The sequence below is a fragment of the Peromyscus maniculatus genome, chromosome 10, assembly GCF_049852395.1.
Source record: "Peromyscus maniculatus bairdii isolate BWxNUB_F1_BW_parent chromosome 10, HU_Pman_BW_mat_3.1, whole genome shotgun sequence".
Classification (NCBI taxonomy): domain Eukaryota; kingdom Metazoa; phylum Chordata; class Mammalia; order Rodentia; family Cricetidae; genus Peromyscus; species Peromyscus maniculatus.
The window spans coordinates 61008226-61284236 of record NC_134861.1 but is presented as its reverse complement, the minus strand read 5'-3'; the positions used below and the strand labels follow the sequence as shown (position 1 = coordinate 61284236).

The 276011-nt window shown below is 41.6% G+C and overlaps 3 protein-coding genes and 1 non-coding gene across 10 annotated transcripts; 3 read left to right on the top strand and 1 right to left on the bottom strand.

The window, feature by feature from the left end:
* The first annotated feature begins 719 nt into the window (after window positions 1–719).
* Trnaa-ggc (transfer RNA alanine (anticodon GGC)) lies at window positions 720–794 on the top strand. The gene has a single exon. It is a non-coding gene; the product is annotated as a tRNA-Ala (tRNA).
* Window positions 795–57466: 56672 nt separating this feature from the next.
* Window positions 57467–179666, top strand: Pds5a (PDS5 cohesin associated factor A). 2 transcript variants are annotated; one of them, XM_076546345.1, is made up of 33 exons: window positions 57467–57627; window positions 58506–58680; window positions 97715–97918; window positions 99590–99676; window positions 100136–100233; window positions 105825–105951; window positions 107070–107150; window positions 109937–110077; window positions 111586–111701; window positions 112364–112458; window positions 113277–113422; window positions 118253–118404; window positions 119740–119853; window positions 123729–123810; window positions 124700–124748; window positions 125543–125682; window positions 130585–130700; window positions 138963–139068; window positions 141600–141760; window positions 143632–143755; window positions 144887–145045; window positions 147703–147771; window positions 149401–149537; window positions 150876–150999; window positions 151397–151601; window positions 152736–152850; window positions 157893–158025; window positions 159098–159217; window positions 163127–163189; window positions 163828–163973; window positions 164869–164977; window positions 169795–170147; window positions 177174–179666. In XM_076546345.1, exons 2-33 carry the CDS (start codon window positions 58546–58548, stop codon window positions 177175–177177), a joined length of 4011 nt encoding a protein of 1336 aa, XP_076402460.1. In that variant the 5' UTR covers window positions 57467–57627; window positions 58506–58545; the 3' UTR covers window positions 177178–179666. The 2 variants fall into 2 exon arrangements, with proteins under 2 accessions (XP_076402460.1, XP_076402461.1); XM_076546346.1 differs by lacking the exon at window positions 57467–57627 and adding an exon at window positions 57751–57862.
* An 11202-nt stretch (window positions 179667–190868) lies between these two features.
* Ube2k (ubiquitin conjugating enzyme E2 K) lies at window positions 190869–249223 on the bottom strand. 3 transcript variants are annotated; one of them, XM_006974610.4, is made up of 7 exons: window positions 249088–249221; window positions 219426–219519; window positions 211935–211993; window positions 203087–203169; window positions 192445–192544; window positions 191400–191528; window positions 190869–191143 (listed from the first exon to the last, which is right to left on the bottom strand). In XM_006974610.4, exons 1-7 carry the CDS (start codon window positions 249148–249150, stop codon window positions 191069–191071), a joined length of 603 nt encoding a protein of 200 aa, XP_006974672.1. In that variant the 5' UTR covers window positions 249151–249221; the 3' UTR covers window positions 190869–191068. The 3 variants fall into 3 exon arrangements, with proteins under 3 accessions (XP_006974672.1, XP_015848931.1, XP_076402463.1); XM_015993445.3 differs by lacking the exon at window positions 219426–219519 and having other exon boundaries at window positions 249088–249223; XM_076546348.1 differs by lacking the exons at window positions 203087–203169; window positions 249088–249221.
* Window positions 249140–257975, top strand: LOC143267616 (uncharacterized). 4 transcript variants are annotated; one of them, XR_013042920.1, is made up of 3 exons: window positions 249942–251219; window positions 251727–251774; window positions 252972–254093. XR_013042920.1 is itself a non-coding variant. In XM_076546347.1 (2 exons), exon 1 carries the CDS (start codon window positions 249140–249142, stop codon window positions 249845–249847), a length of 708 nt encoding a protein of 235 aa, XP_076402462.1. In that variant the 3' UTR covers window positions 249848–249930; window positions 251727–251786. The 4 variants fall into 4 exon arrangements, 1 of the variants encoding a protein (XP_076402462.1); XR_013042921.1 differs by having other exon boundaries at window positions 250190–250324; window positions 252972–253035; XR_013042922.1 differs by lacking the exon at window positions 252972–254093 and adding an exon at window positions 257846–257975 and having other exon boundaries at window positions 251094–251219.
* The last annotated feature ends 18036 nt before the right edge of the window (window positions 257976–276011 follow it).

Sequence of the window (276011 nt, the reverse complement as noted above, 5' to 3'; positions counted from 1 at the left end):
CATCCAGCGGGAAAGATCTGAACGGCACAGGGACCTCCAAGAGGTGGGGCTGTGTGAAAGCGTACAGCGTGGTGAGAAAATGGAGTTCGTAGGCATTGGAAGATGGGGAAAGACTTCTGAATCTGGTTAGAGGATCAATGCGAACAAGAAGGAGAGAAAGTGACTACCATTCTTCTTTAATTGGAGGCCCAGGAACAAACATATAGTATTTATATATGTGTATGTATATGTATATATGTTTGTGTATGTGTATATGTGTGTGTGTGTGTGTGTATACACTAATGGTATATATTCCTGAAATTCAAGAAGGTAGCCCATTTTCCAAATTCAGAAACAAAATCTACAGATAAAAATATCTTCCAGGCGGTGGTGGCGCACACCTTTAATCCCTGCACTCGAGGCAGAGGCAGGTAGATCTCTGTCAGTTCAAGGCCAGCCTGGGCTACAGAATGAGTTCCAGGACAGGCACCAAAACAACATGGAAAAACCCTGTCTCAAAAACCAAAAATAAAACAAACAAACAAACAAAATCCTATATATCGGGCTGGAGAGATGGCTCAGTGGTTAAGGGCACTGGCTGCTCTTCCAGAGGACCCAGGTTCAATTCCCAGCACCCACATGGCAGCTCACAACTGTCTGTGTAACTCCCGTTCCAGAGAATCCAACACCCTCACACAGACATATATGAAAGCAAATCATCAATGCACATAAATTTAAGGGTTGGGGATTTAGCTCAGTGGTAGAGCGCTTGCCTGGCAAGCACAAGGCCCTGGGTTCGATCCTCAGCCTCAAAAAATAAAATAAAATAAAATAAATTTAAAATATCCTATGCAGTAATTAATTATAAAATCAGGGCCTGGGGGTTGGGGATTTAGCTCAGTGGTAGAGCATTTGCCTAGCAAGCGCATAGGCCCTGGGTTTGGTCCTCAGCTCCAGAAAATAAAATAAAATAAACGTGTGTGCCACCAAAAAAAAAAAAAAAAAAAAAAATCAGGGTCTGATGTAGCCCAGGATGTCCTAGAACTCACTCCTGATCCTCCTGTCTCTACCTTTTTTTTTTTTGTTTTTGTTTTTTGTTGTTGTTTTGAGACAGGGTTTCTCTGTGTAGCTTCGGGGCCTTTCCTGGAACTCACCCTGTAGCCCAGGCTGGCCTCGAACTCACAGAGATCCACCTGCCTCTGCCTCCCAAGTGCTGGGACGCCTGGCCTGTCTCTACTTTCTAAGTGCTGGGGTTACCATGCCCAGCTTCCTCTCTTTTGCTTAATTATTTGAATACATGTGGGATTTAGTGTATGCATTTATTTAGGACAAATTCTTAGAAGTGGAATCGGCAGGCCAATAGTCACTCCATTCTGTCCACTTCTGCGAGGTAGTTTTTAAAGCATTTCCTTTACTTTTATTTGTGTATGTGTTTGCACACGTGTGTGCAGGTGATCACCAAAACCAGCAGAGGGTGTAGCATCTCCCAGAGCTGGAGTTCACAGATGGATGTGAGCCTACTGAATTGGGTGCTCAGATCTGAACGCTGGTCAACACAAAGCGCTCTTAACTGTGAGGCGGGGTAGGTAGGGAGGTGAGAGGTGGACAGGAAAAAAAAATCCAGCTCTTAGTGCTTCAAGGTAATAAATGCAGATTAAAATATTTTTGGAGGAATATGCCCATAACTGGAAGGAATAGTTATGCCTGCTCTGGGAATGCATGAAGATTTCTCGAGGAATTTGGTCTTTGTATCCTTCCGCTGCCTTTAGGAGTTTGGTGGTAACCATGGCAACTGGCCTAGCACTAGAAGGTGTGTCATTTAGCAGGAATTTAATGTGTCATCTAGGTGAAACTGTGAAGCTCAAGATGGTTGTGGAGATACTCTGGCAGCCCTCTTAGCTCCTACGTCTTTGGCTAGTCCGCCAGAGCAGCAGCTTCCGGCCTCCAGGCACCCTGCCCTCCAGGAGAAGAGTCGGGTAGGGCAAACATTCCGAGGTCACTGAGGCAGAACAAGCACATCGGCTGATCAGTGACAGCGCCTTGCTCTTCCCAGCAGCTGCAAGCTTGACGTCCTGAAGGCTTCTGTGAGGTCCACAAGCTAAGAGGGAAGAAAGAGGGGATAAATGTTAGCAAACCCGTGCCCCCAGGGACTCTAAAGCCATAAGTAATAACTTTAATCCTGATGCTACAGGGCTGTCAGATGTTTCCATAACTGGTCAACTTTGGGTCTATCTTACCCCATCGCAAACAAGGTAAACCAAAACACAAGGCAAACACAGGTACCAACATTCTTCCTTTCTTTCTTTTTTTTTTTTTGTAGTGACAGGGTCTCACTATGTAGCCCTGGCTGTCCTGGAACTCACTCACTCTGTAGAACTAGACAGGCCTCAAACTCACAGAGATTTGCCTGCCTTTGCTTCCAAGTGCTGGAATTAAAGGTATGTGCTCCCACCCCCAGATATTTTTTTTAATACTGGGACAGACAGCCTGGTCTACAGAGGGAGTTCTAGAATAGCCAGGGCAACTACACAGAGAAATCCTGTCTCAAAAACAAACAAACAAACGGAGACAGAGTCTCATGTAGCCCAGGCTAGCCTCAGATTTTCTCTGTCGATGAGAACAGCCCTGAACTTCTGCTCCCGCTGCCTGAACCTCCTGAGTGCTGGGGTTCCAGGGGGCATCATCTCACCTGGTTCATGCTAATGCTGGGAATCGAACCCAGGCTTTGTGTATGCTAGTCAAGCACTCTATGAACCAATCAATAGCCCTAGCCCCTATGTTGAATTTCCTTTTTCTTTCTTTCTTCCTTCCTTCCTTCCTTCCTTCCTTCCTTCCTTCCTTCCTTCCTTCCTTCCTTCCTTCCTTCCTTCCTTCCTTTCTTTCTTTCTTTCCTTTTTTTTTTTTTAAGATTTATTTATTATGTATACAATGTTCTGCTTCTGCTTGCACATATCCTTTCAGACCAGAAGAGGGCACCAGATCTCATTACAGATGGTTGTGAGCCACCATGTGGTTGCTGGGAATTGAACTCAGGTCCTCTTAACCGCTGAGCCCCCTCTCCAGCCCCGAATTTTCTTTTCTTAGCTCCAGCTGTTAGAAACACAAACAGCGCCGGGCGTTGGTGGCGCACGCCTTTAGTCCCAGCACTCGGGAGGCAGAGCCAGGCGGATCTCTGTGAGTTCGAGGCCAGCCTGGGCTACCAAGTGAGCTCCAGGAAAGGCGCAAAGCTACACAGAGAAACCCTGTCTCGAAAAACCAAAAAAAAAAAAAAAAGCTACACAGAGAAACCCTGTCTCGAAAAACCAAAAAAAAAAAAAAAAAAAAAAGAAACACAAACAGCTCCCGTTCCCATCAGCCTCGGTAGGAAATCACTATAAGGAAAGGGGGAATTCTCCGGCAAAGCATGCACAGCTGTCACACCTCCCTCTTAGTCACTCTTACTCTGGCTCTTCCTTCTCCTTCTTTTCCCTGCCCTGCCCCTCACAGATTGCCCTTTCCACGCCTCCTTGGGTCTGCATTCCTGTTTTCATTATTGCTGAAGCTAGGTAAACCTCTGCCATGTCCTCAGCCCCTCCCCCACCCCTTTTCTACATCATTTTTCTTCTATTAGCTATTAGGAAGCCCTAAGAATAAATCTGTTTCCCACAGAGTTGACCTCCCCACCACCACCCACAAATTGTCTGTGGTTTCCCCTATTAGCACTTTTTGACCAACACTGTTTTGGAGAAAGTGCATTGAGACAAGGTCTCTCTCTGTAGCCCAGGCTGACCTAGAACTCACTATGTAGCCCAGGTTGGCCTCAAACTCCTACCTCAGCCTCCTAAGTGCTGATATGATTACAGGCATGAAACAAAGGTAATTGGATTTCTGTGAGGTCCAGGCCAGCTAGAGCTACATAGTAAGACCATGTCTTTCAGAGAGAGAGAGAGAGAGAGAAGAAGAAGAAGAAGAAGAAGAAGAAGAAGAAGAAGAAGAAGAAGAAGAAGAAGAAAGGACTTTAACAAGAAAGACCTATTACAAAGCCATAGTAAAAACGTTGGTGTTGAGAATTAAACCCAGACTTCCTGCATCGTGGGCACACATTCTACCACCGAGTTACAACCCCAGCACTAGACGTATGCTCCTCACACTCGGGCACGTTCACTTCCTGTCTCTGGTCGTGCAACGCCCTGTGCTTAAGACTCTGCCAGCAAGAAGACCATCACCAGATGCACACCTTCAACCTTGCAGCTCCCAGACCATGAGCCAAAATAAATACATCCCCACCCCCTCCTCCCCTGTCTCTCCAACAGACGCACAAGCCAGTATGATCTTGGGTACAGAAGTCAATGTAAAACCGTGGGAAACTTTCTTCCTATTCATCACCAAGGACACAGGGTGAGTACTATGGCCTCAGGACGCTACCACCCAGTTCCTCAGGCTCTTGCTCCGTTTCCACCTGCAGGGCTTCTATACACTGTCTCCCCCCACACAGCAATGCCAGCCAAGGGCTGGAGAGGCAGCTTAGGGTTAAGAGCACCCCAGGGGTGCACCCCAAGGGGACCAGGGTTGCATTCCCAGCCTCCATCCACATGGCGGCTCACAACCTTCTGTTACTCCAGTTTCAGAACTGAGGGCACTGCATAATGCAGTACACACACATACATGGAGGCAAAACACCCCCACACATAAAGTAAAATAAATAAAAGAACTGTCAACCAAGAGAGAGAGAAAGAGTGTCCAAAGATATGGTACTTACTTTGGAATAGTAGAGCACTGCAAAGTCTGTGACTATGTGAGTCACAGTCAACTGTAGGCAAATTCAAATTGATCAAGGCAGGGGCCATTTTTTGTTGCAGTTGTTCTAATCTGTTTACATTTATTTTTGTTTTTGTTTGTATGTTTTGAGACAGGGATTCACTATGTAGCCCTGGGCTGTCCTGGGACTCACTATATAAGCCAGACTGGTCTCAAACTCGCAGAGATCCACCTGCCTCTGCCTAGTGCTGGGATTAAAGGCATGTGCCACAATGTCCAGCTTGCATTTATTTGGTTGGTTAACATGTACATGTGCTGAGGTCAGAGGATACCTTTTAGAACTCAGTTCTCTCCTTCCACCATGTGAGTCCTGGGGATCAGACTCAGATCGTTAGAGCTGGCAGTGAGTGCCTTTACTTGGTGAGCCTTCTCACCCACCAAGGGGAAGATTTTAAAGGCAAAATTAATAGGAAAGTCAAACATGGTGGCACATACCTACTGTCCCAACATTTAGGAGGCAGAGGCAAGAGGATTACCACTAATGTGAGACCATCCTGGTACTGCTTAGGAAATCATAGACTAGAAAGGGCTACATATCAAGAAGCTGACAAAAAAAATTGAAGGAAGATGATGATATAACTTAATCAATAAAATGGTTGCCAGACATGTACAAAACCCTGGGTTTCATCTCCAGTACCACATAAATCAGGCATGGTGGTGCACACCTGTAATCCCAGCATTTAAGAGGTAAAGAAAGGAGGATCAGAAGTTGAAGGTCAACCTCAGCTACATGGCAAGTTTGAGGCCAGAGTGGGCTAGATGTCATACAGTCTCAAAGAAAGAAATCAGGGCTGGGGATGTGGTTCAGTTGGGAAAGTGCTTGCCTAACACACACGAAGCCTTGGGCTCCGTCCCCAGCATCGTATAAAACCAGATGTGGAAGTCCCTGCCTGCACGTGAGAGGTGGCCGTAGAAGGTTCAAAGAGTCAAGTTCATCCTTGCCTGAGCTCTCCTGTCTCAGAAATAAATAAGATATAAGAAAAACAAATTATAAATCAAATAATTATAATAGCCAACTATTATTTTTTTTAAAATACCTGATGTAATCCTCATTTGAGCGAGGTCATCTTATTTGTTTTTGTTTGTTTGCTTGTTTTTTTTTTTTATGTGCCATGTTTTGCCATGGGTGTCAGGGCCTTGGAACTGGAGATACAGACAGTTCTAGGCTGCCCATGTGGGTGCTGGGAATTGAACCCAGGTCCTCTGGAAGAGCACTCAGTGCTCTTAAACACTGAGCCATCTCTCCAGCTGCCTTATTTGGTTTTTTTATTATTCATTTTATTATTTTTATTTTATGTATATGGACATTTTCTATGTGCACCATCTGCATGCCACTGAGGTCAGAAGAAGGTGTTGGATCCTCTGGGACTGGAGTTTTGGACTCTTGTGAGCCAAACCAGGGTCTTCTGCAAAAACGACATGTGTGCTTAGCTGCTGAGCCATCTCTACACCCCCTTATTTTTGTTTTTAAACAGGGTCCATATGTATCCATGCTGACCTGGAATTCACTATATATTCCAGGCTGTCTTCACACTTGGGATCCTTCCCTTCAGCCTCCTGAGTGCTGAGATTACAGGTATGTGCCACAAAAACTCAGCTTGGGCTGGGTGGTGGTGGCGCACGCCTTTAATCCCAGCACTCGGGAGGCAGAGCCAGGCGGTGTGGTGGTATTCTAATGGTACTGAAATGTGATTTTGATTATGAACCTACTTTTAAAGAACAACTTGTTTAAAATGTTTTACATTGGTATAGATTTTAGTTTATGTTTAAAATGTTTTACATTGGTATAAATTTTAGTTTAGTGATACAAACTTGAAGTTAATTTTGTTATATTGTACATATGTATTTCTATTCTTGTTTGAGGTATTATGTTTATGTAACTCATTTAAAATTGTAATGGATAATTAAAAAATAGATTAATAAGTAGTCATCTATGATAATCATATTTGTAGCCATGTTAGTTAAGTCTTCTAGGTATACATAGATATATTTCAGATAGATAGGTAATCTTCAAACACTTCATAGACCTAGAGAATATGGCATTTAAATAACTTAGAATTCTGTTGACGTGAGACACAATTACTCCTGGCTGCACCAATTTGATCCGGAGAGAATGTTGGGCTTCTAAGACATTTCCATTTGGAAGTTTGTCTTTTTGGCACAAAATGGCCTACTGGGCAAAGAACTGCCCTTGCCTTGACGGCTGACAGTACAAATGCAATGCTGTCCTTTCTGGACAAGCGGGACACAAGGAAAGTGACCACTGTACTCTGCCAAGACAGGGTAAGATGGTCTCTCAGAATTCCTGCTTATGAAAATGGTCTGTCAGATACTCTAGGCCTGTAGCCAATTTAAATGCACCAACAATGCTGAGAAACATTAGGTGACTGTCCAGGCTGCCAGCTGTCTTGGTCTACTCTTGCAAGATTCCCGAAAGTTGCTTGCATCCATCTACCATTTCTCAGGTACCATTATGTTCCTTCTCAGGTCTTTGATGTGGTTGAAGACTAGATAGTTATAATTTCCTCAGTTATGATAAAAGATAAGTTAGATATAAAACCTTAAACTCACAAATATAAGATAGATAGGACATCTTCTTTAATATTGTAACTGTAATTCTTGCTCGATAATTGTTTTGTTATATGTACTTTTACCATGTTAAAGTTAAAACCTTCCTTTTTAAAAAAAGAAGAAAAGGGGAAGTGCTGTGGATATCATTCTATATAAATAAAACACTGATGGCCAGTGACCAGACAGGAAGTATAGGTGGGACAAGGAGAGAGGAGAATGGGGGAAACAGGAAGAAGGAGGGAGAGACACTGCCAGCTGCCACCATGACAAGCAGCATGTAAAGACACCGGTAAGCCACCAGCCACGTGGCAAGGTATAGATTTATGGAAATGGATTAATTTAATCTATAAGAACAGTTAGCAAGAAGCCTGCCACGGCCATACAGTTTGTAAGCAATATAAGTCTCTGTGTTTACTTGGTTGGGTCTGAGCAGCTGTGGGACTGGCGGGTGACAAAGATTTGTCCTGACTGTGGGCAAGGCAGGAAAACTCTAGCTACAAGGCAGATCTCTGTGAGTTCGAGGCCAGCCTGGGCTACCAAGTGAGTTCCAGGAAAGGTGCAAAGCTACGCAGAGAAACCCTGTCTTGAAAAACCAAGAAAAAAAAACAAAACTCAGCCTGACAATGATTCTTGGGAGTGGTCATAGTCCCAGGTTGAACAAACAGTTGCTAGGCAGATGTCCCTGTAGAAGTGCCTTCTGTGTAAGGTTGGAGTGACCAGCCTTTATACACACTGGGATTTTAGGAGAGTCTCTTGTAATGAGTCTTTTTCTGTCCAGCCAGCCAGCTCCCAAATAATGACATGAAGACTTCTTGTTAATTATAAAAGATTGGCCTATAGCTTAGGCTTATTCCTAACTAGCTCTTGTAACTTAAATTAATCCCTTTATATTAATCTACATTCTATCATGTAAATCTACCTCTCCCATCTTTGCACCTCCTGTTTCTCTGTGTCTCCTGGTGTCTCCTGTGAGCCTAGATTCCTCCTCCTCTTCTTTTCTTTCCCCGGAAATCTGCCTATACCTCTTACCTAGCTATTAGCCATTCAGCTTTATATTACACCAGTCACAGCAATACACCTTCACACAGTGTACAAATATCTCACAACAGTCTCTTGTCAAAATTACTAACCAGAAAGCTTTTTTAAGATACTTTCCGCTCTTTCCTTTCTGCTCCTTCCTTCTGTCTGGACCTCCTCCTTCTCTTTTCTTTCTTTCTTTCTTTCTTTCTTTCTTTCTTTCTTTCTTTCTTTCTTTCTTTCTTTCTTTCTTTCTTCCTTTCTTCCTTCCTTCCTTCCTTCCTTCCTTCCTCCCTCCCTCCCTCCCTCCCTCTCTCTCTCTCTCTCTCTCTCTCTCTCTCTCTCTCTCTCTCTCTCTCCCTCTCCCAATAAAGCTCTAAAAGGTTTTAAAAAAATTTAAAAAAAGCCGGGCGGTGATGGCGCACACCTTTAATTCCAGCACTTGGGAGGCAGAGCCAGGCGGATCTCTGTGAGTTCAAGGCCAGCCTGATCTACAGAGTGAGATCCAGGACAGGCACCAAAACTACACAGAGAAACCCTGTCTTTAAAAAAAAAAATGAAACAGGGCTGGAGAGATGGCTCAGATGTTAAGAGCATTGGCTGCTCTTCCAAAGGTCCTGAGTTCAATTCCCAGCAACCACATGGTGGCTCACAACCATCTAGAATGAGATCTGGTGCCCTCTTCTAGCATACAGGCATACATGCAATTAGAATACTATATACATAATAAATAAATAAATCTTTAAAAAAACAAAAAAAGATACTTTCCTTCATAATCTTCTGATTTTATTTACTCAATACCCTATCATTTCTGATTCCAGGTACTTGACCTGTCCATCTTCAAACAGACAGCCTCATTCCACCTCTGCATCTCCTCAGAGGGTCATCCCTAGGTCTACCTTCAAAACCAAGAATTCAACCATTCTCATATGAAAGCCAACGAAGCTTGTTTGAATGAGAACAGAAGCCATTTCCTGCACACAGCACCCGCCAAGAGTTTGGCTGTCGTCACTTGCTTTTGGCAGAGGCTGAAAGGTGAGCAGGAACTTATCTAGCGAGAGCAGAGAAGGCATCAGGTTTAATGGGATTAAATATCAGATTCAGAGACCATGAGGAAGCTGGAGCTGGGGTGACTAGGAGTGAGACATCCTACATGATTGACATAGAGAGCTTATTTAGTTTGGTCTTGCCTTGAATTTGAATGGAGCGAGGGGGAAGACTAGAGGTCACTGGCAGAAACCCTGACCCTCTTGGACCAGTTGCCGCAGAGGTAATTCAGCATTCTACTGTCGTACTTGGTTTGGCCAGTGCTTATTTGCATATTCAGTGTTTTACTATTTATTGGCTGTGACTGTGAGTTTTTTCACTTTAGCTTGTGCAGTTTTTCACACTGGATGACTCCTTGCCTTTGGACTAATTCCTATCTCTTTTAATGATTTTCCTCCTTCCCCATGCCAAGCCTTACCTTCTCTCTATTAGACCTTCTATACCTGGCCTCGTCTTTCTTTATTAGATTTCCTCCTCTGTGTGCAAATAGGATGTAGTCTTTCTCATCAATCTTAATTTGTCTATACATGTGTTCAGTTGTGAATCTTCTGGAAATCGAATTACCTTCTCACTCCTTTGGGTTAGTCACTATTCTAAACGTTGATGTGTGTCTTTTTCCGTGTGGATGGCTCCATCTCATGGGCTGAGGTTCTACACTGAGTATACGAAAAGCAAGCAAACTGTACCAGCATTCCTTTTTGCTTTCTGTTTGTGGACACAATGTGAGCAGCCACCCTTCCACCCTGCCTTCCTGTCATGGTAGACATGACATCTATTCATGTATGTATGTATGATATTTATTCATTATTCTTTATTTGTGACAATTATTCCCTCTGAAAGTGTGAGCCACCGCAAATCCTGTCTCCTCAAGTTGCTTTTGGTCGGGTATTAGAGCGCAGCAAGGGGAAAAGGAACTGCTACTGCTGTGGAATAATCCTTCTGTACACTGTGAAGATGCGTTGCTGTCATTGTTAATATAAAACTGATTGGCCGGTGGCTAGGCAGGATTTTTGGGGGCAGAGAGAATGCTGGGGAGAAGAAGGGTAGAGTCTGGGGAGACGATGAGACACAGAGCCAGCAGGATGGGAAGTTCAAAGATGAGGTAAAGGCCTCAGGGCAGCACATAGATGAATAGAAATGGGTTACAGGTTATAAGAGCTGGCTAAAAGCAAGCCTGAGCTATCAGCCAAGCATTTATAATTAAGTCTCTGTGTGGTTATTTGGGGAGTGGCTGGTGGGACAGAGCTGATCTGTGGTCTAGGCGGAAAACTCTGCCTACATGCTCCCCCATCCTCAAATGGACTTCAACCTTACCAGTAGATTTAGCTAGGCAGTGTTTGAATATTTAGTTATCTGGAATTAAAAACAAGCTCGTTTCATTCAACGTAACATAAATATAATAGACATTAAATAATAGGTCCATTTTCCAGTTCTAAAACCTGTCATTTGAGAAGACATAGAGGTGACTTGGCAGATAAAGGCGCTTACCACCAATCCTGAGTGGAAGGGTTCAATCCCCGAGACCCGCGCTATGAAAGGAGAGAAACAAATTCTGTATGCTGCTCCCTGACCCCCACACATTCCCTCAGCGCACAAAATAAATAAAATGTAATTTAAAAACCTGTCATTTTGAGAAAGTTTCATAAATCAAAGAACTCAGTGGATATCTTCTGAACTTGGCTTTCATGCCACACACTGTCTTGAGATTCCCCCCAAGTTGTTGCTCATATCCTTAATTGTTCCAGGGCAGGTAAAACAGCCCTGCAGATTAAATGCACTTGTGGAGCAAGCCTGGTAACCTGAGCTTGATCCCTGAAAGTTACATAAAGGTGGAAGAACCCACTCCACAGAGTTGCCTTCCTCCTGCCACGTGTGCATTGTGGCATATGTGTTTACACACATCCATACATTAATATACACTATATATACACATATACTACTAATAGCATCCAGGAGCAGGAAGATTGCTGTGAGGCTAGCCTAGGTTACACAGTTCACAGCCTACCTTAGCCTTGGAAAAATAAGAGTTCTTTTTTGTTTGTTTGTTTGTTTTTAAATCTATTTATTTATTATGTATACAGTATTCTGCTTGCATATATGACTGCACGTCAGAAGAGGGCACCAGATCTCATTATAGGTGTTTGAGAGCCACCATGTGATTGCTGGGAATTGAACTCAGGACCTCTGGAAAAACAACCAGTGCTCTTGACCTCTGGAAAAACAACCAGTGCTCTTAACCTCTGAGCCATCTCTCCAGCCCCTTGTTTGTTTGTTTTCTGAGACAGGGCTTCTCTGTATAGTTTTGGTGCCTATCCTGGAACTCACTTTGTAGACCAGGCTGGATGCAAACTCACAGAGATCTGCCTGGCTCTGCCTCGAGAGTGCTGGGATTAAAGGTGTGCGCCACCACTGCCCGGCTAAGAGTTCTTTTTAATAGCCAGTACCCATGGTCACCTATTAGGCACACTTTTGATGGTTTCCAGATTAGAGTTATTTCAAATAAAATAATTACAAACATTTATATGTAGCTAGTATGTGAGCATAAATTTTCTTTCTCCCATTTGCTTTTGTTTGTTTGTTTGTTTTTTGACAGAGTTTCATGTAGCCCATACTAGCTTCAAATTCTCTATGGAGCCAAAGATGACTTGAACCTTCTAAATGCTTGGATTTTTTTGTTGTTGTTGTTGGTTTGTTTTTTTTGTTTTGTTTTGTTTTTTCGAGACAGGATTTCTTGGTGTAGCCCTGCCTTTCCTGGAACTCCCTTTGTAGACCAGGCTGGCCTCTAACTCAGGGATCTCTGCCTGTTTCTGCCCCCAAACTGCTAGGATTGAAGGTGTGTGCCACCATGCCCAGCTAAGTGCTTAGATTTTAAGAAAATAAACCATCAAAGCAGTCCTAGAGTGGTTGGCTGTGAACTCGACAACAGTTTATTTATTTCAGGCTGTTGTGACAGGGTCCCACACATCCCAGGCTGGCCTTGAACTTGCTATAGAACTGAAGGTGTCCTTTAGCTCTTGACCCTCCTGTTCCTGCCTCCTGAGTGCCAGGCTTGGAGTGCAGGCATATGCCAACATGCCTAGCTTTGTATTCCTCCCAGGTAATTGTATCCACTTGCACAGCTTCAGATGTCCAATTTTATCTCTATGCACAGGATTGATCTTCTGCTTTCCAGACCTTTATCTCTAACTCCAATCTCAACACCTCCACTCCAAGGCCACACACTTGGACATCTCAAAACTTAGTGTTATCAAACCTGTACTTCTGATAAGACTTGCAAACCTAGGCTGTCTCCTGTGTCCCGTTCCTTGGCCAACAACCTCACAAAATCAGCTGTTCATGCCAGAACCTGGGATTCTACTTCATAATGCTTTCTTCTATGTCCGTCCAGTAAGTCTTGCTTTGTTTAGTTATTTGCCCTTTTTTAATGGGGAGCGGGGGTCTTACATAGTACAAACTGGTCTTAGAGTGGTTGTGTGGAAGACAATGACCCCCAACATGCAGTTACTGTAGTAACCCTCAGTTTAAGATGCTGCACCTATAGAAACAGAGTATATGTGTGCATTCATATGTATGCTCAATTGTGAAAGTACATATATATATTCCATTTATATATATTACATATATACTTTCCATTATATATATATATATATACATATATACTTTCTATATATATGTATGGAATTCTAAAAGACAGTTTATTGATTGGCTAACACCATCACTGGAGGCTGAATGGTCTAACAATGACAGTCTGGACAGTGAGAGGAAGAGACAATGGTATCTGCTCAACCTGAGACGCGGAAAGCCTGAAGACAAGGAGGAAGTACTGCTGATGCTGGAGGCCTGGAGGTTTCCTGATAGTTACTAGTTCAAGGCCCACTGAAAGGCTGAAGAAGTCGCAGTGTGATGCCCAGACAGCAGCAACAGCAATAGATGCACTGGCTTAGGGAGGTGGGGCTTCCTTTATACTCTGGCTGGCTTTCTCTTCCTCCGCTTGTGTTCCAGCCGGGCCCCTGACTTGGTACTGCCGGCTAGATTCAGGGACTGGGGAGTGATTCTCCCCTCAGAGGCACACCCAGAAGTGTGCTTTCCTGATCCTAAGCATCTCTCAGTCCATTCAAGGTGACAGTCGGTATTAAGTACCTGGAGCCTGGGGCAGTTTTGCTTGAGCCTAAGGAGTTCAAGGCTAAGGCTGAGCAGTGTAGCAAGACCCCACCCAATAAATAAATAAACAGATAAATGAATGAATGAATAAATAAACAGATAAATGAATGAATGACTAAATGAATGAATGAATGAATGAATGAATGAATGAATAAATAAATAAATAAATAAATAAATAAATAAATAAATAAATAAATAAATAAATAGCATACGCCTTTAATTCCCACACTCCTGAGGCAGAGGCAGGCAGGATCTCTGTGAGAACAAGGCCAGCCTGGTCTCCATGACAACTTCCAGGCCAGCTAAGGGCCACATAGTGAGAATGTATCTTGGCGGGGAAGGGCAGAGAATTCGACCTTGGCTATGTACCACTTCAGAGCTTTAGCCCAGTTCTTCTGTTCCCTCTGAGCCTGGCCAACTCCTCCAGTGGAGACATCCTCTTTTCAGGGAGAGCTTCTCTGGACCCACATGCTGGCTAGCTCCGAGCACATCTTTAAGCCATGTTTTGGCATAATGATCCTACTTACTAATCAGTCATTATAGACTATATGATGCTTAATCTTAATTACCAGCTTGAGGTGATTGAGAGTCCTAGAATCACCTAGGAGACGCAGCTGTGTGTGTCCGTGAGTACATTTCCAGAGAGGTTTAACTGAGGAAGACCCACCTTGCTTGTGGGCAGTACCAGCCCATGGACCAGGGTCCTGTAAGTGAATAATAATTTAAAATAAGGTGAAAGCGAGCTGAGCATCAGTATTCATCTCTGATTCTGGGCTCTAGAGGAAATGCGACCAGCTGCCTCACACTCCTGTCCCTGAGTTCTCCCCAGCATGGTGGATTGTACCTTCGGACCATGAGCCAAATAAAACATCTTCTCCTCCTCCCCCTCCTCTTCCTCTTCCTTCTTCTTCTCCTTCTTTCTGTCCTTCCTTTTAGTAATTATCATCTTTTTTTGTTTTGTTTTGTTTTGTTTTCCGAGACAGGGTTTCTCTGTGTAGTTTTGCGCCTTTCCTGGAACTCACTCTGTATTCCAGGCTGGCCTCGAACTCACAGAGATCCGCCTGCCTCTGCCTCCCGAGTGCTGGGATTAAAGGCTTGCGCCACCACCGCCCGGCGTAATTATCATCTTTTTAAATTATGTGCATCGTGTAAGTACAAATATGTGAGTGCAGATGCTCACAGAGGCCAGTGGTGTTAGATCCCCCTGGATCTAGAGTTCCAGGTGATTGTGAGCCACCTGACATGGATGCTTGGAACTGAACTCAAGTCCTCCGGAGGAGCAGTAGGTGCCCTTTTTCCACCCCCGAGACAGGGTTTCTCTGTGTAACAGCCCTGGCCGTCCTGGAACTCACTTTGTAGACCAGGCTGGCCTCAAACTCACAGAGATCCGCCTGCTTCTGCCTCACAAGCACAGGGATTAAAGGCATGTGCCACCACATCTGGCTTATAGTAGGTGTTCTTGAACCCTCCAGCCCCACTTTCAGATTTAAATTGCTTTTGACCGATATTCTGTAACCAAGTTAAGAAAAGTAGCTGTTAATACAGATAGTGTGTTTTAGGGGCCTACTCCGTCTTGTTTTGAGAATACCAGGCTGTCACAGATTACTTACACCTATTTACTGTCCTGTTACCAGCCTTCAGCTCGAAGTACAGTCGGCAAGTGATACACATATCTGTGGAGTAAATGAATAATTGAGATGGACCACTGTATATTTCTATATTTTTTTCAAAACGCCGATGATCTTTAAGCACCCTTTTGGATGACAATGATTTCATAATATTATTTCTCTTGGAGATACTGAGGATAACCCAGCCTCTAATCTCCATATTGTTGGTGAGTTTTCTCTCCTTATTTGCTAGCTTCTCAAAATTTATAATGACTGCCGGGGGCCATGGGAGTATACAGCAGGTGACAACGAGTGTTTGACAAGTCCACCTCCCTGATGGGGAGCCCCACCTGGCAAAGCCGTGGGGTCACTGGCTGTGGACACTGCTTGTTTTCTGTCTGTAGCTTTCTCGGGTACCACTGTTATGCCTCCCTAATAAGAACAGCTGCGGGGTTCCTTCCACAGCCCTTTGGTAGTATGTCTTATATCTCTGGGCACACATTCAGCTGTGGGTTTCTGTTTAAGCTGTATAATTCTGATGAGCAGAAATATTACCAGAATATTCTTCACTGACACAGGAGAGTAACAGCATTCTCAGTCTCAAAGACAGCCTTTTACACACTTTGCAAAGACCTTAGAACCAGTCCAAAACAGACTAAGCTGCCCCGACAGAATATACACAAAGACTAATTCCCAGGTATTGTTTATTGCTAAACCAAGGCCGGGCTGTTTACACTAAGATTGGCTCCTTGCAGTAGCTCCTTCGGCCTGTACCCTGGCTGCTCAAGGTTCAGCCAACTGTTTAATGTCTGGGACCCCTCACCAACTTAGAGCTATGTGCATGGGTCGATGTGACATTACTAGCCTGAGAGAAACTATGTGACTTATCTTGTGTTTTGAGAATGGGTAGGACCCTGAAAATGTAACCTGTAATTGTCCAGAGTTTGATGGTGAGCAGCAGCAGCGGTGTGTAGAGAAACGTCTGTGTAGAGTCGTGTGAGAGCCGCTGCAGAATGTGAGTGAAGTGTGTGTGTGTGTGTGTGTGTGTGTGCACGCGCGCGCGCGCGCTGAGTGAGAGATGAAGAAGCATGAGAGAAGTGTGAGGGAGGGAGCGGGTGAAGGAATGAGTGAATAAAGAGTGAATAATGTAAAAGAAAGATGTATGAGTGAGTATGAGAGAGAAAGAGAGAAGAGAGAGAGAGAGAGAGAGAGAGAGAGAGAGAGAGAGAGAGAGAGAGATGTGTGAAGGAGCTGCTGCTGTGTAGAGGAGCCGTGCCTAGGCACTGTGGAAAGGGCTGTCTGGGGAGAGAGCCATGTAAAAGAGATGTTCAGCTGTGACTGTGTGGAGATTTGTAACTGAGTGGAGACAAGGAAGGTGAAGCTGTACAGAAAAGAGATGCAGAAGAGAAATGTATGTAAAAGATAGATTTGTAGCCATGTGAAAACAGATGTAACTGTATAGAGATGTATGGCCATAAACATGTAAAGAAAGATACGTAGCTGTGTGCAGCAGTGTGGAGATATGTAGCTGTGTGGAGTCAGAGACCATCTTTAAGATGAAGTAAAATCCTTACGATGAAGTAAAAGAGAAAGTTAACACCAGAAAGCATGTGTGTTTCCTTATTTCTCCAGTCATAGATAGATTGAAAGTTTTTCCTAATTACCCTCAGATAAAAAAGTTTCCTATCCCCGGCTACTCTGAGGCATTCCTTTTATTACCCTGAGCTGAGCTGGTCTCCCACGGGCCACGTTAAATGGCACTTCAACTTGTTTTAGTAACATCAGATAAACTTTTAGGATAGTTGGCAAGGTTGGGAACCACCCTCCACCCCACCCCAAATCAAGTTTCCTTCATGTATAAGATACAAATTTTCAGCCAGGCGGTGGTGGCGGTGGCACACGCATTTAACCCCAGCATTCGGGAGGCAGAGGCAGGCGGATCTCTGTGAGTTCGAGGCCAGCCTGGTCTACAGAGTGAGATCCTGGAAAGGTGCAAAGCCACACAGAGAAACCCTGTCTTGAAAAAAAAAAACCCAAAATAATAATAATAAGATACAAATTTTCAATGCTCAGTCTTGAGGACAGCACAAACAAATGTGAAAATGTTACACTGAGAAAAAGAAGCCCTCCACAGGGACTAGAGAGATGGCTCAGCCATAAGAGCATTTACAGCTGTATCAGAGGACCAGAGTTTGGATCCAAGCACCCACAGCTGGGCAGCTCATCAATGCCAGTAACTCCAGCTCCAAATGATCTGATGCCTAATTCTGACCTCTGTGGGTACCTGTACACACATATGTGTGCTCGCGCGCACGCGTGCGTGTGTGCGTGCGTGCGTGCATGTGTGTATGTGTGTGTGTAAACAAATATAAAAAAATATCTTTTAAAATTAAAAAAAAAAGCCAGCCAGGCATAGTGGTACACACCTTTAATCCCAGCCTTTAGGAAGGAGAGGTAGGTGGACCTCTGTGAGTTCAAGGCTAGCCTGGTCTACATGGAGTTCCAGGACAGCCAAGGCTACAAAATAATATAAAATAAAATGATAATAATAATAATAATAATTAATAATAATAATAATACCTACAGGAAAATGTGTATGTTTCAAAATCTCTTGGGTAGTAATAAAGCTTAAATACTATGTGTTGCTTTATTTTGTGTCTGCAGTGCTGGAGAAACCAAACCCAAGGTCCTGTGTAGGCTAAGCTGGTGCTGTCCTATTACCATTCATTAGTGAGTTGCTATGGTATAGTTCCTGGCAGCCACTCCCATGCTGGGATAAATTATAATGTCATAAGGAAGCAGAAAAGTGAATGTAAACTACACAGATAGACTCCACTGAATCCCAAATAAATGTATCTGAAATTCCACCTCTCCACAGCTAAATCCCCAAACGTCTAAGGGCTTTGTAAGGTTGCCCCTCATAAGGGTCATGCTAAACAGGGGCCTGTTGCAGAGTCTTTGGTGTGGGTGAGGGGTGGCTCCAAGTTTATAGCTGTTTAAGTCACTTATAAATGGACCCAGCTGTCATTTCTTTTTAATAAAAACATGAAGTTATCAGTAGTGGTGGCACATGCCTGTAATCCCAGCACTTGGGAGGCTGAGGCAGGAGGATCACAGCTTGGGATTATACAATGAGATCTTGACTCAAGAAACAAAGTAAGAGGTTGGGGATTTAGCTCAGTGGTAGAGCGCTTGCCTAGCAAGTGCATGGTCCTGAGTTCAGTCCTCAGCTCTGGGGGGAGGGGAGGGAGACAAAATAACAAGAAACAAAATGAATGAAAATTTTCAAAATCCTTATACATTTAAAAAAAAACTAATGGGGCCCAGAGAGATAGCTCAGCAGCTAAGAGCACTGGCTACTCTTCCAGAGGACCAGGGTTCAATTCCCAGCTTCCACATGGCAGTTTGCAAATGTCTGTTACTCCAGTACCAGGGGATCTGGTTGCCTTCACAGGCAACAGGCAAGCACATGGTACACATACAGGCAAGCATGCACACACATGAAATAAAAAAATATACATATAAAAAAGATGGAGCACCGTATACCTAAGTTGTTGCAAATAACTGGACTGCATCCTTTCTACAGTTACACAGTAATCTATTCTGTGTACTGCGTTTTTCTCTCTCATTCATCAGCTAGCTGGTGGGCACGTCTGTTGTGTGCAGCTCACGTCTATCCCGAGCAGTACTGCATTGAACACTGGGGTGTAGATGCCTCAGCACAGCGATTTCATTTCCTTTGGATATATATCCAGTAGTGAGACTGGATTAAATGGAATGTTCTATTTTTAATTTTTTGAAGAACTCCCATATTGTTTTCCATATGGCTGTACTTATTTAATTTCCATTCCCACCAATGATGCTCTTACACATCCACATCCTCACCAGCGTTTTGTGTCTTCTGTCTTTTTGATTATAGCCATTCTTGCTGGCAACAGACTATTTTGATTGTTGATTTGACTCTGCTATTTATATATAGTGGCTCAACCTACCTCCCCTTTGGGGATCCAGTGCCACTGCTTGGCCGCTGCCACCCTGGCATCTAGTCACTCCCATTGCATTTTGTTTTTCTAATTAAATTGTGTAATTACAGTTCCCAAAATAAGGTCTGGCCTGCAAGAAGAGTAATCACAGAGCTCTTCAGGGATGCTAGGGCTCCTCCCACAGAAACGTAATTTTCCAAGAATTTAATTTCTCAAAAATATGTATTTGGTGGAAACTTAGGCTGAGATCACATGGAACAAAGATTTGCACCAAGATATCATAAGCAAAGACATGTGTTCACTCTCCTAGACAGAGAGGGGCCAAGGCACTAAGGATATCAGCCCTCTGGTGCTAGAGGCTACAGTCTGTCTAAGGTTGACAAAATTAGTAGCTGCTTCCTAGAAGTCGTCCACAGCGCCGTCGCTGGGCTGGTTCCAAGAAGCTGCCTGCAGGGTGGTAGGATTTCCCTCCTTTGTCCCTTATCTGGCTAGCAGACAGATGTCTCAGGGTGAACACAGTACTTTTCCACTCAGCTAAGACTCAAAGAAAAGGCAGCTTAAAGGCTGTGGCGGGGTGGGTGGGGGTGGGTGACGGAGACGAGACTGACGGACAACAGTTTTGAACTTATAGCCATATGAAGTTTGGCTCTTCCAGCAGGTCTTCTTGGCTCTCCCAGTAAAAAGGAACAATGTTACTGGAGCTAATCTCAGAGCTGGCAAGTCTTGGCCACTGTGCTGGCTACTTTTGTGTCAACTGGACACGGCTAGAGTCATTTGGGAAGAGGAACCTCCGTTGATAAAATGCCTCTACCAACCTGGGCTGTGGTGCATTTTCTTAATGCGTGATGGATGTAGGAAGACCCAGCCCATGGTGGGTGGTGCCACCCGGGCAGGTTGTCCTGGGGTATATAAGAAAGCAGGGCAGGCGGTGGTGGCTCACGCCTTTAATCCCAGCACTCGGGAGGCAGAGCCAGGCGGATCTCTGAGTTCGAGGCCAGCCTGGGCTACCAAGTGAGTTCCAGGAAAGGCGCAAAGTTACACAGAGAAACCCTGTCTTGAAAAACCAAAAAAAAAAAAAAAAAAAAAAAAAAAAAAGGAAGCAGACTAAGCCAGCCCCAGGAACAAGCCAGTAAGCAGTGTTCCTCCGTGGATCTGCTTCAGTTCCTGGCTTGAGTTTCTGCCTTGACTTTCCTGGATGATGGATTACGAGATGTAAGATGAAATAAATGCTTTCCTCCCCAAGTTGATTTTGGTCATGCTGTTTTGTTTTAGTTGGTTTGTTTTTTAAGAGAGGGTCTTATGTAGCTCTGGCTAGAACTCTCTCTCTCTTTTTTTCCCCCCTGAGACAGGGTTTCTCTGTATAGCTTTGCACCTTTCCTGGAACTCACTCTGTAGCCCAGGCTGGCCTCAAACTCACAGAGATTCGCCTGGCTCTGCCTCCCGAGTGCTGGGATTAAAGGCGTGTGCCACCACCGCCTGGCTAGAACTCTCTATGTAGATGAGGCTGACCTCGAACTCACAGGGATCCCAGAGATCCACCTGTCTCTGCTTCCCAAGTGCTAGGATTAAAGGTGTGCGGCAACACATCTCGCTTTGACCCTGCTGTTTTATCACAATAGAAATCCTAAAATAACCACCCATGCTAAATAGGCCAATTAAATGAACTAAAAGTGGTGAAAAGTAGAAAAAGGGAATCTATTCACTGAACACTACAAGTCCATCTTTGGGGTCCTGATAGGAGGTTTAGGTTTATTTTCTTTTATTTTGATTTATTTATTTTTGAGGCAGAGTCTCATGTAGCACAGGCTGGCCTGGACTGGATATATAGCCATAGATGACCTTGAACTTCTGATCCTCCACCTTCCCAGTGTTGGTATCAGAGGCATGCTCCTCCTTACCTGTTAATCCGGTGCTAGAACTGGAACCCAAGGCAAATGATCTACCCACTGAGTTACACCCCTAGTCCAATTATGACAGGCTTATTATTATTATTATTATTATTATTATTATTATTATTATTATTACATTTGTTTATTTGTGAGAAGGGGCACGTGTCCCACGGCATACATGTGGAGGTCAGAATACAACTTTTGGGGGTTGGTTCACCCTGTCTACCACTTGTGTCCTGGTGACTGGTTCAGGTTGTTAGGCTTGGCTAGTTCCCCGGCCCAGTGAGTTCTCTTCTCTAGCCCAGGTTTAGGTTTAAATGGAGGGCAAGAAGTGTGATTGACCAGGGCTGCTCAAGGCATGGCTGGCCTCACTCACCATCACCTGCAAAGCGACCTGAAAAGTTGTCAGCCTGGAGTCTTCCTGCCAGACACATTTCTCCTACAGCTGCCACCAGGCTTCAAAGACTTTCCCTTCTCCCAACATGAGATTTCTGGAGAAATTCCAATTAATTGAGGGGATATTCTTTTAACAGTCTAATGGCCAAAGGGAAAGGCACAGTGTTTCTTTAGGATATCGTCAATCCTCGGGCTAGAGAGATGGCTCAGTGTTGGAGAGGATTTGCTGCTGATGTAGAGGACCCAGGTTCGGTTCCTCGCACCCACAACTGTCTGTAACTCCAGTTCCAGGGGATATGACACTCTCTTCTGGCCTCCCTGGGCACCAGGCACACATGTGGTGCACAGACAGACAGACAGACAAAACACTCATCTAAATAAATAAATAAATATATATATATATATTAAAAAGAATATCCTTGGTTGGGTATAGTGGCCATCCTGGTCTACATAGTGAGATCCAGGACAGTCAGAGCTACATGGTGAGACCCTGTCTCAAAATGAGGAAGGAAAGAAAGAAAGAAAGAAAGAAAGAAAGAAAGAAAGAAAGAAAGAAAGAAAGAGAGAGAAAGAGAGAAAGAAAGGAAGAAATTGTAGACCAGGGTGGCTTTGAACTTACAGAGATCCACCTGCCTTTGTCTCCTGAGTGCTGAGATTAAAGGCGAGCACCACCTCACCCATCTGAACGGGTACCAATACCATGAAGTCATCAAAATACATTAAGCTCATATAACCATATGGGCATATTAAAATATCAGGAACAACCAGGCCAGAGAACTTATCAGACCCACCAGACTGAAAAAAGACACAAAACTGACACCTAAACTCCACAAGAAGGAGGCACCAGAGAGCAGGGGAGACAGCTTAGCAGGTAACGTGTTTGCCATGCAAGCATGAGCTCATTTCCTAGCACCCACCTAAAAAACTCAGGCATGGTGGGTCCCACCTGCAAGCCCAGTGCCGGAGAAGCAGAGGCAGGAGCTTTGTGGCCAGCTAGCTGAACTGGCAGCTCCAGGCTCAGTGAGAGACCCTGCTTCAAGATGATAACAACACCAACAACAATAATAATAAAGAGAGCAACCGAGGGAAGCATCTGACATCAGCTTCCGGCCTCTGCTTGGACACACACACTGACACGTGCCTAAACACAAAGATACCCACACCAGAGAAGACACCCAACACTGTGATGGTGGCTGCCCCTACTGGCTGTCATCGGACCATACAATATATGTGTCCTGTCATGGGACCAACAGGCAGAGGACTGACAGGTAAGATCTGACTCTCCAGTCTCTTCAGCTCGGCTTGGTCTCCACTGCCTGAACCTCAGATAAGCGGCTTTGCTCAACTGTGAGTCTTGTCTGTCTGTCTGTCTGTCTGTTTGTTTGTTTTGAGGCAGGGTCTCATAATGCTGCCTTGGTTGGCCTGGAACTTACTATGTAGGCCAGGCTGGTATGGAGCTCAGAGATCCGCCTGCCTCTGCCTCCTAAGTGCTGGGATTACACGACATCACCATGCCCAGCTCAAAATGGAGTCTTGGATCCACCCTGGGACTCTGGCTTTACTCCGAGGAGATACCTCCAGCAGCTAGCCGATAGACTTTGTTGTCTCGCAGCCTCCTATTCCTGAGATGCTCTCTGCATCTCTGTCAGCCTGCTGTCTTTGCCTCTGTGAACTTGAACCTTACTGTGGTCTCTTTAACCTTTTTTGTTTGCTTGCTCGCTTGTGTTTGTGTTTCTCTGTGTAACAGCCCTGGCTGTCCTGGAACTCCCTTTGTAGACCAGGCTGGCCCTGAACTCACTGAGATCCACTGGGATTAAAGGCGTGCGCCACCACACCTGTCTGTCCTTAACTCTTTTAGAGCCATTCTGTAACCAATATATATATATACACAAATACAATTACTGTGTGATGTGTAATATGTGATATGAGAGTTCATATTAGTAGTTAAGATTGAAATAAAAGGGATGGGTAAGTGACTCAGTGGGAAAAGTGCCTGCCACATAGCACAGGGACCTGAGTTTGGACCTCCAGAACACACACAAAAAGCTAAGTGTGACAGTGTCTCTGTAACCTCAATCCCCGCAGTATGGAGACAAGCAAATCCCTGAACCTCATGGGCCAGCCCACCTAGCTGAATGAATAAGCTTCAGATGTAGAGAGACCATTTGTTGGCTTGTTTTATGTTATCTTGGCACAAGCTAGAGTCATTTGAGAAGAGAGAACTTTTTGAAACAGGGTTTCTTTGTGTAGCCCTACCTGCCCTGGAACTAGCTCTGAAGCCCAGGCTGGCCTCGAACTCACGTAGATCTGTCTGCCTCTGCCTCTTGAGTGCTGGCACTAAAGGCATGCTGCTCTTAACACCAATCCAGAGGACCTGAATTCAGTTCTCAGCACCCACATCAGACAGAACCACCTGTAATTCCATCTCTATGGGATCAGATACCTCTGACCTCAGTGGGTCCCTTCACTCACTCATAAACACATCGATACACACACATACACCTAATTAATAACAAAATATGTTTGGCCTCCCCTCATGTCTGTGCACTGTGTGTCTGGTGCCCGGGGGCCCATTGGATCCCCTGAAATTGAAGTTACTGATGGTTGTGAGTCACTGTGTGAACCCAGGTCCTCTGAAAGAGCTACAAGTGCTCTTAATCACTGAGCCATCTCTCCAGCCCCAATAGATTTGTTTTTAAAAGGTGGAGAGTGATGCAGGAAAACAACCAGCTTCAGACCTCCACACACATGCATATGTGTGCATACCACAAACATACATAATACCACACACAAAATTAAAAATAAATATAGATCGGGATGAAAGAACTTGTGTTGGTCACAATCGTCGAGGGAAATTGGGATGACTGGCGGTTTCCAGACAACAAAATCACTCTATCTTGTCAACTTATTGTTAATGAATTCTGACGTTGTGGAAAGACACAAACATTGTCCACCTATGTTTCTGACATAGCAAATTCACAGTACCCAGGCTGGCCTAGAATTCTTAGGTTTCCCCTGCCACAAAGAATTCTCCCAGGACCGTGCCCATCTGTAAGGGCTTTGGGGACTCCCACGGTGACTACATTAAATGTAGAATAGAACGCCGGGCGGTGGTGGCGCACGCCTTTAATCCCAGCACTCGGGAGGCAGAGCCAGGCGGATCTCTGTGAGTTCGAGGCCAGCCTGGGCTACCAAGTGAGCTCCAGGAAAGGCGCAAAGCTACGCAGAGAAACACTGTCTCGAAAAACCAAAAAAAAAAAAAAAAAAAAAAAATGTAGAATAGAATCTCTTAGTGGGTTTGCATGGACGAACTAGCCGGATTCAGTTTTGTGGTCTCTCACCATCGCCCAACACCTTTAATAGCCGTTCTCTCACGTGTTCCCTGGATCTCCACTCGAGTGAATGTGTTTATTCAAATGCTTCTTTCCAAGCCCAGGACACCCCCTCACTCGGGGTGGGCCTCACTCGGTACCTCACTTTAGGGGCCTGCTGGGCCTTGAATCTGGCTACAGCTCTAGAAGCAAAGAGCGGTCGGCCTTGAGATTTTCTTGTCTGGCTATTGCCAGGAGAGTGGCTGTGCTGGGGGGTGGGGGGTGGGGGGCCGGGGGGCAGTTCTGCTAGGGAAGGGGAGACCTCTCACCAGCAAAGAAGACTCAGCAGAATCAAGGAACCCAAAGCCCTGATGTGCCAGGGGCAGTCTTGTCCCTGTTTTCTTGAGGGAAGAACGGACTTTCCGGAGGTCTCTTGAAAAAGCAAGCTGTAGGAGAGGAGAACCGGACTGCCTTCCGGATAGTCTTTCGGTTCTTTCTCAGTTCCCTGTTGAGCTGTAATTTTACCCTGGTGGTGGTGGTGGCAGGTGTCTCGGAGGCACCAGGGTGTCTGTCTGTCTGTCACTATCTCCCTCTTTTGCTGTCTGCCTGTTTATCTCAGTAGCTTGCTCACACTAGTTACTTTTCCTTTGTTCCTTACAAAGTGAACCAACAGCAATGATGGTGTTAATACTCACAGTGGGACAACATACACTTAAACACACAGTGAGCGCAGGCACTGTGTCTAGGTACTTTAGGTACTTTATCCCAGTAGACATAGATTTTTGTCTAGCAGGTTTTTTTTGGTTTGTTTTTTGTGGTGTTGGGAATTTAAGTCAGGACCTCAAAGATGCTGAGATCTGCCACAGAGCTACATCCTCAGCCTACTGTCTGTCACTTTTTATTTGTCCGTCCGTCCCCGTCCCCATGTCGTGCCCCACCCCCACCCCACAGACTCTCTCTGTATCCCTGACTACCCTGGAACTCGATCTGTAGACCAAACTGGCCTCAAACTCAGATCCACCTGCCTCTGCCTCCCAAAGCATTGAGATTAAAGGTGTGTGCCGCCGCCACCACCCAGCTACTTTTTTCTTTTTTTAAGAGGGGTTTTGTTATGTAGCTCAGGCTAGCCTTGATTTCACTATGTAGTCCAGGATTGCTTCAAATTTACAGTCCTCTTACCACCATAGACATGATCGATGACACCTAGTTGTCACATTTTACTTACTTATTTTTATTTTTTAAATAACATAAATTTTATATGCATTGGTGTTTTGCTTGCATGTATGTCTGTGTGAGGGTGTCCGATCCCCTGAAACAGGAGGTACAGACATATGTGAGCTGCCATGAGGGTGCTGGGATTTGAACCTGGGTCCTTTGGAAGAGCAGCCAATGCTCTTAACTGATGAACCATTTCCCCAGCCCCTATTTATTTTTATCTTATTTTTGTCTATTTGCTTTTTTGGTTTTTTTTTTTTCAGGCAGGCCTGAAAATACCCTGTGATCACCAGGGTCACCATGAACTTGCAGGAGTCCTTCTGCCTGTGACTTCCTCATACTGGAATCACAGGCCTGATCAACCACACCCAGCTCGTCTGACATTTTTTTCCTTTTCTTTCTTTTTTGAGACAGGCTCTCTCTGTATACCTCTGGATGTCCTAGAACTCCAGACCAGGCTGGCCTCAAACTCACAGAGATCTGCCTGGCTCGGCCTCCTGAGTGCTGGGATCAAAGGCAGGCACCCAGCGTGTCTGTCACTCTTGGGCCTGGCAGCTTGTGCACGCACACATCTGTAATCCCCCTGGCTGCTGGGGTAGATGCAGGACCACCCTAAACTGGAAGTAGCCTGATCCGCATAGTTTCAGGCTAGCCATAGCTACAAAGCAAAATCTTTTTACCCGAAACGACAGCAAGAGCTGGGATGTAGCTCAGCAGGCAGAGTGCTAATGCTTGACTGGTTTGCATAAAGCCCTGGGTCTGAGGCCAGGCGGCGCTGGCGCATGCCTTTAATCCCAGCACTTGGGAGGCAGAAACAGGTGAATCCCTGTGAGTTCGGGGCCAGTGTGGTTTACAAAGTGAGTTCCAAGATTGTTACACAGAGAAACCCTGTTTCGAAAATAACAACAACAACAATAATAATAAAGCCCTGGGTCCGATCTCCAGTATAGCATAATATCTAGCACATGAGAAGTAGAGGTGTGATGATCAGAAGTTCAAGACCATCCTCCACTATATAATGAATTCAAGGCCAGCATGGATACACAAGAGATTTATCAAGAGAAAGAGAGAGAGAGACAGAGAGAGAGAAGGAAGGAAGGAACTTATTTAGTCTAGAATTCATTGCACAGCCAGCAAGACAGACCAGAAGGTAAATGCGATTGCTGTTAAGGCTGACCCCTGAGTTCGATCTCTGGGACCCATGTTGTGGAATGAGAGAACTGACTCCCAAAAGTCGTACTCTGCCCTCCACATTCATGCTGTGGTATGAGTCCCCACCCCAACCAATCACTCAACTAAATGTAATTTTAAAAATTAAGAAACAGAACGTTAAAGAAGCAAAGAATACTGGTAGGTGGTGGCGCACGCCTTTAATCCCAGCACTGGGAGGAAGAGGCAGCGGATCTCTGCGAGCTCAGGACCAGCTTGGTCTATAGAGCAAGTTCTAGGACAACCAGGGCTATACAGAGAAAGAAACCTGTCTTTAAAAAAAAAAAAAAAACAAACCAAAAAGGGTTGGGGATTTATCTCAGTGGTAGAGTGCTTGCCTAGCAAGCGCAAGGCCCTGGGTTCGATCCTCAGCTCAAAAAAAAAAAAAATGCTCTAAGTAATATTTATAGAGCAGTACAGCCAAGACATCAGAATAAAAAGGGGGAAGAAGAGCGTTATAAACCCCACCTACCTCTGGAAGACCCCATAGCCCTTGGTAGGTTTCCTGCTCTGTTTGATTCTTCAGACATCTGCAACAAATGAACTCTGAAGTCCTTTCAAAACCATGTTTTTCTAGGCAGCCCGTATTTCAAACACTACTTAGTTTCTAGAATTACCTGAAAATACCCAGGAAGCAAAGCCTGTGCAAATCTCTGGAATATTCCTTGGATAAATTGTATGGTGTTGACTACCAGTTCTAAAATGGTGAGGTCATGCGGGGAGGTGGTTGTACACGCTTTTAATGCCAAGAATGGGAGGCAGAGGCAGGTGGATCTCTGAGTTTGAGGTCAGCCTGATCCACAGGGCTAGTTCCAGGACAGGGAAAAAAAAAAGGCTAGGCCTCCAGGTAAACTGGAAATGTAAAGTTCAGGTACTTAAAATCTGCCAGTAATTATTTTTAATATTTGGCTGATTTTAACTAACAGAAAATATTACTCATAACAAAGTTTCTCTATGTAACTTTGTGCCTTTCCAGGATCTCGCTCTGTAGACCAGGCTGGCCTCGAACTCACAGAGATCCGCCTGGCTCTGCCTCTCGAGTGCTAGGATTAAAGGCGTGCGCCACCACCGCCCGGCTGCTTATAACAATTCTTAGTTGGCAAGGTGGTCCAGTAAGTAAAGGGAGCATGCTCACAAGCCGCAATGACTTGACTTCCACTTTGGAACCATGGGAATGTGGGAGGAGAGAACAGCTCCCCAGAGTCATCCTTTGACCTCCACATGTGTGCTGTGAAGAATGCCCATTCTAATAATAATAATAACAACAATAATAATAATACATGACATTTAAAAATTCTCAGTTAACAAGAAGAATATAAAACACTTATTTGTAGCATTGATATGTTTTATGCGCCTGGACATGGTGGCATTTGCCCTATCACTAACATTTGGGAACTTGAGGCAGGAAAATCACTGGGGAAGGGGGGGTAGAAGCTGCCCAGGCTTCCCAGCAGATTCCAGGCTGGCCCTGTCTCAAATCATTGAATAAATCAATGTTTGTAAATGATTACTTTGTTAAAATGTTCCCCGATGTTGTCTAACCTCTGCTAGCATACTATGTATTTCAACTGCTTTTGTTGCGTTGGTCTTAAATGGAGATGGATTCTTAAAAAGCCCGGGATGAGCCGGGCGGTGGTGGCGCACGCCTTTAATCCCAGCACTCGGGAGGCAGAGGCAGGCAGATCTCTGTGAGTTCGAGGCCAGCCTGGGCTACCAAGTGAGTTCCAGGAAAGGCGCAAAGCTACACAGAGAAACCCTGTCTCGAAAAACCAAAAAAAAAAAAAAAAAAAAAAAAAAAAAAAAAAAAAGCCCGGGATGGCCTAAACCACTTTTAAAATCCTCCTGGGGACTTTTGCCCATCAGGTGACAAGTCCTCTGAGCCAAGCCTTTGGGGGGTGGGGCTGTCTGCCAACCAGCAGTCTGTTCCTGCAGCTTCTTTGTGCTAATTGTGCGAGTATTTAATAGTAAACTATTGCTTATTTATTTACAAGTATGCTTTTTTGGATTTTTGTTTTGTTTTGCTCTGTTTCCTGAGAACAGTGATTTGTTTGTTGGTTTGGTTTGGTTTTTGGTTTTTGAGACAGGGTTTCTCTGTTACAGTCCTGGCTATCCTGGAACTCAATTTGTAGACCAGGCTGGCTCAAACTCACAGAGATCGGCCTGCCTGTGCCTCTGGAGTACCGGGATTAAAGGCGTGCGCCACCAACAGCCCTGAGACAGTGATTTCATGTTCTAGAACCCTCCTGCAAAGGCAGAGGCTTCGCGTGGGTGTGTACCCGCGACGCCAGCGCTCAGGTGGGATTTCCCGGTGAAGACAAAACACCGTTGTCAATTATACAATGAGCTGGAGTCCAGTCTGAGCTACAGGAGACGCTCTCTCAGAAAACGAAGCATAAAGGCCAGAGAGACGGCTCAGCAGGTAAAGGTGCTTGCCGTGAAAGCGGAGAGACCTGAGTTTGATCCCCACAACCCACAGGACAGTGGCGAGAACCAACGTCACAAAGCTGTCCTCTGCCTCTTATGCTATGGCAAGTTAGTTATCCCATGTAACAATTTGTGTGTAAAATATATAAAATAATGAATAATTAAAAAAAAAAAAGTATAGTTCAGCCGGGCCACGGTGGCGCACGCCTTTAATCCCAGCACTCAGGAGGCAGAGCCAGGCGGATCTCTGTGAGTTCGAGGCCAGCCTGGTCTACAGAATGAGATCCAGGACAGGCGCCAAAACTACACAGAGAAACGCTGTCTCGAAAAACCAAAAAAAAAAAAGGGGAGGGGCTGAAGAGATGGCTTAGAGATTAAGAGCACTGGCTGCTCTTCCAGAGGAACCCGGGTTCCATTTCCAGCACCCACATGGCAGCTCACAACTGTCTATAACCCCGGTTCCAGGGGATCTGGCATCCTTACACAGACTTACAGATAGGCAAAACACCAATGCATATTTAAAAAAGTACCGTTCAAAAACTTCACAGGTCAAAATAAACTCTTTCTTTAAAAACGGAAACAAAACAGAACAACATAAACCACAGGAGGCTAGAGAGATGGCTTGGTGGTTAGGAACACTTCCTGCTCTTGCCAAGCAAGATCCGAGTTCTGGTCATGGCCAGTGTGACTTGCAACTGACTATGAATCCAGTTCCAGGGAGCGCTCTTCTGGTTTCCAAGGGCACCAGATACGAAAGTGGTGCACAATACGCACGCAGATAAGACACTTATACATATAAACATAAACAAATCTTGAGTAAACAAAATCATCTTCAAAAAAAGGAAGGAAGGAGAAGGAGGGATGCATGACTTATGAAAAAGAAAGAGAAAGAAAAAAAAATCAGAATCTACCTAAGTTAGCTCAGGTTGGGCATAGGGTTCCTCACTGCAGGCCCAGCTACTCATGAGCTGAAAGGAAAACAAAAACAACCTTGAGATTAGGAGTCTGAGGCCACTGTGGCAACACAGTGCACCCTTATCTAAATAATTTAGTAAACAAATAAGAGGGAAACAACTCCTACTGAATCTAAGGACTGAATCTGTCTGAACAAACACAAATTAAGGAACTCCGGTTTCCTTGGCCTGTAGATACAAAGCGGGCTGGAGAGTCTGGCTGTAATTCATCTGACAATTCCCCTGCCTCAGTTAGCTTGTTATTGTATGCGGGTTCAATCTAGGGCCTTGTGCCTTCCAGGCAAGCCGAACACTTCTACTAAGCTACATCACCCGAATCCATTTTGCTTTTTTTTCTATTGTTTTTAGTCATGTAAAATTGTTTATTTCAACTTACATTTTGAATGTCGTTGTTAGATGCCAGATGCATGCTTAGTACTGATAAAAAGCTGCAACAGAAAGGCACCTGGAAAGCAGGCACAAGTTACTCTCCTTGTTAGTGTGACCAAGCTTTTGAAACACTGTCTCATTTAGCCCAGCCTGGCCTCCAATTTACTTTGTATCTGAGGATGAACTTGAACTCCGATCTTCCTGCCTCTACCTCCCAGGTTCTGGGATTGTAGGCATCTGCCACACCAGGTCTGATTTACTCTTTCCACTGTTTATGTTGAGACAGAGTTTCACTAAGTTGCCCAAGCTGGCTTTGAACTCACTTTGTAGCTCAGGCAGGGCTTGAACTTGTGATCCTTATGTGTCAGATTCTCAGTAGCTGCCAGTACCATTTGGCACCAACAGGCCTAGCTAAAAGTTTCCTTGTTGAGGAGTCTTAATTTTTCTCACTAATATGCGGTTTCTCAGCTAAGCCTATTAACTGCATTTTCTCTTTCCACTTTTCTTTCCCACACTGGCCAGCGCCCAGCATGCTTTCACGGTCACTCGGGCTTCCTCTGAAATTCTCCTTCCGCCAGCCTCTGTTTGCTGACCTGCACTGTCGAGATTCACAGCTCATCTTCCCTGTTGTTTTTCCCCAAATTCTGTTAGTAAAACTGTCCCCAAGCTTAAGAAAAACAAAGAGAAGAAACCAAAATACAGCTCTAAAGAATTCCTCATGCTAACTAGCATTGTTGAGAAAAAGAAATGGTCGTAATGACAACATGTCTTTGGCTTGAGGGAGATAGCATTTTTTAATTCTTTTAAATAGAAATATCCTTTAATTTTTATATGGATATAATTTTTGAAAATATTAAATTATATTAAAAGTTTTGCAGCTCTTTTGGGAGTGTGGGATGTGTTCCCTCCAGCCCTTATCCCAACACTGGCGTTCCAGGCATTCCAGGCCTGGTCCATTTTTACATGGTACTGAGAATTGGAACTGAGGTCTTCACATTCTTGCTTACTGATTCATCTCCCCAGCCCTTGTTTTAGGTTTTGAGACAAAGTCTCAAAATAGCCCAGGCTAGCCTTGAACTTAATATGCAGCTGAGTATGACCTTGAACTTCTGATCCCCCACCCTCTACCTCTCAAGTGCTGAGGTTACAGGCATGACCTACTACTCTCTAATCTTTGTCCTGAACTCCACTAGCTAAGGATCCCGCAAGAACTACTCAATCCCCTGAGCAGTGCTGAAGAACTGGATTCCACCTCTTGAAGGTCTCATCAAGAACCGAGTCTTTACACAAGAACCTTGGAGAACACACCACATCCACACTGTCGCAGTCAGACTTCAAAAGTGTTTTTGAGACTGGCCCCCTCCATGCTGGAGTTACAGAGGTAAAGCACCATGTCTGACTCTGCTTTCCATTTTAGGGGAGGTGCACACAGATAAAACACTATTGCGTACAGTTACACGGTCTTTAAATAACTATGCGTTGGGAGCCATCCCCTGATGAGGACAGAGGATGTATGGAGTTGGCGGGGGAAGGAGAGAGCCAGGCATGATGGTCGGGAGAATCTTGCAGCCTGACGGACTAGCAGCCAGAGTGCTTTTTTATTTATACAAAATGTAGTAAGTAGGGATGGATTCATGTTGTTCCAAAACATAGATCCTATCATTTTTGGTTTTGGACATGTGTCTCACTTTTTCTTGTTCATCTTTTAGTCATCATTGGTAAATTATGACAGAACAGAGTTATCATTTCCAATCATTTTCCCTCAAGTTTTGACATCATTGATGAACAGAGTTATTTTTACTCATTAACCCTTAACCCAATTTTTAAGAATCTAGAGGCATATGACAGCCTGTGTTCAGGCTGGTAGCTTTGGTTGCTTCAAGGATGCTAGACCAAAACAAAATCTTTTTTTTTTTTCCCAAAACAAAATCTTGAAGCCAGCCCACACATATTGCCATGTCCCAAGCAGTGTGTTATTAACTCTTAAGGGTCAGAGTGCCCAAGAAAAATCCTCAGGCCAAAGCTGCTGAAGTTATTCCAATTCTGACATGGTAACTCCAGCTAATCTAACTTTGTTGCTGTATATGCCACATAATTGTCGGAGTGTATAGTGGGAAGAGGCTTGCAGTCTGAACTGTGGCCAACTCCTCTAGCCCACCGAATCTTGTTAACCTTTTTGAGTGAACCTTTTTGATTATCCTGTTCCTGAGTAAATACGGGGACAGATATTTTAAGAATGTCTCACAGCCTCATAAAGAGACCTCTGGCTTCTCTTTATGTGTCACAACCTCCAGGGAGTGAGGAAGACCTTCAAGTAGATAAGGGTATCTCCCTAAAAGTGGGAAGGGTAGTGTGTGAGGACTTTCCTTGGGAGTCTTAGAAGCGATACTCATGGAAGAATGCATAAATGGTTCATAAGAAAATTTCCATCACCCAGGTGGTGGTGACACATGCCTTTAATCCCAGCACTCAGAAGGCCAAGCCAGGCGGATCTCTGTGAGTTCGAGGCCAGCCTGGACTACAGAGTAAGTTCCAGAACAGGCTCCAAAGCTACACAGAGAAACCGTGTCTTAAAAAAAAAAAAAAAAAGTCCATCAATACCCCCAAAGTGTACAACTATTAAAAGTCTCCCAAGTATGCAGCAGGTGGAGATGAAAACCAAAGGTGGCATGGCAGCCATCATGTGGCTCGCCTCTGCTGGGTCCTTGTCAAGCAGCTGTGCTGGCTTTATGACTTTTGTTTGTTTGTTTGTTTGTTTTTCGAGACAGGGTTTCTCTGTGTAGCTTTGCACCTTTCCTGGAACTTACTTGGTAGCCCAGGCTGGCCTCAAACTCACAGAGATCTGCCAGGCTCTGCCTCTCGAGTGCTGGGATTAAAGGCGTGCGCCCCTGCACGGCTAGCTTTATGACCTTTGCTGTTCCCATCAGATACAGCCGAAGCCAACTATGACAAAAGAATTAATTATGAAATGCTTGATCACGCCCGGCACAGAGACACATGCTTGTAATCCCAGCATTCCCGAGGCTGAGGCAGGAAGATTTATGTTTGGGGCAGCCTGGTCTGCATAGCCAGTTCTAGGCCAGCTAACGCTACATAGTGAGACTTTGTCTCAAAAAAACAAAACAAAACAAAAATAGTGTTACATTTGATTTCCATCCCCAGCAGTACTGTACACCTGGCATTGTGGCCCATCCCATTATTTACCATTAATCCTAGAATTTAAGCTGTAACATCCGGAGGGTCAGAAGTTCAAGGTTGTTCTAATGCTACATGCCTAAAACATCAAACAAAGAGAGCCCCAAGATGGCTCAAAGCGTAAGGCCATGTAAGCCTGGTGACCTGAATTGGACCCCTGGATCCACCTAATGTTAGAAAGATAGAATTGACTCCCAAAAGTTAGCCTCTGACCTCCACAGGAGTCCTGTAGCATGTACACCTCTCTCATGATGCATACACAAATAATAAGTTAAACAATATTCAAACAAACAAAACCAAAAAGGAATGCAGTCATAGGAAGCCTCCATGATTCAAACTCCTTCTCTTTGTCTTTATCAGTCACCAGCAAAACACAGGTAAACTACAAGGCTGTATTTTAATACATAGTCAGCTCTCTATACCTGCAGCCTTTTATCTTCAACAAGGTAGATTGAAATACTCAGAAAAATATATGTGTTGGGTGTGGTGCAAGCCTATAATCATCCCACTTTGGAGGGAGAGGCAAGAGGATCAAGAGTTCAAGGCCAATTGCAGGAATGTATTGAGTTCGAGGCCCACCTGAGCTCCATGAGGCTGTGTTGAAGGAGGAGGAAAAAGAAGAGAAGAAAAAGGATGCCATGTTGCCATAGGCCTGCAGTTCCTACCCTGGGGAGGGTGAGGCACAGAGACACTCTGTCTTCAGAAACCAAAAGAGAAAAACAGCAGGAACAGCAGCAGCAGCAGCAAAATGGTGTCTGCACTCTACATGCAGTCTGCTTCTCTTATTATTATTATTTCCTAAACAACGCAACAGATATGTGTGTGACACTGATACCATATTAGATATTATAAGCAATCTAAACGTGACTTACAGTACGGGGGAGTCAGGCATAGTGATAAACCTGTAATCACAGCACTTAGGAGACAGAGGCCAGAGAATCCACAGAAGCTCAGGTGACCTACAGCTTGGGAGGTAGAAGCAGCAGAGTGTGGTCCCTATGTTCAATGGCCTGGCCCGCATAGTGAGTTCCAACACAGCCAGAGCCACACAGTAAAACCCTGTTTCAAAACAACATAGCCGCCAGGTGGTGGTGGTGCACGCCTTTAATCCCAGCACTCGGGAGGCAGAGCCAAGCGGATCTCTGTGAGTTCGAGGCCAGCCTGGGCTACAAAGCGAGTTGCAGGAAAGGCACAAAGCTACACAGAGAAACCCTGTCTTGAAAAACAAAAACAAAAAGACAACAAACAAACAAACAAAAAAACATGGCCAAAGAACGAATCAGAAGGTTAAAGCTGTAGCTACACAAGCCTTATGACCTGAGTTCAATCTCTGGAACCAACATGGGAAAACTGGGAGCCTGGAGAGCTGACTCAGCAGTTAAGAGCACTGTCTGCTCTTCCAGAGGACCTGAGTTCAATTCCCAGCACCCACATGGTGGCTCACAACAGTTTATAACTATATTCCAGGCTATCTAGTCTAAGAATTTCACCATGATTCTGTCTCCATCTCCCACCTCGTGTAGGAGTGATGGGATTGTAGATGAATAACATATCTTTTTTTTTTTTAGATTTATTTATTTTTATTTTATGTGTATGGATGTATTGCCTGCATGTATGGATACATACCACGTACATGCAGTACCCAAGAAGGCTAGAAGAGAGCATTGGGTCCTCTGGGTCTGGAGTTACAGACTGCCTCTCAAAACAAGGTGGAAGGAGAGAACCAACTCCAGCAGGGTTGTTCTCTTACCTCAGCATCATGGTGTAGCACAGGCATGTCTGCACTCACACACACACAAAATAAACTAAAGCAGCAATGCAGTATACAAGAGAACATGCATGGACGTAAATATTACACACTTTTACGGAATGTGTGGAGAGTGTGTACAAACATCATACCATTTTATATAAAGGTCTGGCATGTTACATCTGCAATGATCAATCTCTTAGGTTCCCTATTTGTTTAGATTTGCTTTACTGGTACCAGGGATGGAACCCACAAATGCCAGGCAAGTACCCTCACAACTGAGCTGTATCCCCAGCCCCCATACTTTTAAAATCTAAGCCACAATTTTAGAGATATCTGAAAAGACACAAAGTCTCACTTTTTTTTAGTTTGATGGTGTTTGTCCCATATTATTAAAAGTTCTATATAGCTAGAGATATAAGGATAACCAGGTCTCCATGAACCAAACAAACTAAAACTGAATAAACCAAAGCTGTGTTCAATAGCCTGGTCCACATAGTGAGTTCCAGTACAGCCAGGCTAGGAAGTGAAACCCTGTTTCAAAATAACAGGGCTGAAGAAATGAATCATCAGGTAAAAGCTGTAGTTCTATATAACTAGAGTTATAAGTGTGATTCCTATTTATATTTGTGAAAGTGCACAGGATAGATTTAATTAGTTATATTTCAAATTAAAAAGCAACTTCAAATAAACAGAATCAATACAGTTCTGCTCTGGGCATCTTAAACATTTAGTGTTTTTATTTATTTGGTTGTATTTCACCTCCATTCACTTTCACTGTAGCAGCTCTAGTCTCCTGTTACCTTAATTCATCCCTTTAAACGTGCTCAGTATCTTCCTTGGCATCCTGTTAAAAACAGTACATCTTTGCCAAAAGACAATATCACAACAATTTTTATTTCACTAATGGCTGTTTTGATGGTTTAGGAATTGAGGCAGACTTCATCCTACAAAATAAAAGGAGAGCTTCCACTAAACAATAGACTAACCAGAAGTTGCTTGTTTTTGTTTTTGTTTTTTTTTTTTTTGATTTTTTAAATTAATGATTCTTTGTTAGACTCAGTCCAGGCAGGTCCAGTCCCCTCCTCCCAGATTGAGCCAAGCGTCCCTGCATAAGTCCCAGGTTTCAAACAGCTATCTCATGCAGCAAGCCCAGGACCGGGTCCCACTGCCTGGATGCCTCCCAAACAGATCAAGCCAATCAACTGTCTCACCTATTCAGAGGGCCTGATCCAGCTGGGGGCCCCTCAGCCTTTGCTTGTTTTGTTTTGTTGGTTTTGAGAGAGTCTTGAACAGCTTAAACTAGTCTCTAAACTTGATGTTGCTGAGGCTGGCCTTGAACATCTGATCCTTCTGTCTCCATCTCTCCAAGTGTTGGGATAACAGGCTTGCATCAACGTACCCAGCTGGTTTTTGAGATAGGGTCTTCCTATGTAGCTCCAGGCTATCCTCAAACCGGATCTTCCTGCCTCTACCTCCCTAGCTGCTGGATTACAGGCCTGAACCACCTTACTGGTTTGCACTGTATTTTGTTTCTAGAGACTGGCCTCAAGCTAAGTGATCCTCTGTCTCAGATTTCAGAGTAGCCAGGACTACAGTTGGGTATCACTACACCCATCAAATACCGAGAATTTGAAGTCTCTGTAACCAGGGTCTCCATGAACCAGACAGACTAAATCTGAGTAAACCAAAGCATGAAGATAATACCTGTTTGCTACGGTTTGATGCCCACCCTAAATGTCATCTTGAAATGTAGTCTCCATTGTGAGGTGTTTGGAGGATGGAATATTGGGCTAGGGAGATGGGTCAGTGGATGAGACACTTACTGAGCAAGCATAAAGACCAGTGTTCAGATCTCTAACACCCACATAAAAGTCAGGAGGACATGCAGAACCACCTACAACTCCAGTGCTTGGGAGGCACTGAGGCAAACTGCTAGCCACACTGGCTGAATCAGAGACTTTTCCAGGTTTATTGAGAGACCCTGCCCCAGTAAATAAAGAGGAGCGTGGTGAAGGAAGACTCCTAGTATTAACCACACAAATGTGTATGTGCACTTCCACAGTGCATGACAAAATGAGAACAGGCATACAAAACATGTTCACCACACACACACACACACACACACACACACACACACACACACACACAGAGAGAGAAAGAGAGAGACAGAGAGACAGAGAGAGACAGAGAGAGACAGAGAGAGACAGAGACAGAGACAGACAGAGACAGACAGAGACAGAGACAGAGAACCACGCAGAAGAAGACAAAAAAGTGGGTGGAGTCCTAAGCTCACTCTACTTGGGAAACCTCTGGGAAGTAATTAAAGTTAAATAAGGCCTTTATAAGAGAGAGCTGATATAGGACGCTCTGTATCACCACGTGATGCCTTGAACTGACTTTTGCCTTTAAAGAGAGGCTCCACCAGAAAGAAGCAACCACCAGATGTAGCTTCCAAGTTTTAACTAGGCTTCAGAACCCTGGGCCAAATACACTTTTCTTCTCCTTCTCCTTTGTTTCCATTTTTGAAATAGGGCATCTCTATGAGGTCTACGCTAGCCCTTAACTCATTTTGATCCTCTTGCCGATTACAAGCATAGGTCATCATACCCAGCACCTTTTTTTCTTTAGAAATCAGTCATTCTATGATACTTGTTTATACCAACAACACATGAAGTAATGCCCCCATTTTTGAGACAGGGTCTTGGGGTGTAGCCCAGGTATGGGGGCCAGGAGTGGTAGCACACATGTGTAACCTTAGCATTCAGGAGGCTAAGGCAGGAAGATCACAGTTCAATGCTAGTCTGGGCTACACAGTGATTTGAAGGTGTGGGGTAGGACTTCTTAAACTTTTTCCACTCATGGTGTCTTTTCATCCAAGAAATTAATTAATTTTGAGACAGGGTCTCTTTATGTAGCCCTGACTGTCCCAGAACTTGCTAGGTAGACCAAATGATAGCCTTGAACTCCCAGAGATCCTCCTGCCTCTGGCTCCTGAGTACTGACATTAAAGGTGTGCACTGCCACCACAACTGGTGCTTAAGAAATTTTTAAATGACCCAAGTATCTAGCTCTATAAAATAAGTATCCAAATTAAACATTTACTTGCAATATTTCATGAAAAAGTTTAAAAATTAATTTTCTTTGGTATATATTTTTAATTATATACTTCTTTGCTTATTTATTTATCTTCTTTCTTTTGAAACAGGGTCTTGTGTAACCCAGGCTGTGTAGCCAGGCCTGGTGACGAATACCTTTGTTCCCAGCATTCAGGAGACAGAGGAAGGCAGATCTCTGTGAGTTCAGTTTAGCCTGGTCTACAAATTGAGTTCCAGGACAGCCAGGGATCTGTTACACAGAGAAACCCTGTCTTGAAAAACCAAACCAAAATAAATAAATGAGTAAAATAAGTCCCTGTGTAGCCAAGGATGGCTCTAACCTCCCGATTCTCCTGCCTCCACCTCCCAGGTGCTAGGATTACAGGTATGCGCCATCGTGCCCAGCTAACTTCAACATTTATTCAAACTTTAAGCCGTTCCCATTCGAGGCTCAGGGCGCATTGAGGAGGAGGTGGGAGCAGAAAGAATGTAAGAGCTGGCGGATGGGGAGGAGAGCTGTGTGAGATGCTGGCTTCTGGAGACGGCATGGCTCGTGCACACCTCACCTCACAGCAGCCAGGGGCGTCTGCCCAACACCAAGCGGTCAACATTCCATTGTGAACGAGGGAGGGGCCCGAGAGGCCCACTCTTGGGAGGAGAGCCATTGGCCATTGACGCTGCTGAAGGAGAGTCATTCTTTGTGGGACTGTGGCCCAGTGGGTGGCCTCATACTTATGCCCATATGGGCAACACTAATTAGACTGGGGGGATATTAGTACCACACCAGAACAGAGACATTTGGGGCCTTTAGAGGGAGTTAAAGGGAAGCAGTGGATGGCTATGGTCAAAATACACTGTGTGAATGTCAAGGCTGGAGGGACGGCTCAGCGGTTAAAAGCACTTGTTGCTCTTCCAGAGGACCTGGGTGCAATTCCCTGCACCCACATGGTGGTTTACAACCATCTGTAGCTGCAGTCCCCAGGATCCAATGTCCTTTTCTGGACTCCAAGGACTTCTAAGCACATACATAGTGCAAAACACACATAAAATGAATAAATCTAATAAAATAATACATTGCATAATACAATGTATATACTTTTCAATGTATATATATTTTCAAAGAATAAATAAAATATATTTTTTTAAAAAAACAAACACACACACATAGAGTAAATGATAACCTAACTAAAATCTTCTTTGCTTACACTATACCCCCTTCTTTTTGGTTTCCTTATTTTGTGTGTAGGGGGGGGGGAGCTTATGCATGGTACAGCACTTGTGTGGAGATCAGGAGACAATTTGCAGAAGTCTGTTCTCTCCTTCCTCCATGTGGGGCCTAAGATTGAATTTGGGTCTTAAGGCTTGGCAGTTTACCAGTTGGTTTTCTTTTTCTTTCTTTCTTTTCTTCCTTCCTTCATCTCTCTCTCTCTCCCTCTCCCTCTCCCTCCTCCCTCTGTCTCTCCTCCTCCCCACTCCGTGTCGCCCCCCCACCCCACCACATCCAGGTTCTCTCTATATAGCTCTGGCTGACCTAGAATTTGCTATGAAGACCAGACTGGCCTCAAACTCACAGAGATCCACCTGTTTCTGCCTCTGCCTCCTGAGTGGTGGGAATAAAGGTGTGAGACACCATGCCCAGAGGTCTGATTTCTGAGATGGGTCTCATGTAGCTCAGGCTGGACAGGAGATCACTATGGAGCTGGAGATGACCGTGAGCTCCTGATCCTCTTGCCTCCACCTCCCAAATTCTGGGAATACATTTACGCACAGCCAAGCCTAGATCTTTTGTTTACTCTTATTTATATTTGTTTATTATAGGATAGCACCTTGCTTAACAGCCCAGAGTGACCGTGAACTCACAATCCTCCTGCCTCAGCCTCCTGAATGATGGGATTATAGGCGTGTTTCTGCTCTTACAACTTCCACCTAAGCAGGAAATTAGAGGCACAGGACCTAGACCAAATAAATACCCACCACTGTCAGGGACAACATATCGCTGCTCTCTCAGGCACTCTGCTGAGCCCTTTATCCATCCCTCCTCTTTCTTCCCACGTGTGGTGATATTTTATTTGTATGTTAATAAAGTTTGCCTGGAGATCAGAGGAAACAGCGAACCATTTTAAGTAAACATAGAAGTCAGGCTGTAGTAGCACTCGCCCTTAATCCAATCCCTTGGCAGACAGGGTCTCTGTGTGTTCAAGGCCACACTAGGGAACAGAGCCAAGTGTACCTTTAATCCCAGTAGCAACCATAGAGACCTGGAGGTCTGTACAGACAGGCAGTGGCAAGAAAGTGAGGTAGCTGGGCTAAGATAGCCAATGAGAAGGCAGAACAGCAAGGCAATAAAGGCGAGGGTAAGACAGGAAGTATCCCACATTTGGAAGCTGCAGAGTTGGTGAGGTAAGGTTGGCTGGTGGCTTTCCCTATATCCCTGATCTCTCTAAGGCTTTCACCTCTATATTTGGCTCCGTGTTTTTTATTTAATAAGAGCATTTAGAAATTCATCTACACCCCTGTCCATTCTTCCCCTCCGCCCAGCACCTAGGAGCAGAGGAATGCTGCTTGGAGATGAGCCGTAGGGCAGTCTCACCTGGCCTCTGTTACGAGGATGTGGCTTTGGGTGTCCCAGTGCTACATTGCTCACAAATTCAACCTCAGGAGTCTGGGACCGACTTTGGCCCAGCAATCCCCGGGATTATAGACATTAGCCACCATAACGGGCTTCATTATGATCTCTTCTCTTCTCTTCTCTTCTCTTCTCTTCTCTTCTCTTCTCTTCTCTTCTCTTCTCTTCTCTTCTCTTCTCTTCTCTTCTCTTCTCTCTCTCTCTCTCTCTCTCTCTCTCTCTCTCTCTCTCTCTCTCTCTGTTGTTTTTTCATGACAGGGTTTCTCTATGCAACAGCTCTGGCTGTCCTGGAACTCACTTTGTAGACCAGGCTTGAATTCACAGATATCCATCCTTGCCTCCCAAGTGCTGGGATTTAAGGCGTATGCCATCACTGCCTGGCTTTCATGATGATCTTAAAAGTATCAGAAACCTGGGTTTCTCAGAGCTCTTTCTAAGAATTGCCCTAAATACACAATATTTTCATGTTATAGTTGTCTATAAAGTGATTGGTGTTTTGTTTGCTTTTTGGCTTTTTGTTTTGTGTTTGTTTTGAGACAAGGTCTCACTGTGTAGACCTGGTTGGCCTTGAACTCATGAGATCTGCCTGCCCTTGCTCAACAAATTCATGATTTCTAGACACATGTATTTCCTCATAGAACAATTCTACTCTATCCATTTTCACCAACAGTCCCAAATGTTGTGGAATATTAGTTTAAGATGTGTTACATGTGTTTATGCTATGGAATATTTGTTTAATGATGCAAAGATAGGTTGCATTCTTTTAGGTTGCATTTGTTTAACTCTGTAAAGCTGTGTTGCTTTGTCTGCCTAAAACACCTGATGGTCTAATAAAGACATGAATGGCCAATAGCTAAGCTGGAGAGAGAAATAAGCAGGGCTGCCAGACAGAGAGAATAAATAGGAGAAATCTAGGGATGAGAGGGAGGAGCAAGAAAAGGAGAAGAGGAAGATGCCAGGGGTCACCAGGCACACAGCCAGCCATGGAGTAAGAAGGAATAAAAAATATATAGAATAAAGAAAGATAAAAAGCCCAGAGGCAAAATGTAGTTAAAAGAGAAATGGGATAATTTAAATTAGGAAAGCTGACTAGAAACAAGCCAAGCTAAGGCCAGGTATTCATAAGTAAGAATAAGTCTCTGTATTTTTATTTGGGAGCTGGGTGGCAGATCGCCAAAGAGTACAAAAAAACCAACTGCACCAAACTTATTTAGTTTCCTTACAGTAATTTAACTTAGAAAGTTGAGCTCAATGAAACACTCCTGTAATCCCAGATAGTAGGGAGGCTGAGGCAAGAACCTTTAAAGTTCAAAGCCAGCGGAAGCTTCAAAATGATTTCAATTTAGTGAGAACTTGTCTTAAAATAAAAAGCAAACAAGAGAGCTGGACATGGGGCACACACCTTTAGACCAGAGGCAGAGGCAGGAGGATCTCTGGGACTTCTAAGCCAACATAATGAGTGCCAGGACAGCCAGGGATACATAGAGAGATCTTGTCTCAAAAACAAACAAAACAACAAAGGGGCTGGGAGATGGCTCAGCAGTTAAGAGCACGTGTTGCTCTTCCAGAGGACCGGGGTTCAGCCCCCAGCCCCCACATAGCAGCTCACAAACATCTGTAACTCCAGTTCCAGAGGATCCAAAACCCACTTCTGGCCTCTTTGGACACTGCACATATATGATGTAAGATATTCATGCACACAAAACACTCATACACATAAAATAAAAATAAATAAAATCCAACAAAAAGACAAAGGGGATGAACAGTGAAGCCGAAAATGTCCTGTCACCCAGTGACAGCAAAGCCATCACATGTCACCCTGCAGCCTCACACATCCTCACATTTGCGGCGATGCTCCTATAAAATCACGGCACCAAATGAACACGCAATTACGTACAGTATATAATACTTAATAATGACCATGTTATTTGGCTTACATATTTACTATGCTATGGTTTTTATTTATTTATTAAACTATACTTTTTATCATTATCTTAGAGTGTATTCCAACTTACTCCATTTTATTTACTTTCATATTTTTTTTTGAGATAGTCTCATTTTGCCTAGGCTGCTCTTACACTCCTCCACCTCAAAGTGCCAGGGTTATAGGAGTGTGCCCACATATCTACACTCATCTCCGGGTTAACAAACGTTTGCAGTGTACGTCACGTCACACTGGCTGCAATCTCATAGATCTCACATTTACCAAGAGTCATAACTAAATCAAGAGGCCACGTCAGCACTGTGCACTTGGCTTAGCAGGTAAAGGCACTCGATGCCAAGCCTGCAGACCTGAGTTTAATCCCTGGAATCTACAACCTGGAAGGGAAGAACTTATTCCCAAAAGTTGTCCTCTGGCTGCCACATGTCCCATGCACGTACATGCCCATACACACACAGTCAGACAATAAAAAAGAAAAGTCCCTGTCAAATAACTGACCTATATCATCTGGGTCTGTGCAAACAATGTTTGAATAAACATTTAACAACGTATTTCTCCGAAGTTTTCCTCATTAACAAGTGACATGTGGTTATAGTTTATTTACCAAAGTTTTGCCCAAGTCACAGGAAGTAAAATATAATTCAGTCCATTTCTATTTTTCTGGGATAATGACATCACTGTTTTTCTTCACCTTTATTCCCCCCATTTAATTGTTTTGTAGTGGGAATGGAAGCAGTATTGCAGAGGCTTATGTAGCCTAGACTACCTCCTAAGTGCTGGATCATGGACATGGATCTCCATCCCTTATCTCTTCTTTTTTTTTTTTTTTTTTTTTTGTTGTTGTTGTTGTTGTTGTTTTTTGAGACAGGGTTTCTCTGTATAGCTTTGCGCCTCTCCTGGGACTCACTTGGTAGCCCAGGCTGGCCTCGAACTCACAGAGATCCACCTGGCTCTGCCTCCCAAGTGCTGGGATTAAAGGCGTGCGCCACCACCGCCCCCGGCCCCTTATCTCTTCTTTAAACTGATGTTTTGTTTGGCATTACTGGTGATCAAACCCAGGGCCTCCAGATGCTAGGCAGGAGTTCTACCACTGAGCTACTTACTGAACCTGCTTAAATTTCATTTAAATCCAATAAAACAGGTTTTTTTTTTTTAAGTTTTTCATCATTAAGGTAGAAAAATACCGTCTATGTAATACAGATATAGACATATCAAAACCAACAGCTCTTACAGCAGTCATTAAGATTTTTTTTTTTTTTTTTTTTTTTTTTTTTTTTTTTTTTTTGGTTTTTCGAGACAGGGTTTCTCTGTGTAGCTTTGCGCCTTTCCTGGGACTCACTTGGTAGCCCAGGCTGGCCTCGAACTCACAGAGATCCACCTGGCTCTGCCTCCCGAGTGCTAGGATTAAAGGCGTGCGCCACCACCGCCCGGCATCATTAAGATTTTTTTCATTAACTGCTTTCCAAGTAGTTTCTCTTCACCTTTCAGAGTATCAACCTTCCAATCACCTGTTTGTTTCCCTAAGGAATTCTTAGCTAGGCAAGTCTAAATTTGTACCTCGAAATGGATGACTCTGAGGTGCAGGAGCATCTACAACTCGGAGACTCAGAGAGAGAATTCATCCTTTCTAACAAAGCACACAGGGCACCTTGCCTACTACCAGAGGTCACATTCACATAGGCTTTGGCACTAACTCTTAGGTCTAAGTGGCCCAAAGGTCATCGGGCGGACAAAATATCCATTTCCACTCAAACGGGGTCGGGAGATTTTTCCTGATGTCCTTGAGGTTTCTCTCTGGGGAGGAGCTCTGAACTGGAGCCCTGCCTTGAAGTGAATCCAAGGATCTGGTACATGTTTCTAGAGGTCTTTTGAAGAACGCTTCTTCATCCTGGTGGTCATGTATGACCATTATGTGGCCAGCCTAATGTCTAATCCCGTAACCAGCGGCCCTCTCACAGGACGTGTGTTTATACTGGAAGATGCCCTTTGGGGCAGCCTGTGTCCGACTTGTTCCTATCATGATAGCTGTACTCTAGGAGAGTTTCCAGTAGGAAGAAAGGTCAGTTTGCGTGTCAGTCAGTCCAGCCACAAGAGAGCATTCACAACAGACACAGAGACAACAGAAATCACCTTCACTACAAATTTACAAAGGAAGTAAAAATGGACGGGCTTCAGAGAAAATTCAAAAGCCCATTCAAAGAGACCAGCTGTGAAGACATATTTTGGAGACCAATTTAGTTAGATATGTGACTTTCCAGTTTGGCTTGTTTCTTTTCTTTTTTTATTTTATTTTTCAAGACAGGGTTTCTCTGTGTAGTCCTGGCTGTCCTGGAACTCACTCTGTAGACCAGGCTGGCCTTGAACTCAGAGATCTGCCTGTCTCCTGAGTGCTGGGACTAAAGGTGTGCACCACCACCACAAGGCGGCTTCTGTTTCTTAACAGGATTATTACTGAGTTCATGGTGGATGGAATCCATTAAGGAGTAGAGCACATGAAATATTTTCAATGCCTGCACTCAGCATGGAAATTTCTGAAAAATCTAGGGCACACAAAGCATTTTCAATGTCTGTACTCAGCAAGGAAATCTCTAAAAATTCTGCATGACCAGAGGGCCTAATGTGCTTGTGAATGTTATGTGAGTGAGTGAGTGCATTTGTGCGTGCATGTGTTCATGCGTGTGATACATGTGAGGGTGCCTTCCAGGGCCAGAAGGGGGAGTTGGATCATCTGGGGCTGGAGTTAGAGGTGATTGTTAATTGACCAAAGTGTGTGCTAGGCACTGAACTCAAGTCCTCTGGAAGAATAGTAAGTACTCTTAATCTTGAACTTCTGACCCTCCTCCTTCTACCTCCAGAGTGCTAGGATTACAAGCCTATGTCATCATGTTGGGTTTACCTGGTGCTGGGTTCAAACTCCAGGTTTCCTGCATGCTAGGTGAGCACTCACCCTACCAACTGAGCTGCATGCATTCCTGGCCCTTAAATGCACTTATTTTATGTGTTTGGATGTTTTGCCTGCATGTATGTGCAGTGCTCCAAGTGGTACCTACAGAGGCCAGAAGAGGGCATCGGAGCTCATGGAACAGGAGTTACAGTTGTGAGCCACTGTATGGGTACTAGGTATTGAACCCAGGTCTTCTGTAAGAGCAGACGGTGCTCTTTATCACCCCTTTGCACACACTTATTTTGGTTTTGGTTTTTGGAGACAGGGTTTCTCTGTGTAGCCTTGACCATCCTAGCACTTGCTCTGTAGAGCAGGCTGGCCTCGAAGTCACAGAGGGATTAAAGGTGTGCACTACCAATGCCTGGCATTTTTGTTTTTGTTTTCAGACATTTTCTTGAGGCTGGCCAGCACTATCCCATTCTGTGTCAACTTATCCTCTCATGGTGATGGTGGGTAGCAGAGCGTGAGGGGATGATGGAGAGACCTCCAACCAGTACTTCTAGGTTTTTGTAATTTGTCAGAGAAAGAATTCAGATACAATTCAAAATAAGGAATTGGGGAAATTTATTACAAAGCAAAGATGCATACTTAAGAGGTGAGTGTAGGCATTCTGTGTAAGTCACACTCAACAGAGTTTGAGGCAATTTTATTTGGTTTTGCCTTTTGGTCTCACTGTACAGCTCTAGCTCTGGCTGGCCTGGAACTCATTGTGTAGACCAGAGAGATCCCCGCACCTCTGTCTCCCAAGTGCTGGGATTAAATAGGTGTGCTACCACACTAAGCCTTTTTTGCTTGTTTGTTTTTCTTTCTTTCTTTTTCTTTTTTTCTTCTTTTTTTTAAAGTGGTGTCTTACTTTGTAGCTTTGGCAGACCAAGAAACTGTTATGTAGACCAGGTTAGCCTCAAACTTGTTCCTTCTGCCTCAGCCTCCCAAGCAGTGCTAGAATTACAGGCATGTGCCACCATACCTGGCTCGTGGGGGCAGCATTCTTCCTAGATCAACTTACTGGTGGAGAGGATTCTTCAGTTATGGGGGCGAAAAGGCGGTGCATTTCCACGATTCGGACTACCCCTCTTCTGGTCTTTATATGGGGGTTCTCAGATGTTCCAGAGTCAGATGTGTAGTGTGTGATGGGCACATTCACAACTGTTACCTTAATAAAAGATGGAACACCATTCTAATGAAGCAAACAACAGTCCGTAGTGGGCCACCATGTTGTTGTCAGCCGGTGTTGGCCAGAGCTGGTTTTCCGGGTTTGAGTTGTCCTTACCTGCGGTCCTGCTGTAAGGCAGCTGGGCTGTTGCATCACCCTTGAGCAGCTAGCTCTGCAGCTGCCTCTTCATGCTGGCTTCAGTGGCAGTCTGGTCTTGCCCTCGGCCTCTGAAGGCATCAGGCATGCAGGTGGTGCGCAGCCGTACACGCAGGCACGCACATGCACGTGTAAATGAAAATAACCCCTTAAAACAAACTCTCCAAAAGCAAAGAAGAGAGGAGAGGAAAAGAGGGGAGAGGGGAGAGGAAGGAAGGGGAAGAGGGGAATAAAAAACATCACGAAGTTACCACTGAGGTGGGGAGGGTTGTGCCTAGAGCACAGTAGGACGCCCGAGATATTCAAAGGTTAACCTAACAGTTCTGGGGCTCCTGGCGGGACAATGGGCAGAGGGCAGTGTACTGGGAACAGTCTTGGTTTTTTTTGGTGGCAGGTCTAACAGCTCTTAAGTGCCCAAACTGTGCCCACCAGTCAAATTGTAGCTTTGGTTTTAAGATATTCTTGACCACCTTAGATAATTTCCCCTCCCCTAAGCAGGTAAGAAGACAAGAAGGAAAAGAGGACAGAAGATGGATACAGAGGAACTGGGGGGAGACAGGGAGGAAGTGGGGTGTGGCGAGGTGAAAGGGGCAGAGAAGAATGACTTCTCGGTTTTCACCTCCTACAGCAATGCCTGTTACTGACAGTTTCTTTACTGTCTGTCCTGCTGCAGACATCGGATTCTGCCAACAAGACTCGTTCCTATTTCTGCTGTCCCTTCTATTCTCGCCTGTGACTTGCCAGCCACCCAGAGCCCTCACAGCATAAAGGAACCCTCAGCATATAATATACGCATATAATCTATGTAAAGGGTATCTAGTGCAAATCAGGACAAACCCCTGCATTCTACATATTACCAACCACAATTTACTGGGTTACTTACAGGAATCTGGGTGAGGGGTTATCTATAGGAGCGTGAGAGAGCCTTGCAGGACTGTTCAATAGAAACTTGCAACAATAGGAAGTTCTAATTTGATATTGTTCAATATAGTAGTCACTAACCATGATCCTATAAAAATAATGACTTTTATTTTTATTCTTTTTTGGCTTTTTGAGACAGGGTTTCTCTGTGTAGTCCTGGCTGTCCTGGAAAAAATCTGTAGACCAGGCTGGCCTCAAACTCAGAGATCTGTCTGTATCAATATACAAAATGTAAAATATTTGAGACTAGTGGTTGTTCAAAAGGAAACTCAACAATCTACCCTTGTATCCCATCATTTCTATACTATATCCTCCCCTTTTTCTCTTCAGAAAGAGATCCTTGCATCTGATCTTTGTTCAGTTTTTTTTTTTTAATGACCATGACCAATAACAATTTGTAACCAATCCCCCTAAACAATGACAAATGTCCATAAACCACCACATGACCAAAATCCACCCACCCCACCTTTTGCAATGTGGGCATTGTGTTCTCTAGACTGCTTCCTATTGGCTAGGGGTGCTGGCCTCTTTGTGAGACCCTGAGAAAATTAGGATAATGGTCAAGTCCTGGCTAGCATAGTCTGTGAGACTGAACCCTCTCTGCCAGCAGCCTTGAAGCTGTTCTGGATGCAGAACTCTGAGGCACTCTGAGAGGCTGACCCACATGGGCCACCCGTTTTCACTGGTGTCCAGTCCCCTTGCCCTGAAAACACACAAACTTTCAAAGGTGACAAACATGTCTGCATTAACACAAGTATGGAATGTGTGGTGTGCACAAGTCAGTTAAAGACGATTTTTTGTTCCATGTTTGAGCAGGTAAAAGGCATCTTTATAAGCCCATTGGATTGTATAACCAAACTGTAATATAAATCTCTATCCACACCATAGGAAGGGTGGCATGTAATAATAAGTCATGAGGACTGTACAGCCAATACATCTCATCCAGTCTCAGAGCTGTTCTCATGTCAAGGGATCAGCATGTACATCACATGTCTTGTAGTCTTTCTTGGCTTTTTCTCTCATGTCTGTAGCCAAGATCCTCAGGATATCTCTCCCGATCAAATCTGATCTCTATTAACTTTGAAGGAATCCATAACTTTTCATTTCCTGTGGAAACAAAAACACAACCTCTCCCCAAACAACCCCTTTTTTTTTTCATTCTGAACTTCCATTCTGAAGTCAAGACATCCTGAAAGTATATAGGCTGGTTTAATTCTGCAGTCCCTTCCACAGTTGAATGTCTCTCAGGAGCTGTCATTTTCTGTTTATTAGCATTCAAAAAATTTAAAATCAATACACCACCATACAGGATCCAGACCCTCTGTGTATTTTCCATCTTTACATGGCTTATCTTTTTAATATTATTTTGTTTTCTCTTTAAAGACTTTATTTTCTTATTAATAAACTATTTTTTGTGATGGTCTATACCCATTTTCTTTTCTTTTTTAAGCCTACACACATTATTTAAACACACCGTAACCTGTTTAGAAGTTTTTTTTTTTCCGTCTGGATCTGTCTTTACTGAGCATCTGCAGCATTCTCTGATGGAGTGAGACAAATCTGAAACTGCTTTGTCAGCTCAGTTTGGTGCATGCTGCTGGCACACGCTGCTGGCCACTGGCTCCAGCCAACAGGCAGTCTCTGTATGCCAAGCCTACCTGAGAGACCTCAGTCACCAGGAAGCTGTGTTTGACTCTGTGTTTTGAACTTTTTTTAAGTGTTCTCAGATCTTATGTGGATATATGTGGCTGGACTTTGGGTGCCATGTGCAGACAGATTTTTCTTTGGGCCACCAGCTCACAAAAGATGACACAGAGACTTATTATTAATTATGAAAGTTCAGCCTTTAGCTTAGGCTTGTTTCTAACTAATTTTTTTGTTTGTTTGTTTTTGTTTTTTGAGACAGGGTTTCTCTGTGTAGCTTTGTGCCTTTCCTGGAACTCACTCTGTAGCCCAGGCTGGCCTTGAACTCATAGAGATCCACCTGCCTCTGCCTCCCAAGTGCCGGGATTAAAGGCGTGCACCACCACTGTCTGGCCTAACTAGCTCTTATAACTTAAATTAACTCATATCTTTTAATCTATGTTCTTCTACATGCCTGTTACCTCATCTCCGTCTTGCCCATCCTGCTTCTGTAGACAGAAATGTCTCCAGTCTTGCCTTACACAACAGGCCTGACAAATCTTTTCTACCCGTAGTCCCACAGACACTTGTAAAATAATCACCCAGAGGCTTATATTAATCACAAATATAGGGCCTATGGCTTCAGCTTCTTGCTAGCTAGATCTTATAACTTAACCCATTCCTATTAATCTATATGTTGCCACGTGGCTGTGGTGTTACTGGTCTGCTGTTGACACCTTGTTGCTCCTTGGGCAGTGGGCTTGTGTCTCTCTGACTCCACCCTTCTCTCTCCATCTCTGCTTGTATTTGTCACCTGGCTGTAAGCTTTCTTGCCATTGGCCAAAACAGCTTTATTTGTTATCCAGTGGGAGCCACACATACTCACGGCATACCATCCCACAGCATTTCCCCTTTTCTGTCTAATCAAAAGGGGAGGTTTTTAACTTTAACATAGTAAAATTATATATAACAAAACAGTTATCAAGCAAGAATTACAGTTACAATAATCTATTTGTATCTGGCAAAATTAAAGAAAATACTCTATCATCTATCCTATTTTTGTGAGTCTAAAGTTTCATATATAATTTATCTTTTACCATGACTAAGGAAAACTGTAACTATCTAGTCTTCAACTCCATCAAAGACCCCAGCAGGATATAATATTACCTGAGTGAACAGGAAGTGCATTGCAAGCAACTTCCATAATTCTAGAAATGACAGAGACATCTGGCTGCCTGGACAGTCACCCAAAGTTCCTCTATAACATTGGGGCATCCATCTTGAGCCTACAGGCCTAGAGTCTCTGGCACAGCTTTCAGTGAAGCAGGAAATTTTAAGAACTGTTCTGCCCATTCTGGCGAAGTTCATCAGTGGCTTCTCCCCATGTCCTGTAGAATGTCTGGCAGTTTCTTCTATGAAGCAGGAACATGAAGGACCATCTTGCCTTGCCAAGTTCAGCGGTCACCTTCCTATGGGTCCTGCATGTCCAGTTTATACAGCATCCTGTCAAGCAGTTGAGGCAAGGGCACCTTTTTGCCTAGTGGCTAACTTTTGTCACAAAGAAAGCAAACTCCATAATGAGTTTTTTCAATGCCCATCATCCTCTTAGGATCAGATTGGTGCTGCCAGGAGCAAAGTGTCTCACATCAACAGAATTCTAATCTATCAAAACATTTAAATGCCATATTCTCTAGGTCTATGAAGTGTTTGAAGATTACCTATGCATCTGACATATATTTCTGTAAATCTGGAGAACCTAACTAACATAACTAGAAATGACAAGCATAAGTGACTATAATTCTTTAAGTCTTATCTATCTAAATAACCTAAGGATTAAGGCTTCACATTAACAAGGTAAACAGTCTGTAAGCAGATGTACTGTATAGAGACAATGACCTCAAATTTGTGACAATACACAAAATATATTAAACAGAGGCAGAAATATATAGTGCAATATGCAATATGACAACAATATCCTTAATATATATATATCAATATACAAAATATTCTAAACAGAGAAAACATACATATAGTATAATGAATATAATTTTACATTTGTATCAATATACAAAATATTTCAAATGGGAGTAGAAATGTACAACACTTTTGGTTTTTGTATTTGTATCAATATACAGATTATCTTTGAGAGACAAGACTTCACTATCTTGCCCAAACAGACCCTGAACTCTCAGACTCAAACAATCCCTCTGTCTCAACCTCTTTAGCAGCCTGAACTACAAAATGCTTTACTGATTATTTGAAAATATGTTTATTATAAAGTGTGGGGGATGACAGTTGATACAGTGCTTGTCTAACATGCCCAGCACCCCATAAAATCACGACTGGTGGCCTAGTCCTACAATCCCATCACTCTATAGAGGCAGGAGGGTCAGAAGCTCTCCTCACCTACATTTCTAATTCAAGGCCAACCTGGGCTACATGAGACACTGTTTGCTTTTGGGTCCCCCCACACACCCTGCCCCCCACAGGGTTTGTCTGTGTAGTTTTGGTGCCTGTCCTGGATCTTGCACTGTCGACCAGCGTTGACCAGGCTGGCCTCGAACTCACAGAGATCCGCCTGGCTCTGCCTCCTGAGTGCTGAGATTAAAGGCTGTGCCACCGCCACCCTACATGAGACTCTGATTCAAAACAAAACAAAAACAAAAAAGGGAAGGAAGGAAAATAAAAAATGGCTAGTTTATCTTCTACCTACCAGTCTTGTATGTATGTATATGGATGTACACCTATATGCACCCAATGAGTTTAATTAGGGTTGCTTACAGGTGCATAGATGAGGGATTGTTTACAGGAACCAGGCCAATTTATTTGTGTCTGGACTACTGTAGCAAAGGTCTCTTTCCCCTGGAGAATATTCACTACCTATATAGATCTTAGGGAAGAGTGAGGCTTTGTGACACCTCTCCCTGAAACAGGATGATTGGAGCTCAGTGGTTCTAGACCAGCCTGTACAACATAGACTGTCTCTAGGGAAACAGAGGAGGAGACTAACACAGTGATTTATATCTTTGATCTCAGCACTCTGGAAGCTGGGGAGAAGGACTACAGGGAGTTTGTGGATCACTTGGAATACATAGTGAGTTTCAGGCCAGCCTGAGCTAGAATGAGATCCTGTCTCAAAACAAAACAAAACCAAGCCAGGCATGGCAGCAGACCTCTTTAATCCCAGTATTCATGAGGCAAAGACAGGTGAGGATCTGTGACTTCAAGGACAACCTGGTCCTAGAAGTTCCAGTCAGCCAGGGCTACATAGTGAGACCCTATCTCTAGAAAACTGCTACAAGCAGCAAAAATATACAAAGTAGGATTTGGGCTGATTATGACAAGCTAATACCTGGAAGAAGCCAAGGGCCTTCCAGAGGCCACGCTGAGGCTCAAGGAGTCTTGGTGATATTTGGCTTTTGATGATCAGTCATGTCTTGCTATGAGTTTTTTGTGTGCTATTGTAGCTTTTCCATCATTTATTGGGCACCATTTCCCCTCTCCTAAAGGAATATTTAGATAACCTTCTGGGCTGACAGCTGTGCACAGTCAGAACCCCAGTTCAAGCCTCCCTGTAATTGTTATTGGCAGCATCCGGCCAGGTCCATCCCCAGGCGGAGGATAGTACCTTATCAGAGATACCTCTGTACTCTCTAAGAACAGATTTAAGTGTCCAGACTACCCATTTGAGATGGCCTGGCGGATGTGCCAATTAAGCTTAACTTTCGCCTTTCCCAAATCTTACCTCTAGTTCCAGATCTCCCTTTAACTATCACCAGAGGCATCTAGCTGTTCATAGGTTGCCTAGCGACCGAGCACACTTTTCCCCCACCCTGCAGAAAAAAACGACATATAGCTTGGACAGATAGGAGCCACAGGAAAAAAAAAAGACAGTTTTATTTTCTCCCATTGACCTAGCAGCTTATAGATTATTAACATTTTCTACCAATCACGTTTAAGATTATAGTTGAGGCCAGGCACTGGTGGCGCATGCCTTTAATCCCAGCACTCAGGAAGCAGAGCCAGGCAGATCTCTGTGAGTTCGAGGCCAGCCTGGGCTACCAAGTGAGCTCCAGGAAAGGCGCAAAAGCTACACAGAGAAACCCTGTCTCGAAAAACCAAAAAAAAAAAAAAAAAAAAAAAAGAGGAAACACACAAACCAATCAAGCAAAATTGCCAGAGGCTGGCAAGATGGCTCAGCAGGTAAATGGCACTTTGTGCCAAGCCTAGCAACTTGAGTTTAATTCCCCAGAAGCCACATAATAGAAAGTGAGAACTGACTCCTGCAAGTTGTCCTCTGGCCTCCATAGGACTGATGGTTGTGGTGTGCTCAAATCTACTCCCCACAATATAAATAAAATGAATGTTTAAAAATATGTAAAAAGGCCGGGCGGTGGTGGCGCACGCCTTTCATCCCAGCTCTTGGGAGGCCGAGGCAGGCGGATCTCTGTGAGTTTGAGGCCAGCCTGGTCTACAAAATGAGTTCCAGAAAATGCGCAAAGCTACACAGAGAAACCCTGTCTTGAAAAAAAAAAAAAAAAGCAAGACAACAAAGTAAAAAGACAGGTGTCCTTGGGTATGTATGTAAGGCTAAGGCAAGAGAATGGGGAACTGGAGGCTGGCCTGGGCTACATAAATGAGACAATGTCTCAAAAACAACAGCAGAAGCAGCAACAAAATAACTTTCAGTGGGCGGTTACTTTTTTTCCCTTGGAATTTGTGTTCCACCTGCCCTGGGCCCCTGGGCAGCTAGAATTAAAAGGCCCCTCCCAAAACCAGACATTTTAAAGAGGATTGCAATTTGTTTTAATTATGTTACAAATCCCAGCGTTTACCATCTTTTGAATGCTTACAAAATTATATAATAGTACAATGTTTGAATAAGAATAGCCCCCTGTGCTCAGCTGTGGTGGCGCACATCTTTAACCCCAGCACTTGAGAGGCAGAGGCAGGCAGATCTCTTTGAGTTCAAGGTCACCCTGGTCAACAAAGCGGAAACCCCGTCTTTGGGGGGTGGAAGGGGGAAAGAATGGCCCACATAGAATCACATATTTGAGGGAAACGGCACTATTTGAAAAGATAAAAAAGATTAGGAGGTGTGGCCTTGTTGGAGGAAGTGTATCTCTTGGGGTGGGCTTTGAGGTTTCAAAATTCCATGCCAGGCCCATGGTCTCTCTTCTGCCTGCCATGTCTGTCTCCATGCTTCTCGACATGATGATAATGGACTAAGCCTCTGAAACCGTAAGTCACCCCCTAATTGAATGTTTTGTTAAGAATTGCCTTGGTCATGGTGTTTATTCACAACAGTAGAACAAATGCTGAGACAAATCGTAACAAAGTTGTATATTGTTAAAAGTCATAGTTTCTTCTCTTTTTTGTTCTGTTTTTCAAGACAGGGTTTCTCTGTAGCTTTGGAGCCTGTCCTGGACTAGCTCTGTAGACTAGGCTGGTCTCGAACTCACAGAGATCCACCTGCCTGAGTGCTGGGATTACAGGCGTGCACCACCACCGCCCGACAAAAGTTATATTTTACCAGTACATAAAAAAATAACATTCAATAAGGGTGAAACTGCTGGGCATGATAATACATGAGTGCCTATCTGCAATCCCAATAGGCCAGAGGTGGAGCCAGGAGGATTGAGAAGCCAGCCTGGGCTATACAGTAAGTTCCAGGCTGGCCTCAGTTATATGGAGGGACCCTGTCTCAAACAAATAATACTACATTCCACCCCCTCCCCCCCGTTTTTATTCTTTAGGTCTCCCAAACCTACCTCAACCTCCCAAGCACGGAGACCACATACATATCTAAGGAGATCTGCCTCCTCCCTGCCTCGTGTGTTACTAGTCTAAAAGTCTTGAGCTCAAGTCTCTTGAATAGCTGCAACTATAGGCTAGTTAAAAGGCGGGTGTTTCAATCTTGACCTTAAATCGCTCAAACACTGCTGCCCTGAGTTTTCCTGGGCCATCCTTTTCTTTGGATGAAAAAGTTAAGCTTTGGGGTATCTACAACTTAAAAAGAAAAGTGAGGTCTCACACATTCACACGACTCACGCAGGTATTTGTAAATCTGTAAGACCACTTCCCCCTCTTTTATTTTTTTTTTTCGGGGTTCCACTGTCAGAAACCCTGCTGTGTGTTTCCAGCCCGTACCCAGAATGGCTGGGAGGCCCGGAGCCCAGGCAGCCCCAGCTTGAGAGCGCCCCAATGCTAACTTCCGATTCTGCAGCTCTGCAAACTCTTAACGTTTAAGGAGTCTCAGTGCGCTTCCAGGGGCGAAGACACCGGAACCGGGCGCCCACGTTGTGCCCCGCTGTAAAAACTTTGCCTCGGCTTCTTCCGTCGGGAGGGGAAGCCGGCGATTAACCATTTGTCAGCCAGCCCGCTTCCACGGCCCCACCGGACGAGCCTCGGGAGAGCCTCGAACTCCGTGCGGGCCGCCGGCGTCCCCCGGGCCGGCGCCTCCCTCCCTCCTTCCCTCCCTCCCGGGGTCCGCTTTCCCGCCACCGGGGGCTCCTCCTCCTCCTCCTCCTCCGCGCGCCCGCTCGGCTGGCCGGCCTCCCGGAGGCGCCCGCGCGGGCCGGGTCTTGGCGCCAAACGGGTGGCGGCGCTGTCCGAGCCCGCGCGCGGCCGCGCCGGGGCCCGAGGGAGGCGGGGGCTCGGCCGGCCGGCGGAAGAAGGGGGCGGGAGCGAGGCGCGCGGTGCTCTCGCGGGCTCTCGCGCCGCTCGCGTGACGGGGGGCCCTTGGGCGTGCGCGAGGCCGAGGCTCGGGGCTCCGCGGGGCGCGGGCGGGCGGGCCGGGAGCGCGCCGCGGTGGCGAGAGGGCGTCGGGTGCGGGTGGGCGCGAGGTGCGGGCGGGCGGGCGAGCGAGCGGGGCGGACGGACGGACGAGCGGGGCGTGCGTGCGTGCGTGCGTGCGTGCGTGCGCGGGGGGCGCGCGGGCGTGCACCCGCGCGCGGGCTCCCGGTAAAAGGGAGTCGCGGCCGAGCCTGCGCTTCCTCGGCCCGACGGAGAGCGGCAGTGTCGCCCCGGCCGGCGCACGCTCGGCCCCGCGTCTCCCCCCGCGGCGGCTGCTCCTCGGCACCGCCAGCCCCAGCGCCGCTCCGGGGCGGGCGGGCGGCGGCGGCGGCGGCAGCAGCAGCGGCGACGGGACCCGCGGAGCCGCTTTGTGTGCAGGCCGACGAGGGGCGGCGGCGGCGGCGGAGGCAGCGGCGGCACAACCACCTGACAGAGGCCCGGCGCTCGCTGCACCGGCCGCCCGCATGAGGAGGACGAGGTAAAGCGGCGGCCGGGCTCGCGCCCTCGGCGGCGGCGGCCAGGGAGGGAGGGAGGGAGGGACGGAAGGGGGGAAAAGACCGCAGGGGGAGGGAGGGCGCGCGCCGAGGCCCGCCGGGGTTGTCCGGAGCGGGCCCCGCTCAGGCCTCGGCGGTGCCGGGGTGGCGCCGGGCGGCCGAGGGGCGGGAGGCGCCGCCGGGGCTCGGTGGGGCTGAAGTTACGGAACAAAATGTGAAGTGCGGAGCCGCGTCCTCCGCTTCCTGGCGCGGGGCTCGGGCCGCGGGCGGCTGGCGGGGGTGGCGGGCGGGCTGGCTGGGGAGGGGCGGCCGCGCGGCGGCGGGGGGGAGCCCGGGGCTCGGCGCGGCCGGGGCGTTCTGCGCCCGGGCGCCGGCGCCGCGCGTGGGTCCTCTTGGGTACCTAGTTTCTGCGGCCTAAGCTGAACCCTCTAGGCCTCGCGTCTCCTTTCCCGGAGGGGACCGGCCAGGCGGGGACCCGGCCGCTTCTCCCGGGCCGAGCTGGGGCCTTGGGGTCCTCCCCGGTCCCCCGAGGCCAGCAAACTTCCGACCTAGGTGCTCGGGGGTGCGTTTCATTGTGAGAAGGGGGCTAGGAAACTCCGGGCGCTGTTGGGCACCTCCCGCGGCCGCGGCGGCTGCAGCCGAGGGAGCCGCCGGGTGGTTCCGGGGCTGGAGCGGCGGGTGGGGGCGGCGGACGCCTAGCGGGATCCGAGTCCCAGGAGAAGGAGCGAGTGGCCGGGGGTCCCCGGGTTCGGGGGTGGGGGGGAGGAAGAAAGGGTTCTTCCCAGATGAGAGATTTTTTGAAATGAAAAAGAGGTTACAAAGTCGCCCCTCTCCCGCTGAACTTTGGTTTTCTGACCGATAGAGGCCGGTAGAGGACTGTGAAAGAAAAGTTATCCCCCAGGATGGACTTCTCGCAGCCGAAGCCTGCCGCTGCCCTCTGTGGCGTCGTGAGTGCGGACGGGAAGATCGCTTACCCTCCGGGAGTGAAGGAAATCACCGACAAGATCACCACCGACGAAATGATCAAACGTCTGAAGGTAAGAGTCTGGGTCGATGCGCTGCACTCCGGATGGCTTTCTGACTCGCGGCGTGGTTTCGCTGGACCACTCAGCCTGGCCTTGGGAGTTTTTAAAGATAGTTTATCGTCTTCTCTCTTGAAAGTATTGTTCCAAGTTGGAGACATCTTTAGTTCTGAAAGGACATAAGTATCATGGGAAATTCAAAAGAAGTGTGATTATTTTCTATCCTGTTAAGCATAAAAAAAAAAAATCACCCAAGTTTAATGGCTTCCCTTCTCCCAGTGATCCATTTCATTTAATGAATATTGTTTAAGTGGCTTGTACCCTTAATTGTAAGCAGTGATTTGCCCTAGAAGGTTCCTATTTTCATCAACTCCAAGTAAGACTGGTGTGAGCACAAGCAACCTTTTTCTTTAATGTTTGTTTGTTTTTTGTTTTATGTGCCTCGGTGTGTTTTGCCTACATATATGTCTGTGTGAGAGTGTTGGTTCTTTGGAACTGGAGTTACATACAATTGTGAGCTGCCATGTGGGTGCTGGGAATTGAACCCCAGGTTCTCTGAAAAGAGTCAGCCAGTGCTCTTAACCGGGGAGCCATCTCTTCAGCCCACAGGCAACCTTCCCCCCCCCCCCTCCCCGTTTCTTACAATTTCCGAATATCTGGAAGCTTAACTATGTATACCGTGTGGCTAAACTTTATAGAGGGTACAGATTTTTCGAAATTGGAGCCTAAAGTGAAATGATTTTAAGTACACATTCCCAAGAAGTTTGAGAACTGTATTTTCGTTATTTCTGTGAGGTTTGTCTTCCTTGATGTAAATGTGGCAGTCCTTAACATCATTTTATGTTCCAATCTTACATTGGTCAGTTTTGGGCTTTCTTTTTTGTGGACATAGATTGTGCCTTACCAAGTGAGGGCAGTTTTGTTAGGGAGTCGGCTTCAAGCAGTGATTGTCACTTTGGGGCAATTTTGATTCACCGGGGATGTTATAGGCATTTTGGATGTCAGAATTGGGGCTTGTTTGGAATAGGGAGGTGAGGAGGAATAAGTCCTGCTAGGAAACCAGCAGTAGTTGAGGTGAAAGATCTTAAACTTTTAAAGTAGGGCCTTGACAGTGGAACTAGAGACAAATAATGGGTCATGTGAGCTGTTAGAGAGAGGTCTCCTGTAGCCCTGCTGGTCTTGAACATCTTCCTGCATCCACTTTCCAAATGCTGGAGTTATACCACATTCTGGTAAAACATGATTCTCAAACTGGGGGTTGTGATTCCCTTTGGGAGTCGAAACACCCTTTCACAGGGGTCTCATCAGGTATTTACATTACAGTTATGAAGTAGCAACAAAATAATTTTATGGTTGGGGTTACCACATGAGAAACTGGATTAAAAGGGTCAGCATTAGGAAAGTTGAGAACCATTGTACTAAAAGATGCTTCAAAGTTAAGTCAGACACGGTGGAAGGCTAGGCAAGAAACATTGTTGGCAACTTTTCTGCCTTGTGCAACTTTATTTTTTTATGTGCATTGGTGTTTTCCTGCCTGTATGTCTGTGTGAACGTTTTGGATCCCCTGGAACTGAAGTTGCAGACAGTTTTGAGCTGCTGTGTGGGTGCTGGGAATTGAACTGGGGTTTTCTGGATGAGCAGCCAGTGCTTTTAACCACTGAGCCATCTGTCCAGCCCCTTTGTGCCACTTTAAAAAGTGTATTTTTAGGGCCTGATCTTAGAACTGAGTATAGTATCTAGTAAGGGTTGTGTGTTTAAAGTATGTCTGTGGTTTAGTTTCCATTTGTTGCCTTTTTGAAAGAATCAGTACTTTAATTAAAACTGATCTTTTCTGTTTTCTTTCCATTCCTTTTTACTGGGGTGGGGAGGGTACATGTGTAGGCAGTGCATATTAAACCCAGACCCTGCGCTACCACTGAGCTACACCTCAGCCTAAAGCAGATAAATCTTTTTGTTGTTTTCGAGACAAGGTCTGACCTAAAACTTGCTATGTAGAGATGAGGTTGGTCTCAAACCTCCCTCAGCTCCCTCATCCTTGGAAGTGTCACCATGCTCAACTTTTTTATTTTATTTATTTATTTTTTATTATTTTTTTCCTCAAGACAGGGTTTCTCTTTGTAGCCCTGGTGGCTGTCCTGGAACTCAGTCTGTAGACCAGGCTGGCCTCGAACTCACAGAGATCTGCCTGCCTCTGCCTCCCGAGTGCCGGGATTAAAGGCGTGCGCCACCATTGCCTGGCAGTCAACTAAAATCTTTATGTGAGAATGTATATATTGCCGTGTGTGTGTGTGTGTGTGTGTGTGTGTGTGTGTGTGTGTGTGTGTGTGTATGCCTACTTGTATATGTAGGTACATAGGTCCTTTTGTGTATGTTTGTGGAGGCAAGAGGACAGTCTTGGGTATTATTACCCTCTGTCCTCTGTCCTTTGAGAGAGCAACTCTGATGTCCACCTCCTTTGAGACAAGGTTTCTGGTTGGCTTGGAGTTCACCAGTTAAGTTAGGCTGGCTGTCCAGTTAGCCTGGAGAATCTTCCTGCTGAGATTACATTTGTTATGGTCACATGGAGCTTTTTGTGCTGTGCTGGGGATTGGAGCTCCAACTCAGGTCCTTATACTTGGAAGGAAAGTACTGGTCGCTTAGTATCTCCCCCCCCTCCCCCATGGATCTTGGCTGCTAAAGAATGTACGTGTACTGATACTTTGCTAATGTTTCATAAGATTACATGCCCGGCAGTGGTGGCGCAGGCCTTTAATCCCAGCACACAGGAGGCAGGATCAGGTGGATATTTGTGAATTCAAGGCCAGCCTGGTCTACAGAGCTAGTTGCAGGACAGCCAGGGCTACACAGTGAAATCCTGTCTAGTAAGGTGTATATGTATATGGTATTTTGAGTATGACTCTGAACAACTAAGAGAAATAAAGCTGTTCAATAAAATTAGCATTGTACCTGTATGTGTTTTTGTCCTGTGTATTTCACCCCCACCCCAGTTTGTTTATTTTTTAGTGTTTTTGAGACAGGGTCTCCCCATGTTGCTCCAGCTGTCCTGGAACTCATCATGTAGACCAGGGTGGCTTCCTCTGCCAGAGTACTGGGATTAGAGACACGTGCCACTGAGATTGGCAACTCACTCCAGGTTTGACCAGGTTCTTTTTTGCTTGTTTTTTGAGACAGGGTTTCTCTGTAACTGCCCTGGCTGGCCTGGGGCTTACTTTGTGTAGACTAGGCAGGCCTGGAACTCACAGAGATCCACCTGCCTCTGCTTCCCAAGTACTGGGATTAAAGGTGTGTGCCATCACTGCCCGACTTGAGACAGGGTATTATGGTTTAGGTCAGGCTAGTCTTAGATTCATCTTTCTTCCTTGGCGTCCTGATTTAAATGTGCTGGGATGACAAGTGTATGCCACTAATCCTAGCCATCATCTGGTTTTGATTAAGTGTTTAAATTAAGAATATTGAAATAAGTCTGCTGGTAGTGGTACATGCCTTAAATCCCAGCAATTCTGGAGGCAGAGGCAGGTAGATTTCTGTGATCAAGGACAGTCTGGTCTACAGAGCGAGTTCCAGGACAGCCAGGGCTACAGAGAAACCCTGTCTCAAACAAAACAAAAATTGAAATAGCCAGGCATGGTGGTGTTCACATTTAATCCCAACACTCAAGGAGAGACAGTTGGATCTCTGTAAGTTCTAGGCCAGCCTGGTCTACATGAGTTCTAGGCCAGCTAGATATATGCAGTGTGACCCTGTCCCAAAAAATAAATGAAATTAGATAAAAGAATTCTTAGGGGTGAACTGAACAGTCTTTAAAAAAAAAGAAATTTTGGGGCCAGATAGATGATTCATTAGGTAACTGTGCTAAATCTGAAAGCTTGAGTTGGATCCCTGGGACCCTATACACTGGAAGGAGAATGGATTCCCTCAAGTCCTCAGACCTCCACATGCAATCAATGGATATTGCCCCCCCCCAAAAAAAAATGCAATGAAAAATTTAAAAGCAGGAAGTTAGGAAATTTTCCACTTAAGGATGGATTAAATATTAGAAGTATTACTGACTGAAAGGTCAAGGACAACATTGGCTTAACTATCCTTTTTTTATGAATTCTTTTGCAAGTTAAAGTTGGCCTCTGTCTCCCAAATGCTGGGAATTGAAGGCGGTCATCTTTTTCTTTTGTTTTTTAAATAAAAACAAAAATCACATAGCCCGCCTGGACTTGAACTTAAGATCTTCCTAACTGGACATCCAAAATACTATCTCACACACACACACTCACACACCACCATGCCTGAGGATTGAATTTAGTACTTCATGTATGCTCAACTGACTGATACCCTACCAGCTGACCCATATCCTCAGCCTCTGTTTCTTTCTCCCCCTTCATATTGTCTATTTTTGAGAGAAGATCTCCTTATAAAATTCTGATCCTTTTATATCCTAGGGGTTACAAACATGTACCACTGCATGAACTCCATAATTGAAGGAAAAAGTGTGTGTCTGTGCCTTGATGTGCATGTGGAAGTCAGAGAACAACGTGAAATAATTCTCTTTTTCTACCCTTGGGTCCCAGGGATTGAACTCAGATTGTCACACTTGGTTGCATTTTGTTGCTAAATACTTTTACTTACTACTAGCTCCGTAATTTTAAAGTTAGAAGGATTCTAAAAAATTTCTGGAACCCCCTTTTAACAGACAACAAAATTATGTCTGTAGCACTCATCAGGATCAGTTATAAAGCTGATTAGTGGCAGATCCAGGGCACTGGCATTGTGTTTATTTTGGTTCTGATGTAGCTTGCATCTAAGGCATCTTTACTAGATATGACTAAAGATTTGTGACTGGAATTTACTGTGTAGACCAGACTGGCCTGGAACTTGTATTAATTCTCCTGATTCTGAGATTTCTTGAACCACTGTGTTAAGCTGAAGGAAGAAAATCTACCTTTTCCAAACTGAGTGTTGAACCAAGCAAGTCCTCTACTGCTACTGAGCTGCATTCCTCAACTCCAGCCCCTACTCTCCTTACACTGGCCTTCTACCTCCCCTTTGACTGGACACAAGTCTGTATTGGCCACAGCTCCTTCAGGGGATCAAGTGGGAGGAGAGGATAGCACTGATGGAGTCCAGCCATGCCGGGCTGGATGGAAATGGTTGAAGGGCTTGTTATACAAGCACGCTCTGCTGCTCGTCACCTCCTGCAGGCTGGTCATGTCCACCATCTCTGGCTTCTCCATGAGTGGTACCTACTTGGCCTTGCTCAAGCAGCTGAATAGTGAGCGCAGCATCCACTGCAGGTCTTTGCTCAGGGGTTGCCTCTGGCAGATTGCAGCAGCTGCCCGTAGGATGTGTCAAGCAGCTGGTTCAGGTCTATGTCATAGTAGGTGAACTTGAGGAAGCCCCACTTCTGCTGCTCCACTTCCTCCATCTTGCCAGGTGCTCAGAAAATAATGTGCAATTGTCTTTAGGGAGTGAGCCCTTTACTTGTCTAAGGTGTTGTCATCGTGTACTTCCTGGCCCAGATTTGGATAGTTCTTTTATTCTAGTGGCTCTAGTTCCAGTTTTAGTAGAAGGTGGCATTTATAAATAAAAATCTAGGCTTTGTATTTGCTCATAGGATATAATTTCTTTAATTCTTTCAATATACAGAGCTAGGAAATAAACCTAAGTTTATTCAGTTAGTAAGTCAAATGCGTATTTTGATACCTCCAGTTGAAACTCACTACATAAGCTTCCTCCATTTTATATTTAGGATTTTTTCTTCTTTTTATAAAGTGGACCATATTTCTCTAACATTGATTAAAAAAAACATTCATGCTATCCTACTGTAAGCACAAAAGTAAGTTCACATCTTTATTATCAGTATCATTTATAAGGTTTCTTTTGTTAAAAGTTGGAGTGCTAGGGATTTGTCCAGGGTCTCAGGCTCATTCTATGAGCCAAATACTTGCCTACAAGATTTCCCTGTGCCGGGCAGTGGTGGCTCACACCTCAGCACTCGGGAGGCAGAGGCAGGCGGGTCTCTGTGATTTTGAGGCCAGCCTGGGCTACAGAGTTTCAGGAAAGGCGCAAAGCTACACAGAGAAACCCTGTCTTGAAAAACCAAGGGGGAAAGAAAAGAAAAGAAAAAGATTTCCCTGCAGTTTGCTTTGCTTTATTATTACTGTGTATGTATCTGTGGTGTGTGTGCATGGGCACACAAGTTCTCTGCAGTTTGCTTTGCTTTGTCATTACTGTGTATGTATCTGTGGTGTGTGTGCATGGGCACACAAGTTCCCTGCAGTTTGCTTTGCTTTGTTATTACTGTGTATGTATCTGTGGTGTGTGTGCATGGGCACACAAGTTCCCTGCAGTTTGCTTTGCTTTATTATTACTGTGTATGTATCTGTGGTGTGTGTGCATGGGCACACAAGTTCCCTGCAGTTTGCTTTGCTTTATTATTACTGTGTATGTATCTGTGGTGTGTGTGCATGGGCACACAAGTTCCCTGCAGTTTGCTTTGCTTTGTTATTACTGTGTATGTATCTGTGGTGTGTGTGCATGGGCACACAAGTTCCCTGCAGTTTGCTTTGCTTTGTTATTACTGTGTATGTATCTGTGGTGTGTGTGTGTGGGCGCACACAAGTGCTATGTCATGTGTCAGAAGACAACTGTGGATTGGTTCTCTTTGACCTTTATGTGATTTCCTGACTTCGAACACAGATTGTGGGGGTTTCATGGCAAGTACCCTTACTCACAGGGGCGTCTTGCTGGCTCTGCAGTTTTGTTTGCCCCATTAAAGGACATGTAAAGTACCATGTTGTTAGTTAATTGAAATTGAAACTTTTTAGCAGCTTTCTGGTGTGTGTGTCCCTCCAAAGTTATTTAGAATATGTCCTCTTGAAGAAAATTCGTAAATATCTTTAAAGAAAACGGTAAAAATTAGGCAGTAATGAAATTGCTTTTAGACCCTTGTAGAATTATTGTTTACCATTTTGTCTATTCACTTTTCATTACTTCTTTAATTGCAATTTCTTAATTTTTTTGTTTCATATCCCACCGTTACTGTCTCAGTTCTGTACATTTTTCTTATGGTTTACTTTTTTAGTAGACTGTTATTTTAGAGTAGTTTTAGGTTCACAGCAAAATTAACTGGAAGGGACAGAGTTCCCAGCTAACCCCTCATCACAGTCTACCCTACTGTAATACCTTTGTTCAAAGTAGCACATCGTTATCACTAAGTTCATATTCCTTTTTTTTTTTTTTTGGCGTATTTATTTATTTTTCCTTGCCTCATTTATATTTACTCATGTGTTTACTCCTTTAAACTAGCTTTTTAAATTGATTTGATTTGTTTGTGTGTCAGAAGACATCTTACGGCAGTTTGTTTCTTTTTCTGCTGTGCTGGTTCTAGACATTGAACTCAGATGGTCAGGCTTGGTGGCAAAGCCACTTACCCACAGAACCAACTTTCACTAGCATTTTATTTGATTTCTAAGTTTAACGATTGGAAACAGTCTGGTTATGCAGCCTTAGACTAGCCTTCAGCTTTTTTTAGGTTCTTGCCTCAATGCTGGGATTACAGTTAAACCCGTCATGCCCACCTTCCTGTATATTCCTCTCTCCCTCTTTTTTGAGACAGCTCATGCTGCCTAGGCTGGCCTCCAACTGATTATCTAGGATGAACTTGAACTGCTGATCCTGATCCTCCTGTCTCCACCTCCCAAGTTCTAGGATCATAGGCATAAGCTGCATAAGGTGAGCAAGCCATGGAGAGCAAGCCGGTAGCTCCCTTGTGGTCTCTGCTTCAGTTTCCGTCTCCAGGTCCTTATCTTGTTCTTGCCCTGACTTTCCTTGATGATAGACTGTAAAATGTAAGATGAAATAAACCCTTTCATCCCCAAGATGCTTTTGGTCATGGTGTTTACCATTAGTCATAGAAACCTGTGACTGTAAGTGTTGTATGGTGGTATGTGTATACCTGTATGTCTATATATGTATATCTGTATATAGAGGCCAGGAGTCAGTGTCGGTGTCTTTCTCTATCACCCCTCTCTCCCTCTCCTTTTCTTTGAGACATGATTTCTCACTGAACATGGGGTCACCAAATAGCAGGATTGCCAGGTTAGTGACACTCTTCTAGCCCATCCTAGTCTTCCAATCTCTGCGATTATAGGTGTGGACTGCCATGCCCAACTTTGTTGTGTGTGTGTGTGTGTGTGTGTGTGTGTGTGTGTGTGTGTGTGTCTATGTGTCTGTGTGTATGTCTGTGTCTGTGTCTGCATCTGTTTGAGCATATGCACATGTATGTGAGTGCCCATAGAGGCTAGAAGAGAGACTTGGACCCTCTGGAGCTAGAGTTACAGGTTGTTTGGAGTTGCCTGACAAGGGAACCAAATTTGATCCTGGAGGAACAGCAAGTCAGCACGCGCACTTCTGAGTCATCTCTCCAGACCCCCCAGCTGTTTTTTTGTTTTGTTTTTAATGTGGATGCTGAGGATCTGAACTCCAGTCTTCATGCTTATCCATTGAGCTGCCTTTCAGCTATTTCTCCCTCCCTCCCTCCCTTCCTTCCTTCCTTCCTTCCTTCCTTCCTTCCTTCCTTCCTTCCTTCCTTCCTTCCTTCCTTCCTTCCTTCCTTCCTTCTTCCATTTCTTTTTGAAAAGATTTATTTATATATTGTGTATACAGTATTCTGTCTGCATGTGTGCCTGCAGGCTAGAAGAGGACACCAGATCTCATTACAAGTGGTTGTGAACCACCATGTGGTTGCTGGGAATTGAACTCAGGACCTCTGGAAGAGCAGTCGGTGCTCTTAACCACCGAGCCATCTCTCCAGCCCCGTTTCTTTCTTTTTTTTAAAGAAAGGATTTCTCTGTGTACCCCTGGCTGTCCTGGAGCTCACTCTGTAGCCCAGGCTGGCCTCTAACTCATAGATCCACTGCTTCTGCCTCCCAAGTGCTGGGATTAAAGGCACAAGGCGTGTATCACCTCCTACAGGCTTCACTTCATTTCTTAACATGAGAAATCCTGAACACTCTACACTTCCATATTGTTTATACTGTTTTTGAATCTTAAGTGGGTTGTATCACCCAATTTTAAAAATCACATTTATTTATTGTGGTTGCTTGTGTGTGAGTGCACATGTGCCATGGTGCATGTGTGGAAGTCAGGACAACTTGAAGGAGTCCGTTCTCTCTTTCTACTGAATAGGAGTCCAGGGGTTGAACTCAAATGGAGTCGGTTACTTTTTCTACCTAATATGAGTGCAGGAATTGAACTCAGATGGTCAGACCTGAGAGCAAAGTGCCTTACCTGCTGAATCATCTTGCTAGCCCTAAAGTGAGCACTGAAGTACCAATTTACTCATTTTAAATGAATATTAGAGGATTTTTATTTTTAAAAGATGTAAAATTTTTATTTATTTGCATGAATGTTTTGCCTGGATATGAGTGAATATGTGTACTACATGTGTGTCTGGTGTCTACAGAAGCTAGAAGGGGGCATCAGATCTAGAACTGGAGTTACTGATGGTTTGAGTGACCATATGGGTTCTGGGAACCAAACCCACATCAGGAAGTGTATGTAACTGATGAGCCGCCTCTCTACCCCCTCCCCGCCCAAAGTGCTTTAAATACTCATGATAAACAGCATGCTGTAAAGTAGATTGGTTGTTGTCAAGTTTTTGAGTTCTTAAATAGCACCTGGTGTTTGTGTGCAGGTGTGTCATTGATTGTGCGTGACGTACACATGAGTGCAGGTGCCTTCAGAGGCCAGAAGTGTTGGATCCCCCTGGAGCTGGAGTTACATACAGGCGGTTCTGAGCCACATGCATTTAGGCAACTGAACTTGGGGCCTCTACCGGATTAGTACATGCTTTTGACCATGAACCATCTCTTCAGCCCTCCTTTGTTTTAGTTTTTTTTTTTTTTTAATCTTCCACCCCTTTAATTTTATTTGCTTGTTTATTGAGAGACAGTCTATCCAGGCTGCTTTTAACTCGTGATCCTCTGCCTCTGCCTTCTGAACACTTGGCTTTCCTCTCCTCTGTTGATGAGTGATCATGCCACCCTTGCTAAAAATTTGAGGTGGATGTGGTGGCACACAGCTGTGATCCCATCACCTTGGATGCAGAAAACTCTCTTAGACTAAAAGTAGGGCTGGAGCGATGGCAGAGTTGGTGAAGTGCTTTCCAGCCAGCACGGGAACCTGAGTTTTAATCCTCAGTGAGAACCCGCAATCAAATGCCAGCCGGGTGTGGTGGTGAATGTCTTAATCCAACACTTGGTGGGCTGCGGCTGTTTTAGATTTTTATGTTATGTGTATCAGTGTTTTGTCTGCGTGTGTGTATGTGTACCATATTCACGCAGTGCTTATGGTCAGAAGAAGGCATTGTATTCCTGGGGACCAGAGTTACAGGCAGGATGAAGCCATCTCTCCAGCCCCTCCACCTTCATTTAAAATAGGCCCCTACGTGATTTTTGGTTTTTTGAGATGGGTTCCTCTGTGTAGTTCTGTCTGTCCTAGAACTCGCTCTGTAGACCAGGCTGGCCTCAAACTCACTGAGGTCTGCCTCCCTCCCTGAGTGTTGGGTTTAAAGGCCTGAGTGAGCCACCACTGCTGGATTGGTGATCTTGATACAAAGAAAATACTTGAGAGTTCTAGAAATATACTGTATAACTCTAGAAATATACTTTCTAGATATAATTTTGTATATTTTTGATATGTATCAAAAGGAGTTTAAAAGGTGGTGGTGGCACATGCCTTTAATCCCAGCACTCGGAGGCAGAGCCAGGCGGATCTCTGTGAGTTCAAGGCCAGCCTGGTCTCCAAAGCGAGTTCCGGGGAAGGCGCAAAGCAACACAGAGAAACCCTGTCTCGAAAAACCAACCAACCAACCAAACAAACAAACAAACAGACAAACAGTGGTGGTATTATTATTGTTATTATTTATTGTTATTATTTTTTTAATGGCTATATAGCCCAGGATGGCCCAGAACTCACAATTATTAAGTACAATTTTACTAGTGATTTTAAAAAGTGGTACTTAATAAAAGTAGGTTATTTACTTGTGAAGGCAGATGTTGTGGGTTTCCAAATGATTTTCATGCTTTCCTGTTCTCATTTAAACTGATGGCTACAAGTACAGCACCTTAGCATCTAGAAGGAAGGTGAAGTGGCGGTTCCTGCACATTGTGCTAAAGGAGCTTGACTTTCTGCTTTATTTGACATAGGGTCTGATTGTGTGGTGCAAACGGGCTTTAACTTTAAGCAGTCCTCCTGCCTTAGCCTGCTAATGTATGATTAGTGCTGGGATTGTCAGTCTCAGTCTCACTGTTTCTAAAACGGGGGTGTGTCATTCCAGAAGGAGTCATCGTTATTTACATATTAGACGTGATCCCAGTTGGACTTCTGAGTCGTCAAAAATAAAATCTAGATGGGTTTATTTTACTTCATTTTTTTCATTTCATGTTTTCATTCATTTTCTTTATTTTTTGTGTGTGTATGCATTTATGTGCACATAGCAGCAGGGATTGTGAAAGCCTGTATGCACACAGGAGTGGAGGCTAGAGGTCACTGTTAGTATTGTCCTCATCCCATCTCCACTTTCTTTCTTGAGACACGGGGTCTTTCACTGAACTCGAGACTCACCTTTTTGGCTTGATTGGCTGGCTGGCAAGGCCGTGAGGTATTCTTGTCTCTACCAGTTCCCACCTTTCCTTCCTGGGATGATAGATATGAGCCACCACACCCCAGCTTTTATGTGGGCACTGATGATCTGAGCTTAGATTGCCATTCTTGTACAGTAAGCACTTGACCAACTGAGCCATCTCTCCAGGTCCTGTTCCCCCACCCACCCCACCTTTGTTTTTAGTAATAAGCCCTGGAATTTGCTGGACTCTACTCTAAGATCATTGCTTCTGCATCCTAAGTGTTGGGGATCAAAGGCACTCACCACATCTAGCATCACTGATGAGCTTTTTTAAAAATTTATTTAATGTGAATAGGTGTTTTGTTTGCATGCATGTCTGTACATCATGTGTGCCTGGTGTCTGCAGAGGGCATCGGGTCGCCTGGAACTGAAGTTATAGATAGTTATGAACCCTAGTGTGTCTGCAGGAAGTTAAACCCAGGTCCTCTGGAAGAGCAGCAAGCGCTCTTCACTACCCAGTCATCTCTCCAGCTCCCTGTGAACTTTTTACTTGGTGTTATACATTAGCTCTTGAGAGTTGGCTTACTGCAGGGTAATCATAGACACTGAGAGTAAACAGAAAGGTTTACAGGCCGTTTTCCAGTGCCGTAGTATCTAACCAAGCACACTGTTTTTATTTTATAAATGTATTAGAATTAAAAACAAAATACCTCACTTAGGATTTTCTAAATGTGTCTGGATCATCTGCTTACCAAAGCTACAATCTCTTGCTCCTCTTCCAGAGCCACCTGGTGTTCTTACAGTACTAGGGATCACTCAGCTGAGCCCTTACTGTGAAACCCTCGTCAGCCGCTTCATCTGCTTCAACAGCTCAGAGTGGTTGGTGACAATCTGAATTCAGTGTGTGGAACTAGTGTGTATTCTGTGGTAGATACATTCTTCTCATGAAAACCAAAACCATAAATGAGCTGACCAAGTGTGAAGGTGGAAGCAGAACAGTTGACTATGGTCTTAGTAGAATAGTGAAAGGGGCATTCAGATTTCTACCCTTCAGTGCGAGAAGTAGCAGTTTGTCACTAGTCCAGAGCATCCATCACAGTTTAAAAATAGAACTGACTTACTGTGTCATGGGTGAGGTCACACAGCTGACACTGTGACTGTGAACCATTCTGCTGGACTTGTTTCACCAGTGGTTACTGTAGGGTGCAAAGATAACAGGGTTCTAAGACTTAGAGATCCTCACTAATTAAATTAAATCCTAGCCTGGTGGATTTTTAACATTTAGAAACTCCTTTTTGGTTTGGTTTTTTTTTTTTTTTTTTTTTTTTTTTTTTTTTTTTTAAGGAAGAGTCATGCCATACAGTAGAGGATGACCTTGAGCTCATGATCCTCCTGCCTCAAGTGTTTGGATTACAGATAAATGCTATGCTTAACAACACAAGGTTTTCATAGTAAAATTTGTATAAAGATAAGCTACAAGTTTTTTGTCCTTGCTTCTGCTGCCACTTACTGTGATCTTGTAAAACACATCTCGACTCAAGAGGTATGAAAATAAGAGCCTTAGAATTGATGAAGTATGGAAATTTTTGTCTGCTAATAGTAGAATTGGTACTTTGTTCAATTATTTCTAAATAGCCAGTTTTACATAGCTATGTTTCTGTCTTTGTTTTACAGTCACAGAAAGAATAAGTAACATTTAATTTAGGTCACCTGTTCATGAAAAGCAGACCTGAATTCATAGCTGGTATCTGATTAAACCCAAAATACAACTTGTGCCCTTCTGTGCTGTAAGGAGGAGGTTAGCTGTGGAGATTGAAGCAGAATGAGTATCTGCACTGCATGGTGCCCTGGTCGGCATGGTGTATTTAACCAGTGGGAACTATCCAGTGCCGGAGATCAGTGAAGTCTTGGGTGGTGATGTAGGATAATGTTAAGTCATGATTGAAATGGCGCGTTTAGCTCCACATTGTGAGGCAAGAGTGACTGCACAGTTTGATTGGAGATTTAGAGTTCATATTGAAGGCAACAGATGGGTTTACTAAGGACAAGCAGAGGAGTGCATAGGTAGACTTGCTCTTGAAAGGAAATTGTGCAGTTAAGGATGCTGGAGGTAAAACATTTTTGAAATGTGAGTTCCAGATTCCACTAAGGTCTGATGGAAGTGAACGCTGATGAGATAAATTCACATGAGCTGCTTTCAGTAATTAAGCTGAGACCACACGTATGAATTTGGTCTTTCTGGAGAAGATTGAGGCATATGGTCTTTCTGTGAAGTTATAAAAACCAAAGTATTAATTGGGTTCTTGATCTCCAGTTAATTGGAAATCTGAATTCTTGGTTTAGGAGCTCTGGATTTAGAAATTTTCTGAGGATTTGTATATATTCCTGGATTCAACAATAGAAGATGTAGATAAAATTCTCTTTCCTGGAGTTCACTTTTTTATTCAGTTTCTCTCTCCTTTTCACATTAAGGGTTATATAATGTTTACATATAACCTACTGTTTATTATTTGTGCCTGAGTTTTGTGGTATTATAATACTGATACCTGGAGAGATGGCTCAGTGGTTAAAAGTGTTTACTAATCAGTTCCCAGCACCCATGTTGGGTGGCTACAGCCACCTGTAACCCCAGCTCCTGTGTGGCACGAATCCTAATTGGTCTTATAATAAAAACCCAGAGCCAGATATCAGAATAAATGCTGAAAGATAGAGGAAACAAGCCACAGCCACTTCTCACCTCACAAACTACTCAGCAGAAAGGGGGAGATCCTGTCTCCATGAATCCGCAGGCTGAATGCCTCTGAGTCCTGTCTCTACTCGCCTTATAATCCTTTCTCTGTCCTATCAAATCACTTCCTGTCTCAGCCTTTCTAGTGTTGGGATTAAAGGCGTGTGCCACCACTGCCTAACCTCTATAGCTAATTCTGTGGCTGGCTCTGCCTTCTGATCTTCAAACAAGCTTTATTTGTCAGAGCATATACAAAATATCACCACACTCCTGGGCATGTGATACTTTGGCCTCAGACACCCAAGTTTACGTGAATATACCTAGACACAGACACAGACACACACACACACACACACACACACACACACACACACACACACACTTTAAAAAAATCCTTAAAAAGTACTGATACTTCTTTGGGCCTTTTTTATTTTTAAAAGGAATGTACAGCCAGGTGTGGGGGTACATTCCTGTAATCGCAGCTCTTGAGAGGCAGTAGCAAGAGGACTAGGAGGAGTTCAAGGCCAGCCTGGGCTACATGATACCCTGTCTCAGAAAAGGAAAGAAATGTATACTCATTTACTAAAGGATTATCTTGTCTTTGAGCTTTACAGCCGTGCGCACACATGTGCGGGGGGTGGGGTGGGGTGGGTGGGCGGTGTTCCTTAGGTGGCTTTTGCTTCTCTGTTTGTCCTATAACAACTCATTAGGGGGTGCTGGGGATGTCACTCAGTGGGGGAATTATTATATTATTGAGGCCTTAGTTTAATCCTTAGACACTGAGGGGAAAAAAAAAGAAACTTGCTTGTTTATTGAATGATATATGCTAAAGAAGTCAGGCTCTAGGGGCTGGAGAGATGGCTCAGTAGTTAAGAGCACTGACTGCTCTTCTAGAGGACCTGGGTTCAATTCCCAGCACCCACATGGCATCTCACAACTGTGTAATTCTGAGATCTGACACTCTCAGACACACATTCATGCAGGCAAAACACCAATGCACATAAAAATAAATTATTAGGGGGGAAAACACTTTTTGTTCTTAAATGGGAGTGAGATTAAATTCCCAGTACTTAATTGGTAGTTCACAACCATTCATAACTCTAGTTCTAGAAGATTTGACCCCTGTGACCACCAGGCAGGCGCGCGCGCGCGCACACACACACACACACTACACATTATGCAAGCAGAACACTCATACAAATAATTAAATTTAAAAAAACAAAACTCAACCTCTAAAGCTTATATAGATATCATAGTATGAGTTATTTTGTTTATATGTTCCAGGGCAATTATACCTTATTTTAGAAAACAGTTTACTTATTTTTATTTTGAGGCAGGGTCTCACTAAGTAGCCCTGGCTTTCCTGGAACACTCTCTGTAGACCAGGCTGGCCTTAAACTCAGAGATCTCTGCCTCCCAATTGCTGGGATTATAGGTTGGCATCACCACACCTGATCCCCGCGGGGCCCCCCCCCCCCCCTCCCGCGCGCGCGCTTTGTGTGTGTGTATAGGGGGGATTACATGTATTTATTTGTGTGGTACAGAGGAGGGTTGTACATATGTTATAGCACACATATGGAGGTCAGAGGACAACTTGATCTCCTCATTCTCTCCTTCCACCAAATGTGTTCTGGGGATTTCACTCAGGTCACTAAGCTTGTCAGCAAATGCCCTTACACTCTACACCATCTTGTAAGCCTTCCTTGCCCATTTTACATTTTTTTTATCTTTTCATTATTAGTCACAAGTTAGATGTAACCAATCGTTTTATTAAAATAAGAAACACAGAGCCAATGTAAAAGAGAAAGCCGAGAGGTCAGAGCTCAGAGATAAAATCTTACCTCCTGCAGTGCTCCTAGCTTCCCCGAGAGAGCTACTTCCTGTTTGTCTGTGTTTAAATAGTCTTTCTGTTCTGCCTTCTCATTGCTTCTAAACCCAACCACATGACTGCCTCATCACTGCCTGTAAGTACCGCCCTCCAGGTCTTAAAGGCGTATGTCTCCAAATACTGGCTGTATCCCTGAACACACAGAAATCTACCTAGCTCTTCTAACCACGACGCTCTTGCTATGGCTCTAATAGCTCTGACCCCAGGGCAACTTTATTTATTAACATAAAATTAAAATCACATTTCAGTACAAATAAAATATCACCATATTTCCCCTTTTCTATTTTAATAAAAAGAAAAAAGACAAAAGGTTATAACTAACAAAAGAAAAACTATATACAAAAGTACAATAACTATATACAATATATACAAGTAACAAATACCTAAACGATGTCTAGTCCATTTGTATTTGACAAATCAGAGAAAATAATTCCCTTATCTATCCTATTTTAGTAAGTCCAAAATGTATCTAATTCACTTTCTATCCTAATTAATCTTCAACTATAACTAACTAATCTTCAACTCCCTCAGAGACCCCAGAAGGAAATAATATTAGCTAACAAAAATAAAAACAGGAAGTGCACAAAAGCAACTTCCAAAAATTTTGTGAGTTGACAGAAACAGCCAGCTGCCTGGACAGTCACCTGAGGTTTCTCTGCAGTGTTGGGGCATCATCTTCAGCCTATAGGCTTAGCGTATCTGACAGACTCATTTGTGAAGTAGGTTGTACACAAGGTCAACAGTTCAACCTCACATTGGGTGAGAGCAGTTCATGTACCAGAAACACCTGAATTCCACTAGTGTCATGTCATGATTCAGGATTTTAAATTCTGGAAATTGTTGATGGTTTTTGAATTCAGCTGTCCATTCTTCTTGGCTGTGTATATATGGCTTCATCTCAGCATCCCCTTCTTCTCCACATCCCTATATTAAATGCCAGTCTACTATTGAGAGGCGTGAGCTTTCAGTTGCTGTTCCATTGCACAACAGAAGCCATCGGCCCACTGCCTGTTCAGCTGCCTTCAAAGAAAAGGGCACTGTACCTTTTCCAGATTGTGAAGGCCACTTCAGGGATGGTGCCATATTGTCCTGGCCTCAGAAGATGCCTTCAGATAAAGCCATAACCACACTTGTTTTGGCAGGAATCGGTAGTCCTTTGTTTCGTGTTCTGTCTGTCCATTTTTTCTTGTTGATTCGAGGATACTTTGTTGTCCAGTGGCTAACTTTTGCCACAATGAAAGTTAACTCCATATGCAGTTTCTTCAATGCCCATATTTTCTCTGAAGTAGATTGGTACTGCCAGGAGCCAACATGTCTCAAAAAAGAAAAATTTCTAAGTTATTAAAACATTTTAAATGCCATATTCCGTAGATCTCTGAAGGGTTTGAAGATGACCTGTCTAAAACATATCTGCTCAATTTTTAAAACGTATCTAATATGACTACAATTTCTATTGTAATGTCTATAACTACTAACTTTCACTTCTTTATATCCTAATAGTTGGTAATAATGTAAAGTATTTAAAACTAGTAATTGTCCTTTTCTTTTCTTTTCTTTCTTTTTTTTTTAAACAAGAACCTTTAATCTCCTTTGCTTAGCCTTTTTCCTAACCCTTGACAACAACCTGTAACCAACCCCCCTAAACAATGAAAATTATCCCAGACCCAAAACCCATTAAAAGAACCAAAAAACCACCTGCCCCACACCACTTCTTTGGCAATGTGGGTGTCATATTCTTAAAATTGCTTCCTGCTGGGTATGGGCGAAGTTATCTTTATCCTGAAAGAAAAATTTAGGTTAATTGTCAAATTCTAGGAAAGGTAACTATATCCTTCATTATTATCCAGTCTGTGTATAAAGCCAAAGTTCAGGGTTTATCTCAAGTCCTTATTCAAGTAGTCTTTGAGACTGGATCATCTCAGCTAGTCATCTCAAAATTGCTCTGAGCACCTTGTAGTTCAAAGCTGATCTGTAGATGATGTTTGTCAGCTTAGTTATATTATTATTGTCCACGTGGAATTGTTGTTGTTGTTGTTGTTGTTGTGGGGCCCCATCTTCTTTCCGGAGACTTCAGTTGATGTTAGGCCTGGCCGTGATTTCCTGCAGAAAACTGATAAGAGACTCGAACACAAAGACATATATATGCAGCTAATTGAAGCCTTTTTTCTAGAATTAGTTAGTACTCTATATGGCCATTCCTATCTTAACAAAGTTTAAAATGTATATGTATATATTAATCTTGTAAATTTTGATATAAAATGTATACTTTAAGAAAAGTTTAAAGAATCAGAATAGAATCAAAAGAGTTGAGATTAGTAATAGAATAGTCCCTCAATTAATTTGGCTTTTGTCCTGTCCCACAGCAGAAAATGGCTCTTTTTTTTTTTTTTTCTGGCATGATACAGGGAGTTTGTATTTTCCTTTTAACAACATGCTTGAGTTTAAAGAAGGAGAGAGCCATTCTCCAACTCCAAAGTCAGCTTTAAATTTTAATTGAACTGGGACTATTAGAAGACCAATAGTGTTAAATCTTTAGAGAAAAGCAGAAACAAACATTTAAGAAGACATAATTTTTTTTTTTTTTTAGATAATATATACCCATACACCGTTTCACTCTGTTTCCTGGGATAGATGATTTGTCCCTTTTCTTCAGTTGTCTCATTTGTCTTGTGTTCTTCAGATTCTTTAACCTTCATTCTCCTAAAAGACAAAAACAAAAACCTTTCCCCAAGACTAATTTTGGGGATGTTCCTTTTTGGCAAGTTATTATCTGATTAAATGAAAAGACATGTGTTACTGGTACAAGTTAGTTTAAATTGGATGTTCATGCTGGTTGATGAACTATCACCTCCTCTAATTAAGAGGTTTTTCTTGTTCAAATCGAACCTTTATCAATTTTGATGGTATCCACAGCTTATCTTCTCCTGTAGAAACAAAAGCAAAACCTCGTCCCCAACGTAATACATACCCTGGCTTCCATTCTGAGGTCAGCACATCCTTAAAGTATATAGGCTGATTTAATTCTGTAGTTTTTTCTATTACCCAATGTCTCTCTGCAGCTGTTGTTCCTTTCTCATTGGCATTCAGAAAATTCAAAGTTAATAGAGCATTATGCAGTCTATTTCTGGGTGTTTTTGTTACTCCTTTCTGTTTATTTAGCATATCCTTTAGAGTTCTGTTTGACCTTTCTATAACTGCTTGACCTGTAGGATTATGTGGTATACCTGTAATATGCTTTATATTGTAATAAGCAAAAAACTGTTTCATTTTAACAGAGACATATGATGGAGCATTGTCAGTTTTGATTTGTGCAGGTATACCCATGATGGCCATAACTTCTAGCAAATGAGTGATTACAGAATCAGCTTTTTCAGAACTCAAAGCAGTTGCCCATTGAAAACCTGAATAAGTATCAATGGTGTGGTGTACATATTTCAATTTTCCAAATTCTGCAAAGTGAAACACATCCATCTGCCAGATTTCATTCCTCTGAGTACCCTTTGGGTTACATCCTGCTGGTAATGGCGTTTGATTATAGAAGGAACAAGTAGGACATTTCTTTACTATTTCTTTGGCTTGTTGCCAGGTTATGGAAAAATCCTTTTTTAAACCTTTACTATTGACATGATGTTTTTTATAAAATTCTGAGGCCTCCAGCACATTTCCTATCAATAATTTATCAATCTCATCATTGCCTTGTGCTAAAGGGCCTGGCAGACCAGTATGAGATCGGATGTGAGTTATATATAAAGGATGACTTCTTTTCCTGATTGTATCTTGTAATTGAATAAATAGTGAAGTTAATTCTGAAGCATCATGGATAAATTCTGCAGTTTCAATATGTAATACCACTCTTTCAGCATACTGAGAGTCAGTTACTATGTTGAGAGGTTCTGAAAAATCCATTAATACCAACAGAATAGCATACAATTCTGATTTTTGAACTGAATTATAAGGACTTTGAACCACTTTACTTAAATTTTCTGATTTGTAACCTGCCTTTCCTTGTTTATTGGCATCTGTATAAAATGTACGAACTCCAGATATGGGTTTTTGCCGTACAATTCAAGGCAAGATCCAATCAGCTCTCTTTATAAAATCAATTCTGTTGCTTTTGGGATATTTGCTGTTAATTTCTCCCAAAAAATTACTGCAAGCTCTTTGCCAAGGTTCACTTTCTGTCCATAATTTTTCAATGTCCTCCTTAGTTAAAGGTACGACAATTTCTGCTGGGTCTATTCCTGCTAATTGACGAAGTCTCAATTTTCCTTTCCAAATCAAGTCAGAGATTTTTTCCCCCATAAGTTTTTAATTTTTTATTTGGTTTATTTGGTAAAAATATCCATTCCAATATAATATCTTCCCTCTGCATTAATATTCCAGTAGGAGAATGCCTAGAAGGTAAAATAACCAAAATGCAATCCAGCTTTGGATCAATACGATCCACATGCCCTTCATGTACTTTCTTTTCTACCAAGGCCAATTCTTTCTCAGCTTCAGGTGATAATTCTCTTGGACTATTTAAGTCCTTGTCACCTTCTAAGGTTTTGAACAAATTAGTCAGTTCATCATTTTTTACCCCAACAATAGTTCGTAGATGAGAAATATCTCCAAATAATCTTTGAAAGTCATTAAGAGTCTGTAGTCTATCTCTCCGAATTTGCACCTTTTGGGGTCTAATTTTTTGTAGCTCTATTTTATATCCTAAATAATTAATAGAATCTCCTCTTTGTATCTTTTCAGGAGCAATTTGTAATCCCCAGCAAGGCAAAATTTTCTTTACTTCTTCAAACATTCTTTCTAAAGTATCTGCATTTGAGTCAGCTAGTAAAATATCATCCATATAATGATAAATTATAGATTTAGGAAATTTTTTACGTATCACTTCCAATGGCTGTTGTACAAAATATTGGCAGAGTTGGGCTATTTAACATTCCCTGTGGGAGGACCCTCCATTGAAATCTTTTAACCGGTTGAGAATTATTATAAGTAGGCACTGTGAAAGCAAATCTTTCTTTGTCCTTTTCTTGTAAGGGTATTGAAAAGAAACAGTCTTTTAAATCAATAACTATGAGAGGCCATCCTTTTGGTAACAGAGTAGGCAAAGGAATTCCAGATTGTAGAGAGCCCATCGGCTGAATTACTTTGTTAATTGCTCTAAGGTCTGTTACCATTCTCCATTTACCAGATTTCTTTTTAATAACAAATACAGGAGAATTCCAAGGGCTGGTTGACTGTTCAATATGCTGAGCATTTAACTGTTCTTCTACCAGCTCTTCTAAAGCCTGGAGTTTCTCTGTTGTTAAAGGCCATTGCTGAACCCATACAGGCTTGTCTGTTAACCATTTTAAAGGTAGAGCTGTTGGTATTTTTGGAAGATTATCAGTTGTTGTGCCCTGTTCCTGTATAATATGGATGGCTGGTGACCACTCAAAATAATGCCTTCTAATATTTCTCTCAGAAACATGTGCTAGTTTATGATTTGTTTCTGAGATTGGAGGGATTTTAATCTGAGTATTCCATTGTTGCAACAAGTCTCGACCCCACAGGTTCATAGCTATGTTAGCGACATATGGTTTTAATTTTCCTCTCTGTCCTTCTGGACCTATACATTCCAGCCATCTTGCACTCTGTTTCACTCCAGATAATGTCCCAATTCCTAACAGTTGAACGTTTACCTCCTGAAGAGGCCAAGCTGGATGCCAAAATTCTGGTGCAATTATGGTAACGTCCGCACCTGTGTCTACCAGACCAGACAACAAAACACCATTTATTTTTATCGTTAATTTTGGTCTCTGTTCATTAATAGAAGTTTGCCAAAAAATTTTCTTTATGTTTTCTCCTGAATTTTCTATTCTCTCTGTTTCATCATCCTGACCAGCATGATTTATTCCAATAGTCATTTGGTTATTTAATCGCTCAGAGCAGGGATTTCCTCTACAGCTGCAGGAAAGGTTTGAACTGGTTCTGCTATGGGGGCCTGCATGAGGCCCCTCCGGGAGTTTCCCGAAAACTGAGGCAAAGGATTACCCTGTCTGTCCTTTGTTGATCTACATTCGTTGGTCCAGTGTTTTCCCTTACCACACCTTCTGCATACTCCAGAAGGAAGGGGCCTTTTGTTGCCATTGTTCCTTGAAGAAACATTGCTTCTAGGAATGACCTGTTTACAGTCCCTTTTAAAATGTCCTTGCTTTCCACATCCAAAACATCTAACACTCCTCAAACCTTTTGAAATTACTTCTCCTACCCACATATCATCATGCTTTTCAGCTTCAACATTAATTGTTTCTCTAATCCAATCTTCCAAAGGTGCAGATCTTGCCTTTAACGGCCTGATTATTCTTTTACATGCTGCATTCGCATTCTCAAATGCCAAAGCTTCAATTATTGCCTTACTAGCTTCTGATCCTGAGACCATTCTGTTTACTGCTGAAGCCAGTCTTTCTAAAAAATCTGTGAAAGATTCTTTTGGGCCTTGCATAACCTTTGTGAATGACTCAGGTTTTTTTCCTGGTTCCTCAACTCTGTCCCATGCATTCAAGGCTGCCATTCGACATAAAATTAGGGTTTGAACATCATATAAACATTGTGTTTGTATTGAAGCATATTGGCCTTCTCCAATAAGCTGATCCTGACAAACTTGTATTCCTTTATCCGTCCATTGTTTTTCTACGTTTCTAGCTTCCTCCTTAAACCACGTTAGAAATTGAAGTCTCTGGCTGGGTTCCATAACAGCTTGTGCAAGGTCCCGCCAGTCCTGTGGTATAATCCTATTATATGTTGACCAAGAGTTTAACATTTGCTTTACATATGGGGAATGCATGCCATAAGATACTATTGCCTCCTTAAACCTTTTAAAATCCATCAGTTCAATTGGAGCCCAAATATTTTGTGTAGCCATTTGATCAGGCATCTGCTGTACGGTTACAGGATAAATTAAGGGTGACTGTGTGAAAACAGGCTTTCTTTCTGTAACCTTATGATCCAAACTTGAACAAACTTCACTGTTAATTTCTCCTGTCTGAATTTTTACAGGTTTAACAGGTTTTTCTAAAGCTGTTATCCTGGCACTTAAATCGACTATCTTTTTAAATAGTAAAATGAGAATAAGCATGGTGATAAACTGCATAATTCCCATAATACTAATCTTTTCATATAGTTGTTCCATTGTCAGACTGCCTAAAATTTCAAACAAAACCCATTCTTTCAATGTACACAGGAAACCCATTTTTTTTAAATGTGGAAAAAAATTTTTCTTTTAAATAGTTTCCTTTATGACTTACCAAATCTGCGTAGAACAGTAGAAATCCGAGCGAATTTCAAAACAGCCACCTAGTGTCCTAGGTGTGAATCCAGAGAGAGAGAGAGACAGAGAGAGAGACAGAGAGACAGAGAGACCGAGAGAAAGCAAGAGAGAAAGCAAAAGCGAAAGTGAAAGCGAAGGGGTAGCCGGCTAAAGCTTAAATCCAGCTTATTCCCTCTTGAGCCGAGTCAAGGCTTGGCTTTACAGGCAGGGGCCCTGTTTAGCAGGGCAGGCCTGAGTTGTTTGTAGTACTGGCTTTAAGCAAGCAGCTCACAGTCCAGCCTGAGCCCAAGCAGACCTGGGCCGGGGCTAGGGAGCCGGCTGCTCCGGGGCTAGGGAGCCGGCCCCAAGCAGTTTTTAATGGATTCTTGTCACGTTGGGCGCCAGATGTAGATGTAACCAATCGTTTTATTAAAATAAGAAACACAGAGCCAATGTAAAAGAGAAAGCCGAGAGGTCAGAGCTCAGAGATAAAATCTTACCTCCTGCAGTGCTCCTAGCTTCCCTGAGAGAGAGCTACTTCCTGTTTGTCTGTGTTTAAATAGTCTTTCTGTTCTGCCTTCTCATTGGTTCTAAACCCAACCACATGACTGCCTCATCACTGCCTGTAAGTACCGCCCTCCAGGTCTTAAAGGCGTATGTCTCCAATACTGGCTGTATCTCTGAACACACAGAAATCTACCTAGCTCTTCTAACCACGACGCTCTTGCTATGGCTCTAATAGCTCTGACCCCAGGGCAACTTTATTTATTAACATAAAATTAAAATCACATTTCAGTACAAATAAAATATCACCATAGATCTCTGCCTCCCAATTGCTGGGATTATAGGTTGGCGTCACCACACCTGATCCCCGCCCCCCCTCCCCCCCCCCCCCCCGCGCGCTTTGTTTGTGTGTATAGGGGGGATTACATGTATTTATTTGTGTGGTACAGAGGAGGGTTGTACATATGTTATAGCACACATATGGAGGTCAGAGGACAACTTGATCTCCTCATTCTCTCCTTCCACCAAATGTGTTCTGGGGATTTCACTCAGGTCACTAAGCTTGTCAGCAAATGCCCTTACACTCTACACCATCTTGTAAGCCTTCCTTGCCCATTTCACATTTTTTTTATCTTTTCATTATTAGTCACAAGTTTTTTTTTTTTTTTTTTTTTTTTTTTTTTTTTTTTTTTGGTTTTTCGAGACAGGGTTTCTCTGTGTAGCTTTGCGCCTTTCCTGGAACTCACTTGGTAGCCCAGGCTGGCCTCGAACTCACAAAGATTCACCTGGCTCTGCCTCCCGAGTGCTGGGATTAAAGGCGCGCGCCACCACCGCCCGGCTAGTCACAAGTTTTATATACACACATAATTAGTTGCAAGTTTTACACACATACATAATGCAAGTATCTTAATAAAAACATGATTTCAGTTAACTGATTAAGTCTATTTTCTGTTTTGAGTCTAGTTTCTCTGTTTTCTTTCTTTATTGGTATTTCGTCTAAGAAATCCTCACTTTAACAAAGATTTATGTATGCCTTTGCTTCTAATATTTTTGCAGTTTTAATTCCTCTTTTTAAAGATTTATTGTGTGTGTTTCCATGTATGTATGTATGTATGTATGTATGTATGTATGTATGTATGTATGTATGTATGTATGTGCACCGTGTGTGTCTGGTGCTTGAGGTCAGAAGACGATGTCCCCTATAACTGGAGTTACAGATGTAGTGATCTACCATATGGGTGCTGAGAATTGAACCTGAGTCCTCTCCAAGAACAAGTGCTTGTAACTGCTGAGCCATCTTTCCGGCCCTAGTTCAACATTTCTGTGTATTTCAAGTTAAGGGTCTAATTTAATTCTTTTGCATGTGGACATTTCAGTTTTTCTTTTTTTTTTTTTTCTTTTTTTTTTTTTTTTGGTTTTTCCGAGACAGGGTTTCTCTGCGTAGCTTTGCGCCTTTCCTGGAGCTCACTTGGTAGCCCAGGCTGGCCTCGAACTCACAGAGATCCGCCTGGCTCTGCCTCCCGAGTGCTGGGATTAAAGGCGTGCGCCACCAACGCCTGGCTTTCAGTTTTTCTTAAACCATTTTAAAGACATGGCTCAGAGCTCAGAGTCTGCATATTATTAGTCCACGGGTGGTTGGTCTTGTCTCACTCCTTGACCCACAGGGCAGGATCACCAACAGTCTAAGGTCCTGAGCTCTGCTGTTCCAACTTCTCAGTGGGTCCACAACTGCTACTTATGTTTCTTCCCTAGCTGTACATTGTGACCTGGTGTCCTTAGGCTCTCTGACTTGTCTCTAGAGTTCTAGAATAGCTCAGTCCTCAACAACAGAAACAGAAGGTCCCCTCTGTCAGTGGTGCCAAGCTGACATTCTGAGTGGAGGAGGGCGTCAGGAAGTTGATTCTTCTCCAGTGCTCGTCAGCCATTGCAGGAGGGGGATTGTCCCACGGTTCCGGCACTGCCTTTAAGGCTCGGAGAACGGTGGGGCTCTCTGGTGGCAGGACTGTCAGTTTCTTGTCACCAGAGCTGCAAACCTGAGCTCTTTTTTGGTCATCAGAATTGGAGTAGTAAATGACAGACTGCTTCCTTAGATTTCTTAGATGTCTTTCTGTTTTCTCAAGCTTTTGAACTGTTTGTCACTTTCTTGTTGATACTAATCAATGCCTTGGAATATAGTTTCTCATGTTTGATCTTGCTTCTTCTCACTCAGAGTCCCACAAATGAATCATCTGCACCCTCATAGTTCTTGAGTATTTTTTCATCATCAAAAGCATTAGATTTTGTGAAATACTTTTTCTGAATATTTTCATGATGTTTGTTTTTTGGTTTTTGAGACAGGGTTTCTCTGTGTAACAGTCTTGGCTGTCTGGGAACTTGCTTTGTAGATCAGGCTGGCCTTGAACTCACAGAGATCCAACTGCTTCTGCCTTCCCAGTGCTGTGATCAAGGGTGTGCACCACCACCTCCCAGGTGCATGATTTTGTTTTATATTGTAATAATATGTATTTATGTTGCTTGGTGTTTCAGATATTAAACTAACCTTGCATTCCTGCTATTAAATCCTACTTGGTCATAGTAAATAATATATATTTATATATTTTATTATATGAATTATTTATATGATTTAGAATGCACACACACATATGTCTATATATATATATTCTATTCTAGTTTGGTTTCTCTTGGTGTGGTAAGGGGAGAATAGATTGATTTGGCTTACATGCCCATCATTGAGGGAAGCCACAGCAGCAGTAATTCAAGCAGAACAAGAGCAGAGGGCCCAGAAAGGTGCTGCTTTGCTGTCCTGCTCTTCATGGTTGGCTTGTTTTTTGAGATAGGATCTCCAGAGTGTTGGGGTTAAAGGCGTGTGCCACCACTGCCCGCTATACTAATTTTCTCATGATGTCCTTATTGTGTTTAAAATCTAATCTATCTCTCATATTGGAAGAATTTTTGTAAAATTGGCACTCAGTAAGTAATATTCAGCAACCTGGGCCTTTTCTTGTTGTACAGGTTTTTCATTACTATCTGTTCACATTTTCTGTTTCTCTTGTTAATTTCAGTAGTTTGTGTCTAATTAGGAACCTGTGCATCTTATCTCAGTTATATAACTTGTTGGTATTTTATAATCTGTTTTATTTTTGTACAGTCAGAAATATCTTTCATTTGAATCTGAATTTAGTTATTTCTTTTTGGTTAATCTAACTAGAGTTCTTCATTTTGTTGAGTTTTTAAGAAAACTGGCTACTAAGTTTCCTTTTTACTGGCTGTCTGTGGAATTGAACTTGGTGTGGGAGAGGTTTGCTTCTGTTTCCCTTTCCTGGTAGTCTCCTTTTTATCTTGCTTCTAGGGAATTTTCCTGTGTTGACCCCCCCCCCCCCCCGCCCCGCCCCGCCCCGCCCGCCGCCGCCGCCGCTCTTACAGCTTACAACATAATTAATTCTATCTGTCTTTTTCTATATAGACATACTTGTCTACTAGAATCTTAATTTTTTCCTTCTTCTAATTCTTAATCCGTTTAATAACAACAAAAGAAATTAAGAGAAAGAACCAACTAATGTTTTCATTTCATGTATGAGCAAAAAGACTTTAAATAATGATTATTCATTTTACAAGTAGAGCAAATGATATCCCATTGTCAAGGACGAGACAGTTACAGGACTCTCAAAAAGCTAGCAGACTTCCAGCCCCTGGGAGACAGGTAGGAGATCTTTGAGTCTGAGGCAGCATGAACTATATATACGTCGTGAGTTCCAGGCCAGCCTGTCTCAGAACAGAAGGGTTGGGATGGAGGGAGGGAAACTGAGGAAGCCGGCAAGCAGCTTTCTTCCTTGTTCTTGCTTTAGCTCCTACCCTGACATCCCTCAACACTGGGCTGTGACCTGGAAATGTAAGCCAAGTAAAAATCAAACCCCATCTCCCCCAAATTGGTTTGGTCAATGTTCATCACAGCAGAGGGGAAGCAAACGAATACCTGCAGGAGCACTTGCAAGGAGATGTTCAAAGCGCTCATTGTAGTCTGCCTTAGATTACCAAAGAAAGGGCTTTGTTCATTTATAACAGTCTTGCTGTCTGGCTGGGAATTCTCCTCGCAGGTCACAGATCAACTAAGGGAACTAGTTCTGAGACCAGACTGGCCTCAAACTCATAGACCTGCCTGCCTCTGCCTCCCAAGTGTCAGGTTAAAGGTGTGTACCACCACTGCTCTGCCCTTTTAATACTATTTTTATTGACATACAGTAATTCCATTTTTTCTTTTTACATCTTTATCTTTTCTTTTTCTTTTCCAGTGTTTCTGTGATCATCTTTGTGAATATTCTGTTAGAAATATTGAAGCTGCTTTAGGGTTCACTCTAGGTAGAATTGTTAGGTCTTTGTTAGGAATTGAAAACACCAAAGTGGGTTCTCTGAGTTATGTTCCAGTCGGCAGCAAAGTCCGAATTTTCTTTGGACTTAATCTCCCTGAGTGGATTGACAAAGTTCTTGTAGTTTACATTTTGCCTGAGTTCATGCTGGTCTTGAACTCATGATTCTGTTCTGCCTTAGCTTCCCAAGTATGCGGACTACAGTGTGTACCACCACTCCTGGCTTCTAAGACTAGGTTATTAACTGAAATACAACTAATGGAACACTTTGATACTGTGTGGTCTTGTCCTTGTTTCTGGAGATGAAAACAAGCTATAGTATTTCCCAGTGAGGACATCTGTGCCAGTGAGGCGGCTTTTGACAGTAAGGGAAAGACCCACACATGGTACAAGGAGCTTTTGACTTCCTGATCTGAAATAAGACTCTCACTCGTTCAGAGGGACCCTGATAAATAAAGCTGGACATGCAGGTTAAAGGAACTTCCTGTTGCTGAGCACACTGTTGTACTAGAGAAGAGTGTCTAGGTTCCCCAGGAACACGGGAGCTCTGCCTCTTTATTTAAATCTTACTTTATACCAAGACCTTGCCTTCATGTCCCTTCTGCTTCACTGTTTCTGAGTTACATCCTTTAAGGTAAAACTAATGATTCCTATTCATCTGTCTAGCAAATTTTTGAACTTGAAGGATTTGTAGGAAATGCTACATTTGTAGCTGGTTTGTCAGAAGTACTGTGTTCCCACAAGACTTGTGGCTGGTGTCTGAAGTGTGGCAGAGGGGAGTCTGAAATTTACTTTCTTTTTTTTTTTCTTTTTTTGTTTTTTAAAGACAGGGTTTCTCTGTGTAGCTTTGGAGCCTGTCTTGGATCTCACTCTGTAGACCAGGCTGGCCTCGAACTCACAGAGATCCGACAGCCTCTGCCTCCCGAGTGCTGAGATTAAAAGCGTGCGCCACCACCCGCCTGAAATTTACCTTGTAAAAGTATATTTATTCATGTATTTTATGTATATGAGTTCTCCGTCTTCATGCACATCAAAGAGGGAATCTGATCCCATTACAGATGGTTGTGAGCCACCACGTGGTCGCTGGGAATTGAACTTCGGACCCATTGAAGAACACAGTCAAGTGCTCTTAACTGCTAAGCCATTTCTCCAGCCTCAGAAGTTTACCGTTTAATTTGTGAGATCTATGCTAACTTCAAAAAGTTACTGTAATTGAGTGACATTCACTCACTTGGTGTCAGAGAATTGCTGTTGTGATATATGTGATTAGCTTTGACATACATATTCATTCATTCATTCATTCATTCATTCATTCATTCATTCATTCATTCATTTTTTGGTTTTTCGAGACAGGGTTTCTCTGTGTAGCTTTGTGCCTTTCCTGGATCTCGCTCTGTAGACCAGGCTGGCCTTGAACTCATAGAGATCCACCTGTCTCTGCCTCCCTAGTGCTGGAATTAAAGGCGTGCGCCACCACCGCCCGGCCATATACATACATTTAAACGTGTGTGTGTGTGTGTGTGTGTGTGTGTGTGTGTGTGTGTGTGTGTTTGTTCTTGGTGTCACTACTACCATCATGATGGTGAATACCTGTCATCACCAGAAATTTTACCTCTTTCTCCTTTAGTCTTCTCTGTTCTCTGTGTCAGGCCCATCATATTTTAAAGATTAATACATGTAATTGCCTCTATCATATTCTTTTAATTGCCAGATAGCATTCTTTTGTATGAGTATACCATACGAGAGTATAACATTTTTGTTTGTTTTTGTAATAAAATCATTCTATGGAGGCTTGGCCTAGAGCTCTATGTAGAATAGGTGGTCTTGAAGTCACAGAACTACCTCTGCCTCTGGAGTACTGGAATTAAAGGCATATACCACCATGCCCAGCTTTCATTTACTTTTTTGATGAACAGATATTTCCAATTTTGAGATTTAAAAATTTTTATTCTTTTTTTTAAATTACATGTAGAATATTTTGCCAGTATGTATGTCTTTGTACCACATGTGTGCAAAGCCTGTGGATGCCTATAGAGGACATTGGATCCCTGTTGGGCAATATTATTTTAAGGTGTATTACTAATTTTGTTTATGTTGCATTTTTTTAAACTCTGTGAAGCTGTGTTACTGTGCCTGTCTAAAACACCTGATGGTCTAATAATGAGCTGAACAGACAATAGCGAGGTGGGGCTGGCAGGCAGAGAGAATAAATAGGAGGAGAAATCTGAGAGAAAGATCAAGGAACGAGAGAGGAAGGAGGAGGGTATCAGGGGCCAGCCACTCAACTACATAGCCAACCATGGAGTAAGATTTATAGAAGTAGGAGAACAGGAAAAGCCCAGAGGCAAAAGGTCGACAGGATAATTTAGGTTAAGAACAGCTGGCAAGAAACAAGCCAAGCTAAGGCCAGATATTTAAAATTAAGAATAAACTTCCATGAGTGATTTATTTGGGAGCTGGGTGGCAAGCCCCCCAGAAGAGTAAAACCATCAAACAGCAGACAAACTCCCTAGAACTGGAGTTACAGATAGTTGTGAGCTGCCACATGGGTGCTGGGAATTGAACCTAGGTCCTCTAAGAAGAGTAGCAGTGTCTTAATTACTGAACCGTTTTTTCCAGCCCTGATTTTAAGATAGTTTTAATCTGCTGTTAATAAAAATTTGTTCATGAGGTTTTTGTTTTTTTAAGATAGGGTTTTTCTGTGTAGTAACCTTGGCTGTCCTAGAACTCTCTTTGTAGACCAGACTGGCTTCAAACTCAGAGATCTGCCTGCCTCGTGCTGGGATTAAAGGTGTACACTATCACCACCCAGCTTGTTCATGAGTTTTTATGTGATATAGTTTCAGTTAAGTATTTAAAAGTGGCCTGGGTATTGTAAGATGCCTATGTAGTTCCAGAAACTTAAGAATCTAAGGTAGAGCAATGGCTTGAGATAGGGTGTATAGGGCAGACTGGATAAGTCCCTGTTTTATAATTTAGTTTTGAAAAAGGGTCTTGTGTACCCGAGGCTGGCATAACTGACTGGTTATGTAGTCAAGGATGACTTGTAATGATTCTGCTTCTACTTCCCAAGAGTTAGGATTACAGGTATGCACCACCCTATGTAGTTGGATTTTCCTTTGGGCCATAAGCTCATAAAAAAAATTGACACAGAGACTTAATTATGAAAGCTCAGCCCATAGCTTAGGCTTCTTTCTAACTAGCTCTTACAAGTTAAAATAGCCCATTTTCATTAATTTACTTTGTGCCTCATGGCTTTATTACCTCATCTCAATATTGCCCATCCTGTTTGCTTTATTTTATGTCTGGCTGGCTATTCTGCCTTCTTCTTAGAGTTCTGTCTGTACAGAAGTCCCTGCTATACTTCCTATTTAGCTATTTATTTATTTATGTTGGTTTTTTTGAGACAGGGTTTCTCTGTGAAGCTTTGGAGCCTGTCCTGGAACTCACTCTGTAGACGAGGCTGGCCTCGAACACAGAGATCCACCTGGCTCTGCTCCTGAGTGTTAGGAGCAAAGACATGCGCCACCACTGCCCAGCCTACCCTTTTATTAAACCAGTTGCAGTGATATATCTTTACATAGTGTAATCAAATGTCTCGCAACATTTCCCCCTTTTGTCTAAATAAAAAGGAAAGGGTTTTAACTCTAACATAGTAAAACTAAAAGAGCAATTATCAGGTAAGGATTACATTTATAATGTCCTACCTTGTCTTGGCAAAGTTTGGCAGATACTTTCCTTTGTGACCTGTTTGTGCAGTTTGGACAGCATGCTGTCTGTGGTCAAGGCAAGGGCAGTTTCTTTGCCTAGTCGCTGTTTTGCTATAAAGAAAGCAAACTCTATATGGAGGTTCTTTGATGTCCAACATCCTTTTTTGAAGTAAATTGGTGCTGCCAGGAACAGATGTGTCTCACTGTCAAGAAAAGCCTTAGGTTATTAAAACAAAACATTTTAAATGTCGTATTCTGTTGGTCTTTGAAGTGTATGAAGAGCATCTATCTAAAATACATCTCTGTATGACCTTGAAAACATACCAAACATGACTAAGTTTGATGGTTAAAGATGACTAACTACTAACCTGTATTTCTTTATTGTCCTAAATAGCTTTCAAGGACTAAAACTTTACATTTTTAAATGAGCTGCATAGGCATAATACCTTAAATAAGAATAGCAATAAGTATAACAAAAATAACCTAAATTTTTACCAAATATACAAAAATCCATATCAATGTAAAATATTTAAGACTCTAGTTGCTTTTTTAGTTTAAAAGTAGATTCATTAATCTACCCTTTTATTCCTAGCATTTCTGTATCACCCCTTTTTCTTTTCAGAAAGACATCCCTGAATCTAATTTCCTTTGTTCATCTTTTTCCCTGACCATGACAACAACAACTTTTTTTTTTAAAGATATATTTATTTATTAGGTATACAGCATGTATGACTGCAGGCCAGAAGATGGCACCAGATCTCGTTAGAGATGGTTGTGAGCTATCATGTGGTTGCGGGGAATTGAACTCAGGACCTCTGGAAGAGCAGTCAGTGCTCTTAACCTCTGAGCCATCTCTCCAGCCCCCGACAACAACAACTTGTAACCAACCCTGATAAACAATGACAAACATCCATGAACCCACTGAATGACCAAAAACCATCCACCCCACCTCTTGGGAATATGAGCATTGTATTGTCTAGACTGCTTCCTGTTGTCTGGGGGCTCTTCCATCTTTAGGAGACCCTGAAAAAATTTAAGATAGTGGTCAGGTCCTGGGAATGGCTAGCTGTTGTCCAGTCTTGGTGTGATGGGATAATGCAAGGCTTATCTGAAATTCTGGCTGGAGTAGTCTCTGAGACTGGACCAACTCAGCCTGTAGCCTTAAAGCTGTTCTGGATACAGAACTCTGAGGAAACTTCAGCTGAGGCACTCAGAGAGGCTGCATCACATGAGCCACACATTTTCCTTGGCATTTGATGCCCTTGCTCTGAAAACACATAAACTTTTGAAGGTAGCATATATATCTGTATTAACACAAGTATTGACTGTGTGTTCATAAGCCAGCCAAAGATGATGTTTTTGTTTTATGTTTGAATAGGTAAATATACATCACCTGCCTTGTAGTTTTTCTAGGTTTGTTTCTTTATGTCTGTAACCAGGATTTTCAGGGGGTCTCCCCTAATCAAATCTGACCATATCAACCTTGAATGATTTCACAGCCTTTTGTTTTCTGTGGAAACAAAAGCATAACTTCTCCAATGCAGCATATTTTTTGACTTCCACTTTGGAGTTAAGCCATCTTTAAAATATTATAGGTTGGTTTAATTTGGCAGTTTCCATAATCCAGTGTCTCACAACAGCCATTGTTTGCTCATCAGCAGTCAAAAAATTCAATCAGTACAGCACCATACAGGATTGAGACTCTTTGTGCATATTCCATCTTTATGTGGCTTCTTTTTATTTTTTATTTAAAGACTTTATCTTCTCTCTCTCTCTCTCTCTCTCTCTCTCTCTCTCTCTCTCTCTCTCTCTCTCTTCTCTTCTGTCTGTCTCTCTCTCTCTCTCTCTCTCTCTCTCTCTCTCTCTCTCTCTCTCTCTCTCTCTCTCTCTCTCGTTTTTGAGACAGGGTTTCTCTGTGCAGTTTTGGTGTCTGTCCTGGATCTCACTCTGTAGACCAGGCTGGCCTTGAACTCACAGAGATCAGTTTGCCTCTGCCTTCCAAGTGCTGGGATTAAAGGTGTGCACCACCACTGCCCAACTCATTTTCTTTTTTTAAGTCTATGAACATTGTTCAACACACTATATTACTTGTTTAGAGGTGTTTTTTTTTTTCCATCTGAATCTGCTTTACTGTGAACCTGTAATCTTTTTTGTCTGAGCAGAACCTTAAACCACTGCACAGTTTAGCTCATGGAGTGCTGGCAGCTCAAGCCTGCAGGCAGTGGCTGTGAGAGGTGTCTTTGTACTGAAGCCTGCATGAGAGACTGGAACTAGGAAGCCATGTTTGGTTCCGTGTGTGTGTGTGTGTATGTGTGTGTGTGTGTGTGTGTGTGTGTGTGTGTGTGTGTGTGTGTGTGTTTGGAACCTTTTTTTTTTTTTTTAAAAAGCTTTCTCGGATCCTATATGGAAATATGTGCCCCATGTTGGGTGCCATATGTAGTCAGACTTTCCTTTGGGCTGCCAGCTCACAAAGACTTATTTTTAATTTATGAACACTTGGCGGCGGCGGCTTCTTCTTCTTCTTCTTCTTCTTCTTCTTCTTCTTCTTCTTCTTCTTCTTCTTCTTCTTCTTCTTCTTCTTCTTCTCCTCCTCCTCCTCCTCCTCCTCCTCCTCCTCCTCCTCCTCCTCCTCCTCCTTCTCCTTCTTCTCCCCCCCCCCCTCCTCAAGACAGGGTCTCTCTGTTCTGGAACTAGCTTTGTAGACAAGGCTGGCCTTGAACTCACAGAGGTCTGCCTGCCTCTGCTGTCCAAGGGCTGGGATTAAAGGCATGTGCTACCACCACCCAGTCTTAGGCTTGTTTCTAACCGACTCTTATAAACTTAACTCATTTTTATCAGTTGACTTTCTACCTCATGGCTTTATTACCTCATCTCTATATTGCCCATCCTGTTTGTTCTGCATCCGGCTGGTGACTCGGCCTTCTTCCTAGAGTTTTCTCTGGCCAAGTCCCTGCTATATCTCCTGCCTAGCTGTTGACTATTTAGCTTTTTATTAAACCAATCACAGTGACATACCTATACAGAATGTAATCAGATATCTTGCAACAATCATGTTTGGTTTATGTGTGCTTGAGATTGAACCTAGAGCTATGCATGCTAGGCAAGCTCTCTGCTAGCTGAGCTCTATGTCCCTAGCATGATGTTACACCTTTTTTCTTTTCCTCCCTCCCTTCCTCCCTTTCTCCATTTCTTGTTTGAGCTTAAATATTAACTGTATTTCATCATTTTTTTTAAGTTTCATGTGTATGTATGTTTTACTGCTTGCATGTATCTATGTATACCATATGTGTGTCTGATGCCTGCAGAGGCCATCAGCTGAGCAGTGTGGATGTTAGGAGCCAAACTCAGGCCCTCTGCAGGAACAGTAAGTGATCTTAACACTGAGCCATCTCTAGCCCCTGTGTCTTCCTCTTACTGAAGTTATCCACAGTAATACCATTTTACTTTTGCCAGTGTATGTTTCCTTTGGGAGTGGGGGCTCGAGACAGGTCTCTCTAAGTAGCCCTGGCTTTCATTCACTGTGTAGACCAGGCAGGCCTTCTATTCACAGAACTCCATATGCCATTGCCTATGTGCTGGGATTAAAGGTGTTTAAAGGTGTGGTCCACCACCCCCAGCTATTGTTTGTTTGTTTCTTTTTTCCTTTTTTTTTTTTTTTTTTGGTGTTTTGACACAGGGCTTCTCTGTGTAATCCTGACTGTCCTGTCCTGGAACTTGCTCTGTAGACCACCAGCCTAGAACTCAGAGATCCACCTGCCTCTCAGAAGTACTGGGATTAAAGGCGTGGTCTACCACTGCTGGTCCCATTTTCATACTGAATAGACAACTCACTACCTGCTTTCAAAGTGCACTGTAAAAACCCCAGTAATCAAACCTGGGAACAGGTTCAGTGGTTAAAGCACTTGCTGGGCAATGGTGAAGACTGGGAATTTGGGTCCCCAGACCTCATGTGAATGCCAGGGGTACGTAGCCGCCAGCCTGTAATTCCAACTTCAAATGCCAAACCTTGGGATCATCAAAGCAAGCTGGCCAGCAAGACTAGCCATATCAGCAAGCTCTAGGTTTGATTGAGACCGTGCCCCAATGGAGAATGATTCTCAATGTTAACCTTTCTTTGTTCAACACATGTATATGCATATACCCCCATACATGTGCACTCACACATGCCCCCCCCCCCAAAAAAAAATTTCCAAACATGCATACACATGCATAGTGTACCCATGGAGAAAATAACAAAGCTACAGTAATCAAAACTATGCTGCAGACATATAAATCACAGGACTATAATAGTTTAGAAAAATAGTCCTGCCATATCCCATTACCATCAGTCTCTTTAAACAACAACGGAAAGTCAGAACAACTCAAGGGAGAAAGAATGGATTTATAGGTGAATAAGGTGGTGGTGGTGGTGGTGGTGGTGGTGGTGGTGTGGTGTGGTGTGTGTGTGTGTGTGTGTGTGTGTGTGTGTGTGTGTGTGTGTGTGTAGCAATGTTACCATTTTGCTTGACAAAATACTTTCAGTACATAAAGAAATTAACCCCAAGACAAATGTAGAACCTAAAACTATAGAACTTAATTAGGAAACTTATAAGAAAACTTTGCAACTTGATTGGTCAAAGATTTCTTAATACAATAAACAAAAACCTTTAGAAAGGAAGAAAGTATTAACTTTCTATTGAATCTATGCCTGATGTGGTGGTATAGACCTTTAATCCCAGTACTGTAGTTCTGGGCTCTTTCTCTAGCTGTCTCAAAATTTGCTGAGCTTTTCTGTTCCATGTATAACACACCCACACACGTGGGGAAAAAAAGGAAAATGAAAACCAGCTACAGTAATCAAAACTATGGTACAGATACATAAACCACAGGAGGAATATAAGAGGTGCGTCTTACAGCTCAACTTTAGATGGATGGGCATCTAGGTCAGCCTGTTGTCCTGCACACGGTCTTTGTGAGGGCTCATTTCCCAGGGTACTACATGTGGCCTTTTCAGTTTAGACAGAGCAGCTTTGTAACCTGGGATTGGGTTGGCAAAGGGGACATTGCTGTCTCAGTGCTTACAGCTCCAGCTCCATCAAGCTAGCTAATGTCCCTCTAGTCAGTACATCATGGCTCTACCCAAACCCATTGTGGGAAAGAAAGAACTACATTTGTGTCTTAGAGTTTCTGTTGCTGTGATGAAATAAAACACCATGGCCAGAAGCAACTTGGGAAGGAAGCTTACAGTTCCATACCGTAGTCCATCATCAAAAAGTTGGAAGGGCAGGAACTTAAGGCAGAAGCGGAGATCATGGAGTAATGCTGTTTCCTGTCTTTCTCAATCTACTTTATTATATTATCCAGGACTATCTGCCCAGGGATGGCAGTGAGCTGGGTGCTTCCACATCAATCAAGAAAGTGCCCTATAGACATGCTTACAGGCCATTCCTTTGGAGGCATTTTCTGGTTAAGATTTTCATCCCTGGATTAGAGAGATGGTTAAGTGGTTAAGAATTCTGCCTATTCTTGAAGAAGATCTAGGTTCAGTTCCCAGCACCCACATGACAGCTCATAACCGCCTGTAACTTCTCTTCCAGAGACTCCAATGCCCTCTTCTGGCCATTGAGGGCACCAGGGACATAATGTGTACAGATACATGTACAGGCGAAACACTAATACATGCAAAAAGTAAATAAATAGAAATTTAAAAAATTTAATGTTATTCCTAGATGAATCTAGTTTGTGTCAAGTTGACATAAAATCTAACTAGTTCAGTATGGTAGACTTCAAGGTTGCCTCAAAATGGTATCTGTTTTGTTATATTCTGTGTGTAGTGCTTTCTAACACGAGTAGGTCTGACCTCAGTAACTATGAGGATATTGCAGAAGTCACAACACTTGCCTAATTTGCCATGGAGAGAACCTCACTTCTTTTGTGCAGTTAGAGCCATGTGGATATTAGCTATTACTGAAATATCATGCAGACTCATTCAAGGCTTCAGATGGCATTCTTGGCATAGTGCAACCCCTTGAAAAATTCCAAGCTGTGAACCACTTGGCTTAAGCCATGTTCCCAATACTAACTGCATGATAAATACATAGTTATCGTTTCTAGGTGCTTCATGGGAGGGGGAGGGTATATTTTTAGATAGCAATAGATGAAAATACACACCTTTTATGTGTACTTTTAAAAGTAGAGACAAGATTGAGTCTTGCTATGCAATTCAAACTGACTTTGAGTTATCTCTGTAGCTCAAGTTGGCCTCAAACTCAGCATAAGTTATTTATAATTAAAACTTTCCATCAGAAATACTATATGAAACATTTAAATAATGGTTTTGTATTATACAAAGGCCAATAAAATTTCAAGCAAAGAAGGTTTAAGGAGCCTGTAAAATTCAACTTTGATTATAAAAATGAAAATGATGGAAAGATGCTAAATATTTGATCAGTTGTGTATATGGGGGTCAAAACCTTTTTAATTAAATTACATTTGAGTGATGAAATCAAGCATGTTGACATAAATGTGTAGTATCAACTGCTTGAGAATCCAAGGGAGATTTTGGGAGAATCACTTGAGGCCAGGAGTTTGGTTCTGCTCTGACAACTTAGCAAGGTGTCATCTAAATAAATAGTGCAATACGATCACTAGTGGATGTTTTCAAGTTTTTATACGAAAATATGGTGTAAAACAGATAGTGTCTGAGTAATCTACAAGATGATTCTTGTTTTTTTTTAGTTTCTTTGTGACTATAGTTTTCATGATTATCCTTTTTCAGAGTGTGGGTGTGGGTGTTTATGCTTCTGTGGTGGTTGGGAATGAACCCAAGACTTTGTGCCCTACCACTGACATACATGTCCCCAGTTCCCTTTTCCCAGACTTACAGAAGGGGGGGAGGAGGGACACCTCTTAGTAATTACTAAGTACTATGGGTTGATTATTTTATTTTTATTTATTTATTTTTCTTACAGATGGTAGTGAAAACTTTTATGGATATGGATCAGGATTCAGAAGATGAAAAGCAACAGTATCTCCCTCTAGCCTTGCATCTCGCATCTGAATTCTTTCTCAGGAACCCTAATAAAGATGTGCGCCTTCTTGTAGCATGTTGTTTGGCTGATATATTTCGAATCTATGCCCCAGAAGCTCCATATACTTCCCATGATAAACTTAAGGTAAATACAATGTTTACAAAAAAGTTACTTTTATTTTTGTCACATGAGCATGGTTTTCGACCACAGGTTTCATATAATTATCACCTACAGACATGACTAGTACAGAATGAGGCTTTGAAAGTTAAAGATCAGAGTTTGTCCTGGTCTGTTCATATTTAACCTTCTTGTTAGTCCCCCAGAAAACCCAGTCGGATAGATGGGAAGCATAAGTAGTGGCTTAATGATAATTTGTGAAACAGTAATATACTAAAATTTACACATTGAAATAACTTTTCCCCTTACAGGTTATTAAATACTGGATATTCAGAACTGCTCGTTTTGATGGTTCTACTTTTTTTCTAAACAATTAAAAATAATTATTAAAGTGAACTATTGAACTGATGTTACATTATTTAAATTCTTGGGGAATTTGTAAACTTTAAAAAACTGCCTTTTTATTATTTATGTGTATGTGCCTGCATGAGTTTATATGTAATGCGTTCATGCAGATGTCGGCAGAAATAAGGGGAGGGTGTTGGATTTTCTGAAACTCGTTGCAGGTGGTTTGAGCCACCAGATGTAGGTGCTGGGAACCAAACTCAGGTTTTCTAGAAGAGCAGCAGGTGCTTTTATCCATCAGCCCATCACACCTTTTAAGTACAGTCAACATCGCCCTCTCATCCCTGTGGTTTCTCTTCCCATACTTTCAATCACTTGTGATTGACCCAGGTATTAGATGGGAGATACCACTGATAACAGGTCACAGGGTATCAGTTTGATAGGACCACGATGAAGTGCGCGGTCACGCTTTATTCCTCTTGAGACATGTGCCGTCTGCCTGTGAGTCACTCAGTGGCTGCCTTAGTTAGCTGAGAACTGGAATAGTGTCCTAGTGTTTATGTTTAAGTCATCTATTCTTTAGTAATGACCCCTTTTATAACTTTGTAACTTTTATAACATTGTTTTATTTTATGGTTATTTTTGCCCATGTCGTAAGTGCCTGGTTTATAGAATAAACTATCATGACTATGTATGTAAGGAAAAAACAAAATGCATGTAGATTACAAGAATCCACTGTAAGAATTACAGCAAAACAAGTCATTTTGTACCATACTAATGCTCCTTTGAATGGACAAAAACGTCTAATGGAAATGTACTAAGGAATAAAGCACCACCATCAGTCCTCAGTGTAATGTCTTGCTTTTGTTCCAAATAGCTTTTGTGTCGCACATCAAATTCAAAACCATGGGCTGAAAACTACCTGGTTACATGTCAGAAGTAGTAATGAAAAGACTCATTAAAATTCTTAAAACAATGAAGATAGTTTTTCATGATGCGACGTAGGGACAGTGAGTGACCAAAAAAAGCTCTACAATTAGAAGAGAACGTAGTAAGATAAACGATGGACGTTCTCAGATGAGATGTCCTAAAATAGGCAGTAGAAGTAAGTCTTTATAAAGCTTTACTTCCAAAGAATGTTGTTTGTTCTGATCTTTTCCAGTCATTGGAAATAATGGGATGGGCTGTCCCATAGCATTCAAATAAAGGGAAGGTCTTTCTTGTAGTTTGTAATTACTTTTATATATCTATACCTCTATATGTAGATACAGATATGCACTTAGTGTATTGCAAAAATGATAAGTAATAGTGTCTAAGCTAATATATTTTTCATTTTTTTTATTTCTTTAACAGGACATATTTCTCTTTATTACCAGACAGTTAAAAGGTTTGGAGGATACAAAGAGTCCACAGTTTAATAGATACTTTTATTTATTAGAGGTAACAGTAATACTTTATTTAATAAATATAATTTCATGTAGTTGCAAATTCTTAAAACTATTAATATAAAGTAAAACTTTTATGTATAACTTAATAAATTCTTACATTTCATAAGGAAAATATCTCTATGTTTCCTCCTGTCTTAAAAAGATAAGTATATCCAGTGGGAAAAAAATTTGATATTTTATTTTCATTCCTAATCTAAAAATGAATTTTCATTACTTCTGAAATTTTATAACTGTATAAGTATATTTGTAATAACTCCTAACTATTCAGTACTTTTTAACGAGAAAGTTGATGCTGTCAGATTGGAATGATCTATAATTTATAATTGTGTACATTGAGTTTTTGTAGACTTTAAACAATTCTACTTGTAAGAAATAAATTGTATGAGTGTGCTTTTGTATAACAGTTCTGCATATATGTGATTAACCAATTATTTTTATTTATTGATTTAAGAATTTAGCTTGGGTTAAATCATATAACATCTGCTTTGAGTTGGAAGATTGCAATGAAATTTTTATTCAGCTTTTTAGGACTCTCTTCTCAGTAATCAAGTAAGTTTTTTTTTTTTTAAAGCTTTTTTTTTATTGTGTGTGTTCTATATATAAATGTACTCTAATACATAAACTAAACTCTTCAGAGTCTAGGGATTTTTTTCTAAGACTATTACACAGGGGGGAATAAACAAGTCCTGTGGTTTGAAAGCTGTCCTTACCATTGTTTTAATTATGAGACAGGAGCTACTTTGTATCTCTGAGAGACCTTGAACTTCTGTAGCCAGGTTGGCCTCAAACTTGTAGTAGTCTTCTGCCTTAGCCTACTGAGGGATTGGGTTATTAGGATTGAGCCAGTACACCTGATACACTACCTTTTAAATTTATGGTATAGATTAATTGGTTGACTTCTCTGTGTCTTTTTATGTGTTTGAGGCTAAATGTCATTAGAGGATCATAAAACAGTCCTTGGAGTTTAAAATTTTTTTTTTTGACAATTGTGTACATATATACATTGATCATATTCACCCTCAGGATACCCACTTTTTGTCCTTTTTTAAACACCCCCTAACCCCCTGAGTCCTGCTAGTACTTCCTGCTGGAATATTTTAAGTCTTTGGTTGGCGTGATCTTGTGCTGGTGGTAACCATAGAGAGTGAGTTCATCGGTGCAGTCACCGTGCCATGTTCAGAAGATAGTGTCCACAGCACTCCTCTCCCTCCTGCCCTTCGGTCCTTTCCATCCCTCCTCTGTGTTCTTCCTCAGGTCTTGGTTGGAGAGGGCAGTGAATGGCATAGGTATTTCATTTACAGCTGGGGCTCAAACAACACTTATTCTCAGCACTTTGACCAGTTATGAATCTGCATTGACTTTTGTCTACTTTAGACGCTTCTCTGGCCAAGGTTTAGAGCAGCATTGACCTATGCTATCAACATGAACATGGACATGGTTTAACCACATACCATTTAGCAAAACAACGGGAGTAGGTTCTCATCACCAGTCATCCCCATGGCCCATGAGTTTAGTATACTGGGCATGTGGTCTCCCCATGGAACAGGCCTCAATCAGAAGGTGGTTGGCTACCCTCCTAATTTTCACTTCACTATTGTACCTGTGGAGCTTGTCAGTTCTGTAGCATTCAGGGTTCATTCACCACTGTATAATAACATAGGTGACTTCTCTCTCCTAGCTGCTTGTATAGTACCTTCTGCCACTATGAAAGCTAGCTATTAGGTGGAAGTTTTCCTGTCAGTTCCATCTTGATTTCTCTAAAGGTCCTGCAGCCGAAGTATATTTGTCTCCAGTGGTAGTTATAGTGGACAATCAGGAGCAATGGAAATAGTCTGTGTTATGGAATGTGGGGACACTTTTGGGCCTCAAAAAATTCAAAGGGAGGTTGAAAACACCTTGTTTTGAATAAACGAACCCAGTAGAAACATTGGCAGCATTGTAGTGTAAATGGCATAAGACGTGAAACAGAGAAGTACTTCCTGTCATCATTGATGTAGAAAAGAGCAAATTAGTCCATTACTTACTAACTTTGATACTGTCTGCCTTTTGGATGGAGGTATCTATGCGTGCATGCATGCATGCATGTAACATATATTTTGTGAAATTGTCGGGATGGAATCTAGGGTCTCACACTTGCAAGATACTAGGCAAGTGCTCTACCACTGAACTATAGCCCTGACTCTTGAAAGTCATATACATTGCTTAAATCAACTTTTCATAGAATTGAGAAACTAATAGAAGAAAAAAATCAGTATAGTTACTGGTCAGGAGACAGGTGAGTCCAAACTGATTTCAGTCTAGTAGTTTGATTATTTGTTCATGCCTAACATCTGTGAGATGTGTCTTAAAGTATTATATGCAAATATGTCTTATGTTAATTTTAAATTCTCTACCACATTAAAATATGTAGGAAGAAGCAATTGAAATTCATTTTATTAATTCATTGTATCCAAAAAAAATTAACCTTTCATTATATGGCTCTGCAAGGTTGCATATTAGAGAGTGTATTTCTAGAACTTTTTCCTTTCTCCTTTGGTATGATGAAGATTTGGTATTAATCTGAAGTAGACAGATTTGGTTAGTCCAAAGTTAGAAGCCAAAACATTTAGATCTTAGTAGCTTCCTATCTCATTTTTACTGCCAGCAAGCCATTGGAATAAGTGATAGAAACTTTTATATTAATTAACTTTTTATGTATAACAAAACATACTAGGAACTTGATAGTATGAGAAGTAATTTCCAGCCCATGATTCTGCTTGGAAGTTTGTCTGGTCTGGATTATCTGCTGTGTCTGTAGTTATTTAACAGGACACCTGGCAGTTGGTTGAAATAATGGAACAATAAAATCGTGTTTTTCATCACCCAACAGGCTGGCCCCAGCATCTTCATACACTGAATAGGCTTGAAAATTGTCAAGAAAGGCAACCTCCACATAGTAGAACATGGTAATCCTTTAGTAGCTTCTGCCTGATTGGCTAAGCAAGCTGTATAGGCAATCCCAGATGAAAGGATTGGTCAGATAGTCCATCCATGGTTCCTCATGGATGGAACATCATTGTAATGTGACATACAGGAACAATTTGTGGGGAGAGGACTTGGTTGGTAAAGTGCGTGTTGTATAAGCATGAGGACCTGAGTGTGAACCACAGAACTCTGTAGAAAAGCCAGGCTCCATGGCACATGCTTGTAATCTCAACGCTGGGTAAGTAGAGACAGGCAGAATTTAGTGCTCTCTAGTCAACCAGCCTGCTTGGTGAGTCACAGGGAGACTCCACTACCTCCCTCAAAAGTTGGTGGCTCTTGAGGATTGACACCTGAGTTTGTCCTGTCTTTAACACATGCCCAAATAGGTATTTGTGCACTATGAATAGACACACCAAACAAAAGAAGAATTTAAAAAGAACAGTTTGTAACCACTGTTTGCAGTGTACCAGCATTTCATAGGCTTTCCTTTTGAAATTTGATTAATATCTCCAACAACTTGTGAAGTTACTGATTTGTTCCTCCTATAATCTTCTCCAAAAATATCTACTCCAGCTACTTTGAAGCCTTTTTTTTTTGTTTTTTTTTGTTTTTTTGTTTTTTTGTTAATTCACTTCAGGAAATTTGGTTAGGATATATTGTAGAACTTTTCTTTTGGCTTTGGTTTGGTTTGGGTTTTGTACTTGGGGCTCCTTGAGTTTCTAGACTCCGGGCATATCTTCTTTTGACTACTCTTCACATAGAAAGTCCAAAGGTTATTCATTCTCCAGATACAAGGAATTTTTTAACCTGCATGTGATCATCAAACGCTTGATTCTTTGAGTTTGATTTCTGAGTAATTCTTTGCTCACTGATTACTCAACTCTTAAAGCCTTATTCTGTGTGCACTCCAGGAAGAACTATTAGGGTCCACTAGGGCTGTCTTCCCTAGTCTAACCGCCTCTTAACTTGCTGAGAACTGTGAAAGGTGCTGTTTTTTCCTTCATCAGTGTGTGCATGATAACCAATATCAGAACACTTGTTTCTATATTTTACTCAGTTTTTAGTTGTTTCAGATACAGGGCACATCACTCTTGTTACTGCATCCAGCTGCAAGTAAAGTTGTAAGTTTACTGACCCAGATTGGTGAAATCTTTAAAATAATTTGTTTTTGAGACAGGTTCTTACCAGGTATCCCTGGCAGGCCTAGAATTCATTATGTAGCCCAGGTTGGCCTTGAATTCACAGAGATCGGTCTGCTTCTCAGCAATAGAGAAGCTGAGGTGTAAGGAATGTCACAAATTTGAGGCTAGCCTGGGCTACAGCAGTGAATTCCAGACCTGGACTACAGAATGAAATTTTATCTTAAAAATACAATAAATTCTGGGCATGGTGATGCATGCTTTTATTCCCAGTACTTGAAAGGCAGAGGTAGGTAGATCTCTGAGTTTGAGGCCAGCCTGGTCTACAGAGCTAGTTCCAGGTTAGCTGGGGCTACATAGAGAAACGCTGTCTCAGAAAATAAAACAACACAACAAAACAAATAGTGGACAGGAAAAAGATGGCTCAGTAGTTAAGAATGCTTTCAGCTCTATCAGAGGACTCACGGTTATCTCACACCAGGTGGCTCACTACTGCCTGTTGTGTTTTAAAAATGGTGGGAAGGAGTCACATTATACAGCAGGGCTCACGTGGGAGGTTTATAGGAAGAGGGGAGAGAAGGGGCAGAGACTGGTCCCTGGGGATGAGAGAGAAGGAAGAAAAAGAGAGACAGAGGTGCCCTTTTATAGTGAATGCGAATAGGAGGTGCTCTTAGTGGCTGCCGCTGAGAATATATCCTGTCAGGACCCTAAGGACAGGCCAGTACAGATGCCTAAATGCTGACACCTATAACTCCAGCTCCAAGAGGATTTGACTTCTTCTTCTATGAGTGCCCACACACATGTGGTATACACTCACACATATACACGTAAACAGACCTAAAATAAATTAAAAAATGAAATGAATTTTTGGATAAGTAAATAAATGAATGCCTCCCAAGTGCTGGGATTAAAGCCCTGCATTGCCAAGCTTGGCCAGGAAAAAATTTTCAGTCTCTTTCATCTGTCTTCATTATACTCTTGCTTTCCTTCCTTTGAGGATATATGGATCTGAGAACCAAGCACTCAGGTGTGTGTGTGTGTGTGTGTGTGTGTGTGTGTGTGTGTGTGTGTGTGTGTGTGTGTGTGTGTTTATCAAGTTTAATATCTATATTCTTCAACTCATTCCTCTGCCACACACATTAGACACAGAGAATTGTGCCAATTGGTGTTTTGTAAAGTGTGTAAGATATTTTGGAGAGTACACACGAAAGGACTGTCTTCTAAACATTGTAGAAAACTGTAGCAGTGTGACAAATATCCCCCCCAAACTTTTAAAAGCTTATATGTTTTGATCATTAAATGCTAGATGAGTTTTTTTGTTGTTATTTTAAGAAAAATTTTAAAACACTTTAGATAATTCAATCTTTCAATTTTGTTTTAAACTTCTGTATTTATACTATAGAATATAATTACATCATTCTGTAGACTATACATTTTAAAGGGATTTCTTTATTGTGAGTATGTGAGTGTATATGGGTAAGTAACTTTTAGAGAACACTTCATTAGAAATTAGGGTGATGTTTGTTTAGAGTACTTTATAATAATATGGTTCGGTTATCCCAGGAGGCCTTGAGGGGGAGTAAATATGACAGCTGAAATTTCTTTGCCGTTGTCAGCATGGTTCCCTCAAGTAAAAATCCTTTAACACCTCAGATTGTTTATGTTGTATTGTGATTGAATCTGGGGCTCCCTGTGTGCTTAGTGTTCTGCCACTGAGCTGTATTTCCCATTCTTACTCTCTCCCTAGAGAGAATCTTGCTTATTTTTATTTGTTCAGCTGGCTATAAGCTATGATTTACCCTTCTCAGTCTCCCGAGTCACTAGGGTTATAGGCCTTTTGCCTCTAGGTCCTAAGATTATTGCTTTAAACTGGAAATTTTAACTGTCATGGTGGCACTTAGGGTGAAGAGGTACAACCCAAGTTTCCTAAGTTACGTAGTAAGACCTCGTCACCAGTAAACAAACAAGTATATGAAAGAAAATGACACCGGGAACTTTGTCTTTCTATATGTCTTAATTATTTTCCCTTCTTTTTAGCAATAGCCACAATAAGAAGGTACAAATGCACATGTTAGATTTGATGAGTTCTATCATCATGGAAGGTGATGGAGTTACTCAAGAATTACTGGATTCTATTCTTATCAACCTCATTCCTGCACACAAGGTCTGTATAGTATCAAGATATTAAAGATAAGTTTACCTAAATAAATCAGTTCCTGGCTTTTGACCATTTGCAATTTTATATAATAATTCCTATTCTGACCCTAGAATGAGTCACAGTCTTACAGCCATTCAGATACGTTGTTTAAAATATTTAAAAGTTTTTTATTTGCTTTTTTTTATGTGTATGAATGTTTAAACCTGCATATATGTCTGTGCAGTGTCCACAGAGGCCTGAAAAGGGCCTGGAGTTAAAGACAGTTGTGAGACACTATGTGGGTGCTGGGAATCAAACTCCTATCCTCTGTAAGAGAGGCCAATGCTGTCAGCCATGGGCCTCAGAAATGTGTTTCTAGTTTCTTTTTGAGAGGTAATAGATGAATAAGATTAAATCTGTTTCATCGTAGAGAGATGTTGACAAGTGTTCTTTAAAACAATAATTTTCTCAATAAATTTTTAAAATTTAAATATTGCCATGGCCACCATCTTTCGTAGAGCCTTTAATGTGTTGTCATACATTAGGACTTAGGGAAGCATAGCAATCATCATTTCAGAAGCATGATCTGGGTGTGAGACACCTTTACTACACTCGCTTGGGAAACAGTCAGGCAGATCTCTGAAGCCAGCTTGATGTATAAGTTCCAGGCCAGCCAGTGCTTTCCCTACTCTTTCTTGTTTGTGGTTTAGGAATTTGAATCTAGGCCCTCATAAATGTTAGATGATTGGTCTACTATACCACTGAATCACATCCCCAGGATGATTCTTAAAAGACACGTTGATTCAACAGTGAACAAGTTAGCATTTGGGTTGGGGAAGGAGCATGTATTTAGGATAATATATGTAGTGAGTTCATTTTGGTTAACATAGCAACTCAAAAGCCTTGACATCTGTTTTAGTTCAGGAAAGCTTTATATAGGTTGAACCTTTGGCTGCCTGTCGAATGAATTATTATAGTGTTTGATTTGTTGAGTTCATTTGGCTGGTACCTGCTGTGTAAAACCTTGAATGGAATTCACTTAACTTTTTTCATATTTTGGTAGATTTGAAGTACTTAACTGTTGAAATGATTCTGTCTCATCAGTTCACCAATTCATTTGTAGCTTTATATGATTTGTTTTTCAGAACTTAAATAAACAGTCCTTCGACCTTGCAAAAGTCCTGTTGAAAAGGACAGTCCAGACTATTGAAGCATGCATTGCCAATGTATGTATTTCTGTATACATTTATTTCAGAATTCTGTGATTCTTGGGGTATTGTGTAGATTGATTAGAATCATTCATATACAGACATATTTCTTATGTAAACAGTTTTATTCAAATAAAATATAAAAACTCACATGTAAATGTGACCACAATTAGAGAAATGTAGCAAAACTATAAAATGTCTTTCAACTGGCACAAGTGATAGAAATGACTTTAAAATCTGACTACATTTCCACATTTCCACCCCTTCTTCTGCATCTGTGTTCAGTTGTCATATCCCTCCCAAATATGTGAAACTTTCATTTTGTTTCTGTATCTTTTCCCTTCCTTTTGAAAAAGGGTCTCATTATGTAGCCCTGGCTGGCCTGGAACTTTCTATATAGATAGATCAGGCTGGCCTCAGAGATCTGTCTTTATCTGTATACATTTTTCTCTTTGTGTCTTCTGGGTCATTCTTCTAAAACTGTTTCTTCTTTAGTGAAAGATGTGTGTTATGGGGAGCTGGGAGTCAGAGGATAACCTTTAGGATCAGTTCTGTTCTTCCATCATGTTTTGGGAAATCAAACTAAGCTCATCAGGTTTGAGAGCAGCTTTTAGCCTTATAAATAGTATTTTTAAAAATTTATTAATAACTGCATGGTGGTGGCGCATGGCTTTAATGACAGTACTTGGGTGGTAGAAGCAGGCGCGTTTCTGTGAGTTCAAGGCTAGTCTGGTCTACAAAGCAAGTTCCAAGACAGCCAGGGCTATACAGAGAAACCCTATCTTGGGGGGAAAAACAAAACAAAAACATTGACATTCACCCCTTTTTCCTACCACATGCACATTTACAAGTATGTGTGTAAATTAATTTCTGTAATGGACATGCCTTTAATCCCAACACTTGGGAAGGCAGAGCCAGGCGAATCTCTGTGGTCTACAGAGTAAGATCCAGGATGGGCACTAAAACTACATAGAGAAACCCTGTCTCAATAAATAAATAAATAAATTATAATTTTGCTACCTTAAAATAGTAATTCTTGTACAAATTTAGTCATGCACATCTATTGTCTTTTATGTCTAGCTCTATATTTTAGCTTTTTATTAATAATACAAATAGATATAAGTTGACACATACTCACTTCCCTTATTGCCTTGTATTAGAGGTTTTATCAGTGTTTTCCTTTACAGGTCATCTTTGAGAATGCCACACTATCTATTGTGGTATTACCTCCCTATAAACAAGAAAGTATTAATTTAAATTGTATAAAATTGCTATGTCTGTTATTAAATTAAGAATTGATATGTTAACTTTAATGTTCTCTTCCCAGTTCTCAGAAATAACCATTAGTAGGTTCAGATACATTTCCATAAGTATCATCCCATGCTTATTTGTGTGTATACATATATTCTTTAATTTCTATGTATAGGTGTTTTGACTACATGTATTTCTGTGTACCATGTATGTACCTGGTACCAATAGGGATCAAAAGAGGGTATCAGATCCCCTGGGACTAGAGTCACAGATGGTTGAGAGCTGCCCCTGTGAGTTCTGGGAATGTAACCTGAATCCTCTGTAAGAGCAGCCAGTGTTCTTGACTGCTGAAATGGGGTTTTATTTTAAGACTTTTTATTCTTTTCAAAGATCCCATATTAAACATGAAAATTTTTCTGACTCATAATTTATCTTGCTTTCTAAAGAAATACATATAACTTTGTGATGTCAGAACCAAATGCTGATTTGCATAGAACTGTGTTTTTAACATTTTGAAATCTAGTTCCTGGCTGGAGAGATGGCTCAGTGGTAAAGAGTGCTTGCTGCTCTTCAGAGGAACCAAAATTCCCTTCCCAACACCCATGTGTAGCAGCACACAACAACTGCCTATAATTCTAAATCCAGTGGATTCATGCTGTCTTCAGGCCTCCATGGCCATATACTCAGAATAATGGACACATAAATGAAATCTATAAAAAGTAGCAAACATTCTCATATATATATATGATGTGTGTGTAGGTCACTTGTGATACTTTTTGTACTCTAGATATTAAATATTCTTTTTCTCCTCCACTATTCTTTTAGTGTATCCAAGCCTCTCTGGGGGTACTCATGAGTTCGATTAATTTCTTTTGGAGAAGGTCAGAAAATGGCATCACATCACCTGGAAGTAGAGTTACAGGCAGTTATGAGCCACACTTATAGATTTTGGGGAAGTAAATTTGAGTCCTGCAAGAGCAATGCATTCTTTTAATTGCTGAACCATTTTTAAATTATCATCTAACTTGTGTCTTCAACCTTTATTTTTATCCTAGTCAAAATGTATTTGACTTCCACTAGATATATAAAACAAAAGAACACACAAACTTAAAGCCTACCTTAAAATATTTGTTACTGAACTTAGAGGAAAAATAGAATAACTTAGAAATCAGATTGAGACTTTAAATTTTTTTTCACTACTGAGTGATTGCTTTGTAAGTGTCCATATAATGAATTATACATGATGTCTAAATTCTTTTATTTTGATGAAAATGAAGGTTTTCAGAAATGATATCCTTATTTGAAACACAGCCAATAATCAGTGTTTTAATTCATGATTTGGTAATGTTTGAAAGTTTTTCTTGTTTAGGTGACTGTCATTATATGTTAGTACTTCAGTGGCTAATCTGTCGTTCCTTTCTGTTATACATGTAACACTTAGTCACAGTTTTCTTTGCATGTCTATCTATGGAAAATTGACTGAGTTTTTGTTTTTGTTCTTTGTTTTCAAGTATAATAACACATTTTTTTTTTTATTGTAATGTCTCCTATAGTTTTTCAATCAAGTCCTGGTGCTGGGAAGATCGTCAGTCAGTGATCTGTCTGAACATGTATTTGATCTGATTCAGGAACTTTTCGCTATAGATCCTCATTTATTGTTGTCTGTCATGCCACAGCTGGAATTCAAACTGAAGGTACCGTTAGGTTTACAGGAAAAAGTGTGTTTTGAAGATTTTTTTTTTCACTAATTAGAAAGGAACGAGATACGAGTTTAGTGTATCTTAGCTTCATGACATCACAACATGCATAGTTGTTATCTGCTGATAAACATAGTGACACAGAGATAGAAAATTAGTGTTGTTTTTGAAATTTATAATATCCAGTATTTTGATATTAAATAATACTCATATTTAAGTAGATACTAAATTAATTTTACTTATTGTATAAGTAATGGGTTTAATCATTGTTATGCCAAATCAGTATATTAGGATGCTCATACAGTCAGTCATACACTAAATATATAAATAATATTAGAAAAATAATTGATAAACTATTAATGTAGAATTTTTTTTTTTATTTAATGCTGAATGCTGTTTATTGAAGGAGGGAGGACGTCTTAAATACAGGCTTACAGCACAGTGGGAGAACCCTGGAGGGCAGAAGTTTGCTCTACCAATGTTTTACAATCTTGCATCTAAGTTATTAACGCCCATTATGCAGGATACACAGATAAGGAACTTCCCTTAAGAATTCAGGAGGGTGGAACCTGGCAGGGAACTTGAGTTTATAAATTTATAATTTTCAACGTCAAATATATCGAAATGTATATAACTGTTGAATTAAATTTATCATGTCCAATAGAATGAAAGATTTAATTTTTTTTTTTTTTTTTTTTTTGGTTTTTCGAGACAGGGTTTCTCTGTGTAGCTTTGTGCCTTTCCTGGAACTCACTTCGTAGGCCAGGCTGGCCTCGAACTCACAGAGATCCGCCTGCCTCTGCCTCATGAGTGCTGGGATTAAAGGCATGCGCCATCACTGCCCGGCAAAAGATTTAATTTTTAATCTTTGTTCCACTCATTAATTAAAATGGATATTGTCAGTTCAACTTATATCCATGAGATAATATTTTACTGTAACTTAGATCAGTCTGTGTATCAGCAATAAGAAACCATTTTACACAAGAAGACCATTCCAAATTCACTTGAGAAACATGAAATTTTACAGTCAACTTAGCAGTTTGGTGTTAGTTAATTTATAGTTGTAAAATTTCACATTAATTGAAATAACTATGCATCTTTAAATGTAGTCACTCAAACGTAATACAAAATTTCCTTCTACTCTACTGTTTGACATTAATTTTTTTCTTAAAAGGTTAAATTGGATTAGTAAATTTTGGATGTACTAAACACTGTTATTGCTCAACATTGTTTTATTTTGCTTGAAGTGTTAGACAATGTAAAGATTTAATACAATGCTTATATTTGTACAAAGTCTTTATAGTCAATGTATCATTTGCAAATAAGTTGTAAAGTAGGCATAAATTAGCAATAGGGAAGATGTAAGAAGGTCAGAGAGCCACGTAATCTAACATAGAATCAGACAAAATTTCTCAAAGTAAACAAAAGCTTGTAATATTTCATGTTGTTCATCATAATAGTTTCAATAAAGTGCAACCTCTCTTCACTGTATCTTTTCTCTGTAGAGCAACGATGGTGAAGAGCGATTAGCTGTGGTTCGGCTTCTAGCTAAATTGTTCGGCTCTAAAGATTCAGATTTAGCAACACAGAATCGGCCTCTTTGGCAGTGTTTTCTCGGGCGGTAAGAAAGCGTAACTTTCAAATTTTGTATGGTCTCAGAGTCCACTTGATTAAGATTACATATACCAAAACATTAATTGATATTTGTTGGTTCTGTTGATGTCTGTGTTATAATTTTCCTTTTAGAATAAATTGTGGAGCAAAGTATTTATGAAGGAAGTTTATTTGTTCACTGTAAAACTTTATGCATGAATGTGTCCTGTGGAGTATGTGGTGTGTTCTAAGTATTTTTTATTTTGTAGCAAAATTTCAAGTTTAATAATTTTAGGTGTGTAAAATTTGTTGTCTGAGTTGGATAATATGTTTATGGTAGTTTTTGTTTCAGCATGGTAAGCACATACTGTTTGCAAAAATGTTTCTATAGAATTATGTACCTTCTGTTTCTTTTCTTTGAGACCGAGTCTCTGTAATGTAGCTCTGGCTGTCTTAAGCTCACTCTGTAGACCAGACTGTCCTTGTCCACCTTTCTCTGCCTCCTGAGTGCTCAGATTAAAGGTGTGGGCTACTACGCTCAGTTTTCTGTGTTTTCCATAAAACACATTAGCTATCAGTATAATTAACACAGTTTCTACTTAGTAATCATTGTCATTTATAAACACTTTCATGTTATTTATTTGAAAATAATACTGCCTTATTAATATTTAGCAATCTTTTTCTACTTAGCTTTAATGATATTCATGTTCCTGTGAGATTAGAAAGTGTGAAATTTGCCAGTCACTGTTTGATGAACCACCCGGATTTAGCAAAGGATCTCACAGGTAAGCTCCCTGGTTTATTACAAATACTGCTCACAAAACATTTCAGATGTGGCCAGTACCTAACTCTAGTTTCCAAAAAGAATTTGATTCTAGGATGGCTTCATGTCTACTTTGTGGACTAGGAAATTATTTCCTGTTAATAAGATAAAATTTTGTAAAATAAAATAAACATTCATGTATTGGTCATTTGTAATTTTTTTTAGAAATCATATGTTGAGATAATGTAAGCCTTATGACATTAGAGTTAGATACAAAGCACACCTACATCATTAAACATAATAACATACCTAATGTGTGCATAAAAAAGAGGCTATTTTCTAGTTTAGATTGTAACTTTTCATTATTCAATTTAAAGTATTTAAACCTACCTATTTAGCAGTAGCACATAAAAAGCTTCCATGAACATGCTGTTACTTATTAAAAACAGAAGAAATACCTTTTTGTTTTGATTTTGTATTATAATTGATTTAGAAATTGTAAAGGTCATTCTATGTTCTTTATTATATGATTTTATATATATCATTTGTCTTATGAACATTTGTATTCTTTTTTAATTTACAAATGAAATTCCATGCTGTAAAATTGGTCCTGTGTTGTCATTTGACCTTCTACCAAAACAGTGATTTAAGATGTGCTCTGAAGTAATGAGTATAGGATTGGGAGTAGTAAAGGCTACTTAGTGATGTCTTATAGGTAATTTTACTTCATCCTTTATTTTTTAAACATTAATACAGACAAAGCTTTTGTCTTTTTATCATTTTGAATCATAAACACTTTTATAACTAACATATAGCTTAACTCTTCCTTTTTAATCATAGAATATTTGAAAGTTAGGTCACATGATCCAGAAGAAGCCATTCGTCATGATGTCATTGTTACTATAATAACTGCTGCCAAAAGAGACCTTACCCTTGTAAATGATCAGTTACTTGGCTTTGTCAGGGAAAGGACACTAGATAAACGGGTAAGTTCTGGGATTTCTTTCTTGATTTACTGTGTTCAAACTGTTTGACACGTGTGCCTGGTATTATAATACCAATTGCAGCTTTTCTTTGGATAATCAGAATAACACTAAATGTACAACTGTGGATTTTTATGTTTCGTGTACGCACACTTCTTTTGGAGACAGGTTGTCACTGTGTAGGTCCTGGAACTTGCTTTGTAGAACATGCTGGCTGCAGACTTGCAGAGATCTGCCTGCCTCCATATGCATAGTCTTTGCTTATCTTTATGAGTAAGTATGTTGGATTCTCAGTCTTTTATCATATTATGGGAATGGATTTTTCTTTCCTTTAATAATTTATTTTATTTTATGTGCATTGGTGTTTTGCCTGCATGTATGTCTATGTGAGGGTACTGGGTCCCTGGTACTGGAATTACAGACAGTTGTGAGCCGCCATGTAGGTTCTAGGAATTGTACCTGGGTCCTCTGGAAGAGCAGCCATCTCTTCAGCTCCAAGGGAATGGATTTTTCTTATAGTATTCTTATGTAAAGAAAAAATAGGTAAATGAAATAATTTGATTTCTGCAAAAGGCAAGTCATTGGTTATGTACATTTACTTGTTATTTATATTTTGCATGACTTAGCTGGATCTGTCATTCATGTAGTTAAAAGAATATATTTCCTAAGAGAGTATGGTTTGCACAATGCCTGCTATGCTGAGCAGAAATGGTTCTGTGGTTAGTTATTTTGCTCTTTCTGTCATTGGATGCAGTTAGAAATGTGGGCTGCCAAGGAAGGGTTGTGCTGTGAACAGTTATAGTAGTTACTGAAGAAGAGTTGAGTCAGCCTTAAGACAGAGACAGACTTAGCCAGCTGTGGTGTCGCAGGCCTTTAATTGGGTGGGAAGAGGCAGGGGGATCTCTGAGTTTAAGGCCAGCCTGGTCTACAGAGTGAGTTCCAAGACAGCCTGAACTACACAGAGAGACATTGTTTCAAAAAACCAAAAGAAAAAATCTTGTATAGTATTAGAGGGACCAGCCTTAATGTTACACATCCCAGGGGCTCAGGAGAGAGAGCTATGAATGTCTCAGCACACAGAGCTCTTAGTCCAGTCATTTATTCTTCCAAATCTTCTCCGTCTTCCTGTGCCCTGGGAGTCCCGGTATATATATACACTTACAAGCAGTAATCCCTTGGCAGCGCAAAGCCAGGCTTCCAGGGTCAAACACAGTGGTGATAAGAATCACATAGAGGGGCAGTAATTGTTAATTATCATTTGCAACCCCAGAGGGAAGTGACTAATGGGGAAATAAATTAACTAAAGGCTAAATTCAGGTAATATCTAAGAAGAGGGATCTTATGTACTCAACTATAATCTTAAACGTGATTGGTAGAAAATGTTAATAATCTATAAGTTGCTAGGTCAATGGGAGAAAATAAAACTGTCTTTTTTCCTGTGGCTCCTATCTGTCCAAGCTATCTGCCATTTTTTCTGCAGGGTAGGGGAAAGTGTGCTTGGTCATTAGGCAACCTGTGTACAGCTAGATGCCTCTGGTGATAGTTAAAGGGAGATCTGGAACTAGAAGTAAGATTTGGGAAAGGAGGAAGTTAAGCTTAATTGGCACATCTGCCAGGCCTTCTCAGATGGGTAGTCTGTTCTTAGAGAGTACAGAGGTATCTCTGATAAGGTACTATCCTCTTTCTGGGGATAGTCCTGGCCGGATGCTGCCAATGACAATAATTACAGGGAGGCTTGAACTGGGGTTCTGGTGAGCATAGCTGTCAGCGCAGAAGGTTATCTAAATATTCCAAGAAGTGGTTAGGTAAGGAGTTAGAGGTCTATAAAGTTAGTAAGGCTGTAAGAAAGGAGATTCCAAGCTAAATTGTATAATGCTGTTACTTAAGGTTCACCTGACCTGGATGGTGTCTCCTTGTTGAATTTACCTTAAGTCAGGAGACGAGCATGTGGTAGTCTGGAATGTTATTTCTCTTAGTCCTTAAATGTGGCTAAGGGAGATATCTGATTCCAGTGCTGAAAGGGGAGAAATGGATGGGCTGGGGGGAAGGAAGCCTTTCCTGAGGCTGTTCTCCAAATACCTGGATTGTATATGTCCAGAGAGTGATCAGTCCACACTGTTAGCCCTTCTTAGGTAAAAGTTAATTGGGAAAACTTGAAGGCACACATGATTTTCATAACAGAAGACAGCTGATATATAACAAGCCAAGTAACACCAAAAGCTCCCTGGAATTTGGCTTCCTCTGGAGGAATTCCCTGATCCCTTCAGGTAGTAGCTTTGCCATAGCCAGCTCAGTTCCTAAAATATATTCCTGCGGCCCGTAGCAAAAAAAAGAAAGAAAGAAAGAAAGAAAAGAAAGAAAGGAAGGAAGGAAGGAAGGAAGGAAGGAAGGAAGGAAGGAAGGAAGGAAGGAAGGAAGAAAGAAAGAAAGAAAGAGTCTTTTTTTTTTTTTAAAGCACGAATTGCTTTATTGTATACTGGTTCATTTGACATTCTTGTAAAACTATTGCATAATTTAGGTGTGATTTCAGAGTATGTCGGTATGTTTTGACATGTTACCAGAGGTGGTCTTTATCTAATTATTTTCAAAATATTCACGTGAAAGATGTTGAAAAAGAAAAGGACACTAACATGTTTAATGGTGTCAATAATTAAAACTTTTGTGGGTTGGTGTTTGTTTGTTTTTGTCTAAATTTAAATTCCCATGTTGTGGTGAGTTCACATTACTAAATCTCCTCTTTCTCCTTGACTTATTACCTATCAAGGCTATGGATGGCTAGTGTGACATTTCTTCCTTTGCAAAAAATACTGCTCTTATTAATGTTTATCTCATATTTTCAGAAAAGGGTAAATAAATTATTCCACCTGGCTGCATGATCTGATCATATCATTTACTATACATTTTTTAGTTCAGGATTTTGATCTCAAGTTATTTTATTTATTTGTTTGTTTGTTTATTTTGTTTTTTTGAGAAAGGGTTTCTCTATGTAGATTTGCGCCTTTACTGGAACTCGCTTTGTAGACCAGGCTGGCCTCCAACTCACAGAGATCCCGCCTGGCTCTGCCTCCCAAGAGCTGTGATTAAAGCATGCGCCACCACCGCCCGGCTCAAGTTATTTTTTTGCCTCATTTTAACACTTTTTTCTTCTGGAAAATGGGGGAACAGGAAATAATCTTAGATTTCAGTGCTCACATTTCTGAGTTTCATTCCACACATTTGGAAAGCTAACAAAATTATTAAAAAACTTAAGAGAAAATACGGACTTAAAATCAACTAAAATGTTTTCTCTTCCCATTTTTAAAACAAAGCTTTCTTTTTTCCCTTTTTTTTTTTTTTTGGTTTTTCGAGACAGGGTTTCTCTGCGTACCTTTGCGCCTTTCCTGGAGCTCACTTGGTAGCCCAGGCTGGCCTCGAACTCGCAGAGATCCGCCTGGCTCTGCCTCCCGAGTGCTGGGATTAAAGGCGTGCGCCACCACCGCCCGGCTCTTTTTTCCCTTTTTTTAAACGTCGTCTTTCTTGGAGCCCTGGCTGTCCTGGAAAACTCGACCAGGCTGGCTTCAGACCTACAGACATCAGTCTGCCTCTGCCTCCTAAATATTGGCATTAAAAGTGTTCACTACCATGCATGGCCTGGAGAAATGGCTCAGTGGTTAAGAGTATTGGTTCCTCTTCCAGAGGTTCTGAGTTCAATTCCCTGCACTCACATGGCAGCTCCCAACTGTCTATAACTGTAATCCTATGGGATCTGATGTTCTCTTCTGGTATGCATACATACATGCATACAAAACACTCATATATGTAAATAAATAATAAATAAGGACAGGCTAGCTATCACCACTATAGATGATCTGGAATTTCTGGTTCTCTTGTCTCTACCCATTTGGTGTTGGGATTCTAGGTGAGCAATGATGGGAATCAAATCTTGGTTCTGAGCATGCTAGGCAGGCACTCTTCTGAGCTACATTCCTAGACCCCCCATACTTTCTTTTTTTTTTTTTTTTTAAGAATTTTTTTTTTATTATTATTGGTGTATGTATGTATGTGTATGTGACATCTGAGGAGTTCATGTAGCTCCCAGGATTGAAATCTGGTCACCAGGCTTGGCAGCAAGTGAACCACCTCACTAGCCCCATTATTTGCTTTAATCTACAAAGTGAGGAAGTTTACTAAAGATAAGCAAGAAGGTTCTTAACTTCGTTTTTCCAGAATTCTTTTTTTTTTTTCTTTTTAAATTATGTATATAGTATTCTGCCTGCATGTGTCCCTGCAGGCCAGAAGAGGGCACCAGATCTCATTACAAGTGGTTGTGAGTCACTATGTGGGTGCTGGGAATTGAACTCAGGACCTCTGGGAGAGCAGTTGGTGCTCTTAACCACTGAGCCATCTCTCTAGCCCTCCAGAATTCTTGATACTGAACTTTGTTCTTAATCACAGTTAAGCTCAAGGATATATGATTAAGAACTAAAGCATTGTAGCCTTTTGTGTATAGAATAAATTATTTAATTTACACTTTTTATTTTTACCATCTATTCACATCAATATTTGAAGAATTAAATTGAATGAAATCTGTACTTTGCTTGGTTTGAGGAAGAACTAAAAAAATTGGTAGGTCACTTAGTGCTGCCCTGTTAAATTTATGAAGTAGCTGATACCTTAGCAGGAAGAGTTGTCAGATGGTTAGTCAAACAGTTGGGCAGAGCTGCTGCTGAGAGGATCCACTGTGCTGCTGTGAATGTACCCAGCTGCTGGGTAGCCTAGCGTAGCCTTTTGCAGGATTGTCGATTGGAAGATAGCTCTGGTGTCTGGCTCATCTCATAAGTGCTATTTTTCTAGTGGCGAGTAAGAAAAGAAGCCATGATGGGTCTGGCTCAGCTTTATAAGAAATACTGTCTTCATGGTGAAGCAGGAAAGGAAGCTGCAGAGAAAGTCAGCTGGATAAAGGACAAACTTCTTCACATCTATTATCAGAATAGCATCGACGACAAGTGAGTCTAATATTTTATTAAAACTGCTTTTCATTTTTAAATACTTTATTTAATTTTCATATAATTCATTTCTAAATATAGAAATAATTTTCTGTATATTTGTACATAGGGTGTTTAAGTATGAGTCTTCCCAAGATTGTAAGTAGCATTATAGTAGTAAAGTGTGGACTTGGGACTGAGGCAGGACAGATACTGAAATGTGCGTTCTGTCTCTTGTTGTTTTTTTGTATGTAGTTCAGCATACCAATGAGGAGGAGCAGCAATGCCTCCTGAGGGGCTATCATGTGGATTTAGGTGCTGAGTGTCTGGATAAAGCAATGTTCGGGAGCCTCTCTCATTAGGTTATTTTTGCAGAACTGCTGCAACCAGTAGAGAAATTTTTTTCATTTCTTGAATGTTACTTATTATTCTAGTTTTAAATTATGTGAATACTTGGTTTTTGTGAAATATTTTGCAATGTTTTGTTGAATTAGAGTGATGACTTATGTATCACTGGATATATGTATTGCATTGGTTAATGAAGAGCTCTTCTTTTATTTTATTCTAGTGATATTGAATAATAAATTTAGACTGGAGATAAGAAAAGTCATGTGCATATTTTCAGGAAGTAATATGAGAAATCCTCTTGTTTTAACTACATGAAAGCATGGGGAAACTGAACTACAGTCAGAGGAATTTAATTGTTTTCTTGAGAATTAGCAAAAAAAAAAAAGATTTAAAAAGAAAAAAGGAAAGAGAGTAAGCTGTCCTTGATATTATAGCTTTCTGTTAGTGCTACTTGTAATCTGTAGTTTCAGCCTTCTGAAGATGAACTGGGACAGCCAAACACTTGTGTTTAAGAATGAGGCTGATGGTACACACCTATAATTCCAACACTTCGAAGGCTTAGGCAGAGGTTTAAAGCAGGCTTGGCCTGGGATACGTGAAACTTGGTCTATTTTTTTTTTTTTTTTTTTAAAGAAACAGTACCAATCTCTCCTCTCCCAAAACTGACAGAGAATAAGCAGGACCAGTGCTCACACCTGTAATCCCAATCCCAGCACTGGAAAGGCCAGCCAATGCTACAGTGTGAGACCCTTCACTTTGGAGTAACATTCAAGCATCCTGGAACAAATGTTTTATGACAAATAATGAAATAGGCTCCAAATACAAACTAGATGTAAAGTAACTTACTGAGTCTCCCAAGGGAAAGAGTGACTGTGTACTGAAGATTTTCATGATTTATGTGCACATAGCTCTCACCAGTGGTGTAGTGACTTTATACAAAATGGTTAAATTATGTTATCACCTCTTAAATAGCATATTTGTTTTTTTGTGTGTGTTTGTTTTCCATAGACTCTTGGTAGAGAAAATCTTTGCTCAGTATCTTGTTCCCCATAACCTGGAAACTGAAGAGAGAATGAAATGCTTATATTATTTATATGCTAGCTTGGATCCAAATGCTGTAAAGTAAGTTATGTTTCAATGTCTCATGTATTTTCTAGGTGGGGCTTTTTTATTTTTTTTTAATATATGCATGTCTGTGTCAGTATGTATGTGTTTGAGTGTTCATGCACTTTTGATAATGATGTCAGTATTACAGTTTCAAGTATTCAGTCAGTTGTGTCTAGATTGATGTGTATGGGTATTTAAACTACCAGCCTTGGCTACGTATTGAGTTTAATGCTAACCAAGATACTCCATCTTGACTGAAAAGAGACAAGCATACAAGTTGACTGGGGTGCCAGGCATGGCGGCTCTATCCCAGCACTGGGGAGGCAGAGGCAGGTGGATCTCTGTGAGTTCGAGGTCAGCCTGGGCTACAGAGCGAGATCCAGGACAGCCACAGTTCTGCAGAGACCCTGTCTCAAAAAAACTAAAAAGAAAACCCACAACTGGACTTGGGTTAAAATTCATTGGTAGGTAGAGGTCTTACCTGGCATGCTGGCATGCACAAGGCCTTCGTTAAATCATCAGACACAATGCATAAAACACTGCAACTTCAGATTGATGAGAAAGTTGTGGAAATGGCAGAGTACATGGTAATACCACTTTTGACTTTGTCATTTGTTCATTCTAAACTCACGTGTGTTTTTCTTAATGATTGGAGAGACATTTATAGATATAGTGCTCTTTACCTCTAAATGTTTCAGAGTTGTTTAGTATGAACAGAAATATTCTCTTACATAATTTTACATGACTAAAAGTTTAAATTTTGGGGCTGGAGTGGTCACTCAGTGGTTAAGAACAGTTGTGGCCCTTCCAGTTCAGTTCTCAGCACCCACATCTGACAGTCTACAACTGTCTGTATCACACAGCATATATTTACACAGACATATACACAGAAATAAAATCTGTGAAAAAAGTTTTAATTTAGTATTATACAATAATCTACTGTATTTAAATTTCCTCAGTTTTCCATGTATTCCTCAGGGATGAGTTTTACACCATCTGTGATTACATATTACATATTTAGTTTTTACATTTTTTTAGAACAGTATTGCATAAATATTGTTTAGTTATTTTGTACAATTTGGCCTCAGTGTGGGTTCTTCCAGTGTTTTCTTGTTGGATTGAGATTATGCCTTTTCATTAGAAATTCCACAAGCTAATGCTAAGACCTTGAGACATTGCAGCAGTTATTCATCATTCTTTAAAAGCTTAATGGTGGAAGCTAAGGCTCCTTTAGTTGGCTAAATCCTGCTATCCATTGATACAATTTATATTTCTTTATCCTCCCTTCCTTTCATCAGGGTCTTTTGTAGCCCAGGCTAGGCTTTAACTTGCTATGTAGCTTAGGATGACCTTTAATTTTTAAGTGTAATGCTGGCATTACAGCACACACTTTGAACACAGTTTATATAGTGCTAGGGAGGGACCACAGAGCTTTGTGCCTGCTAAGCAAGTACTCCACTGCCTGTCAGTCCTCCATTTATCTTTATTTGTAAATATCTAAGTCACACAATAATTCTTAGAAGTGCTCTTGACAGCTGGAATAAGGAGGGGATTTGTGTGAGGTAGGTAATCTCTTTCTTTCCCTGTCTGTCTTGACAGGGTCTCTTGTAGCCCAGGCTTACACAGACTAACAGTTATCTGCTTTGACACTAAGTGCTATGATTACAGGCATGCCCCACCCTACCTGGTGACACTTGAATTCTTCTTAATTTTTCAGTCTTTGTGTGAGTGTGTGTACATGTGTTCAAGTGCAGATGCGCAGCAGCATGGATGTAGGCCTTAGCAGACAGTACAGGGCTCACTGCCTGCCTTCCACCTTGTTTGAGACATGATCTTTTGTTTACCTAGCATATGCCAGGCTAGCTAGCCCTCCAGCTTCCAAGGATTCTTCTGTTTCTGCTTCCTGTTTCATCATATGATGTAGACGCATTTCTTAACAGTCTTATGAAATAAAAAACACGGAGCCAGAAATTGGGGTTAAAGCCTGAGAGAGATCAGAGGAATAGGAAGAGCCACCAGCCAGCCTCCTCTCACCAACTCTGCAGCTTCCAAAAGCGAGTTACTTCCTATCTACCCACGCCTGTATGCCTTGCTGTTCTGCTGTCTGATTTGCTCTCTGTCTAGCTACATCACTTCCTCTTCCTATCCAGTTCTGTCACTTTCTGTCTGTCTGTACAGACCTCCATGGTTAACTGATGTTGGAATTTAAGGCGGCTGTGCGGCCACACCCATAGACCCAGACAGATTCCTGCCTCCCAAGTGATAGGATTAAAGGCATGTGCTGACATTGCATGACTTGTGTTTACTTACAATGGCTGGCTTTTTCCTCTGATCTCCAGGAAAATTTTATTTATTAGAGCACAAATAAAATATCACAATAGAATGTTGGGATTATTAACATGGATTAATGCTTTCTATGCATACTGGGATATGAATGAAGGCAGGTCTTTATTTGTATATAGCAAATATTTTCCACTGAGCATTTCCCTAGCCTGGCATTTAATTTTTTTTTAAATTATGATTACATGATTTCCTCCTTCCGTTTCCTCCCTCCACCCATTTATTTACCCACTCTCCTTGCCTCTCCTTTAATTCATGGTCTCTTTTTCTTTACTTCTTAATGTGGGGCGTTATACTCGTGTGCACACAGGTGCCTAAATATACAAACACAGCCTGCTGAGTCTGCTTGTCGTTACTTCCTGTCTGTGATTTCAGGACTGCCCTTGGCCTGGGCTCCCTTCTAGAGAGAGGGTTTCCTCCCTCTCGACATTTTCTTCGTTGCTCGTAGTTCTTTGTCAGGGGAGGCCCTGAGGTTTCACTCTCCAGTGTTCACGTGTCTATTAGCGGTGTCCTTTCCAGGGCTTGTTTAGGCAGCCTATTGAGATACTGTTGGTAAAGCTTCCCTGCCCGCTCTGAGAGGTACAATCTCCCCAGATTTCCTGGTCCTCTGCCTCCTAAGATATTTCCACTCCCTTGTCTGATGTTCCCTGAGTCCTAGTTACCATGGTTATGTTTTAGATAGGTGAATTAGGGCTGGTCACAATAATAATAACTTGGTGTTGCATTTTGATTGATTGTGATTTTCTGTAATGGACTCCATCTGTTTCAGAAAGAAGTGTCTTTGATGAGGGATGAGAGCTACATCTACCTGTGGAATAAATATTTAGAATACAGTTAGGAATTATACCAGTTTAGCAAAGTGGTGATACTATTTTTATGACCCCAAACCTGGCTAGGTTTCTAGAACCAGGCATGATTGTCTTTCCTGTTGAAGGACAATGGTAGTTAGAGAGCTGTTGTTTACTAAAAAGATAGGAGTGCAACTATTACACCCTTGAGGATATTGTGCCTTGTTAGTTGTGGCTCATAGGTATCACCGCTGTGTAGAACTACTGGTTTGTTTCCTTCCCTTGGAAGGTTGTGTAGCAAGATATGGTACTAAGAAAGCTAGTCCTTAGGGAGGAAGCTTTCAGCTAACTCTTTTAAGCAGTTTTCATCCCTCATAGGTCTGTTTTTCTGGCACTCAATAATCCTTTGTCATTTATTTATCTGTGGTGTACTCCAGTTTCTATATGCCACCCACTTATGCTCTGTACACCAGACTTCAATACCTTTCATTAGACCAGTACTTTCTAGCTCCCTCTGTTTAGAATTAAAGCTTTTCTTACAGTCAAATTATGACCTGCCTGGCAAGATGAAATTGATCCTTTGAACCCAGACATTCCCTCTCAGTGGTAAAATACCTGCCCAATATCAAACCTCCTTAAGTTCTAATAAACTGTTGCTTCACATTTTTATATTTGAATATAGAAATGGTATACTTAAGTCACGAAGTGGGACATTTTGCAGTGCTGTTAAATGTGTCTTTTCATGTTTATAACTATGTCCAGAGCTCTCAATGAAATGTGGAAGTGTCAGAACATGCTTCGGAGCCATGTGCGTGAACTGTTGGATTTACACAAGCAGCCTACAGTAGGTTTATGATTTTTGTTTTCATTTACAGATTAAAAGTCAGTATGTATTTATGTTTTTTAGTACAGCATATGTAATGAAAATATCTCAAGGTATTTTAATTTCCAAATGTCAGTTAAGCGGTTTTCAGAGCTAAATTGCCTTTTTAGTTTGTTTCTTTTCTTATGTGTTTTTTGCTTGTTTCTTTTTTTCAGGTTTTTTTTTTTTTTTATTTTATTTTTTTAGCTTAAGCTGGTCTAGAAATCACTATGTTGCCCAGATTAGCCTCAAATTCCCAACAGCCTGCCTTTCCACCTTTGATAGCTGGGATTTTAGTCATATTTACTTTTCTTACTACGGTGACAGAATACCCAACAAGATCAAAAGTGACTTAACGAAGGGGGAGTTGTTTTAGCTTGCAGTTTTAGGGCACAGTCCACCTAACCAGGAATGTGTGGCAGGCAGGAAGAGTATAAACCAGCTGGTCATGGTGTTGAGGCTGATTGTTGGTTCCTGGGCTTAAGCAGTCCTCCTACCTTAGGAGATGAGATGACAAGTAGGTTGCTACCACACCTGCTCTTCAGTCTTGGAATGCTTTCCTGATAATGTCTCCTTTCCTTCTTTCTTCTCGTAACATTTGTTGCTTTTCTACTGTTCTTTCCTAATCTCTCTCTCTCTCTCTCTCTCTCTCTCTCTCTCTCTCTCTCTCTCTCTCTCTCTTTCTCTCTTTCTCTCTTTCTCTCTCTCTCTCTCTCTCTCTCTCACATGCCCACAGGCATGCTGAAGAGGGAGGTTAGCCATAAATTTATCATAGTCTAACTATGGAACGCTATACAGTGTTTTAATTTCTCTTACAGAAAATTGTTAATACAAATGACTGGTTGTTCTTTTGTTTTTGTTTTAATTTCAGTCAGAGGCTAACTGTTCTGCCATGTTTGGGAAACTGATGACCATAGCAAGTAAGTATGTGTATTTACCCAATGAGCATTTAATAAATATCAAACAGGGCTTTCTCATATTTTATTTATGTGCATGAATGTTTTGCTTGCATGTATATATGTGCATCATCTTGTGTGCCTGTTCAGTTCCTTGGAACTGGATTTAATCACAGATGCTTGTGAGCCAATATGAGGTGGGAGGAATCAAAACTGGGTCCTTCCCAAGAGCAACAAGTTCTCTTCCCATCTCTCCAGCCCACCTAAAACAGGTTATTAATTTGACCAATGGAACTATGAATAAATGGTAAAAGATGATCCTTAATTTTGTCTTTAAGAGCCATTTGTCTAGCTTTCTTTTAATTGTTCACCATTATTTATTTATTTTATAATATTTTGTTATTTTTAATTATATGTAAGTATGTATGTCTGTGAGTACATTCTGTACGGAGGTGGGAGATCTTGGATCCTCCTGGAGCTAGTGAGACAGGCAGTTTTGAACCACCTGATGTGACTACTGGGTCCTTAGCAGGAGCATTAGTGTTTTCCTTGCATGTATGTCTGTGTGAGAGTGTCGGATTCCCCTGAGACTGTAGTTACAGACAATTGTGAGCTGCCATGTGGGTGCTGGGAATTGCACCCAGGTCCTCTGGAAGAGCAACCAGTGCTTTTAACCGCTGAGCCCTCCCTCAGCTGCGTCCCACCCCAGTGAACACTCGTAAATACTAAATAATTTCTTCACCCCCTCACCAATGTTTTAAAGATACTTTTAATGTAGTTATCTTTCTTTTCTAATATTGATTCTCTTCATTTTATAGAGAATTTGCCTGACCCTGGGAAAGCACAAGATTTTGTAAAGAAATTTAATCAGGTTCTTGGAGATGATGAGAAACTGCGGTCTCAGTTAGAATTACTAATCAGCCCAACCTGTTCCTGCAAACAAGCTGACATTTGTGTGGTTAGTGAACTATGATTTTATAATAATTTCTTCTAATAACTTGGAGAAATCTGTATTTCATTACATATATATTTATGTGACTTTTAACTTTAAGGTGGATACTAAATTACTTAGTAATATATCCAAATGCAGCTAAATTCTCCTTTCCTAACACTCTCCAGCCATATTCCAAGAAAGGAAAAAAAGATCTGAGCCAGAAAGTCTGGTCCTAGGAAATGACTAAGATAAAATACTTTTTATTTAATGTGTGTTACTTCATTTAAGAAATGGAGCCGGGCGGTGGTGGCACACGCCTTTAATCCCAGCACTCGGGAGGCAGAGCCAGGCGGATCTCTGTGAGTTCGAGGCCAGCCTGGGCTACAAAGTGAGTTCCAGGAAAGGTGCAAAGCTACACAGAGAAACCCTGTCTCAAAAAACCAAAAAAAAAATAAAAAAAAATAAAAAAAAGAAATGGAAAAGAAGCCGGGCGGTGGTGGCGCACACCTTTAATCCCAGCACTTGGGAGGTAGAGCCAGGCGGATCTCTGTGAGTTTGAGGCCAGCCTGGACTACCAAGTGAGTTCCAGGAAAGGCGCAAAGCTACACAGAGAAACCCTGTCTCGAAAAAACCAAAAAAAAAAAAAAAAAGAAATGGAAAAGTATTTTTAAGTTGTTTTGTATGCATGCACTTCCTACTTTTGTCTCTGAACATGGACACAAAACCTGGCAATAATTGAGTTATAGTCATGTCGTCATCCAGGGTTTTATTTGTAGAGGAAATAAATTCCTATGTAGACTTCTGTCTTGCACTCCTTATTTTCTAGGAAACCAGTATCACAGAAACTCGGGGAAGAAAACTTTATTTGTTCGTGTCTTCAGTATTTTGCAGATGATATACATTATGCTAAGACTAGGCTTAAACATGAATAAAAGATTAGCATTTTGGTTACTTATTTTTACCTTTTTTCTGAATAGGATTAGAGTTGATAATTATTTAAATATGTAAAGAGGGATTAAAGATTATAATAGATGTTCTTAAAAATTTGTCTAGGAGCATTAAACAGTTTTTATTCACTGTGGGGAATCTAAAGAGATTCTTATGTAAGAGGGTGTGCTTCAAGGCCCGCCCACCTAGAGAAGAGAACTCTTCTTTGCCCAGGTTTATTCATGGCCAGGTGTCCTGATATTTTCACCTATGCACTTACCTGAATAATTTATTGCTTTAAATATTACATATATTCCTTTGGTAATTAGAATTTAGTAGTGTTGTATATTGCAGAGGATCTGCTGATACAATTGGAGTGATACAGTGATATGATTTAAATACCCATGAGAGCTTGTGGTTTACAGTTTTGCCTCTAAGGACAATGAAATGTTGAAAGAACATTTTTCAAGCTTCATAGCAGGTTATAGTGACTGATCCTCTGTCTCATAAATGCATGATAGTGTCATTCTTTGCAAGAGCAGTGCAAGAGCTCATGATTATGAGGTGGCTTTGTTACTAATGTACAAATCACCTGAGTTCAGATGGCCAGACCACATGTGAAACATGGTCCTGTCAACACTACAGAGGAAAAGACAGATCCTGAAGGGCTTACTGTCCTACTCACTGTCCCTACACATGCACATCACACACACACACACACACACACCCACCCACCCACACACACACACACACACACACACACACAGTACAAAACAAACAAAATGCCACATACACAAAATGGACCTGGAATCAAGGGAAACTTTTGATTTGAAAAAGAAAAAATAGGAATATAACTTGAGTTTAATAACAGGGAGTAGTATGAATCCCTTGATTATTAACACCAAAAATATTTAGTAGGTTTCAAAAATGGATATCTATGGGCTGACTTCATGGCTCAGCAGATAAAAGTTCTTACCCCTAAACCTGAGAACCTGAGTTCAATTCCTGAAACCCACATGTTGGCCAAGAAAACTGAGTTTCACGGTTGTCCTTTGAAATCAACATAGGTGTTCATTCATACACACACACCACGTATGCCTTCACAAGGGCACTCAAGCCCTAAGTACATGTAAATCTTAGACACCAGATGTCTGTAATTGAAATGTCCTGGAATGCTCTGAGCAGGCAATGCATGCAGTCAGTGTTTCCTGCTTTATGAATCAGGAAGATGGAGATCAAGACTGCATTTGTGAAAAATAGCTCAATACGTAGGCATGATCTGTTTGTCTGTAATCCCAGCCTTCAGGAGGTAAGGGCAAGAAAATCACCATGAGATCATGATCAGTGCAATCCAGAATGAGATCCTCTTTGTTTGTTCGTTTTCAGTAAATGAGTACGACAGAGCCAGTCAGATAGCTTGGTGGATAGAGGTACTTCCTGTGAAGCTCGATGATCAGACAGTAGAATCCCTCCAATTAGCCTCTGACTTCCACAAGCCCTCCATGACATGCGCGCGCGCGCGCGCACACACACACACACACACACACACACACACACACACACACACACACACACACACACACACACACAAGGAGGTAAAGGTAATTTTAAGAGCCTGCTAATGGTTCCTGCTTTTCTCACCTTCCTATTAGCAAGCACTGTGTAACTTGTATATATTATTTAAATCACCCCTGTTCTTATATGTAAAATAGAAACACAAGATCCTGTAAGCCGCAGGGGTCAGGGGTGAGCACTGTACTTTGTAACACTGTAGAAGGGGGGAGAGTTATTGGAGGCCCGCATTAGCTGTGTCTTGCACAACAAAAAATAAGCTTATGACCCTAGCACTTGGGAGGCCAAGACAGCATTGAGAATTGGAGGCTAGTCTCTTACTAAATTTATTTTTCCCTTGATCAAGTTTACACTGGTTTAATTTATTGCTAATTTTAGTAATTGTATTATATATGATCTCTTCTTACCCAACTTGTAGATTAAGTGACAGAAATAGGTCACTGCTTTGATAATGAACACAGCACCTTAAGGGTTGGAATAGTATTATATACGGAAGAGCAGCACTCACCCCAGGTAGGGGTAGAAACAGGTCAGAGAATGACTTATTCTAGAATAAGTGACTCCCGAGTTGAGTCTTAAAGGATCTGTAAGAAATAAATCATTGTTTCAACAATAGAATTACATTTCTAGTTTGGGGAAATGAAAACTTCTTTGTAAAAATAGAAGATAACTAGGTCCAGTGCTGTTCCTCAGTGGCAGGCTCCCATCTCAAGTCAGTTCTAAAACCTAGAGTGAAAGGGACGAGCTGCGCCCGAAAGGTTTCCTTGGTTCTCTACATGCAGGTTACAGAATGCATGCACCACATAAACACACACACCAGTGATAATCAATACATGAAAATTTAAATTTAAAAATAGGAGATGACATTATCTGTGACTTGTGGTTTGAAATCTTAGTTTGCACCTGGTTGATGTGTATTAACACAGTTAAATCACCTGGAAGGCCTAGAGAACATAAGACTCCTTTCTTTGTCAGAGATAGTTGATATAATACTGCCATCTTAAGTAGCGACAGTTACTTATATTCATGAATTCAGAATAGTGTAAAATAATTCTGTTTACACTTTGTTAAAATTCTGAAAGACTACATGTTTCTATTTATCTCTTTTATTGTGTTTTTCCAGAATTGAAAAATATTGCCGTTCACCCACTTTTGAATATGGCCACTCTTTGCCCTTTTTGTGTGGTTTGCTTTTTAGTCCAGGCTTCCCTGGCCTAGGCTGCACTGGACTTCCTGTGCTTGGTTCTTCTGGAGGGTCCGTAGTAGCCCACATTTATGTATTTGACATTGTATGTCTGCTACATAATCCTCTCTTTTCAGAATTTTTATTAATTTTTTTTGGGGGGTCAAGAGGACGAGTAAGTCAAAGGAGTCAGTTCTCTCCTTCCACCATGTGGATCCTGGGGATCAAACTCAGGTCGTCAGGCTTGGCTGCAAGAACCTTTATCCTCTGAGTCACCTTGCTGCACTTTCCTCTTAAAGAAAGAAAAGAAAGAGATAGAGACATACATTATATATATATATATATATATATATATATATATATATATGAGAGAGAAGAAAAGAGAGAAAGAAAGCCGGGCGTTGGTGGCGCACGCCTTTAATCCCAGCACTCGGGAGGCAGAGCCAGGCGGATCTCTGTGAGTTCGAGGCCAGCCTGGGCTACCAAGTGAGCTCCAGGAAAGGCGCAAAGCTACACATAGAAACCCTGTCTCGAAAAACCAAAAAAAAAAAAAAAGAGAGAGAGAGAGAGAAAGAAAAAGAAATTAGGGCTGGATTGATAGCATTTATGAGCTCCTACTGCTCTTGCAGAGGTTTAAAGTTCAGTTTCTAGAACTCATATAGAGCAGCCACAACTTCCTATAACTCTAGTTCTTGATACTGTCCTCTGACCTCTGCGGGTACTCCACTCAGGTGCACAAACCCACACTCACATACATACATATACACGTGATATTAAGCATGTAGCATTAAAAGAAGTTAACTGAACGAAAACCCAATATTCTATTAAATTATGAAATAATAAAACCATTTATGCATAACTGTAAATGTGAATTTTTTTCAATAGAGCATTTATGTTATTGCAGTAAATAGGAATTTTGTAGTGGGAGAATAAGCCAAAATCAAAAATCCTTCAAAACTAATTCATCTTTTCTTGTTTTTCACTGTCTAGTGATTGCTCAGTATGTACATTTTAGTCAGGACGTAAAACAATTTTTTTTAAATTTTAATTATTTTACAATATAATTTAGTTCTACATATCAGCCACAGATTCCCTTGTTCTCCCCCCTCCCACCCCCTCCCCAAAGAAATTGTTTTCATTTCTTCATGCTTTGGAATTTTTCAGTGCTGTCTACCTATAGTCATTCTTATTGTGAAAAACTATAAAGTGATTAAACTTTCAGTAAAACTTTTTTTCTTCTATAGAGGGAAATAGCCCGGAAACTTGCAAATCCTAAGCAGCCAACCAACCCTTTTCTAGAAATGGTCAAGTTTCTGTTGGAAAGAATTGCTCCTGTGCACATTGATTCAGAAGCCATAAGGTAAGCCAGAAAACGTATGCAAAAGAAAGAGATGCTCATCCAGAGTGCTTGGTTGTGGGCTTGAGTGTTGGACCCACAGAGATCGGTCCCTTTAATGATAGAAGTGTACCCACCATTCAAGTACAAAGAAGGATGGCCATCTTAGCATTATTTATTGCCTTTTACTTTTTATGAGTTCTTGCGCTTAGATCTATTCTGTATGTGCTAATTTTAAAAATCCTAGAATACACACACACAACAAAAAGAAAATTTTATTTGTATATGATTACTTACTAAAAGCCAAGCTTTCTCAAGAATTTCGGTGGTCACGTTATACTCTGTTATGTCTTGTTTTATCACTGTGGAATTGATGGATGAGAATATAATGGCATTTTGAAAATGAGGATGTTTGTTTTTTTTTAAAACCTCACATTTTATTTCTAATGATTTACTATTCTGAATTTCTATGAATGATTCTGTCTTGTAGTGATCATTGTTTTCCACGTTTACATACTTAGTAGCACTCATTGGTTCTTAATCCAAATATCTCCGGAAATATCTGGAGACCTCGTCATGGTACTCAAGAAAGTACTGGTTACTCCATCTCTGTGAGTCACTGCTAGGGTTGTATTAAAAGCCATGTTATGCTCTTTCTCAAGGGTTATCATAACAATAGCACTGGCTGGCAGGGTGTTCAATAGAATTTATTTTGACATGGTTCTGGAAACAGTCTCAAGATCAAGATGTCAGCTACTTTTACTTTTTCCTTTCTGGGAGCCATCCTTGCAGTGGGCTAGGTCCCAGCAGAGGATGTAAGGAGGTGAGCCAGGCCATGGTGGTCAGGAGAATCTTGCAGCCTGACTGACTAGCAGCCAGAGTGCTTCTTTATTCATACAGAAATTAGTAAGCAGGTATAGATTTGTGATGTTCCAAAATAGATAAAATCATTTTAGTTTTTGGACATGTATTTAACTTCCTTGTGCTCATCTTGTAGTCTTCATTAATAAACTATGACAGTACAGAGTAATTATTTCCAATTATTATTTCCCAAGTTTTGGCATCAATAGTAAACAGTTAATTTTACTCATTAATCCTATAACCCAATTTTTAAGGATCTAGAGGCATGTGACAGCCTGTTCTCAGGCCTCTAGCTTTTGTGGCTACTAGGACATTAGACCAAAACAAAAATCTTCAGGTCAGCATGGTGGTGGTGCACACCTTTAATCCCAGCACTCAGGAGACAGAGGCAGGTGGATCTCTGTGAGTTTGAAGCCAGCCTGCTCTACAGAGGGAGTTCCAAGATAGCCAAGATTACACAGAGAAACCCTGTCTCAAATATATTTTAAAACCCTGGCCAGGCGGTAGTGACGCATGCCTTTAATGGCAGCACTCGGGAGGCAGAGCCAGGCGAATCTTTGTGAGTTCCAGTCCAGCCTGGTCTACAAAGTGAGATCCAGGACAGGCTCCAAAACTACACAGAGAGACCCTGTCTTGAAAAAACAAACAAAACAAAACAAAAAACCCTGTCAGAATACCCAAGAAAAATCCTCAGGTCAAAGCTGCTGCAGTTATTATTCAAATTCTTGCACAATACAGTGTTTATATAGAATTTTTCTATATGTATTTTTCTATTAATTTAATTTTCTATTAATATAATTTTTCTATTAATCCTGGCATTCTGTTGTTCTTTGTCCATAAGACATCACAGTGACTTCACATGAGCTAAGAAAGTGAGATCCTAACACCACATACTTCTATCATCTTTCCATTTCATTCTTTGCTGATCAATATAAGTCTCTGTAGTGCTGGGGTAACTTCAGCTAATCTAACTGGTTTTTTCGAGACAGGGTTTCTCTGTGTAGTTTTGGTGCCTGTCCTGGATCTCACTCTGTAGACCAGGCTGGCTTCGAGCTCACAGAGATCCACCTGGCTCTACCTCCCAAGCGCTGGGATTAAAGGCGTACGCCACCATTGCCCGGCTGCAGCTAATCTTAACTTTGTTGCTGTGTATGCCATGTAATTGCCTCAGTATATAGTGGGAAGAAACTTGTAATCTAGACTGTGGCCAACTCCTTTAGCTCACTAAATCTTGTTGACCTTTTTAAGTTTACTTTGTTTTGACTATTTTGTTCCTGCATAAGTACAGGGACAGATGTTTCCAGAATGTCTCACAGCCTCTAAAAGAGACCTCTGGCTTCTTTGTGTGTGTGTCACAACCTCCAGGGTGTGAAGAAGACCTTCAAGTAGATATGGGTGTCTCCCTAAAAGCAGGAGGGGTAGTATGTTCAGGACTTCCTGGGGGAAGCTTACAAGCAATACTCTTACAAGCAATACTCCTAGGAGAAGGCATAAATGATTCATATGATAATTTCCATCTATCCAATACCCCCAAATTGTACAAATATTAAGTCTCCCAAGTGTGCAACAGGTGGAGATGAAAACCAAAGGTGGTACGGCGGCCATCATGTAGCTCATCACTACTGGCTTTATGACTTTTGTGTTCCATCCCATTGTTTAGGTATGGCTGTGCCGTTTTCTAAAGTTGTCCTTCTTTTCTTCAAGACAGCTACCAGCTTCTCGCTGTTTTCAAATGGTCTTTTCTCTGTGTACCCTGGAGAAATCAGTGTTCTACTCTCCTTATCTTTTAAAGATAGCAGTCAGCCTAGGTTAGCCTCATCATATGACTTCACTTACATAACTAGTCTTTAATGCCACATCTCCAGTCTAGTCACACTATGGGACTGGTGGCTAAAATCTATGAGTTTATAAATGTGTTCAGCCCAGAACATAATTTTTACTATTATTAAATTAATAATAGTTAATCTGATCTATTTCTTCTTTATAAATTAAAAGAAACAAAAGTTTAGATCACAAAACTTTTGTCCATAATTATTTTTAAAAATGCAGATATATTATTTGTCAGTAAGTATCCTTTGATCTGTACCATTTACTTCCCACCTACCCTGCCTTGTGTACAGCTCTGAGTGTGTGTGTGTACGTATGCACGTACCATGTCCTTAGTAATCAATTCTCCCCAGCTCTGTAGCATCATGTTTTAATGGGTTAGATTAAAGATACAATGTAGTACAAATAGGATCTCTTGACTGTGCATGTTGACTTTGAAAGGGGATGTGCAGTGGCATCAGGAAGTTTCACAGGGGTTTGTTATGTCAGCAGATTACTATTGTTTGAGTCCCAGTATTCAGTCTTCTGAAAACTCATTTCAGTAGCATCAGTTGTTTGTTCTCAGAAGAACATCTTAGTTAAGATTGTTAGCAGAGTAATTTTGTAAGAATGCCAGTGTTATTAATTTTTATGAGAAAAAGTGCCTCATAGCTGGGAATTGTGGCCTTTAATCTCAACACTTAAAAAGCAGAGGCAAATAGACCTCTATTAGTTTGTGACCAAACAGATCTATATAATTAGATCTGGGCAACCAGGAATACATGTAGAGAACCTATCTCCAAAAAGAAAAGGCCATATTCCTTATATTTAGCCAGATGTTCACAGAATACTGTATTATAAATAATAGGCTCATTATTTTGACTTAATAGGTTTGCTTTTTAAAAAAAAGTAGCCGGGCGGTGGTGGCCCACGCCTTTAATCCCAGCACTCGGGAGGCAGAGCCAGGCGGATCTCTGTGAGTTCGAGGCCAGCCTGGGCTACCAAGTGAGTTCCAGGAAAGGTGCAAAGCTACACAGAGAAACCAAAAAAAAAAAATAAATAAATAAAAATAAAAATAAAAAAAAAATAAAAAAAAGTAAAAGCTATGTTTAAAGTACATTGTGGGGCTGGGGAGATGGCTCAGAGGTTAAGAGCGCTGACTTCCTTTCCAGAGGTCCTGAGTTCAATTCCCAGCAACCACAGGGTGGTTCATAACCATCTGTAATGAGATCTGGTGCCCTCTTCTGGCCTGCGGTCATATATGCCGTATACATAACAAATAAATAAAACTTAAAAAAAAAAAAAAGCACATTGTGTATCTAGTGAAGAATAAGTTACATAACCCAAATTGTGTGAGTGGGTTTGTTGTTGTAGAAGACTCCAAAAGTAAGCTGTCCATGTGATGAGAGGTAAAAAGAAGTAGAAATTAGAGGGATTAGCCAAGGAAGGACTACCGGGAATATAATCCAGGTCACTGGCCTTGAGTCTGTGGATTGCTTAGGTGCTCTGAGCTTCAGTTTCTAGATCTATAAAATTATAGCAATGCTAATTACTACTTAAGTTATGCAGAGGTTTTTATGGATGTAAATATCATTCATAGTAATAATACCTAAATCAGTTTAATACACTTAACATGTCTCATGTAATATATGGTGGCTAATATTGATAGTTGTTTTAGGGGGAAAATAGCAAAGAAAAAAAGGGAAAGAAATTAAATATTTAGGTAGGCCAGCACTTAACTGAGTAGTAGGTCGTGGGGATGGAGGGAAGAAGAGGAGAGAGAAAGAATTGCATATAGCTGTCCTGGAACTCAATCTGTAGACAAGACTGGCCTCAAATTTAAGAGATCTGCCTCCCAAGTGCTGGGATTATCTAGGTATATGACATGAACACCCAGCTGTTTTGGGCTCTTGAGGCAGGATCTTAATATATGTCCATGACTGGCCTAGAACTTGGAACTTGCTATATAGACCAGGCTGGTCTTGAATTTGTTAGTCTCCTGCCTCTGCCTCCTGCATATTGCAATAATAGGCTCAGGCCACCCACTGAGAATCATTTATAATGTAGTGTTGTAAAAAAAAAAACAACAAAAAAAAGTATTGATTCAGATATAGTTACACTCCTTTAATCCCAGCACTAGGGAGCAGAGGCAGGTAGATAGATCTCTGTGATTTGGGGTCTAGCCTAGTCTTCATGATGAATTCCAGGCTATCCAGGGTTATATAAACCCTGTCAGAGAATGCAAATAAAAAGGAAGAAAAAGAAAAGATTGAGAGTAGCAGAAAATTATCCATAATGAAATTACTTAAAAATGTTAACTATAAGCAGGATGGTGATGGCGCATGCCTTTAATCCCAGCACTCGGGAGGCAGAGGCAGACGGATCTCTTTTAGTTTGAGGCCAGCCTGGTCTACAAAGCGAATTCCAGGAAAGGAGCAAAACTACACAGAGAAACCCTGTCTTGGAAAGAAAAAAAAGTTAACTACAATAGTCATTGTAATAATGATTGAAACCCAGGAATGAAAGTAAATTAAAGTGGGAACAGGTGAAGAGAAAGAACTGAATCATGATGAAATAATGATGTCCTCAAATTTTGAAAACTATTATTGTAGGAGGATTAGTTAAAAGTAGAAAATTAGGAATGATTTTTATGTCAGCCATAAAGGTTAGGTTAATTTGTTGACTGAGCATGTAAAAGTGCTTGCCACCAATCCTACTAATTGAAATTGGATCTCCAGAATCCATATGGTAGAAGAGAACTGACTCTTTACTCATATGTGCCATGTTGTGTGTGTGCATACACACAGACACATGATAAATAAATATGTGTAAAGTGCAAGGGTGCTGGAAAGATGCTTCTGTTCTGCGATTAAAAACACATACTGTTATTTTTTTATATTTTCTTTTTTCTTTTTTTTTTTTTATGAGATAGGATCTCTACATGGCACTGGCTGGCCTCAACTTTACCGAGATTCACCTTCATTTGTCACCTGGTTACTGGGAATTAAAGATGAGCACTACCACTAGAAGCTTTGAGCATATACTGTTCTTGCAGGAAACCCATGTTCAGCTTCTTGCACCCATTACAGGCAGCTGATAACCACCTATAACGACTTGTGGGACATCAAAGTCCATCTTCTGGCCTCTGTAGGCACTACACACACACACACACACACACACACACACACACACACACACACACACACACACACACACACACAAAGAGAAATAACTCAGTCTTTAATGAGAGAGGAGAGACTAAAGGGTGGAGGGCTCACAGGAGTCAAATCGGTCCTAAAACTTCTTCAATAGCTTAAGCAAGGGAAAATACCATGGCCAGTGCAGTTTCTCTGGGATTCCAAAGGTGAATCTAGGGCTCTGTTGATTCACAAAGACTCAGGTCTTGCTCTCCAGCAGCAGCTGCATCCCATGCTACACAGAATGGTAGGAGCCGAGCAGAGGAGGCGGCAGAAGTGTGGCCCGCTCAGCGGCACTGATGTTTGAGGAAATCAAAGGGACAAGTACTTCCCACAGGTGCACACTGCTTTAGGAGGTAGCTGGGATGTGAGACCAGTGCAGGCACCTTCAGGAAAAGGAGGAAAGGAGTGTGTGGCAAGTGAGTCCGTTTGGAGGAGAAACTTCTAATGTTTCCAATTGAAGACTTTTGAATATTTAAAGATTTTATATTTTATTTTAATTGTGTACCTGTGTTGGGTTTGTGCGGGTGAGTAGTGCCCTTAGTAGCCAGAAAAGGGTTCAGGTCCCTTGAACTAAAATTACAGCTGGTCTGGAGACCCCTGACCTAAGTTCTGGGAACTGAACCTTGGTCTTCTACAGGAGAAGAAGTGTGTGATCTTTCTCACTGAGCCATCTCTCCACACCCTCAGTTTTACTTTTTGTGTAGCCCCTGCTGGCTCTCTGAACTTGCATTTCTATTCCCAGTGCTAATATTTGCAGTTGTCTACCACGCAGTTCAGGTTCATACATGGTATTAAAAAATCCTTTATTCCTAGAGCCAGAAATGGGAACATAAGCCTGTAATTCCAGCTCTTTTCATGTAGAGCTGAGACTATCTTCTGCTACACATCGAATTTAAGGCCACCCTGGGCTATGTGAGACCCTGTCTCAGCAACAACAACAATTCTTTGATTTCCGTGAGTGGTGTACATTCATTCATCCCAGCTACTCAGAGTGAGATGGGAGGATCACTAAGACCGAGTTAGAGGCAGGTCTGGGCAATATGCAAAGACCCTATCTGCTAAAAACAACTCATAATAATTTTATTGAAGCAGTTATGGCATCAAAGGAAAATAACTTTTCTCACTCTGTCCCTCGCCTGTCTCTACCTGTTTTTGAGACGGCATCTTGCTGTGTAATCTGAGCTGACTTGGTGTTCGTGGTATAGCCCATGCTGGCCATGGGCTGTCGCAGGCCTCCCCCTTGAGCTTCCCTCACACAGGAATTGCAGGCTAGCACCACCACATCAGTTTTGTGTGGCATAGAGGATGAAACCCAGAGCTTGACAAGGTGGGCAGTCTTTCTACCAAGAACTGCATTCCTGGTCTCATATTTGTTTTTATTTTAAATGGTACCAGTTTAGTCAGTTACTAGACACCTGTAATCCTAGTCTTGTGCAGTCCTACCACTCAAGAGACTTGAGTCCAGAAGGACCAAGAGAAGTCAGCCTGGGATACATGTGGGGTCTTGTTTCAAAAACAAAAGGTTGGTCCTCTTAGATAGTGTGATTTTAGTGACCAGGTAATACTCTGTTTTGTGGTAATAAATATATTGAAAAGATAACTAGTTTCTTACAGTTACATGGTATCTAATTGTATCTGTTTATGAATACAGCATGTTTCTGATTAATTGCATCTTTGTTAATAATTTCTTAAAAAGGAATTACTGATTCCATAGATCAATTTGATTGTGCAGTTAATACCACCTTCCCTGAATATGTTCACTGCTGGATCTTTAAATTACGTTTATTCATCTATAAATTACATGCACATGTAGCACATTTTTGGAGGTCTGTGAACAACTTTCCACAATCCTTGCCTTCCATTGTGTGGGTTCCAGGAATCTAACTCAGCATCAAGCTTGACAGTGAGCCCTTTGACCCACTAAGCCCTCTTCCCTGATGTCTGAATTTTGTCTGGAGTGGCCATTTGCCCAATTGTCAAGCTTTTTTTTTTTTTTAAACTGTTTTTAAGTTATTTACAGTCTTTATATGTAGAAACGAATATTGAAATAGCTAATATTGGGTTGGGGATTTAGCTCTGGTAGATCGCTTGCCTAGCAAGCGCAAGGCCCTGGGGTCGATCCTCAGCTCCAAAAAAAAACCAAAAACAAAATCAAAAAACAAATAGCTAATATTAATAGTTCAGTATATCATTTTGCTGGCTTATTTTTTTAGTCAAATTGTTGTTGTTACATTAAGTTCTGGGGAGGGTATCATAAAAGTAAGCTCACCTATCGAGTGAGTGGTCAGCACTTATCCTCGGGCCACAGAAACTTCTTTGGCCATTGTCTGTTTAGATTCTCTGTGCTTACCATATTCCAGTTGAGATCCAGTTACTAGTGTAAGCAGGCTTACTAACTTACATTTCCTTCCTTTAATAGTGCACTAGTAAAATTGATGAATAAATCAATAGAAGGGACAGCAGATGATGAAGAGGAGGGTGTAAGTCCAGATTCAGCCATTCGCTCAGGACTTGAACTTCTTAAGGTATTTTTAAAACAATATTGTCTCCATTTATTTCTAAAAATTCATAATGGCATTTCCTTTAGGGTGTGCAAGAGCAGGCTTATTTACTTTAGATTATTCAAAAGATTAAAATTTTCTGGTAGAGATTCCATTTTTTTTTGGATTTAAAAAAACAAACAAACAAACAGAGTCTTGTTCTATAACCCAGACTGGCATGGAACTCTTCTCTATCCTTCTGCTTCTCAGCCTGCCGTGTACTATGATTACAGATGTCTGCTACCATGCTTGGCTAGAAGTCAGACCTTATAAAAATAATTTTTGCATCATCATATAATTATTTTACAGTGTACAGTAGCATCTTTTAAAAAAGATCTATTTCTGGGGGCTGGAGGATGGCTCAGTGGTTAAGATGGGAAAGCATTTGGCCAGTCGTCCAAGGGACCCAGGTTCAATTCCCACCACCTACATGGCTGTTCACAACTGTCTATAACTCCAGTTCGAAAGGATCTGGCACCCTCATGCAGACATATATGCAGGCAAAAGCCCAATTTATATAATAAATCTTTTTGAAGGAAATGTATTTCTGATCGCCTTTGCATTCCTGCTGTACTTGTTACCATGTATGTTGAGTAATCCAGCCTTGTCTTTCAAAGAACCTGTATCTGAGGCAGTTGACTGACAGTTGGCAATTGTTGTTATATGACATCATCTGTATGACCAGGACATTTTAAAGCTATTCATGATCTTTTTTTGTGAGGAGGGGGGTTGTCCTGGAACTCACTCTGTAGATCAGGTTGGTTTTGAACTCACAGAGATCCACCTGCCTCTGCCTTCTGAGTCCTAGAATTAAAGTTGTGCACCATCACCACCGCTGCCTTGCATGCTGTTCATTGTCTTACTAAATGGAAAGTATTCAAATTATGTATAAAGAAGAGCCAGGTGTTTTTACCATGACTGCAAGTAAGAATCGTTTTTAGTACTAGTGAAAGAAATTATTGGTTCCAAGTTATAGTGTCACATGTGAACAGGGCAGTGTTGTCTTTATCCAACCACAACACTGGATGGAGCTCTCACTGAATCGAGTACAAAGAGGATGAGGCAAAAATACATTGAAATCCCAGCAAGACAAACTGACGAGGCAACCGAGTCCCAGAGAGAGCACTGGAGGAGCCAGCGCTCAGACCCAGCGCCCTGCTCATCTATGCCCAGCCCAGAGGCACAGAGTTTCAATCTGTTTTTTGTCCATTTTAAAAATGGAATTCTCCAGTATTCTATAAATAAAAAAAAAACCTCACTGAGCCTATTTCTGTACTTTACGATGTATGTAATGTTTAATTTTCAAGAACACAAAAATGGACTGCTCAATTTTTACCTCTTTACTTGGCTATTTTATCCAATAGAGGCTAGCCTAATCATTCTCACATTATAAAGATAAGAGGTTGTAGCCATTGATTGTATAAGCTGGTATAAGTTCTTTAACGGTAGAGACTGGGTAGGGCTCATATCCAGACAAGCTAATAATTATATGTTTGTAATTAAAAATTCGCAGTAATGTCTTCATTGTTGATAGTTATGATAATACGAACTTTCTGTGAGGATTTCCCTTGATATATTCCTATGCAGGTTATCATTTTGACAGCCAAAGCTGTATTTTTTTGTTGTTGTTGTAAACATCAGTAAATAAACCTGGATCTTTGATATCAAATAAAAATTCCCATACCTAAATATACTTATTAAACTGAGAGTATTTATTACTATTGTAAGATCACTCTGTAAGAAATGAGCCTTTGGGCTAGAGAAATGGCTCAGTGGTTAAGAGCCCAGGCTGCTCTTGCAGAGGACCCAGGTTCAATTCCCAGCACCCACATGAGAGGTTGCAACTGTCTATAATTCCAATTCCAGGGGACCTGACAGACACGCATACAGGCAAAACACCAGTGCACATAAAATAGAAATAAGTTTTTTAAAAAGAAAGAAGGGAACCTTTCTAGTCGGTTAAGAACTTTCTTTGCAAACATCAGCACCTGAGTTTGATTCCTACTACCCAAGTAAAAATGCCTCACTTGGTAGCATGCTTGTAATCCCAGCACTGAGAAAGAGAAGCAGGAGGATCCGAGAGGCTCACTGGCAAGCCAGTCTAGCTTAGTTAGCAGCTCCAAGGCAGTAAGAAGTCCTGCCTCAAGCTCAGATGTGTTCCTGAATGTACTCTTAACTGCTGAGCCATCTCTCCAACACATTTTTCTTTCTTGTTTTTTTAAAGAAAACATTTTTTATTCTACGTAGTAGTATGAACCAAGAGATGAAGTGATTGGTCAAAGGTGGCATATTAGCTATCTAGGGGAAGTGACTTTAAGGTACCATGCATTATTTTCCTTCAATGTCTCATGAGTAAAAGTAACTGTAAAAGTGGCTAAAATAAGTAATCCATATTCCATGTGTTGTGGCTAGTATATGTACACCAGAAATTTACATTTTATTTGTTTAGCAAATTCTCCTTTTTTAATAGATTAGAACTGTTGTCTGTCCTCTTAAAGGTGTATCTATTCCTCCAGGTTCTGTCTTTCACACATCCTACCTCGTTCCACTCTGCAGAGACATATGAGTCCTTGTTACAGTGCCTACGGATGGAGGATGACAAGGTAGCAGAAGCTGCAATACAGATTTTTAGAAACACGGGCCACAAAATAGAAACAGACCTTCCCCAGATACGATCGTGAGTATATTTTTTAACCTGGTAAACATAAAAGCTCATGTGTATGGGATCAACAGAATCTTGATTTGTCTTTCATGGACGAAGATAGGAGCAGAAAGAAACCTTTACTTTCATGCTAACTATCTGTCTCCCTTAGTCTCTCTGTCTCCTCCCTGCCCCATCCTATCTCAGTTAGGATACATGTAAAGCAACAAACTACAGGTGTTTGTTTAGAAGGACATGACTTGAGAATTTTAGTAATCAAAAGTTATCACAGAATTAAATATTGCATTACATTTATAATTAGTGTGTCTTTCTAGTCTATATATTTGTATTTTCTTTCAAATTGGCTATAAATTCAGTAGCTGTATAACCTTTCTGTCCCAACAAAGAAAAATAGGGCAGCTAAATAGTGTTCATCATAAATAGTTGCTTGGTCTTTGATAACGGTGACTATAATATTGAGAATAAAATATATTCAAGTGTATTTTCTTTAGTTGTCCACCAGTATTAATAGTGATGAGCTTGTGAACAAAAGACCAAATGAATGGTGCTCGGGCTAGCAAGGCTATTTAGACATGGAGCTCCTATCCCGTAGTGCAGATCTCCATGGAGACGGGCTTGAGATGCTCATGAACATGTCAGGTATATACTGACTGGCAGGTTCCAGGCTTTGGTTTTTGGTTGAGAGGTATGGCTGTGGTCTTGAATATTGCTATTAGACTCTTCACTATTATAAGTAGGCCTTTGCATTTGATGACATCAACTTTTTGTCTAATTGTATTGAAAGTATAATAGATATTTGCTGTAGAGTTTTGTTGCTATACAGATTTCCTCTGATTATAAAAGTATTTATATATTTATCATGAAAGCTGAAACTAAGGCTGGGTCTGTGCCTCCATGGTAGTGTTTGCATAGTATGCATAAGCCTGTGAGTTGTCCCCAGAATTTGGAGGTGAAGTGTATATGTGAGGCTAGGAAAATAAAAAGAAGAAAGTTGTTACTAGTGTTGCAAGAATACGTGCCTACTTCATATACGTGACTATTTGTAGGTTCATATGAATGTATTTCCTTCATATACTTGTTTTGCCATATAGTCAGCATTTGTTGCTTTTTATTATGATACTTGTTTTCATATTGACCTGTGGGAAGACTTTTAGTTTAATCTTTTATGTTACTATACTGGTTAAATGAATTGATTTTTTTTTTCTTTTAAATAAATTTTTACCTTTAAAATCCAGTTTCACATTTTAATCCAGATTCACCTTTTCCTCTCTGTGTTTCCTTTGGCTGTTTCAATACATCTTTATGTTTTAGCTTTCTCATCCTTGCTAGGGCTATATTAGTAGTTCTTTTGGAATGTTAATGTTCATGAGTTGAATTAATCCATGTTAAAAACACCTCGAAGGGTAGCTACACATACATGTACTGGATGATTATTAGAACCCTTTAATTTCATTTTACCAAACTGTATGTAACTGCATCTTGTGTGCTCACTCTCATGGGTATCATTTCAGCTGTTTTAATAAAACTTGGTCTTTTACTACTTTTTTCCATGACTGCTTTGAAATAACTGAAGGGAATTATAAAAGGGAACTGGAAAATTAGGAATGTCCACTTAGAAGGTAAATGTGAATGTGCCCTGGGGCAGGTTGTAGGTTATTAATTAAGGGTAGCTAGTGTGTTATTTTTCTATATTCTTAAATTAGCTTTAAAATGAAAATTGTTTGCTTAAAATAGCCTTTGAATGATTGTATGTCTTATCAATCAAATAATTTCTAAGAAAGCCTTCTCTACCAGCACAGATCTGATTAAGTAGGGGAAATGATGAATAAGAAGAAACCTGGGGATTTGCATGCTTCAGAGAAATACAGCTGTATTATTTTTTGCAGAACCTTAATTCCCATTTTACATCAGAAAGCAAAGCGGGGAACTCCACACCAAGCCAAACAAGCTGTGCACTGTATCCATGCCATCTTCTCAAATAAGGAAGTCCAGCTTGCGCAGATTTTTGAGGTATACATAGTACATAGAGTATGATTCCATTTTTTTGTGTCAGTCTCTATAGATTTGGTAAAACTAGAGTCTAGGTTTTTAAGCCTGTTTATATGTATTATTACATTAAAATGTAACTCCTCAGAGCCCTTGTCTACTCAGCACCGTATATTCAGCTGTTAGTCTAGGTTCACATACATATTTCATATTGGAGGATGTTTTATATTTGAAAGTATTCTACTTACGTGTAGTCATGTCCAATCTAGCTTATACTCACAGAGTGTTGATAGATGGTTGAACTGCTTGGTAAGTACCTACAATCATACCTGAATACTAATCTCTTATCAGTCTGTATGTGATCTGTTGGTGGACTGCTTCTTAAAAGGCATTCCTATTGTTGAAAATTGAAAATGATATGACTCCATGAATTTTACTTTTTATTATTCAAAGTTATTTAAAATGTCTTCTCAGCATAGAAAAAAAATCCACAAACATAACAAATTAGATTCATAGAAATGGAAAATAATGCAGATTTGGTAAAGGACAGATGTCCTGATTTCTACTTCTTTTATTTGGGCTTTCTTTTTCCCCTTTATCTTTTTTCTATATATTTTTTTAATTTTATTATTGTCTTAGTTACTCTTTGATTACTGTGATGAGACATCATGACCAAAGCAACTCTCAAAAGAAATCATTTAATGGGGGCTTGCTTACATTTTTAGAGGGTGGGTCTATCACCATCATGGTGGGGAGCATGGCAGCTGGCAGACAAGCATGGCTTTAGAGAAGGAGCTGAGAGGTCACATCTCATCTGCAGGTTGCAGGCAGAGAGAGAGAAATGTGGGCTTTGGAAACGTCAAAGTCCACCCCCAGAGTAACTGACCTCTTCCAACAAGGCCACATCTCTTAACCCTTCCCAAAACAGTTCATTAACTAGGGACCAAACATTCAAACGTGAGCCTTGCGTGGCCATTCTCATTTGAACCACCACAGTTAATACTTCAGTAGCTGAAATAACCAAATTGCTTAAATTTAATTAAGTATGATCATATCAGTAAAACAGATTGAATTGGACACGGTAAATTTATGTACTGTAGAACATCTAATGCTTATAAAATCCATTTGGTGACCTTTTTTTTTTTTTTTTCATAGCCACTCAGTAGGAGTCTGAATGCTGATGTACCAGAACAACTTATAACTCCATTAGTTTCACTTGGCCACATTTCCATGTTAGCACCAGATCAGTTTGCTTCCCCAATGAAATCTGTAGTGGCAAATTTCATTGTTAAAGATCTCCTGATGAATGACAGGGTAAGTTTCTTATTTAATTATTAAATTACAGGTCATGAATTTAATGCTGTCTGTATCTTTTATCACAGAAACATTTCTTTTTCTGTGTGTGTGTGTAAAGCCTAGACACATGCTTTACATGTTAGATATGAGGTGAGTGATGTCCCTAGTAGGTTCTAACCCTTATTCACTGTGTATAAATTTTCACACTGTACCGTTAATATAACTGTTTGTCACTTTTAGTTTCTTTTTTTAAAGATTCATTTTTTGGTTTTCAAGACGGGGTTTCTTTGTGTAGCCCTGGATAACCTTGAACTCACTCTACAGACCAGGCTAGCCTTGAACTCGCAGTGATTTTGACTGCTTCTACTTCCTGAATGTTGCAATCAAAGGCATTGCACCATCACCACCTAGCCAGTTATTTCTATTTTATGTGTTTGGGTGTTTTGCCTGCCTGTGTGTCTGTGTACCACATGCAATGCCTGTGGAGGCCAGGAAAAGTCTGGGGATCCTCTATAACTGGAGATAGAGACAGCCACTGTGTGAGTGCTGGTAATAATAGCAGCTACATTGTCTGCAAGAGCACAATTGTTCTTAACCGTTGAACCATCTCTCCAGCCCCTACAGTGTATTTTTTAAAGGGATCCATCCAACAGCATTGAATTAGGGTAGGTTCAAGCACAAGGCACACTTATAAATATCTTCCTTTTTGGTGTAACATTGAGCACTCTAGACTACTTTTTCATGAAGTTAGTTAACACCAAATCATTCACAGTGATCCATCATGTTAAGAATGGTTGGTGTTTTTGTTCAGAATGGTAGGATCTCAGCTACCCTACCTGGCTTGAGAGAAGTGGATAATATGTAGTAGCAATAACTAGTAGCATGTGTCTGACTTAGCTCTTGTTTTCTCCCTATTGCTGAGTCACTTCCACTGTCCTCCGTCCATCTCCTGGGCTAGTTTTCTATTCTTTGGTTTTTCAAGACAATGGTCTCACTCTGTAGCCCTGGCTGGCCTGAAGCTGGGTATGTAGACCAGGTTGGCCTTAATTCATAGTGGTAATCCATCTGTCTCTGCCATCCAAGTGCTGGGATTAAACCTCATGTTCATCCTGACTTATTTATATTTTTCTTTTTCTTTTTTCTTTTTTTAATGAGGCATGGCTTTACTATATAAGCTTGGTTGGTATGGAGCTTACCTTGTAGATCAGCCTGGCATCAGTCTCACAGATATCTGCCTGCCTCTTGCTCTTGAGTGCTAAATTAAAGGCAAGTACCACCATGCCCGATCCTTTAAAAAGCTTTTATTACATGTTTTTATTTAGTTGAGGGGTGCATCACAGTGCATTTGTGTGCTTGTGAAGGTCAGAGGGTATCTGATGGAAATCAGCTCTCTCCTTCCACCACGTGGGTCCTGGAGATTGAACTCAGGTTGTCACCGTCTGCCAGCAGGTGTCCTTTCTCCCTGAGCTATCTCACTGGCACTCATGGTATTTTATTATCCTCCCAAATAGAAACACTCTTCTACCTGTTAAGCAGTATACTCAGATTCCGCCCAGCATGGCTCCTCAGAACCTTTACGTGCTGACTCTGTGGATTTATTCTAGATATTTTACTGCCCATACTGGCCCTTTTATAATATAGCTTGTTTTACTTTGCATTTTTCCAAGATTTATTTTGTTGTGGTATTGATCAAAATTTCATGTATTTTCTTTCCTGTTGAAACATACTCCTTTATATATTCCCCCATTTTCTTTATCTCTTAATGAACCGTTTTGAATTATTTCCACCTATTGGCAATTGTAATTAATGCTAATATGTATAATCAGAACATTTTCATATCTTTTTAATAAGTAAAAGTAAAATTTCTGAGTCACATGGTTATTCTCTATTGAACATTTTTAGATAATACCAGACTGGTTACCATAGTGTCTGCCCATTTTTACTCTTTTTCAACAACCTTGTCTGAAGGTTCCAGTTTCTCTACATTTTCATTCTTGCTGTTTTGCTTTTTGAGAGAATAAATATGAAATATTTTATTATGGGTGTGGTTGGCTTTTTTATGATACTGAATTGCTTCTGTGTGTTCACTTGGCATTTGCATGTCTTTTGGAGAGCTGTCTGCTCAGGTCCTTTAGTACTTTTGGTTGTTTTGTTATTGTGAAGGTATTAAGTTTTAGTGGTTTAGAGATAGGGTCTCATGTGGCCTGATTTGGGCTCAAACTCTCCCTGTAAAAAGGCTGTCCTTTGGCTCTGCCTCCCTCAAAAATTCTGGGATTACAGGCATTCACCACTGTACTGGCTAGGTTTGTTCATACATTCTGGGTATTAACTCCTTCTTTAATGTTTGCTAAGTACATGGTAACAAAGATTTCTTCCTGTGTTGTCTACTGAGTTCGTAGTTTAGCCTAGTTTCCTTTTCCTTAGGTGATGTTTGTCGATGATACGACAGTTGAGCCTCATTCCTCTTTTGTTGGTACCAAGTTTTCTTAGCACCAAAGGGTATTTTAATGGGGTTTTTCCTCTTCTGTTCCGTTGCTGTGTATCTATTCATGCACCATGATCTTGATTGCTCTAAGTTTGTGGTATGTTTTGAAGTTGGAAAGTGACTATTACCATTTTTTTCTCCATTTCTAAGTTCTTTTACTTATATATTTTCACATGGATATTATCTGTAGTCAACAGGTGAGAAGAATGGAAAATTATGGTCTCCAGATGAGGAAGTTTCTCCTGAAGTACTAGCAAAGGTAAGTTTGGAGAGATCATCATGATCTTTATGTTGAAAAAAGGAATGCTTGTGGGTATCCTGGGCTTTCTGTAGTGAGCTGCTTTATTTATTACCTAGTTAATAAGTGTAGGGTGAGGGTATGTGTGTGTGAACATGCACACAAATGCATGTGTCCCCCTGAAGCTACAGTTACAAATGGTTGTAAGTCACCTTATTGGTGCTGGGAACGAACTTAGGTCTTCTGGAAGAACAAGTAGTACTTAGAACTGCTCAGCCCTCTCTTCACTCCCAAGGTGCTTTATTTGAAAATTTATTGTAAAATAATACCTCTCTAAAGAATTGTAGTTGCCATTGTTGTTTGTGAATTTTTTTTTTTTTAATTTTTTTATTTTACGATGTATGTTTGTGCTGGGAAATTTAACCCCACATGCTGGGTTAGTGTTCTAACACTGAGTACACCCCTGTCCTATGCTGGGTCCATGTTCCAACACTTAAGTACACCCCTGTCCTATGCTGGGTCAGTGTTCTAACACTGAGTACACCCCTATCCTATGCTGGGTCAGTGTTCTATCACTGAGTACACCCCTATACTTTTCGTTATATGTGAGCCTATATTATTTTGTAATTGTGTACTTTTGTCAGATGGCCAGTAAAATACATAAAATAATACTTGCATCTTTAACTAACTTTGTGTATGTTGATAACAGTCTTTCAGTAATTAAGATCACAAATAATTATGTAAACTCTGTTTTAGTCGGGATGTTTTAAGATGAAACAAACTTGATTTATTCAACAATTTTTCTGATACTTCAATATTACAAAAGCCGCTAAATAATTAAATAATTGTTTTTATCAGTATTTTTGTTTTTGAAAATCTTTAATTGATATTTACTTTTTTATAGAGTTACATTATAATGCATATTGATTAGATCAGGGTACTTGGCACATATCATTTCTTTGTATTGAAAATGTCCATAGTCCTCTCTGCTAGCTACTTTGAAGTGTCCAATTAATCATTGTTAACCATAATTCTCCAATTATGATCATATTTAAAGTTACTACTTAGACTGGGGGCACACGCCTTTAATCCCAGACCTCAGGAGGCACAGGCAGGTGGATCTCTGTGAGTTCTAGGGCAACCAGGGCTTTCTAGGAAGACACTCAAATAAAATTCTTTTGTTTTGTTTTTTGAGACAAGATTTCTCTGTGCCCCTGGCTGTCCTGGAACTCACTCTGTAGACCAGGCTGGCCTCAGACTCCTGAGTGCTGGAATTAAAGGTGTGCACCAGAAATCACTACTTCTCCACAAGTGCATTGCTCTCCCAGTTAGCTCTTCTTCCCTCCCTCTTCCACCCGCGCGGCGCGGGCCCCCCCCCCCCTCCTGCCCTCTAGTCACCACGTGCAGTCGTGTGCCAGTTGCCTTCTCGGTTGGAAATAAGAACATGGTCAGCTGAGGGAGAAGTTCATCTGGAGACTGAACAGAGAGTGATAGTAATTCTGAGTGTTACTCTTTATCCCATTGCCTTGAGTAATACAATACCTGCTGATAAGGAGAAGTAGTGTCATTAATCTAGTTGGTTAAAAATAATCTTCCCTTTATTTAGAATTTGAAGTTGCTTTCTTTCTTTAGCATGTTAATATTTTATAGGTACAGGCAATTAAGCTTCTGGTAAGGTGGCTGTTGGGTATGAAAAATAACCAGTCTAAATCTGCCAACTCAACTCTTCGGTTATTATCAGCGATGTTGGTTAGTGAGGGTGACCTGACAGAGCAGAAGAGAATCAGGTAAGCTTTCTTCTTCCTGGTTTCCTTGTCCCTGAGGTTGGGTAAGGGATACCGAGTGTTGTTGTTGCACTGTAAGCTTAGGAATTCTCTCTTGGATACATTTAAGAACGTTAGTGTCTTTTTGTCATTTCCAAAAACTGTGAACATCTGCTAAAAAACTTGTAGTGTAATCAGTTCAGAGTTAGTAAACATTCACTTTTGGTGACTAATCAAACAGTTATTTGTTGAATTTCTGCTCTTTTTAACGCTATGAAAAGTGTAGCAAAGAAAGATTACCCTGTAATTATTAGTGGGGTTGAATAAGTGGAATGATTGGAGGATAATTAATTGACTTTTAATGGTGGCTCAAAAAAAAAGAGAATAGACGCCTTCTGGTGATTCGAGAAAAGTCTATAGATGCAAAAAGAAAAAACGGGTTAATTTATTTCCACTTTTCAGTATAATGAAATTTCTATTTCCTTTTGTTCCTTATTTGAAGACCTTGTCAAGTCCCTTATTTCTTTGAAATACTTGATTAAGCACTGATAGATACTAGGTACTGGTTAGATACTGTGGTTTTTTAAAGATAACATTAATTATTTTCTCAAAATATATAATCTGCTTGTAGAGGTGTAATATATAGACAGTTCATTATGCTTAATGCTTTTATAAATTAAAGAGATATGCAAAAACAAAACAAAACCCAACATTTTTATGGTTGAATAAGCCAAAATTTAAGAATTTTTGGCTTAGTGGGAATTAAGAAAATGGATTCTGTTCTTTTTCTCCTCTGAGTTGGTACCATCCTTGTAGAACCGTGAAACATTTTATATCTTTCCTTTTAAATGTGTTCTTAATACTAACACATTAACTTAATTAAAGCATTCATGAAACATGATAATCATGTAAAATATACGTGTAGTCATGTTCTTACCTCAATATCTATCTTTTCCTTTGAAATATCTCATTCTTTATAATTGACTGCTATTGATAAAATGTGTAGAAAATAATGTAGAGTCTTAATTATGTGTATAAATGTATGTGACATAGTAAATGGATTTGAAACGATTGGCTTCTGTTTCTTTGATTTGTTTAAACCACGTTTCCACAATGCATGTGTTCTTGACATCAGGGATACAGATTGGGATGACACTGGTGTTTCTTAGATTGAAGGCAGAGCAAGGGTAAAACCACAGCTGACTGAGCCTTTTCTCTAGCTCGAGTCCATAGACACAAAGTCACTTCCTTTATTTGCACGTTAAGTTACCTACTATCAATCTCACACTCAAAGAGCGACTGGAGAATTGTATGTGTATTAATGTTTATAGGAAATGTTTATTTCTTTTTGTTTATTTATAGTAAATCTGATATGTCTCGCTTGCGATTAGCTGCTGGTAGTGCCATAATGAAGCTTGCTCAGGAACCTTGTTACCATGAAATTATTACCCCAGAACAGTTTCAGCTCTGTGCACTTGTTATTAATGTAAGTGGAAAACTTGTTTCAAATCGTTGTCTTCAAAGTTGAAAACATTTACTTTGCTTTGAGTACAGACCCATTTAATATATGGATATACAGACAGATTATTTCCATTGCTCCAATATAATCATCATTTTAAGTTTTTGTTTTGTTTTGTTTTGTTTTTTTGAGACAATGGTACTCTGTGTATCCCTGTCTGTCCTGGAACTCACTCTGTAGACCAGGCTGGCCTCATACTCACAGAGATCCACCTGCCTCTGCCTCCTTAGTGCTGGGATTCAAGGCGTGCACCGCCACCCAACCATTTTAATTTTTTAATAATCGCAGATGTTTTTCAAGTACATGCGTATGTGTAAGCAAATGTTTACCCATCTTATGTGTCTTTGTTTTTGTGCTAATACAGGATGAGTGCTATCAAGTAAGGCAGATATTTGCCCAGAAGCTTCATAAAGCACTTGTGAAGTTGCTGCTCCCATTGGAGTATATGGCGATCTTTGCGTTATGTGCCAAAGATCCTGTGAAGGAAAGAAGAGCACATGCACGCCAGTGTTTACTAAAGAACATCAGCATACGCAGGGAGTACATTAAACAGAACCCTATGGCTACGGGTATGTACTTGATAGTTGTCCTAGTTAGGGTTCCTATTGCTGTGAAGAGACACTATGACCACAGCAACTCTTAGAAAGAAAAACAGTTCATTGCGGGGCTTAACTTTCAGAGCTTTACCTTATCTAGCCCATATGTCCTTGTTAAGAATAAGGGTAGTCAGGGACAGCAAGAGCAAAATGCATACAGACATTAACAACTAAGGCCCCACAGCTCCCTGGGGCAAGTGCTAGCAATCTCTGCCCTTGGGAAGACTAGACGGAAGGGTCAAAAGTTCAAGGGGCCTTAGTTTTCCAAACTCCTACCCTGTGGCTGTGGCTGGCAGCCGTCAAATAAAAACCGGCATTACTTGGGCAAATTTCATTTTCTTGGCCTCTAGGATCTACCCAACTCAAGAAGTGTATTTTAACCCTGCAATTGTTAATGTTTGTATGCATTTTGCTCTTGCTGTCCCTGACTACCCTTATTCCCAACAAGGGCACACCTCCTGGTAGTATCACTCTGTATAAGTTTATGGTGGCCAAATCCATTCAGACTGCTACAATAATTGACAGTGTACATGAAAGGGACACTTGCATTTCCACTGTAGTTTATACTAAAAGGGTTAACTTACAGAGTGTTGTAGTATGTATAGAAACTGAAAGCTTGTATTGGAGTGATACTTACCTTTCCATGATTTTGGGTAGCTGGGCCATGGTGGCACATACCTTTAATCCTAACACTGGGGAGGCAGAGGCAGGTCAATCTCTGTGACTTTGAGGCCAGCCTGGTCTATAAAGCCAGTTCCAGGACAGCCATAGCTGTTACATAGAGAAGCCCTGTCTGAAAGGAAAAAGGATTTCTGGGTCACTATTTTCTCATGGCAATCAGCAGTGTGCTTTAATTACACACATTGCTCGGAGGTTAAAGTATATGCTATTTTCCCTGACTGTTCCAGTCATCTGCTGTGTAATTTGTTTATCCTTTAGTTTTGATTTCTTTTAGGATCAAAGTAAAAATATTGCAGTGTCATCAGGTCACACACATTCCCTTCCGTTTGTAAATACCTGAGAGAAAATAGAAGCAAATGGTTACAACTCAAACTATGAAGGAATTTATAAACGCTATTCTTGTTAACCATGCTTTTTTCATTTTAGAGAAATTATTATCACTGCTGCCTGAGTATGTGGTTCCATACATGATTCACTTGCTAGCCCATGATCCTGATTTTACAAGATCACAAGATGTTGATCAACTTCGTGATATAAAAGAGTAAGTTGTCTGTTTCAGGAATTCTGCAAATTATGTTCACTCTTAATCTTTTTTATTATTATTCCATTGGAAATTTTATCATTCTGAATTTTTCTTTTTTTTTTATAATTTGTTTTCATTTTCTGTGCATTAGTGTTTTGTCTGAATGCATGTCTGTCTGGGGGTGCCGGGTCCCCTGGAACTGGGTTACAGACAAGTGTGAGCTGCCATGTAGGTTCTGGGAATTGAACCTCGATCCTCTGGAGGAGCAGCCCTTAATTTTTCTTCATTTACTATTATAACTTTACAGAAAAACAGTTTTTTAGAAGTGTTTCCATATAGCCATCCCTTTTGTTTATTAGAGCCTCAGCCCCACATAAACCAAGCATGGTAGCATGTACTTATAATCCCTCCACTTGATCGGAAGTTCAAGGTAATCCTCAGTTAAATAGCCAGTTCAGGTCAGCCTGGGATAGTTAAAACCCTATCTCAAAAATCCAAAGGGCTTTAAAAAGAAAAAAAATGTAATTTTTACATCGCCCTAAAAAAATTTCCAAAAGGAGGCCAAAAATTTGAAAGAGAGCAAGGAGTGATGAGTACATGGGAGGAGTTGAAGGGAGAGAAGTGATATAATCACATGATAATCTCAGGAAGATGTTACTTATTCAAATAGTGTTTGATCTGTAAGATAAAAATAAAAGCTCAAATTTTAAAAAACGGAAATCTCAAGAAGTATATACTTATGTGTGAAATGTTCTGGGGCAAGTCTGCACATTTTTCAAACACCTGATTGAAGTATTTATAAACTACAGTTTTATATGTGACACGGTGAGTGAATTAAAGGAGTCAGAGAACTACATAAAGACCTATGAAACTTTGAAGCAATATATACTTCATCCATTGCTGTGTGTGTGTGTGTGTGTATGTGTGTGGTCTTTCGCTTAGATATTTTCCAGAAAAGACGTGAAAATGAAAAGGTGATGGAGGTACTTGTCCACAGTATAAGCTTTCTTAGGAGGTACGTAGATGGCCAGGCAGTTGTGGAAGGGTTACATTTATTAGTGATGCTGGTGCAGTGGTGTGCAACTGCAGCCCCATCATTCAGATGCTCAGCTCAGGAGAAACGGTGTTGGACACACACATCTATTTTGATACAGAACAAGTTCTGTGTATGGAGTCATTGGGACTAGAATTGAAATCAGTGATCTTGTGGCCTTTTATTTCCTTCCCTGGGAGGTAAGGTGCCGAAGTGGTGATAGGAACAGAGGAAAGATGTGAAACAAATGCTTGTCAAGAACAGGATGGAATTCAGTTTGATAACTGGTTAGCTCATGTACAACGATAAATTATGTTTTGTCTTTTTTTCAGACAAGGTCTCATATAGCCCACTCTGTCCACAGACTTAGTGTGGAGTCAGAGATGAACTTGAAAACCTGACCTTGCAGCATCAAGGATGTACCACCATATCTAGCAAATGGTTGAAGTCTTAGATATTTTAATTAGAGAAGCTGCTTTCTCTCCCTAGCAGTTAAACATTCCGAATATTGCTGCCAAGAACCCAAACATTTGAGTTATTTCAGATTCTGAGGGGTTTTGTGGAGGTGGGGCATATAACACCAGTACATGTGTACACATGGAGGCCAAAGGTCCGTCTTGAGTGTGGTTCTTCTGTAACCACTCCCCTGGGTTTTGAGACAGGGTCTCTTACTGGGATATGCACATCTAACTATTGAGGCTAAGCAGGCTGATGAGGAGCCCCGAGGGTCTCCTGTTTCTGCCTCCTCATTGCTGGGGTTGCAAGCCAGCACCACAATGTTGTGCTTTTTCCATGAGGGCAGGCATCAACTAGGGTTCTCATTTGAGTGACAAGGACTTTCCTGACTTAGTTAGTTCCCCAGTCCCTAGGTTGTGAGTTTCCAAGGCAAATGTATTCAGAAGAGAATTGGTAAATACATTGTGACTCTTCCAAAGAGTGGCTCATGGAATATGAACTAAAGATTTAATAAATACTGTCATGATGGACAATTGAAGAGCAAGGGGAATAGAATGGGTTGGAAGTCCGTATGAGGGCAAAGAATATGGCCCCACCTCCCAAACCGCACGCTCTAGAGATGGAACCTAGGACTTTATGTGTACTGGGTGGCCACTCTACGGCCGAAACATTTCTCTATCCCAGAGCATGGCTTTAATAGTATACATTCAAGAAAGCCAGTGGAACAGAAAGCAGGTATCCAGAAAGTGAGATATTTGAAGTTATGTTGTCTCTGGTATACCACTTCTAAGAATTTTCAAGTTCTGGGAATGTCTAAGATACCAAGATATGGCAGGATATATGGATAGTTTACAAATCTCTGGTCCAGAAAGGAATGAGTGCTGAAATCACAGGGAGGTTGATAAAAGATGGTAACAAGAAGAGAGTATATGTATGTAGTCATGAAAGTGGCAACAGCTTCCTTGGTATAATTTTACATAAACAGATTCAATCATTGGAATTAGCACTGGAGGTAAAAGAGGATGACCCACTTCCCAACCCTAAGTGGGCAACATGTGGCAGGAAGGTGATTGTGACCTCAGGGGATGCAAGGAAAGTATTCTTGAGAGATGCTTGGACCATGGTTTCAGGGGTGTGTGTGGAATGGGGCGTTTACCAGTGTTTGTTTTCGGTACTTATAAAGGGTAGTTCAGGAAACTCAGAAGATTTGGGAAGGACAGCATGCTTTGAGGAACACAGTGTAAGCACAGGACCGTGGGCTGTGTGTACTGTGGAAGGTGAACACAATTTTGCAGTCCAATTTTTGTTCAGGGCATATATGTGTGTGTTTTCTGAGTATGCTGACTCCCATCTGTAATTGTAATTAACACTCAAGAGGCTGTAGCAGAGTGTTGAGTTCAAAGCCATCCTAGGCAAGACTAAAAGCATCAAAACATGTACATTGTACATGGCCTTTAAACTTTCAGCATATTCTAATTTCACAAAAATGACACGTCCATATTTCTTATATATATTGTTTTGTATCCTAGACTATGTTAGCATTTTCTGTGTGAAGGTTGGTACAGATATATATTATAAATTTTAGGCATTTTTATTTAATTTATTTTATTTTTGTTTGTTTATTTTTGGAGACAGGATTTCTCCAAGGAAACCTGTAAAGCCCTGGCCATCCTGGACTAGGCTCACCTTGAATTCAGAGATTTTCCTGCCTCTGCCTCCTGAGTGCTGTTATCAAAGGTGGTGTGTGCCACCACCTCCCAGCCACATTTAAAATCTTAAGATTTTTTTTTTTTTTTTCTGTTAAAACTTTTAACAAGAATGAGTCTTATACTCTAGGGCAGTGAGAATACTTCCTTACTATCACCAAGAGTAATTTTCTAATGCTGTTGGTCTTTGTAAAAAGATCAAGGATCTTGCAAGTTGGGGCTGGAGAGATGGCTCAGCAGTTAATAGCATTAACTGCTCTTCCAGAGGCTTTGGAATCAATTCCTAGCACCCACATGGCAGCTCACAACTGTCTGTAAACTCCAGTTCCAGAGGATCGACACCTTCACACAAGACACACATGCAGGCAATACACCAATGCACATAAGGTTTTTTTGTTGTTGTTTTTTTTGTTTTTGTTTTTGTTTTTGTTTTTTTAAAGTGGAGTGTTGTAAGTTAATAGAATGTTAGGATTGTGAACCCAGGGAATTAATGAAGTGTCCACATAAGCAAGCTGAGTGCTTCAGCTTTATATAGTGTTCGAGCCCAGTGCAGTCACCTTCATACGGTGTGTCTGTGGTGGTTCAGATAGTGCTGCAGGGACACACAGTCGCTCAAATGCAGCTTGCTTATGATACGTTTTGTTTTGTTTTGTTTTTAAGTATAAAATCAGACCAGTTTTTAAATCCCCATTTCATCCTTTTATATTGGTAACCTAAAGACATTTGACTCCTCTTTAAAAAAAAAAAAAAAAAAAAAAGGTGTCATGGGAGTTCTTTATGTATAAATAGGGGTGATTTTGTGTGTGTTGCATTTTCTGTTTCAGTGCTTTGATTGTCCAGAACCCTGCAGTCATCTAGGTATGACTGCCAGCGTTAACAAATGTAGATACTTTCACTCTTGTGTAATCTGTTACGCTAGCCTCATACAACATCTGATAAGGGTAAAGAAGTCCGGGTAAACAAACAATCAAGGTATAGTCTCTTGTAGCCCAGTGTCAGCTCAAACCAGCTGTATAGTGAGGAGACCTTGAACCTCCATCTCTCAGGTGTTACTATCATACCTGGTTTGTGTATGGCCAGAGATGAAACTCATAGCTACATAGAATGTTATCAGATTAATTCTTCCTTTTCAGTGGAGTAAAGCAGGTACTCTTACCTGTGAATCGTTTTGGGAACTTGGCAAAAAACAAGCTCTATCCCCATATTTGTCAGTTCCCCAAGTGATGCTCGTGTTTAGTATGACTTGGGGTTCACTCTTCGTTGGAAAACTCACATGTCCCACTCTTACTATTTATGCATTAATGAGCATGCTGTGACAAGAGGAAAGAGCAAAAATGATTTTACAGGACACCACATAGTTGCTTAGCTGGTTATCACACATAATAGTCTCCTAACAAACAAACAGTGCTAAGGATATGCAGGATGTTGATTTGTTCATCTCCAGTGTGGATTGAATACATCACAGTATTGAGAACCTCTATTGTCTTTATGCACCTCGAGAAACTGCCAGAAATTCTCGAAGTAAGCTGTGCTTTGTTTGAAATGTTTTGTGACTTGGTTTTCCTGTTGAGCCTGACACGATGGCTCAGACCTGTAACTGAACACTCAGCCCTCAGGAAGTAGAGGTAGGAGGATGAGAAGTTCCAATCTATCTAAGTTGTATAGTGAGTTGGACACAAGCTTAGGTTGCGGGAGAACCTGTCTCCAAAAAAAAAAAAAAATCCACTTGAATTGATACCATTAATAAAATGATATTTTACTATTTTGTTTTTATTTTATGCAGACAACAAAACTTTAATAAAGACTTACTAATCCATTAAGCAAAAAGCCATCTTCATTTATTCTCTTTAATGTGTGTTACTCAGGTGCCTATGGTTTATGCTTGAAGTCTTAATGACAAAGAATGAAAACAACAGCCATGCCTTTATGAAGAAGATGGCAGAGAACATCAAGCTGACCAGAGATGCTCAGTCTCCAGATGAATCCAAGACGAACGAGGTGAGACAAATGTTAGGCAGGGGATGTCAAAGGAAAATACACCAACCGATATATTTTTCTTGACAGTTACAGAATAGTTTAAATTACAGTGTCTGAAAATATATTTATGGTCACTTAAACTTTTTCAGATAATTTTTAATGTATATGAGTAGTTTGCATGTATGAACGTGTACCAAGTGTGTGCTTGGTGCCCATGGATATCGGTCCTGGACCTGGAGTCATGGATGGTTGTGAGTTACCATGTTGGTTGTTGGTAATCACATCCAGGTCTACAGGAGCAACAAGTGCTGTTGACTCCTCCTGAGCCTTCTCTCTAGCCCTGATTTTGAGTTTCTTTTTAATGCCTTTACTTACAAAATTTGTTTTTCTGGAAACCTTCCCCCCCCTTTTTTTTTAAATTTATTTTTCTATTATCAGCTTGATACAGTATAAATTCTTATCCTAATAGTGAAATGTTTCATTGAGGCTTGTCCAGTAATTGAGTAAAACCAAAACTTATTATAAGCTGCAGTCATCCTAGGGTCCCCCCTGCTATATAGCTTCCCTGGTTCTGTGGGTTGCAGTCTGAATGTTCTTTGCTGTATATCTAGAATCCACTTATGAGTGAGTACATACCATGTTTGAAATGTTCTTTAAAAAGAAAAAAGTGATAACACAAGCCGGGCGGTGATGTCCTGCGCCTTTAATCCCAGCACTTGGGAGGCAGAGGCAGGCGGATCTCTGTGAGTTCGAGGCCAGGCTGGTCTACAAAGTGAGTTCTAGGAAAGGCTCCAAAGCTACACAGAGAAACCCTGTCTTGGGGGGAAAAAACGATAACACTTAGAAAGATACAAACTGATAAAACATACAGCAGTCTTGTGTTAGAAACTTCTTTCTAATGAGAGAAAGTGGATATACTTTTGGTTTGCCTTTACTGGGAGTCTGAAGAATGCTGAGCAGAAACAGGAACTGTTTAAGGAGTAAGTGGCCACAAGTCTCTTCAACTTGAATTTCTATTATCTGATGGAATTGGTACTTGTGATTATTATGCAATCATGGAAGTTATGTAATTGTCCTTTTTTTTTCTCTCTAGAAACTTTATACAGTTTGTGATGTGGCTCTGTGTGTTATTAATAGTAAAAGTGCTATGTGCAATGCAGACTCACCAAAGGACCCAGTCCTCCCCATGAAATTCTTTACCCAACCTGAAAAGGTAATTTTCCTCACTTCACTTTTCTCTCACACTAAAGGTGATTTAAATTTCAGTCAACACCCATGACAAATATTGATAGTTTTAAGGACAGATTAAAAGAAAAAAGAGTCTCTAAATGTATTGAGAAATAGAAAATTGTTATTCTTCTCTAGGTAAGTGAGTCCAAGTCAAGCTTTCTGTTACTGCACAGATGTTCATTCTGGGTATAGAAAAAAACTTTGGGGCTTTATCCTTTTTTGTTGAAACAACTAGTTGTGTGTTTCTTTTATTGTGTGTTTCTTTTATTGTGTGTATTTGTGTTTGGACTTTATACTCAGGACCTTGTACACGCTAGGCAAGAAGCGCTATAGTGAGCTTCAGTCCCAGGTACAGAGAGCATGTGGGCAGAGTGGACGGTGGTCAGGCAGGGTGTGCACTGTTGGAAGGGCAGCACTGGGGAGGCTGAGGCTGGAACATCATGCATGCATGCATGCATTGATGAATGAGCGGACGGACGGACGGACGGACAGAATGGATAGATGGATGAGATAAAATGTTAGAATACTTGCCACACACCTTTAATCTCAGCAAAGCAGCAGGACAGTCAGGGCTATCACACAGAGAAACCCTGTCTTGAAAAAAATAAAGACCGGTGTTGGGGATTTAGCTCAGTGGTAGAGCACTTGCCTAGTAAACGCAAGGCTCTGGGTTCGGTCCTCAGCTCTGAGGGAAAAAAAAAGAACAAGTGAAACAAAGGGTTAGGATATTTGTAGTTATATAAGTACAAATACATCTTTATATGAAATAAAATGTTAATGACTGAACAACTTGAGGCAGTATTCTCCTTCCGTCATGTGGGGTTTGGGGATCAGACTTACAGTATAGGCCTCTAACAAGCAGCCCCACCCACTGAGACATACTGCCTGCCCAGTCTTCTCTCCCCCAGTCAGGGTTTCTTTGTATAGCCAAGGCTGTCCTGAAACTCACTTTGTAGACTAGGTTAGCCTCAAACTCAGATCCCATTAACCTCTGCCTCCTAAGTGCTGGGATTAAAAGTGTGTGCCACCATGTCAGGCATCTTTCTTTTTTTTTTTCTGACATATTGCTTTTAATCTGGTACTGTCAAACATTAGGCTTGTGCAAGTCTGTTGAGGTAGCAATATTTCTTAAGCAGAATAAGTAAATTTTGAACAATTATTTTAGCTACCTGAAAGCTTTTTTGCAAAAGACATTGCATGCCTGAGTTGGGCATTGTGGCTGACCTTGTAGTCCTGGCTAGCACTAAGGGGCTGGAGCTGACTTTACATAACAACACCGTGGGTGTGTCGGGGAACAAAACAAAGAAAGAGATAGTTTTAAATTATACAGTGCTGCATAAGGCCATTTTCATGTATGAATACAATGTACTTTGAAATGTGTTTTTAAATGAAATTAGTAAGACATTCCTCTGCACCCCTACTGGCCACCTCTGCTTTTCCCCTGGGTTAGTTCTTGCTGTATTGGCGAAGCTGATCTTGAACTTCTGAGGCCAAGTGACCATCTTGCTTCTGTCTTCTTAGTGCTGGGGTTGCTGCTATCGCTACAGATATTTGTTGTTTCACTAACACTCTTGTACTTTATTTTTAACTTCCAGAATATTTAAGAGGGAGAGTCATCAAATGATAAAACATAAACTTTGAGTTCGTCATAGTGGTAAAACACCTTTAATCCTAGCATTCGGAGTCAGGTTGGACCTCTTGTGAGTCCAAGGCCAGCCTAGTCTACATACTGAGTTTCCAGGTCCACCATGGTTCCTTCCTCCTCAGTCCTTCACTCCCTACCCCCAAAATATAGCTTAGATAATAGATAGGGATAATTCATGAAAACATCAGTGTTCAGAGTTGATTTAACTTATTTATTGACTCATTGGTATCAATACTGTTAGAGAATGTTATGTTTACCTAATTGTATTGTGGTGAGTTTGTCTTTGTGATTGGAACATAGGTCTTACCGTTCCAAAAATTACATACCTGTTTTTTGACACAGGGTCATTATAGTTCAGTCTGGCCTTAAACTTGAGATCCTCTTGCCTCAACCTCTCAGTACTGGGAATATAAGCATACATCACTGTATCCAGCTCATGATATTGTTAAGATAACAGATACTTGTTTTCATAATAATAATTGAAATGGAGTATGGAATTCCTTTTTTATAAATGCATGGGATAAGCCTGGCAGGATGGCGGGAGGTTCATGAACCCAACAGCTGGTCTATCTGAGACTGTTTCAAAACTAAAATTAAGGTGCCTGTTATGATACTGCACACAGGGGACCCCCTAGTGGACCATGGAGTCCCACACCCAAGGGAAAATATGCTGGGCAGATGTAGCAGCAGCATGTCATTCACAACCCAGGTCTGCATCCCCTCAGAAATGAGATTTTTTTGTTTGTTTGTTTGGTTGGTTTTTTAATTTTAATTAATTTTTTAATTATACTCATATTCATTAATTACACTCAGGATATTAATTACATTTTTGTTATTTATTGATTACATTCACAATATTCTGTCAGTAATTATATTCATGATATTCATTAATTACATTAATTTATTACATTCATGATATGTCCTGATATTACTGTCCATTTGTGGGGTGTTTACATCACACAAAACAGATTCTGTACTTAGGAAATCATTGCTCTATATTCCTTTCTTCTCTGTCTTGAGATAGCGTCTAATCTTTCTGTCTATGAATTTATATATTCTATATATCTCATGTAATACAGTTCTATAGGATTTGTCCACTTTTTTTGAATGTAAAAACATTTTAATGTACAACTGCAGGAGAAATAATGCACAGATGTAGCAGCAGCATGTCATTCACAACCCAGGCCTGCATCCCCTCAGGAATGAGTTTATCTCCCATTGTAATGGGAGATAGAAAGAGAAGAGAGGGAAGTCGGAAGTGGGCATACTTCATGGCGGGGTAGAGAGGGAGAGGCATAAGGAAGAGAGGAAGGGAAGAGGTTTCCCTTAACATAAGGCTTTTATGTCAGGACCCAGGGCCGTGGCCAAGGGGTGGGATTTCAAGAGGCAGATCAAATATTAACAGTGCCAGCAAGGACATGTTGTCTACTTTTATCTACTATAGTAGAGGAGAGTGATAATACTTGGAACAATATAAAAAACTAGGAATATAGTTTATTTAAAATGATGTAAATCTGTATTTACAGCATTTTAGTAAATAAAGTAAATCTTCTGGGCGGGGGTGGGGGAGTGGGGGGTGTGGCGCACGCCTTTAATCCCAGTACTCAGGAGCCAGAGGCAGGTGGATCTCTGGGAGTTGAGGCCCATCCTGGGCTATAGAGTGAGATCCACGACAGGCTCCCGAACTACACAGAGAAGCCCTGTCTCAGAAAACCAAAAATAGGTAGGTAGGTTAGAAGCCCTGTCTCAGAAAACCAAAAGTAGGTAGGTAGGTAGGTAGGTAGGTAGGTAGGTAGGTAGGTAGGTAGGTAGATAGATAGATAGATAGATAGATAGATAGATAGATAGATAGATAGATAGATAGATAGATAGATAGATAGATAGATAGATAGATGATAGGTCAGTCGATCTTGCTGGATGTGGTGGTGCATGCACTGTGGAGGCAGAGGCAGGAGGATCTCAGTGACTTTGAGGCCAAGCTGATCTCCATAGTGAGTTCTAGGACAGCAGGGCTACTTAAAGAGACCCTGTCTCAAACAAAAGTGAAATCTTGAAAGGTGGAGGATATTGCTCTGGAAAAGTTCTTGCCAAGTGTGTGCACTTTTCTGGGGTCACTCAGCAGTAGCACACACCACAAGAGGGGAATGTAACTCCTGTATTTATCCAGGTCAGCCTGAAAATACTGTTGGGTAGTATAATCAAAAGTGTTCCATTGGGTTGTTTGTTTTTGTTCTTTTTTCAAAATAGGACTTCTGTAATGACAAAAGCTATATTTCAGAAGAGACAAGAGTGCTTCTGTTAACAGGAAAGGTACTACACACATGTCGGGGGGGTTGTTTACTATGTTTACTATGTGTATTGTGTCTGGTCTATGCCTCCAGATTATTAGGGATGCATTATGAGTTTGTGTAGCACCTGTGTTCTCAGATATTTTTCTTCAATTAACGACTGTTCAGAATCATTTCTACATATTCTTAGCAGTGGTGAAAAGCTCAAGTTCATTTAAAGTTCTTAGTGCAGAATTTCATAACTTAAAAAAACAGTAAGTATGATAAGAAAGATAAATTGAAACACTGATATGGTAGATAGATTGTATTTCATAAAAGTAAGGTGATGTAAGATTATACATTCAATAGTCCACTTCTAAGATAAATGCATCATTATGTGTTTTAGAGGCATGCATTTTGTTTTAATTAAGAAATAAGAGATAGCAAATACTGCCTCATTATTAAGTGAAGGTAATTCACATGCTTTTGCTTATTTTAAGAGAACCAAATATTTTCCAACACTATCATTTATAATAATAACGTTTCAAGAGAACAACAACCCTTGGCTTTACATTAAAACGTATGTTTAGGCTGTTTATAAATTTTTACTAATTCCTTTCCCTAAGGTGTGAAATAACGTGTGTTTTTGTTTTGTTCCCCCCCCCCTTTTTTTTTTTAAAGCCAAAGCCTACTGGAGTCCTAGGAACAGTAAACAAGCCTTTATCAGCAACGGGAAGGAAGCCTTATGTTAGAAGCGCTGGCCCAGAGACTGGAAGCAATATTAACACCAGTTCAGAGCTGAGTCCTTCGGCCGGAAGTCGTTCAAGGCAATTGATTTTCTCTGAATGCATTTTATCCTCTTACCTCCTGCTTGGCTTATATTTTAACTTACTTCCAAGGCATTGGGTCATAGTATAAGTTTCTGTAGAAGTGGTATAAAAGAATATTCATGTGTTTTAGGATTTTTGTTTGTTTGTTTTTCAAGACAAGGTTTTGTTGTGTAGCCTGTCCTGGAACTTGCCTGCCTCGGCCTCGGCCTCCTGAGTGCTAGGTTTAAAGTTGTGCAGCACCACCACTACCCGGGTGTGTTTTAGGATTTTTTTGATGTTGAGCCTCAACAATTTACTGTATCTTTTCTGAGATAGAATCTCACCATGTAACTCTGTCTAGCCTGGAACTTGATGTGTAGATGAGGCTGGACTCAGAGTCACCTGCCTCTGCGTCTTTCCTGGTGCTGGGATTAAAGTTGTGTGCCATTGCACCTGGCTTACAAATAGTGCTTTTTAAGACAATGCCTTGTTATACACTCCAAGCTGTGTGCTACAAACTTGTAGCAGTCATCTTGCCTCAGCCTCCGGGTAGTATAATCAAAAACTTCAATACTAAGGTTTTTAAAGATTTTATTCTTATCTGTGAAATTTAAGAATAAAATTGTGTTGAAATCACATCACAGCACATTCAAAAATAAAAGTTCTAGAACAGCTATGGTTTAAACCAGCAGGGACTAAACACCTCCTAGGCAAATGGATACATAGTAATATGATCAGTCAGTAGATAAAATTGATTATTTTAGTTCTGCTTTGAAATAATGCTTAGAACAATTTCTAACAAAATCTTTGTGGTTGGTTCGTTCTAGGCAGTGATTTAGGTCTTACACTGTTAATGTTAAGTAGAAATGGGGTAATAAAGTAAATGAAATACCTTTGTCTGTTTTTCTACTAGGGAGCAGAGCTCAGAGGCATCAGAAACTGGAGGTAGTGAAAATGAGGAGAATCCTGTGAGAATAATTTCTGTCACACCTGTAAAGAATATTGATACTGTAAAGAATAAGGTGAGTGGTTCTTCATTTGTTTGCAGTGCTGAGGACTGCGGATTACATAAGGTAGGGCAGGGGAGATGGCTTAGCAATGAAGTTCTAACTGATCTTTCGGAGGACCCAAGCTTAGTCTCCCACATGGCAACTCGCAGCTGTTGGTAAGTCCAGTTCCAGGGGATCTGACACCTTCTGGTCTCCATAGGCACCTGCACACATGTGATAAACAGATATACATGTGAGCAAAACAATCATATGCATAAAATAAAATTTGCAGAGTATGTAAACAAACAAAACGTAAAACAAGTAAAATTGCCGGGCGGTGGTGGCGCACGCCTTTAATCCCAGCACTCGGGAGGCAGAGCCAGGCGGATCTCTGTGAGTTCGAGGCCAACCTGGGCTACCAAGTGAGTCCCAGGAAAGGCCCAAAGCTACACAGAGAAACCCTGTCTCGAAAAACCAAAAAAAAAAAAAAAAAAAAAAAAAAAACAAGTAAAATTTTCCTGTAGAGATTTCTACTACAGTTTCAAGGTTACGGTAAGAAAGTTTCAGACAGCAAGTGCCTGCAGTACCCCAGTTGACATACATGTTTATTCCAGTGTCAGACCAGCTGCACTGTTGGTCTCCTAAATGATTATTCGTAGTAACACCCTTTTCCCACACTGCTACTCTGAACACTTGAAAGGAACACATTTGAGAGTTGGGGGTGGGTGCAGAATCTGATGGTCAGAGACATTCACTGTCCAAAGGCCACTACTCCACTTTGTTTCTGTTACACTTTTCCAAGGTAGATTTTCATGACTTAGCATTTTTAAATGTGCATGAATTGTTGCTTTGGTTCATTGTTTTTAATTATTTATGTTTTGTGTTCGTGTTGGAGCATGTCAGAGGACAGTGTCCACCCTGTTGAGGCAAGGCCTTTTCGTCCCTGATGCTCAGCGCACTCCAGGCTGACTGGCTCTCTACCTCTAGCTTGTCCTCCTTTCTCCGCTTCCCAGTTCAGGTTACAAATGTTTGCCATTAAATGTGGCTTTTCCTGCTAGCTTCTGGGGACTGAACTCACTTTTATGTGCTGAGGCATTTCCCTAGTCTTGCTGTGTAGACCAGGTAGGCTTCTAACCTGTGATCCTCCTGAATTACAGACACGTTCTACCATGACATTTAAACTGCAGCACCCAATCTACTTTTTTTTTTAAAGTATGTGTTACTGACTTGTATATGCAAAGCTTGCTGTTCCCATGGAAGCCAGAAGTAGATGGATCCCCCGAGGCTGAAGTTAGAATTGGTTGTGAGCTGTCTTGTGGGTGCTAGGAGTGAATTTGTGTCCTCTGCAAGAGTAGTAATCCTCACCTCCCAGTTTTCTTTCTTTCTGTTTTTAAATACTTATCTTGTTTTATATGTATGACTGTTCTGCTACATGTATGTCAGTGTACCACGTGTATGTGTGCCAAGTGCCCACAGAGGTCAGCAGAGCGTATTGGAACCCCTAGGAAATAGAGTTTCAAATGGTTATAAGCTACCATGTCGGTTCTGGAAACTGAACCCAGGTCATCTGCAAGAGCAACAGGTGCTCATAAGCTTTAAGCCAAATCTTTATGTCCCTCCCATTTCTTATCATTGTTTTAACAGGAAGGAAGGCAATGATAATAGGAAAGCTTGATAATAGGAAAGCTTGATAATAGCATAAGTCAGATTTGATTTTAACCCTCACTCTGCCACTCACTGGCTTGAGGGTTGACTTAATGTAACCTTCCATTCACTTGTAGAATTTCATGAGTTTCTCATCTCAGTAGGAATGGCTAGAAACAGAGCATCTTAATAGACAACAAGGAGCACCTCACTGCCAAAATTCTTGGAATGCAGAAACCAGTAGATCTGCTTATTATGGGTTCTGTACACAATTAAGTAGGCTAGGCGCAAAGAACCGTATAAGGTGCATTACTGCTGTCGACACTGAGTCACACGTGTTCACGGCAGGCAGTCAGATGCAATGTGTTCCTGGGGCCGCTACCTAGAATGAAGTAAACTTTTTAAGGCCTCACACTCCCTCTCTGTCTGTCCGTGTGTGTGTCTGTGTCTATGTTGTGCTAGAGAGCAAATGTAGGCCTTGGTGCCTGCTAAGCGTGGTTTTATGTCTGAGCTACAACCCTAGGCAAGTTGGACATGTCAATTCTTATTTCTGAAAGGTCAACACTTTGCTCTGAGTGATTTGAAATAGCAGACTGAACCCCATTCCTTCTACTTTTTACACTTGGAAAGAATGTTCCTAAGGGTGGGTACCTTGATGTGACACAGTTGTTCTGTCAAAGAATTACGACAGATTCAGTCGGTTCTCTAAGTCGATAATATAATTTTTTTTTTTTTTGCTCTGGTCTGATCTTTCTCTAATTCAGGCACTATAAAGATATAAGGGAATATTTCTTGCTAACCAGTTTCTCAGGAAAATTGTGCATGCATGTTATTGTTATTGTTTGTTTTGATGCAGGGTTTTTAGAGACAAGGTCTTAATCAGTAGCCCCAGCTGCCCTGGTACTCACTATTTCAACTCTTGATTACTGGCCATCCTCCTGCCTCCACTTCCCAAGTGCTAGGATTATAGGTATGTGCCAGTACGCTCAACGTGGATATGCATATTTACAAATCAGTATATTTGCTCTGAGGCAAATTGTAACATAAAAGATGAAAACTGGATGTATTCAAAGAACCAAGATTGCTTGGATTCAAGTGAGGGACATTGTCAATACTGCCTCCCTCCACATTTGGCTTTTTACTTGCTTTCCTTATATATGCATATGTACATAATTTTCCTGAGTGGGACCTTATGGGTAGTTTGCTTTGTAGCCCAGGCTGACTTCAAAATTGAAATCTTCCTGCCTCAGCCTCCCTAGTGTTGGGATTATTACATACAAGCTCTACCATATTGGTTGATTTCAGGCTTAGCTTAGTGATAGAGGATTTGCCCATATAGAAGGCCCTGAGTCAGTCTCCAGTTAGTATAGATGTGTGGTCGACACATCTTGTTTGCCCCAGAAATCTGTTTCTTCAAGATGACTTAAGCCTATTGTCACGCCAATCGCTAAATGGTCAGATATTGGGGTAAATGCTGAAAGATCAGAGAGACAAAGGAACAAGCCACTGCCATGTCTCACCTCACCAAATCCATGAATCCTCTGTTTGAAAGTCTCTGGATTCTCAGCCAAAAAAGCTCTCTAGCTAAAAGGGGTCCAACTGAGAAGGCTTCAGCCCAAACGCCTCTGACTGAAAGAGCATCATCCGAAAAAGACTCTAGTTCCTGTTCCTCACACTGTATACACCCGTCTCCGCCCAGCCATTTCACTTCCTTCCTAGTGCTGGGACTAAAGGCCTGTGTGCTTCCCAAATACTGGTAGCAGAGGCATGAGATCTCAAGTACTGGGATTAAAGGTGTGTGCCACCACTCCCTGGCTTGTGGCCTTGAACTCAGAGATATCCAGACGGATCTCTGCCTCCCAAGTGCTAGGATTAAAGGTGGCCTCTATGTTTACTCTAGTGGCTTGTTCTGTTCTCTGATCTTCAGGAGAATTTTATTAGGGTACACAATACATCACCACAGCCTATCCCTCTTGTGATGTGTTGTTAAAGTTCGTGGGGACTGCTTAGGGCGAGCACTTTTGTGGGTTACCCATCCTCTCAAGGGAGACTTAAAGTAAAGCACTGGGTGTGACACTGAGTTCTGGATTGTGCTCTGTAACAGGAAGGCTTGTGATATCCCCCTGTTGTTTCCCCTCACTCTAGAAATACTGTTCTGGGGCAACGGAAAATTTTTGCTTTTTGTCTCAGTATGTAACCCAGGCTTCTCTGGTGTCTGCTCTGGGGCTGCTGCTGGCCTCAAACTTGTGGCCGTTCCCTGCCCCAACCTCCCATATTCTGGGATTTCTGTGAGTGCCAAGCCTGACTTCTCTTTTCTTTTGATGGGCTAGAACTGTAACACTTAAATTCTTGACTTGTTCCTACATGTTGTCTGTGTGAAGGTCAGTTTCATTCTGCCTGTCCTTGCTTCTCCCAAAGCCCATTACACCTATTTTGATGAAATGGGGTTTTATTACTTGTGACATTTTATATGAGGTAATGGTAAATTGATTTTTTAAATAGGAAAAAGGGAGTTAACGGTTGAATTCACATTTAAAAAAAATCTGCAAAGGAAGCTAGAAGCTAAGAAAAAAACAAAAAAAGTTTATTTAGAGGCAACATAATAAAGCCATGTTGAAAGTGATACATCTAGTGAATGTCTTTAGTTTAAAAAAAAAAAAAAAAAAAGGAACCAACAAGAATGATGAGAAACCAAGTAGATTTTCTTTTCTTTTTCTTATTAAAAAAAAAAATGTGTAGCTTTGGTGCCTGTCCTATATCTTGCTATATAGACCAGGCTGGCCTTGAACTCACAGAGATCCGCCTGCCTCTGCCTCCCGAGTGCTGGGATTAAAGCCGTGCGCTGCTGCCACCACCGCCTGGCATAATAACAAGTTTAAAGGACTTTCAGAAGCTAGAAAGATGAGTCAGTGGTAGAGAGCCTTTGATGAATAACCATACTTGAGCTTGGATCCCAGTACCGATATAACGATCCAGGTGTGCTTTCATATGCACCTGTAACCCTAGGAGGGTCTGGGAGAGACCTGGCCTAAGGTTGAAAATTGAAGAAGAGAACACACAGTGCACTCCACACACATGAATGAATTGGACCCACATACACGCCAAATTAAAAAATCAGTTTATTTTTTTTAAATTCATCATCTTTTCTAGTATACTCAGGTATTTAAGGAATTTATGCTGACAATATTGTTTTTGTGCTCTTTTAGGAAATTAATTCTGATCAGCCTACCCCAGGCAACATCAGCAGTGACCGAGGAAAGAAAAGAATTGTAACAGCAGCTGGTACTGAGAATATCCAACAGAAACCAGATGAGAAAGTCGATGAGTCCGGACCTCCTGCCCCTTCCAAACCTAGGAGAGGACGTCGCCCCAAATCGGATTCTCAGGGCAATGCAACCAAAAATGATGATCTAAATAAAGCTCCCAGCAAGGGAAGGAAGAGAGCTGCAGGCAGCCAGGAGAGCCCTGGGGGTCTGGAAGCAGGTAATGCCAAAGCACCCAAGCTACAAGATGGAGCCAAAAAGGCAGCACCAGCAGAGAGACAAATTGACCTACAAAGGTAATGTAGCACACTCATCCCACCTTGTCAGGACAGGGAAAGTGTTGATGATAGCAAAGACTTGAGAGCGGGCTAGATTCTTGCTCAGCAGGACATACTTCCCCATGTTGGCACTCCATAGGGAATGGAAAACATTTCCATGATGTGTATTGGTACAGTAAATGTATAAGAATTGACTGAGAGTGATGGTACCCACCTGTCGTCCCAGCCTTGGAGGCAGAAGGAACTAATGAGTTAACACCAACATGGATGATGAAGCAAGACCTTATCTCCAAAGAGGAGAGAGAACAAGAAGAAATAAACTTTTTTAAATTACTACTTTGAAGAGAATAACATTATGAACACACCACAAAAATGGATGAACAATGAGGGAATTATGCTAAATTAATTACACCAGTCTGTAAAGGACCTGATTCAAGGCTTTTTGTATTTTTATTTTGCTTGTTTGAAACCTTGAGAAGCCTCGGGACTCAGGCAGTCCTCCTGCCTTAGTCTACCTCTTGAGTGCTGGGGTTGCAGGTGGGAACCACTGGTCCTGCAGCTGGTGATTAGCAGCCTCTGTGAGGTTTCTGCAGTAGGGATCTTGAAGACTGAGGAGACAGACCTTCAGAACGTTTATGAAACAGTTGAGGAACTGAGGAACAGCCAGGAACATCCTAAAAATCGGTGGTGAAGGTTATACTATGGTGTGACTATACAAAACTCCACTAACTGAGTCCTGAGAATACTTTGCTACATAAAAATCTAAGTTGACTGTTTATTCTCCGAAATGCTAGGGAATAGAATCATTTTAGATTTTGAATTTTATAGCATTTGCATGTATATAATATCTAAGAGATAGAAACCAATTCTAACACAAAATTCATAGTTTTTCTTACTTTGCATGGGGGTGGGGGTGGGGTTGGTTTTTCGAGACAGAGTCACTGTTTAGCTTTGGCTGTTCTGGATCTCTCTCTATAGACCAGGCTGGCTTGAACTCACAGAGATCCGCCTGTCTCTGCCTCCCGAATGCTGGGATTAAAGGTGTGCGCCATCACCAACCACCAGGTGCTTATTTGTTATTTGTTATTTGTTTTGAGGCATCCTCACTGTAGACCAGGCTGGCCTGGAGATGACCTTGTGACCATTGCTTAACTCTTGTCAGTCTTCCTACTCTGGCCTCTCAAGTGCTGAAATTGTAGACATGAGCCACTGTCCCTTACTTCTTACATGTTTATACACAAATCCTGAAATTGGAGCTGAGGACATATCTCAGTTAATGAAGTGTTTGCATGTCACAGGTGACATCCTAGCTTTGTTTCCAGCACCATCTAAACCTAGGTATGATGGCATAGAAGTTCAAGGTCACCCTTGCCCAGTTTGAGGCCACCCTGGGCTACATAAATAAGACTCAAAAAAATAAAGAATAAAAAGGTAATTTCATAGGACATTTTTAGTGCATCTCTATTCTTGTCCACATTCCATCACTTGAGATCAAGTGTGTAATTTTCCGTTTACTGTATCATCAGCATTTTGTAGCATTTCCTATTTCTGGTTTTCAGATTAGGATTGTTTAACCTGCTAGAGTAGCTAATGCTGATACAATTACTCTGTGAGCAGTGCCTGGTGCTGAGCTAAGGTTATGTGTTAGTGCACGGAAGCTGATAGCAGTTTCCATGGCCATGTGCTGTCCTTGTCCCAGGCTGAGAGGGCCAGTGCAGGCTTCTTCCATCCCTTTGCTTCTGTGAATGGTGAAGGCAGGGTTAAACACACACAGTGTGGCTCCAGGGTTGTCACCCCAAAAGGGCTTGGAGGATGAAGTTGTCGTCCTTGTACTGCTCTTCCTGCTTGCTGTCGTAAAGGCTTTGAGGACACCTCTTTGCATGCTGGCTGTTGCAGTTCATCTCTGTGACCCTATGAATGTTTTCATAGTTTTGATAACTGTTAAGTAAGCATCAAGAATTTAACATAATCACATGTAAACTAGAACAACCGTAAACACATTGCCAACGTCCTTCAGAGTACATGCAGAGAAAAGAACCAAAGGAAAGGTCAATTGCTTTGGAAAGTCGCAAACTTCCAAAAAGTTGAAATACCCAATGATAAGAAACAAACCCTGGTTGAAGTTGGTTAGAGTTACTTGTAAAGCAGTGGTTCTCAACCTCTGGGTCATTACCCCCTTTGCCAATCCTCTGTCTCCAAAATTATTTACATGACAAATTCATAACAGTAGCAAAACTACAGTTATGAAATAACAAAATAATTTTACGGTTGGGGGAGGTCAACACAGCATGAGGTACTTACTGTATTAATGCTGCAAGCCACAGGAAAACGTAATGAAATTCAGCTACTATCACAACAGCTACTACTTGGAAAAGTCAAGGACTTCTCCAAAGGTCAAGCCATGGCTTAAGTCTTGGTGATATATACATATATATATAAGCTGGTTCCTAAAATGATTTTCTTGTGTGCTTCCAAGAACTCGAAACAGTGTATTTATCTAAAATGCCAATCAAGCATCCAAGGCCAAACAAAACAACACCTGTCTCCTAGATCAGTTAGATAGCTTTATTTCTTGTGCAATTTGGGTGAGACCCTCCTTTCTTACACAACCTTAGTAATAGCCCCCTAACTTTTTACCCAACCACTTCTAGGAATGTAGATTGAGCACACAGATCCCCTTTTTCATATACTAACCTGTGATTAGCACTCAGGTGACCTCCTCCTTTACCACTCCCATTTTGGGTTGTAAAAGAAAGCCTGGTGGTCACTGCCTGAGGAAAATTCTTACCTGCCTTTATGACCCCGTAGAATTCAAGTCTGGTGACCTTGCTCAACCAGGGGACTGCTGTTGCTTGGGTTTATAACTGGACTCCTGAGAGACTTAGGAGGAACATGTAGAATGGAGAGGGATAAGGAGGATTTGGACCAGAGAGAACGTGTGAACGAGATGGAAGATGAGGAAGAGTCAGATGGGGAAGTCCTAGCTGGGTAAGAATGAGATGAAAAGGACCTAGATGAGGCAGAATTAAGACGAGAGAATTAAGATAGAACGTAGAGGGAGCAGTAGGTAAATATAGAGAGAAATCAGGCAAGAAAGGAGCTAAGCACGAGAACAGAACTGAAGCTGTGTAAATAGGGTGTTATACCAGAGGAATTAAAGCAAGTGGACTAGAGAGCTCGGTGTGCTGAGATTCTATTTCCTGAAAATAGTCCTTGCCGTTGGTAGTTCTCTCTCCTGAGCCCCTGGGATGTATAATATTAAGGCTGGTCCCTCTAATATTATACAAGATATTAAAGGGTCCCAGCATTAACCACTGCTATAAAGGGTACATGACAATAATGCCTGGTGTGTGTGTGTGTGTGTACACGTACACGTTTGTGTACTTACACACACACACACACACACACACACACATATATATGTATGTATGTATATATATATATATATATATATATATATATATATATATATATATTAGTAATAGGAAAAGTTGCTGTGGTCAGCCCTATCTTAGGAGTAAAAAAGCATGGCCATTGCTTCCAATATATCATGTCCACCTCAGTAGCCTGTTAACACTGATAACTGCAGATATGTTTCTTCTCTGAATCAGTTATTTTGAAATATTTTTTATCCTTTTCTTGTTGTTCCCCACCTCCTTCATCTTATTTTATTGGAACAGGTTTCAACAGCTGGATGTTTGTCTTGGTTCTGAGTTTTGTTACTTGAAGATAGATGTTTCTCTAGTTCCGTTCAATGAGTTTTCCATTGTGTACTGGACAGTCGCTAAAGGCAAACTGTCTTTAAAGTTCTGCATTGAAAGTAGTGTTGTAGGCCAGACGGTGGTGGTGCACACTTTTAATCCCAGCACTCAGGAGGCAGAGGCAGGGCGGGTCTCTGAGTTCGAGGCCAGCCTGATCTACAGAGTGAGTTCCAGGACTGTGAAACAGAGAAATCCTGTCTCGAAAAACCAAACTAAACCAAGCAAAAAGTAGTGTTGTGAGTTCCAGGTCAGCCTGAGCTACATAAAACCAAAAACAAAGGCTTTAATCCCATACCTCAGATATAGGGGCAGGTCGAACTCTGCTCGTGCTCAAACTTTTTATTTAAAAAAATCATAAACAAGGGCCTAGTGCAGATGACTCGGCCTGTAAGGCACTGGCCGCCAAGGCTGGCACCTGAGCTCTGAGTCCAGACCACACACAGTGGAAATAGAACCAGCTATAACAGAGCCTGGCCCTGGTGCACCCCACAGCAAATGCAGTACATTTGTAGATTTAATTTAGTTTTTTATGTGTATGGTTGTTTCACCTACATGTATGTCTGTGAAGGCCTTGTATCCTCTGGAACTGGAGTTAAAAACAGTTGTGAGCTGCCATTTGGTGCAAGGAATTGAGCCTGGGTCCTCTGGAAGAGCAATCCGTACTCTTACTACTAAGCCATCTCTTCAGCCTCTATAATAAATTTAAAGATATAAAAATAAAAGACAAGCCGGGCGGTGGTGGCGCACGCCTTTAATCCCAGCACTCGGGAGGCAGAGCCAGGCGGATCTCTGTGAGTTCGAGGCCAGCCTGGGCTACCAAGTGAGCTCCAGGAAAGGCGCAAAGCTACGCAGAGAAACCCTGTCTCGAAAAACCAAAAAAAAAAAAAAAAAAAAAAAAATAAAAGACAAATACAAACAAAAAATACCAGAAAATATTACTGATTCTTAATGTTTTGCTTATACTGAAGGCCAGGTTCTTCCAAGAGGAGGAAATTATTCATAAACACCAATGGAGGTGGCTAGGGTACATCTGAGCTGATCTCGAACGTCACATTAGCTAGGCATGGGTGCACATGTGTGTAGTCCTCCAAGGTAGAGGCAGAGGGTCAAACTTGGAAAGTCATCCTCCGCTCTGAATGGATTTTGAGGCCACCCTGGGCTCGGTGAGAACCTGTCTTTTTTTGTTTGTTTCTCTGTGTAGTTTTCCTGGATCTCACTCTGTAGACCAGGCTGGCCTGGAACTCACAGAGATCCACCTGGCTCTGCCTCCTGAGAGAACCTGTCTTAACAAATAAGCAAGACAGTGGGCAAACAGTCTTCAAGCTTATGACTTGTAGGAAACTTGAACTTTAAGGAGATGTGATAATGGATGACTTGATGGTTTTCTTTTGGTCCATGTCTGCCTGGCATGCTCATTGTGTGATCTTAGGAATTCAAGGATCTTGGAATTCCAGTCTCTGTTAAGCAAGAGGATTGATTTATTGGTTTCTTTGTAGTAAGAACACAACATAACCTCCTGTTAGGCACCTGTTTGTTTGAGGCAGGGTTGCTAAAGTTGGCTTTGACATTACTGTCAAGGCTCAGTCTCCTGAATATGTAGATTACAGTCCTGTGGCACCATGCCAGGTTTATCTATTAAGTCTCATATAAATATACTTTCAGTAACAAGTAAATTTCTTCTTCATCAAAATAGCACTAACATTTTCCTTTGGGACACAGACTGGATGGAGTCTAGCCAGTTCTTGCCACTGTGAGAGCAGTTCATTGGCCACTGTGAGAGCAGCCAGGAGCTCTGTAGATTCAGGGATGGGAGGCAGCTTACACAGGGCTCTTGGACAGCATGGCATTAATCTAAAATCCTATGGGAATCCTTGTGGTGACTTCGCCTTTTAGCATTCCATCTTTGTGAAGTTAACAGGTTTAGGACTCTATCTTACTCCAAAGGTGAACTATAAAGAAGACAGAGTCTTAACACTGATTAATCTGTTAAGAATATGGAAAAATATGAGGGAGCATTGGTCAAGCATGTGCAAAGCCCATGCATGATCCGTCACCTGCACTTCCCATCTATGGAAACCACAAATGAACAGCCACAGCTGCTCCTGGAGCTGGAGCTTTCCTGGTCCTGCCTGGCCCACGGTCAGGACAAATCTCCTCACCCGCCAGTCCTGCAGCTGCTCAGACCCAACCGAGTAAACACGTAGAGACTTGTATTCCTTATAAACTGTATGACCGTGGCAGGCTTCTTGTTCTTATATCTTAAATTAATCTTAAATTAATCCATTTCTATAAATGTATATATTGCCACATGGCTCGAGGCTTACCAGTATCTTACATGTTGGTACTCATGGTGGCTGCTGGCAGTGTCTCCTCTGCCTCAGCCTTCCACTTCCCAGAATTCTCCTCTCTCCTTGTCCCGCCTATACTTCCTTCCTGGCTACTGGCCAATCAGTGTTTTATTTATTAACCAATCAGAGCAACACATTTAACATACAGAACATCTCACAGCTGCTCCTATCAGGGAAGAAGAAGAAATCCCCACCAGGGCATATCCATCTGCAAACCCCACAGGTCATTTACCAGATAATTGGTCACTTCTTTCTCCCAAAGAGACAGGAGACATGGCCCCTCTCCTGTAGGTTAGGGATTTGAGTCTGTCATAGAAGTATCATTCTGCCAACCTGTTAACTGACCCGGATGACATTTTCCTTCTGTTGTGTTGTGTCTGCTTAGTGTAGGTTATGGTTTACTGTTCTAAATTATCCTTGTTCGCACAGTCCAGAAATCAAGGCTTGCGTTGCTAGTTATAAATTTGCTGTCTAATGTCTAGTAGTAGTTCTTTTCTTGTAATTTTATTTTTGAAAGAATTGATTAAAAACCTGCAATTGCCAGGCGGTGGTGGCGCACGCCTTTAATCCCAGCACTCGGGAGGCAGAGCCAGGCGGATCTCTGTGAGTTCGAGGCCAGCCTGGGCTACCAAGTGAGTTCCAGGAAAGGCGCAAAGCTACACAGAGAAACCTTGTCTCGAAAAACCAAAAAAAAACAAACAAAACAAAAAAAAAAAAACCTGCAATTAATCAAGATGGATGGTTTAGCATTGTAAACAAATATGACCTGACCACAGTACTTGGCAGCAAAGCAGAAAGAGACTTGTGTGTTGGTGTTTCGTTTTTCCCTAAAGCTAGTGAAAAGTGAGTGTTCGTTCACACTTGGGGTTGAAAGCATGAAACACCGTTCTGTTGGCTGCTCCTGTGTTCTCACTTTGTGTTCTTCTGTTCCCAAGGTAAAAAGAGAACTTGGACAGGGAGAAAATGAAGGCCAAACAGAAGCAGATTCCAGGTTCTGTAAAAACTGGGATTCAAATGTCCCCAAACAGAAAACGAAGCTCACTTCAAATACACACTTTCTGCCTTGAAAACTGAGAGAAGCTAGCCTTCCTTTTTCCACAGCCACAGTCCTCTGGTGGAAATGTACAGCAGACTCTAGAGAGAGGCTAAAAGCGTCTCTGTTCTTCCTTCCCCCAGACTTTTCCTGTGAAAAGTCAATAATTAAGCAAATTGCTTAACACTTGGTTCCAGTTCCTGCGTATCTGGAGCTGACAGGCGCCCGTGCGACCCATTCTTTCCATGCTGCAGCTGTCACGTCGGGGTGACGTGTCCTCCTCACTGACAGAGCTCGTCCATCTGGAGCCACACAGGGAGCAGGTGTCTACAAGAGAGCAGACGACATAGTTCTTTGTTTTCCTTTTGGAAACTTATGTATTATTCTTTCTGCCTGTCTACTTTTCTGCAAATAATGAGATGTACAGATTTCTGTTACCTGCTATGAAAAGTAATGTCGTGGCAATTTTATAAATGTTGCTATCTGATTTTTATCAGAATGAGAAAATAATTAAAATTATTATTGATTTGCAAGTCATAAATACTTCATATTATGATTTCTCCCATTTTAGTTTAATATAATTTGCAATAAATGTACATATGTTTCATAAGGAATATCACTTTAAAATGGTTTTTACTCCTATGATTATGTTGGAATATTTGGGATTTTAAAGGAGTAAAGACTGTCCAGGATTTGGTTTTATAATTTTTGTCACCAGATTTTTATTATTAATGTAAAAAAAGTTGTTTTTTGTTTTTCCTTTGTGATAGAAGTAGATGGACACTGGCAGCTTTCTGAGAAAATTGAGATGCGTAGGGTTGCTGCTGTCAACCTTAAGTACCAGGCTGTTAGGAAAGAAGAGTTTTATTTTTGTCTGATAATTGGGGCTCAGTTTTTAACTTTATTTTACAGACAACTGTTACAATACTCTGTTCCTTCACATTCATTGTTCAGCATAGATAATGTGCACACCATTTGTGTGCACATAATCATTGAATTTTTGCATAAAATAAATGCTTGTAGATGTCCTATGGAAGTCTTTCATCTTTCTATCATGCTTTCCTTTCTTAGGAACTGTTATGTAAAGGGCTAAAGTCACAAAGAAGGGAATGACTCCCATCAACTCTCAGTTATCTGTGGAGGAAGTGGCTGGGCCGCAAGTGGTTAGTCTGGAGTGGCCATACACAGGAGAAGAATGAAGGCACCTTAGAGAACGACTGAGGAGAAACTTGAAATTAATTTTTTTCTCCTCCTCAAGAGGTTTTGCCTGTCTCTACTGTTCCCACTTGGCTTGTTCCCAAAGCAAACTGTGCTGCTCTGTTCGTATTGTGACTTGGTCTGGATGGGATGTATAAAATCATTGAAGGGTCAAAATTTCTTCAGGATAAAATTCACAGATAATATGTGCCACTTCAGTTCAGATAATTGAGAGTTGGCTGTAAACTGACTGGGTGAAAGATCGGCTTGTCTTAAGTTATCTGTTTTACATATTCATGTTTAGGTGTCAGAAGATGGCTAGAGAACAGTGGATACCAATGACAGAAACAATATTTCTTGAAAGGGCATAAAAGCCCTCCTCTTCCTGTTGCCTCTTCATAACCCTCTAGAAAATGCAAACATTGCCTCCAATATACTGACAGAGTATCTATGCATACAGATCAGTACGGTCCCTCAGTCAATCACCAGTGGTGTATTCTATTTAGAAGAACTTTGAAGGTCAGGGCCACCAGTTTGCCAACAACACAACTGCATTCTGGAACCCAGTGAACCTCTGTGTTGAGCGGTTACTCACAAGGGGTGAGAAGGAAGGAAGGCTCATAGGTCTTTAGACTAAAGAGAACACAGCATTACCGCCCACATCCCTGGCTCTTTGGAGTTTTGCGGCAGAACACAGTTCCTCCGGGGCCTGTTCCTCATGGGTGTGTCAGTGGAAGAGGACTAGATCTCTGCACTAAGTGAGGGAGGGGAGAGTCAGCTGGCCAGGGACTAAGCAAATAGCGAGGGACTTGTTTACTGGAAATGTGTCAGGTTTTCTTTAAAAAAGAAAATGTAAAATCTCTTAGGAATTTGATACTTACATCTCAGAGAAATACAACACAAAAGTGCAGACTTATATTTGAGAATTACTGTTAACCCTTTGTGTCTAGTTTGAAGCTTCTTGTATTTGTCTAAACTACAAGCCAGAGTTTTGTATCTCCTTTGATAAGAAGTGTGTATAATGTAAAGTAGTTTTGCATATCCCGTGCTGCACATGGGCTGGGTTTTTAGAATTTTTTAAAAGACTTTAAGCAGAACCTTGTAATTTGTGTAAATGACAAGTGTAAAATCCTTCCATAAAATGCTTAAAAATATGCACTGTTTCAAATAAAACCAAGAAATGCAGCATCACATAGAAGTGTGGAGCCCTGAGTGTTCATGCACCTCATGTCAAAGGGTGGCGAGACATCGTCGCACGCTGTCCATCTGAGCCTCTGGTGGAGCTTACGGTGACCAGAGAAGAAAACACTGACAATCAATCCATTCTAAAGGACCTTTGGGAAATTTTCCAATCTGTTCTTTAACCTAAACTTAAGAAGGGTCATTGTTTCCTACTGTTCTGGGGTAAGAATGGAGACTGATCAGATCCCCACCGTGGACAGAAGAAGAGATGAACAGAATGAGGTAAGACAGACCATCAGGCTAGCTTCATATTTTACCTTTTATGGGTTTGTCATTTTATAGCTGATGCTCCCTGCAGTTGGCCCCTTGATATTCATGGATTCTATAACTCGGTAAAAAAAATAAAGAATATTTTTTTGGGGGGGTACGCTTGTACCGAACTTTTTCTGATCATTATTCCCCAAACAAGACAATATATATGGTTTAGCACTTTAACAAAAATGTATGTTATTTAGTGTATGATGAGCAATCTCAGAATGAAGTCGAAGGGAGAAAAGGTGTCGGTCATATGTGACCACTGCACCCTTTCATATGGGCCTTGAGTATCCGTAAGGGGTGGGGGCGTACCTCTGGTTGGCCTCAACCAATCGCGGTACTGATGGACAGATGTATTGTCGAGACTTCTTTGTCTTCATTTCAACAAGTCTCTACCAGCTCCGACAACGGCACTTGCTGCCTACTCAGGTAATACGGCCATCAGGGTGCAGGACCTTCTGAATTCCATCTCTCTCTCTCTCTCTCTCTCTCACGCATGTATGTATGTATGTACGTGTGTCTGCACCACTTGCATGCCTGATCCCGTAGGGGGTAGAAAGGATTATTGGTTCCCCTGGAACTGGAGTTGATCACCCCCATGTGGGTGCTGGGAACTGGGCCCCAAGTCCTCTGTAAGCTCTTAGGCTCTAAGCTCTCTCTCTCTCCAACACCCCCAACCCTATGTAGTTAAATGTTCCTTCTTAATGCAGTCTCATGTCCAAGTTGTCCTTGAACTCACTGTAGCTGAGGATGAACTTGAACACCTAATCCTCCTCCCTCAACCCCTAGATAGCTGTGATGGCTACCCCGATCCAAGCCTTAGACTTCAACCTGGACACCAGAGCTTCAAGCTTTCACAGATACACAATGTAAGAATAATAACCTGATTGGTTGTCTTGCCTCAAATTGTTGCACAGACATATCTCATTTCTAAGGTTTTTGGGCCAAGGTGATGATCAAGACTTGAGGTGGGGGTATTTCCAGGTCATGTTCCCTTATCAACACCTGTTGCTAAACAGCTGCCTTTCTCCACATTGCAGCTAGTTGTTCCTATCATCATTAGCAGAGACCATGTTCCAAACGAAATGCATTCCCTTTGTAGACAGCACTGTGTTCATTTGTTTCGGAAGGAGCTTGAGATAGAAGGAACTGCAGTTTGTCTACCTAGCAGGGCAGCATAGTACAAGTTCGGGATCTGTGGCCCTCAGTGGGCATAGTGGTGCATGCCATTAATCCCAGGAGGCCGAGGCAGGATGATCTGAGTTCAAAGTCAGCCTAGTCTACAACGGGAGTTCCAGACCAGACAGGGCTACACAGTTGAGCCCCTATCACGAAAAGGGGAGGAAGGTGGTTGGGAACTTAGGAGATAGTCAAGTCATACACAAGTATCATGATAAGGAAACAAGTTTACTCTTAATTGGCTAAAAGCCAAATGTGCAGGCATCTGATTTCTTAAAAATAGCATGACTGCTATATGGAGTAAGCAGTAGGAGCTAGAGTAGAGACGTCTACTCTAGATAGAGATCTCCCTGAGACGAGAGGGATAGCGACAGACAGCAGTGTGAGAAACAGAAATCGGTCCGCTTATTTACTACAGGATCTCATGTATTTGAGCCCATTTGAACTAGCTGTATAGCCAAGAAAGGCCTTTAACTTCCTGGGTCCTCCTGCCCCTCCATCCCTAGTGCTGGGCTTCCAGGCCTGCCCTGCCACACACTGGATGGATGGTGCCATACTGCAGGGGAGGATTTCACAAGACCCCGTCATGACAGCAGCTCTGGAGACCCGCAGATTTCCTGCTCAGAGCAGTAAAACCTTTCTAGAATGGATTGTGGTAGATGTACAAATTTGTGTATTAAATCATAGGATTATACACTCGAGTTTTTTCTCCAATTTTATTGGCAATAATATTTTTGATTTATGTATTGAATTACATACTAGGAGTGGACTGTATAGTAGTAGGTAGATTATTTCTCAGTAAATCTTAAAAGCACATATACACATACAACACATTTTGGGCAGTTCTGGGTGTTGAACCCTGGGCTTCATACATGTTCGACATGCTCTGTCCTGAGCTATACCCCAGCCTTCACACAACAGCCGTCAATACACAAGCCAAGCCCACATTTCTTTAGAGACTTGTTGGAAACCATTTGTTTATGCTGTGATCTGGTTGCATCCATTGATTAAAAGCACCATTTTTTTTTTCTTTTCGTTCTGATTTATTTTGTATTTTTAGGACAGGGTTTCTCTGTGTAACAGCTCTGGCTGTTGTGCAACTCAGAGGCCAGCCTGTGGCCACTGCCACCGCCAGACTTAAAGGCATCGTTTCTTACGGAGTTTCATTGACTTAACAACTCTAATGCCTGCTTTCCTAGAATTGTCGCCTCCTCAGTTTTCTGTTCTTAAGGAGAATACACACTCGATCACCAATTCCTGCCCTCCACTCCAGTAAAGGCTAGCACAGTGCTGTACCAGGGAGCTACCTGACAGTCTCTTCTCTTGCTCTCCACATGGGGCACTCTGGTCCTGCCTCCCACTGGCAGGCAGCACTGGGCTACAGGACAGCTAATAGCATCTTCCCTTTGTGTGGTTTCTCCGCTGGGGTGGATATATTGTTCATGTTCATGTTCCTCAGAAAATCACAATGGAAGACCAAGTTTGAACATCTGGAAATCTCTACACTGCCTGGTACTTCAGCTGAGAATGGGACTAGTAGTTAGAAATGCTCTGTAATCAAGCCAGCCATGGTGACATAGATCTGGAATTCCAGCACTCGGGACAAGAGGCAAGGACTGATTCTGAGGCCAGCCTGAGCTATGTTTCCGAACAACAAAGGTGCTCTGCACTCAAACCTTGGAAGTTTCCATAGTCAAGAAATAGTGGTGTTTTATTTTCAGATTTCCCCAAGCTCCAATTTATTTTCTGGCTGATACCAATATTGTGAAACAAAATGTGCTTATAAACATTGTGCTGGTAAAATGACCCATTAATTTGCTAAAAATATGCCATGTTTTTCTAAAAATATTTTCTGCATTCCTTAAACTTTATTATTTTGGATTGATTGGAGAGTTGTCTTTGCTCGAGACAGGTTTTCACTGTGAGAGCTGTTATAGCCCAGGCTGCCCTGTTCAGCACCTTCTTACATGTGCAGTCAGTGGTTATTTTGTGATAGTCCACATAGTCCAGGCTCTCCTCCTGAATGCTGGGGTTAGAGGGCTGTACCATTGTGCAGGTATATTTCGGGCAAGTTATATTTTCAGCTTTTCTTCCTGTACTGATGATGTTCATTAGTACATGGTGCCATTTTCAAACTTTTGGTGAACAGTTTAGTTTGCATAGCTGTTTCTTTGTCTTTCCTTTTCTTGGAACTGAAGACTAAGTTCAGGCAGGGCTTTACAAATGCTTGCCAAGAGCTACTAACACATGCCCAATAGTGTCTTTGTTTGCCTTATGATGCTGCAGTCCCACCCAGGGCCTTGTAAACACTGTGCATGTATGTGCCACTGGGTCTCGGCCACCCCCCACCTCCACCCCGACCCCGTGATTCTGCAGTCAAAGTTCACATGTATGAACTTAGCTTTCTCACTGAATCCCTTTGAGTGATAGGAATGATCTTTCCATCTTTCCTCTTCCTGAGGCTTAACTGTGGAATGAGGAGACGGCTTAGCTGATGAAGTACTCACCTCCCCCAGCACCACAGAAAAGGTTGGGTCTGGTAGCACAATTATAATCCAGCACTGGGGAGGCAGAAACAGATGATTTCTGGGTCTTGGTGGCCACCTAGCCTAGCCTAGCCTGCAAGCCCCAGGTCCCAGTAAGAGACCCTGTCTCTACAAACAAGGGAGATAGATCATGAGGAACATTTAAGGTTCATCTCTGGACCCCAATGGATAAAATACATGTGCACCCACAAACACATGTACAGACCAGGAAGCTACCACATCTTCATGCCGTTACTGTGATCTCAAGAGGAATTTCCTTCCATTAGTAAGATCCCACGTCTTTTAGTTAGCCGCATGCCGGGACAGCAGGAAGCCAGACTGCCGGCCAAATCTCATTTTGCAGCTGCTGATTTGTCAAGCTTCTAGGTTCCCTTGCCCTCTGCAAACCGTTATCCTGTCTTCGCATCTATTTGCTGCCTGGTGATGTCATAGCAGAGACTCTGTATCAGTTTGTGTTTATTTTTTGAGGCAGTCTCTCTATGGGGCCCTGGCTGTTCTGCAACTATGTAGACCACACTGGCCTTGAACCTACATAGATCTTGCCTACATCTTCCTCCCACTTACTAGGATTAAGGGTGTGCACCACCACACCTGGAGTTAAAATAAGAGGAAAATCAGTCCACATATCTAACCAGTTGTAAAATAAGACAGCCCTACTCAATGGTCTGTACCTAGCTATCCAACTATTTCTTTATGGATCCTCACAGGACTGTATGCTTTGGCTATGAATAGTTTGAGGCATAGTCACATAAACTTGCAATCCAGGCACTTGTGATAAAAGTCAAAAGGATGGCCAAGTTTGAAGCCAGCCTGGACTTTATAGTAAGCTCCAAGCCAGTCTAGGCTTTTATAACATGAAACCTGTGTTAACAAAAAGGAAACACACACACACACAACAAAACAAAACAAAACCCCACAAACATTAGCGATTATACAGTATAAGCTTAAGATAAGGCCAAGATGGCAAAATCTAGGAGGTATTCGTAACTTAGCACATTTTTGTTGTTCACGTTGTCTAAAGAGCATGGTGCTGGTCCCTGGCAAGGGCTGCACCAGCTGCATCACAGCTGGAAGACTAAGGAGCAGCCATGTGCACAGGTGCATGGTGCGGTGTCCTGTATTAGAGCTCCATCACTGCACTCTGCAGATGCTGATCCATGGTATAGGTCTCTTCAAAGGCCCAAGGGTGCCATTCTGTCTACAGAATATTGTTGGCAAGCCATAGCCATATAGATCCAAGCCACACCACCAATTGATGCTGTTTTGTGGTTAGTTTTAGGTTCTTTGTCTAAGTTTAAGGGGGTATGGATTTTCACACAGATCCTAGCGTGAAGATGCTAAGGCCAGACTCAGTTCTAAGAAAGGATAAGACAGTGAAGCAGAAGATTTTTGATTTGGTTTTCTAGTGGTATTCTGGTGGTTGTTTTACTTTTCAGAGTTATGCTTACTTTTCAGAGTTATGCTATGTATTTCCCTGGCTAGCCTAGACTCCGCCCTGCCTCCTGAATGATAGGCTAAATTATTCAGATGTGGGTTGTGGAGGAGAATAGAAGCACATTTGAAAAACAGTTGAAAAGGGTGAAGAAACACAGTGACAAACAGGAATTAGAAGTATGAAGGGTAGTAAAAGGATCGGTGAAGAAATGCCAGTGAAGACAGGCTTTGGTGGGGTCGGGTGCACAGTACTGGGAATGGAGCCCAGAGCCTTGCACATGCTACAGCCACCTCTGAGCTCCTGTACCAGCCTGCTTTCATCTCTCATAAACTGGGCTGAAGAACCAAGGTAGGAACCTCCACTTTATATAATTAAGAAATTAAAACCGGCTGCGAAGTCTCCTCGTGACCCCCACGCTCTCTGAGCAGTCTCCTGCAGACGTTCCCCACTACTCTTCCCACCTGGCCTGGCCTTCCCTGTGCACCATCTCATTAACTGTCCTGTTAATTTGCCCATGCTCCAGCTGATCTCACCGTCCTTTTCTCCTCTCCAGGTCCAAAACTCCTCTGAGCGGGTGACCCACAATAGCACAGTAGCCCTCCTTGACAAAGTGAAGGCCGAAGCTAAGGGGGGCTGGGGATGGTTTGGAAGGTAAGGGTGATTCCTCAGTGAACATGGGGATCTGCACTTGAGCCCCAGCACCATATTTAAAAAATAAATAAAAATTTAAAAACCCAGGCATAGACACATACCTGTAATCCCAGTGCTGGGGACGGAACCAGGTAGTATGAAGTCCAGTGGGACCCCTTCTCAGGGGATAAGGCAGGGACCAAAAGAGAAAGATCCTCAGTATAACTTTTAAGTCCTCCCTTACCTCTTTAGTCATTTGAGGCAAAGTCTCATCCACTTCGCAAGTACTGGGAATCGAGCAATGTGCCACCAAACTGGAGAGCTAGCTATATCATTTCATCCAATTTTTACTAAACACTAGACATATTTACCTAGATAAAGAACAGGATCAGAAAAGCCCTGGCCTTTTGTGATAGGGTCTAACTATGTAGCTCTCTCAAGCCTGGACGGGACATACAAACCAGGTTGGACTCAGACTTATCTCCCTATCTGCCTGCCTCCTGGGTGCTGAGATCAAAGACATCCTCCACCAGACTCTGCCATCTTATCTTAAAAACTAAATTTAAAATCCAGGACATACGAAGACTATCTAGAGTCTTCATGTACCATGCAACCTTTCCAGGACGTGTGTGCTTATATGAAAACTTAATAGTGCTGCCTCAACCACCAGCTAAAGTGGAGAACTTGAAACCCTGGGCCAGAGCTCAGCCAGACAATGTCCCGCATACAAATAAGCAAGTTTGACTAGGAGCTTCAACCCTTTGCAATTCAAAGACAAAACACACTTGGTAGAACCTACTAGCACTTGCACCATCGCTATAAAACTGGGGAAAGCATTTTCCTGCTCCGAGTTTAATGTGAAGGCTTAACTCCTTGTCCAGAAATAATACATAAACCATGTGGGGGGGAGGACATGCATGCATTTATTTTTAAGAATTCCCAATAAGGGGGAAAATTCAACATCTTTAAAAATGTGTTTATTTTTTAAAAATTCAGTTGTATACAAAAGTGTTTCGTAGTTTTTAATTCTCAAGACAAACACCCAACCCTCCACCCGCAGCCCACCCTGCTTCAATGGTATTTCTGGTAACCAGCCCATTTTCCCCTTACAGGAAGTTAATGGCTCAGAATAGACCCTCCTACAGGATTTACCATCACTAACAAACTGTTTAGAGATCTAAAGAAGCTAACAAGCAAGGGTCTTTCCCAGTGAGGTTAATGAAAATCCTATAATGGCAGTAACTTCCAGCGGACACCACAACAAAGCACCATCAATTGCTGAAAGCTAAAAAATAGATATTTTCAATAATATTTCATTTTCTATTGGAAAAGTCTTTTAAATTACATTAAATAAGTCTCTTTTCCCCCAAAGAAATTGTCTAGCTTTTATTATGATGCCTGTAAAAAGTAGGTGACAGGAAGCAGATATGATAAGAACAGCACACACAGTGCAAGGACTGGATCCACTTTTCTCAGAACCAAACAAACCTATGCCACACCTCATCCCAGACAGCAGCGTGGTGGGGAGAACCAAGCCAAAGGTGAGACAGTCATGGCACCTGCTGGTGACACGTGCAGGCTTCTGGGGTCCTAGCAATGTAAGGAAGCAGTAAGGACGACTGGAGCAAGGGAGAGCCCAGCACTCTCCCCGACCTTATGCAGTGGAGCTGTACGTGCATGGCACCAGTGCAGACAGAGTCTATCACCACCTGTGCAGACACTGCAGGCCATGCTTGGGAAAAGGCTCTGCAACAGTGAGGACTGGTACTTGCCTCCTCAGTGACACCAACAGGCTGATGGGTATGCATTTACTGCAACAGGGACTGAAAGGTGGAAATGCGACTTTTAAACATCAACTCCTTGAAGCTAGAAAAAGTGATTAATACAGAATCATTATGTCCAAATCCAATGAAATAAAGTTAACTGTAAACAGACACCTTCCTTTTCCTTCTTCCTATCTAGACGCTGGTTCCCTCTATGTACACAATATACCTGACTCCACTCCTCTGCCCAGATTCATCTTAATTCCTTATACCACCAAGGATTCACTTCTGGTCTTGCTACACTGGATTTGGAAAACACCCTTCTTCTCCTGCAGGTGTACAAGCTCCTACCAGGAGCTTACAATCGAGCTTTGCTTTTCCCACTGGTAAATTTGCCTAGTAGCCTGACCAGTAACATAACATGCTGCATTCCCAGTGCCTAATGAGCAACCCTGCTGCCGTCCCTTCCTGCAGACAAAGATTTTTGCATAGTGTTAAATGCCACCAACAATCAGGAATATAAAAAATTTCAATAAAAAGTGTTTTAATCTCATTTCATAGGTTACACTTCTCAAAAGGAAAATACTCAAGATTCCAAACATTAACATATTTTTGAAGGTGTTACGTGTTTAAGTAAACCAAGAAACATTTGAGAGCACAAACTTGGGGCAGCTGGCTAGTACCAGTGTGCCATAAGTATCTACATCCTGTGCTTGGAGTCACACCTTCCTGTGATCTATCCCAACAGGCTCACAACTAAGTTTTCTACTAAACGTCAGGCCCAGGCTCAAGAAAAACACTGGGCTATGTAAAAGCCCATTAGAGGGTCAGTGACTTGTAGTAAATCTGCATGCTCTAAATGAGGTCTCACTAAAATCGCTGGGGGGGGGGGGGGGGGGGGGAGGTGCCCGACTGTGGAGTCCTGGCTGGTGTGGAACTTACTATGGCCTCGAACTCAAAAAAACGTTGCCTCTGCCTCTCAAAAAGCCCGGGACTAAAAGCATGGGCCACCACACCCAGACCAAAAACATTTTAGGACATTTTAAACTGACAAATTCTCAAACCAGAATTTAAAAATAATTTCCATCAGGGTACTAAGCCTGAATTTTTAATACTTTCCTAAACATATTTAATACCAGAATAAAAAGCCTAAGTTTCTTTTTTTGTTTGTTTTTGATAAACTAAACCTACCAGTTGGGAAGTTCAAAACAATACAAGAGAACAGAGAGGAAATATGCCAGAAAAGGCTATTATCAGTGAAATGAAAATGAGGAATCTCAAGCAGACTTGCTTATGTAACCCAGAGAGCCTTGAACTCATGGTCCTAGCACCCAAGAGCTGGGATCACAAGAGAATCTGCCACCACACCCAGCTGAAAATCCATTTCTATAAAGGCAACATCATGTAAAATCTGTGAAAGCCAATGTTCTACCTTCTCCAATCTCCTGGGTGCTGGGGACCCTTCAGTGTATTTAGTACACCCAGGATCGGCCCAGTCTGAGGCCAATATGCAAAAATAAAAATAAAAAAAATCCAACCAGGACATAGCTGCCTCCATGAGCAAAGTAGGTAATGCTTGACTCTCCCCATCTGAGTTAGTTCTCGTCTGTGTCTGACCAGACAGTATACCCTGACAATACAGGCAAAGAGTCAACTCCAACAATGTTTCCTTCTTTTAAATATCCAAATATTAGTGTTATCAAGCCACCTCCAGTTACAAAAAAAAAAAAAAAAAAAACACTTTCTAATCAATAATGGAGCTAAACTGTCCATAATGTCACACAATTCCATCTAATCTCAGAATATAAAGAAAAGTACAGTTTTAGCTATTTAAAATAAATAAAGAAAAACTTGTTTCCTTTGGCATCTTTAGAAAATAAACTACAGCAATAAAAGGATGTGGCTGCAACAGGAAATGTGTGCATCCGCAAACATGGAGAACATAGCAGCTTGAGTTTATAGTGTGCAGGACCAGCAACACGAAGCCACTGGTAACTGTGAAAGCCTTACAAGTTGCTGGAAGAACCTTCACATCTTTAATGTTATAGTATAGTTCATGGTTCTTTTATTGCTTGTAGTATCAAGATTATTGAAAAGTCAAATGAAGTTATGCTGAGTTAATAGGTTCAAAAAGTATTTTCCAAACACTTAATGACTATAAGATGAAGAACACTTCAAGAAAACAAACCTTTTAGAATATGACTTTCAATAGAGAGCCTTACTTTAATTCAGACTGATTCCATTACATTTCTGTTATTTATGCATTGGTCCTCAAAATTTAAAATTGTATCTCCTATGTAACAACTGCCTACATAAATTCATTTGAACCTTATTAAGATGGTTAAAGTAAGTGTTTGAGTTTGTAAAACGAACATTTTCAAACTTTGAACTTAGAATGAGATGTGACGTCATTAAGAACAGGAAGTCTATGTACAGGAGAAGGGAAGGTTTCAGTTCTCACATTCTCAGAAACATCATAACGAAAGCTAGAGTTATAACGCACGCCTATTCCTAAGTGCATCTGAGTATGTACAGTGAGACACGAACAGCTTTCTTTCATGTGTGGACATGGGGAGTGCAAGCAGAGTCACCTCACGTGTCTGATGAAGCAAACTATAAAGTCCCAGTTACACCGGACACCAATGGAAACAGTTGGCTGCATCCTTCAAGTTTCCAAAGATTTCAACAGTTTAAAAATGTCAAATTCACTGAAAAACTAAGTAGGGTCCTTTTATTAAACCTGGGAATACTGCAACATCAAGTATTACTTCTTTTATAAGAGAAATAAAATTGGCAGCCCCATTTTTACATTATTACTTACACAGTGAAGAACTCAGACAAAACATTTCAAATCTATGACCTAAAAACGGAACAAGGACACTTCCTCAGCACGGTTCCCACCAAACACAGAGAAACTGACCATGAAAATCTTAGCTCTGGATGGTAACAGGGAAAAAAATAAGAGCGTCCTTACCCGTCCACAGGGACCGAAAGGCTCTAATTAGGTCATCTCTAAATCTGGATAAATCGCATGATTCAAGAATTTCCTAATGCTTAAAAGGGTGGTCTTTTCAGCTACCCGTCCTAAGAACTCAAGTACAAGCATGCAAGTAAAGTCACAGGCACAGAGGATCCGGGTTCAAACGCTTAAGGGAGCTGTGCTGCAACACGACAATGTGAGCGGCGGTGGCGACACTCACTCGAGGGTCACCCTAGTTATTCAACAGAACCCTGAAGCAAAGTCGCTAGTCTGTTACACTGCTAAACACTAACGGAGCATGGTTTTCCATGGTTTTAGCTTAGCTCAATGAATTTTTACACTATTAAGAAAAAAATTAAAGTATTTCCCCTTTGTAAATTTACACAGACGTTTAATTAGCTTTATTTACAGAGCAGGGAATTTTTTTTTTTTTTTTGCAGTCTCCAATGGTGCCTAGATAACATCATTAGGCAAGAATGCCAGTTTAAAAGAAATTTATGCAGAATCCTAAAAATAACAGATGTTGGTGCTCCTCATGAGGTGGGCGTGGCTGGCAGCAGCTTCCGTGCCTCAGTTACTCAGAAGCAGTTCTGTTGCAGTCTCTACATCCCATGATTTTGAAGACAAGGCCACTATTACTGCATTCTGTAAAGAAGAGGACAACAGCATCACATCTCACGGAAGCACTTGCTAAGCTCCGGAAACACTACGGTTTTGCACGGAGAAAAAATCATGCATTCTTTCCTCTACCAATGACTGGAGTCAACAAACAGAATCAGTACTGATTTCAATACCAAACACTACTAACCCAAACTACACTTCCTTTGCATCGCTAGCCCGCCTGTCCCAAGGCTAGGAGCAGTTAGAACGAGCAAGTCAAAGCAGTCCCTCCTGTACTTACCCTATCAAAGCCCATAGCACACAGGTTTTCTATTTTTTTGGTGTATTCTGGACTAGAAACTGGTGCTCCAGCATACACATGTGCCCAAAGTCGAGCTGTCTGCTTGAACATTTCAGGATTTTGTTTGTACTACACGGAAGGGAAAAAAACGATTAACATGACAATACAGTTGATCGGTAACCGCAGCTCAACTAAGACTCTAGTTAAGACGGGACGGGGGCTGTGGAGCAGTGAATGGCAGCGAGAGCCGGGTCACCAGTTCAGTCCCCAGCACCCCATGTGACCAAACCCAAACGGCCTCATTTCCCACCGCGGATGTGTCATTCAAAACATGAAGCTTTGTGAAAAGAAAGGACAGAGTTAGTACACGTCACAAACATCTAATATTAAATGAACTATTATTGAGATGTTCTAATCACTGTATACAAATTAGACAACTAAATAAAATCAGCAGCATGTGAAATTACATGAATGTTGGCTGATAAATATAACCAACTATGCTACTAGGCAGAGCTCAAGCTGAGACACCCCTCTTCAAGCTGTTCTGTGTAGTAAAAAGAACACAACACTCAAAAACCCTAACTTGTATCATGCTTTAAGAAAATTTAAAACTCAGAGTCCTTTAGATAGTAAGATTTGCCACATGAATTTGAAAGAGATGTGTGGTAGTCTTATTATTATTATTATTATTATTATTATTATTATTATTATTATTATGTATACAGTGTTCTGCCTGCATGTATCCCTGCAGGCCAGAAGAGGGCACCGGATCGAACTACACATGGCTTTGAGCGACCTGGAGGTTGCTGGGTATTGAACTCAGGACATCTGAAAGAGCAACACATGTGGGAAAGAAACTAGATCTGGACGGCAGCACACGGGTGCTCACTGTGCAATGCTCCATACATTAGGAAACAGCCTCTACCACGTACCCAATGAAACCATTTCCAAATTTAGTCCCGATACAGACTGTTCATATGCTGACATCAAATATTAAAAACGACATACACACGTCTAAGGAAGTCTTTCAAAGTGGCCTGCTTACCTGATTCGCTACTACTGCATCTTGGGGGTCATCTGGTTCCGCAGCTGCCAACAGTGCTTGCAATGACAATAATACCGTGCGCAGAGTCATTGCTGCTGCCCTACATTTCAAAACAGGAGACATCCCTCTTAAAAGGGGCTCTGAAGGACATAACCAAAGCGTATGCTTTCTGAACTGACACAAGAGTTTACAAATGCATGTTTGCCAATATGTGATCCTTACAATGAGTCTATTTCTAAGACAATGCACATCATCGGATCCGGATCCAACCTTGCTTTTTCTCCTCGAAACTTTTACCTATCTTGTAAGCTTTTCATTTTTAATTCGTTTTCTCCTTAAAGAAAACATTTTAGAATTTATGTGTATGAGTGTTTTTCTCCATGTATGTTATGTGCACCACAGTGCCTGGTGCCAATGAAGGTCAGAAGAGGCTCTGGATCCCCTAGAACTAGAGTTACAGATGATCACAAGCAGCTGTAAGGATGCTTGGAAGCAGTCAAGCCCTCTGCAAGAACAAATGCTCTTAACCACGAAGCAACCTCTCCAGTTCCTTACCCACATTTCTTAATAAAGAGATAATTAAAGTTATCAATACTAATACAACCTGTGGAATTTTTTGCAAGAATTTTGTTTTTTGTTTTGTTTTTCAAGACAGGGTTTCTCTGTGTAACAGAGTAGACCAGGCTGACCTTGAACTCAGAGATCAGCGTGCCTCTGCCTCCCAAGTGCTGGGACTATAAAGGCGTGCACCACCACCGCCGGGATAATTTTATTGTTTTGAATTATAAGAATATTTATGTATGTGCACATGAGTAGAGGTGGTTACAGAAGCCAGAAGCAGCTGATCCCCTCCAGTTCAACTACAGACAGTTGTATACCACTCCACATAGGGACTGGGAATTCAACTTGGGTCCTTTGAAAAGCAGTACATGCCTTTGAGCACTGACCCATCACTCCAGCCATCTCTTTGAAGGGCAAATAAATTGGCTTTGAAAAGTTCTGCAATCAGTCCATAATATTCCAAACTAGGACAAATTTTTATTTAAACTATTACCACTTGGGTTTGGAGAGAGGCTCACAGGTACCCATGTGTACTGCTTTGGCAGAGGACCTGAGTTTAGGTCCCAGCACCCATACTGGACAGCTCACAATTGCCTGTAACTCTAGCTCCAGGAGACCTAATGCTTTCTGGCCTCCTGAGGCACCCACATAGACTACACATACACACACCAACACATATACATAGTTAGAAATAAAAATAAGTAATGCTTCTAAATATATTTACAACAAAAACCTTGTACTTTATAAAGCAATTATTTGTTTAAAATTTGCTTCTAATAATGAAATGTTAATGAATGTAAAAACTACAACGCTAATATGTATTGAAGAACCAACAGTCTAGTCTTCTGAGGCACCAGCCTGTCAGCCTAGGGCCTTGTGAAGGCAAGACACTCTACCACTAAGCTACAACTCGATTCCCGGGATGCTCAATTTTTAACCACACAAATGACCATTCTAAATCAGTCTTTTCTGGTTGAGCTCATAATTCCTAAAAGCCTCATCTACAGAGCAAGTACCAGGACAGCCAGGGCTACACAGTGAGACTCTGTCTCGAAACAAAGCTAACCAGTGATTATTTGCAGTATCCATGGATAATATATAAAACAAGACAATCCTAAATGTTTAGGCAAAAAAAGATAACTTTTAGAAACAGCATGTGTTAAAGCAGTCAGTTTCATTCAATGTCCTTCCCCTCCTGATGAGCAGCATCAGCAGGACTAGGGAACTTAGTTTGGGGACTGAGTCTAGCTACAGAAAAAAGAACTGGTCCCTCCTGTCTCGTCTTCCCAAGTGCTAAGACTTTCGGCACGTATTACGAATGCTCAGCTGATGCCTTGGGAACTTAAGAAATGAATATTCTCACCACACCCCTGCTCAATTAAAAGCTGGGAATATTTGAACAGATTGTCCGACAAAAATGACAGAAAATAGTATTTGAAAAATCTTGTTCTTTACAATTGAAGCTAACTGGCACCAGCAGCTCTCCACCAACGAAGCGAGTGCAAGATAGGTCTCTATTTCATATAGTAAAATGTTCACTACAGAGCCGGGCGGTGGTGGCACACACCGTTAAGTCTAGCACTCAGGAGGCAGAGGCAGGTGGATCTCAAGGCCAGCCTGGTTTACAGAGTGAGTTCCAGGATAGCCAGGCTGTTGTTATACTGAGAAACCCTGTCTCAAAGGAAGAAAGAAAAAAAAAGTTCACTATACATGGTTCTCTACAATGATCTCTGGGAAGTCAGGCACGGTAAGATAGATATAATCCTAGCACTTGGGAGAGGAAAGCAGGAGGTCCAATTCAGCCTAAGGGATAAAGCAAGACTGTCTAATTCAAGGGAGGAAGAAGAAGCAATCAGAATGAAAATTTCTAACTGATCAATTTCTATCTCTAATGAATCTAGAGCAATTAGAAAAACCTGACATGATGCTTCGAGGGAGCTGACCTTGCCAAGCACAGTCCTGAAAACCTTTACACCAGCATGTGGTAGATACAGAAAACCAAGACTATAAGGGAATCCTTAGCTACACAAAGCATTGTGGGCTACACCGAGACCTGTCTCAAAAATCAAAAACCATAGAGTAAATAAAACAATAAACAGGCTGCCATGCTGCCTTAGCATTGAAAACGCAATCATTCTTTTCAAAGCTTTTAAAGCACAGGTTGGTGGTGCAAGCCTTTCCTCTCAGGAGCACTGTAGGCAGCAGAAGCAGGCCAAGGGTTGAAGCCAGCCTGGTCTGCAGTTTCAGTCACCTCAGTCATCCAAGCTTTCTATCCCAGCTGACAAAGCAGACCTCGGGGTTCAATGTCCTAAGAGCTTCAAAGATAATTCTCACCCAAGAGTGGAAATATATTTTTAGCACATACAGAGGCTGATGTGATGGCTAAGGAGATAAAAACACTTGTGACACCAGCCTGAAGACCCAAGTTCATCCCCAGAACTCAGGTAAAGGGTCCAAGAGAGAACAGAATCCATAATGATGTCCTATGACCGTCACACAGACACCACACCCACACATACAATAAACAAGCTCTTAAAGAAATATAAGTTAGAACACATAACCGAACAAACGCCCTTAAATAGTCATACTTGTCTTTCCATTACCACACGAAGATGGAAATTCTTTCCTTAGGAGAGTATATCACTCTAATTTTAATTCTTTAGGAATTTTAGTTGCTGGAGAGATGGTTCAGTGATTAAGGGTCCTTGCTGCTCCTTCAGAAGACACAAGTACAGTTCCCAGACCCTATAGCAGCTTCCACGTGTCTGTAACTACAGGTATATGAGTTTCAACACTCTGTGGCCTCCACAGGCATCAGGCAGACATGTGATACACACATACACAAAACCAAAAGGCCAAAAACATACATTTTTTTTTTAATCTGAAAGAAAGACAGAGGGAGGGAGGGAGGGAGGGAGGGAGGGAGGGAGGGAGGGAGGGAGGGAGGGAGGAAGGAAAAGGAAAAAGAAATTTCTAAGGTTGTTTTCTTCCTCCCTCCCTCCCTCCTTCCCGGTTTTGTTTTTTGTTTTTTGAGACAGGGTTTCTTTGTGTAGCTTTGGAGCCTTTCCTGGAACTTGATCTGTAGACCAGGCTGGCCTCGAACTCACAGAGATCCGCCTGCCTCTGCCTCCCAAGTGCTAGGATTAAAGGCGTGCGCCACCACCGCCCGTCTTTCTTTTTTTTTCATATTCATAGGTGCTGTGTCTGCATGAGGGTGCCAGGTACACTGGACCGGGAGGTACAGGCAGCTGTGTGAGCTGCCATGTGGGTGCTGGGAATTGATCCTGGTCTCTGGAAGAGCAGCCAGTGCTAGTTAACTGCTGAGTCGTCTCGCCAGCCCCTCTAAGGTTATGTTTAAAGGCACATTCACATTTAAAAGTAGCCTAAATTTATCAGCATAAAGATGAGCCATACTAGCAAAGCAACACAAAACAGGACAGAAGAATACCATTCACAACACTGAAACATGCAACACCAGCTGCTTAACCTAACAGGCTGATGGACTTGTTTTCCTTTGACGGTGTTACAACACAGAACCAAGCCAAGCACTCTCTAACATGAGCTAAGAGAGCTAAAAAGCCCAAGTCTGCCAAGAACTTTCTTACACCCTTGCTTTTTTGTTCAGCATTGTGAAGAAAAAATTTCACTTTCTGTCCTAACGAGGCCTTGAACTAATGCTAGAATTACAGGTGTGGGAAACCATGCTTAATTCACGTGCTTTATGTATGTGTATATGTATGCACGCACCTGTCTATTTTTTTAAATCTGTTTACTTTATGTAGATGAGTTTTCTGTCCGCAACGTTTGTCTGTGTATCATGGGTGTGGCCAGTGCCTGCAGAGGCCAGAGGAGGGTGTGGACCCCCTGCTGCTGGAGTTAGATGTGAGCTGCCATGCAGGTGCTGGGAGTTGAACCCAGGTCCTCTAGAAGAGCAGTCAATGCTCTTAACTACTGAGACCTCTCTCCATTAACTAAATTACTTCTTTTAAAAAATGATGTTCGGGGCTGGAGAGATGACTCAGTAGTTAAGAGTACTCAACTCTTTCAGAGGACTCAGGTTCCCCACACCCACACGGCAGCTCACAACTGCCTGTAACTCTAGTTCCAGGAGACTGGATGCCCATGGGAAAACACCCATACACATAAAACAAAAATAAATTAAAAGAGAAAGAAAGAAAATGTGTTTGAGCCAGATAGTAGTAGCACATGCCTTTAATCCAGCAAAGACAGGATGTTCTCTGAGTTCCAGACCAGCCTGGTCTAACAGAGCGAATTCCACAACAGTGAATTCTAGCACAGGCCTTTCATTCCAGTGCTCCAGAGGCAGAGGGAGGCAAATCTCTGTAGATTCGGAACCTGGTCTACAGAGTGAGTTCCAGGGCAGCCAGGGTTACACAGTGAAACCCTGTCATGAAAAACCAAAACAAAAAACAAAACAAAACAAAACAAAAACAAACAAAAAAAAAAAACAATGAAAGAAAAGGATGTTTGCCATCAAAATAAAACCAAACCAGAAAATGACAGTTGCTAGTAAAGATGTGTACAGAAAATTTCACTCTCATTCAGTTAGTACCATCAGTGTGGAAATTCCTCCAACAGTACATGGAGCTAATACAATAAAAATTAAACAGAGATCCAGCCATACTACGTCTGCACTACACGCAGGCTAGCAGCACTATGCACAAGTGCCCAAAGAGAGCTGCAGTTTCCCCTGACGAGTGAATGGATCAACAAAACCTTCTAGTTTTTAGTTTAGCCTTAACATGTCATCTGTGACATGTACAATGCTACCATACCGATAAACCTTAAAGCATTATGTGACCTAGAATAAACCGGACATAAAAGGACAAATCATCTTATGATTTTATTGAAGGCAACTGAAGTCTTCAAACCCAAGTTTCATCTTTTAGGTTAAAAAATTCTGAGCTACGAGTGGTGGCACGCGCCTTTAATCTCAGCACCCAGGAGGCAGAGGCAGGCGGATCGCCTCTCCAGCCTGGACTACAGAACAAGTTCTAAGACAGCCAGAGCTATACAGAGAAACCCTGTCTCGAAAAAACCTAATAAAAGTCATTCTTGAAACTGTCTGCATAAAGAACTTAACATAATTCGACCACATACTTAAAAATGGTCAGGAAGAAGCCAACTGTCCCTTCCCACCATCCCTCGGGACGCTCCTTTCCAATTTGGGCAGAATGGTCCTCACAGAGTGGAAATAAGGACCGTCAGACACTAAAAAGAACATACCACCTCAAGAATACACCACCAACATCCATAAGCAACCTCATGGAGAAGCCTCAAAGATTAGTGATCCTGTGCACGTGGAGATGTAAGAACTACCAAGAAAGGAGACAGGGACTCCAAAAGTGTTGACTCAACAGAGTTGTCTGGGCTGAATGTGCAACATGCCTAACATGAACTAAGGAGGAAGACTCGCAAACCACGCCTGAGAGTTTGTTCATGTGTTGTAACGACTTGAATGAAAATATGTCCTACATAGTGACATGTATTTCAACACTTGGTCCCGAGTTGAGAGTGCTGTTTGGAAGGTTTACGGTACTTTGAGAATGTAGAGCCCTGCTGGAGGAGAGTCATGGGAGTGAGCTGATGCAGCTCCCCTCTTCCCGTTCACTGTTTGCTGGTATGCCAGTGAAATGGTAAGAGGCTGCACTGGCAGGCTGTCTGCTGCCCTCGGCTCCCTGCCATTATGGATTCTTGCCTTCTGGAACCATAACATAAAATAAACACTTTCATTTCTAAGTTGCTTGTGGTCATGATATTTTATCACATCAACAGAAAAATAACTGATACACTTGTATTCTCACACCACTTTTTAAAACGTAGCTTCCTGTCCCAAAAAAAAAAAGACAGGAGGTTGGTGATAAACAAATAAACTGATAAATGAATGAATGAATGAATGAATGAATAAATGAATAAATAAAAAAGGAAGCATGAAGACATGAAGTTGGGAAAAGATGGCAGGGGATATTGAGGAAGCTGAAGGGGAGAAATGAGAAGGGATATAATCATATTTCAATGTGTATACATTATGAAATTCTCAAAATAAAAGGTATTAATTTTTTTAAGTAATACTAGCCAGGTATGGTGGTACACACTTAAATCCCAACATTTAGGAGGAGAGGCAGACAGATCTTTGTCTTTCAGGCTAGCCTGGTCTTTATGAGATCTCACCTAATAAATAAATAGATGACAGGTAAATGAATGAATGGTGCAATACTGGCTAATGATACTCAAGACACTTTGAAATAACTGCTACAAATACCAAACAAAGCCAACCCTAGAAACTATCTTTGATGGCAATAACACATATTTTTATTGTTTTATATTAATCTTTAAAATCTAAATTTGCTAATGTAAAAAATTAAGTATCTGAAGAAACCTCATTCTTGTCACAAGTGCTAATTAAACCTGTACTTCACTGAGCTTTTCAGGATTTCATACGTATAATTAATTTTATTTTAGGAAGTACTAAAAGGCAAACAGAAATATGAAAATTCAAAATCTATTAGCTGGGGTCGGCAAGATGGCTCAGCGGGTGAAGAGGCCGCAGTGCAAGGCTGGAACCAACTCCGTGCCCGACAGAGAAGGAAGGCGACGGGAAGGAGAGGAAGAAGGGCTCCACAAGTTGTCTGTCCTCTCACCTCCCGCATGCCCGAGGCCCGTGCTCACACTCCACCTACACACACTGATGACTCTCCGATAGTCCAGCACTGGCCTGGCCTGCAGCCCAAAGTTCAATCACCAGCAAGGCAAAAACAATGAAAAACCAGGGATGGGGGGTGGGCGACGACGGGACCAACGGGGTCTGCCAGAGCTTGACAGCCTGAATTGAATCCCCAAGGCCCATATGGTAGGAGAGGACGCCTCAGACGGCACACATACACACGTACACAAACACAGACGAACAGACAGACAGACAGACACTTTAGACCTATCTTTATCAAATGAACACAGCTTTCGTGATAATGCTGCAAATGGCCTGCGTAGAGCAGGGAGACTGAGAGGGACAGGCCACTGCAGTCATTCAGACAAAAGGAACCCAAAGGACAGCAGGGAAGCTGCCTGTGAGACCACAAGTGTACTAACAGATTGGTGTAGACAGATACACAGCACCAGAGAAAAGAAAAGCCAAGCCTGGTGCGGTGGCGCACGCCTTTAACCTGAGCATGGGGAGGCAGAGATAGTGGATCTCTGTGAGTTCGAGGCCAGGCTGATCTAGAGTAATATCCGGGGTAGCCAATGCTACAGTGAGACCCTGTCTAAATTTAAAAAAGAAAAGAATGAAATTCCAAGATCATAATGAGGCTTCCACCTAAGAAACTGACCAGAGGTACAACTGCTAAGAGCTTCAATGAGGAAGACTATGGAAAGAAGCCAAAAGATTTTTCTTTGTTTCTTTACGTTTACTTATGTGTATGGGTATGTTTTGCCTGGAGGTATGTCTGTGTACCATGTGTGAGCTTAATGCTCCCTGAGCCAGAAAAGGGCACCAAATGTCACGGCACTACAGCATGTGGGTGCTGAGATTCCAACCTAAATTCTCTGGAAGAACACCCAGTGTTTTTAACTGTTGAGTCATCTCTCCAGTCCCCAAAGAATTTCATGATGTAGTAGAACTGGCTGTGTAGAGCAGACCAGCCTCTAACTAACAAAGACCTGCCTGCCCCACCTCCTAGATGCTGACATTACCAAAGGTGTGCATCACCAACTCCAGGAACAGTGGGATGGTTGGTTTTTAACACACTCAAGATGTTTATTATGTAATTCAAATACAGATAAGTAGACATTAACATGAGCTTGGAGTGTAAGAACGTACTCATATGCTGGCTCATAAGATGGCTCAGTGAGTGGAGGCATTTAATGGGAGAAAGGTACTGATTGCTAGAGGCTGACCTCTGCCTCTCTCCATGCTCTGTTATTCCATGTTCACACAGACACAAATAGTTTAAAATGTAAAAAGAAATATAATAGGAAAATAAGGAGGATATTTGTAACTTGACAGTTTGTAAACGAGAAAATATGACCTCAGAGTAGCAAAGATGGAGAAGGAGAATCTAGACCTGACCCCTGCAGCATTCTCATGGGCAGAGACCCCAGAGACACAGAAAAACAAGCAGGTTATGGAGTGGAAACAGGAAAAGAAAGCCAGAATGGACTTCCTGGAAGCAAAATAAAAACAGAACATCTCTAATTATGCAAATATGCACTGACATCACTAAGACGTGAAGTTAGAAGAGGCTGTAAATAAAAATGTTATGGAAAAAACAAAACCAAACCACGAGACCTTGACTTTTAAGACGCTGGCAAAACAGTCACAAATCAAAGAGTGACTACTTACGTATATTCTAAAATAAATCAGGAAACTTCGAACAAAAAGAAACTAAAACAGGAATCCTACTGTCACAGAAAAAAAACCAAACTGCCCATCTACTAACTGTCATGACTGCAGTATGAGTACTACCAACTATCACTTTCTTTCCCTTCGAAAGGTGAACACAAGTTTAAAGATCTGAGCACTAATACATGATTTCTGTAAGATCAGTGCTCCGCGTATAAACATCTGAGCACTAATGCATGATTTCTGTAAGATCAGAGCTCCAAGTATAAACATCTGAGCACTAATGCATGATTTCTGTAAGATCAGTGCTCCGCGTATAAACATCTGAGCACTAATGCATGATTTCTGTAAGATCAGAGCTCCAAGTATAAACATCTGAACACTAATACATGATTTCTGTAAGATCAGTGCTCTGCGTATTCTTGCCAACAGCACTGTTTTCCTGTGTTTGGTGACATCACATACTTTTATTTTTCCCCTTCCAGAGCAGGATCTCACTATGTAGCCCAGGCTAGCTTCAGACTTAACAATCATCCTACCTCAGTCCTCCAAGTGCTGGAATCACAGGTGACTATTCCCTTCCTCAATTTCATTTTATAATTCTAGACAGTTTTTCCATTAGTAAGATTATGTGCTAATTATGAGTAAGGACATTGAATGGCTAATCTAGTCCATCACATTAATTACTGCTAAAATATACCAGGCTCCATTCTAAATATATCACATGAACCAATGTACTTCATTCTCTCAGGCCAGTAAAGTAAACATAAGTGTCATCTCACAAATAAGAAAGCCAAGGGGCACAAATATGCTTATAACAATACAACCTCACAAATGGAATAGGGATTTAAATCTGAAGGCTAGAGAAACAGGAACTCTGAAATACTCAACCACTACCAAGAGCGATGAACATGCTCCTATAATCCCAGCACTGTGAAGCGTAAGGCAAGAAAAGAGCTCCAGTTCCAGGGCTAGCGTGGGCTGCACAGCACAACCTTCTTGAAGAGAAAACAAACAAGCAAACAAAGCAAACCAGTGTGCTTGTGCCCGCAGCTGCACCAGTGAAATAATTCAGCAAGCGAAGGTGCTTGCTGCTTCCCCGAGACTGCGACCTTGAGCTCGGTCCTGGGGCCCAGAGAGCGCAGAGCACAGACATCTACAGGCTTCGTCTGACCTCCACCGGGGCAAGTGCGCACACGCGCATACACACACACACACACACACACACACACACACACACACACACACACACACACACTTAAAACTTAAAAATCAAACTCAAAAATACACGAACACAGTAACTAAGCAAATGACATGAAAGAAGACTTAGGTAAAAGAAAATACTACTTGCAAAAGACCTGGTGCCACCCGAGAGCCAAACTGCGCTCAATGAATACAACTCGACGAGAGAGGTGACAGCTTCAAGTTACATTTTTAGTCTCTTACAAACACCTTCTAAACAGGAAGGAAATTACCAAAATAAGAAATGGAACCCAAGTTTTAAAATGTAAAATTAGCACCTGACATTTCTTTAAAAGTGTCCATACTTTAAGCAGCAGTTTACAAAAAGTCTCTTAAGTACCTAGTTGAAAGTATATTTTGATTGAGATCATGACAGCTCTTTAAAGTATAACTTAAGTTTTGGAGAATTAACACACTTCACATTCTTAGTCTTGGTTCTCCTATGAGACAGAGAAGAGAGCAAATTCAGAAGTCTCTTACCATTGATCTTTCAGGATATCCAAACAAATAGCCCCTGTGACGGAACTAATATTAGGATGCCATATTTTAGTGATAAACCGGACCTAGAATATAAAGCACACTTGAGTTTTTAAGTAACAAGGGAAAAACAAAACAAAACAAAAACCCCAGTATGTAAAGATAAAACAGAACTAGAAGAAAATGATATTCCAAAAGAAATTATATACTTTTATGGCATCATTTTTCCAAGGAGGTATTTAGTGAAAAAAGATTTCAGTAGGCCAAAGGTCAATGACATATGTTTAAAACTTTTAATGTACATTCTACATGCAAACACAACTAACAATTATTAGATGTTTACACTGTACCTAGTATTATGCTAGATGTGAAAAATAAAAGACTATAAAATCCAATAAAATAGCATGTAAAACCAAATAGAGACATTAAATGATACCTACCCAAGTATGAGGTAAGGTACAAAACAGGCTTAAAGAAAAATGGATGCATAGGTACTAATGGCTTATAATGGTCCTAATTTCTCTATACAAGTTATTCTCAAACATTATTAAATAATTCAAATATTTGAAGGCCTACTAATACATGTCTAACACTACTGAGAAACTTAATTTTAGAGTTTAAGAAAACTAAAATCAAGATGGGCGTGGTAGCAGACACCTTTAATTCTAGCATTGGGGGACCAGAAGCCAGACCTCTGTGAGAGTTGGAGGCCAGCCTGATTTACATAGACAGTTCATGCCGCCACGGCTACAAAAACACTGTATTCAATGATACCTACCTTCTCTCAATAGCTCTAAAGAATGCTCACTCCTGACCTGACTATCTGTGACAGGCCAGCTCATCCGTCCAATGTAAGATCATGCTATTAGCTTGACTTTAGACCACAACTCAGATCCCCCTAAATCCCATACTCGACTCTCTGCCTCACTATCCCGGGAATTCAAGGATATGGTGCTGGTGTTCTGCCTGAACTTTGGTGTGCTATTTCTTTTCTCAGTGCCATTCTTCTATGCTCTCCTCCCCTGCACTAAACTCATACTTTGAGCTTCCATTATTTTTCACTTCTTCCTAATCTATTCCCACAGAATCCTTTACTTCACCCTGCTGCATATAACTGACTTCACAGCTGTCATCTGTCTTGTCTGGTCGTTAATGAAAGGTTCTGTCTCTACCACCTGCTTTAGCATCTTCAGTGTCTAAAGTACCCGACACTTACTGTATATACGGACAATTACGGCAAATTTGTGTCACAGGGATAAACAAGAGCTCTTTCAAATTCACACAAAGTCAAGTAAGGCAGACAGGACTTATGCACAGCACTCTGACTACACTTGGATGGGTCCCTGAAAAGGCTAGAAATGGGTGTCAGATCCCTGGGAGCTGGAATTGCAGGAAATTGTAAGCTGCCTAAGATATGTGCCTAGAAATGAACTCCGATTCTCCGAAAGAGCAGCCAGAGCTTCAAGCTGAACCAGGCAGCCCTCCAGCAACCATTTCTTTGTAACAAATATACACACAAAAATGTCCAACTTAATAACCAATCAATAAATTAAACTCATAAAGACATCAAATAATCACTGAAATTAACAGCAATTATCTCAAGGAAAGCATAGCACTCTATAATTTTTGATAATTTATTTTAAGACAAAGTCTCACTCTGTATCCCTGATAGGTCTGGAACTGTATAGATCAGGCTGGCCAACAGATGGCCTACCTCTGTCTCCCCAGTGCTAGGATTAAAGGTGTGCTCCACCACACCCAGCTACAATCTTTTTCTTTTAGATTGATTGATTTATTTCACGTATATGAGTGCTCAATCTGCATGTATGTCTTTATGCCAGAAGAGGGCATCAGATCTCAACATAGATGGTTGTGAGCCCCCATGTGGATGCAGAACTTGAACTCAGGCCCACTGGAAGGGCAGCAGCCAGTGTTCTTACCCTGAGCCATCTCTCCAGCCTCTGCTCTGTAATCTTAAAGTGCTTCAGCCTTCGTGACAAAAATGAAATATTCAGTATTTTTGTTTCCTTTGGTTTTTAAGATAATGACCCCAAACTCAGGATCCTCCTGTCTCAGCCTCCAGGGTGGAGAAACTTTAAAGCTGCACTAACAGCAAGCTTTTGTAAAACAGAATTTTAAATTACTGCTAAAGATGCCAGAAAGAGCATTTAGGCAAGTGAACTCGGGTTCTTTATAAGAGTAGCAAGTGCTCTTAACCACTGAGCAATCTGTCCAGTTCCCAAACAATTTCATTATTCCAGAATGAAACTAAGCATTCCCTGTCACTTTGTGATGGCCCAATTCTTTTTTTAAAGATTTACTTATGTATTATGTATATAGTGTTCTGTCTGCATATATCCCTGCAGGCCAAAAGAGGGCACCAGATCTCATTACAGATGGTTGGGAGCCACCATGTGGTTGCTGGGAATTGAACTCAGGACCTCTGGAGGAGCAGCCAGTGCTCTTAATCTCTGAGCCATCTCTCCAGCCCCACCCCCATACATATTTATTGAAGATATATAGATGTACAGAACAAGAAATTAAATGGAGCAAGGAAACTGTTAAATTAATTCTTATTCTGATGTGAAAAAAATTTGAATTTAGATGGTCCAATAAAGACAATTTTTCTTCAAGAAAACACTCAGTTATCACCTACCCATTCAGCAGTGACAGACTAATAAAACATGTTTGTGTACACCAGCATTCCATCCCCTATTTTTTTCTTATTGTTTTTATCACCTTTTCCCTCCTTTCTTGCTCTGCCTTTCCTGAGCCTTATGTTATCCCTAAGCAACCACACGCTTTCCACGCCACTGTTCTAAACCCACCTACTATCCACCAAATACCTATGTTTCTTCCATTTCTTTAATTCCTGAACTAAGTTTACAGAAATCTAAAACTTAACAAACAAACAAACAAAAAGTTGGCAGGGATGAAGTTAAGAAACAGAGCCAAGTGGGTGGGACACCTCCCGTCCCGGCATCTGGGAGGGCTAGTCACAATATCTGTGCAGAGTTCTAGGCCTGCCTGAAATGAGTGTAAAAGTCAAATCAGGTACCAGATCTTACGCCCACTTGGGAGGCAGAGGCAGGTGGACTGCTGAGAAGACTTGGCAAGCATGGTGTACACACCAAGTTTCAGGGCAGCCAGAGATACATAGTAAAACTGTGTCTCAAAATAAACAAGGAAACAAATTAACAAAACAAAACAAGCAAGCAAGCAAACTAAGAGTGGCTGAAAAGGCTCAGTAATTGTAAGGTCTTGATGAGTCAGTCCGAGGTGGTGTTTCCCAACTTCAAACCCCAGGACTTGGGAGGCAGAGAAAGGCTATCTCTGGGAAGCCAACTCGGTCAACACAATTGGACAGACACCCCCTTGGGATACAGTCTCTCTACTATGCAGCTTTGGCTAGCCTGGAACTCACAGAAAAGTTGGAATATAATACCATGCACAGCCCGTGAGACTCTCAAACAAACAAACAAACAAACAAACAAACAAACAAAACTTGTGCTGTGGGGCCTAACAGCACGAATTCAAATCCCCACAACCCATGAAAAGGTAAAAATTGAGAACTCAATCTACAAGTTGTCCTCTGATCTACACATGCACACCACAGCGTAAATACACAATACTGCAATGTTGGGGAGCAGTGCAATGACACAGTGGTCTTTCTGAGTCACACTCTGCATCAATTAAAAACATTTAAGTGATTTGTAGTACTCTAGTACTATATACACTAATAAAACCAATTCAAGTCTCTATTTTCATGCATTAGCACCATGTAAGAAATTCAAAGCTTGCTGGGCAGTGGTGACACATGCCTTTAATTTTAACACTGGGGAGGCAGAGGCAGGTGGCTCTTTGTGAGTTAGGCAGGGGGATCTCTGTGAGTTCGAGGCCAGCCTGGTCTACTGAGCAAGTTCCAAGGACAGACTCCAAGACTACACAGAGAAAACCTGTTTCAAAAAAAAAAAAAAAAAAAATCTGAATATTGTATACACAGAGAGAAAATTGTTATAGATCAGAAAAGAGACACTGCTTAGTTATACTAGCAACGATTATCAGTACTATTCTCTCTTCCTACAATGTACAGTCTCCATCTCTCATTCTCAATTCATTAAATATTACAGTTCCTACTTCATGTTAGACAGAGACACAAGCTCACATTCCATCATTAACTTTGATGAAAAACAACTTCAGAATGTTGTATTTACTCCGTAATAGACAATACTTCACTAAAAGGAAAGAAAATACTCTTTCCTTTAACATTCAGTTATTTACCATATTCAGTATGGTATTTAACATTCAGTTTCAGAGCTGGAGAAATGGCTCCGTGGTTAATAGAACTGGTCATTCTCCCAGAGGACTGGGGGTTCACTTCCAAGCGCCCAGATGTTTGTTTCTTTTTTAAAAAATAAACTGCATTTAAAGAAAGCCAAAGGCTCAGATATTTACTGCTTTAGTGTATGAAGATGTTTTCCAAGCATTTATGTCTGTGCACCACGTGTATGCCTGGTGTCCAGGGAGACCAAAAGGTGGCCCTGGATACCATGAACCTGGATGCGCAGAGGACTACGAGCCATTACATGGGTTCTAGGACTCAAATCCAGACCCTCTCAAAGAGCAGCCAGTGCTCTTGACACCATCTCCCCAGTCCCCTCACAACTATTTCTAACTCCAATTCCAGGGGACACAAGACACTTCCAAGGGCACTGCATGTATGTGGTGCACATACATATATGCACACAAAACCATACACATAAAATAAAAATAATCTAAAGTAATTACTACTTCTTTCATATATTAAAGAGCTATATTGGCTAGTCCAGTAGTGAGTTGGCCATTCTAACTGGGGGCTCAAACAGCTATATAAACCCAGCCCATCAGCATCTAATTCTAAATTACTTTTTTTTTTTTTTTTTTGGTTTTTTGAGACAGGGTTTCTCTGTAGCTTCAGAGCCTGTCCTGGAACTCCCTTTGTAGACCAGGCTGGCCTCGAACTCACAGAGATCTGCCTGCCTCTGCCTCCCACCACCACCCAGCTCTAAATTTTTATTACCTCAAGAAGAAACCCTGGGCCACAGCATTTGCCTAGTCGGCACGAGGCCCCATGTTCACCCTGAACATAACAAAAATAGACAGGAAAAAATGAAAGCAAAGGGGTGAGAACATGAGCCGGTGAGAAAAAGGAAGTGATGCCCAAACGTGGAGAGCTGAGTCTAAATCAAACACACATGTGCTCAAGCACGTGCACACTCACACACAGAGGGGTGGGGTAATATACGCTGTTCTTACTCCTTCCGTATCAGGATCGCGGAAGGATACTCAGTCTAGTAACCTAACACACAGACTACCCAGTCCTCAGGAACCTGGATGCTCAAAGTCAGCCCTCAGCCCAAGTTCTCTCACCTTTTAGAGCTAAAGGCCATTACAGAAAACGGAAATTCACAGCACAGACCACAGTCATCACGACTGTTGTCTAATACTGAAAATGCAATGGCTGTAAAGCCTGTTTCTCCCTTCCTTTTCATTTCCATCTGGAATGAAAAATACAGTGGTGCTTGGGTCTAGGAGTTCATGACCAGCACAGGCAACACAGGGAAAACCCTTCTCAAAACCAAAAACCCACTGGGCACGGTATCAAACCTTTCTTCTAAGAATTCGGGACATAGAGGCAGGCAGATCTCCATGAGTTCCAGGCCAGGCAAGGTTACACAGAGGGACTGTCTCAAAACAAACAAAACACCCGTGGACTGACTAAATGGCTCAGAGAACAAAGGCAGTTGTTGCAAACCAAGTCTTACAACTCGAGTTTGATCCCTGGGCCCCAAGTAGTAACCGAAGAAACAACTCCCACAGTGTGTCCTTTAACAGACATCAGTGTGTGCACATCAGTGTGTCCACCTGCATTTACAGAGTGAGTGTGTGTACATACACAGTAAATAAGCAAATAAATTTATCGAAAGCCCACTCATGAGAATGGATAAACAAAGTGGAATATTTACATACAATGAATGAAACACTCAACATTAACAAGGGAGGAAATTTGAACGTGTGACAACATGGATGAACAGAGGCAACAAAATGCTAAGGTCAGACACCCAAGGGCAATACTGTGTGATTTGTCTTCTACAATAAACACAGAACAGCCAAATTCACAGACACAGACAAAACAGAACAATGGTTTTTCTTTGCTTTTTGGGGGAGGTGGGGAGAATGGTATTTTATTTAGATAGGGTCTCTTCTATTTGTAGCTCTACCTGGCCTGGAACTCGATATGTAGACCAAGTTAGCCTGGAACTCACAGAGATTCACCTGCCTCAGCCTCCCCTCAGCTGGAATTTCAACAGTGGTTTATAAAAGCTGGAACTAGGGCACTAGAGAATTACTATTTAATGAACACACATTTCACTTTAGGAAGATGAAGAAAGTCTGGAGTAGATGCTTATGGTTACACAAAATGCCAATACATACTGCTGAATAATACATCTAGAACTGGCTGAGGGGGCGAGGGATGTAGCTCCAGAGTGCTCACCAAGAATGTAGAAAGCCCTGCCTCTAATCCCAGCACTCAGGAGGTGAATGCACGAGGATCATCAAGGTCATCCTCAGTACATAGACAGCTACTTTGTCTCAACCAATTAAAGGGTTAAATTGGTCAATTTTATTTTACTATATTTTACCACCATTACAAAAAGAAAAGCAAACTCCCTTCCCTCTCAAAAGTGAGATGTACATGAGCAACAGAGCAACAGAGCTCCACACTCATCCTGGAACACTGCAGGTGAAGCCAAGAAGTAGTCTAATGTGCACAAGGCTATAGGTCCAATCCACAGCAACAAAAAACAATGAACGAAAAATATTCAACCTGCAAGTTTCACTACCATATTAATTCCTGTTTGTATTTTGGTGCTGTGTACATTTTGGTTTTGTTTTCAAGAGGTTTCTGGTACAGCGCCAGAGGGCCTTAATCTCCAGGGGTTGAGGTTACAGGTTCTTATCCACTCTTAAGTAGAAACAACCAAGAGGTTAAGTGATACATTCCAGAACATTTCAGCTGCTATGATATGCTGATCAAGGACATTCAACTATTAAAAGCTATAGATAAAATACAGAAGTAATAATGCCACTGAAAGACACATATTCAATACATGAATTGGTACTCATTATGTTAGCATTATATAAATTTTATAAAATACTAATGAGATGGGGAACAACTCTTTATTTAAGAGCATTTCTTGCTCTTCCAGGACCCAAGTTCAGTTCTCAGCACCTACAAATGGCAGCTTACAAAGTCTCAGAACTGCTTGTATCCAGATTCTAACTATAAGGGATACCTTCTTCTAGTCTCATGGGCACCCATACACACTTCATACACATATTCATATTCACATGCATCCACATAAATACCTTTAAGAACAAAAACTACAGGCCAGGAAAGCCTTGACATCCAGCATCTGGGAGTCAGAGGCAGTTGGATTTCTGGAAGTTCCTGAGGCCAGCATGGTCTATCTACACAGGGAGTTCCAGACAAGTCAGAGTTGCACAGTGACCCACTGTCTCAAAATAGTGGGGGAGAAGGGTAGAGGGTCGGCTCAGAGGTTCAAACGTTTCATGGAGGGCTATCAAGATGGCTTGGAGATTAGGAGCACTAGCTGTTCTTTCCATGAATCCAGGTTTGATTCCCAGCAACCACATGGCAGCTTACAATTATCTGTAACTCCAGGACCAGGGAAGGCCCTCTTCTGGCCTCTGTGCTCACTGGATCACACAGTGCACAGGCATATATGCAGGACAAACACTCAAAACCCATTTAAAAACGAAACAAAGCAAAGCAAAACAAAAATCAAAGACATCTGCTCCTCTTGTAAAGGAGCCATGTTTTGCTGCCAGCCTCAGGAGACAGCTCATAACCGCCTTTAACTCTAGCTCCAAGGGACTCAGGTAAGTTCTCTTCTGGACTCTTTAGGTGTCTGCTCTTCCATATGCACACAGAGATATACAATTAAAAATAAAAATAAATAAACCCATTAAATTATTAACCCAGCACTTGGAGGCAGATCTCTGATTTCAAGGCCAGCCTGGTCTACGTGGTAAGATTCTGCCCAAATAAATAAGAGCAGATAAATCTATTTTTTTTTAAATGAAAGCTAAAAAAGAAGTATTCGTTGGGCACAGTTTACAAAGATGTATTACTCTGTATTAGGCTGGGTTTCCTTGTTACATACAGTCCTTGAGTAATGGACTTTTTGGTCCATTCTTTCTCAATACTCATCACAGTTAAAATAATGGCTTTTCCCTTCTACAAGGTGAGCTCCATAAAAGCAGAGTGGAAATCTTCCTGATAAATTCCTTGCACACTTTATGCATTTTCTTAGTTTGTTATTTGTTGTAATTTGTTTGGGGTTTTTCTTTTTGGCAGTAATTCAAATAGAACCCAAGGCCTAGCACATGCAAGGAAAGTGCTCTAGCAATGAGCTAGCTAATCCTTGATCCTCAAATAATTCCTAAATGAGTGGAATATACTTCTTTAAACATTTATTTAAAACAAGAAAGAAGCTCTCTCTAAATCAATAATCTAGCTATTTTTCTGAAGCTAGTACTTGGGCCCTTATGAGATACACATTGTACTTCAATATACAGTCATCAACGGCTACCTTTAGTAAACTCTGCTTTCCACTCTAATTTCAGAAGCAAACCATTGACCAGTGCCTGAAATCTGGTCTATTAAATTTAGTCACATTAACTCAGAATGCTGGAAGTGAAATATATTGATATACATATATTAATAAGGTGAGTCAAAAATATAAAATATTTTCAAACTCCATGCACAAAAGCAGGCTTACAATACCTTAGGGGGATTAAATGGATATGTTTCTGGTATTTTTATCTCTAGTTGATATCTTCCACCTAAAAAAAAAGGAAAAAACAAAATTGAGAATGATTGACTCAAATATGTGAAACCAAATACACTGAAAGACTGTTTCAAAATATCTATTTTGTATTGAGTGCTGAGAAAATTAGAATTCCAAAATAAAATAATCAGTTATAATTTTATAAGAATAAAGCATAGAAAACTTTCACTGTATATAATTATATTAATTAGCAGTAACAGAACTAGAGACACAAAAATACATTAACTCTATAGACAAACCAATGTCAAATATTTTATTATTAATTAGTAGCATAAGGTTCAGGTCTTATTTTCTCTAGTCCACCTGGTAAGAGATACCAACAGGAAACAGAAGGTTTAAAAAAAGGAGGGAGGCAAGGAATTACAGGACACACAGCAGAGACAAAGGACAGAGATATGTCATTAACAGAAGGAAAACTCTCTTAACTAGTTCTCTCCAAAGTCTCGACCTTTCCATTCATGCCCCTAAGTGGGGCAAGGGGCGACATACCTGTAACCCCAGCACTTGAATAGTATAGAAAGAAGAGAACCACTGGACGGTGGTGGCACACTCCTTTAATCCCAGTACTAGTGAAGCAGAGGCAGGGGGATCTCTGTGAGTTCGAGGCCAGCCTGGTCTACAGAGTGAATTCCAGGACAGTCAGGGCAACAAAGAGAAACCCTGTCTCAGGGAGGAAAAAAAGAGAAAGGAAGGGAGGGGGGAGGGGGGAGGGAGGGAGGAAGGGAGGGAGGGAGGAGAAAAGAAAAGAAAAAAGAGAAGAGAAGAGGAGAAGAAAAGAAAGGAAAGGAAAGGAGAAGAAGAGAAGAGGAGGGGAGGGAGGGGAGGGGAGGGGAGGGGAGGGGAGGGGAGGGGAGGGGAGGGGAGGGGAGGGGAGGGGAGGGGAGGGGAGGGGAGGGGAGGGGAGGGGAGGGGAGGGGAGGGGAGAGGAGAACCAGAAATCCAAGGCCAACCTTGGCTTCACAGAAAGTTCAAGACTAGCTTGGGCTACATAAGAACTGTCTTGAACAAAACTAAAAGAATCAACTTGTGTCCCTAACTTAGATGTCAACATTTTGCTTAAAAGAACAAAACAGGGAAGAGAGGGATCTTTGATTGGTATGTAAAATGAATAAAAAATTTTTAATTTAAAAAAATGGGAAAAAAACAAAACAAAAGAATAAACAAGCTCAACACTATATTCTTCCAAGATATTACAAAGTACTAACTGGCAATAATTTATGTAAACAGAAAGCAACTTTCTGTTTGGTTTTAAAGTTACCTTGGTATGGGAAGACTAGAAGATCTCCTGATTCAAACCCCTACTGACCTAGAGCAGAGCATTCAAGGCCAGCCTGCCTTAAACACACCTCTCTCCTGCTCCCCAAAATTCTACCTCTAATTAACCTCCCAGTTCTAGATTTCCTGACCCACTAACATGAAAGATTTGCTATTAAAAAACAGGAAATAAAACTGTGCTACTGAAATACACATGAAACGAGGTGATTTTTCTATTAATAATCAAGGTATAAACTAGATTTTTAAAAAAACTAGCCATGTTACTGAATCACTTAATTAGAGATTTCATTACAATATTATTCTTTCATACTCATGTGAAAAGTAACGTATAGTAAGAAGTACGCTAGTCGGCCAGGCAGTGGTGGTACATGCCTTTAATCCCAGCACTTGGAGGCAAAGGATCTCTGTGAGTTTCAGGCCAGCCTGAACAGCCAGAGCTACACAGAAAAACCTTGTCTCGGAAAACTAAAAGAAGTGTGCTAGTGGCATTATTATCATCAACCAATCAGCTCTTGATAAATGTTAAGCAGGGAACTGTTGTCAGTACATCAGGGGTCCTATCAAATCTACCTTTCTCCACTGTTGTGAAAGTATGCATGTGCATCTCAGAAAAAAACAAAGAGCATTTCACAATACTAGGTTCTGTAAGCAACCCCCCCCCCCTCCCAGGCAAATCCAAGGTCTCACTCTCTAGCCCAGGCTGGCCTTAAACCTGCAGGTCTGCCTCAGCTTTCCAAGTGCTGTGACTACAGAAATGCAACATTGTTCTGCATCTTTACAAGCTTTCTGATTCAATTGTTTTGTCTTAAATTCCTTTTGGTAGAGTCCCCTCTATTGAATGATAAATGAACTGAACAAGAATCTGAATCAAGAACACATGGAAAAAGTGAAATATAAAGAATATTATATTAAGACATTTGAGTATATTATGTAAAGCTTGAGGGATGGATATATGTATGGTTCAGCAGTTAAAAGCACTTGTTCTTGCAGAAGAATCAAGTTCAGTACCCAGCACCCACGTGGTGGCTCACAACAGCCTATGACTCCACTGGCAGAGGATCTGAAGCCCTGAGCACCAGGCACATACATGGTGCACAGACATTCATCAGGCAAAACATCTATACCCATAAAAATACTTAATAATAAAGCATGGTGGTGCCCACCTTTAATCCCAGCACTCAAGAGGCAGAAGCAGGATTCACACCATAAAGATACATGCTCAGCTATGTTCATAGCAGCACTATTTGTAATAGCCAGAACCTGGAAACAACCTAGATGCCCATCAACAGAAGAATGGATGAAAAAAATGTGGTACATATACACAATGGAGTACTACTCAGCAGAGAAAAACAATGAAAGCATGAAATTTGCAGGCAAATGGATGGAACTAGAAAATATCATCCTGAGTGAGGTAACCCAAACCCAGAAAGACAGTTATGGTATGTACTCACTCATTGGTGGATTCTAGATATAAAATGAACAATCAGACCACAACCCATAGAACCATAGAGGCTATATATATATAGCATGGAGGTCCGTAGGACGACTGTGGCATATAATAAATTTCAGTTTTACTCAATTATTGAAAAAAAAATAGCCAAATGAATGGAAACACATGAACTATGAACCAAAGACTGAGGGGCTCCCAGCTGGATCAGGCCCTCTGAATAGGTGAGACAGTTGATTGGCTTGATCAGTTTGGGAGGCATTTAGGCAGTGGGACCAAGTCCTGTGCTCATTCCACGAGTTGGCTGTTTGAAACCAGGAACTTATGCAGGGACACTTGGCTCAGTCTGGGAGGAAGGGACTGGACCTCCCTGGACTAAGTCTACCAAGTCGATCACAGTCCTCGGGGGAGGACTTGTCCTGGAGGAGATGGGAATGGAGGGTGGGCTGGGGGTAAGGGGAGGGCGTGGGAGGGGGGAGAATAGGGGAACCCATGGCTGATATGTAGAACTGAATGGTATTGTAAAATAAAAAATATATATCACAAAAAAAAAAAAAAAAAAAAAAGAAAACCAGTCCCAACAAAAGAAAGTAAAGACAGGTAAGAGAAAGGTACTGAAAAGAATTTTGAAACTATGGAGATGGCCCTTATATTAAGGATTATAAATGACAATTCCAATACAGGTATAATGCAATTAGCTTGAATAATATGTAGACTCATTGTTTCCTTTTTCAATCGATTACTAAAGTGAGAATAAAATCGCAGCCTATACTCATGAGGAAGTGGCTCCAGCACGCACACACGCACACACACGCACACACGCACACACACGCACACGCGCACGCGCACACACACACACACACACACACACACACACACACACACGACTTTCTCTTCCCCGAAGAGCCTCTCTTCTAACTAAACTTCACCTTTATCTGTCACAAAGCTCTTCCTTCTTAAATGCTCAACACGATTTTCAGGAGTAGTTTAATAGCCCAGAGATATTATATAAATACTGTTAGATTGTGGAGTTCTCAAAATCCTGTTTCTACTCCACATTACATTGGGTTGTCTTGACCTAGACAACAACTTTCATACAAAATCACTGTAGGATCAGTCATGACATACAATAATTGCCGCTTGGACAATGGATATGAAAGTGCATCACTAAGTGATCTCTCCTGTGCAAACATCACGGCCCATCAAAGCAGCTAACTGATGCTGGGTATTCAGCTAGCTCAAGGGCCCACAGTCATACAAGTGGCCCCATCACTGAACATCTAAGGCATTTTTATAAGCAGAATACACAACGACCTTCAATATAATTTATTTACTTCTTGAGGAATAGCTTTTATTCTATTTATGTTTTATGCCACTTTAGAGACCAGATCTTGCTATGTTACCTAGGCTAGCCTTAAACTCTTACGCTCAGCTCTTCTTCTCACCCCCCTAAATAGCTAAGTACAGACATGCCAATACACACAACTTTAATAGCTTCCAATTATTAAACATTTAGCAACTTCTTCTTCTATCTTGTCAGCTGGGAGTGGGGCTGAAACACATCCTCTATAGCCTACTCATTTCTGGAACTTAGGTATCCTAGGGCAGCCCTGAATTCAGAGCACTCCTCAGCCTCTCAATGCTAGGGATACAAGTGAGAGCCCACTATGTCCAGAGAGACAAGGGTGAGCTTTAACTTCCTCCAAAGAGAAGAAAGGAGGTGGAGGAGGAGAGTTACTGAACCGCCATTTAGTCACCAATTTGAAAGAACTTTGAGACAAAAGAACTAAATTAGTTCTTTACCACAAATTTACTTAAAAAAAGGAAGTTAAGAAACCGGAGTAAGTGAAATGCAATATGGGCATTTTCCATGTTCGTTCTCTCTGATACTCTTTAATGATAATACAGATGAGTATTTACAGGTCAACTTTGACTTTAAGTTAGACCACAAACAAAAGCAGGCTGAGGGGCCACAGCCCAGTCAGAGCTTCTCCAGGAGGCCATGGCCCTGAGTTCTAAGCCCAGGATGCCTATCTCAGCTCCAAAAGAAAGCATCGGAAGGAAACAACAAACAACAAACTCACCCTCAAAACACAACAGCAAGGCTGCCTTCCTTCACAGGAAAGCAGATTTTCACCTGCGCTCATATGCAGAAGGAAAGCTTGACTTAAATGGTACTTTTCTTCAAATACTGCTTCAACAGTTTTATGATAAAAAGATCTTAAAATAATCTACTCTTCAAGCACTTGCCCCCAAATCATAAGAGAACTAATAAAAAATATTGTCTTATTTTAAAGCAGCTACAGAAATAAACAAATAACTTGTTTTACCAAATATGGAATGTTTTATCTTAATTAAGAAAAAATAGGGCTGGAGAGATGGCTCAGAGGTTAAGAGCACTGACTGTTCTTCCAGAGTTCCTGAGTTCAATTCCCAGCAACCACATGGTGGCTCACAACCATCTGTAATGAGATCTGGTGCCCTCTTCTGGCTTGCAGGAATACATGCAAGCAGAACACTGTAAACATAATAAATAAACAACATGATAAATAAATAAATATATATTTAAAAATAATAATAAATCTTTAAAAAAAGAAAGAAAAAATATATATTATCTACTTTTTCCAAGTTCATTTATTTATGAAACATGGCTAATAAGGTAACAAACATTCTATCCACTGAGACTAAGAGGTCCCCGTGTATTGTAAGTTTGCTGGAGAGCTCTAGAATAATACTATTTCTTGCATTTTAAAAATATCTGAACAATCTCAAAAAGCACTTCAGGAACAATTATGAGGTTAGGGATGTAGATCAGTTTATAACTTCTTGGGAACATACACAAGGCCTTGAATTTAATCCTTAGTACCACAAAAAAAAAAAAAAAAAAAAAAACCATAATTACAATACCTGCCATTAAAGAAGCTAAGAGAGCAAAACAATATTTGCTGCTATGACATTTGATTTTTATAAGGTAATTAAAATCTTCTAATGGATGTCAAAAGAACTAAATGAGCCAGGTGTGGTGGTCCACGCCTTTAATCCCAGCACTTTGGGGGGCAGAGGCAAGCACATCTCTATGAATTCAACTCCAGCCTGGTCTACATAGTGAGTTTCCAGGACAGCCAGAGCTCCACAGTGAGACCGTGTCGGGAGAGGAGGGGTGTACAACAAGCCAGCCATATTAGTAGGTATGGAATACTTAGCAATATAAAACATTTACACGTCAAAATTGGTGCCCCGGGCATATGGGTTGTGCCCAGGAGCCCAGCAACTGGAAAATGGGAGAAGCAGCAGCAGCTCAGAGCCAGCCTCAAGCTCAGCTGCCAGTCTGAGGACAGGTTAGGTCCAGGAGAACCTGCCTCAAAAAAACCTGAGAGGACAAGGAGAGAATAGGGGGAGAGAAGAGAGAGGAAAGTCAGGCAAGGGTAGCTCACACCTATAACCCCAACACTTAGAGAACTGAAGCAGGAGGGCTGCTTCAAGTTTGAGGCTAGCTCAAACTACAACAAGAATTGATAGTGACACTGTAATGATGCTCCAGGATCTCTGAAGGAAAAGAAACTTTGCCAACAATGTTGAGTTCTTCTGAACTTCACTACAGATTACTGAGAGCACGACCTTTAGGGAAGCCATCAGCACCACTTCTAATCCTTGGGAATCCTGATTTCCTCAAAAGCAGAAAGTCATTTAAAAGCATAGGCTTTGAAGCCAAAGGCAAGCAAAGCCCCCCCCCCCCAACTGTTCCACTTCAGATGTTTGACCTTAGACAAATGACTGATCTCTAAACTCAAGTTTGTCTATTAAACAGGGGTTAGTATACTTACCTTGTATGGTTAGGAGAAAACTGAATGAGAAAATGCATGGAGTGCTTTTACAAGGAAGAGCTATCACATAAGGCCAAATGCTTTCTATTAAACAAATACCTGAACAGTTATTATGCAATATGCCAAAGCCATGCTTCTCCTACATGACCCAAACTTGCAATAATACATGTTAATGAAGATTTGTCTAAGAAATCCAAATACTACATGTTCTTCCTTTATCATACTTAATTCCAGGTTCTAAAGTAAAGAGCTAAAAGGCATAATTATGAATATGGAAATCAGCAAAGCTATTTTCTTTTTTGTATGTTTTAAAATAATCACTCAAGTGGTTTTAAATAAAGAAAATTAAGTCCTGAAAATCTATATAATTACGTGACCAAGTAAAAAATGATAGGGAGGGAGAGCTTTAAAAGCAAAACCAACATCTTATTAGTCAAAATGTTAAGACAAGGTCTGTTATTAATCATATCAAGGGTATTTGAGTATATCTAAGTTCAAGGCTTAACATTCTATATTTAATCCTGTTATGCTATAAAATGTGTGGCTACTTTAAACAACAGAATTGACAAGATAAAGAAAGAAGCATAGCAGAATAAGACATATGGAATGTTAAATTCTAGCCTATGTAACCTGTAACCTGGCTCTACAAAATGTATTTGAGAAATTTTTTTTTTAAATCTGTTAAAACTCAGTTAAAAAAACCCAAAACCCAAAAACCAAAAAAACAGTCCAGTTAGGTGTCAAAATTTATCATCTTATAAACTGTAGTATACCCTAAGCCAAACATGAGTTTTATAGATAGATGCTCAAGATTACTCTGACTCAATCTTTCAGACAAGGTCTAATATGCACAATATTTTGATACAGAAAAAAGTACTTGCCTTCATATGGTGTGTCTGGAGGTCCTGCTATTTCTCCTCTTAATTCTGTAAAATTCTCATCTACAAGATCTACTTTAATTTGATTTTTGCTCGTCTTAAAAATAAACAGAAAATAAATGTTAGTTATACCAGCAAGAAGAAAGTCTAAATTAAAATATTACCTATGTTAAAAAACCCATTTTTCATGTTTGATTATCTACTTTAGTAAAACAAGTCAAAACTTTTCTAAAAATCTAAAAAAAATTTAAATAAACATATTTTAACTTCGATATTTTTAATAAACTAGTACCAGTTTGAACAAGAGCACAAATGCTTGTTGACCTTGTAAGAATTTTCTTACAGACAAATTACTCTGTTGGCCAATTCAGTGCATGCTATTTATCCACAGTGGACTGCTAAGATACTTTGTCTCTACACTGTCTCTGCCCAATCCCAAGAAAATGGATGGTTCAGTAAAAGCCATTTAGCTCTCATTTGAATTAATCATAACAACTCTTAGATATCTGATAAACTGGTTAAATTACTATACCACCCACCGCAATGATAAACACTCTAGGCATAGCATTCTTTTCTATGGTAAAAGCCAAAATTCATTACTAGAATCTGCTAATGCCCTCAACTTATTTTTCTGACTTCAATGACAACTATCTTCTAACTAAAACAAACCTACTTTTAACTTACCTAAATCTATTTGCACTTAATGATCTTAAAGTATTTTTCATAACCTTGTGACACACCATCCTCAAGAGCCATGGTAACTTTAAATAATTCAGAACCACACCCAATGTGATTTACATAAGCATTCTCTTCTAAAGGATCTACCTGCCTGCATATAAGCTCTCTTCATTACCATCTTATGCTTTTCTTGTTATTTTATTGCACTACATACCGAACACTCTTAATTTACCAGTTTTCTTAATTTAAAACTAAAGACCTAATGTATAGGTTTTTTTATTTGAATTCCATATTTTTATGTAAGTAACATGCCTACATGTATGAAAGCAAGCTTCACAAAGATCCAACAGCGAGCTTGTTGGTTTTGGTGAGCACCTTCTGGATGGATGGAACAGCAGGAATGAATACTGTTTAAGGCCTTTAGTGTCTTCTTTTCACCTCTGACAGAAACCATCAACCAGTTTTACTGTTTTGTCTAGTAAATATTTTTAGCATAGAAACAGCATATAACTCAAAATCCAGGTTTCTAAGCTTTCCTCACTCATAGTATTTTAATAAAAGCACAGGATGAAAAAAATGACTTTTATGCATTCTAATTGGTAATGGTTTCTTTCATAACCTGTTGTCTAAGATGACAGTATCTCATTTTTCCAAAATATTTTGTTAAAAGATTATTAATGATAAATATACATGAGAAGCTTCTTCCTGTATCCTAGGAAATTAGAACTCTTTTTTAATTGTGGTGGTGGAGGCAAAAATATGTATTTTAGTAAAGTAAAAAGCACTCTGTCCATTATGTACAAGAGTTAAAACTGGAGGCACCGAGTTTTGCCAAACAATTCAAGCAACCATAAGTATTAACTTCATACACTTCATTTCTCCCACTAAGATTTTTAAGCGAAACAGTATCTTGTAAATCATTAGTGCTTTCAAAAATCACTACATGGCATCCACAATCAAACTACTTCTGTGTAAAACGAAGTAAACAATGATAAAATGTTGCAGGACTAAAGAATCTAATTAGAGTCAAGTTTTTGAAAGGGAAAGAGAAGATAATAAATTAGAAAATTTCTTTTCTTACAACTATTCCAATTCTCTGGTTAGTAAAATACTAAGTAAATAATTATTAATTTTTATACCTGTCCTTCTATCTGTCCACATCACCTCCATATTATAATTCAGAGGGAAAAATAATGGATCTTTTCTTTCACTCTAGAAAAAAAAGACTACTAGTGTATGAAGAATTTACTAAATCAACTCAAGAAACTACCACCACCATGATGAATCCAGAAACTACCACCACCATGATGAATCCCATTATAAAGAAGCATTCTACACGGTCTCGAGTAGGGTCTTTATCAGATAACTAAAAAGAAAAGTTACAGAAATGTAATGGAAAGTTAAAACTAGGATTTTTCAAAACTCAATTTTTCTATTAAGTTAATTATTCTTTAGAGTTTTACAGTTTGATTTAAACATCCAATTATTTCACAATCCAAACCTCCCACTACCCCCACATCCTAACTTAAAAATATGTGTGTGACTCAGGAACATTAGGAAACATGGACAACAGCCCTAGAAAAGGCATGGCCTCTTCAAACATGTGCTGAATCCTGCTCTGTCCCTGACTCGTGTTAGTAGTTCAGGGTATGTCACTGAATCCATAACTATCAATTTTATTACTATAAAGAGAATTTATATCTCACAATCATTTTGATAACATCAATTTTACTATTTCTGTATTTCATATCTTTTGTTGTTGTTGTTGTTGTTGTTTTTAAAAGGGGAACAGTAGTGGTGCTCGGAATCAATCCCAGGGTCTTTGGGCACGTGAGGGAAGACATCACCAGTATTTATCTCAGAGGAAGTAAGTTACCTAAACAGACACTCCATCATTACCCTTTGCTTAACAATATCTCCAAACCTTTGATTACAAAGTCTTGTTTTGGTTTTGGTTTTTGTTGTTGTTTATTTGGGTTTTGTTTGGATTTCTTTGTGTAACAGTCCTGGCTGTCCTGGAACTCGATCTGTAGACCAGGCTGGCCTCCAACTCAGAGATCCGCCTGCCTCTGCCTCCGAGTGCTAGAATTAAAAGTGTGCACCACCACCACCCAGCTACAAAACCTTATTTTACAACTTACTTCTCAGTTCTGCTACCAGACTAATATATGGTATTCTAAAAATGAAAAACAACATGTTACCCATGAAAAGTACATCAGTCAGAGGCTGCAGCATTTACACAAACCCCTGAAGTGTGGTATTTGGGCACTTCAACTTTAGTGAGGATAACTGCAAATTTGTTTTTCTATAACCTTCTTCTAATAGTTCAGCACAAGGCAGGAGTTCTAGTCTCGGTTTTTCTGATTCTCCTTTGGATCTACAAAGCATTACTAATGCTTAAGCACAAAATAGATGGCCAGGCACCTCTTGAGTTTGAAGCTACATAGCAAGTCCCAGGACAGCAAAAAGCAGGGGGAGGGATGAGTAAAAGACACAGCCCCTAGTAAACAATGTAATTATTAAAATAGAGCAAAGCAGCAGAGAACGTTTAAGATAATCTATATGAAGCTAGGTGAACATTACTGCTAACGAGAAAGTGCAGAATCAGTTGGTAAGGGTGCCTAGAAGGCATGAAATCCTGGCTGGACTTGTGACCGCAAAACTAGGGAGGTGGAAGGAGAAATATCAGAAATTGAAGGTCATCCTTGGCTACACAGCAAATCTGATGCCAGCCTAGATAGACTACATGAGACTTTGTCTCAAAAGGAGGAAATCGAGGGGGAGAAACTGGAGGAAAAAGGAAAAGAAGGCCAGCCACATGGTTCAGTAAGTAAAGGGAGTTGACACCAACAGTGACAATTTCTACAACCCATGTGGTAGGAGAACCAACAACCCACATATCAAGACAAGTTGTCCTTTAATCTCCCTGCACCCACATGTGCATGTACACACAAATGTAAAATTAAGATAGTAAAAAAACATGTAAAATGCAATGTAGTTCTAGGCTGGGAATAGGTATACAGAGCATGGCTGTAGCTTAAAGCTAACACCACCCTTCCTTTACCCCCAAAAAAGGGTTGAGACATGTCTAATACATTTTCAGGGATAAGGAAAAAAAACAGTACAGAAAGCAATCCTTGACACAGCACTGCTAAGTGTAAGTAGCAATGTGTGCTATCACTGTTCTTTCTGTCTCTCTATGCAGACCAGGCCAACCTCAAACCTGTGGCAATCTTCTGCTTCAGCCTACTAAGTGCTGGGATTCTGATTATGTGCCACCATGCACACGTGGTATTGAGGATCAAAGCAAGGCTTTGCAAATGCTATGGTAAGCACTCTACCTAGCTGAGATACATCACTAGCCCATAAATACTGTATTTGTTATTATGAGTATGGGTACTATGAGTACATAAATGCCTGTGTACCACTTGCTTGTCTGGTGCCCATGGAGGTCAAAAGAGGCCACTGGATCCCCTGGAATAGAATTACAGGGTGAGACATCATGTAGGTGCAGAGAATTAAAAGAGCATGTGCTATTAACTACTAAGCTATCTCTCTAGCCCCATTTTTTATTTTATTTTTTAAAAGTAAAAATTTTCAAATATACCTTGCTTGCATTTATTCTAAAATGAAATTTTAAGCTAAATATCAAGCTGACAAGGTAGTACATATTTATAATCCTAAGCATTAAGGATGCCGAAGTATAAGGATCACCTTAAGTTCAGGGCCATCCCGGTCTACCTACACATCAAATTCCCATCCAGAGGAACTGCATGGACAGAGATCTTAAAAGGGGGTTGGGATATGCTGCTGGAGAGATAGCTCAGGGTTAAGATCACAGTTCCCAGCATCCACAGGGTGTCTCTCAACTGTCTCTAACTCGACTTCCAGGAGCCTTAACATCACCAGCTGTGCAGGTGGTGCACACACATACCTGCAGGCAAAACAGGTATAGACATACAATAAAAACAAGAGGCCAAACGAGGTGGTGCTTGCCTTTAATCTTAGCACATGGAGGCAGAGGCAAATGTATCTCTGAGTTCAAGGCCAGCCTGGTCTACAAAGCGAGTTCCAGGTCAGCCAACGGTACAGAGAAACCTTGTCTTAAAAAATAAAATTAAACAAACGAACGAACGAACGAACGAACGAACGAACGAACGAACGAACGAACGAACGAACGAACGAATAAATGAATAAAAGAGAGGATGGAAGATAGGGAGGGAGACAAGACAACTATATGGGCATGGGAGTCCAGTTCTCCTGTCAGAACACAAGTCTATGAATGAAGCTGTGTGAAGATTCTGAGAGTTTCTAAGAAAGACCTCTGTGCCTCCAATACATGAGTTGTTCTTGGAATATGCTTTTGTGCCCCTCCCAGGTGTGGTAAATAAGAGTGGGTTTACTTCAGATTACCCATGATGTTACTTTTATTATTCAGATGTTTCCAAGCAGAGGTTGTCCTAGTGACTGCATAAAGCTTGAATTCATGTGAACTTTGCTAAAATGACCTTGCTTGACCCTCCAAATACCCTCAGAATATAAACTGTCCTGAATAAAGGTGGCTATTTCATGAGACTTAAATCCACCTATTTTTAGGCTACATTCTCTGAAGGTTCACTCCAACTAGAGTGGTAGGTAACATCTACCACGGAGTTACATCCCTCCAGCCCTGATATAAAGAAATTATTAATTTAAACCAAGTGTTGGTGACAAATGCCTTTAATCCCAGCCTGGTCTACAAAACAGGTTCCAGGCAGTCAGGGCTGTTACAAAGAGAAACCCTGTCTTGAAAGGGGAAAAAAAAAAGGTCAGAAATAAAATAAAGAAATTACTAACTTAGGATGGGCAGGCTAGTTCCCACTCACAATCCCAAGCACTCGGGAAGCTGGCACAAGAGTGAGTACTGCTGGTCAGCTGAAGCCACACTGGGCTGGCCGGTGAATTCTATGCCAGCCTCGGCTACGGAATGAGAACCTGTCTGAGAGGAAGAGGAAGCGCACCAGCAAACCGAGGCAAGGAAAAGGGAAGAGAAGGATTTGACTCTCCACAAGCTTAGCAGCTACCATTCGTTAAGTTTCAAAGAAAGCCAGGACAAGTCTCACTCAGGACCTGTGGCTCCTCCCAACAAGTCTCACCCCACCCCTACCCTAAACCTCTCCCTCCCAGGAGCTGGGCTTCGCTTCCCTTCCCCCACCTTCTCTTCCCTATACAACAATATTTTGGCTGTGTGCCCTCCTGGTTTCTTGGCAGCCTCTCCCCTTGTCCCTCCCTTCTCTTGCTCGCTCTCTCTCCACCCCCTTTCATCTCATGGCCTGGTTCAATCTGCTGGGGACGTTCAGCCGGACCCTTCCAGGTCCATCGTGTCTACAATAAACCCCCTCCTCCACCATACCTTCAAGCAGACATGGTCTCGGTTTTTCATTCACCATTATTTTCTTAAAATGTAATACACAATTCCACAGCACACATTGCTTACCTCTCATTTACTAATCTCAATGACTTAGGAATAAGCCACGATTTTTATATCAATTTTTTGTTTTGGTATGGTTTTTGGTGCTGGGGATCATGATACATGATGACAGGGGTTCTTGATCATGATAACAGGAATTCTACAAGAATAACATCTATAATCCCTAAACAAATCCACTTTTAATTCTGAAGCACGAGGCATGTAATATTCCCAAAGAAGAGTTGATATGAAACTAAGGGAATAAGACATGGTAGGAAAGTGAGGACAGGCAAACCTATTATTAAGAACAAGTTGTACCAGGCAGTGGTGGCTCACGAGAGGCAGGTGGATCTCTGTGAGGCCAGCCTGGTCTACAAAGAAAGTTCCAGGACAGTCAGGGCTGTTACAGAGAAACCCTGCCTCAAAAAATTTTTTAAATTTAAAAAATAAAACAGACAAAACAAAAACACACAAAAGGGACTGGCAAAATGGCTCAGAGATATGACACTTGATTCTCTCCATGTTCGGTTCCCAGCACCCACAGCGTGGTGGTTTTCACACCCATCTGTAACTCCAGTTCCAGAGGATTGGTACACATACATACACACACATACATACATACATACATACATACATACATACATACATACATTCAGGCAAACACTCCTACATATAAAATACTTAAAAATTTAAAAATTTTAAAAAACAAAATCAATAATATGGTGAACTATAACACTATAAAATTAGTTGCCCTATTTAATCCAACATTCCCAGTCCTATAAAACAGCTAAAATATCATTCATTACAATTTTTTTTAAAAGCTGTAATAATTATGCAAATCACAGCAGAAAAAATAATAACAAAAAGACAATAATCTCAAAATCCAACAACTGAAGGATAGCTTCAAGGATTATCACATAATTCAAAGGAATAAACCAACAGAGGCACTGGAATAAAAGTAAACCAAGAGAGGATGGAGAGACAGTTCAGTCTGTAAAGGGCTTGCCTTAGAAGTTCAAGGACTCCCAGCACTGGGGAGGCAGAGGTGAGTAGCTCCCTCAAGTTCACAGGCCACCCCGCCTAGGCACTTACCAACTTCTTATCCAACGATAGACCTTGTCTCCAAAATAAATACATAAAAACCTGAAGACTGATACCTAGATTGTCCCCTGGGTTCCATTTGTGTGCATGCATATTCTCACACTGTACATGTGCTGTGTCTTCTGACCTAAAATGTTTGGAAGTCATCACTCCCACTAGAAGACAAGCACAGGAATGGGAGTGGGATCTACATATGCACAAAACCCTCTGGTTCAATCCTCAGCCCCTCAAAAAGGAAACAGCAACAAGCTCAACAAACTGAAAGTCAACAGCACAAGGCACAGAGCAAATTGCTGTCCCTCAAACTGGAGAGGCAGAAAAATAGAGATCACAAATTACCAGAGCACAATCTCATGATGTTCTCTGTGGGAAGTCACACCAATTTGTAGCTCTATAGTGATGGATGCATTACTGGAGGCATAAGTGAGCAAAAGTATGAGCAATTAAAAACTCCTAGGAAGTTCCCAAGTTATCTGTCTTTTCCTCAAACACTGGTCCTCGAAATGACGTATGAAAAGAACTCCATCAGGGGAAGAAAAAGGTGGCTATATTGTAAGTCCACAGTATTCTGTCCTTAAACAAGATCCACCATCAAGAGAAACGTTGCACCACAGTCTCCCCAGAGGCAAGAAAAATACCCAACTACGGCCAATTCTAGCCTTCCAGTCTTACCTAAAGAGGGGAAAACAAAAGCAGCAGTAGGAAAGGTAACAAGCGAGGTACACAGCTTCAGTACAGACTGAAACCCATCCACAGAATGACAGAGCAGTTCTCCCCCAGAACACCTTACCATCAGCAGGCTCCTGTGTGACAACCGTTTACATACCTCTAACTTATTAAGAACGGTATAAACACTGGGCGGTGGTGGCACATGTCTTTGGTCCCAGTACTTAGGAACCAGAGGCAAGTGGATCTCTGAGTTGCAGGCCAGCCAGGGTTACACAGAGAAAACCTGTCTCAAAAACAAAACAAAACAAACAAAAAAGAACAGTCTAAGGAACTCCAAAGATGACAATGAGACAAAAACAACGCATGAGAGAAAATCTTATCCTGACATCTGCAGACACACAGCAAAGAGTCAACACTGACTAACCCTTAATCAAATAAGCATAAAATCTCAAAGCAGAAACAGAGGCATCATTGGAAATAAAAGGACAGCCAGGACTGTAAAGCAAGATGCTGAGGCCACCTCCTCCTTAAGAAGAAAACAAAGGTGTATGGGTAAAGACAAGACCAGTCATGGGTAAAAGTCCTTGCTGCTCAAGCGAAGCATGGGGGCACATGCTTTGGTGGTGTTTTGTTTGGCTGGGGTTTTTGTTATTGTTCTTTTGTTTTTTGAGGCAGGACTTCTCTGTGTAGCCCTCCATGTCTCTGTAGACCAGGCTGGCCTTGAACTCAGAGACCTACCTGCCTCTGCTTCTCATACTGGGACTAATTATGTGTGCTACCACACTTTACTCTCGTCTTGGGGGTCTTTTGTTTGTTTTGTTTTGTTGATCAGTTTTGGTTGTGGGTTTTCTTTTTAGTCAGGATCTCATTTCTAAAACTGTTTAGTATGTATTACCAGTAAATGTTTGATTATTATACCTATTATATATACTTATGTACTTGGGTAATAGGTCACAATTAGAAGAAGTTCAAGGAGACTTGAAATGACTTATGGTAATACCATAGGAGAGTACCACTTACACCACTCATTTGATTTTATGGGTAGGAGGGTTTTACCAACATGCTTGTCTGTGCACCATGGGCTTGCCTAATGCCCAAAGAGGTCAAAAGAGGGCACTGGATGGTTACAGATGGTGGTGAGCCACCACGTGGGTGCTAGGGGCTAAACCCAGGTCCTCTAAAAGAGCAACAAGTGCTCTTAACCACTTAGGGGAAAAACCTTTTCTAAGAGTTGCTTACTGTGTTGTTTCTTCACAGCAACAGAACACTGACTAAGACAGTCCCTAAAAGTTTGTAAGTTGTTAAGTTAAAAAAAAAAGTGTACAACACCCAACACATTCTCTGTGTAGCAGCCCTGGATTTTTGCAATACTGGGGATTACCTTTACAAGAGAAACCAAGAGCTTCCTCTCCCCTCTCCAAATAAGGACAAACCTAAAGGTGGACAACTACAGGCCAAGAGGGTCCTTACCAGGGGCATCTTGTTTCAAACTTCTAAGAAACTCTGGGATCTTGTTCTCAGACTTTAAGAAATAAATCTGAGTCAACAGTCTACTGTAGTTTGATTCTGACAATATACACTGACCCAGAGTAATAAAAAAATGAAGGGGGACATTTTTAGCACTAGAGTAACTATCATGCTGAAGGTACAGTCTAATGTGTTGGGCAAAAGTACTACACTGAGCTGACTCCCCCAGAGCCATTTTCTATTTTGTGACAGAGTCTCGCTAAGTTAGCCTTTAACTTGGGACCCTTATGCCTCTGCATCCCAGTAAATAGGATTAAAAGTATGCACCATCATACCTGATACAATTTTCTTGATTCCAGAATTCTAGATCAATAAATTCTTAAATCATTATCGCCCAGCGTTGGTGGCACATACCTTTAAATCCCAGCACTTGGGAGGCAGAGCCAGGAGGATCTCTGTGAGGCCAGCCTGGGCAACAGAGTGAGTTCCAGGACAGGGTCCAAAGCTACACAAAGAAACACCCTGTCTCAAAAAACAGGGGGGGGGTGGGGAGGGGGGAGAAAAAGAAAATCATTATCTTGCTGGGCAGTGGTGGCACACACCTTTAGTCCCAGCAGGCAGGCGAATCTCGAAGTCCAAGGCCAGCCTGATCTATAGAGTGAGTTCCAGGAGAGCCAGGGCAACATAATAAGACCCAGTTTAAAAAATCTGAAGAGGCTGCAGAGCTTGGTTTGGTAGCACAGACCTATGATCCTAAAGCAGGAGGACAGATAAATTCAAGGCCAACTAGTGAAAATTCTGTCTTAAATACACACACACACACACACACACACACACACATACTCTATAGGAATTGGTATGAATTTGATGAACTAGGCTACCTCACGATTTTACTAATGGTTGAGTATATTACAATCCCCCTTTCAAAAAACTTGGCTTAGGGGCTGGAGAGATGGCTCCAGCAGTTAAGAGCACTGGCTGCTCTTCCAGAGGACCGGGGTTCAATTCCCAACACCCACATGGCAGCTCACAGTTGTAATTCCAGTTCCAGGGGATCCAACACCCTTACACAGACACACATGTAGGCAAACACCATGCAAATAAATAAATCATTAGAGAAAAAAAAAAAGCTTAGCTTAGGGAAATAAACTCAATTCCGTAAAGACATCCCATTCAGCATTGTACAGTATAGTGGGAAAATACTAAAACATATTTAAATTTCAGTTCCTACAGTCCTTAAAAAGGACTACTTAATGTAACAAAGAAAGTACATACATTAAGGGGAAAAAGACACAGCATACTAAGAGTCTACTTTGATTAAATGGGGGAGGGGGACCCTGTTGGACAGATGTCTCAGTGGTTTTCCAAAGGACACGGTCTTAATTCCAAGTACCCACATAGCAGCTCATAGCTATCTGTAACTCCAGTCCAGGAGATCCCATGTACTCTTCTGGTCCCCATGGGCACCAGGCACACACGTGGTGAACAAACACACATGCAAGCATAACAAAACAAAACAAAAATGTATTTCATTTTTTGGAAAAGGAGAAGGAAAAGAAAGAAAAAACAAAGAAGCTAGAACTGGTAATCCTACCTACTCAGGAAGTTGAGGCAAGAGGGTTAAGTTCAAAACCACCCTGATCCACTTAGTGAGAGCTTGTGTCTAAGAGGGCTGGGGGTGGATGTAGCTCTGTGGCACTGCACTTGCCTAGCATGGGAGAAGCCCTGTGTTCAATCTTCAGGACCACCAGTAACAAGAGTGATACTGGCCAGCATCAGCAACAATCTTGTACAGTGGTTCTCAACTGTGTGTTGCAACCCCTTTGGGGGTCCAACAACCTTTTCACAGGGATGACAGATCAGATATCTTGCATATCAGATACTTACATTAAGATTCGTAACAGGGGCTGGAGAGATGGCTCAGTGGTTAAGAGCACTGGCTGTTCTTCCAGAGGTCCTGAGTTCAATTCCCAGCAACCACACAGTGGCTCCCAACCATCTGTAAAGAGACCTGGCGCCCTCTTCTGGCATGTGGGCAGAACACTGTATACATAGTAAATCTTTTTTTTTTTTTTTTAAAGATTCGTAACAGTAGCAAAATTACAGTTATGAAGTAGCAGCGAAAATAACTTTAGGTTGGGGGTCACCACAACATGAGAAACTGTATTACAGGTCACAGCATCAGGAAGGTTGAGAACCACTGATCTAGTTAGAAGAAAAACTGTATATAGCTTACTTTCACCATCTTTTTGTACAAAAGAAAGGTTTTAAAATTGTATGTGTGTGAGTGTTTTGCTTACATGGCTGCATGTGCACCAAGTACATGTCTTGTGCCCGCAGAGGTCAGAAGAGGGCACCAGATCCTTTGGAACTGGATAGTTAGTCATGAGCCACCACACAGGTGCTGGGATTCAAACCCAGGGCCTTGGCAAAAGTAACTAATGCTCTTAGCTACTGAGATCTCTCTCCAGCACCATCTGGAAATTTTTTTAATCCTCACAAAAAGCAAGTAGACAGGACTGTGTTCCTGGCAAATATTAATAAACTGCAAACCCTCATTCTTCTACTGTTTTTGTTGTTTGTTTGTTTGTTTGTTTTCCCGGAGACAGGGTTTCTCTGTATAACGGCCCTGGCTATCCTGAAACACACTCTTTAGACCAGGCTGGCCTCAGATCCACCTGCCTCTGCCTCCGGAGTGCTGGGATTAAAAGTGTACGTCATCAAGGCCTTGCTTCAAACCCTTATTTTTATGATAACCTTGATTTTTATCAACAAAAATTATACCTTCCCCCAAATTATTTCATTGTTCCCAGATTCCCATATGCCTTAAATTAAGTTCACTTTCTTCAGCACTGCAAGCCCAACAAGCTGGCTTCATCCCAACATCAACACTCTGATCACTTCAATCACTGTTAATTGGTCCGTTAAAGTGCACACCAAAAATCCCAACTGAAACTTAACACTATCCTGAGTGTCTCTTTCTATTCAAGATTAATCTTCCCACTTTGTTATGCACACCACCCTACCCCTCCCTCTTCTTTTTCAAAGATTTCCTAATAATATTGTTGGAGAAAAAAAAATCTGATTACTCTCTAGCATACTCAAATTCTCCTACCCACCAACATACAATTCCCTCCATTATCTGCCAGTTCTTTTCAAAGCTCCCTCAAGCCTGACTTCCCCAGCTCTTTATGGCCTCTCCTCTCTCCTCTCCTGTTAAACTAAACTCCTAATGTTACATTCTCACCTCATCTTTTAGTAACCCATTCCAAACAGATTTCTGTCTTCACCTTTCCAATAAAAACTCCAGCAAGGACACCAATGGTAATTGTGTTGAAAATTCAAGGGTCATTTCCTTTTAGCAGCCTAACAGGCCAATTTCTTCCAAACACTCTTTTCTTGGCTTTAGTGACACCATGCACTTCTGCTTTTCTTAACACAAGTATTAACTCACTTTATCTTTTGTTAGTTGTCCTCAGTTTCAATATCAGTATGTACAAAAGGCTGAAAACAAAAGACCAGAACTTCATCCTAAAATCTGTATTTTAGGCAATTTCCTCCCTAAGATTCCCCAGTTGAGACTTTAAATGCTTAGCTGCTTAGCTGACCTATGTCAAATCTCTCTCCAGATCTTGCCTCCAGACTCATAAACTCAACCGCTTGCTTGTTATTTCCATCAACATAAACCTAAAAATGGACATAGCAAAATTCGTGCTCTTTTCCATCTCTCCTATCTCAAAAATTAGCCTCACCACTAATTACTAAAACCAGAATGTTTTGCTAGCCCATCGGATTGTGTTGTGTGTACCTTTGGAGTATATATATCCCAGCACTACACGACTCCAGCTCCCACTCAACTCTAACCCAATTTACTACCCTCTCTTGTCCAAGTGATCAGCCTGAGTTTTTTTCCCTACCCTTTCTCCACAGCAAGCTAATGAATTTCCTGTCTCAACTTGATAGGGTGGCATAAACCTGTGGTGACAACACAGACAGGCAGGAAGATCTGGAATTCAAGGACAGCCAGTCTACACAGCGAGACCTGACTCAAGAAACAGACAATTTCCTTTTCCTTTTTCACTACTGAAACAATGGTTTTAACTGGAAATCAATGTGTTCCACCAAAATACACTTTTGAACATTTTTATTTCTCTGTGCATGGAGTGGGGGACATGTGGAGAAGATAAGACAATTTGTAGTAAGTGGTCCCCACCCTCCCATCGTGTGAGTCCCAGGGATCAAACTCAGGTCATTAGGCTTGGCAGCAGGCACCTTTCTTTACCTGATAAAACATGTCACCAGCCCTAGATTACATTTCTTAATCTTCTTTAAGTCAGTAAAAAGGTTTTTAAGCAGTAAAAAGCAAAACCAGAAGTTCTTGAACTTCTGAGAAAACTGTATGAGGGAGGCCAGCTCAGCTGTCTTATGTCTTTCCCTGCTGAACTTCAGATATGTTGTCTGGACAACCGTTTTGAGAATTTAAAAACAAAAGGCACATCCTTAAGGACTATTAGTTGAACATGAGAAGCAGTCTAATAGCTGGGCATGGTGATGTCTTCCTGTAACCCCAGCAGCACTGAGACAGAAAGGTCAAGGTTGGAAGAAACTGTCAAGCCACATACATAGCTGGACCCTATCTCATAAATCTAAAGGATTTTCAATCTGTGATGCTCAAGTCACCTGGAACACCACCTGCAGACTTCCCTACTTGTCTAAATTACTGACCACTATCTTGTCTGTTAGATTCAGAAACTCAAACCTCCAGAGCAGCAGATCTCAACCTGTGGGTCACGCCAGCAGACATTTACATTACAATTCATAACAACAGCCAAATTAGTTAGGAAGTAGCAACAAAATAATTTTATGGCTGAGGGTCACCACACCATGAGGGACTGGATTAGAGGGCCGCAGCATTGGGAAGGGTGAGAACCACTGCTCTAGATTCTTTTTCCTCAAATGTCCCCACCTCCACCCCCCCACCCCCACCCCCCACACACACACACAAAAAAAAAAACCACCACCCAAACTTTGTCTTTTCCTTTAAACTGGCCAATGGTTTCAACGGTCACTTAAAACCCAAATTCCTCTCTTAAAACATTTTAAGTTGATTTGGATCCTACCACCCTTTCCAAGTTCATCTTCATCACTACCTACAAACTCCTAGCTATGTTTTAGTTATTTAAACAGAACCCATTCCTTCTCTGAGTCCTGATCTCAACAGTTTCAAGTCCAAGGGCTATGTAGTAAGACTACCAAGGCCTACCACTGCTAGTGTCTCAAAACACTAAATAAGAAAAGCAGGCCAGATGTGGTGGCACACACCTTTAATCCCAGTACTCAGGAGGCAAAGGCAGGTGGATCTGTAAGTTCAAGGCCAGCCTGGTCTACAGAGGTATTTCCAGGACAGCCAGGGCTACACAGGGAAACCCTGTCTTGAAATTTAAAAAGACATGGTGATGCTCAGCACTTGGAAAGTGGAAGGAGAAATTCAAGGTCATCCTCAGCTACACAGTGAAGTTAGGGTGGCCTGGGGTATAAAGCCTTGTCTCAAGACACAAGGTAGATGTAGCAACCTTTACTATCTATCTAAAGCAAACTGTAACTTTTATATCTACAAAAACTGACTAAGAAAAGTGATTAAGCTGGGCAAGGTGAGCACATGCTTTTAATCTCAGAAGGTAGAGGCAAGCAGATCTCTGTCTACAGCCTGCTTGTCTACATAGCAAGTTCCAGACCAGCCAGGGTCTGGAACTTATGAGACCCTGTCTCAAAAGGGGTGGGGAAAGGAAGAAAAGGAAAAGATCACTGATTCTTTTCCATCTGTAGTTGTTATGACTATCAGCTTTCCATAGTTGATCCTCGTGACATTAACTAAGTTTATTCAAATTTCCCCAAATATGGCTGTATAAGGGTTATTCCCAAGGAACTCTCTCCCTGAGGTTAAATTGAATTACTCAACCTTACAGCTTCCTTTAAGCTATACACACACACTTAAAATTAGCTGTTCAGTATCTCACCGCCTTGGTATGCCAAAATCTACTCAGTAAAGCAGTGAAAATGCCTATTTTATTAACCATCTAAGCAGTATTCAATAAATATCTGCTGAATAAATGAAAATATGAAGATAAACAAACGAACCCACAGGAATACAGATGATGTCATATATACTACATAGATGCCCCTTGAGATCTTCAAAGGAGAAAACAACAAAATAAACCCAAAATAACTTCCTTCTGACTATCAAAAACTAGCTTTCTAGTTTTTGACCTGGACATTCATTTTCTAAATAGAGGACTCAACTAAATTAGTCACCCATATATGGAATAAATATACAACTTGACCTGGACACCATCTTTAACAATTTTACACTTCTAGTCTCAGAAGCAGAACAAAATGTATTACTTTCATGATGGTTGGGATAAGCTCCCCAAAGTCTTTCAACTTACTCAGGAACACAAGTGCCTCCTACTTAGCCACAAGGTGCTGGAACAACAGAGTGGAGTGTCAATGAGCTAGGTCTCCACCCTCGATGACACATCACCAGGGATTTGTTTGTGTGAATGTATGTTTGTTTGTTTTGGTGTTTTGAAACAGGGTTTCTCTGTGTAACCATGGCTGTCCTGTCTCTATAACCCAGGCTGGCCTGGAACTCAGAGATCCACCTACTTCTGCCTCCCAAGTCCTGGGACTAAAGAAGTGAAACCACACCTGGCACATTCTCATGTAGGCACATGGAGGATAGTACAGCACCTCACAAAGTAAACATCTTAGGACAAAGAAGTATGACCAAATCCAGAGACATCTTTTAAAAAGGCATCTCAACACTCCAGGAAGAGGCAGGCTTCACAGAGTTCAAGGCCTGTTCTATATATATTGAGCTCCAGGCCAGCCAGGGCTGCAGTATACCTTGCATGGGGATGAGGTCTGACATAATTACCACTGAGGGCTGAGGATATAACTGAGTACTACAAACATGCCAGGCATATATAAGGCACTAGGTTTGCATGGAAGCAGAGATGGCTTAGGGGAGCACTTCGGTTAATTTAGAAACCAGGCATGGCATAATCCTGTAATCCCAGCCTTCAAGAGGCTGAGGCTAAATTATAAGCCTGTTCTCATTCGAAAGGATGAATGAATGAAGACTGTTGTGGGATATTCATATACTGTGTGAAAAGGTATTGCTGTGACTGATGTAACAAAAAGCTGAACAGCCAATAGCTAGGTAGGACTTCCAGCACAGAGAGGACTATGGGAAGAAAAGAGGCAGAGTCCATAGCCAGATGCGGAAGAGGCAGCATGGGCAGTATGGAGAGATGAGGTAATAAGCCACACAGCAGAACATAGATTAAAATATACAGGTTAATTTAAGTTATAGGAACTAGTTGGGAACAAGCCTAAGCTAAGGCTGAGCTTTCATAATTAATAAGTCTCCATGTCGTTATTTGTGAGCTGGTGGCTCAAAGAAAAATCCAACTACAGAAAACATTTACATATAAAACAAATATTTATTTAAAAAACACCTAAAAAATTTATAAAGAAAAAAACACCTAAACTACATCCAAAGACATAGTAAGAAATCAGTATATACCACTCATATATACACTCAAAATTCTCAGCAATAAACTGGAAATAACTAAGTCTCTAACAAATGTAGAAAGTGTTCTGAACTTTTTTATGCTAGGGACTGAAGAGATTGTTCAGTGGTTAACAGTAATGACTGTTTTTGCAGTGGTGGCCCATGCCTTTAATCCCAGCACTCAGGAGGCAGAGGCAGGCGGATCTCTGTGAGTTCGAGGCCAGCCTGGGCTACAGAGTGAGTTCCAGAACAGGCTCCAGAAGCTACACAGAGAAATCCTGTCTCGAAAAACCAAAAGAAAAAAAAAAAAAAGAAGAAGAACAGCATTAAAGAACATGTATTAAGAACAGCATTGAACAAGATAACTCACAGATGAGTAAGACAATCTCAACAGACAACGTGAAACAAAGAAATCTAGAAAACAACCCAGTCATCACTTGGGAGAAGGAAGTACATAAAAATGGACAGGAGAAGCTAGAGAGATGATTCAAATGATTAAGAGAGCATGCTGCTCTGTCGAGGGCCAGTTCACTTCTCAGTACCCCTATTAGGGGCTCACAATGGCCTGCAACTTCAGCTCCAGAGGATCTGATGTGCTCTTCTGGCCTGCTCAGGCATACACACATATACACATACATACATACACATATACATATGATATACATATGTTTCTTTAAAAGATCTACTTTAGGTGGTGGCACACACCTTTAATCCCAGCATTCCGGAGGCCAAAGCACAGACAGACAGATCTGGCAGCCTGGTCTACAGAGCAAATTCCAGGACAGCCAGAGCTACAGAGAAACCCTAAAGGGGAGGGGGAAGCTTTTCATTTTTTAAAAAAATCCCAGTAGGGTTAGGATGTAGCTCAGCTGGTAGAACATTTGCTGAGCACGACAAAATCCTATAGTTCAATCCCTGTACCCCATAAACAGAATGTGGTGGTGTATAACTGTACTCCTAACACTTGAAAAGGCAGAAGGATTGAAGTTCAAGGTGATCCTCAGCTACATATCCATTTTGAAGCCAGACTACGATACAAGAGAGCCTGCCTCAAAAATAAGTGGAGAGGGGAGCACAAAAGCAAAGTGTACCTATCCAAGATCTGAAGCAACACCACTTTAAATACCAAGCTATTACATTCCAGGAACCTACAAGATGCTTCAAAGAAAAGGATTCTAAGAATTGTCAAGGAGTTTTCTAGAAGTCTGTTAGAAAACTGTACAGATCTAAGTACAATTAATAATGCACTGAGTGCACTGCAGAAATCGGACAGTGACAGGAGAGAACAGAGTAACTCAGGGTTCAAGAAAGACTATCAAGTGGCATTTTTAGCCAGACATGGTGACACATATGACCTGTAATCATAGTGCCTGGAAAATGGAGGCTAGAGGATAAGGAGATTCAATATCAGTCTTGACTATACAGTAAGTTCAAGGTCAACAGAGTCTACATGAGACGCCGTCTTCAAAAAAAAAAGAGGTAGTATGAGAATTTCATTTTCTTGTTCAGGTAGGTATTAATCTCCTGGTTCTGATGATTTCAACCTCTTGGGTGCTGGGATTATATGCATGTGCCCCATACTTGGCCTAAGGACATCCCAGGACTGGTAGGATGTGGTCCTAGTATTTGTGAGGCAGAGGCAGGAGGGCAGTCTCTGTGAGTTGGAAGCCTGCCTGATATACATATTGAGTTCCAGGACAACCAGGACTATGTAGAGAGACCCTGTTTCAACAAAACAAACAAACAAACAAACAAACAAACAAACAAAAGCAAAGGATTGGAGTCAGGAAGATGGATCTACAGGTAAAGAAAAGACTGGCAAACTGAGCTCAATCACATTAATTCACATGGTAGACCAGAGCCAACTCCTGCAAGTTGCCCTCTGATCATCACCCCCTACCCCCAATTCTTTTTTAAATAAGGGACGGGGCTAGTGAGATAGCTCAGAGGTTAACCCACATGGTGAAAGTAGAGAACTGACTCCCACAAGCTGTTCTCCAATCACACCACATCTGCCATGACAGACATACAAACACACTAATAAGAAACGTGGTGGTGGTGGGGAATATGTACCTCAAGACTTGGTCCAGGTCCTACAGCTGAACTACACAGCAGGCAGTTCAGTACTGTGCAAGTTTTGAAATACAAAGTCTGAAGTTTATACAAGGATAAAAGTATAAATCTGAGCCTTGATACCAAATAGGCTAGGAAAGCTATAAAGGTTATGACTATGACATAGGCAGCAAAGAACATAAGGGAAAATGACAGCACAAGATCATTTTTAACTTTTTTATATTTCATGTATGTACTTTTGATATAAGGCCCCAGCTGGTCTGGAACTTGCTGTATAAACCAGGCTAGCCTTGAACTCACAGAAATCCACAAGCCTGTCTCTCAAAGCTGGGATTAAAGGCATGCAGCACTACACCTGGCTTTTTTAATTTTTAAATACATGTACAAGTGTGTGTCTTCGTGGTCCAAGTGAGTGAAGTGTCCAGAGTGGCCAGAAGATAGTAGATACCCTAGAGCTGGAGTTACAGGAGGTTCTAATCAGCCCAAAGTGGGCATCAGAACCAATCCTGGGCAATCTGCAAAAGCTGTAACTACTCTTAAGAGCTGAGCCATAACAGTAGCCCCTATTTTAATTGTTTGTGTGTCTGTGTAATGTACATGCAACTAGCAGTCACTATCAGGTGTGTTCCTCTACAGACCTCCACTTCTTTTCTTTTCTTTCTTTATTTTCTTACTTACTTATTTATTATTTATTTTCTGGAGGAGGGATATGCATGTGTCATGGAACAAGCATGTGAGGATTAGAAGATCATTTGCAGGAGTCAATTCTCTACATCCACTATGTGGATCCTGTGGATCCAACTCAAGTAGCCAGGATTAGGAGTGAGTGTCTTTACCTGCTGAGCCTTCCTGTCAACCCCTCACCTGATTTTTTTGAGCCAAGGGTCTCTCAGTGAACCTGGGGCTTGCAATATTAGCTAGACTGGCTAACCAGCTAGGTACCTGCCTGTCTCTGCGAGCCTGTCCCAGTGCTGGGGACACAGGGTACCCACTGTACCTGGCTTTTATGAGTGCTGAGCATCAGAACTCAGCTCTCCACACGGAAGCAGCCAGCAGCTTACCCACTGAGCCATCTCCCTGGCCTGAGGTCTATAAAGGAAAGGTGGGATAAAACTAAGACACGGAGTCAGTCATAAAAGAACCACAGAGTGAGAGTGCGCAAGCTACATATAGTAAGAGCAGTGAAATTCATAAAAACAGAAAAGAGAAGGGGGTGACTATCAGGGATGGAGTGAGAGAGAGTAGAGTGTTACTGAGCAGATTTTTTTCAGTTTTACAGGACAAGGAAAGTTCTGGAGAAAACTGGTAGTAATGGCTGCACAACAACACTGTAAGTGTACTTAACACCACTTAAGTATACATCTAAAGGTGGTTAAGCGAGCAAACTTTGTTTAGTGCTTTACCAGGGCCAGGGGGTAGTACTGGGATCAATTCAGAGCCTTGCACACCGGCAAGTACCCCACAAATGAGCTGTGTCCAGAGCTATGTGCTTTTTTGTTGTTTTTCGAGACAGGGTTTCTCTGTGTAGCTTTGCCCTTTCTTGGGTTATGTGCATTTTTATCATACTTTCACAGAGTAAATAAAAAAAAAACTCACATAATAGGAAATATCAAATATATATAAAGAATGCTTAGCCAAAAAAAAGTTAATGGAGAAAAAAAAGGAAAGAAAAAAAAGACGTGGAGGAAGGAGGGACATTTTCTTTTCTTCTTTTTTTTGGTTTTTGAAGACAGGGTTTCTCTGTTTAACAGTCCTGGCTGTCCTGGAACTTGATTTGTAGACCAAGGTGGCCTCGAACTCAGAGATCTGCCTGCCTCTCTGCCTCCCAAGTGCTAGGATTAAAGGCGTGAGCCACCACTGGCCAGCTGAGGAGGGACATTTTCAATACACACTTTTCCTTAGTTTACAAACTGTCTCCTAAAAGAGATTAACACCTTGAAGCCCATATATCCCTATACATTCTCCTCTCTGGCCATCTACCCTAGGAGATGTTGACAGGCTCTTAATTTAAACAATGACGTCAACTCACAGAAGCAGTCACTGAGGAGCTAAGGAGATGGCTCAGTAGGAAAGCACAAATGTTAGCACCGGAGTTCAAATCTCCAAAGCCCGAGTTCAAATCTCCAAAGCCCGTGTAATGCACTTCCGGGGTCCCTAAGGTGAGATCTGGGCCAAGACAGAGAATCCCCCAGAAACTTCCAAGGCAGCCAGTTTCTCATAAAACAAAGAACAAAGAGACATCCTGTTTCAAACAAGAAGGAATGGTAAGACCAACACCTGAGACTGACTGTACTGTCCTCTCAATGTGGTGTGTCTCCCCATGTGAGACCCTGTCTCAAAAAAAAAAAAAAAAAAAAAGAGCTAGAACTTCAGTAGAAAAACCAGGACTTAAAATCGAATTATAAAGCCCACACTCTTAATTACTAAATTTACCACTTTACAATCTAAGAATTAAGTATCTCTGACTCCTGGCAAGTTTAAATTCTCATATAAAGAGGGATAAAGGAAAACAAATACCTAATATTAAAACTCTCTTTGCACTTTTATCAGTATTTATTAGTATTATAAAAAAGACTATTCATATGGAACACTGACATACTGTGTTTGGAGTAGACAAAAATGTGTCATTCACCATTAACTAGCTTGGTATCACTGACCCACAACCAACCTCTTTGGACCTGTTTTCCAATCTTTTTCTTTTTCTTTTCTTTTTTAAATCAAGACAGGGTTTCTGAGTGTAGCCCTGGCTGTTCTGGAACTCGCTCTGTAGACCAGGCTGGCCTCGAATTCAGAGATCCACCTGCTTCTGCCTTCCAAGTGCTAGGATTAAATTCGTGTGCCATCACCACTCAGCAGTTTTCCAATCTTCCAGGTAAGGAATTCATTATGGTATCTTTGGGCTCTTTAAACACACACACCAAATTTTAACCATTTCTAGGACACTATTCCCTACAGTGGTTTGGGTTTATCTGGGGTTTGCTGCTGTGTGGCTTTTGAGACAGGGTCTGATGTAACTCAGGCGGCCCTAACCCCTCCTTCTCCCGTCACCAAATCTGGAGGGTTTTGTCTGTTGAGATTGGGTCTCTCTCTGCAGCTCTGGCTCTCCTAGAACTTGCTATGCAGACCAGGCTGGCCTCCAATTCACAATCCCCCTGCCTCTGCCACTGGAGTGAATGCTAGCATTAAAAGCCTGGAGTGGAGGTTTTCAGTTTTTTGTTTGTTTTGTTTTGTTTTTTAAACAAAAGATTTTGAAGAGCCATCTGAAATAGCTTACTTAGCAGGTAAAACTGGTCTGCAAGCCTCATGACCTGAGTTTGATTTCTGGAACCTACAGTGGACAGAAACACCTTTCCAAAGTTGTCCTCAGATCTATGCGCATAGACAGATGACAGACAGAAAATTTTAAATTTTTAAGGGAATTTTTCAAAAACCTTCAAACTTGAATCATACAGTATATACTCATGTCTAGTCTTTTACTCAAACACACTAATCTGTGCTGTAAGAAATCAGAGAAGGTGGGCATAGTGGCACATGCCTTTCATCCTATCACTGAGTAAGCCGATGAGTTCAAATCAAAACCAGCAGATAGGCCTTTAATCCCAGCACCTGGGAGGCAGAGGCAGAAGAACCTGTTGAGTTCTACATAGCAAATTCCAGGGCGGCCAAGATTATAAAGAGACCCTGTTACAAAGAAAAAACAAAAACCAGCAGGTCTACATAGCATGTTTCAGGTCAACCAGGGAGGGCCATATAGTGAAGCCCCTTGTGAGATTTAAAAACAAAATGAGAAAAACAACTGGAGGTAGGGTCCTATGGTACTGATAATGTTCTGCTTCTTGATTTGAGTGCCAGTCATACTGTATGTCTACTTTGTTTTAATATGGAAAAAGGTGCTTTCCCAAAAAAAATAAAAGAACATAATTTCACAACTATGCTGAGTACAGAAGAGCTATAGACCTTTCTGTTCTGAATAGATAAATCAATCTCTCTTCCCCACCCACTCTCTCACCTGTCTGTGCCAACAAGTTAGCTGAAGTGCCTCTCAACTTTTCGTTTGAACCCATCCTATGAACCTCTTCCATTCTCATACCCACAGAACACCCGTGACACTTAATGTTTTACACCTACCCGCCCCCCCCCCAGTGCTAACAACATGCCATAGTCTTACAGTCCCACTGAACTGTACTCCCAATCCTGACCCAGCATTGTCACCTACCCTTTATGTACTACTCTACCGTTCTAATCAGGTAAGTCTTTGAGGTGTTAAGATCAGTATTCTCTGGGGGCTGGAGAGATAGCCCAGTGGTTAAGAACATGTATGGTTCTTGCAGAGGACCTGAGTTCAATTCCCAGCACCACATCAGGCAGCTTACAACTGCTTGTAACCCCAGCTCCAGGGGATGGCCCTAACTTCAGATATATACACATGTACACATAAATAAGTGATAATAAAAATATGTTTTAAAAAAAGATCAGTATGCTCAATATGTTCACAGAAAATAAGGCTAGGCTCTACAAAGGAGTGACATGCCAGGGAAGCCAAGATGCAGCTCAACATTCGCCAGAGACCAAAGTCTCTTTTGCAGTGCTGAGGATAGAATCCAGAGCATCCCACGAGCTAGACAACCTCACAATCTTCTTAAGAATAAAGTAAAAGGCCAGGGATAGTGTTCATGTGTTTAGTCCCAGCACTTGGGAGGGAGAGGGAGGCAATTTCTTTGAGTTCAAGGCCAGCCTGGTCTACATGGTGAATTATAGCCAGGGCTATGTTATGTAAAGACTCTGTCTCCCAAAACAAATAAACAAAAAAAGCAGAGCTGTGGTAGCAAACATCTTTAATCCCAGCACTTGGGAGCCAAGAGCAGGCAGATCTTTGAAGCCAGCTTGGTTGGTCCACAGAGCTAGTTCTAGGACAGCCAACGCTACACAAAGAAATCCTGTCTCGAAAAACAAAAATAAATAAATGACAAAACAAAACAAGAATAAAGTAAAACAAGAAATGTAGTATCACTTGTAGAGGTTTTTGTTTTTTAAACCAGTATGTAAGACTGCTGTGTTCAGGCCACTCCAGAACCTCATTAGGCACACTAAACAATCCACACAAAGCTATAGTTTATGTAACTGAAGAAAAATTCTACTCTTGCTGAGCAGTGGTGGTCTTTAGTCCCAGCACTCAGGAGGCAGAGGCAGGCGGATCTGAGTTTGAGGCCAGCCTGGTCTACAGAGTAAGTACCAGGACAGCCAGGGCTACACAGACAAACCTTGTCTTGAAAAACTAAAAAATAAAAATAAAAATCTACTCTTAAAAAATTCTTATATTTCAGGTATACATATACCTGAATGGTGGAGCACTTACCTACTATACATAAAGCCCTGCATTTGATCATAAGCACTGAAAATCTGTTAAAATTTTTTTCAAATTCTGGTTATATTGGTTTTTGTAGGTAACTTTACCTTTTTCTTTAAATCAAAATAGAGAGAGGGTGGGATATAGCCTAATGGTACAGCACTTGCTTACAATGACCCCCCACACACACACACACAGAAGAGGGGGAAGAGAAGGGGAAAGAATTAAAAGAAAAACAAACTTAAAAGTTCGAAAGACAGAAGATCAACCACCCTTTGGATAAACACTACACACCGTATATAAAAGACAGTCCTACAGGTTCTTCAAAGGAGTTCTGTCTCCAATAGCAGGTCTGTCTTACCAACTGGCTGTCAAGAGACATTTACCTCACACTACTGGCAAGGGTAGTCGATTTAGTAGCAGTAAGGGCCCCAATGTTAGACATTGGTGATACTCATAAACACCTCATGATACATGGAAAGCCACTCAATTTAACCTAAAGATAAAAACCTGCTCAAAAGTTCATTAATTCCAGAGTTAAGAAATTATGTCCTATGGAGGTATGATGGCACATGCCTTTCATCCCAGGATTCAGGAGTAAGAGGCAGGCGGAGCTCTGACTTGAGGCCAGCCTGGTCTAAGCAGTGAGTTCAAGAACAGCCAGAACTGCAGAGAGGAGAGTCCCTGTCTTTAAAAAAGACAAAAAGAAAAGGAAAGGAAATCAAAAAGGAAATAACAAAGAAACTATGTCCTACAGAATCAAAACAGTTTAGAAGTTTGTAAGCTACTTTCATATAAGATAATTTAGGTCAAGCCAGATCAACTACATAGTAAATTTAATAAAATTTAAAATTATGAAAGACTAAATACTAAAGAAAAACTTAACACACAACAATAATTTCATGAAACAAACTTGCTTATACCACAGATTTAAACATTCCCTTTAATTCCAGCACTTGGGAGGCAGAGGCAGGCGGATCTCAGTGAGTTCGGGGCCAGCCTAGTCTAGAGAGTGAGTTCTAAGACAGCCAGGACTGTTACAAAGAGAAACCCTGCTTCAAAAAAGAAAAAAAAAAAATCAGCAAACTATAGTTAAGAATTAAAAAAAAAAAACACAACAGGTATCATGAGCATAAATATACCAATTTAAGGGCATTTTATATCACTAAACTTCAAATTTAAAAATATTTTATGTAGAAATTCAAGTAAACCTTTAATTATAGGTACCAATTAATGAGTTTATACTAACATTAACTAGTGCTTAAATGCTTTATCAAGTAATACGAAGTATTACAAGTAATAAAATGGCTGAGCAGTGGTGGTGCACACCTTTAATCTCAGCACTCAGGAGGCAGAGGCAGATGGATCTCTTGTGAGTTCGAGGCCAGCCTGGTTTACAAAGCGAGTTCCAGGACACACTCCAAAGCTACATAGAGAAACCCTGTCTTGAAAAAACCCAAAAAGTAACAAAATGTGGGCCCAATTTCGAAAGTTAAAAGTATGCCTATTCTTACCAAGCCATGATAGTGTAGTGCATAGTAACATAAGCAAATCCAAATTCTAAAGCCACATTTGCAATCAAGTCATGTAAACAATACTTTAACTCTCTGAACCTCAATTTTCTCATCTAAAAAATAGGAGATCTAATTCAAAGACCTGTTGCTAAGAATTAGCAATATATAAACAACAGCTGAAGAGGCATTCTGTAAATGGCAGCTGCAATAACTAGAAGAAATAACACAACCTATGAATATACTAAAGCATGGCTTAATCTGTTGATCCTCACAATTGGCAATTCACCTGACTTGACTCACAAACTATAATGTATTTTAGGTAAATTTCCTATTCTGAGCAACTCTGAACCACTACTTAAAATTCCATCATATTGTAAAGTATCTAACTGATAAAAGGCCCATCTCCAAGTAGTACTTTATAAAAAATAGATGCTTCCTTTATTTCATTAAGTACCATTCACATGACTCAAAGTCCATAGTATGTCCAATCATGCAACTTCCCCTACACAACATATATAATCAGTTTTAACCATTTCCCATAAATCCTTTCACTGTATTGTGAAAATACAAATACAAACCTCCCCTTCTGACACAAACATGATTGTCTCTCCTTAGTACCTGACTCTGTCTTTCACATGTATGTTAAGGGCTTATATTTTAAATAATACACCCAGCAAATAACCACTTCCAGCCAATTCCTATGACCAGAATTCAGTCAATGAAAGCTATCTTTGTATTTTTGGAGACACAATCTCTCTATGTATTCCTGGTCATACTGGATATATCTCACAGAGTTCTGCCTGCTTCTGTCCACCCACCTCCAGTGCTGGGATTAAAGGTATGCTCTGGCAAGAGTTATCTTTACAAAGGTACTTAAAAAACAGGCCAAAAATAAGTCATTAGATCAAACCAAAATTCTTAAACACTAGCATATGGATGAAACCTGGTACACTGGAGATTTACAAGAGGACACATGCTGAAATAATTACTTGATCAGCTATTCAGATATATATTTTTTCTGTTTTTGTTTTGCTTGTTTGTTTTTTCAAGACAGGGTTTCTCTCTGTAGCTTTGGTTCCTGTCCTGGATCTCGCTCTGTAGACCAGGTTGGCCTCGAACTCACAGAGGTCTGCCTGGCTCTGCCTCCAGAGTGCTGGGATTAAAGGTGTGCGCCACCACCACCCTGCTGGATATATATTTTTATATACTTAAAAAGAAAATATATAGGGGTTGGGGATTTAGCTCAGTGGTAGAGCGCTTGCCTGGCAAGCACAAGGCCCTGGGTTCGGTCCTCAGCTCCAGAAAAAAAAGAAAAGAAAATATATAGACTGCACTATGGGGTCCTTCATTGAGGTGAAAATTAATCAATACAGCCTATCTATGGAACTGGGCATACTAAAATGTCAATGAAATAAAATATTGGTTGAAGATAAAACTATCTGTTGGTTTTCTACATTATTAAATGTTTTTGGTTGAGACAGGGTTTCTCTGTGCAACTGCCCTGGCTGTCCAGGAACTCATTCTGTAGACCAGGCTGGCCTCGAACTCAGAGATCCACCTGCTTCTGCCTCCCAGTGTTGGGATTAATGGCCAGCATGTGCCACCATGTCCAGTTTACAATATTAAATTTTATCTGCTCTTTTCCTAGAATCCTTTGCAGTTTACTTTCCTGGATTAAGTTCCCTGCTAGGCTTACAAAGGCACTGTTCCTGAATAACTTGTGTTCACATTTCCTATTTTCCTTCCTCAGAAACACTTGACAATTTTTTCTTTTTAGTCTCATACACGGGAATGAGCTTTTATTTTATTTGCATGTGTGGGTCTAGAGGTCAAAGGACAGCCTTCTACCATGTGGGTCCTCGGGACAGAACTCAGGTCGTCAGGCTTGGCCACAAGCCTCCTTTTCCCATGGAGCCATCTCCTCAGCCCATCACTTAAATAGAAAGTCACATCACATAAAGCAAAGAGGGTATATGGATTTTTAGGGCAATAACTTAAATAAAAGAAAGCATTACAAGTCTAAAGACTTGTACAACCTTATTGTAGAACAAATGTTTTAGACTCTGACAACAAAATGAGCTCTTATTTCTCATTAAGAATACATATCTACAACCCCAAAGTACATTTGCTTATTAAAGAAAAAGTTACAATCACTGTTAAAATGTATGTGAATACAGACACTCAGGCTGGTTCTGCATTGTTCCACAAAAATACAAAGTCATCCTTCCATTCAGAGTTTTTGGCAAATGAATAGAGGTCAGAGTTCATGCTATGTCAAACGGATCACTACTTATTTCTTAGCCTGTTTACTAAGTCTGCTAATACAGTCATTTCAATTTGAAGTAACTTTCTACACATCTACTTGGCAAGATGGAGTATTATCTGCAGACTCGACGGCACAAATGCTGGAGTGATACAAGATTTCTAACAATTACTCACACTTAAAATGCCTAACTTTAAAAATCGTTACTGACATTAGCAAAATACCAAGATATAAGGAAAACATAAACAGTACTGTTTATTGGACAACGGAATGTGAACCTTGAGAAAAATAATTATTTTCAGAATTTTGTTGCTAAATTCAATCACAGAAAATCTGGCATTTTTGTTCATTCAGGTCTGAAAAATTGTACTGTCACTTACACAGCTGAGTCAAATTATTAAATTACTTTCCATATTTCACAAAAAATAAATATGGCCAGCATTAATATGTTTAAATTCTGAAGGACTCACGGGCAGCAAGAGTCTTATTTTTTAATGTGCTATTTCGTGGTATACTATTTTGTGTCAGAACAAACCTAACTCAATAATGAGCTACAACAATGTGTATCTGATGAAATCTCTTATTTGTAATGGGCCTCTTTTCAAAAGTAAGACTCAAGTTAACTCCGAGGGACATCATAATGAAGTTTCACAGCATAACACTAGTCACAGAGGCATTGCCCTAGGAGAGACTCTGATATTGGTAAACAGTATTTTGAAATATGCAACTCATCCACTTCATTATTTTCCCTAGTTCAAACCACTTAATGTAACAAGCAACTTGACTTTCACCAGGAAAAAAAAAAAAAAACCTCTAAATGTCAATGACGAGGCCTAGTTACTGGTGGAGTACGTGGAAAAGAGATAATTGTCTAACTTGGAATTAATCTCCGATATGTAGTGTGTAAACTGCTTCAACACCTCTTCCAAGAACGATACTGACCATTATGTCTCCATGGGTCCCCCAACACTCTACTGTAAGGGAGCCCATACCTAAAGGACTCTCTGGGCTCCTTCCTCAAAGAAAAGCCAGCCCAGGCCTGGCAGGCAATATAAACACCCGGAGTACCCCTTAAAAAGTGGGGGCCTGGGAGGTGCGCGGCTGCCGGGGATCTAGTTACTCTCTTTCCCCTTCCCCCAACCCACTTCCCGGGTTTCTTTCCTCGGCCTGGCTCGGTCCCCACCCCAGAGCCACACATCCAGATGTTGCCGCCGCCCCGGGGGCTCCCCTCCGGAGCTCACGTGTCCCCCCCCGGCCAGCGCCTCGACATCTGCCCCCCAAAACCCCGATCCTCCCCAGGCCGGCCGGGCCGCGAGACCGTCTAAGCCCAGGGCCCGGGGAGGGGAAGGGAAAGGCGGCAGGCGCAGGAGCAGGAGGAGGGGAGACCGCCGCTTCCCCGGCGGCCGCAGCGAGGCCTCGGGGTCGCGGGAGGAAGGGGCCCCCCTTCCCCGCCCGCCCGCCCCGGGCCGACTTGGGGGTGGGGTGGGGTGGGGTGGGGCGAGGGGGTGTCCGGTAGATCATTTCTGACCTCCTCGCTCTTCAGCACCTCCTTGAACTCCCGCTTGATCCGCTGCACCGCGATGTTGGCCATGGCTCTGCCCGCAGCTGATTCGTACCCGCCTCCTCCGCCACCGCTACGACCACCACCGCCGCCGCCTCCGCCGCCGCCGCCGCCTCCGCCGCCGCCGCCGCCTCCGCCGCCGCCGCCACCTCTTCCGCCGCCGCCTCCTCCCTCAGTGATTCCGACCCGAGCACACGAGCGCTGCTGCCCCTGCCGCCCCGGCCGCCGCGCTCCCCCTCCGTGTAGAATCACCTCCGCGCCCGGCCACCAAAATGGCGCCGGGTCCGCGCATGCGCACCACGCTGACCCGGGCGGGCGGCGCAGCCGCTCCAGGGGTAGCCCCCATACGTCTGAGCGGCGGGCCCGCGCCGCGCCGCGCGTCGCCGCCGGGGCTTCGGACGCGTGGCTCCGCCCTGCCGGCGTCTGGGGCCGGGGAGGGTGCGGCCTCCGCGCCGCCGGGTCCGCGCGGGGGTCGGTCTGGGCCCGGCGGGTCTCCGGAGCCCCTACCGACTCGTCCGCCCCTGGGGGACCGGGAAGGCTCCGGTGCCGAGGCTCGCCCGCCCCCTCCCCCCGAGGTGGGAGCCTCCACCCGGCCCCACGCGGCCTGAGCCCCGGCTCGAACTCTGCCCGGCCCGGAGCCCACGGGCTGGAGGTGCCCTCCCTGGGTCAAAAAAAAAAAACAAAGCAACTCTGCAGGAACTCGGTCCTGCCCAGCGTCCGTTGGTAAACCACCCCCAACCCCGGGAAATCCACTGCCGTAGCTTTTGTTCTTGGAACCATGATAACGCAGCTATTATTCGGTCATCCCAGGTATTGAGGTTGTGCAATGCATGGTTGGATCCCACGGGTTGTACTCGGTACAGGTATCACCCGGGGTTGGTTTCGAGGCCAGAAGTTAATCAATCGTGGACCTGTTTAGCTAATAATGACTGCTGAGCTGTAGCGCTAACATGTTTTTCAAACTTGAATGTGCTTCAGCATCCCTGGAGAGCTTGTTAGATTGCTAGCTAGGCCCTTTCCCTAGAGTGTGGATGGGCCTAAGAATCTGTGTTTCTTAGCAAGGTTCCCTGACTGCCTGTTTTTCAGCGACCACACTGTGAGGTCGGCTGAATTAAGCCTATGGAAATCTGTGTATGTTATAGTGAAGTTGGAGGACGAAGGAGCTTTAGACCTGCAAAGGTGTTTGGCAGATATCACTTAAACAGTGAGTATAATTGAATGGAGAGGAAGATAAACTAGTAAGATAAGTTTTAAGCGAACAATAATGTGGAAAGGCGATTTGAAAGTGGCTCTTAGAGTTGACAGCAAATAAAATAGTTCGGGTGCTGAGAGGTATGTTGAAAATAACGTTTAGAAATAAAGTGTTATTTTAGGAGTATGTTTCGTGTATTTCTTCACCTAATTAATCAGTGGAATATTGTGAGACTTACACGAGCTGAGTGTGGTGGTACACACTTGTAATCCCAGGACTCGGGAGTCAGCAGAAGGATCAGGAGGTCGAGACCAGTCTAACAGTGCTACAGGAGTCCGAGAGGATATTTGTACTCCCCGTTCTGTCCCAAGCCAACTCTGTTGTCAGCTACGATTCCCTCATCTGTGAAATAAGGAGGTTGCTCGAGTCCAAAATTCTGAAACATCCCTGAGTAGACATAAATTATAGAAACTCTGGTAGCAGAGCCCCCTAGTGGTTATAAGGAGGGGTCAACTATTACAACTAAACACGACAAAGAATTTTTGCCATGATAGAACTGGAGAAATGCTGTAGGTATTTTTGCCCATACATACAACTTAAAACAGTTTCAATCACACTCTGTCTAACCTCAAGAAACTTAACAATAATCCACCGGGGAACAAGTTATAAAGGTCTGATAATTTCTTTGAAAGATAGGGACTTGGTAATGCTTTTTCTGTGCCGAAGCTTGAACCCGGGCCTGTGCATGCCAAGTGTGCGCTAGGGATGGCCTGCAGCCAGCCAGGTTGTGGTGTGTGTTTATGTTTAGGCAGGCTCTCGTTATACAACCCAGGCTGACCACAGATTGAAACTTTTCTGACTCAGTCTCCCTAACGACTACAGACAGACACCACCACACCAGGCTCAGGTTTGTGATTTTTTTTTTTTTTTTTTGATGCAAGTAATCATTTAACTGCAATCGCATTTTTGGAATTCATTCTATTAACATTCTGGAGAACCAAAGAGATGTGACTAGTGATAGCTGAGTAATTTCATGAGTAGTAGCATAGCAGTGTTAATGTTAGTTTTGGCAAAGCACCTTAGTAATATACAATGTTCGCACTAACAGAAGGTGGGTAAAGAACAGACAGAAGTCTCTACTACCTTTGTAACTTATCTGTAAATCCATAATTCTCAACTGGGCATGGCAGCTTATTCCCGTAACCCCAACGACTTGGGAAGCCAGGGCCCAGGAGTTAGAGTTCAGCCTAGAGGAGGATGGTCAAGGGACTGGAGTCTCTGGTCTGGGTGGAGACCCGACATTCCAGCTGGGCTAGTTCAGTGGCTGCGGCTCAGGGACCACTGTCAGCATACTAAGGAGATGAAGGACAGCTTGATTAGTTCTTTAATGAGATGCTGTACTTTTCCTTCCCAGAGTCTCCGCCCCTAGTGAAGTAGCCCAGGAACTGAGCTTTGTGAGGAGGTAAGTCTGCCCACTCTTCGGAATTGCTCCGAAAAGTTAGGTTTTACCTTCGTTCTGTCTGTTTGCTAAGTGTGCTTTTCCTTAGCACTTGGGCTCCCCGCCCCCCCACATTTTAGGCTTCCTTACTCTTTCCATAAAGCTTCCCACTACATGGCTGCTTATTTTCCACGTGTCTGACTTCCCTGTCTCCTTCAGCGGTTTCCTTTCCTTATCTCCTCCAGCTAGCTGCTGAAATTTAGAACTCACCTGGCTTGAGGTTTTCATTTTCCTCTTGTTTTAGTTTGTTCTTGAGAAAGGGTTGCACTTTGGCTGGCCTGGAGCTCAGTGGTAGACCAGGCTGGCCTCAGAAAAGATCCGCCTGCCTCTGCCTCCTGAGGGCTGCGATTAAAGACCGGCCCCCACCCTTTTTTTAATCCTTGTTTCCTTTTGAGTCCATCCTTAAGTTCTTTTATTAATGAGACTAGAAAACCCCAAAGGGTGATCCCAGTAATATCAAGACCTTCACTTAAGAACCTTTTTTATTTATTACACAAGAATCCAGGTGGTGGTGGTGGTGGTGGTGGTGTACGCCTTTAATCCCAGATACTCAGGAGGCAGAGACACAGGGCCAGCCTGGCTGGTCAGATAGGACAGGAGAAATAAGGTAGATTATTGTATCTACTTGTAAACTAAATCAATAACTATCAGCTTTAGATAATTTGCCTTGGTTTGTATTCTTGTATATTGATACAAATATAAAATTATTTTTCTATTTCTGTGTAAGACAATTTGTATATTGATACAAATGTAAAATTATATTTGTCATACTGTGTATGTTCTACCTCTGTTTCAGATATTTTGTACATATTAAGGATATTGTCATATTTCACTCACTATACATTTCTACCTCTGATTAAGATATTTAATAAGTTGTCACAAATTGGAGGTCATTGGTTTATACTGTACATCTGTTACAGTATAACAGTATAACAGTATATTACAGTATAACAGACTGTTTATTCTTATAATGTGAAGCCTTAGTCTTTAGGTTATTTAGGTTGATAAGAGTTACAGATTAATAGTCACCCATGCTCGTCATATTTCTAGTCGTGTTAGTCAGGTTTTGTAGATATGCAGAAATATATGTCAGATGGATAGGTAATCTTCAAACACTCATAGACCTAGAGAATGTGGCACTTAAACGTTCTAATAACTTAGAATTCTGAAGACGTGAGACACGATTGCTCCTGGCAGCACCATCAGATCCCGAGAGAATGTTGGGCATCTAAGACATTTCCGTTGGGCGTCTAAGACATTTCCGTTTGCAAGTTTGTCTTCTTCTTGGCAAAAACTGACCTACTGGGCAAAGAACTGCCCTTGCCTCAACTGCTGACAGTATGCACACTATCCTTTTCAGACGAGCAAGACACAAGGAAAAGCTACTGCAGAATCTTGCCAAGACAGGGTAAGACGGTCTTTCAGAATTCCTGCTTCTGAAAATGCTCTGTCAGATACTCTAGGCCTGCAGCCGGAAGTGGCTGTCCCAGTGTTTCAGAGAAACCTTGGGTGACTGTCTAAGCAGCCAGCTGTCTCTTCCATTTCCTGCAGTTTTTAGGAAGTTGCTCGCTTGCACTTCCTGTTTACTCAGGTAGTATTATTTTCCTTCTCAGGTCTTTAATGGGGTTGAAGACTAGATAGTTATAATTATAGTTTTACTTAGTTATGATAAAAGGTAAATTAGATGTAAAACTTTAGACTCACAAAAGTAGGATAGATAGAATATTTTCTTTAACTTTGCGAAATACAAATAGACTAGCTATTATAACTATAATTCGTGCTTGATAACTGTTCTGTCACATGTAATTTTACTATATTAAAATGAAAACCTTCCTTTTGATTAGACAGAAAAGGGGAAGGGCTTTGGGATGATCTGTCTGTACACTGTGAATATGTGTTGCTACCATTGGTTAATAAAGAAGCTGCTGTGGCCTATGGCAAGGCAGAAGAGAACCAGGCGAGGAATCCAAACAGAGACAAGGAGAAGAAGGCAGAGTCAGAGGAGACGCTGAGCACTGAGGAAGGGGTGGGGAGCAAGATGTAATGGAATGCAGGTAATGCCAGGAAGCCACATGACAAAACATGGATTAATAGAAATGGATTGAATTAAGTCATAAGAGCTAGCTAGTTAATGATAAGCCCGAGCCACAGGCCAAACGGTTTGTAATGAATATAAGCCTCAGTGTTTGTTTGGGACTGAACGGCTGTGGGACCAGGCAGGACGGAAACTTCCGTCAACACTGGTCTACAGAGTTCCAGGACAGCCAAGGCTACACTAACCCTAAAAAGAAAAATATTACAAAAGAAAGAACTTGTGTGTGTGTGTGTGTGTGTGTGTGTGTGTGTGTGTGGTGGCATATATGTAGAGGTCATTGAGACACTTTGGGGAGTCAGCTCTACCATATAGGTCCAGGGATTGAGCTTGGGTCATCAGGTTGGCAGTGTTAGAAATTCAGGGTTGAAAAAAAGGAGCCCAGCATTCCACCTGAAATGTCTGGACAGGGCGCACTTTCCTCTTGACCAATAAGGTGTGCTCAGCAGAAGCATGAACGCAGACAGGCAGTGCGTTGGTTTTTAGTCTAACTCAGGCAGTGACCTGCCTTCTCCTCATTGGCTGGTTGGGTCCCACCTCACAGGCTCCATTTCATTGGCATGAGAGGAATTGGTGCACAGGAAATGAAGGAGGGAAAGAGGTCACCGCTCTGGGCCATCAGACTCCTGGAATACTGCCAGCCTTGACCTTTGTGTGAACGGAGGAGGGATTAAAACATTCACGTGAAAGTCTTACCAGGTGGGAGGGGGATTAAAAACACTTGAACTCCTTGGTGTAAACACAAGTTTTATGGTATTTGTAGAAAAAAGACTCATATTTAATATTTCTACAACAAGAAGCAACTAGCCACTGAACCGTCTCCCCCAGCGCCTAGATCTGTCTTCAGTAAACTACTTCCTCTAGGACCACCTTAAAAATGTATCAACTCCTCAATAATGCCATGAAATCAGGAATCCATCCTTGTCAATGGATTGTTAGGTCAGAGCCCCATGATCTAACTGCTACTCAATGATTGGATCCACTAATTGGGACCATGTATATGGCAGGGAAGATTACATTTGCATAAGTAGTGTTTATGAATCTTTAGGTAGTACTAGAAAAAATATGTAAGCGACTGAACAACAGTAGCCATCCTTGAGAAACAAACTTAAGTATTTGGGGAAAGAAAAGTAGGTGAGGGCCTACCCGTGAGTGCTGAGCGTGACAATTGAGTTCTGTCTGCAGAACGCATGTGAGGGAAGAGCTGACTCTTCCTGTTTGTCTCTGACTTCCACACATGCACACCGTACACACATAACACACACAAATGAATAGAAGAGTAAGTGAGTGCTCACCGTGTATCCTGTTGTATTAGTGTGTGTTTTTGCTTATTTGGGGCAGGGTCTCAATGTGTAGTGCAAGCTCACCTCCAGCTTGTGATCCTCCTGCATCAGCTTCCCAAATACAAGGATTTTAGACATGGGACTGCATACTAACCTAGAGATTGTTCTCTCTCTCTCTCTCTCTCTCTCTCTCTCTCTGATTTGTTGTGTTTTTGGTGTTTTTAAGACAGCCAGTCCTGGAACTCAATCTGTAGACCACGCTGGCCTCGAACTCACAGAGATCCACTTGTCTCTGCCTCCTGAGTGCTGGGATTAAAGGTAGTCACCACTACTGCCCAGCTGAGGTTGTTTTCTTAATATTCTCTGTGATTAAATGGCAAAGTGGTACTTTAACAAAATCTGTGGTGAAGTGTTTGTGCCACTGAGTCGTGAACTAGAAGCCACTTTATTCATGGGACACAGTTTTTACTGAAAATACTGACTGACGCCTGCTCTGTTCATGCAGATGCATTATTTAGTAGGTATTTAATCTAAAAGAAACAAGACTGCCATACAGCTTCATGGTACAGCACTTTTCTGGAATGCACAATTCCCGAGTTTGATCACCAACATCACAAAAAAAAAAAAAAGAAGAAGAAGAAGAAGAAGAAGAAGAAGAAGAACAAGATAGGCCTGTCATTCTGAGGCAGACAGCTACAAATGAGATTTTTTTCAACAATAAAATTCAACTTTTAACTGAAAATTCTGGTTTTTAAAAATTTTAGAGATGGTGGTAGTACACAGCTGTAATTTCAGCACTTTAGAAATGAAAGCAGAATGTCGTGTCCCGTCCGTCTTCTCCGTCGTAGTCGTCGTGATGTCCCATGTCCCCCCCCATTCCCCCGTCCCTCCCTCCCTCGGGCCCCACCCCCACCCCTGTCCCCCACCCCCGTCCCCCTCCAGGTGTTTCTTATGAATTTAATTTTAAAGAAAAAAGTGAATGTTTGATATGTTGCAAAGAAATGTGCCAGCACCTGCAAGGTCTGTGTGACCCGTTGACCAATAGTAACAAACTGCCAGTGGCGCACGCTCCGGAGACAGAGGCAGGCAGATCTCTGTGAGTTCGAGGCCAGCCTGTTGTCCAGTGGCTAACTTTTGCGACAATGAAAGTTAACTCCATATGTAGTTTCTTTAATACCCATATTTTCTCTGAAGTAGATTGGTACTGCCAGGAGCCGACATGTCTCATAGTCATAACAAAAAGAAAAAATTTTAAGTTATTAAAACATTTTATTTATTTTTTTAAGATTTATTTATTGTGTATTATGTATACAGTGTTCTGCCTCCATGCCAGATCTCATTACAGATGGCTGTGAGCCACCATGTGATTGCTGGGAATTGAACTCAGGACCTCTGGGAGAGCAGCCAGCGTTCTTAACTGCTGAGCTATCTCTTCAGCCCTATTAAAACATTTTAAATGCTATATTCTGTAGATCTCTGAAGGGTTTGAAGATGACCTGTCTATCTAAAATATATCTGCTCAATCTTGAAAACATACCTAATATGACTACAAGTTCTGTTATAATGTCTAACTACTAACTTTCATTTCTTTTTATCCTAATAGTTGGTAATAATAATATTCAAGAATCAGCAAATTGCGTTACATTGTTAAATGAACGGTACAAGTACAATATCTTGAACAAGATTAGAAATATATGTATGGCATTTTCTAACAATATCAATATCAATATATATATATATAATTTGTATACAATATAAAAAAATACAATCCAATGTAAAGTATTTGAAACTGGTAATTGTCGTTTTGGTTTGTTTGTTTGTTTGTTTTTTAAACAAGCACCTTAGGGCAGGAAAACTCTAGCTACACATGTGGGTACTGGAAATTGAACCCAGGTCCTCCAGAAGATAATGCCTTAACCACTGAGCCATCTCTCGAACCTCTATAACTTACTTATTAACACTATAATAGAGTGTTCTTTTGAGACAGGGTCTCTATGTAGCTCTGAATGACTGGAACTCACTATGTAGATCAGATGGGCAGTGGGCCTCGGATTCACGGAGATCCACTGCCTCTGCCTGAATGCTGAGATTTAAGGCCCATGCCATCACACCCAGCCTCATATAGTGTAAACAGAAGGAGAAAGGGAAAATTTGGGAGTTATAAAAGCCCTCTCCCCAGATCAGATTTTAATGGTCACTTTCTGAACAAGTCATTGACAAATGTACAGAGACCAGGTGTGCCTAATTTCTTTTGCATTAGTAATAGTCAATGGGATTAAAAAGAAAGCCCAACTTTTGAAGTTACTGCCTCAAAGAAATAACACAAGTTAGATTCTTTCTTAATACAAAACTGATTATTGCAACTTCAGTACACAGTAAATTGAATTTACATACCCATGACAGGTAGGTACTATAATTGAATTAAAGCAAAAAAATAGCTTTCTACCTTCTTTCATCACTCATTTGTCCTTTTGCAAACACTTTGTCAATTTTAGTTTCTAACATGGTGTTAGAAGGATCCCCATGTAATATTTTCAAATAACATAAAAGAGTTCTGAGCATATTGGAGAATATTATATTAAGACATTTGAGTATATTATGTAATGCTTGAGGGATGGATATATGTATGGTTGAGCAGTTAAAAGCACTTGTTCTTGCAGAAGAATCAAGTTCAGTACCCAGCACCCACGTGGTGGCTCACAACAGCCTATGACTCCAGTGGCAGAGGATCTGAAGCCCTGAGCACCAGGCACATACGTGGTACACAGACATTCATCAGGCAAAACATCTATACCCATAAAACTACTTAATAATAAAGCATGATGGTGCCCACCTTTAATCCCAGCACTCAAGAGGCAGAAGCAGGATTCATACCATAAAGATACATGCTCAGCTATGGCAGCACTATTTGTAATAGCCAGAACCTGGAAACAACCTAGATGCCCATCAACGGAAGAATGGATGGAAAAAATGTGGTACATATACACAATGGAGTACTACTCAGCAGAGAAAAACAATGAAAGCATGAAATTTGCAGGCAAATGGATGGAACTAGAAAAAAATCATCCTGAGTGAGGTAACCCAAACCCAGAAAGACAGTCATGGTATAAGTGGATTCTAGATACAAAATAAAGAACAATCAGACCACAGCCCATAGAACCATAGAAGCTATATATATAGTATGGAGGTCTCTAGGACGACTGTGGCTTATAATAAATTTCGGTTCTACTCAATTATTGAAAAAAATAGCCAAATGAATGGAAACACATGAACTATGAACCAAAGCCTGAGGGGCCCCCAGCTGGATCAGGCCCTCTGAATAGGTGAGACAGTTGATTGGCTTGATCTGTTTGGGAGGCAACTAGGCAGTGGGACCAAGTCCTGTGCTCATTGCATGAGTTGGCTGTTTGAAACCTGGAGCTTATGCAGGGACACTTGGCTCAGTCTGGGAGGAAGGGACTGGACCTGCCTGGACTGAGTCTACCAGGTTGATTGCAGTCCTGGGGGGCGGGGATTTGCCCTGGAGGAGGTGGGAATGGGGGGTGGACTGGGAGTAAGGGGAGAGTGTGGGAGGGGGGAGAATAGGGGAACCCATGGCTGATATGTAGAACTGAATGGTATTGTAAAATAAAATTAAATAAATAAATAAATAAATAAAAAGAGGCAGAAGCAGGTGGATCTTGGTGAGTCAGGCCACTCTGGTCTACATATCTAGTTCCAGGCCAGACCATGTCTCAAAATAACAATACTGATACTAATAATAATAATGAAGAGGTCTCAGAATTTCCCTGTTGTAAGGAATGTGCAGTACAAGTGAGATGTAACCAATGGGGCCTTCTCATTCTCACTGGGCTCACCAGTTGCCTTTCCAGTAGGCCCTCTGCTGAGCATCCCAATTGCCATTGCTGAGTTGGTTAATTCCTTTCCCGTTTCCAAAGCAGAGTGCTTTATTTTAGAGCGTGGAATCACTGAGAAGCTACTAGGCTCACCTCAAAGGCCAGGAACTGGCCAGTATTAGAACTTACTGTTAAAGTTCACCACTAGTCAGCACTTACTCAGTACTTTAATTATGACAATTACTTACCATTCATTTAGAACACAAATACTTCTGAAATCATTGTTACTAAATTGCTCATGTTGTTGGCTCTCACAATTAACTCTCCATCCTCACGTAGTCTGCTCTGTGCTCTACAGTGCTGGAAGTACGATCTACAGCATAGTGTCTGCATCAGCGAGTGGGGCTCCCTTAAAATCTGTGTTCCGTTTCAGTACAGCTAATGGGAAGCTCTAACAGAAGGTGCAGCTGACGGTTAATGATGCCATTTCCTTCCAAAGCCCACACTTCCTGTCCAGTCGCTTTCCCAATAGCTCTTTAATCATTTCACTGTGTGGAGGCCCAAATTACTCAAGGTCAGAGAGAGAATCTGAGCTTCTTTAGCCAGCAAGGTTGCATGGGGATGATGGGCATGGTTACCAGGTGTTTGGAGGGTCTGCACTTGGCTGTATCTAACAAGGGGGAGGTCTTTTGCCTCGCCCCTTAGCATTGTTATAAAAAGCACTTTTGAATAAAGTTCTGGGCCGTTGGGTATTGACCCAGGTCCTCCCGAAGCCATCCTGTGTTTCTTTCTTCTCGTCAGCTAGGCTTATCTTCCTACCTGATATTTTCTTATCCCTCTCAAGAATCCCCAGGGTAGGGTGGAGCAAGTCCCCACACCACTGATGTTACAGTATTCAAGCATGTGGGTACCAAGGCTTCCTGGTGGTGCTAGCCTTTGTCATCTTTAATGCTTGTAGATAATCTCGGTCAGTTCCTCTCCTTAGCTACCTTGAGATGAAGCTATGCCCTCCTCTGAGTTACTCAGTACTGTAGTGAACAGTAGCTTTTAGGCTCTGCATTGCCCTGTGTGACTCCATTTTATAAAACAGCAGTACTCTTCGTTTTAAGTTCAAATGATAAGGCCTAATGACTCTACATAAATAAATAACCACCATCTGTCCAATATAAACCATGAGGCACAGACTGGTAACTTATTTACACAGACTATTAATACTTAACAAACTTTTCAAATCAGGAACACTTCATCATGCAGTGTTCTTTCTTTCTTTCTTTTTGATTACTTAACTTTATTTTATATGCATTGGTGTGAAGGTATCAGATCCCCTGGAACTGGAATTACAGACAGTTGTGAGCTGCCATGTGAGTGCTGGGAATTGAACCAGGTCTTCTGGAAGAACAGCCAGTGTTCTTAGTCACTGAGCCATCTCTCCAGCCCTGGCATGAGGGTTTTCTGATACTGTTTTGATATCATGGTCTGAACACACCAAAAACAAAAAACTCATGGATTAGCTAAAGGAGCATATCTCACATTAGGGTATTGTAAGATGAATTGCTAAACAGTCTTATTGATAAAAAAATAAAATAAAAAGCCCAGAGCCAGATAGTGGGGTGAAAAACAAAGAGATCAGAGAAATAGGATAATCCACAGCCAATCTTACCAACTCCTCAGCCTCCATAGAGAGCTACTTCTGTATACCCATGCCTATATGCCTTTCTGTTCTACCATCTTATTTCCTCTCTCCATCCAGCTACATCACTTCCTGTCTGTCTGTATAGACCTCCAGACCTCTATGGTTAGTGCTGGGATTAAAGACGTGCCACCATGCCTAGCTCTGTTCCCAGTGTGGCCTTGAACTCACAGAGATCTGGATGAGTCTCTGCCTCCCAAAATGCTAGGATTAAAGGTGTGTGCCACCATAACCTGACTTCCCTTTAATATAGTGGCTGGCTTTTTCCTCTGATCCTCAGATAAGCTTTATTGGGGTGTGTGGTGATGCTCTATTTGTGCTGAAATGTGGTGATACTTTATTTGTGCTTTAATAAATAAAGGTTGCCTGGAGATCAGGAAAAGGCCAGCCGTCATGAGCCCCTGACGCAGGTCTAGGTATCAGGTGACAAACACCTGACTGTCCCTGAGCCTTCTGTGTGGCCCCCCTGCTTGACTCTGCCCACTCAAACTAGAATTCCTGCAGAAGTCTAGACAGCTCTGTAACTGGATTTTTACGTTAAGATTTATTGTGTGAGCTGGGCAGTGGTGGCACACGCCTTTAGTCCCAGGACCCTGGAGACAGAGGCGGGTGGATCTTTGTGAGTTCCAGGATAGCTAAAGCTACACAGAGAAACCCTCTCTTGATAAACCAAAAATAATAATAATAATAATAATAAAAGTACTGTGTGGCATTTCCTGAGAAGAGGTATGTCTGTCTATTCACCCCAGATACGATACTGACAGACTAAATAGAATTCCATCCAAGACTTTTTGGGTGAACCCATGAGTTTATTGGGGTTACTCACAGGAGTGTAGGTGGCTACGGAGCAGCTGCGTCACCAAAAGTCACACTCCTATTATTCTCTGTCACACACACCCAGGACCCCATGCAGGCAGTCAGGATAGGTATACGTGGGGCAGGAGGACAAGGTGACAAATTTCAGGTGAGGGTATCATGATCCTCCTCCTCTTCCTCCCACCCTTTCTCCAAGAGAGAGTAACCCTTACCCACTACTGTTAACATAGACTTAGCTATCGGGCTGCCCCACCCCCGACCCCCACTGTTTTCTTGAAGGACTGCACGCCAAGGTTTTCTGGAGGTCACCCAAACTGCTGCTGCTTCCTGATAGTGGTGGGCATGTCCCAACAGAAGGGAATGACTTAACTACACAAATATCTCACCACCTGCAATGACGCTTTGCATCTGTATCATCTCTGCCCTTGCCTTTAGTCAGACTTTTTGGAACCCTATAACCTCTTTAACCCTTTCATAGCCATGTTGAAACCTGTATGAGGCTGGAAAGATGACTCAGCAAGTTATGAGTCCTTCCTGTCCCTGAGTCCTTCCTGTCCTTGAGTCCTTGCAGTCCTTGCACTCATATTGGGTTACACCTGCCTCCAGCTCCAGGGCTTCTGACCCCTCTGGCCTCCAAGGGCACTAGTATTCACCCACACATATACACACAATTTAAAAATTAATATTTTTAGGGACTAGAGCAATGGGTCCATGGTTGAGGGCACTTACTATTGCAGAGGCTCCAGGTTAGGTTCCTAACATTCACATGGTGGCTCACATCCATAACTCCAGTGCCAAAGCATCTGAATCTTCTATTGAACTCTACAGGCTTCTACATGCATGTGGTGCACATACACACAGGCACACACACATAAATATATTAAAAATAATAAATCGTTAGAGACCTATATAAACCTGTCTGTGGTAGTGTACACTGTTGGTTGTTTTTACTCTTTACTCAGCTCTTTTGGGGGCCCACCACCCAGCTCCCAAATAAATCACACAAGGAGGCTTATTCTTTGTTAGAAATGCCAAGCCTTAGCTTGGCTTGTTTCTAGCTAGCTTTTCTTAAGTTGTCCCATCTACTTTTTGCCTCTGGGCTTTTAGCTTTCTCTGTTCTATATCCCTTTCTTTCCTTCTCACTCTGTGGCTGACTGGGTGGCTGGGTGGCTAGGTGGCTGGCCCCTTACGTCCTCCTCTCCTTTTCTTGCTCTTTCTCCATCCTTGCTTTTTCTCTTTATATTTTTCTCCCTGCCTGCCAGCCCTGCCTAGTTCTCTCTCCTGCTCAACTGTTGGCCATTCAGCTCTTTGTTAGACAGGCACAGTAACACAGCTTCACAGAGTTAAAGAAAAGCAACATAAAAGAATGCAATATGCCTTTAATCCCAGCACTTGGGAGGCAGAGGCAGGCTGATCTTTGTGAGTTCAAGGCCAGCCTGGTCTACAGAGCGAAATTCAAGAAAGACACAAAGCTACACAGAGAAACCCTGTCTCAAAAAAAAAAACAAAACAAAACAAAAATGCAACACATCTTTGCATCATTACACAAATGTTCCATAACATAAACAAATGTAACACATCTGAAAATAATACTGTACAACAGTACACCTTTAATCTCAACACTCAGAAGACAAGGACAGGAGGATCTATGTGAGTTGAAGGCCAGCCTGGTCTACATAGAAAGACTCTGTCTCAAATAAATAAATTTTTGATACCTAATCTTCATTGCCAACTCGACTGGATTTAGAGTCACCACGGGATGTTTCTATGAGGGTATTTCCAGAGAGGTTTAACTGAAGAGGCATCGTCCACCCTGAGTGTGGGTGTAACCATTTTGTGGACAGGAATCCAAGACTGAATAAGAAGGAGGAAGTGAGTGGTCAGTGATGGCGCAAGCCTTTAGTCCCAGCACTCAAAAAACCAAAATTACAAAAGAATCAAGCCTGGCAGTGGTGGCACATGCCTTTAATCCCAGCACTCAGGAGGCAGAGGCAGGGGGATCTCTGAGTTCAGGCCAGCCTGGTCTATAGAGTGAGTTCAAGGACAGCCAGGACTACACAGAGAAACCCTGTCGAGGAGGAGGAAAAAAAAAAAGGAGAAGGTGAGCATAGGATAGCATTTGTCTTTCTCTGCTTCCTGACTGCAGATGTAATGTGACCAGTTGCCTCACATCCCCGCTGCCCTGCCTTTTCTGGGCCAAAATAACAATTTCCTAAGTTGCTTTGGTCAAGTATTTTAACAGTGAGAGAGCTAGCACAATTTCATTATGTAAAGTGTAATTCCTGGACTGAAAGTTAGTAATTAAGGTTGGAATAAAAGGAGCCTGCTTGCAAGTCTTGTGTCTTTGGGGTGTTGAACAGGGAGTATTGGGGTACCTGTGAGAGCCTTTTTTGACTCCGTTGTACTTACCTTGAGGGGTCGGCATCCCAGAAACTCAATGGCCACCTAAGCCAGGGGATTCCAGATATTTGCCTCCTGAATTCAAAGAATGAAATTCACAGACCACGAAGGGGAGATTTAGAAAAAAAGAGTTTATTATATGGGCTTAAGGGAGAGAAGGGAGGCGGAAATCCTGTAGAGCCGGAGTTAATAAAGCCTTGGAGTTAATAAAGCCTTGGCCGATGGGGGAGGGGAGGCGGGATGAGCAGCCCAGTTTCCATTCCTCGTGGTTTTGGTCATGTCCTCGTTGTGGTTTTCAGTGAAGAACGTTCTCTCGGGGAAAGAAGATAAAGCAAAACCAAACCCCATTACTGGCATCTCTAGCCTCTGGCCGTGGTGAAACCAGAGACATTTTTGGCTTAGGCGCTCTAGCGTCTCTGGTGTCTGGCGAGGACAAGGCTATGTATGGACATTTCTGCTTTTAGCTGAGATAGAAACTAGTCACTTTCGTTGGGGGTCTTTTACCCAGAACTGCCTAGCCAGTGCCTATCTTCTGTTCTATCAGTATCACAATGTGTTTGGATGTACTAAACACACCGGTTCTAGATTCTCCCAAAGAAGTACTTCATTCAGCCTCTATCTGTGTGAAGTTAAGAGAGGCTGCGGGTGGTGTGCTTCTGTGTCGAGCCTCCCTCTATCTCTGTAGATGCAAAACTTGTGAAAACAGCTCACCTTCTCCCTCTGTTGGTCTGGAGTGTGAGGATCTCCTTTGACTGAAGCGTCATGGCTCAGACGCAATAATCATTGTCCTGAAGGGAAAAAAATGTTTCAAACTCTAAGAACTAAAACAAGACAGAAATCAATGAGTAATGAAGAGAAATGAAAAGGAGGTTATGACAATATTTTCAGTTGTTTTGAGACAGGGTCTCTGGCTGGTCTGGAACATGATATGTAGACCAGGCTATCCGAAATGCACAGAGATCTGCCTGCCTCTGCCCCCCCAAATGCTGAGACTAAAAGTGTGTGCCACAGGGCATGTAGTTAGTTCAGTGACGGAGTCTTTGCCAGGCACTCACAAGGCCCAGGGTTCAAATCCAGCTCCACAAATAAAGTCAAGCAATGCTGGTTTAAAAAAAAAAAAAAGTGCATGTGCCACTACACCTGACTACTTTTGGTGAAAACAACTAAAAAATTGTATATGTTTTTTTTTTTTTGTATAGTAGGATAGGATTTTGTCCTAAAGTGACCACAACAGGACAGAACTGCTGGTCTGCAGTAGGGCATGGTGACTTCTGCTTGTAATCCCAGCACTTGAGAGGCTGAGGTAAGAGGTTTGCTGTCTCTTTTCTTTTTTTTTTCTTGGTTTTTCGAGACAGGGTTTCTCTGTGTAGCTTTGCACCTTTTCCTGGAACTCACTTGGTATCCAGGCTGTCCTTGAACTCACAGAGATCTGCCTGGCTCTGCCTCCCGAGTGCTGGGACTAAAGGCGTGCGCCACCACCGCCCAGCGAGGTTTGCTGTCTCAAAGCCTAAAGTAGATAGTCAGTTCCAGACCCTACCTAAAAAACAAAACTAAACCGGGTGTGGTAGTGCACACCTTTAATCCCAGCATGGAGGGTAGAGAGAGGCAGAGGGAGGCAGAGGGAGGTAGAGGGAGGTAGAGGGAGGTAGAGGGAGGTAGAGGGAGGCAGAGGCAGGAGGATCTTTTAGGAGTTTGAGGCCAGACCAGTCTACATAGACAGTTACAAGCCAACCAAGTTTACACAGTGCGACTGTCCCAATGCCCCCACACTGCCACCATAAAATACACTCAAAGCTGCCCCAAAGGGAAACTCAAGCATGCGGCTGCCTTTGAAATGGCCTACGGAAGGTCCTTTCAGAAAGGAACTAGCTCTAAAGCATCTTGATGTAGAAATTAAACGGACAAGACATAATCACTTAGGGCATACTGACCTGAGTAGGCATATAAAATAAAACATCCACAGAGACCAATTCATCTCTGCCAGTTGGGGGATGGTGTAGATTCAGAAAATCTGTCTACTGTGAAGGAGAATTTATGAAAAGAAGCTGTGTCTGCAAAGTCTTATTGACTGACTGAAACCTCACTGCCTGGAACCTAATTAAAACTTACCTTGGGCTATCTTTAGCACCCCTAAGGAGCCATTCCTTGCCCACCACTGTCAGACCTTACATCCCGAGATAAGCAGATAAAAACCTTTGGAATGCATCTACCTGACAGAACCCTATCTCCACCAAGGGGCTAAACATAGACCTATAGCTTTCTGATGTTTCCACCAATGTATTTTTTAAATGCCTTGATGTGTTACTTTCTTTGTTATAAAAACTTCATGAAACTGCTTTCATGGTGTACCATGCTGTTTGGGGAGATCCAAATCTATGTTCCTGGGCCATGGTCATTCATATTTGGCTCCAGAATAAGCTCTCTTATTCCATTTAGATGAGAGCTGTGGTTTTGTTTGTTTGTTTTTGGTTTGTTTGTTTGTTTTTCATGGACTCTACTTGTGCCTGAAGCTTAAAATCAATCAGGCTCCACCTTATGATGTAAACTGAACAAACCCTGACACATTCAGGCTCATCATCTTAACCTTTTGAACTCCTTCTCCATGACCTTGAACTGAGCATACTCAGATACACATCTGCCTTCTTCCCTTCTTGAACGACACCCAGTATCCCAGGAATATGCCCTCTCTTTGTGAGTATGTGTGGGATCCCAGGAATATGCCCTCCCTATGTGAGTATGTGTGGGATCCCAGGAATATGCCCTCCCTATGTGAGTATGTGTGGGCTGGCCGAAGGCAGTCTTCAGGATTCCGTTGTTGGAGGATGCATTGTTTGGAAATAAACACAGTATGCCGTTTCATCTCTGGTTGTGCTTTGCTCTGGTATGTGCCTGTGTTCCCTGGGACCCAGGGACTCACGCCTGCTAAGTGTATCTGTTTCCAATCTCGGTGACATGACGTCATACCCGATGGAAACAACCTATAGATTCAGGGGATACAGACCTTTACGGCAGGGAAGATTCGGTACTGGTAACTCTCTACCATATTTGGAGCTTGTATAAATTACTGCATGCTGGCAGATCAGGAAACAGTTTCTGAGGGACCATAATCCTCAAGTCTCCCCACTTGTAACCCACCTCATCCAACAAGGCACCACCACCTAAAGGTTACACACCCCCTGAAATAACGCTGCTAGATGGGACCAAGTGTGCATATACATGAACCTATGGAGACATCTCACATTGAAACCTTAACACAACCACCAAGCAACTCTGGCACTTGAGCTGCTTTCCCCTGATCCTCTTAAGCATTTTGTATGCAGGACCATACTTGGTGTCAGTGCTGGTTACCCTTCACACAGTAATAAGAAAATGCTTATAATATAAATAAAGAGTGATAATTTTGAACATATATTTAAAAAGTTCTTATTTTACTTCACTTGAAATGCAAGTAAATCCAGTTCTCATCATTTGGGTATCTGTGAAGCAGGTATTATTGTTTTTAAGCACACATACTAATACATTTTGCGTTTTTGAGAGAGGGTTTCTTTGTGTGGCCTTGGCTGTCCCAGAGCTCACTCTGTAGACCCTGCTGGCCTCTGCCTCCCAAATGCTGGGATTAAAGGTATGTGCACCACCTCCCAGCTTATTCTCTTTCTTTCTTTCTTTCTTTCTTTCTTTCTTTTTTTTTTTTTTTTTTTTTTTGAGCTAAGGATCAAACCCAGGGCCTTGCACTTGCTAGGCAAGCACTCTACCACTGAGCTAAATCCCCAACCCTCAGCTTATTTTCTTAATGACAGCCACCTTGATTGGGTGAGATGGAATTTCAGTATTGTTTTAATTTATATTTCCTTGATGGCTAAGGATGTTGAACTTTTAAAATACTTATAAAGGCATGACTTTGCTTTGTAACCCTGGCTGGCCTGACACTTGCTAGGTGGCCCTGGCTGGCCTGATGTTTGCTGTGCAGAGCAGCCTGGCCTGGATTTTCAGTGATCCTTGTGCCTCTACTACATGAGAATAAACAATTGTTTTTCATATTTTGAGGATCACCTGTTCACTGGATTTACCTGTTTATTGAATAGATTGTCTCATTTCTTGGTAGACTTTCAAATCTTGACATTTAAATTTAGATGTTAATCTGTCAGATTTTTAGCTGACATTTTTTTTTCTGCCATCCTGTGGGCTGTTCTTCGTTTGACTGTTTCTTTCACTGTACAGAAGATTTAAAATTTTACTCAACCTCATTTGTCACTTTGGGTTATTTTTTGTTGTTGTTTTAATTTGTTTGGGTGGTTTTTGGTTTTTGTTTTGCTTTTGCTTTGCTTTGCTTTGTTTGTTTGTTTGTTTGTTTTTGTTTGTTTGTTTTGAGACAGGGTCTCACTATGTAGTCCCAGATGGCCTGGAACTTGCTATACAGACAAGGCTGACCTTGAACTCACAGAAATCTGCCTGCAACTGCCTCCTGAGAGTGCTGGCATTAAAGGCGTATGGCACCATACAAGGCTAAAAATTTTGTTTCTGTTTTGTGAGACAGGGTTTCTGTGTATAACAACTCTGCCTGTCCTGAATCTCGTTCTATAGACCAGGCTGACCTAGAACTCACAGAGATCTGCCTGCCTCTGCCTCTTGAGTGCTGGGATTATAGGTGAGTGCCTCCACCACCGGGCTAAAATTCTTACTTGTTCATTTTAGAATGTCTTCAGTTTACTCTTTAATGACTTCATGCATGTGTTCGATGTATCTTGACCATACTCACTCCCAGCTCTCCCATCCAATTCCCTGTGACCCCTCCCAGCATGCTCCCCTACCACTTCATGTCCTGGTTTTTGTTTGGGGATTTGGGGTTGGTTGGTTTGTTGTTTGTTTTGTAACCTACTGAGTCCATTTAGTACTGGCTGCTGGATTGTTGACTGATCTTCTCGGTTTGGTCTTCTGCAGGTCTTGTTCAGGAAGCCATACCGGGAATAAGTTCATGAGTTCAACAGTCTGGGCATATTCAAAAGATAGCATTTCACAGCACTTGTCCCCAGCTTTTGGGTCTTGAATTCTTTGTGGCCCCTCTCTATGATGTTCTCTGAGCCTTGGAGGAGGTTATTGATACACAAGTCCATTTAGGGCTGAGCGCTCAGCCACCACATGCTCTCAGCACTGATCAGCTGTCAGTCTCTGTAACGCCAAGGCTGAAAGCAACAATAATCGATGGGCAAAAACCAATATTTAGAAGGCATTTTGACAATGTGTAAGTTCCCTACTAGGGCCTATGATCTCCTTAGCCATTTCCCCCATCCACTCACCCCCAGGTTTACAGTAGTAAAAGGCATGAGTTCCCTGTTGTAGAGCAGGGCTAAGAGCCAATAGAAAACTGGTTATCTGCCTCCTCATGCATAAGTCATGCTACTGTTGCATCAGTAATCCCATTTGTCTGGCTGGTAGGTATTGCAGCATTACTGGGGGTCCTGTGCTTCTAAGACCCTTGATGCGAAAGCACCTTCAGACCCGATGGAAACTAACCCATCAGGGAAGAAGTCTTCGGATCAGTTCCAGCTGATTTCTCTAAGTCCTTCACCCGAAGTGTGCTGTGTCTACAGCAATAATGTCCTACCGTCTACTTAGGGCGGGCAACAGTATGGTCTAGTTTTACGTCTCTCTGACACAAGCTAGAGTCATTTGGAAAGCGGGAGCTCCAAGTCAGAAAATGTCCCCACGGGATGGGCCTATGGCGAGCCTATGGTGCATTTTCTTGACTGATGATTGATGGGGGAGGTCCCATCTCACTGTGGGCAGTGCCGCCCCCGGGCTGGCTGCTCTGAGTGCTCCAAGAAAGCCCTGGGGAGCGCCAGTAAGCAGCGTTCTTTCGTGGCTTCTCTTTCAGTGACAGACTTATGTGGAAGTTTAACCAAAATAAACCATTCCCAATTGCTTATGGCCATGGTGTTTTTATCACAACGAAGGAAAGCCAATGACAGTAACCAAGAGCAATGGCAATAGCCTGTGCTGTGCTGGGACTCCCTGAGGCCTCTCTAACCAATAACTCACAGGGAGACATCCTACTCCTACCACTAAGATTTTCCTTTACTGACCATGTCTACTAGGGGAAGCATTATCCACCCATGCAGGGTACCTGTATTCAAACTCTTTAAAAAAAAAATATTTTTAAGTAGCTTTCAAAAGTAGTGGGGGGAGGGGTAATGAGATGGCTTACATGTAAAGGCACCTGCCGACAACCCAACAACCCAAGTTCAAGGCTTGAGACACACATGGTGGATAGAGAGAACCAACTCTTAACCAGTTGATCTCTGACCTTCACATGCATGCCATGACACAAATGCACATGTGTGTGTACACACACAAACACAATAATTTCCTGGAACTCACTCTGTAAACCAGGCTGGCATCGAACTCACAGAGATCTGCCTGCCTTGCTTCCTGAGTGCTGGGATTAAAGGCGTGTCCCGCCGCCGCCGCCGCCGCCGCCGCCACCACCCAGCATTAATTTATTTTATGTGCATTGGTGTTTTGCCACAGGTGTTAGATCCCCTGGAACTGGAATTATAGACAGTAGTGCGCTGACATGTAGGTGGTGAGAACTGAACCTGGGTCCTCTGGAAGAGTAGTCAGTGCTCCTTACCACTGAGCCATCTCTCCAGCCCCCACCCCACCCCTGTTTAAACCTCTAATCGCCAGTACTGTCCCTCCCTGACTTTTATATCACATGTTTCTTTTGTGGTTACTGTTGTTTTGTTTGGTTTTAGACAGGGTCTTACAATGTAGTTTTGGCTGACCTGGAACTTGCTTTGTAGACCAGGCTGGCCTCAAACTCAAAGAGATCTGCCTGTCTCTGCCTCTCAAGTGCTGGGATTAAAAGCATGCATGATCTTTCCTGGCATTTAGGTGATTGAACCGAGGGCCTTGGGCATGCTAGGCAAGTGCCTTACCACTGAGCTACATCTCCAGCTCCAGTTTTATATTTGCATTTACTTCTTACTTTTTGTATATGTTGGTGCACACACGCTCAGGAATGCAATGTTTGGAGAACAACTTGAAGGAGTCATTTCTCTCCCACCATAGGAGTTCTAGGAATTGAACACAGGTCACCAGTCTTGACAGCAAGCACCTTTATTTACTGAAGCACCTTGCCAGTCCAAATTTTAGCTTTGTGAGGCTTTGCTTGGTGAGCCATTCTAACTTACAGTCTTTCTTTGCTGTGAGTTATAGTAGTGGGTTTTTCTTGTTCCCTAGTTTCCTGCACCTCTGTCCACCACTGTTGGAGCAAAGTCTGGATCAGCCGAGAGTACCTGGAACGAAGGGCTTGCTTTTGCTTCTGTTGTATTTTGAGAGCACACATGAGGTTTTCATTCAAGGCTCTGAAAGAAGCCTTTACATTCCTTTCACACTGCTTTCTCATTGCAAGAAGGGGCTGTGCACTGTCATCTCTGACACCTCGTAACATCTTCTGAACAGACTTCCCCTCCTTTGCTCATCTGTCTGGTTCTCAATGAAGTCAAGTTCAGGGTTCTCTGCTGCGGTGATCTCATGTAGTCTCTAGACGTCATCCTTTATCAGATCCATGCCTAGCCGCTTAGCCACTCTCCCGACAGCCCTTCCTATTCCTGGGTGTCATGGTTACGGCATTCCTGGGCTAGACAGGACTTCTGGGACTTAGTAGATGCCCCTACCCCACCATGGTCCCCTCAGAACCACCTTCCCCTGGGGTTATGGAGTCACACCTCTCGTGGCGTTCTTGTTAGTGTGGCTTGGTCATCTTTGAATCACACATGGTGGTGCCTCCAACATTGTGTGTTTGGTCTTTGGTTGGTTCGGCTGAGGATTGTTTTGGGCAGTTGGAGTATTTTGTGCTTCAATATGAATTTTAGGGTTTCATTTTCTATTTCTGTGAAGACTGAAATTGGAACTTCTAAAATAATAGTGTTTTGATAATTTCATACATACAGTGCGTTTGATCATATCTACCCCCCTCATTTAGTACCCCTGAACTCTCCCCCACAGGTCCTCCCCAACTTCAGGTCTTGTTTTTATTTATTAATTTTGAGAGAAATAGCACATAAAGTTGGATGAGGAGGGAGGTGAGGATCTGGGAGGATTTGGGGGAGAGGAAAATATTATCAGAATATATTGTTTTCAAAATATTTTGTTGCTGGGCAGTGATGGCACATGCCTTTAATCCCAGCACTCGGAAGGCAGAGCCAGGTGGATCTCTGTGAGTTTGAGGCCAGCCTGGTCTACAGAGTGAGTTCCAGGACAGGAACTAAAACTACACAGAGAAACCCTGTCTGGAAAAAAAAATCAAAATATTTTGTTAATAAAATAATGAAATAAAAAATATATTGTTATTAAAATAATGGAAAATTTTGTTTTAAATTTAAAAAGTCCAGTGTGTACTGCCCATATTCACATGGGTGTGAGCCTGTCTACTGGAATAGTAACAACTTACCAGTGGCCACACACCCTGAAAGAAAAGAGACTATCCCTCCAGCAGCTATCAATGGCCAATGGCTCTTCAGCTGATGATGGAATCCCATGCTCCCCTTCCCATCCACACTGCAATCTTAGCGGGCTTCATCTTGGGCAGGTCTGGTGCAGGTAACCACAGCTGCTATGGGTTTATGAATGCAGTGGCCACACTGTGTCTACAAGACAGCATCTGACAGCACTCCTCCCCTGAGTCTGATGAGGGAGCCCCGGTTCGGGGCTGAGCACTCAGAAGTGGCACATTCTCAGCACTGTGACCAGTTAAGAGTCTGTACTGACTACTGCCCACTACAAAAAAAGTTTCCGACCAACACTGAGAGCAGCAGTAGTTTATGGAGTGAGTTGTTGGCACAGCAGAACGGAGTTGAATGGCAAAGTTCTCGGAGCCTCCTGGTTCCAGCAGGTTCCACATGGTGCTATGTGGCAGAGAGGAAGATGGGAGTCTTTTGTCTCAGCAGCCTCCGTGTTTGTGGATACTGGCACAGGCAGTCGGGCAAGGTTGCAAGTTCTTTCCTGTTTGTTCTCCAGAACTACTGCAGTCCACTGTAGACTGTATGTCCAGTATGTATGTCACATTGGAATTTTGGTACTCTTTTTTTTTTTGTTTGTTTTGGTTTTTGAAGACAGGGTTTCTCTGTGTAGCTTTGTGCCTTTCTTGGATCTCTGTAGACCAGGCTGGCCTCGAACTCACAGAGATCCGCCTAGCTCTGCCTCCCGAGTGCTGGGATTAAAGGTGTGCACCACCACCGCCCGGCCGCACATTGGAATTTTGTTAGTTTTGTTTGTAACGGGGTTTCACAGGTTCCTGGCTGTCCTGGAACTCTCTATGTAAACTCTGCTGACCCTGAACTCACAGAGATCAACCTGCCTTTGCCTCCCAAGTGCTGTTATTAAAAGTATGAGCTACTGCATCTGCCCCCTATTCATTTTATTCTTGTGTGTATGTGCATGTGTGTATATAGGGGTATGTGTGTTTATGTGCATGTGTGTATATAGGGGTATGTGTATGTACATGCACGAGAAGGCCAGAGGTCAATATTGGGTGTCTCCCTCAATTACTCTGTACCTCTGATCTGGCTAGCCCAGCTGGCCAGCAACTTCCAGGATTCTCCTCTGCCTCACCAGCACTTAGATCACAGCAGGGTACCAAAGCATCTAGCTTTACAGGGGTGATGTGGATCTGAACATAGGTCCTCTCTCTGCCTTGGACAGCAATCACATTACTGATGGGGTCATCTCTCCAGCCTCCAAGGTATTTAAGCTCCTATGAATGAGATTGTTTTCCTGACTTCTTTCCCAGCATGTTTGTATTGGGATATGGAAAGGTTACTGATTTTTGTGTGTTGATTTTTTTTTTAATCCTGATTCTTTGCTGAAAATATTTTCAATTCTAAGAGTTTTCTGGTGGAATCTGTAGGGTCTCTTAAAAGTAGGCTGGGGTTGAACACACAGATTACAAGCCCAGTGCCACTTTGAGATCTTTGATAGCAGTTAACTAACACAATTGAGCCTGTATGATAATGAGTATTCAGAGACAGGTAATGCCTGCGGGGTACTCACCAACCTAAGACAGAGCACCTGTGTGGCCTGGGCAGGCGTCTCCATGACGGGTAAGGTGACCTGCTGACGTCCCACGCAACCTAAGTCAGAAGCTCATTTTTTAGTAAAAGGGGACCTGCAGGTCCTTGGCCCCCGTTTTGGGTAACTGTTGTCTTTCTTGCTGACCTTGACCTTGATATCCTCCCTGCCGGGCTCAACCCTCCTGAATGCTTAAGGGAAGTTCCTTGTCTGTGTATCCTGCATAATGGGCGTTAACAGCTTAGATGCAAGATTGTAAAACATCTGTATCAAACTTCTGCCCTCCGGGGTTCTCCCATTGTGCTGTAAGCCTGTATTTAAGACCTCTTCTCTCCTTCAATAAACAACATTTGGCATTAAAAAAAAAAAAGTAGGCTGGGATTGTTTGACTTGCTCCTTTCCTATCTGTATCCTTTGTATTTCTCTCTGTCTTGCTGGTCTGTATAAGACTTCAAGCACCATATTATGTAAGAGTACAGAGTGTGAACACTTACCTTGTTTCTGATTTCAGCAAAAACGCTTTGAGTTTTTCTGCAATTACTATAATGTTGGCTATAGGTTTGTTATACACATTGCTTTTGTTGTATTTTCTAGTTATATTTTTCAAATTTATTGTATGTTTGTGTGCATGGACATGCTACAGTTTACACATGCAAATCACAGGATGGCTGGCAGCAGCTGATTCTCTGCTTCCACCAGGTGGGTCCTCGGAATGGAACCCAGATCTCAGGCTTGGTAGAGGCACCTTTACCTGATGAGCCATCTCACTGGCCCCCTATTGTATTATTTTTTTATTTTTCTCTTCATGCTGAGGATCAAATCAAGGGTCTAGTGCATGCTCTCTACCGCTGAGTTCCATCCCCAGTCAAGAGCACTTAATTTAGATCTACTTAGTGATTACCGAATTCATGCCTTATACCCCGTTTTCATCCTAAAAATCTCACAATCTGTGTATCTAATTATCATTTCCAGAATTTTGCCAAGGACGTATGTGGTCATGAGTTTATTGTGGGTTTGTGTGTGTGTGTGTGTGTTTCAGAAAATGAGGACATTTGTCCCTTTCTAGTCACTTGGTTCCTCTCCTGTTCCTATCAAAGACACCACCACGTTTCAAGTGCTTTAAGCAAACCAGATAGGTAAAGTTTTGCCAAGGTCTAGATGTTCTCTGTTCCTTACTGTCTGGACTTAATCTCCCTCCTTCCCATGCAGGCCTAACACCTTCCGATTAGAGGGCGATCATTTGTGATGGAAGAGGAAGCCAAGTCGGAGCTGATGAATTTTTGCTTTTCCTGTCATCTGTCATTACTGCACCTTCTGTTCCTCATCTGTCTTGTTCAGAGCATCAGTTTTCCTGACATTTGCATATCCTGCTAGAAAATGCTATTATTATAGCTAGTATTCCTGGACTAGCCTACTCAAATGCATCGCAGTCAGTTTACTGAAGACCTTACTTCAAAAATATTCCAGCCACTCCAAAGTGCATTTACCGTTGTTCTCTTGTGTAACAAATAACTATAACTCATGACATATTCTTTTTTATAAAATATTCCCCTTGTAATATTTACTCTAAAATACAGTGTTTCAGACAGTAATAGACCTACCTTTTTATTAAAATGGAGTCCTTTAAAAATGGCAGGAGCAAAAAGAGTTCTCTCTCTCAGAGTACAAAATAATCATAACTCTGGGAAAAGGCAAGATGCTATGGTAATAGTGGAAATTTTGCTATAGCAGTTTCCCCTCTTCCAAGTAATTCATTCTCTCTGGAGAGACCAGCTAGCCTTACATTTTACCACTTGATCTGAATTTCCATACATTGAGTTGTTAGCAAGAAATCAAAGAGCTTAAACTCTACGCTTAATCGCATCATTTATGCAATTTTCAAATCTCAAGAGGCAATCCACAGCTGTCTCTTCCCACGAGCATCTTTTAATTCATTCACTGCAGAGTTTATGCATGATATTTTTAGTGTCTGATCTCTTCTCTACCCTCCCTAAGCTCTCTCGGTGTGGCGGTATT

Coding starts and splice junctions, on each gene's coding strand:
- Pds5a (XM_076546345.1), top strand. CDS start 58,546: ATGGACTTCTCGCAGCCGAAGCCTGCCGCTGCCCTCTGTGGCGTCGTG. Junction 143,756..144,886: donor AGCTTGCGCAGATTTTTGAG/GTATACATAGTA, acceptor TTTTTTTCATAG/CCACTCAGTAGGAGTCTGAA. Junction 151,602..152,735: donor ACAGAACCCTATGGCTACGG/GTATGTACTTGA, acceptor TTTTCATTTTAG/AGAAATTATTATCACTGCTG.
- LOC143267616 (XM_076546347.1), top strand. CDS start 249,140: ATGTTGGCCATGGCTCTGCCCGCAGCTGATTCGTACCCGCCTCCTCCG.
- Ube2k (XM_006974610.4), bottom strand. CDS start 249,150: ATGGCCAACATCGCGGTGCAGCGGATCAAGCGGGAGTTCAAGGAGGTG. Junction 211,994..219,425: donor TCCAGACACACCATATGAAG/GCAAGTACTTTT, acceptor CTTTTTTTTTAG/GTGGAAGATATCAACTAGAG. Junction 191,144..191,399: donor GTGCTATGGGCTTTGATAGG/GTAAGTACAGGA, acceptor TCTTCTTTACAG/AATGCAGTAATAGTGGCCTT.